This window comes from Cyclopterus lumpus, chromosome 17 (genome assembly GCF_009769545.1).
Source record: "Cyclopterus lumpus isolate fCycLum1 chromosome 17, fCycLum1.pri, whole genome shotgun sequence".
NCBI classification, from domain to species: Eukaryota; Metazoa; Chordata; class Actinopteri; order Perciformes; family Cyclopteridae; genus Cyclopterus; species Cyclopterus lumpus.
In genome coordinates this window covers 11142919-11431276 of record NC_046982.1, presented here as the reverse complement: position 1 = coordinate 11431276, position 288358 = coordinate 11142919, and the positions used below count along the sequence as shown (strand labels likewise).

Genomic DNA, 288358 nt, shown 5'->3' with positions numbered 1-288358 from the left:
ATGGATGGATGGATGTAAGCACTGAAAGCAGTTGATCTTGTAAAATTAATCTTCAGTGTTTTTGATAATAGTATTTCTCAATGTATACCTGGTGCACCCTAAAATACTTTTCACGGTGGCCTTCTGCATGTCTGTGAGCCTACTAACCACAAGATATATACAAAAATAGACGTTTTTCTTAACTCTCACCATTCCTTCAACTCTTACTTTTCTTTAACCTTTCACAAACATCTCACTTCCTTTCCTACCTGTCTGTCTCTGAGCAGGTGACACACAAGCAGTTAGGAAAGGAAGTGAGATGTAACTTTAATACTGCGCTTTTGTTCTGTGGAGACTGTTGATCTCTGTATGATCTGAGCCCATTTGCAAATGCTGTAATTAAGTCTTTTGAAGACAACTTGGTTCTCAAACCTAATTTCAGATTTCCATATCACAAAAGTATTGTAAGAGATGAAAGCAACGGAAATAAATTTCAGTTGGAGCGAGTGTCTGAAAATAGTATAATAGTATAAATATAATATACAAGATGTGTTTTTCTGAGTCAACTTGTGATGATAGTTTGATGAAATGCCTCATTTATATGCCCAACAGCAACTTTTTTATAAGATACTGCAGAGAGCGCTGCTCTATAGAAATGGGTATTTTAATGATGGTATCTGCTTGTACTCAGAGATCATTTTAAGTCCTAGTCATGCGTCTGAGTGGCTGGCTGACCACCAACGACGTTTAATGAGGATGCACAGTTCTCTCTACAGGGAGAGATTCATCACAGGACAAACAGGGAGGACAGGCTAAGCTTACCGTACCTGGGAAAGTCATCAGGATATCACAGTTTTCGGTGGGAACCATCTTCATCCAAGACTTACGAGACATAATATAGTGTCTGGCCTGCAGAAAGCGCTTCCCAAACAATTTATCTAAAAGAAAAGCGAGGCAGCTTGAGTTAATAAAGTAAAAAATCATTACAGAGAATAAAGGATAACGAGGGTTACATTGTGTGAGAGAGAGGGGGGGACAGACAGATGGTGATATTTTTCATCACGGTAATCAAGGACACAGATGAAAGGTCATTAGTATCATCACAGATGTTATCTCTTTGCCATATTTTTTAATATTTTGCTCGGTCATGGGGACAAAAAGGACAGAAATGTCTAAAACAATTGTCCAGCCAGCATGAAGGTTGACTGTGCTGCACTAGTCACATGACTTTTAGCAAATACTGTAAACAAATAGATGATCTGCACACTGAGTGGTGTGCAAATAGTCATGAAACTGGTTTATCAAGTGTGCCTCTAAATCCATTAAATGTAGGCAAAGCCGTAGGCCTTGCAGGCACTCCTATCCCACAATACAGTGTCAGCGCTGAAGTCGTCATTTTTACTGCTTCTTGGTCTTTCACAGGTTGGTTCTTGGTCTCAAGTCTCACTCTCAAGTCTCACTCTCAAGTCTCACTCTCTGTCTCACGCGGGTAGAATAGACTCAGTGACTGGCCGATCTCTTTATTGTTCACTGAATCGGCCAGTGACGCTCTCTCAGTAAGTGTCCGTGATCAGGATTTCATATTCTGCAGTTTGACTGCATTATCACATAACCTACTTTCAGCATGTCTCATCCCTACTATTAATCAGAATCAGAATCAGAACCTTTTACTGCCAAGTATGTTTCCACATACAAGGAATTTGTTTTGGCGGGTGGTGCAACAATAGACAATAACATTAACAACAATCAACACAGTGCAAGGATTAAGAATATAAATATAAAATAAAGTGCACAGACAGGCCATCAGTGCTGCTGTCAACTCTTTGATAGATGATTATTTTTTTAGACCAGCATGACTTGTGGCTCTATGTCACCATCTTTGAAGCTTCTTAACATGGCAAGGTAATACATGTATAGCTATAGTTATCACCTACCATTTTAATTGCATTACGGTATTTGTTTTAAATATCTTCATTGATTGACATTCCGTATTTTATGATAAAAAGCTATTTCTAAGTCAGTCCTTTCCCAGATATGAATAGTTTTTTCAATATCACTCAATTGTGATTGATAATGATAATTTGATAATGATAATTACTTTCGTCTTAACCTAATTTAGCTCATATATGAACTGAACCACAGACCCCCTTCTTTAACGAGTCATACTGCAATAACGGGAAAAAATACCAGCAGTGAGCCGACATGAAAAAGGAACGGAATGCACAGAATCTGGCTTCTTGTTATCAAAGTAACGATAACAATGATAATACTTGATAAGATCATATTACCCAACATTGTGCATCCAACTTCATGTCTCACAGTTGGCAGAACCACACTGGGTTTATCAGTTATGGGTTTATCTGGCATTTTAGGAATACACTTGAGTGTATGCCATAAACACAGAGAGCACACTCTATCAACAACTCCATTAACAGCTCTTTACCGCTGAGGGAAGGTGTGACCTGTCATATAGCTTTAGGCCACACCACACTGATGTGATCATCAGCAACATCATCATTCATGCTCTAGAGCTGAGCTAGACCTCTATCACAATTCCTACTCACACTAATACTATGGACACAGATGTAAAAGAGGGCATACAAGTGTAATTATGCATATGTTATATTTTCTAAGTCCTGATCCATATAAATGTGGTGGACATTTTCTCCAAAAGGCTAACATTAGTTGTCTTGAAGTCAAAATGACATCCAGATGGCTAGTCCTCTGCCCGAGTTTCTCCTCTTGCCAGAAATGCTGGATGGACATAACAACTCAAGATTTCAAGGCACCTGGAAAAGGCCTTGGGCAGTCCCAAAACTCCTAACATAAATCTCTGATGAACCTAATAGAGTTGATGAAATATCACATTTTCAGTGCTGCTTAATAATCCTCATAATGCAAATCCAGAATGAGTCATACAGTCGTTACTCACTCACCACTGAAACATATCTCCTGTAAAATCCTCAAGGCTGCAACAACCGAGACAAAACGAACACTGCGATGTGAGCCTGAAACACAATCTCCACTCTCTTCAAAGTAGAGTGTGGCACAGCCCGTCGGGACATGCCTCCTGCATGCACCTGTGGACCCTAAAACCGGACTCTTCCCCGGCCTGTCTCCATCGTAATGCGCACTATGTGGCGTGGCGTGGAAAGGAAAGACGCACCGACATCAACAACCCAACCACAGTCGAGTGACTCCTTAAGTCTCCTGTGAGTCAATCGGGTGAAGTATCAAAGCACCAGTGACTGCACCATATTGCCCATGACCAGTAGCCTGGTGATATCTTTCAGACCCATCTTTTTTTCCTCACAAATGCCCATCTCCCTCAGGTCTCCACTGCACGCTCGCAGCCTACAATCTTATCACCGTTTCTTCATGGACACTCACCGAGCACCCCGGATGGCGATACGGACTTGTGCTGCTGCTGCTGCTTGCTGGTCCTGTCCTGCTGCTCGCTTGGCAGTGGCACCGTCCTCTCCATCCTCTCCCCTGTCCCGTCGCTGCCGTCGATGTCTGCTCGGCTGCTGCTACTGTTGTCAGTAGCGTCTGTGTCAGGTGCGTCGGTGCCTCCCGCTTGCATGGTGGTGCACAAACACTCCGGGAGGGGGCTGGAAAACCGCACCACAAGGAGGACTCTGTTTTTATTGCATAGCCGTTGCATGCAAAGAGGACAATCCAGTCCGGGAATGGAGGAGGAGGAGGAGGAGGAGGAGGAGGAACATGATCATGGCTTTTACACGCGCGCCAGTCGTGACGACAGAGTTGAGTGAAACACCTCGCGGGTCTATAAAAAACGGCATACGTGTCCTGCTATGCAGAGCTGCAGGTGGTTCAATCGCACATGATCACATTTTAATCAGGATACATCTGTCGCTACAGTTTGCTACTACACGTCCCTCAATGCCTGCACATATTTGAATTTGTCGACAAATATGTAGGCCTACAGTGTTCCAAGTGTCTTATGTGAACACACATACATGGCAGGGCCTGCAAGGAAGTCTAAAATCCCATTAATGCCACGACAATTGATATGTAATGCATTTAAGAAAGACCGATTGCTATTCAATACGGAAGAACACACATAACCCCACATAAAACCGCACATTATTGATTTTACACTGTGTACAAATTAAAGCTGCAAGATCCTAAATCAGGAGCATTTTGATTGCCTCTCAGCGGCTCTCATGTTGATGGTAAGCCGGCGGCTCACAACTAACGGGGCTAAAGTGCTGACAGGGCTAATAGTGTTTACCTAAGGGGGAACCAAAGGGTGGGGGCCAACATCTGCAAGAACTCTGTCAGTTGGAGCTGTGCAGAAGAAGACCAAGCAAATCGGGCACCATGTACTAAACTTTGATCACAAGGTCTTTCTTCTCTGCTGATGTAGACATTAAACCACTATGTTTTTACATTGATAATAGTTGTTTGCTGGTATATTAATGTTGATAATCTATTAAACAAACAAAATACAAAAAGTGTATTATATGAGTGAGATGAGAAGCGCAATACCGCCATCTGTTACATAAAACTCTGAAGCCATTGCCATATCTTAGTTAGATTAGTTTAGCAAAAAGAAATAGAAATAGGATGAAATAGCTAATGTTAGCTTGGCTCTTTCCAAAGGTTACGCTAATAAAAAAGACAACAGGAAGTTGCTGCGCATGGCAAATAATAATTTGGGACATTATCCACCATATATAAAGTAAAATGTAAAGGTGTTGGGAGGCAGAACTGTGCCATGCTAACTGTTACCTGTTTCTTTCTGTTACCAGCCTTTGTGCTAAGCTACGCTAACCAGCTAACGGTTGTAGTGTACTACTTGAAACACAGGTATCAATCTACTTGTACACGTCTCTGTCTCAATCTTTAATAATAAGTGAAAACAGTTGATAATACAAGTGCCAATTCCTCAACAAATATGCAACTAATTAAAATACCAAAACCAACGGGCATACATGGGATGTTTTTGGGCCCTGGGGTCAGTTGTCTGCTTTTCCTGGTTTGTAACCCATCCTTGAATGAATCTCAAACGGAGAGGATATTTATTAAAAGAAAGAGGTTGAATGACGGTGGCTTTTCTCAAAACGTAGGTTCCATAAAATCAATGCTCACCACTGAAGTGACTGGTCAAACCACCACAAATAGTCCAGTAGTTTTATATCAACAACTTTATTGCTGAGTTTGGCTTGACAGGGTGCACATAAATACCTCTGTAGTTTGTGTGTGTAAGTTGGTGTGTGCATAGTTTTTGAAGAAGAATAAACAAAAGGAAAACCATTAAACCCAAGCACTGTAAAGAAGGGATTGGCATGCACTGATATGCTTAGTACTGCCACAAGCTAGAACCATGAGGCCACAATGGGGACAGCTTCTTACACTAATACATCTTCAACAGAGAATAGATAACATTATCAGTTAGCAGAAATTAACCATCCAGACATTTAGTTATATAACCCACCGGTAGGACACGTGACTAGAGTTGTGGATTTAACAACAGCCCTCCAGTGGACATATTGTAGTACCTGACTAACCTTAGACTAAATATGGTGTGGTATTTGTAACAATACTGAGAGGTAGAGCCGTAGCTACCATAAACTGTTCACTTTCTGTTTTACTCAGAACTCAAGACAAATACCTAAATATTCTGAGGGCTATTGATGATATTCTGTCTTAGTAAATAATTCTGCCAATTATCTCTTGCTATGCTCAATAGCTGATTCCTATATACACTTTGAAAGGTAAACGGCTTAATGCGAGCATAATTATAATACCATATGGTGCTATATTTAAATGTGCATGTCCCAATTTCCAGCAACGATATATATAAAAACTCATGTTTTGCCCAACAGGATCAGAGTGACACTCATTTGAATTCTTGGGGTCAATTATGCATTCACACCCTCTGCTGGGGACATTGCCCAGAGACAAGTCTGTCTGCCTGTCACAGTTTCTAACCGTCATGTCAGCTTTGTGTGTTGCGGGAAGGTTTTTGGCTGCTTCAAGCACAGCGACCATACAGACTGAGGTCTTAGGGAAGAATAAACTCATGACATCCTTCAAAAATGATGACTGCTAATGAACTTCCTTTATGTGACATGTTGCAAATAAATATATTATTTGATCAAAAGTGGAAAAAACAATATCACTCCACATTCCAGAGCTTCCGCTTCCTCTGAGTTCAGATATTGTTGGCAGCAGCATGAGCATATGGTTATCCAATAAATTCCCCTTATATATATAATAATGAGGGTGACATTAAATTCATGCTTTGTAAATTACCAACCCTTTATACGTGTTAAAAGAAGTAGAACAAGAAGGAAACTCAATTAGGCTACACAATTATGACACTTTAATTTACCTTCAATTCCATCATGGCAATACTCTTCTATGGACAGCAGATGGAGGTAATAAACAGTTTAAAGCTACCAGGGTAGTCAGGCTACTGTCACGTTATTCAAATGTTCTATGTTATATTATAACCCAAACACTGTCTGTTTGGACATGAGATGTGGACCTTACGGTACAAACTAATGTCTCCTCGCTTGCCCAAGATGCCACAAGATCTCAGATGACTTCACAATATGACAGCCTTGATTTAAAAAAGCAAAACTTCACCAAAACAATCATTTCACAGGGGAACAATTAGTTATTAGTAATTGGTAAAGGACAGAAAGGTTTAGTGTTTTAAAGTCAACGTGTTGGCTTCCCAAAAACTATTGAGACAAACAAATGCAAACAATTGTTTGTGACCCATATCGATGGGTATTTTACATATTCCAGTATAGATTTTACGGGCAGAGAACAGGAAAAAATTGTGTCCATAAAATGACAGAAAAATATGATCAGAGCTCATTAGAATGCAGACACCAAAATGACAGAAAAGGCTTTCTAAATGTTTAGTAGTGTAGAGTTTTGATAAAAATAGATGAATGGACAAATCAAAATATCTCCGCTGTTTACATTTTGTCAAATCACTGGACCTCTCTGAGAAAACTGTCAGCCTTGCGCAACTCTTCCTCTGTTAAAACTTGTTTGTAGTTGGACCCCATAGGAACTTAAGAAATCATCACTGACTTTTGAAACGCTTTTGGGATGTTCCACCTGTTTTACTAAATGAAAAGAGAACTGATAACCTCTGAACAATTTCTTAACAGGAAACAGACTATTGTTTGGTCTTTCGCAAAATTGTGTTATTTATAAATGTATTTTATGAGAAAATATTTATTAATACAGGGTCAGAGAGGACATCCTGCTGCTGAGTAGGGTTCCTCCCATCACCTCACAGCTGTCAACACATGTGTTTACACACACTTTGTGCAATGACTGATGTGTCTCAGCAGGTTGGAGGGACTCAACCCAAATAACTGCAGTGGCTTTAGCTCCATTGCTCTTTCTTAGCAGACTAGATGACCTGTGATCCTCCCGATATCCCCGCCTGCAGTGTAGCACCAGAAAGCCTCACTGTGTGATGGATAATCAATTATATAGATAAATAGGACACTGTTGCCGCTGGTCCGGCTTACAGCAGCTCAGCTCACGACATCCACAATGTTTACAACAACTGACACTTTAAGGAAAACGCATTTGTTCCTCAGTAAAGCTTTTTGTTTACACCCATGTCGGTGTAAAAGTGTTGGTGAACTGTATATATATATATATATATGTACTTTTGATTTGATTTTTCATTTAACAAAACTAGTTATATTTCGGTCAGCCGTGCTGTGTTGAATGCTAATTAGCAAATGTTGGCTTGCTCAAATTTGCAAAACTATACCTGATTACATCAGCATTAAGCGATTACATTCCTTAAATTAATTGCAGGCCTAATTGTTCATGTTGGTTGAAATTATTCTACACTATTCACACTGTCCCTACAGCTGTGAAACATAAAAGAAAAATGATAAAATAGAGCTATGAATTATGAGGGGCTACTTGTGAAATGTTTCCCTTAATTTTTGTTCCCTTTCATAGGTTGAAATTCGGACCGCCAGTTTAATTTATTCATTATCTCTCAAAAATCATGTTTTATCTCTATTGTCTGATGGCTTCTCTAATAACCACAAGCCACAGCTGCTGTTGCCATGGAGAATAATCCAGTCAGCTAAAGTTGAGACCAAAATTAAAGTTGAACAGATTTAAGGTGCAAATAAAAATCTGTTTCCTCAATAGTGTAATTTAGCTTCCACTCAACGCTATAGCGGCACACATGATATCATTTTAAACTCAGTGATTGTATGTTTCTTGCCAAGATGCACCTCGGGATATTATGGACTTTAATTAATTAAAGAGCTGTAGAAGAGCTCTAACTGTAAATTACGTGACATTGTCTCTATTGCATGTTGAGGTTACGTGTGGAACCTTCGGACTGCACGATGTGCCGGTAAAACAGAGGCTACATTAATCTCAGGTTACATGAAGTCAACACACATTCTCTTTAAGCAATCAGGCGGACCCGTGTTTTCCTTTCCATGGACATAAAGAGGTCATGGTGAAAGTCAGGGTTGCGCTGAAGGACTTCAACACAAAAGGACATTAGTGCTGGGGAACATTTCCCGTTCACCACCCTCCCCCTCAACTCTATAGTATCTGCCCCCTGATGTCTTTTCCAGCCTGGGCAGCCATGGGACTTGAGGGAGGCTGGGCAGATAGGAAATGCACAGTAAAGAGGGAATTAGCAGCGACAGACACAAATAATTTATAGTTTTGCAACCCCAGGTGAGGAAGGAGGACGTCATCATAAGCACCCGTTCCCTTTCCTGCATTAGGAGAAGGAGGGAAGTGGATGAGCAGGCGGCGACACAATGGCCCCAAGTTTTTGGTCTCAGTGTGGTCTTAGTGTCCGATTCCCTAAAGAACAGGCAGCGTTGAGTTTAAAATCCTAATAGTTAATGTCTAGTTTTGGTTCAATTTGTTTTGCTGAGATGTCAAAATCACACATCAGCATTTTGGGCAATGTCGCAAAACTTATTTTCAATGACAGAACTAAATGATTTATCCGTCAATAATATTACAAGTCAATTGTGTTCAAGATGCATGTCAAACCTCCTCTTTGGACCTTAGTGTAGCCCGATCACAAGTTGATATACACCTGCTCACACAAATAATGTGGTTCAACTGCCAGCTTCAAGACAAGTGAAGTGTCTCCTTTCTGATCTGTATTGTGTTTATTATGTAATATTTTACCAAGTACCCAGTACGACTTTTATATTTTCTAGAGATACATTACACTTTGGAGTGAGATCCAATTTTAATTATTTACAACTGGATGCTTTTTTCCACTTTTCTAGGTTGGTATTTTGTGTTTTTTTCTTTTACTGAACCTATTCTGTGATTTGGTATGAAAAAAAATCTGTTATGGTAATCATTGACCACTGTGTCAGTAAGAACAATGGTCAATTGTGTCATTTGTGTACAGGGAATAAAGAAATGACAAGAATCGACAGGAAAATGGTCAGAGGAAACACCAGCTTCATCATGATGACTTTCCAAAAAAGTAGTTTTAACACGTCCTGTGTTGCAGTCAGTCTAATAAAGTGAATCCAAGAAGCATCCAACCAGTTAACCTTTAATATCCTCACTGCTCCTCTGCAGTAAGCTGCACATCCCAAATGTGGAAAAACACTTGATGTTAAACAAAGGATATCCTTTAGACAGGAAAGAGCTCTCCCTTCGCTCGAGTCTAAGTGCTGTTTTTATTAATTGGCGCCATACACAATACGCTCTCGGTTCTTGAATTAAAAGTGCGTTCCCATCCTTTCACAGTACAACGAACAGGATGTTTGTCTGTTCCCATGATGCTTTGTTTCCCTGCTCCACAGTAGGGTTGTACTGGTAAATAAAGTGCCATTCATATGTCCATATTTATTTCTACACACAAACAACCCTGTTTATATATTTCCACAATAACTTCCGTCTCTTTGTTTTAAAAACCCAGCAAAGATTAAAATTACAATCTGTCTGCCTCTGCCGTTTCAAGACTTGTTTTGGGAAAGGTCAGAGCCCTCATCCGACCCAAGGACAAGCTCCATCCTTTCCCCGTTGTGTGTTCCTTATAAGAGATGTATGGGGATTTTATTTAGGCAATGGATATCCGTGTTCTCTACAGTTAAGTGAGGGCACATTGTTTTTACCAACAGCATGTATACAAGAGCGTTTCAAAAGGTTCCTCCCTTCTGCCTCAGATGGACTGTTCACAGGTTGGCAGGTAAACATAAACAAGTTGAAGGGACAAAGACTCGTTGCCAATAAATCTTGTCTGAAACATTACAGGAGCAGCTGAGTCATTTATAGATAATTAGCTACACAATAGGTGACGCACATGTGGATAAACTGTGGCTTCCGGCTCTGCTTTGGATGGTACGTATTTTAAATAGTTTTGTTTACAAAGACGAGGCAGGTACAATTAATTTACTCGCATTGAAACAAAGCTTTTATATGTCAGTATTTACAGTCTAAAAATACAATATGTGCTTATTATTACTGTATAGATACAAAATTCATATTTTACATTCAAAAGTGCAAAAAAATATTCAAAGTACGGTTCTAAATGTATATTGAAGTATAAATGGTCACAAATAATGTAAAATATATGGTACATTTATTTCTAACATGTGAACTCAATATTAGAAGCTTGCCTTTAGCTATGCCTAATAATGCATTGGAAGATACATCTCTTTTATGTTGTGTTTTTTCTCTGCAAGATGTGCTAACCCAACATTCTGGAGAGATCTTGTTTCTCCCTGAAAAAAGAGAGAAAGAAAGAAAGCAAACTTAAATAATCACAGCTTTTGTTAATGGATAAGTTTGGTGATGTTTTGTATTTTTCTTATTGTTAACAACCCCAACGACTAACAATTATGGTGTTGTTAAAGCCTGATTGTGTTTATTCCGTTGTACTGTACTGTGTAGTTTCACTTTTGTCCAAAAACTATTAAAAACACATGAATGAGCCACACTGGTGGGTTCTATTACATTACAATGAACATGGACACGTGGTATATGTCAAGTCAATCGTGCATCCAGCGAGCTGTAAATACTAACTAGAGCACCAAATGTGTAGAATTGTATTCTGGTTGTGTAACATTTGCTAAAAACTACAGTGTCCTGTTGTTTTAGAAAATAATTTAAAAAAATATAAATATATATATATATATATATATATATATATATATATATATATGTGATGTACGTCTTCAGTGGGTTTGGGGGCTGAGTGCCACAGACAGAGTAGGGAAATCAACTATTGAGAGACGAACTAATACGTTGTTGTTGTTGTTGTTGTTGTTTTTTATGTGATTTGTTGACAGTGAGAAAAATAAAGAATATATTCTACTGTTCAGTCAGCAACAAAACCTCTAGCAACCCTTTCTCGTTCACTCTCAACCTAAAGCTTATAGATCCTTCATACTCACTCTGGGCCAGAGGGGTTGATGATGCGTTGCAGATCTTTAAGGTGTTGAGCAACACTGACTGTTGGTTAAACACAAGACATGTGTCATCACTTGGCCATGATATAAGCAATCAAGCTGCGTTAATTCAATTAGTTACAATGCTACGGATAATATAATAGTAACAATTCTTCTAAGATCTACAAAGACAACAAACATTAGAGCAATTCAATCAAAGTTTGATAACAAATTATTATTATTATTATGGAGTATGAAACCAAATAAAACTAAAACTATACTGTTTTATAATCTGCATGAATCCTAACACCCTTACTTAAAAGATATCCCAGAATGGAAATTATAAATTGCAGACATATATTCTTACTTGAGCCGCCTCCCAGTCCACTCCCAGACGATCCAGTTCCACCACTGTTCCCAGTTGATGGTCCTCTCCCTGTTCCACTTCCTGGCTTACTTTGCCCTGAGTTACTGCCCCCGAACCCAACCCAAGGAAAGTTGTTTGACCCACTTTTATTCGTCGACCCAGTCGACCCAGTTGACCCAGTTGACCCAAAGCCTGAAGAGCTTTTCACATTTGATCCTGGCTTATTAAATCCTAAGCCAGTGGCGCTACCTGTCCCAGTTGATCCTGGTTTATTGAATCCTAATCCAGTGGCGCTACCTGTCCCAGTTGATCCTGGCTTATTGAATCCTAACCCGGTGGAGCTACCTGCCCCAGTTGATCCTGGCTTATTGAATCCTAACCCGGTGGAGCTACCTGCCCCAGTTGATCCTGGCTTATTGAATCCTAACCCGGTGGAGCTACCTGCCCCAGTTGATCCTGGTTTATTGAATCCTAACCCGGTGGAGCTACCTGCCCCAGTTGATCCTGGCTTATTGAATCCTAACCCGGTGGAGCTACCTGCCCCAGTTGATCCTGGCTTATTGAATCCTAACCCGGTGGAGCTACCTGCCCCAGTTGATCCTGGCTTATTGAATCCAGTTGATCCTGGGTTTTCTGAGCCAAGGCTCAACCTACCTGTCCCTGGATTACCAAGCTGACCCCCACTAGAAGAGCTGGATCCACCCAAGCCCCACCTAGACTGAGACTGTGTACCTGTTGAGCCTCCTGGCAATCCACCAAACCCTGTCTGAAATAAAATGAAGAGAAGCGTTAAAATGAGGAAAACTCATTCTAAACCACTTGTTAAAAAAAGAATTAACATTATATGCTGCAACTAAAGATATTTTTAATTAACACAAAACCGGATTATGTTGAATAACATGTTCTGTTTTACGACACACCATAGAGCGTCATGTCTAGGTGCTAAATTTGTCCACTAAAGCAGACAACTGACATAAATAGTTCATAGTTCTCACCCTTTTGCCCTTTATTACTTTACTTGCAGACAATTTCCCTCCCTCACCTCCTCCTCTACTCTTCAGCTCGATCATTTTCAACAACCTGTCCGGCCGCTTTGATTTCCTGTATATTGTCCAAGATGTTAAGATCTAAGGGCTTTGTTATTGTTTTAGTATTTCTACAGGTGTTATATCAGCAAAGATGTCTTCTGGCACTGCAGAGACAAAATATTACTGACAACAAAGCTTGAATAAGTGCGCAAAATCACCTAATTATTACACAAATGTATCCAAATCATTCTATATAACAGCTGTTTTATATTTAAAGTCAACAACTATGCAATATAACAATACCCAATATAGTATATGCCAGTGGATACATTACAATGTGCTATATCAGAGAATCTCCATCAGCATTCCTTGCATGTAATATCTGCTGCTGGTAATACAATGCATGAAACTATCATGGTCTTTTCTCAGTTACTGGCCAAACAGCGTCACTAAAAATACTGCTGCATTAACCCCTGCATAGCTATCAACGCGTTCACGTCATCAGCCATTGCCCTTTTCTTCTTACCTTAGGCATGCAGGACATGTTGAGCTGCTTGAATTGCTCTGTAAGGTGATCCATTGCTCTACTTTTATACTTGACATTGTTGTTAAGGACTTCTATCTCTCCATTTAGCTTCATCTTGTCCATCAGGAGTCTCTCCTTGTCCTCATCGTGTTTCCCCTGAAGCTTGTGTATGTTCTGTCTGTGCTGCAGAATCAGGCCTGTACGGTTCGTGCTGCACCAGCGGTAGTCGTCAGACAGCCGCCAGTTCTCTGCCTTCGTGCGGCTGTTCTCAGCCTGGATGCCTGACACCTGTTCTCCCACAACATTCAGGTAACGCTGAAGTTTGTCCTCCACATCCATGGACAGGCTGGTGCAATTGGTGCGGATCTGCTCCAGGTGATCCCTCTGTTTCGGACAGGTGAGCTGGAAGGCGATGTGTGAAGGGAAGAGGGAATTGATCTTCTCTAGGAAAGCCTTGGAGATGTTGGAGATACCACTCAAGGACTGGGAAAAGTCATCTTTGCATTTCTGTTTGAAGAACTCCACCTCCTTTTCATGTGTGGATTTGTCTCTCCGCAGACGGATGACCTCCAAGTTAATGATGTCCCTCTCTTTGGTAGTCTGGTCCATTTCCATCCTCATCCTCTGGGCTGTTGTTGTGAAGTTGGACTCCACAAGCTCACGCCCAGCTTTCAGCCGCTCAGTTATCAGGCCACAGTTACATCTGTCTGTAGGTTGAACTGTTCAACAAAACAATTACAGAAAAAGAGAAAATAAGTAGTCAAATAGATCTTTCTCTAAATGGAAGCTGTTTTATCATTGATTTTGGGGTTTGCACTGAAGAAACTTCATACTTACATGTGGTTTGGCATCGGGTTCCTGTGCTCTCGCAAAGTAACAACTTAGTGTAGGACTGTTGCTGTTCATGTGAGTCAAAGAAGAAGGTGTTAAGGGATTTGTTCTCAGCCAGTTGTGAAATGTATATAAACAGGAAACAACAATCGGTAATTTACTGTTTACCATGGTCATTAACCAAGATTATTATGTTTACACTGTCTTACTCTGAAATGTGGGTTCAACACTAAAGTAGTACAATAATCTATTGGGTTGCCTCTTGTTCTGAAAACTATAAAAGAATATCTCAGAACTACATTTTATTTATTGAAAAACACTCAAATAAATGTAAATTCAGAGAATAATCAGTGGTGTAAATATGCTTTTGAAACCAGTATGACACTGTTAAAGCTCTTTAGATCATTGAAGCACTTCTTTAATCTTTATCTGCTGAGGCTCAACTTGACTAAAGCCTGCAGGTACTTGAGAGCTATTTTTTCATCTCTAACTTAACTTACATTAACAACAGTTAGTGAACTATACTAACACAAACATACACACTTTCATTTCTATGGCTGTTGAAAGGTTCTACGGCTTCCGAATAAGACAAAGAGGATAAATTACACGGGAAATGTAGTCGTACGTACAGGAACGTGCATGTTAGACATAATGAAAAGGCTTAGCTTTCTTACCAGCTTCTTGTCCATATCTTGAATAAGGATCGCTGAGATGTTGGAGAAGTAGCGGAGTCTGACCAGGTCCCAGTCATTACGGGCTTTCTCAGTCAGAGTGGTGTTGAGTAAGTTGGTCAGGTTCTTCCTCTGCTGCCTCAGGGCCACATTTTCTATTGACAGTCGGCTGAAGCTTTCTTCTAGGTCCTGGATGCGTGATGTGGACGCTGAGTCTTGCGTCTTACCGTAGACCAGAAAGAGCACAAGGCTAACTATGATAAGAGACTGGATGAGCGAAGAGAAGAAGAAGACAATGCGCATGTAGTAGCCACAACTCTTGCCCTTTGACTGGTACTGCATCTTCTTTTGGGCCTGCGGCCTCGACTTGGAGACCTGGGAATAGCCACTGCTGTACATGGGTGCTGATGGCAAAAGGATTAGGGTCAGAAAAAAGTGATAGAGCTCGAGGATTACGATGAGTGGCTAGCCGAGTTCAAACACGGTCCATCTCTAAATCAGAAGACAGACAAGTTCTCTCTCGGCACTCTGCAATCTAAATGATTAAATAACTCAATGCTGAATAATTTCAGACCAGCGGGTGGATATCACACTCCCTTTGTGTAAAGCGTGCGCTTCTTCCTCTCACAAAAGCCAAGCGTTCTACCGCCGTGGACCAGACGTTTCCTCTCAGGAGTGTTGATAACATGAGAATTGATCAGATTGTGAGTGAGGTGTAAACATGTGTAGGACTTTATAAACTCCTCTGGCCACACACTTCCCATGATGGGAAGTTGTCCTGGACTCAGCCCCCTCCCTGCAGAGGCCATTGCCCCACAACATTGGCTGCCTCTCCCTCTTCAGATGTTATCAACAGTAATTAGCAGTGTGCATGCAATCCACAGTGCATACGCAAACACCCTGAAAAAAAAACACCCTTGTGTTTATCACGTTAACCTATTCCAGTGTTGAAAAAGATCACCATATTAAAAAGATAATATTTGAGATTTTTTAAATCAGCCTAAAATGTCATTTATATTCATTTAGTTTTGAGCAAATTAGTATAAATCTTTAAAGGGAGAATGCAGAATGCTAAATAGAAAAGTCTCAATTTGCTGTTATTGATAAGGTGACCTTTACACTGACAACACCTTTGGTTTTCTTCTCAAAAAACGGCAGGCCATAAAGAGCTCACTGGACTCACTGTGCCAATTTTTTTTAATGGGATCATAAACAGCTTTTCCGGTGCCCAGCAGGCCAGGAGGACAATGGCTCATGTTGTTCTCTGACGTTCTCGTTCAGTGGCTCTTTGATGCCCCGAGTCTCAGTCCAACATGATGACGTGGGTGAGCTGCCCTCCGTCTCACAGGAGACACATACACAAAGAGAGACTAAGCACTTGAAAATGAGACTGACAGTAACAGCCACGACTTTTTCCTGCCAGGAATTGTTGACGTGCCAGGCCTCATCTTCATAGGAAGCAGTAATTCCTAACGATTAATGGCCAAACATTAATCGACTTTTTGGAAGAGATCCTTGATAAAAGGCGCAGAGAAACGCAGGATATCAGAGACAAATACAAGAAATAAGCTGTCACATTGATTGAGTTAATTGAGGTTGAAGCAGGTTGTTTTCTATCGCCACTTCTAAACTTCCCCAGACTTTTACAGGGTTGTTGCCGACCTGACAGACACAGCTCTCTTTAATCAGTAAGAGGCTTGTTGCATAATTCATACGCCTCACTAATGCCTCATTTCAGTTAGAGAGGTCTCATGCAATGAAATAACTATTTTTGTATTATAATGAAAGAGTGCAATCCATTCTACTTTACCAATTTATGTCCAGCAGACTTAGCACATGAAATAAAACGTAAATACAAAGTTTGACTAGGAGTTCACTGTCAGATATTGAAACGGCGATCGTGAGGTTAAAATATAAAACAAATCCAGTTAAGAGGTGCTGCTTTATTATCTCAAAGAAGCTCTCTTCTTCAGTCTATTAAATCATTAAAGCAATAAACCAACACAACATGGAACTGTCATTGTGTTACACTTTGAGCTACTTCCAAAAACAAGTCTGCCTGTAGAACGGATATATGCAGTACGGAAAGGATATAAGAGCATCCTGTGCAAAGGGTGGCAGCTCTGTAATTCTGCACACCATCTGTGCTCTCGTGCACTTTGAGATGAAAGCTTCTGACAATGTGCGCGCATCAACAAGAGAGAGCTGAAATAGTCAAATACACTGCTGCACATTTATTCCCAGCTAACATTTACGACTTTGCCATGCAGACCGGTTTTTTTTAATGTGCTGATATTTTGTAATATTTGCAGGGTCAGTTTTGTTTGTGCGGCTGAAAGAACAAAAAAACAACAATGAAAAACTCAACAGCAACACATATTTCCAGTGAAAACATCCAAATTACTCTTGATAATCACAGACTTCACTATTAACACATTTCTAGATTTCTAGATGTCTTCACATAAGTACACAAAGGCATGTTTTCAGTCTGCCAATTTGATTATCTAAAATGATCTTTTAAGAATTTCAAATGATATCATGTGTCTAAAAGCAAACTCACAAGCATACTTGTAGTAAGATCATACAACCCCCCCCCCCCCCCCCCCCCCCCCCACACCACCACCACCACCACCTGAGATGATGGAGCAATCTACCAGGAGGGGAGTTACATTAAGAGTTCAGGACCCTTTACATCCTTTGTTTAATACATTTGATACAGGGTAAGCACCACAACAAGAAACATCTTGAAGAGATCTTTTATTCATCTTGCTAAACAAATGAAAGGGATTTTATCAGATATAAGTGACGTCTGCAGTTTTTATGATGTATATTTAATATATGTAATATTATTCATATTTTAGTATTCTATACCCAACCATTTGGCACGCTTATTACTTCTAGCTTTTTAAAATGTACAGATGGCAAAGGATGCTTTTAAGTGTATGCATATCTGTGAAGCAAAAGACAAATTGCAAATGGACAAAGTTGTCCAATCTATCCGGTCTAAACCCCGCACAGATAATTACATCTTTCTAAAGGATCCATTAATGTGTTTTTGTATGTAATTTATTCGATTTAATGTTCTTTCTTCTCTGGACCCTGAGTCTGTAATAAAGTTTAATTTATTCATATATATTTTATGAAAGACAACCTTACATTGACCCAGAAACAGATGAATAGCAAAGTTAATAAAATGGTAAAAACTGAACATGTTTAGTTTCTTAACAACATAGCAGCAGTGGCATATCAACTTACATTTTTAACACAAAAAATATAATTTTAAGAGACGATACTGAAGCTGTTTGTGACCAAGGTTTTTTCCAGCTCCACTGAAAACTGCTTACCCAAACCAAATGTTTGGATGTTTATTTCTTCGCCCAAAAGCTTATCGAAAAATACATATGTGGGTGTGACACAGCCACATTTGGCAGCACCTCATGGGTGAAGAAGCCAAAGCTGCACCACTCCCACAAAACACCCATATACTGTAGCTAACGTTAATCATTTTAACAGAATATACAGTTTTTGGACTGGCCTCTGTGTCACACACTCAACCCTGTACTGGGTCAAGTAGTGAGGGAACAGAGCTCTATTGTGTCTAAGTATGTAAATGTTCTGTTAGGCACAAAGCAAACAGAAGTGTTTACAGGGATGGTTTCCTGTCAGCTGAAGAGGTCTGTTGACGTCGTCTCGCCCTGGTTTGTTGAGCATGAACTAGAATTCCACATATTATTATGACACTTCAGACTTGAGTTGTCAGGCAACTGAAAAGAAAAAGAAAAGCCAATTTTTTATAAAAACAATAAAATGTGTGTATATATATTCACATATATATATGTGCACATACTTGCATCCATGACTGAAGAGAAATCTTATTCTGTGGGTGTTTTTATGGTTTGTATATTTCACATTTCCTCTTACTCGTGTCATGCACTGTGGGACTGGTTACACTGTTCTAGTCTTCATGACTTGGACTCAGGTTTAGGTGGTCTTGACTACATCAGTTCTGGTTACTGTAAAACATGTTTACATGCAACTGCTCAACAATCAGCACTTTGCTAATTGAAACAAGACAAGAAAGCTTTAAGTAATAATGACAAGTAATAATGGTGTTCAGACTGACGGCACAAGGAGAGGACAGTCTCAATGTAATATTCAAGACATACACACGTACACACATGCATGCACGCACACACAAACACACACACACACATTCACATTAATTGTCATGGAACACTGCTGCCTAGTGGGAGATCAATATAACTGCATCTGAAGATTTAGCAATACATTTAGTGAATTAATGAATGTATATGACGATTTCAGAATAAATTATCCTTAAGTATAGCAGTGAAAATATAGAAGCACATGGTGGATAAAGCTGTGTTAAACTAACCACAATCCTCCAAGTTTGAAAAACGTAACTAGAATCTGACTGAACCTAAACCTAAACCTGAGCTTGAACCTTTTTACTTTCTTATAACCGAGGTGTAATGATATTTCATGTTTCAGGCCATGGTTACGAATGCAATTATATTTCTCATGGGCATAGTTTTACATATTGGGAAATACTGTTGGGTATTTACAATCAGAGATGACAAGATAAACATCACTGGAGCCAGAAGGCGGTTAGCTTAGCTTAGCACAACAACAACAAACAGTTAGCCTGGCCTTGTCCACAGGTAACACAATCTGCCTACCAGCACCTTTAAAGCTCACTAATTAACATGGTATGTGTTGTTTCTCTACTGTAAAAATATAGAAGTGTAAAAAGCTTTTGATTTAGGATGGGTTTTGTGCCAAACACTATTTTTATGAGCAGCAACTTTCGTCACTCTCTCAACAGCACCTGGAGGCTTTTTTGATGGATACTCAGACAGATGCTTTGCAGATGCTGGACAGAGAAAATCATAGACGGTGTTGCAGAAAAGAGTGAGCTGCTGCAAAAACTACTCATGTAGTGAGGTAATAATAACCATGTGACTATAATGCACCTGGGCTGGCTGAGTTAGTTTAGGTTCTATTACTTAACTTATTGTTTTGTTATGCACCTTCAATACCCTTACACACACACAAGCACACACACACACACACACACACACAATCACACACCCAGCATGCAACACTACTGATACCACTGATGTTCTCACCCCATCTATGTTCTATGTTCATTTTTTACAATATAGTTCATACTCATTGTACCCTCTGATTCCAGTTTCTTTATTGTGTGTTCTTTCTCATCTGACATTCATTCCTTAAGGCTCTGTAGTTATAGTATAACCATCTGATACTAGCCCAGAGTTAAGCATATTCATCTAGCAAACTATAACTATCTTGGAGCGTTACAATAGCCAGTATCATTTTATTCCATGTGTCCATCCAGGCAAATTGGTGGATCCAAATGTTATTAAAAAAAACATATATGATGTAATTTCTTTGTAATCATTCAAAATAATGTTAAGTGTATGGGTATTTTTCCAAGTAGGCCCTGACTGGTCGATACGTGCGATGCATTGAGTGGGCAACTCGCTGTGTATTGAGTGGGCCGGTCTGACACTAACTCCCGGGCTAGTTTTTTCCCCCAGTCCGCCCCTGGCTAGCCTGACTGAATAAAGGGGTCTCTGTTACTGAGAGACACGTGGGAAGTGGTAAATATCTGAGTCGACCACCAGACAGAGACAAATAAACAATATGGTGCTAAAAAGCTGCATGGGCCCAGTTTGTTTTAAGTGGAGAGAGAGAGAGAGAGAAAATACTTTCTTTTGTTATCTACGCTTCTGCTTCAGTGGGGTTAGAAGATTCAGACATTAATTTATCATGACAATGCATAATGATATCAGAGTCAGAATTGTTCAAATGGATTTTCTCAACGGGCACTGTGATGTGCAATCCTCTCAGATCGTTTATTCAGGCTCCAATTCAATCGAAAAATGAAAGACTCGCTGTGACCAGTGAATCCTGTGGTGATGTGATAAGAGAGACTGCAGCATGCATATCAAGGAAATTCTCCTTCATATTGTATTTATCTGCTTTTTTAAATATTTTTTTTTACTGCTGAGTAAACAGAGGTGGCTGAAATGACCTAGTGATGAATCCTGAGAGTTAATCCCCCTCTTCTCTCTGTGTCCTCAGCCCAGCAGATGTTTTCCCTTTGACCGGCACAAAAGGCCTCTGTTTTTGTTTCAAGGCTCGTCCATTCCTCAAAGGTCACAGGTCACTGTAGTCTCAGGGTGAAGCTGTCACTGTAACTCTAAACATTTGACAGCCATCAGAGCGTGGTGAAAACGCTGTGCCAGAGAGAAGGCTGCCTCATGATTACTTTAAGTAAAGACCTACTTTCCATATGCTGATGCGGTTGAGAGCACACATAACACTCTGAGATTGAATTACAGTGGTGGCTGGGGATGCCTTAGGGAGAGGACTGGCTGAACTTTAGACACAAGGGGTCGTATTTGTCCTCTGTAACAGACATTAAAGGTTAACTTAAATTGTTCAAATGTTAACTGAATCAATACTGCCCACAAATGCCAAAAAGGTGGGGTTCAATGTCACATCCTGTAGTCTTAGTTATAAAATAAGTCTGACAATTTGAAGCCCAGCACAACTCATTCAAATATGACAGACAGGGGAACTGATAGGATGTCTGGACATCATTACAAGGTTTAAAACAGCATTGCACACAATTAAACACAATCGAAACTTTAAGTTACAATTTGTTTGTATATGCCAGCAAAGGTTTAATGACACTTGAGTTAAACTGGGGTTTCTTCCAAGAAACAAATCCATATCTGTTGAGTAATCTAGAAAACTTCAAACCTGCTCCAATCTCAAACAAAATTATAATTAGTAATTTTTAGAGATATATCAATGAAAAATGTACCAGTTTAGATCAAACATTTGCTTGTGGAGGAACATAAATATGTATGACATGTGAAGTTCGAAATGTAAAATGAATGTAGCTGATTTTAGAGCAAAAGGTATGGCCAGGCAACATTGTGAAGCTGGAGGTGTACGATCAAATAATTAAAAACTTCTGGAAGAGACATGGACAAACATGGTGGTGCATACAAATGTGTGTAAACCTGCTGTAGAGTAGAATTGTTTTTTCCATTTACTCTCACTGCTGCTGGTGGACGACGCAACATGTAATCCTGGGAAACCAGAAATAGAAGTGACTTAAAATGGCAGCAGTAAAAGAAGCCACAGAGAGGATTTTGATTTGTTAATTTAAATTGTAGAAAAAACAAAATTAACTCAGATTAAACTTGTTTTTTTTCTTTGGGTTGAACTGCAGTCTGAGATATCAGGTCTTTGAGTTAGATTGTGGGTTGAACAAGGGTTAGTGTCCATCATGACTGCTTTATGATGCAGGCTGAAAGGCATTCAGTTGCCAGTTTAATAGGTACATCTAGTTAAAACTAATACAGGCTAAAACAAGAGCCATGCAATAAATCCTGTCTTTATTAGGGTTATAACAATAAAATAGGGGGGTAAAATATGTACCATACAAATGTCCATCAGGTTTCCATCTTTGAAACAAAGCTACACATGATAACCTTCATGTAGGCAGGATAGGGCTTTTATAGAGACCCCATTCTTAATGTACCAAACAAACTGTCAGGATAAAGTTTATATACAGTCTGAAATCTATTGTTGAATGTTATGTTTGTGTTAAATTAGCTTCCAAATGATTAAACACCTTCTTCAAATCACTCAAGTTAAAATGATGGCAAAGTTATTGCTGTCGCAGTCTTGGTTTTTAGCCAACCAAACAGGGTACAATGTAAGACAAAAACACAACGCAGGGGGAGCAACCTGTCAATCACATGGTAGCTACGCCTATAAAACATACCTTACTTTATGGTCTATTTTACTCTAAATGGGACCATCATTAACTAATTGACCATCATGCTGTCTTGAAGACTTGAAACGATATACATATATATATATATATATATATATATATATATATATATATATATATATATATATATATATATTTGAGGGAACACACTACTGATATGTATGCGTGTCATTTGAGAAGTAACTAATACTGCACCATGGACTGCTACATTTTTACAATTTGGTTAAACTAGCCCTTTCAAGTTTGGTCTAAATAAAGTTTTTGAGCTGCAAGTCACTTTTAAGCTGTTACGGTGTCTCTGTTTGCTTACTGTATATCTGTTGGGTTGGCAGCCTGGCAGACATCTTTTTGCAACATTTGCGGTCTTGCATTTCTGCATTATTCTCTGGGAGCATCTACATTCCTGACTGTTGGTTCAAAGGTCACGTCACTCCGGCCCTCAGGGGTATTTCTCAGACAGACACACACCCTGAAGTAGAAATGAGAGGCATGTGCAGTATCTATTTAAGTGTATAGTTTCTTCAAATTATATTTTATTGTAAATTACCGATTAATTTGGTGACGTAAGGAATGTATGTCGACATAGAACAAGTCCAGTGTGTGGGAGTTGAAATCTCCAGGAGCACTGGAGCAGTGTTAAAGTAAGATTAGCGAGCCTATCCGTACTGGAGAGCTCAAATGTACTGAATGTGATGAATGTGAAATAAATATCAAAATGGAAATTACCTCGAGTATAATGCTCAGGCTTTTGACACGGACATCAGTGATCAGAAAATGTATGCGTTCAATAAGAAAAGTGACTCAAAAAGTTTGAGTCAAATGAAGACTGAGATGATACCTACGATTAAAATAAAAACAAAAAGCAACAAAAAACTATTTCAGGACAAAGCTATTGATTAACAGCTCTGGGTTTATCTCATCTTTTCACACACACACACACACATCCACCCACACACACTCTTTTAGAAGCACTCTTTTACAAGCACACTTTATTTGACAACCCTAATCTTTTCCACAATAAGCAGGCACAGTGGCCTAATTAAAGGGACTTTCATTCAAATTAACACACAATCTCACTCTCTCCCCCACACACACACACAACCCTCTGATGACCCATTAGCCGCACAATGGCCAGGACAATGCGTCTCTGTCACACACACATGCACACACACTGTTCTCCAGGGGGTAAAGCTGGCTTTAGATTGAGGAATGCCATGTAAGTGTTTGTGTGTGTGTGTGTGTGTGTGTGTGTGGGGGGGGGGGGGGGGGGGGGGGGGGGGGAATGCCTTTAAAATCTCTGTAAACACTCTGTAGATAAGACAACACATAGCATATAGTGAATCTCTCAGGGGACACTTTCATCTCCCCATATCTACAACAGTGATCCCCCCCCAACCCCAAAGAGCTGCACATTTACAAGCAGATTCGTCACTTATCTCTTAAAGCTCTTATCCAGGGCTGCCGTGCGTCCTCCCCTCCCCTTTATCTGCATTTGACCCTGGGCTTTTTAGCGTGGCAGGGGTGTGAAAGTCGGTTTGACCTCTCGGGGTAACCTCGAACACAAATCACGATGTGCTCCACAAAGCGCTGAGACAGAGGGCCTTGAGCAAATGAGCAATGACCACAAAACTGTAACCTTTATCTCCCGCACAATAAGCCGTTCTCGAGCGGGCTGCTCCCACACATGTGAGATCAAAGTGTGTTATTCAAATGATAAAGATACAGCCTCCCTTTGAGAAATAAAGCTCAGCTCTCTCACGTTTTGCGCGGCTTCTTATAACGTGTACAGCAATGCCTAAACTTTGCCCCCCAACATTTGATTGCTTTCTCAAAGACAAAAGGGCAGACAGGAGCTCTGCTTGCTTGTATTTGTTGCTTCTGAGTAATCTGGTATTGTCGGAGGGTTTTTTGAGACCTTGGGGTCATGCTCTCTGCATCTCTGAGGAGAGAGATCCTCCACATCCTTCCTGTGTGTGTGTGTGTGTGTGTGTGTGTGTGTGTGTGTGTGTGTGTGTGTGCATAATGCCCCACACAGCCCACTCTCTTTGCTCTTTGACTCCAATGGCCATATAAGGCAGCCAGCACCATGGAAACCGCAGGGCTTGAATAGCACTGTCAAATCCCTGGAAGCACACACACACACACACACACACACACACACACACACACACACACACACACACACACACACATAGACTGCCCCCTCCCCCTCTGCACACACTCTCCTTCCTCCCTTTGCTTGATCTCTCTCTCAACACACAAATAGGTTGGATGAAAACAGACAAGGGGAAAAAGGGGCGAGGAGAAGAAAAAAAAAAAGCAAAACGCTGAGAAATCCAGCCCGTCTCCGGCTGTGGCCATTTTCTTCAATCATAATTTGATTTGTGGACTCTGAGAGAGAACAAGGGGGGAAGAGAAGCGAAGCACCCGTCCCTTCAACCCCCACCTCCTGTTTGCCTGAGCCATAGGGAAAGGCTTTACACACACACACACGGACGAAAAGCAGCACACTGGGCTAGGCCGCAAGTCATTAGTTCTTGGTGGGCAAGCACTGACAAAAGGCTGGGGGAGAGAAGCCCGCACGAGTGCCTGGAGAGCAACCACAGGAACTATGGAGGGCTGAGCAGACAGACTCTCTCCTGCTTTCTTGATTTTTTGTTTTTGTTTTGGGAAGGAAGCGACGCGGAGTACTCGTGCCAGAACGAGCAGGGAAGCGAGAGCGATCACTTCCTTGTGTTGAGGATCTACTTGTGCATTTTAAAAAGGCGAGAGCAGGAGGTCCACGTCGCCTCGTCTGCTGCCACTGCAGCCGGCGGCGCCCCGAAGAAGAAGAAGAAGAAGAAGCCCACCACACCACCACCCGAAAGCGATGTTGTTGTTGTTGTTGCGTGGACATCAACTTGTGTGTGCGTGATGTCTTCATTGCGGGTCACAATGCTGCCGCAGGCAGGATTACGGCCGACTAGGAGCGCCGTGTCCGCGCTCTCAGCCTCGCTGGATGGAAGGAAGGTCTAGAGCCAGAACAGGCTTTATTCTCCAGAGGGGAAGCCGGAGCCACCGCACACTCACCCGGAGGTAAGCGAAGCGTCTTTTTTAGAGGTGAATTTATCGGCAGACAGCCGCCTTATATGAGCGAGGACAGATTGAGTGTGAGGGGTGCTTTAAGAGGGGCGGCCAAAGCCTCTCCAGGCATGTGCTGAGGGAGCTACACAGAGGTCCTTTTTCAGCCATTACTGTTGCTACAGAGCTGGCTGAGTGTGTGTGTGAGGGGAGCTTTTCACCTCATGTCATATGCTCGCCATTGTTTTCTACTCTCTTTTAGGGGAATGTGTGCTGCATGTGTTTGACTCATTGTTTCCTGTAAAAGGTTCCCCGGCTGGCGCGCGACACCGTTCACCGGCTAGTGGTCGAGAAGGCTGCTCCTCAGCAGGGCTCCGTCGAGAGGAAAGGACACCACGACACACAAGGGGCTGGGGGAGAGGAGAGGGAATTACAATCCACAGGCATGCAACACTAAAAGTTGCCACACTGCAGACTGTTTCCAGGTCATAGTGGAGTGGGAGGAGACTGAACCGCTCTTTCTTCTTCTTTTCCAAACACCCTCCTCCTAAATGCTGTAGCCTATTTAATGTATCATTGACACCGGCTTTATTTAGCTTGAGGACTTATTTTATTTGTATATTGTCTGCTCAAAAGACTTGACACATGAGAGCACGGGTGAGCAGACACTACTGATCATCTCCAGGTGAGGGGCGAAGGCACACTGGACTTTTTTATATTTATGTTACCTTGACAGCAGCCAGACATCTTGGCTGCCTGTCCCGTTTTCTTCCGCCGTGGTTCGGTAACCAAGCGATGGCCATGGTGAGTGGGGGCTGGGGAGATCCTAATGGGGGCACCAACGGGCTGGGGGACAAGAGCTACCTGAGGGGGGAGGAGGAAGACGGCTCTCCCCAGGCGGGAGGCAGCGACATGGAGGCCGGAGACGACGACAAGTCCTGCGTGGTGGACTGCGTGGTGTGCGGGGACAAGTCCAGCGGGAAACATTACGGCGTCTTCACGTGTGAGGGCTGCAAGAGCTTCTTCAAGCGCAGCGTCAGACGCAACCTCAGCTACACTTGCAGGTGAGCGGTGCATTGTGGGAATTGTGTTTCTTCCGTTTAGTGGTCTGATAATGCTTTTAAACAAATACGTAAATACGGCTGAAATTTTAGCCAACAATATTACCTACATTATAGCGACACAGAGTTCTTACAACAAGTTCTTTTATTTATTTATTTATTTATTTATATATACTACAAACAGAACATGCATTATCATTGTTCCAGCCTTTCAAATTAGATCATGTTCAGCCTTTTCTGTCTTATATGATGGTACACTGAATATAGTTTGTTTTGGACTCTTGGTCAGATAAAACAATATGTTACCGTCAGCTTTGGGGTAAACAATGAATTTATTAATTGTGAAATGTGTAGCAGGTTGTGTTTGTAAATCATGCCACACAGGGAACCATGAATAAAGATGTCTCTGTAATCTAGAGCTATATCCACATCCAAAAAGTTAAAATTAAACAAAGAAATCCATTGTCAAGAGAGCTATGAAGTATACTTGTTTGACTGTTTTTTTTGTTATACTGTTGATTGCTTTTTACATACAGTTTTAAGTTCCATATTTTGGACTATCTATGAACCCTAATAATATATAATAATAATGAATTTATATCATTTAAGTCCATAGTGTCAATAACTAGTCGAAAAACGTGACCATTTCTCTAATCCCAAGGTAATATCTTCGCATGGCTTGTTTTGTCTGACCAAAAACGTCCCACATGTTCCATTTAAAATTGTTTATGAAAAGCAGCAGCTAACACATTAAAAATAACGAGATGCAGACAATGTTGTGTTCTTGAGAAAAGACTTGACACTGATTATCAAAACAGTTGCAACATTTTTTTCTGTTTGAGTTATTGATAAATAAACACATTTGTTCATGGCTGTACTTAAGTACACAGTTGAGATATGTGACTAAAGTCACGTTGCTGAAGTAACAGTGAATGATCCTATCATCTGCTTTCCAAGCATGGTAATGATGCCTGTGGCCATAGTAAATCTGATGCAATATTAATGTTCAAGAGCACTTCAATAGGAAGTGAAGACTTTGCATCACTGAGGAGTAAAGAAGGATTGGTTACACATTAGGCATTAGGTTTGGATAGTTTTGATCATCGCTGAGAAAACCAGGGTAAAATCAGAAAACCACTCGTTAAGGTCAAAGCAGATCACACAGTCTGACACTGCATTAATACACAATAATTAATTTCAGTAACCCAAAGCTCAAAAGGTTTGCTACAACACCAACTCTTATAGTCCCATAATCAAATGTTTATGTTTTCAGGTCGAACAGAGAGTGTCAGATTGACCAGCACCACAGGAACCAGTGCCAGTACTGTCGACTGAAGAAGTGTTTCCGTGTTGGCATGCGCAAAGAAGGTATCTGTCCACCCTGATTCATGAGTCCGCCATCCATTTTGACACTTTGGGGCACACTGTCATTGTAGGTGCAAATACTGCAATTTAATTGATATTTTAAAAAAAAGAAGTAATTTATATGTCTTCAGTGAGCAGTTTCATTACTTCAATCAGCTGCTCTAAGAAGATTTAAAAAAATAAATAAATAAATCCTAGTTAAATTGGCCTTTGTCATTATCGTGCCTCTTCTGCTCCATAAGCTCCATAGTGCAGAGAAAAGGGCACACATGTCTGCTGTCTTGGCCCTATCATGGCTGAGTAAGCCATGCGTGTCAGCTCAATGCTGTGTACTAAGTGGCTTAATCTAGTGCCGGTGTAAGAGTGGCTGAGAGGGATGCAGTGCTCAGACACCTGTGTCCCAGAGCATTACGCCTCTGGCTGAAGCTGCAGAAACCCCCTGCCAGTCCAATATGGGGATTTCACATGAAGTGATGCGTCATGGTGATGGATGCACAGAAACCAATCATGTAGTTTAAATGAAGGTTTGTGATTTTAAATACAAGGGTATCTGATGTGTCTCATATACTCGCACATCGTAAAGTATCCTAATGAGACACATTATGGCTCTTTGCCTCTGTATCACCACCTCCACGAGAGGTCAGTGTGAGATGCAGAGCAGCATTCCTGGGCCTGGAGTGGAATCAGTGTATGGCTCAAGGACAGATGCTTACCACATACATTTATTCTTGTCTTTAATCCGTAGTCTGCCTTGGTTTGACCAGTTCCGCTGTCTGTCACATCTATTGGGATTTTTAGGTGATGTTTTTAAGCGTAAGATAAAGTTGGGGTATAGTAAGGTTTCTGCAATTTCAGAGATTTAAAATTTGAATGGAGAGTGAATTCTTATCTCAGAGTCTTTGTTTTATTTCCATAGATAACCTTCATCTAGCCTGCAATAATATTTCTTCTCACTTTCATGCTGCTCTTGAGGAGTCAGTCTTGGCTTAATTGTGCCTCCTTTTAATCTTGAAGAATAGTTTCTGAATTGAGTCAAGCCTGTCTGCTGATAATCTGACATACATCGCTGGCTAAACTCAGTTTTAAGTTTTTGTTCTCTCTGTTTTCTTCTCCAAATCCCCTCCTATACCTCCCCATGTCCTTCACCCTTTTCTCCTCTCTTTATCTACTTCACAACCCCTTGCTTTCATCTCCTTTCTGTGTCCTCCTGTCCTCTCCTCTCCTCCCCTTTGTACCCCAACCAAACTACAGCAGTTCAACGCGGTCGCATCCCACCTCAGCCGAGCCTCAGCCCCTCCATCACGCCAATAGGTGGCGCCAGCGGCCTTGGGGGTGGCGACTTCTATAACAACAACAACAATGGAGGAAGTGGCGGCGGTCAGCCGGTGTCGGAGCTCATTTCCCAGCTGCTGCGTGCCGAACCGTACCCCAGCAGTCGGTTTGGACACCAGTACAACCAACAGGCCGGTCCAGATAACGCAATGGGGATTGATAACATCTGTGAACTGGCTGCCAGGCTACTCTTCAGCACCGTGGAGTGGGCCAGGAGCATCCCTTATTTCCCTGAGCTGCCCGTGTCAGACCAGGTTCGTAGATCAGTTTTGATTTCAAACCTGGTTTGGGTGTTATTCCCTTGTTATCAGATGGTAACAGGATCGGTTTTCCGCTTCAAAACATAAATATACAATGACTATAGTGAACAGAAAAAATGGATGATGACAGTGTAGGTCAATTAACATACTAACAAATCCGCAGGTGGCTCTGCTGAGGCTAAGCTGGAGCGAGCTGTTCATCCTCAACGCGGCCCAGTCGGCCCTGCCACTCCACATGGCTCCCTTGTTGGCCGCGGCTGGCTTCCACTCTTCGCCCATGTCTGCTGAGCGTGTGGTGTCCTTCATGGACCAGGTGAGGGTGTTCCAGGACCAGGTGGACAAGCTGACCCGACTGCAGGTGGACTCGGCAGAGTACAGCTGTCTCAAGGCCATCGCGCTCTTCTCACCAGGTGATTGTTGCTGCTCTTCTGTTTTGAATGGTCAAAATTAGCGCATATGCGGCTCAGATGTATTGAAATTTAGTCTCCAGCATCTCCAAAAACGAACATAATGCAACTCAATAGCGTCTTTCATCAGATCCCTTTGCCCGCAAAACTCTCAAATCTTTCAAACTTAAAATAAAGCTTTTCGTTTGAAATGTGCAGACTCCAAGTCTAAGCCGAGAAAAACAGGGTTACGTTTTCCGACTTGACAAAGCTCCCGCAAAGCCACAGAAGATATTAAACCTCTGTATTCACAGGCTAAGCACGACTAGAAAACTGATCGTAATGTACAAAATAGCTGGGCTGCCTCACTTATAGACAACCATGAAAAGGAATTTAACAGACTGAAATAAAGTTTAAAAAACATAAAGCACATTACAGGCCAGTAAAACTGTAGATCTTAAAACAAGTGCCCTGAAAACTGCAGGTAAATATGCAACTTTAATCTGGGAATTCAGCTACTATGGCACCATCTCCTGGTTAATTAATGAAAATGCAGTAATGCACTATGTGCTGTATAATTTACTGCTGTCACTGATCATTAGGCAGCACTGTGCATTTTAAGATTTAGCTTAAACAAACTGTGATGGTCAGGGTTTATAGGTTTTACATTTTTTTATTGTTATAGTGCACTACATGTGAATGTGTTCCCCTCAGAGGCATTTTATCACATTATCTGCTGGGATTTCAACATTCCTCTCGGCTCATCACAAACCTTTATGTAACCCGCCCACACTATTGAGTAACTGCTTCTTACTCCCTCCCTCTCAGACGCCTGTGGTCTAACAGACCCAGTCCACGTGGAGTCTCTGCAGGAGAAGGCTCAGGTGGCTCTGACGGAGTACGAGAGGATGCAGTACCCGAGTCAGCCTCAGCGATTCGGACGCCTGCTGCTGCGCCTCCCCGCCCTGCGCGCCGTTCCCGCCAGCCTCATCTCGCAGCTCTTTTTCATGCGCCTGGTAGGAAAGACACCCATCGAGACGCTGATCCGTGACATGCAGCTCTCCGGAAGCTCAATCAGCTGGCCGTATGTCCCAGGGCAGTAGCCCCCTTACGGACAAGGTCTCTGTCTGGGATTAGTGACGACAAGGACCCACAGGAGACCTCCTGACTCATCACTATCCATCTGTGTGGTTAACAAACTGCAGTGCCAGCTGGCCGTCATATGTACTCTACTGTAACCGCTCTATTCCCCCTCATGAAGTGAGCCCTCTGCCTCCAGGGAAGAGAGGAGCCAGTGCCAGGCTGGATGTGTCTTGTTGCCAGCCTAGTCGTTCTGGTGCCAGGTCTCCAGGCCAGAGAACAGCTGTTCATGCTGGGCTCCGATATGGCCACCACGGCCAGCCATGTCACCACCCACATGCCATAGTGACTAAAGATGCTGCAGTTTCATGTAGAGGGCAGCAGCACCCTGCTACAAAACATCTAGAGGACAAAACGGTCCCGCCGCTGAAAATCAGCAGAACATTTTCCCCACAGTGGGCTCATTTTCCACGGCTCACCATTTGTGATACGGTGACCTTTTTAATCACAAAACTGCTAATATGACAATACGGTACCATGATTAGAATGGATCTAAGTGAACATTGGTGAACTGGATAGAAGACAACGTGAAGGCTTCATTGAATTCAGTGCTCTCTTGGCTCAGCACTGAGGAAGAAACCAAGGAGCCAATCAAATGGAACGAAAACAAAACCAAGGAAAAAATCACCAAAGTCTATCATATCATCCTCTGAGATGTTTTTTTTAAATAGAATGATTAACAGAGAGAGAAAGAGAGAAACGGACTCTTGTGACTGCCTGAATATCAAGTGAACAATGCATTTCAATTCATTCACAGGGCTCACTGTTGTTACATGAGAGTAATACCTCAGTAGACATCAGAATGCTTCAGTCTGATATTTCCTAAACACAAACCTCTGTAAATGTTGTTCACCAGAAACCGCCTTCTTTTTGACAACTGCCTTGTTATTCATTGTGAATTTGGAACACATAAAATATTAAATGAGCATCACAAACATTTGTTTAGTATCTTTTTAAAAAAGATCCCCAAAGTGACTTTCACTCCTGTGTTTGGAATATGAGTTTTTAATGACTGAATAATGTAAATTCAGCTATCACGCATTGTTTGGATCAAGTTTTTAAAAATATATATTATTATTATTGGGGAAACGGCAGGCTGACATTAACTAAACAAACAAATTGAGATGTAAGAATTAGTTACAGTTGGTCGTGAGAGTTTATAACACGACTAATTAAATACCAGTTTACGGTGACCATTGCTGTCTCTGGGGGTAATGACCCCTTGAAAAGTGTGTGTATTGAAATGTATGTGTGTATATATATATATTGAGGCCAACTTTTTGCATGTTCAAATGTTGTTTTTGGATTTCTTCTAAGTGGAGACTGTTTCATTCTTTTACATTATGTAACGCAAGGTTCATTTAAACATTTAAGTATTGCTTTCACTGTTGGCTCCTAAATGTTTTTTTCTATATGTATTTACATAAAAATACCTCTGTCATCTGTTTTAGATGTCAAAAAAGAAGCTTATCTTCATGCCATGTCAGCTGGTATGACAGAGATGCTCTGAGAGAGTCTCTACTGTTGTGAGAGGATACTGTAATGGATGAAAATCTGGTGGAGAAACTGCACTTGGAGGATATTCAATGACAACATTACACTATCTGTGACAAGTTAAAAGGAGATGGGGCCCTGATTTGCTGGTTCACCAGGATTTACCTCAAAAAGTAATTTGAGGGTATTTCAAGAGGTGAGTTTACAAAATCACTAGTAAAATATTATTCGGAAAGAACGAAATCAACTCCAAATACAACATATTTTAGCATTTAGTGTTTTCAAACACAAAGGAAGGCTGTAACTCCGCTTCATGATCTGCCGCCGGCCCTTTTGGACGTTTGGATATTCTTCTTTTAGGCAACAACTCACACAACTTTGTCATCGAGAAAAGAAAAAAAATGATAAATATGCTATTAATGTTCTCTTATCTTTGTGTTACTGAGTTCTTACGTTTTTGAAATTTTATGTGTATGGCAACGTTATTAAAAGAATCAAAAGATGACGATGTGTCTGTTCTTTTTTTGTTTTTTTCAAACTACTTGAAAGTGTTGTAATTACATCTGTATGAAGAATGCCAAATAAACACTGCAACATGTACCATAAAATATATGTGTTTTAATGAATGTGAATTAATCATCCTTAACTGCTCATTTATTTAAATAGTGTATATTCATATCCTCATTCATGACATTATTTCTATATAAAAACTGACAATCATTACATACCATACTACAACATTCTGTAACAATTAAAACATTAATTTCAATCAAACAAATTAAAATGTTAATGTCACGTTACAACCACACAAAGTATCAGTGGCTCTAATCAGACAGGAATTTACTGACAGCTGCAAAAGTAATACAGAAGTTGTAAATATTACAGTTAAGATTCAGTGACTACGGTCGGTTTGAGGGCCAGGTGGGACCGAACTGTTTCATAATTCAAATAGCAAAGTAGATGATAAATCCTTTTTTCAGGTCAAACCCTGTTCTTCAGCTGTTTGGACATATTTTAAAGACACTAACAAAGACCTTGGTCAAAGATTTTCACCAGACGTTTGATGTGGAAAAGTTTTTTCCGAAGCTCTTTGCACTGCTTCTTCTTTGCTTGATAATCTGACGTCTAGAAGAAAAATAAATTGATACAAGCACATATTAAAGGATCACCTCAAAATCGAAAATACAATTTTTCCTGAAGCACAACTTCTCACAAAAAGAGACTTGAGTAATCAGATCATGATTTCTGGAAAGAAACATCTTCTTTTCAGCGCGTTGTGCACCACAAGCAGAGCGCCATCTAGTCCCATTATATTGGGGAGAAGGGAAACATTTCTACAGCCAATATCTCCAAAACTAGGCAACTCGTACCAAAATAATCTACATTGATTCAGTTTCAATTCAATTCAGTTTATTTTGTATAGCCCAATATCACAAATTACAAATTTGCCTCAGAGGGCTTGATGAATTGCAATACAGCTAAGAAGTAAAAATATATTTTTTATTTTGGGGTGAACTGTTCATTTAGACGTTAGCTTATCTGAATAAACAGCTAGTTGTAGTTTTACGGGTGGTTATGTGCCAAATGGGCTATTTCCTGTGTCTTGTCTTAGAATAAACTGCCCATTTTAGTGGCAATTTAAAATTTGATACGGTTTTAACAGCTGAGACGTAAATACATTTGACCTTAGGACAGAGGCTATCTGTTTCTCTCTGCTTCCAGTCTTCATGCTAAGCTAAGCAAAGCTAACAGGCTGCTGGCTGTAGTGTAGCGTCATAATAATTGTACAAGAATGTGGTGTTGATCTTCCCATCTAACTCAGCAAGAAAGAGAATAAACATATTTCCCAAAATATCAAACAATTGTAAGTAGTAATGTAATCGCACATTTTGATCCCACAGATGTGATTCCACTCACCCTTTTCAGTACTTTCAGTCGGTTATACTCGTCTGCCACACCCTGAAAATGGAAATACAAATTATCTCACTGAATTGACTTTAAAACATAAACAATGTAAGACAATTATGATATTCTAGCACAAAAGGGAAATCTGTCTGTTTGTGTTTCTGTGGCAGTCCAACAGACTCATACTGAGGATGACCGAAGTGGTTAAGCTATAATTAAAATAGCTGTGGATGTATATTGTCCTGCAGTCGGCCCTGAATGTTTCCACTCTGCGCTCCTGCCTTCTTCTTTTCTCTACCTGGTACTTCATGGAGTCCTCATCCAACATGTCCAGTTCTCGGCTCAGTTTGTGCATCTGGTCGCTGATGTCATCCATTTCGGCACAGAGGCTCTTATAGCAGGCCAGATCGGAGTCAAACTCCTTCTTGTACTGCCGGCGCTGCTCGTCTGAAGTTATTTCTGGGTACAGTCTGGGGTGGGATATTAACGTGACAACATTATTATTACATTTAATCTATTTTTTCGAGGCAGTGTGGCAAAAAAAGAAGGGTTTTTCTTATCAGTCTTCTTCGCAATATTTAATGAAAATAATTTTAACCATTGGCCAAATTGCCTTGACTGTAGTGATGCTTGATAGTATTTGTAGTATTACAGTATTTTCTTACAAAATAATATGAATACTCTTTCAGATTGGTATTACAGTCTTACATTTGTGTTCAACTAAGGTTGCTTTTGTTGCTTCAAATAGCCAACATAGCCTTTTCCTACCTCAAGCCAAAAATACATATATATATAATTAACATTCTACTATTTTCATGGGAGAAAGAGTATCTGAATAAGCAAGTAGACAATGTACAGCTCTTTAGTAACACTCAATGAAATAATATAATAATAATAATAATAATAATAATAATAATAATAATATTTCAGCTGAATTACAGCAACTCATAGCAACCTACATTTTTGGTTTGGGGTCTATAATACCTTTTCCGTCATTTCTTTTCTTAATTTAAAAAGGACTTCTCTTTTAATTTATGTTTCATGTTGTACTTCCTGTTTTTTTGCTTTAAGAAATAATGGAAAACCAATTTGCCCCTGTGTAGTATTAAAGTATGAATATACATGCTTTGCCTAAATACTTAGATGAAAACACACCAAGATTGCAGCACTGACTGGCAGCAGAGTCGTGGCCCACCTGTAGAGGTAATCTGTGTGGTCCCCGTCCAGCTCATTGGCAGTGTCTCCGGTGGTGTAATCAGTTTCATATGGGGACTCCATCCTCTCCTGAGCAGCAGGCCGGGGCCCTCGGCCCTTTCTCTGTTCCTTCTCCACATGGTAAGGAGGAGGTTTCCTGATGCTGTCAGCATCCTCCGAGGAGCTGCTGCAGCAAACCGGGACCGTGCTGTTCTGGCACAAAGGCTCCGCGGCCCGATGATTACTGTTGTCGGCAGGGAAACTATGAAGAAGCAAGACAAAGGTATTACATGATCAATTGTGTATGTGTGCTTCAATGTCTGCAGCTGCATTCATTTATGTCGTTTTTTTTACTGAGTTTATGGTCATGAATACAAAGGAATTACGGTCAAATTCAGGAAAAAAAACATTGTTGATTTTGGCATTGTCTTTGTGTTGTCATGCAAAGCAAATAGGGCTTGAGTGTATAACATTTATATATTTGGAGATTTAAGTTGTAAGAGCCTGAAAAAACTATCCTCGCAAATTATTAAACTGCAGGCCACATGCAGCCGATTACTTATGAAGTTGATTGAACTGAAGCATATTACAGGCAGAAGAAGCTCTAAAAAAACCTGTTCTCATCATACATTTAGTTTGTGGACATGAAACCACCAAAGTGCTTACTTGACATTTATTAAAGCTAAAAAACAGTGTATAGTTTGTTTTCTATTCCAAAATAGGTGTGGTGTATTATTCTAAATGGCATTTTTCATGAATAACAGATTTTAGCCTCAGACTCATTTATCAATCTCACACACAGCAAAAACAAAAGAAGGAAGAACTAATCTCTGTACTGTGAATTTGAACAATTGACCCGACATCATCAACATTAACAAAAGATGGAACGTAATACGCAGAACATTTCCTTGAAATTTCAACTCCCTCTCCCATTGTGGAAACAATGTGATTAAACCATAACAGCAAATTAGCTGATTCAACACCCCCTAATTTGGTTTTGGTCCACTTCTCGTTCCATTACTTCCAATCTAAAAAAATTAGGGCTTTCCTCGTCAGTTAGTCGACTAATCAGCTGTTTTGGTCTCCGTCTAATATGATTTCTTTAGTCGATAAGGCGATTTATACTTTACTTTTTCATACTTTTTTCATATTTCCAAGAAACCTCTGAGCATATTTCTTGTTAACACAATATTTAAAGTGGCGTTTTTGTGCGACCCCATTAAATAAAAGTATAAATTAAATCATTTGAGGTTTGACTAATGATTTGGTCGAAAGCCCGAAAAACTATTCATCATCACATATTTGTTGAAACTTTTATATGATTTCAACTGAAGAAGAATGTATTTGTTTTTTTATTATTATCTCATAACTGTCTGGAGAGCAGCCACACATGAGGCATCATGAGGAAGTAAGACATTAGTAAGTGTTAAGGTTCAGGACAGAAAGGTTTCTCTGAACACAATCATACTGTGGTATCCTGAGGGCTCTGCAACCATCACTCACCTTTTGCTTTTACAATTTCCCTCACTGTGGATGCTGACTGTTCCGTTGCCGTAGGAGACCACGCTGTTCCCCGCCCTCAGGTCAGGTGCTGCTCTCTCCGATACAACAGTTGGTGCCTGCTGGGTGCTGCGCACCTCTCCAACAAGGTTCACCTGTCAGGCAATATCAGGAGACCGAAATCAGAATCGATTAATTTACTATCGGACTTTGTTCCAACGCAGTACAGATCATTTGACTCCAATCATGCAGAAATACATCAGACAAATTTAGAAAATACCCAATGTGTAGTATTCTGAAACATAATGCCAAATTTAGCATTGTGATACATGTGAGAAAGTCCTCAAGAGAAATCAAATGCATTTGTATGCTGGAAAGAAAGAACCTTTTCTGCACTAAATCTGTCACATGAGTAGTGAAGTACCGAATTGGAGAGCTCTCTACACTGCACACACACACACACACACACACACACCTGCTGATCAGTATCTCATCTCAAATCCTTTCTTTCAATAACTATCAAACCATCAACCAGTTAATTGGATGGAAACACACAAAACCAATTTTCTGAACAGTGTCTGACATGAAATGCATGTGAGCAGTGGAGGTGTGTGTGTGTGTGTGTGTGTGTGTGTGTCACCATGAGCACACTGAGAAAGGTTGAGACAGGAGTGAAATCAGTGGAACAAACATTTCTGCTGTTCCATCTTTCTGAACTATCAGGTAAACATGCAGCAGAGCACAAGTGGGGAAAAAGCATTAAGAAAAACTCCTTTTAAAAAGAATACCAAACACAAAAACTGCATTATGTCTCATGTAATCTACTGATACACTGTGTAATGCATCATTAATGATTCTAGTCTTTGACCTATTTCTGGATCGGCCCCAGTGAGCTGATGCAAATGTCTGGAAAAAGCAGCCTGTGAAATAGATCTCATGAATGTGGAGCCCGTAGATGATCCTCTCTGTGGAAACACACTCCCAGAAAGCAGCAGGGAATCTGATACACTGCAGCAGAAAGGTGACAGCCGCTGCTTTGTGCAATTACAGAGATTTTAATTCCCGCGCAGTGGAGTCCAGTCAGTGTTTTTGACACTTTCTACTAAAATCCAAAGTACTGCGACTGAAGACGGAGAGGGGGAGAATTCATTACATCTGGATTAGTGGCTTAAAGTGGCATCACACTTTCCCAGAGCTGGCACTAGAAAATCAAAACCACTCTTTGATTATCAAAACTGTAGATGATGAATATAGTGAATAAAATAAATGAATCAACTAATTGTTGATGAGTTTTTTTCTGATTTAAACTGAACAAATTCTCACTTTATAGAATCTACAATTTTACTTAATCAATTATCAACTTTTGACATTTCTTTCTATTGATCGTCTATTTGCTTTTTAAAATATATTTCTTTAGAGTACATTCACCATTCTAAGATATTTAATCTGCATGAAGAGCTGCACACTTGACACATCCCTTCATGTTTATAGTCCTATTTCTGTTAGCCTCTTCGACTTAAGGGTGGATTTCTCATGTTGATAAATATTAATTGGACTGTCCTGTTTAATTCAATCAACATACCATTTTCAAATATTCTACTGTGTTTGCTATGAATCTCGTTATCCTTTGCTCTCAATCACCACTCTTTCCCTAATTCTGTTAAATACGAATGACGCAGAAAACACAAGGAAATGACTTCTTTGCCAGGAATCTAATCTGCGGCAGACCCTTCGCATACTGAATCATTTAGCGCCACCACAGTCTGGAGGGATTCACACAGCAACACTGAGGAAACTCAACCCTTGTTATACATTATACATGCCACATACATTATATATGCCTTCCTGCAAGGCGAGCATCTTCACTGCAATGCAAGAGTGCCCCAGAAAAGGGCCTCCTGCATCTCAATGGAGTAACTCACTACACCCTTTGCACTGATAGGCAGTATGTAGGCCAAGGCCTTGCCGTATAAACTGATTGAATATGTTTCTTCCCTTTCCATAACGAGTCATGGTAAACATCATACATTCATAGTACACTACGACTCTTGTAGATTATTCACTGCTAAATGCCACACAAGGCTACTGCTGTGAAGTGCCAACCGTACAGCTTTCACAGAGCTCTACGACAGCTTCATCCATCCATAACATAAAGCTATTACTGTCTTCTGAAAACAAAGATATGTAGTTGGAATAAACTACAAAAGCTGTGATTTTTCTAAAGCGAAAAGTCTTTAAAAATCATGGGTCATTTGAAACATTTGAACAATGGCCAGTGCTGTCCACTTTATGATCTGTGGATACGTTTTCTGTATTTTGCCGCACCGGCCCATTGCCACAGGATATTCATACACTTTGATGCTCTGCCTCAATCTGTCCATTTTTAGCGTTTACTGTTGCGCCACCTAATTTCCAATGTGTCAAAGACATCAGCTGTGGTGTACAAACTGTATACAGCGCATAAACAAAAGCTTATTTAACCCACATCATGACCGCAGGCAAAACAAAGTGAACAGCCAAATTGCTGCAGGTCTTGTGGGCCCTCTGGTTGGATGAAACTCCAAATCAGCAGACAATTTGTGTACGCTATAAGAATCTGTTAGGCTGAAAGTTAAGAACAACACTTTTATCTGGCTACTGTACTTTTCTAATGTTTTGGTCAGTTATGTAAAGATTGGTGTCAGTAAGTCTACATTTCTATTGACAGTTTATTAATAAATTTCTGAATGTTTCTGTGTTCAAGAAAAGAATAGGTTCGCAGATGAAATGCATAACAGGAAAGGTTTGCCAACTACAGCCAATTTGAGCTCTTGTTCATTTCAATGTTCCACAGCATTTACTAGACTGATTTCATCAAATACTGCTTATTTAATTGAAGAAGAAATGGTTCTACAGTGAATCATTTACAACCTTCTTTGACTGGTTTCAAATGGTTAAATTGATCCTTTAACGTGTGATCATGCCTGTGTGCAGGAAAAGCACGTTCGACCATTTCTGCTCAAATAAAAAGGACACCTGGATCTTAACCATGAGCCAAGTTACGATGAAAGAGTCTCCTGACCGGTTTCCTGGAAACCATATAAAGTTGCTTATTGCTCATTTGTAAATGGTGTCTGGGCAGCTATTATCACTCGTCTGGTTAATGATCAGTCAGAGTGATACCTGGGTGTGCCAAAGATAAACAGGCAGCAGCAGGGTAAGGTGAGTTTGTGAAACCAAAAGGTCACTAGCAAGAACTGAGAGGCTTGACGTTTTGTGTATATTGGCTTTTGTTTTATTATCTGGCTGGAATATATAGAAATAAACATAGACCACAACTCTGTAGTGGACTTACTGTAATTAGTATATTATCTTAACTCAATCATTGACGCAAAACAAACCACATTCATCCTCTGTTAAAATATCATAAAGAAAGAAATCATAAAACATAAGAGAATTAATCACCCAATCCTGTACATCCTGGCACTCTGACGACCTGACCAGTGGCTCGTCCCAGTAGATGTTAGCTTTGCCATGATGCCAAATCTTGCTGCGGGTCTTATAGGCGTAGTAAGCAGACAGGGACAGGGCCAACACCACCATCAGACCCAACACCAACCCAACCACCTGAGGAAAGAGGGAACATTATAGATCAGTATAGAATAAATAGAAGAGTATAGAATGAAATAGAATAATCCCACTAACCTCCTCGGGGTCCATGTAGCAGTAGTGGTGCAGGTATTGATTGTACATGGGGAACCCCCCTGGAAAACCGGCCCCCACGCTGCCGCTGAGGCTGGGGCTGCCCTGGATGTTCTGGCACATCATCAGCATGGGATTGTACAGCATACTCTGAGAGCTCTGGGACATCGGGTTCACCCCGATCACAAAGATGATGTCGATGATGCCCTTGGAGTCAAAAGAAAGGCACATTTGTTCTACATGGTGCAACATAAATAAATACAGACTATATGTAGAAGATGCTCGCTGTGTGGAGGCAATATATATGCTCTGGATTCTGTCTAGAGAACCTTTAATGCCATGTATTTCCCTTTTGAAACAGGATGTGTAGGTAGATAGTGACATAACAAGCTTAAAGTAAAAAATATGAATCAATATGTGTACATATATTAACATTGGATGTAAATTATTGTTATATGAAAGGGGTCGCTTGATGAACCCACACAGAACTATAACCGTAATATGTAATTTTAGTTACCCTCACCTCAAGTGAGCTTTTTAGCACCTTTCAGCTCATTGTTTTGATTATCTGTCCTGAAACTTTGTTGTTTTCATTCATTCTCTACATTTTTTTTCTATTTTCTTATAATCCTACTGTTTACTACCTGCTCAGCATTAAACAGCATATAGACACAGGTAACAACTAGCTGTTGAACACAGAAGCTCAAGAGCCAGATATTGATCTCAGAAGTTGGTGGAGACCAAAAGTAGAGCTCAAAGGAAAGTTTTTATTGGACCCACAGTCATCAAATGGCCAGAAACACAACACATTCTTCTTTGTATATGCTGGATTTGTAATAAGCTGCTGTAATACTTGGTGAGACTCACCTGAAGGACAGCTAAGATGATATCACAAATGAACACAGTGAGGTAGAACCGGCATCCCCTCATGATCCGAGACCGTGAGAAACTCCCCACCAGGAAGCCCAGAGAAACTAGGAAGTTAATTGCTGCCATGGAAATCATCGCCGACTTGGCAGATTGTGGCGTCATGTAAGAGCCACCATAGCCGTAGCTACCTCCATAATATCCCGACTCCATCCCTGCCACCGCCCCTGTAGCCCCGACACCGTAGCCCCCGTATCCAAACCCATTCATGTCCCACACCAGGGTCGAAGCCACGCAGGCGAAGATGAGAAAACACATGAGTACTGTAGCTCCTTGGAAGGTTTTGACGAAACCAGGAGGAGAAAACCAGCGGTAGAAGTGTTGAGGCTTCTCTTCATTGTACTTGGAGTGAGGGGGGGCATTGTAGGGGACATAGTGGCTCTGGGGTGAGTGGACGCTCCTGAGGGGATAGAAGCTTTGGGAGTTGGTGCTGTAAGGCGGGCTGTAAACAGGGGGGCTATCGTAGTACCGAGGCTCATACATGGTTTTGAGGATTTTGCTGTAAATTCACCTGGAAGAGGGAGGGGGGAATTAATTCATTAATTCATAGAAAATATATACAGCATTAAAAGGTATATCATTATATGTTGTCGCAATGCTCTGGAGTGATGCCTTCATGAGTAAATTGACTCTTAGAAATGAAAATGTAAATGCAGAAAATAAAATACTCCACACGCCTGTTTGATGTGGTCAGGTTTTTAAACACCTCTTTGCCCTTCATTCACATCCCTGAACCCTCTAGCTGGTATCACTGACCCACACTTCATCACTCCTGAGGAACTCAACCCAGCAGCCTTCAATAATTCAGAAAGTAAGCAGATAAGAGTCGGGCAGACCTACAGACATGTATGTTACCTGAGTGCACCTGCTGAGTGTCAGCTAACTGAGGGAAAGGGGAAGCTACAAGAGAAGCCCAGTAAAGTGGAGAAGATCAGTAGTTCTTGTTTATTTTACTCAAACAGTAAGTAAACAAAAGTAACTCAATTTGTGTATCTTGATGGAATAAAAGCACATCAAAACAAAACAAAATTAATTTCTACTATATTTAGTCCACTTTCCACTCCAAGTGTAGGATCTGAGCAACACGTTAAACGTTAATGTTTAAAGTCTTCTTGAAACATCCAACAGGCCAGATCAAACGTAAACAAATAAATATATAACTTCGAGCGTAAACAATGAAATGATCAGTTGTGGGCTGTCATAATACACAACGTACCTCGCTCTGTTTGAAAACGTTCCTCAACTTCCCGAGCTCAGTTGATCTGCTGTCGAACAGCACGGGCTCCTCTTTGTACTTCACCCACGATCGTAAACGGAGTCATTTCTCCCGATGGATACTTCCCATTAAAAGAAGCCTGAGCAGCGGCTGTGAGCCTCAGCAGCGGCGCAGTTCAACCTGCTGACCCGACGGCTCCACGCGCGCTCTCGTAGATCCGTTACAGCTATGACTGCCTTCATATTAAAGATTAAACACGGCATCAGGTTGAGTATTCTCTCTTCATGTAATACACTGGATACGTTTAAAGTTCATGAATATTTCAAAGCATAACATTTACTAGGTTTATTCTAAACAATATCCTATCCATTATTTTTATTATGGCACAGCACTTATGGTAACGCTTGGGACAGGTGACAGACAGAGCAGGGCCGACGAGGGGCGGGGTAAACAGAAAGGGCTCCGCAGGCAAACACACACGAGCAGGAAGTGAAACAAGAGACAACGATGAGTGTTCCTAAATAAAACTGGAAATGATGACTGAAAACTGGAAAAAATAAATAAAACCTATGCTTAGAGGAGTGCGAGAGAACTCTACTTAATAGTACACTAATTGTATCTACCTGAAGTGAAATGAAAGTGTTTTTTTTCTGAAGCCAAATGTAAATATATTACAAGCTGAAGGACAATACACATCATGGATTACCTCACAGTTAGGAAGTTGGAGCAAAGCAAAGTAGCTCACAAATACAAAACAGCAATATGTAGTAAAAAAGAATCTTTATCACGCAAACATATTTTGTTTTATAACAATTGCAATCACTGCAAGAAATTTGATTTACAACGTAAACTGAATCAACATGTTGTTCCCCCGTGGTGACACAAATGAGGAATATGACAAGAAAACGTGAGATGATGTGTGAGGGGATGTGTAATGAAACAAAAAGATATGCAACATTTAGCCATTATAATGTTGTAGCTCAGGTGTTATAAACCAGGTTCCATGTCACAATGATGCTTGTACAAAGATTGTCCATTATGTTTTTCATTCAAAATTAATATATATTCAATATGATCAATATACTGATGAAACAACACATAAAAAAGTGACACGAAAATATTCAATGACAGAAAGGTTATTTGCTTTGGTCCGCTCATCGTGTGCTTCATGTATTTCTCTCTGTTCTTCATGTCCGACCATCTTCCATGGCTTCCTGGTCAAAAATGCGTATCTTGTTTTTGATGTGGCTTAATTTAGCTTTTAAATAGTCACATCGTTCCTTTTTCTCGAGGAAGCCGGGGTCCTGTGAAAACACACACACACACGCACACACAAATAATCTATTGATTTATGGCAGCCACCATAAAATTTGTCTTTTTTTCTTCTCTATCTCTTTTCCTCTTCCTCTGTTAACTGTCATCTTGCATGATTCATTCTGTAACCTTGCTGCGTTAAATGAGAATTTTCAGTTTCATGGTGGAAGCCATATTATTTGCATCAGTGGGCAGCTTTATTGAAGAAAAACAAATGTTACCTGGGTGTTTACACAACTGTAGCAATTCTAACACATCTCTGGGTTAAATGTCGGATTTGCCAGATTATTTTTCAATTGTTTGAGAGTTAGCATGATGGAAACATGATGGGACTAGTGCCCTCACTTATTAACAAACTTACACTTTTTTTCCGCTGATACTTCTTCAAAACGCTTTGAATCCTCTGCTGATCCTAAATGATAAATATAATTTTTACAAAAAATATTTGCATCCAACAGTATCACAATTGCATTGTGTAGAAATAGACATGTCTGTGCAAGAATTGAATCCTGGAAGTCCATCACAGAAATGGTTTATACGGTTTATGGACATGATTAAGTAAAGGTTGTTTTACATTCATCTCACCTCTTGGCTTTTTCCATCTCTGAGGAGTCGTGCCATCATGGCATCCAGCTGTCTGAACTTATCGAGGGTGATGCCGATGTCTCTGTGGAGGTCCTTGTATTCCTGATACTGGTCATTAAAAACTGCTTTGTATTTTTCCTTTTCTTCCACACAGCTGATCCCTGGATACTTTCTGTAGGGAAGGATTTTAGGGAACATTAATACGTGGCATACAGTATATATGACTTATCATATGCATATTAACCCTGCATAGTTTAAATGTTCACTCACATGATGTAGTCTGCGATGATGTGTACTTTTGGGGTGTATTCAGACACTGTGGCTCTGTTCACACTGACTGGGTTCTTATGCACCTCAGAGATGAAGGCATTTTGATTGAGATCATCTTTACTCAGAGACTTATCCTTTTCATCCTTGAATGATATGCGCTTTGTTTTTTGAGTGGTTAGTGGGATGGACTGGTGAAACTGCTCCTGGGGCAAAAGGGATCATGAAAGAAATGTGAATTTAATTATTTAATGACTATACACAGGCACACAGGTGTGCAGGCCCGTGTTATCAATACAAGAAACATTTAGCTTAAATTACATGTCAGAGAAATATATATAAAAAACTACAGCAGGAGGAAACACTGCCCCATTGTTTAGCATTGACAAGCTTGTAGATGAAATCATTACGTTCACTCCTGGCCTCTCACTCTTTCTTTTTAGAAATCAGACATATTAACTGATAATGCTGTTTGTCACCCATAGGTTGTGGCTGTGATGCTGGATAACACAGACTCTATTTGCAAACAATAATATGTTTGGTGGCTCTTGAAGGAATTTTTTGTAACTGAAAAAGTAGGCACACCAATACATAGACTTCTGGAGAGTCTAACGCTTTAAAATATTGGATTGGATGTGTAATGGATTTCTGGGCATGTTGGGCTAATTGAATTGGATCAGATACCAATGGCCACTGCTGTCCACATGTGTTAGCTACTGCATTTTCTTTTAGCCATGCTCGCGGCAGGCGCGTATCTATGTTAGGTTCCAATGTTCCCGGCTTACTATTGTCTTTATTAATGAGACCTTTCACAGGGTTGTATGTTCTCAGCAATTTTTTTTAGGTCAAATGTTGAAATCACCCACATACAGCTTATAGCCTTCTCATATACTCCTCAAACCTACTCCCTCAAATGTGTTTCCTTTTGTTTTGTCTCTACAGTGGCTTAACAGATTTGTTTCATTCAAACTGCATTTGAAACTAAGATGGTAAACATACTAAATTACAATGCTCAACATGGCATGTTAGCATTGTCAATATGAGCATGTTAGCATACTGACATGAGCATTGAGCTCAAATCCCTGCCGTTACGCCTCGCAGAGCCGGTAGCGTGGCTACACTCGTCTTGTTGACCTGCCACTGGGTAAATGGCCTTCACATAGTTGTGTTGATATTGCTGTAACATTTTATATTGTTATCTACTCAGAGTAGTGTAGATGCATGAATATATTGTGCTGTCCATTATTAAACTTCTCTCCGTAGATTGTAAAGACACAGTCATTAGCAACTTGGTATGGCTAGTAAAGTATGAGGAACAATTCTACCATTGACATTTCTTAATTCTATGATTGCTTGGTGGTATTAGCAAATGTTTTTACAGTGAAAAAGCATCACACATATGGTTGTGAAACCGGAACATGTACTTCACATTGAACTCATCTATTTCTGGCCAACTCATACAGAGAGGACGGCATGGTCAATATAGTCAGGAAAAACACAGTTTCTACAGCTTTGGGACAAATCCTGATTGACTGCCAGCAGAAAAACGCTGACATATCAATACTGACAAATGGCAGGCTCCCTGCACATTATCCTGACTGACTGAACATTTTATTGGATTTGATTTTCCACTGTTGTTTTGGGTCTGTTTTGCAATCAAAAATACTATCCCTGACTGTTGTCAACAATAAATAGGATGTTTGATATGTCATATATACTTAAAATAACATCAAACGGTAAGCGTATGTGACAGAGTAGCACAGACAGAGTTAACACAGGAAGGAGATAAACCATGCCGGGGCTAAACATTTGCACAAGCTGAGATAAAAACCTGTGAACACTTCCCTGAATTCATGATCACTTTCCAAATCCAGAGAAATGCAACTCTTGAAAAAGTCGCTTCATTCTTTTCATAACAATATTTTTTCTCCCACCAATTTAGAAGCGATGAGATTTTCCTTTGTCTAAACTCAACATCGGATTAACTACCTGTACCTTGTTCTCAAAGTACTCTTTCTCCCTTTGTGCAGCCTCATGCCTCCACATCTTCAGACACACCAGGAAGCTTCCCAGATACATTGCCATGTTGATGAAGATGAAAGCCGTTCCCGCCATCTGTCCCCCATCAACCCGGCACAGATTGGCCATGATAGGGTTGACGCCTATTGTTGTGTAGCACAGCCCCCCACGGTTCAAGTCGTTCAGGTAGACAATCCCGGCTGCCATGTAGAACAGAAACAGCGCCACGTTGATGAAGGCCTCCGTCAGAGGCCACCACGGTGCGTCAAGGAGGATAGTGCGATAATACATTGTCATTCCCAGCACTAAAAGAATGAGGGTTATAATCCAGGAGACTCCAGCTATAGCCAGTACAAAGGCCGTCATGGGGCCCCTATAGCTGTATCCAGACATGCCTAGCCCATTGTTATATGCACCGTTATAGAGTCCGTAGCTGTTGGACCACTCGCTGTCTTTCTGGATGTACGCGATGATGCAGGCAAACACCATGCCTCCAAAAAGGAGCTGAAGTCCCGCAAGAAGTCTGAGCAACCCTGGCCAGGATTTTAAATAAGAGTACTTCTGGTTATAGACCTCCAGCTTCTCAGCGTAGTACTCTGCAGGATGGATACTGGTCAGGAGAGATTCCTCTCGTAGGCCCTCATACAAGATATCATCAGAGGGGCTCTCCCTTAACAAAGGCCTATGAGAGTTCTGGCTGGAGTTGCCAAGTGATTCATTACAGTTCCTGCGCTCCCGCAGGGGACTTACAGGAGGACTCACCCTGCTCCCATTGGGAAGGATCTGGATCTTACTGATGCTGGCTTCAGAGTCATTTAAACTGTCACTTTCCTTTGTCCATTTATGGATGATGCCTCCCCATGACTGAGGGATGAAGGTTTTCAGTCTTTCCTTCATACTGCCTTTATTGTCCTCCTTCTCAGCATACGGTGGAGTGCTGGAGGTTCGGCCTGTGGAGCTATTATCCCCATCATCTGTGATATTATCTGGTGTGGGTGTGTGAGTAACCCACACAGGCTCCGGTGGGCCACTAATGGAGTTCATCTTGCTAGAGGAGGACTCAGCCACACTGCCAGGGTCTTGTCTCTTGAATTTGCTGCTCCAGCTTTTCATGCTGCGGGCTCGTTTTGGTGATTCATTAAGAAATAAATAACCATGTAGTCCTTATGAGGCATGGATAGGAAGAAACTGGGAAGGAGATAGATACATTATTAGTTATGTATAATAAGCATGTACGGATGTATGCCATAATTATATGCTGTAAATGTATAATTAGCCTCAGTATGATTTTAACAATACTTTAGTCCCTCATTTGATTTAACTTAAATGACTGTGAATGTCAAAGAGTCAGATTAATGAACATAAAACCTTTGATCCCCTTCCATTGACCGCTCAGTTGTATACAAAAACTAGACGTGATTGTAAAATCCGTATTTTTCTTCCTTTTCTCAGATAAAGACAACATGTAATACTGCAAAAAGTCTTTTTAAGTCTTTTTAAAAATCTAATCTTAGAGGACAATAACTGTTTAAGTTAATAAGGCTAAAGTGTGAGCAAACATTTCCCTATTTACAAATCTAGCAGATAATGAAGCAACATAAGCATTTAATTAGAGTCTTGTTTGTGTCCACCTTGACGATATAAGTCCAATATTCACTCCACTTTTAGCTCTGTTTTGGTTTCAAACCACTTCTGAGGGAAATATCTCTTTAGCTGCAGAATGCTCCACTATGTTCACCAGCTAGTTGATCATTGTATCTATCTGCTGATTAGTGCAGGTAGTGTCCATTTTATTTATTTATTAGTACTTTTTCACTGGAAACAGGAGCCTTCTTTGTGAAAACACAGCTGCCGAGAGCAGTCAGAGCGAAATAAAACCGTAAGGTTTTGGGTTGAAATATCCCTTACATAGAGTTGAGGAGAGCTGCAGAGACAGGTGATAATTATATATGGGTTCATCACTGCTAACCCTATGGCATTAATCTGTATCTGACATCTGGATATACCAGGTGTTAATGCATACAGACTAATGCAAAGACCCATGTACCAGATGTCACTATCCAGATAATGTATTCTGATACAGACCACATGTTAATACCATGTGGAATCCTTGCCAACCAGCTAGTATTAGATTCATTGTTAAAATTAAAATATTCAACATAGCATCTTTAAACTTGATTGACTAGTACAATCCATATGAAATACAAACAAAGGCCCCTTTCCATTTGGTCTGTTCTATCATTAAGGGCCTGCTAATAGATTTTCATATTGAACATAAATGAAGGAAGTTTTCGGAAGGTAAAAATACAAATTCTAAAACACCCCAGCATTGTTTACAGCAGAACTACTCAGAGAGAAACCACAGCATGACTACAGCACAGCTAGGACTCGACTGATAACAGAGTTTAAGCTGACCTGTGACTCACAGCAAGCCGCTGTAAGAGCTTTTGATACACAGAAGTTTGAAATTGTTACAACGTGACATAATAACACAGAGCATGTTTGTCTTTAAGACAATGACAAAAATCTCAAAAACACACTTCTCTTACCGGTTTGACCCCAGTTTGTTCCTCTGGTCATGCAGATGGACTTTGAGCAGGTGTTTGTAAGGAAACAGGAACTGATACCTACTGTAAAATGGCCGGTGTGGCCCACTGCGCTCACCCTCCTCAGTCTCTCAGGTGACTCACTCCCAGTTTTAGATGCTCAGTTCCACACACGCAGGGTGATTGGCCAAATGTGTGTGTTGAGAACTGAGGGGGAAGTAAAAAGCTCAAACATTAAACCTGAACCGCCCCTGAGCTGGTGCTGACTGGCACTAAATTAATCTGTGGGAGGGAGAAAGAGAGAGAGGCTGGAACTGTTCACAAAAACGAGGAGAGGTGGTGAGCTAACCCAAAATGATGCATGTAACCCACAACATGTGCTTTAAAAGAACCTGGATGGACATTATTGCTGCTAAGTTCATATTGTCGTCACTTTTTAAAAAAAAAATGGACAATTCACTTATTACTATTTATTCTGTGAACATATAAAAGTCTAGCTAGTGGTACTTTAAGTATTATAGATATCACTTAAAACATTCAGAAACAGTGGATTTTCTACAAGATACCACGGTTTTGATATCAGCCCTGTGATATTAGCCACATCTTATATCTAAGATCGTCAACTTTCCATAATGTGTTGCTGTCACAGAGGGAACTGGAGTGTTTGGCACTAGAGGGCAGCAACTTCCTGTGTTTCTCACGTAGACGGTTGATCGCCACCTCTCTCCCCTCACAGAGTTTGCTCTCTCTCTATATCCCAGTTACTGTCTCTCTTTCCCACTTACCTTTCCTCTGCTGCATTTAATGTTTCCGAATCTGGCTAACCCGGTGAAAATCTATGCTCTATATCTTTTGGCCTTGTTTCTTTAGTCACATATAAAAAATAGAACAAAATAGTGGCTAAATTCATCAAATACACCCTGATATGGGGATATCATTCCATGTAGCAAAGTGCAAGTGTTAGTTTTTTTCATTCTAACTGTCTTACTGCAACTTTACCTTTTATAATGTTGTATTGTGTCTTATCCTGTAATGTTTGCTATTGTTTTTGTTTACTATTGCTATTGTTTGTTATTCTGTCAAGGGACTATGCAAATTAGCTGTAGCTACAATCTGGTACAGTGCATCAAATGGTGAATTTATGTTTTAACTGTACATGGTCCCTTTTAAATAAAGATATTAAAAAAACAAAAAACAAGGATTGCAAATGTTTATTAAGATGTCTGTATCTGAATCCTGCTGTATGTGACGTCACTCTGTGCCAGCTATTGTTCCAGGGCAGCACAGATGTTTATGGAGAGAGAGCTAAAGGCAAGGACATATGTAGTGACCCCCCTCTCTCCTCTCTGCTCTCTCCACACACACACACACACACACACACACACACACACACACACACACACACACACACACACACACACACACACACACACAAACACATACACAGTAAAAACATAATGCAACCCACTTTCTCCTGTGAGTGCAGAGTCCCACCAGTGGCCTTGGCCCGGGGCTAGCTCATCTGTTGTTGCTGTGCATGTCCTCTACTGCCAGCAGGTGCCTGCTCAGCTACAAATGACATGCAGAATGAGTCATGTATCGGGAGTGTATACTGTATAAAGTAACCGCCTAGCATGTAAAATAGAGCAAACATACAGGTCTCCCTGTCTTGTGTAAGATAAATATGTTGAATATTTGAAATAAGTCATGACTTAAAAGTATCAATGTCAAATGTCTCCTCTTTTTAGAAATACATTTAGCACAGATATTTGTACAACTGCTATCAAATGTATGATTATAAAAGACAGATGTATGGAAAAGAATAAGCAAAAGCAAATATTTTAAAGTGGATTTACAATGTTTTGCTTTTGCTAACACTATATATGGCGTGATGCAAGAAATAGCCTTATATTCCTTTCAAAAGGGGTCAAAAGTATCAATCAAATAAAACATGAAATAGTGGGTGGTCAAGTATCAACACATGAGGTTGTAGTAGCAGTAGTGATTAATGTAAGTATCGGTGGCTGAATAGAGAAAGTTCATCTTTATAACTAATAAAAAACAGTACTTCACTTGAGAAGTTGTCATGGATCGGAATATCTAGCCGAAATGATGCTGTCGAGCTAGCGGAGGACAGATAGGAAGCTACATATATTCATTATGTGTGTGTATCCCAGTGCACATACAGTATGTACATACACAAAGAAGATACATGCATGCACACTTTCATGCTTGTAGTCCTGAACCATGGAGGGCCTTCCGAGCTAAATGAAGCAGGGAAGCTATGGCAGCCTCTAATAGACACCATCATTTGTTGCAGTTCATCCTGAGAAACGAGCAACGGAGGAAGAGATTCAGATGGGTAGATAGAAAGAGAGAAGTGATTGATGCTGATACAAAAAACATTTGTTGGAATAAAAAGTCCCTTCACACCCACTCTCGACCACGACAGCATTGTGCATTAAAAAAGGCCCAAACCAAGATCAATACTCCTATTCGCTCTGGTATCCCCAAGTGTATGCCAAACCACGTTAGCTGAAAGTGATAGGGAGGGCATTAAGCATAATGCAGCAGCTAGCTATCAGCTCCCAGGGCAGACAGGGAGAAAAGTGAGGCCTGTAATTAAATGAATGACTTCCCCTGCCTGCCACAAGCTGTCCCCGAAGGACCTTTTCACACTCTCAGATGATCCTCAACACCCCCTGCCCCTCCCCTTGTCCTTCCCCAGTCCGAGGGTCATCCTCAGTCCTCTGCAACCTGCCCCTCTTGTCTTTTCTTCCTGTGGATTCATCTTCAGTACCCTCTAGGGGAGATCCCTGGTAATTTAATTCCCTTGTCTTGCCTTTCACACTTCCAACACAAGAATAAGTAGTAGCTGGATGAATTAATTGTGCTCATTAGGAGACAGACATTATTACGGCAGGAAATACTGGGAAGCTCATTTGCTGAGGACATTATGTAAGCTGTGGATAAATTGGTCATCATTTTCCATTTAGTTTTTCACTATGAAACAACATTCGGATTGGTGCAATTTTGAAACCACACCTTATCATATATTAAATGATAAACACAACATTAATGTAATGCTGCTGTACTATTGGGAGGGATGATGAGCAGAGGAGCATGTCTTTGGGGTTGTATAGCAACAACGACAGGGTGACTGACTCTGCCACTCTTTTGGGATATCGGTCTGCTGCCAAGTCCCTCCTGGTTTGGATGTAATTAACCAGGCTGAGCCTCGTTTGTGCATGTGGACATGAATGGTAGCTTGTTATTTGAACATAAATGGCTCGGTGTGTGCACGCGTGCGTGTTGCCTACAGCACATAGTTCACCTTGGAACAGCGCCTCAGCAGCTGTGTGTCCTCTGGAGCGATGTTTATGTTGATGTCAATACATCCTCCTGTAATCATGTTTTAGGAGGTCCCTGCCTCACAGTCTTCCAGGAAGAGACGTGTGATGTCTGCATCTGTCAACACATGCGCCAACTTACCTTTCACTGTCACAATTGGCTTTAAGCTACTGTCATTTCACTTCTCTTTGAGGTGGCCCTTGTGAGAAAAAGTTTAAGATTGTCATTTTGTGGATCTTATTTAAAAATAAAGCACAAAAAGTGATTTCAAATTAAAGGTGTGTCTAATAGATGCCAAAAAGAAGAAGAGAGTTGTGGTCATAGCTGAAGATAGTCTTTAATGATTTGACCTTGGTGTCTCTCCTTGCTAGGACAAAAGTTCACCTGCAAAATGAAGGAACAGCAAACAGTTTACAGAGAACATGTTAAACCCATTTGCCATCCATTAAAAGTTGATTTATTCCAGTGCTACTACGTACATTATGCATCATGTGGCAGTGTACACAGAACAATGATTGGGTTACATTTCTTCACTTGTTGGGGTTTTTCACTCTGTTATTGTTCAGTGTGTTCTGATTCCTGCTCTATGAGGAAAGCCTACTCTTCAGGATAATAAAGACTCTGGGATGCGTTTATCACTTTGACTCATCTACCATCATCAGAATAACATCATGAATGTCCCTCACTTCACTACAAAATACTGTGCATTTTTTATTTTCTGCTGGAGAAAATCGAGTCTCTATTAAATATTGGAATGGTGTTTTGGCAGGACTTTGTTGGTGACAGGATCAGGAGTGGAAAAAAAAAACAGGATAAAAAAACAACAGAACCTGATTATACCTCCATCAAGTGTGAATTAATCAAAATAATCTTTAATTTGACAGAATTACAAATCCTTTGTATCCTTTCTAAACTGTTGTTTTTCTACTGCTCTTGCAACATGCTGTGCATTGCACCCAGCTACTTTAACCCCCGCGGTTCACCATTTGTCCCGTTTACTTGGCGACATCTACAATGAGGTCATATGTACAGGACACCCACTCTTGCTGTTCACAAACCCCTGGGCCAAAACCAACGTGTCAGTAAATTAGCTATTGCTCTCAGCTCTTTTTTCTCGTCTCGCTTTCCCCCTGTTGCCTGGCAAAGGCTGAAGTCCTTAACACCAGCACCTCCACATCTCTCTGGGGAGGACACTTCAGCATCTGTGAGCTTTTCTTGTGTAACTAAATATTACACACTGAATGCAACATGGAACATGCGCTGGCGGTTCCCCTGCTTCTTCCTATCTATTTGGTCATTATTTAATTCAAACCACTCAAAGGGCTTTGCTGCAGGCCATTTGGGAAGCCTCTTTGCGTATGGGGCACTGATGTTCTTAAGGACAGACGACAAATGAGAGGCTAAACTTGCCATCTAATGAAGAGATGCAAACCTTAGATCCGAAAAGGCAGGTAAGGCCATAATCAAGATAGTCTACCATTAACTGTCCTGACTCATTGGATGACACTGATTGAAACGGAGACTGTAATGGTATGATAGATCCCTTCATACTGGAAGGGTGTAGCACTGTACGAAAAGTGGCTGGAGGTGGGGGCAGTAAAGAGTCATGCTTCATCAACTCATGTTGAAAGGAAAAAAGCTAATACTCATGCTTGATTAAGTTCCTCTTGTAGCAAACTGAATATGTTCTTAAATAAAGTGCTCTCTGGTCAGTCCAGGGCCTGTGGGAGAGTGATCTCACTCACTCTCCCACAGGGTTTAGACTTTGCCCAGATTCAATCCAAAGCTGCTTGGAAATAATTAAGATGCATCAAATAATAATGATCCTATTTGTCGGTTAGCCTGAGGGGCCATAAAGATGACTTTTAGCACTAACATCCTTTTGGGACTCAGATTATCTACCATTCAAACTACTTTTGGACAGCATGCTAGCCCGCTAACCTGCTGACTTCCTGGTCTGCTTTTTATATGTACTTTGGAAAGAAATTACTTTAAAGATCCTAAATATTTCAGAACACACTACTATAGGATGCATCAAACATGCTTTTGAGATTTAAAATGTTCTAATGTCTCCTCTATCAAAGTTAATGTGTTTCAATGTCTTTTCGAGAGACAACACAGAGGCCTGATACTGCAACGTTAACGGAATAGTTTGACATTTTGGGAAATATGGTTATTCACTTTATTGCTCAGAGTTGGATGAGACAATTGATACCACTCTCCGTAAATATATGAAACGAGTGCGAGCAGCTGGTTAGCTTAGCTTAACATAAAGAGGGCAAAAAGTAAGAAAACCTCTAGCCTGTCTCCGTACAAAGGTAACAAAATCCACTTAAGTGTTTAAATGACAAGTTGTGGTTTTAAGGGTGGCCTATTTCCTAGAGTTGTGTTGGCACCATGAGGTTGCCAGGCAACCAGAGTAGACTCCAGGAAGTGACTGAATTATTTACATTTTAGTTTTTTTCCCGCATTAAATAAACAAGGTATAATGTGTTTTAGAAGTAGCTAAGTGAAGCTAAGCTAACCGGCTGCTAGCAGTAGCTTCATATTTACCATACCACAATCTTCTCATCTAACATTCGGTTAAAATTAATAATTGTATTGCCCAAAACGACTAATTTTAAATTTGCCCTTTCAATAAAGTTCCTTCAGCACTTTTGTCGTAGCGATTTTTCTCCACCTCATATTTGAAATGGAGAATGCATTGAAGAATCACATTAATGCAACTCTCTAGGTTCTGCAACTATAAAAACCCTAGGTATCCTAGTAAAATGTTTAAATAAATAAAAGAAAAAAAGGCAACAATCAAACAAAAATAAATGTCATCAAATAATAAAACATGTAAATCATGTAAAATCATCCAGCCATCTGAGGAAGATTGTGTTCCATTGTCATTGTTGCACAGAACCATGCAAAGGGCAGAGTTGGCTTCTCAGTCTGACCAGTCAAGTGTGCTTGTGTGGCCGTATATACCAGCAGACCTCAAGCCATGCCATTATTTGAAGACCACAGGAAGCTCTAATTAGTGGTGGTGAGAAAGGTATACTTCTACATATTTCATAGTTGTGTGCGAGTGTGCAGCATTGAGCTAAAAGTGAACTTGTTCTCTGACAAACACACACAAATATTCTCTTTGTCAACCTCACTTTTGCTGATTCTCTGAACTTTTTAATTTCTGACAGTGTAGATGTTCAAAACATTTAGATTTGCTGTGTAATGGAGGCAATGTTATGCATTACATTAAGACATTTTCTTTAAATTTTTGGAGAGGAATGTATCTGAAAAAGGAATGCAATGCTGTATTCAGACTGTTAACATCGTAAAAAAGCTCTGAAATTAGTAATTAAATAACCCTCTACTATTTATACATTCAGGCACTGAAAAATCACATGTCAATATGTAACTAAAAAAGATAGTCCCTCTCATTTTCCCTTGGTAAGAACAAGGGAGCTTAAACCTTGAAGTTGGCAACTGTGTAAATTTGTCCTACCCAGTAGTAATGCCATATGCATCCCCTTTGCTCTTCTTTTGTGTGACAGTTTCTCCTTCCCCTTAAGTGCATTTTCAAACACTGATCTCCTGTCAGAGCTTTTGTAACCTTGTCTAAAGCTTTCACCCTAACCTATGGGAAAGAATCCGTGACACTAGTCTTTTGGAAGGGAAATCCAATGGTTTGTCTCGCTCTCCTCACCAGACAAACAGGTAGACAGACGGATGGGTGGAAGGATGTCCTCCATGGCCTCAGAGGACCAGCAGGTGAGCCGATGCTCCACAGACCAACTTCCCCCTCGTGGTTAAGGACTCTCCGGTGTGATAGCCAGCTCTCACCCCAGCGACCCTGAACTCAGTCATTTTTTAACTATACAAGGGCTTTTACAAAAAAGCTAACTTGAACAGCCATACAATGGCTAAAACATAAACCATATCTCTACTTTATCTCGGTTTTTCAATCATTTACATTTTTTTTCTCTTTTTCTTTTTTTGGATCCATTTGTGTTTTCTTGATTTAAGTCTTTGTTTGCTTTTCTTTGTTCTTTTGGAGTAGCTCTGATCCAGTCCTCTGCTGTGCGGAGACGGTCAGTCACAGAGGAATTGGTTTTTGGATTTGATGACAGGGGAGAGAATAGGGGCATGGATCAGATCCGGGGTCAAGATATGGATTCATTATTAGTCCAGACATGGACTCGCCAGTGGTTACATGGACGGCTTTGGATAGGACAAAATGAGGTGGCGAGTTGGTTTAGGAAAGGTGGGGCTCGAAGGTGATTGCAGTGGGTTTGTCAAGGTTATCCGCTATCAGAGGAGGTGTGTGGTGCTGTTGAGGGAGAGCGCCGCCTGCGGGCGGTGGAAGTCCAGGATCGCTCAGAGCGTTCAGAGCGCTCTGAGGCTAGTGAGGCAGGCCGAAAGCGGTGAACAAAGCCGTCCAGGAATTCCTGCTGCTGCTGGGTTATGGCTTGGGAGATGAGGCAGGGCAGCGCCTGCAGGCTGCCCGTCACCGAGTCCAGCTTGTCCTCCAATGTGCCGATGCGCTTGTCCAGCTCCTCACTGCGCTCCTGCAGCTCTGACACCAGGTCATACATCACATTCTGGGTCTAATGAAGGAGAGAAAAAAAATGTGTTTGGGGAGGTGCAAGAACAGGAGGACAAAGAAGGAAGAGGAGGAGGGCCAGACAAAGGAGACAAGATGCAAATCTGTTTTACAACTTAATATAACAAGGAGAGATGCAACAAATTACATTTGTAGGAGGTGCAGTATGTATACGTGAACAGAGAATAAACACTTTCATGTCATAAATTACAGTCTGAATGCAACTTGCTCAGTCTGAAGACAAGGACACAATGACAGGAAGCAGTGTGAGAAGGAGACATATAGTTCCACCAAGTCAGCATTGATTTTATCTTACCACTGTTTCACAACAATCTATTTATAGCCTGAAAATGTCTTTAATACATTATGTATATGCTTTACACAACTCATTCATATAATGAAATGCATCTCCATAATTTAGGCACTTATTCTTCCACAATGGATGCAATATGTCCAGTATTAATGTATGTGTTATCAGCATGTGATGTGTCTATTCAAACTATGGCCATTTTTTAGGTTAGAAAATATAGAATAAAATGTACAGTATATATTAAATTTGTATGAACAATTGTATGCCACGTGACCAGCAGCACTCACAAACTATATTATTAAGGCCTATTTCAGACATTAGAACTCCTCAGAAATCAAATGATTTTTGTCTGAGGTAAAAGCCAGAAATCAAAGGGTTACTTCACCACAGGGCTTAACAAAGAGACACTGAGCCGTTGAACTTCTGTAGGGTGTACACAGATGGATCTCACCATGGAGCAGTGTAAGGGTAAGTAAACACACATTAAAGGAGTTGGCCTCAAAACCTTTTAAAATACACACTGGAGTGCAAATGCCATCCACATCAAATGAGGCTGCAGTCATGCACCTCCCTTTGAACCCCCTCTCTGCTCTGCTCTGGTGGGTCAGCTGACGTCTATACAGCAGGACAGAAGCTACCGAGGCATAGCCGCATTTACCTTCTTACAGATACTGTGTGTGGTGTGCGTGAGCTCCGGTTACTTAAACCCTTACACTGCCAGAAGATGTTAGTAGGAACAGGGATTCAGTCTGTCTTGAGTTTGATTTGATTTGAGTTATTAGACAAAGATCAACACACTAATAGTGAAAGTATACAGCAGAACTCAAGGATAGCTGCTGGTTTCCATTGTTGTCTCTTGTGATTTCAGAGCTCAAAGGCTTGAAAAAATGAGACAGTTGATCTGCATTGAACAGTAAGACGTTTGGTGCTGGACAGTTGATTAATCAAAACAAGTAGTCATGTGATCACCCAAATATTGATTCTAGCTACTTTAAAATCACATCAGATGGGAGACTTACCTTCGCCAGGTCCACCAAGGTGTTGGCCTGATCATTGAGTTTCCTCTGCTCCATCTTCACACTGCGCAGTCTGGTGGAGGCCCGGGGAGGTGGGAGCGGGAAGAAGAGGGAAGGAGGAGGTGGACAAAGGAGAAGAAGAGTGGCAGAGGGAATAAGGGAATAGAGGGATGTTTGCAGGAGTGGGGCATAGAGAGACAGGTCGTTTGGGGGAGTTGAAGGGACAGAGAAGGCCAATAGGGAAGAAAGGAGGAACAACACATTTTTTATCAGACGGGCTCTCTCACTGAAGACATTTAAAAGAGAGGACTACCTGCATGCATCATAAATATATGCTTTACATATCTCTATGTATACATATACAGTATATATAAATATATATGTATATATACACAAGCATTCCTGTTTTTTGTCAATGCAATACCAACCAAAACATGCAAAATTGCAGAAGCATACTACGCTCATTTTGAAAAAGAAGAAAGGAATACAGTGTTTATCATGTTTTATCTGAATTTTTTTCTGTTATAACAATATCTTTTTTAAATTAATAGTGCAGTGCTTTAAGTAGCACTCTTTTATATAATTATTAGTATGTATTTGCTGCAGTCTGAATAATGAGTGATTATCTTGTTCCAACCCAAAAATAATTGGTTTCTCGAAAAGAGGAAAACAATTCTCAATATAATCCAAAAACGTATTATTACTATGAAAAAACATGATTTTTCCAGCAAGAATGCAATATGCTTCCATACAAGAAAACCCCCAAATATATGTCTGAAATCAAAACATTCCCATCTATTTCCACCCAAAAGTAAGACATCAAAAAAAAGGAAATGATAACATGCCCTTTGTCAGTGCTACACACAGCTCAGTGGTAGGACTTGATATATATACACACTGGTCATTCAGTAAGCGTGCGGTGACTGTGAGGGACATGAAACATGAGTCTTTCAGTGTGAGTGTGTGTGTGTGTGTTTGTGTGTGTCACAGCTAAAGATGAAGCTTGCCAGAAATAAACTGTCTAATGATACTGCTGAACATACGGCAACATAGACATTTCAAATAACTTGGGCAATGACATCAGACATGTTTTGTGATGCCTTCAACATTGTGGCTCTTTATATCTAATCAAATACATTAGGGCCTTGTAAGAACTGTTAACGCTGATGCGAATAACGTGTCTTTGGTGGCATCACACAGCCATCATTTGGATGTGTGAGAGGAAGAATTTCCCTGTTCTGCAAATTATGAGACAGGATGACATTCAAGGGCATTTATTCATGCGCAAATCAGTAAATCAGAGCAGAGTGAGACGGCTCGCTTACGGCTCCATCTCTGTGGGAAGCCGTCTCAGCTCGTATGTGTCTGTTTGCTCGGCTTTGTTATTCCTTATGGCCGTTGAAGATTAGGGGCTAAAAGCTAAAACTACTTATTAGTGTTACGCATTTTGAGTACAATTTATTCTTCAAAACCACAACCTGTGTTGTGTCTCGTCATTGTGTGCCGTCATCGATGTCACATGCCAGCTTTGGCATTTGATCTCAAATAAGGATGAAACAAAGCAAAAATCTATATTACACATCAAACTCGTAGACCTCATTAGAATTACATTATATTACATTACAGTGTGTGTGTGTGTGTTATTTCATGTCTTCACAAAACCATCAGGAGTGTAGGATGAGTTCTGTTGATGCAGGTTAATATAGCCTCCAGAGCTGCTATATTAATCATGAGCAACACTATACAGTACATCATAGATGATTATGAACCTCTGACCAGACCAACAAAGCTCCAAGCTCATTCTGTGCATGATGTTTCTTTCTTTCACACGTTCTCTCCAGACAACCTTCCACTAGTGACACTGGTGGCAAAATGTTGATGCTTATTTTTTTTTGTCTCATTCCATTCAAAGGGGAGATGGGAGGGAGAGGGAAGTAAATGGAACATTGAAGTAAAGTAAAAAAATAATTCAGCATCCAGCATTTTTTTTTCTTTTTTGGTAACAAACGCTTTTTTCATGCATGTCAAACGCAGACATGGGGAGAGGAGGAGGATGTTGAGGAAACAGTAGGAGGAGGATACATAGAAGACTCAACTTACTTCTGAGCTCTGCAGTGATAGAGCAAAACAAAGACAGAACACAGTACAGAGTTTTAACCCCACAACATTCACGAAACGAGTGAAACCATTACACTTCTCACTGTAAGCACAGGGTAAAGGGGGTCGGAGGGAGAGGGAGACGGGGAGGGGAATAGGGACACACTAAATTGCCGTGTGTGTGCTTGTGTATGTGTGTGTATGTGAGAGAGAGTTTACATGTGTGTGAGCATAACAATCATAGTAAATGGTACTCTTGAAGAGGACATTATATCAAACTCTAGAAATATTCTCAGCTACGTCTACATTCATTAGCAATGCAACTATTGATACATCTTAAATATCATGTACCACAAATAACATTAAATACAATCACATGGATTAAACATCTTAAATACTATATTTTTAAATAACATATTATAGTTTGATTCCCCTCGAGGTTTGGGGGTGAACAACACACTTTTTATTACACATCAGGTAACACAAAACAAAAGCAGTGCAGGACTTACTGGTGAATGGCTTGAAGAAACTTGCGCTGGTGTTTCCGCACCTTGGCGTGATCTATCTTCTTGACCAACTTAGTGTGTTTGTAGATGAGCCATGTTTCCCTGAGTACATTGGCAGCTGTGTTCTTTACCTGTGAAGCAAGGTTGAGAAAGACATGAGATATGAGATATCAGCCTTAAGTTGAAACAGGAAGTCAGGAAGTGCCAGGCTGCAAACCTGTGCGTAATGTAGCCTTCAGAGGCTTCTGCTCAGCCCCTTTCAGTCCAAGCCCCCATTAATATCGTTTTCATTTTCTATGAATACATGTTTATCATATTTAATGTTTATTATACTTAATTTCTATAGCCATTTTAAATACAAGAGTTGTCTTAGTAACAAGCTAACCAACGTGACAAAGTGTAACATAAAATACAGTAAAATATAATGAGGATGCCCCAAAAACCAACGCCTCTCAAATTGGATCCCAACGGGTTCTCAAGATAAACAAAGACTACACAACTTACACAGCCTGAACAAATGAAAATCACACATATCCTTGTGCAACCTGTTATTAGGAGTCAGTCATTTCTATGTTAAGGGTTACAAACCCCCAAACAATTCAGCACCCTGTTGTACAAAACAAAGTAACTAAATGCATTGGTATACTGCGACTCACTCGTTTGCAGAGTTGCGTGTCCATCATGAAGTTGTGGACATGTTTCTCAGCCTTGGTCAGCTCCAGCTTCCTGGCTACAACTGCAACCACCAGTGCAGTGCAACCAGCTCCCTTTTGCACAAATACATGATCAAACAAACACAGCGACAATTTGTTTGTGAGCTTTCAAAATGCTACTTTACGACATTAATAATGATAGAAAAAAGAGAACCAGTAAATAAACGAGACATTGCAGCATAAATTCATGAAATGTCTTTTCACAACAGTTGACAATTAATCTTTTTTGAATTGTCGATCACAATTGACAATTTAAAAACATATTTATCAACTCCCTAAAAGTTACCTGAGTGGAATTATATATACAGTTATCTCAAAGCTGTGGTGCTTTTTGCAGTAGGTTCAGTCATGTTCAGAATGGAGCTGGCAGTGAGAGCTGAGGTTTAGTTCCAGTTGCCCTGTGAGTGTTATGTGTTTATCTGAGTGAAGAACAAAGAAACTCACCATAATCCCTGTAAGCAGACACACGCCTTTCCCACAGTACGTGTGTGGTACCATGTCCCCATACCCAATGGAGAGGAAGGTGATCGAGATGAGCCACATGGCTCCCAGGAAGTTACTGGTCACTTCTTGTTTGTCGTGATACCTGAAGTGATGAAGAAAAGCAGAAATGGGATATACACAGTGAGAAAACCGCACACAGTCTCTTGAACGTGAGCATGCTGGAGAATGACGTAGTGCTGTGAGAACCGAACATCGGTGGTGGGTGGAGGAGGTGGAGGTGGTGAAGATCGAGAAAGAGGAGGAAAGCAAATCATGGTGCAAGGTGTTACACCTGTTTTGTAAAGACAGTTTGGCACAGAATATAAACAAGTCCATTCTGAGTAAAAAAGTTATATTCTTCTTTGTCTTTGGGTAATTTCTACCTGAGATAGTTTAATGGATAACCATGTTTAATGGGTAGGAATGCAGGCAGAAAAGTAAAAAAATTGTGTACTTTAAAAAGAAAATTCAGCAACATCACTGAACATGTGTTTTGAATATGAACATAGTTGGTGACAGGAATGATATGAAGGGGCATATAAAAAAGGGCAAATCACTTACTCTTGTCAGACATTTGCATAGAAATTACAACTTAAACCAACATGTTTCAAAATGACAAAAAGATGGCTGCGTCGCCTTACGTGACTGGATAAAGAGCACCGGAGGTCAAACTTGATTTGAATATGACAACTCAACAAATGTAATGACCAAGCATCCAAAAATGCACATACTGCTGCATTAAATCAAACTAACAATTGGCTTATTGGTCACGGTTTGCTGCAAATCTTCCTCCATTGAGTTTACGCTGCCCCCCCCAAAAAAAAGGTGTGGCAATGCAAATCATCACTTCAAACATTGCTGAAAATAGCTGACAGCTATGCTTGAATTGTCAGTCCAAAAGGCCCACAGTGCATATAAAAAACACACACTGTACAAAGCTGGATTGATGATGACATTCCCATACCTTTTGCAGCAAGACAAAAGTCCATCACAGAGGCAAATCTGCCTTATCCACCCACCTTCATTCAGCTTGTTTAATTATTCCCAATGGGCTGTCTAGGAGGAGATTAAAATAAAATATTCATTAAACACTATGAGACAACATCTCGCCAACATCCTTCTGACAAGACAACATCAATGGAGTCTCATTTCTTTGGATTTTGTTTAGGCTTTTCTCAGGGGGATTCTCACTGGGCCAATTATGAATCGCTAAAGACTTTGAACTATCCAGTGGTGACCAAGCATGTGAACTCAAAATGGCCTGAACAACCACCTTTAATCAATGCGCAAGTACAGAATTTCTTAGGTTTTCCTTTCCAAGTAAAGGCAAATGCCCGCTCATCCTCCAAGACAGTTCATTGTCATCAAATATTCTTAAAACTCCCACTCTCACAAATGTGTATTCATGGGCAAAGTAACGAGGATAATTTTAATTCTTTCCCTCTGATTGACAGAAAAGTGTGCAGTCAGGGGGTTTCAAGCTTCTGAGATGACATGCAGAGAAGCAGTCTGTGCAATACCATGCAGGAATAAAAAAAGATGTCTGCATCCTGCATGCTTCAAAACCAGTATATTGAGAGCAGGGGAGTGATGGAAAACCTGAGATCCATTTAGAGATAATACCACCTCTGAAAAATACTGCAGTATCACCAGGTGGAAGAGAACTGTACGTCTTCGTGGACAGGCTTTCTTTTGTAAACATTGGGGTAGGATTGGATGAGTAACAAAGGAATAAGCTCATTGAATTTGACACCCCTGTCTCTTTTACCTGCATCCCAACACTTTACCAGCTGCCCTTTGATAGCTGCCAGGGGGCTAAACTTGATCAGCTGGCAAAATATTGTAATTACAAGTGACTAGTATGTTAATATCATTCATCTTGTCATCAAGGCGAGCAGAGAGTGAGTCGTCTTCAATCCAGGCACAAATGTGCTGCACCTTTTTAGATGTATTATTACAGTGGCCTGCTGTGGTAAATATCCCTCCATAGATATGCTTTGACAAAAATGCAGAAGGCATCTTCTGTTTGTTTTTTTGCAATAAAACCTTTTAGAGAATGCTTCCTGTTTTATTATCCATTTTTCTAATGGTGTAAATATATTTCCAACACACATATTTCAATAATTCTCTACACTACAAAAAAAAAGGGCAGAAAAAGCAATACGGAAATAGAGACAGAGGCTGAATGGGGAGCTATCAATAGCATTTTAAGGCTCTCAATATACTGTGTCAAGTTTTGGAATAGCATGGAGAAGAGCTGGCACCACTTTCAACCGATTCCAGGACAAGAGGTATATCCCCCGCTGTTAAATTCTCCCTGACAGACACTCTGCAGCGAAAGCATTATCCCAAAATCAATTACTCAAAGATTTCAGAGATGATGTATAATATTAATTCTGTACATCCAAATGAGCTCTGAAACTTTGCGCCTGTGGTGGGTTAGAGGAGGGAGTACAGCACGATTCACACAACATATGACAAATAATCTCTATGCTCCATCTGCAACCAAACAAGTCACCAATAGGAACAGGTGACAACCACCTTCCTCATCCATCTTTTCAAATGATCACCAATGTATCAACTAGTCTCGTCGACAGTGGGATGTTTTCCGTTAAAGTGAACTAATGACTGCTTCACTTTGTTTGGTAGATAAGTTCATGATGCACAATACGAGTCCTGAGGAAACACAGCGGCCAGAGTTGACATCACAAAAACAGAATCGTACTGATGGTTCAAATGTGAAAGAGACACACAGTCATTGTCATACGTATTTGGATTGTGACACAACTTTTCAAAATGTTGCCTCTTTACGCAACAACAAATGATTTTAACTGAAGCAGTCAATATTTGATCGAAGTGTAGACTTTCAGCATTAATTCAATGGATATAACAAAAACAGCCATTTTTACACAATCATCCCCATTTTCAGAGGCTTGGAAGTAATCGGACAAACTAACATAGTTGTGAAAATAAGGATTATTTTGTATTACTTTCAGAAAAATTCTTTGCAGTCAATGGTTGCCTGAAGTCTTGCACCCATAACCATCACCAAACGCTGAGTTTCCTCCCTTGAGGTGCTTTGTTAGAACTTTACTGTAGCCCCCTTCAGTTGCTGCTTGTTTGTGGTTCTTTCTGCCTTCAGTTTTATCTGAAGTAAGTGAAAAAACATTTTCAATTGGGTTGAGATCAGGTGACTGACTCGACCATTGGAGAATATTCCATTTATTTGCCTTGAGAAACTCTTTGCTTGTTTTCACAGTATGTTTTGGGTCATTATCCATCTGTACTGGGAAGCTCCGTCCAATCAGTTTTGCAGCATTTGGCTGAATCTGAGTAGATAGTATCGCCCCCTAAACACCTCTAAACTCATCCTGCTACTTCTATCAGCCGTGAAATCATCTATGAACACCAGTGACCAGTTCCATTGGCAGCCATACCAGCCCATGCCACAGCACTGCCTCCACCAGGTTAACCAGGTGATGTGGTTTGCTTCGGATCAGGAGCCGTTCCTTTCCTTCGCCACGCTGTTCTCTTCCCATCCTTCTGGTACGAGTTAATCTTGGTTTCATCTTCCAAAGAACCGTCATCTAAAACTGGTCAGGCTTTTTCAGATGTTTTTTGGCAAAATCCCGGCCTTCCTGTTGTTCAGTGGTTTGCACCTTGTTGTAAACCTTCTGTATTTACAGTCATGACGGCATCTCTTGATTGTAGACTTTGACAATGACACGCCTTCCTCCTCCAGAGTATTCTTGATCTCAGTATTCATATAATACACTGCTACATCTACTTTAAATGTCTTCTGTGGTCTTCGGGGTCTTTTGTTGGTGAGCTTCCAGTACATTCCTTCTAGAATGTACCAACCTGTTGATTTGGCCAATCCTAATGTTTCTGCTAGTTTGTTTAGTTTTTTCAGCCTACTAATGGCTTCCTTCACTTGCATCTCTTTGGTCCGCATGCTCAGAGTTCCCTGGATCAGCTACCAAATACAAACTCAACAGTTTGAATCATCTCCACACCTTTTTATCTGCTTAATTTGTCCTGTTCGAGGGAACAGGCCACACCTGGCCATAAAACCATCTGGCAAACAATTGTCCAATTACTTCAGAGCCTCTGAAAATGGGGATGACTGTTTAAAAAAGGCTGTAATTCCTAAATGGTTAATGTGTTTTTGTTATATCCATTGAATTAATGCTGAAAGTCTACACTTCAACCAAATATTGACTGCTTCAGTTAAAATAATTTGGAGTTGCGTAAAGAGGCAACATTTTGAAAAATACAGTCCAAATACTTATGGCCCTGACTGTACCTCTGCCAACACACACACACACACACGAAATGTTGACTGAATGGGACTAAAAACACTACAATATACAATATTCACAAAAGAAAAGCTTTTACATGCAACGCTTAAAAGGTTTTCAATGAAAAGTGTGACAGCAATTATAATAAAGGTTTAGGCGTCATTCTTAAAAGATTATTATCATCTTGTTTTGGAGTGAATCACCTCACATAGAAGACGTCTTTGACACCGGCTTCAATACAAGAACAGCAGCAGAGAACTGTTTGAAGTAATACACTCCTGTGTCCCTACAATAAATATCTGTTGAAAGAGACTTTTAATATCAACTAATAAATGCAAAACCTGATTCTACATCTATATGTTTCAAACTTCCCTTCGAAGAACCACAACCTCGCCTCTGTTTCTACTTTCCTACGCCGGTCAGCTGTCAAAGTAAAGCTAATGACTTCCTCCACGTTCAAAAGCGAACCTTCTGCCGCTATCGCCTTCGTACAATAACAGCACTTCCCCTCTCCTTCCGGCACTTGGTTTCATATAAACAAAAACAAATTAAAACAATGTTTCAACGAGTGCAAGTCTTGTTGATATAAATTAATCTGAGCGCCGACATTACTCGTATGTGTTCAGATTGTAAAGCCCTCTGAGGCAAATTTGTAATTTGTGATTCTGGGCTAGGCTATACAAAATAAACTGAATTGGGGACAAATAAATTGGGATGCTCCTCGGGGAGTGTGTTAGTTACAGATTAAACTCAAAGTGACGATGACCTAATTAAAAAACAATGTTTTCACACCGCAGCCAATAAGCAAAGCCTCCGGAGTATAAAAAAAACATATAATAGATAATAAGCCAATAAAAAATGTGTCCAACACAGGGAAGTTGGGTTGAGTCATTAGAGGTTTTAAATATATTAACAATATCTGGACGTACTATTTTGTACAGACTTTCATGGTCCCCAGAGAATTTACCCTGACTTTTTCTCTAGCGCCACTATGAGGTTTGCATAAGTGGTTTTAAGTGAAATGTATAACAACTGTTATACCTGCTCAACATCAGCATGTTAAACATTATCATTGTGAGCATGTTAGCATGCTAACTTTAGCATTTAGATAAAAATAACTTCTGTGCCAGAGAACAGCCTGACAGAGCAAGCATGACTTGTGTTTTTTTAATAATGTTTAAGTATGAGCACACATGGCACTGTTTGGAAAGCCACACAACGCTGATGGCGGCTTGGAAAAACAATGTGTATTTCTCATGCCCCCTTGAATCTCCCTATGTTTACACACATCTGTCCTCATGCCCTGGATCTAAATGTGTGGACACTGAACAAGCTCAACTATATTTTAAGGAAGAGTTTTATTGTACTATCATTGAGTTACAGCTTTCACTTTCACTTCATTTAAAACATGCAGAGGAAAGAACGTAGTATCTGCAGCCATCTTTAGCTGCTGGCTTTGTGCCCGATTAAAATTGTGGTCAGGGAATTTGTATACACGCTTGACCAGTCGAGGGGGGTCAATGTCCCCATGAACCCTCGTCTGATAATCAAACATGGAGTGGTGGTCTCACAAGGTGTGTTTTAATTAATTTGACTAGCCAAAATAACATTAATATAAACCTAGAGAGATGTGCTGTGTTTCAGAAACCCGACGTCTTGATTAAGAGTGACTTAATGAACCTCTGTGCATTATATTTGTAGCAGGGAATGAAATTATTCTGTTGCACCAGTATGATTGCACTTTAATAATTATAAATAATGTATTGCTGCCAAGCAACTAAGCTGTGAAATCCAAAAGTAAAGACCTGCTTGCATTAGCTGACTTGCAGATTTTTCAGCCTCCAGGCCTACTCTGCCAGAAATAATCAAGTGGGTGTGTTTGTGATTCTCATCCATTTTAAAGATGCTGGATGAAAACTTCCAAAGAGTCCTCTACAGTGAAATAAATAATGAGATTTCCCGCAAGTCAAACTATTACAAACAAAAAAGACGTCAGCGGACACAAGTCCTTGACCGTCTTGTGGCACTACCTTTACAAACATTCATGTCTCAGCTGAGCACTTCACAAAGGCAGGCCTTTTCTGTCCCGTTTAATCTATAATTAGGGTTATGTCTGTGGGGTTATCAAATAGACGAGCGTCCCATTACAGATGTTTCATTGAATCAGGAGGAAGAAACACGGTAAACAACTCAACGGTTTGTCCCTGTAAACAAGGTCACAAAAGTCCCCATGTAATAAAAAAAGGTATTTTGGAGTATTTTGCAAGTATGATATGATCAAGGGCATTCATCACAAGTAAAGTGGGAAGAGTGCCCACACTTGTTGCTGAGAAACACATGGGCATTAGGATGTGGGGCATCCGATTCAGGTGCCCCACAAAATGCCTCAGTTTACATGTTTTTTAGGTTTGAAGTCTTCATTTTCAGAAGGGATTTCATTTCTAGCAGTTTTCTTCTCTACTTCAGTGAGACACATGGAAACACTCAACAGAAACTCATTCTAAATCTGACAAAACACGTCTAAAAGTAGAGATGAATGATGAATGGACTTATTCAGCTCTGATTCTACATTAACTGTTTGAACGCTGTTTGAGAAGTGCAAGGTACGCGATTAGTCCACACAGGGTCCAGTATCAATCTATTTTAACTGTACAGTAAAACACTATTTTAATAATATCAGAACAATGTTTAAGAAGGTAACATATATTTGCAACAATGTAATTTGCAATAGATCCAAGCTTTTTAGGTCTACTACTACACTTTCTTTTTCTTACATCCCTTATTAAAGCTTTATTGTAGCTCTGACATAAAATCTATTAACAATAGATTTTAGTTGAGGTACATCTACAAGTTTGAGGGGATGCATTACTCACTCAATGAGCAAAAACACGAGGCCTGTAGATGAACAGTGTAAATAATAGCAACTTCTTATTTACTTTAAGCTACTTTAAGCCACTACCACATGTCTCTGGACAAAGAACAGCGCTGGTTTGATCTTCAGCGCAGATCATATCTCTGGTGATTAAAACTTCCACATTCTCAGTTATGCAAACATGCTTTGCGAGCTCTCTATATGACTCTGCCATCGGCTGCAATCAATATTATGCCTTCAGAGCGTGCATAGTTTAAAAACAAATTATCAGATCAAGTCATCAAACCATAGAGAATCCACCTGTCCCTGAGTTTGCTCTCATTTGCATAAATGTATCTGACTTTGTAAGATACTCTTGTGAATGATTCAGTTTAAGGCAAAGGTGTATTTTACTGTAGACAAAAAAATACATAGCAAACTGTATACATTTTATTTTGTGATCTTCGGGGCCCACAGTCTCAGCTTGCTCTTCAATGTCTGACAGATATTTTCCATCAATTGTGGACATAAATGCTTTAAAATTCTGCATTCATTTCAAACCGCTCGCTACCTCTCAAATCTTCTGCACATTTCTGACAGCAATCGCTGTTTAAGATCCAGTGACTTCATTAGGCTCATCATTCCAAAAGTCTGTACTGTGTTTGGTCATAACGCCTTTCATTTTGTAAATGACTGCAACTCACTACAAAACTCGCTCAAACTAACAGCTCTCACCTCTCTCAACATGTTCAAACAAAAGCTGCAACAAGTCATAGTTGACTGCTGTACTTGCTGACCAGTCATCACTTCTCTCTCTTACATTTTTACAAAGAACATCCAGTAATCCGCCTTTTTTTTACAAAGTGTTTATTAATTTACCTATATTGTTTTTAGCCATTTTCTCATGTGTTTGTCATACTGTATTGTGTCTGTGTTGTCTGGACTGTGCTACTGCCTCTTGGCCAGGTCATCATTGAAAATGAGAATTGGTTCACAATTGATTTTACCTGGTTAAATAAAGGTCTAATAAATAATAAAAAAGTTGTCATCATCAGCATGGAGAACAAGGAGTAATTTTTGTTGCAACCCACTTTGTGGCATTCTGAATTTTAATATAAACACAAACTAATAGAAATAGCATTGTTGCATTCACAGCCTGAATATTTTATGTGAACCTGTGGTTGGTGTGAGAAAGTTCAAGTTGCATCAGTGTGTGTTTCTCTGGTTAGACATTCGGTCTGTTCTTGCCTGCCACTGTCTGAATCCAAGCAATGACACACTCTGGATGTCAGACCTTGGTGTAGGTGTAGCTGACTGGTAACTAGAGCCTGATAATCCAGTGCTGCGCTCTGAGGGAAAGTCAGCTAAACTTTCTGAGAGCTTGCCTACGGGTCCTCACCCGAGAAAGCGAGGTGAGAAACAGCAGTCTCACATCGCCTCGAAATAGAGCGTTTTGTTTCAGATAACAGAGTTAGAACAGGAGCGGGAAAGAATTAGATAACGGTTAAAGAGAAAAAGGAACGAGAGACCAGAGAGGCAGGCAAGGCATGCATGCGTGTAACTGAGTTCTGGCTGGATTAGGCCTGCTTATTATGGATAAGGGAAGGCAAGGGGACGAGGAATCAGTAGTGGGGAGAGATGAGGAAAAAATGCAAAGCATGCCACGTTAGATGGGTACAGTAGGAGATCTGCAAAGGATCAGTCAGGAGTAAGAGAGAGGGAGGGAGAGAGCCTTATGGTTGTGAGGGAGAAGCCAGAAAGAGCTTAGTTAAGGTAGGTTAGCTCTGAAGATGGGCTGTATCAAAAAAGAACAGAAAGCGGTCCAGTGACCAGCATTGAATCAATCTACTGTAACATTAGCATCCCTCCCAACTCCACCCCTGGTTGTGTGTCTTTCATTCCCCCCATCTAGGCATTTTCCAGGTATACTCCGTGCTCGTCCAATCCCACACCGTACTGCCCTTTGATTGGCTCAGGAGCGTCGTCAATGTGACAGTTTAACGAAGCGTTTAACAGAAGATACAAAAGTCACACACAGCACTTTGGGAAACAAGCGCCTCTTGTTTTGTCCCCACTTATTTTATTTATTTAGTTACCTGGAATGATGGGATTGATAAGTAAGCATGAAAACGTGCGTGCTGTTTTGATGTTTACCAGAGGAGGGACGAAGGGGGACGAGGAAACTCATCATGGGTGTAAACTAAAACTGGAGACAATGCATTCAGCACAGAACATACTCCTTCTTCCAGAGTGAATACATTTAGGAAACTGTCAAACAATGGAAACAATGTCCTCATTTACCTGCCGAGCTTTGAACTACATAACATTACTCATATATAGTTGGCTATTAAAATCATGCTGTGCTAGATAGTAGGACACACCCCAGAACAAAATGGCATTACCTAGTACTCAAAATGACTTGACATTTGTCCTCGTTTTGCATAATCAGACTTTCTTTTGGCTACAGGAGACAAACCTTCTTCCCATCTAGAACAAAATCTTTGGGGCAGAAGCAACAAGAGTCTTTGCAAAACCATTATAACACTGTTCAATTAATTTTGTGAAGGGAGACACATAATGGGATGGTAATGTGTGAACACACAGGACAGAAAGGCTTTTGCTCCTCGACAAATCTTTGGAGTCGTTGCTAAAAAGATTTTGTTTGCAATATGGATCTATAACAATTGCATAAGGACAGGGAGAGAAAAAAATGAGAAAAGACAAATTGCCCTCTGGCAGATTCATGAAGGTGACTTGAAGGAGCTGTTCCATTTTAGTACAAATGTCCTCGTCCTCCTCCTCCTCCTCCTCCTCCTCCTCCTCCTCCTCCTCCTCCTCCTCATCCCCTACCAGCCTAACACACAATAGTTAGCAAAGAGATGCTTGCTTCAAAGTGCTGCTTACACCATTGGTCTCTGCTGTGCTCCTACAGCCACTAAAAGCCTATTTTCTTCAATTTCATGCCAACTAGAGGGCCTCATCCTCCTTTGCCATACTGAGTTTGGAAAGGATCATCGGTTAATTGTTTTAGAGGGGCTGACCCTTCTCCACACGACCACCCCACCCTCCAACCCCAATCAGGGCAGCAGTGGCGCCAGCTCGGTGCAAAATGATAAGTTGTTGTTGTTTTTTCCACGGCTATAGAACGAGGACTCACATGGTATCCCTATGGAGCAGCATAGTGGGGAAATAGAAAGTACAACAAAACATTATACAAACACACACACATGCACTCACACACACTCACATGTGCATGCTTGCACCCATACCCATACTTAGGAACACACAGATCCACCCAACTGAACTCACGTGTTATTCTGAAACCAAAGGACCAACGGCATGCACTGCTCATGGAAAGTGTGTCACAGAACATGTGTGAGAAAACCAAAACTCCGTTAGAGATTCTGTGCTTCTCATCGAACCATTAATTTAAATCCCGATTTATAAATTGACCCCAGCACTTTGTAGGATTAGGGATTTGCAGTGTCAGATATCTGTTCTCGTAGTTCTAGTATAATTCATATTTGGGGTCTTTGATAATGAGATACCAAAGACCCAATCAATAAAATAATCTCAATGGTTACTCAAGACTTTCATTATTCAATTTAAAGGAATAGTTCAACATTTTGTCAAAGACGAGTAACTTCTTGGAGTTTCCGCTGATTTCATGTCTTTGTGCTAAGCTAAGCTAAGCAGTTGCTGGTTCCAGCTACATGATTGCTATACAAACACAAGAGTAGTAATTCTCGGTAAGAAAGTTAAAGTAGCGCATCCCCCAAAATATCAAACTACTAGGCTAATAAGGCTAGGCTAATAACTACTAATAAGAAAGAGAGATAGCAAAAAGCCATGAAATTCCCCCAAAACTATTTATAGTAACTTTCTGAGGTGGCCTGTAATGAGACATCACAAATAGCATACAAACTAGACCATGTGCTTTTTTTGAACATGTTCCTACACTAAGTTGAGGTGACGCCAGTTACACCTCACTGTGTTCCAGAGGAGCTGGTGTCAAACGTCAGCTGCTCCTTTCACTGATGGTTCAACCTTTGAGGTTTAAACCCACCAACCAACAGCTGAGAATCCGAAAAGGGCGTGTGAGCTGGGCTTAGTGACAGATCATAACACGGGGTTGAGGGGTAGAGAGGTAGAGGAAGGGAGGGGAGGTACTTAGTAATAGCAGGTTAGGGGAGCTGCAGGAGGACACTGAGCATCTGTAGTCAGGGCCTGGATGAAAGCCTTGATGCAGAACATGTACAGCTCCATCTTGGGTCTGACAAGAACTGCTGCTACAGATCTTCCACTCTCCACCCACCCTACTCAAGTCCTCCTTCTACTCCAACTACACACAAATGACTTTGAAACATCAAAGCTGGCATTAACGTCTCATTTCCCTATGCAAATGAAAAACGAGAAAGGGAAAAAAAGCCTCTTTCATTTTCAGTGGGAATGGTTGCTGCCCCCTTGAGACGAAGCCCGACGTGCAGTTTTGGGGAGAAAACGGGTTAGGGGATCCTGGGGGCTGCTCTGCATTACCAAAACAAACCATTCAGCAAACAAACAATTAGACTCATGAATTATGGACAAGCCATCTAATATAGCAATAAAACAAGGAGTGGGGAGTCGTGGAGAGATTGCTGAGCTAATGAAAGTATGTCAGGGTGTTTTTAAGCAGTAGTACAGTACATGGCTTCCTGTACACAAGTACAGTATTTATATGTAACCTATCCTGATTCCATCTCAACTCTTTGGACCAGTGCAGTTGCATAACTGAAAAACAAGGTAACAAGGGAGTGAAGGAAGAAAGGTGTCTAGTAATCCACAAGAATGTGCATCAGCCATTTTGTTTTCAATCTGTCCCCAGCAACATCCATTATTCACAACCCTGTGTTTACCTCTCACAGACGCGCACAGTCCATGCAGCAATGATCCAGGAGGATATACTGAACACCAGCAGAACAGTTCCTGGACAGATGGTCATGAGGGTCTTCATGACAAAGCGTGTGTTGAAGTTGATCTTGTTGAGGGCGCCAATGCTGCGAGATGAAGCGTCTGTGAACAGCTTGCTGTGGAGTAACATGACCCTGCCTATCAGGTAGAGTCTCAGGAACATGGGGATGGAAAGGATGATGTCCACGTCAGCATCGGCCACCGACGGCGTGTAGGTAAAGGCCAGCCGCGCCGTCCAGGTGAAGACGTACTGGCCCGGGATGGGATGGATGGCACACACCAGCAGCTCCAGCACGATGAAGAATATCCGCTCATACGTCATGGCTATCCTCCAATCGTCCGCACCATTGTCGACCATAAACAGCTGTAGAGAAGCAGACATACACCAAGGACTGGCTTTAAAATTGGCTTCACTGTTTTTTGTTTGGTGTTGAAGAAAATGCTGAAAAAGCTGAAATCTCAAATGTTCTATCCTATTCACACCTTCAAATTGTTGATCATTACACGCTGAATCAAACCCATATATTATATTTGAAATTCTAGTCAATAATTGAGGGAGTCATGCTCAATTAGATTAAAATGTGTATACAATGAAGGAGAAATGTTGCATTTGGTGTAATGATGTTGTCATTTAGTGGTAACTAAGATATTCATATTTCAAGTCTGATGCAGCTTCATCAAGCAGAACAACAATAACATAAACCAAGATGCAATAAAAAGGCTGCAAAGAAAACCCCAGATAATATCAGAGGTTTGGACAACAGATTCGTTGCATTGGCTATGTATGTGTTATAGCTTTATAATTGTCAAACGAACTACCCTAAATGTTATGACTTTGTCATTACATTCATTCAAATTATTGCATTTGTGTACATTCCTCTTGTGCGTATATGTTATGATATAATACATTATCGTCATTATTATATCCCAAACTAAATCTGCTGGTATAATGACTAAAATAACTTATTTTGTACGTGTTAAACTCACCTGGATTTCCCGGGCATGGTACATTATTATAAGACCAAGCAATATAACAGTGGAAAGGCTGATAAGGCATTTCAGTGCAAATGAGTATGAAGATTCCTATGGTGAGAGAAAGAAAAACAGGGAAAAGATATTAGAAATAACCTTGTTAATTGAACACAATTAACATATATACAAGCACATCTTAAAGGAATAACTGTTCCGTGAATACATTTGTATATTTAGCCTCAATAGATGGCACTAGTGACTGATCATTATACCACTAATGATTTCTGTCTACATCAACAGAGCCGAGGTGGAGGCAGGGAACAGTTTTAACTTTTCACAACCTGACATCGCATCACACATCTCTATCCTAGTTGTATTTCTTAACTTTTAGGAGGATCAATAGAAAGCCCAGTGACTGCAAACATCAAAAACTGGCATGAGTTGTGTTTTTCTTATGTAGTATAATGGGACTATACATTTTATTTTGTTGCACAACCCTGTTGTACAATGACAATAAATAAACCTTATATGTTACTGCTTAGCAACAAGGTGAAATGAGGTAATTGAGAAAAATAAATCCAAGCAACAGCTGAGAGTATTTATTGTTACTCATAAATTCAAATCTGTTACATTGAAAACAAATGCTTCTAATGTTAAACGAATAGCATAAATATCCAAATATAAACACATAAAGTACATTCTACTCTCTGTCACACACACACAAGTGGATACGCACACACGCACACGCACGCACACACACACACACACAGTACTTATTAGCTGGAACGTCTAAGTGAGAACAGATAATGGGGTTTTGCACACAAACAGCGCAGTCAGGATGTTGCTAAACAATGCAGCTGCAGGTGTAGGAGCAGCCTGATATTATCTATGCTGTTCCCACCATCTAAACTACCAATTAATCAAAGCCTAGCACTAACAGGGGGACTTTCCACTTAATGGTAGGCGCAGAAGGAGCAAGGCTAACATTAGCAGGGGGGGCACCACAGTGAGTGTTGCTGATGATAAATAGGCCAGCTGGATGCCAGCGCTGCAGTGTTGTATTTGAGTGCATCTGTGTGTGTAGGAACCATAGATATAGGAATTTAAAACCTGTACAACACAAGTCACCCCCTTCTTCTATGTTGGTAAAATACCATTTGATAAATCAATTTAACAGCCATGGGATAAAAATGTGCGCTGCAGCAGGCTAATGATCATAGGGTTGTTGTTATTATAATAACTACAGCAACAAATGACAAGAACAACAAGTGGAAATATCGTTTATAATCGTCAGTGTGATGACAGTGAGAGCGGTTTAATATTAGTCTGTCCTTCGCTGGTCCATATTACACAATGTATTTTTAGCTATCAACTAGATTGCTTTGCCCCTCAGGTCGACGACATGTTCTCAAGACATTCTAATGTCTGAAATTGTTTTGAGAAGTCCCTGGTGAAATAACATTAAGTAAACCAATTAATCCACCTACCAGAGGTTCAAGGATGTTTCAGTCCCAGTGCTCACTGCCTCTTAACGTGTTTCCCCCCTTCAGGGCTTAGAAAACCTGAGCCTCAAGTGTCTGGTATGCGATGTGAAATAAGATGTAAAATGGACTATCCCCAGCACATGCTAACCTGTCTGCTGTGGGAGGGGGAGCTGCTGTGCCACTCACATATGGAAGGTCATTTCCATTCACGCTTAGGTCAGCTTGATGAATGGACTAAACCCCACTCAGTCACAGACCAACCTATTACTTTCTTAAAAAACCATAAACCATCCTATAGTTACCATGCCAACTTTATCACACACACACACACACACACACACACACACACACACACACCAACAATTTAAATCCATCCCATACAACAAACATATTCCAGTGGTTTGGTATGTTTTAGAACAATAACAATAAATGCTCCTAATACTGATAAGTTAAAGCATACAAAAGCCTTTTAAATGCCAAACATGTGCCAGCCGACATGCAACATTTCTGAAAGTATATATCATGAATACAACTCAAAATTGTGATGTCTTTTTTGAAGCTAAGTTAGAGACTCCTCGGCTCTGATTGGTTGTTTTTCTCCGTGTGCGTTGGAAACTTGCCATTTGAGCACCAAGAGGAGGCACAGGAACCATATTTCACATATTATCTGTTGCATGTACTTTTTTTCACAATATGACAGTTTGAGCAAATATGAAAAAGTTACAGACTGTAGCTTTAAAGGATGTTATACAATCAAATGGCTCCTTTCCCTACAGTAGGAAGCTGTGGTGTTTTCTGGAAAGTCACTGAAACTCTCTTATTAGCATGACTAGCACCCACAAATGTTGTCGAGACTACATCTGTATTACAAAACAACTTGTTCCAGATGTTGTTAGACCCTGTTTTTTTAACAGCCTTAAAATATTACCTAAAAAAGTGAAAGGCGAAAAGTGAAAGGGATCAATCACATTGTTTGTATATGTGGTGGAAATTAATGTTCCGTTACCTTGTGAGAAATCAAAAGTACTTTAAGCACGGTTGTCTTATAACACTTTATTACCAGAACAAGTTTACAAGTAATCAACCATGAACCAAAATACAGACAAGTCTTGAAACACTCAGCTGAATGGAACAGGAACCTCTGAGCCTTCTCGTAAGGTTGTCAGAAATTACTGCTGTCCTTCAGTCCAACATTTCCATCCTTTATACGTTTACGAATAGCTTAGTAGACAAATAACTGTGTTTAATCTACTGAACACACGACGATGACAAATCAGTTTCTTTCTATCTCAACTGCCCCGACTCTCTATAATCCATATGTTTGGCCTGTGTCCACTAAGATGAACCCAGGACATGTCGGTCATCCTTGATGTCCCAAAGTTACACGTATTACTGTCAGAAGGACAAGAGTAAGGGTTTTTCCCCCGACAGTATACAGCCTGCAACTTTAGTTTGGTTCATTCTTTCACTTTCATCAACATAATTTCTAGACAAATAGTTGTCTTTAGTGACAAGCTCTGTTAAACTCACTGTACAGGGGACTGCGCATTGTTCGGACGGGCTATTATTCCAAGACCCCAACAATCTGAAAAATGTACCATTGGACCAAAAGCCCTTTTGTTTGAGAGCCTGTGCTCCCGAAAACAAACGGTAGTTTTGTTCTGAAGACCCATTGCTCCAAAAATATGCATTCCCCTTTCAACAAACAGAAGCAAATGGATAATTATTCATTTAGAAGGACGCCATTGGACATCAATATTTTTGAATTATTGGGGTCTTGAAGTAATGGGCCGTCAGAACAATGGCTTGACACCCTGTACACTGCCTATTCAGAACAAAGTGAGTGATAGCAGGTGAATAGATCAAGTGAGCAACTAGCCGGGGAACAAGCAAAGTGAGCAACTTAGCCATATCAACTTTACAGCGCTATAAGTCAAACTATTGTGATCCTCTTCTTTTATGATTTTGACCCCAAGTTGATCAATACTGCTAATATATATATATATATATATATATATATATATATATATATATATACGTGATTTGTAGTTAATGGGCTCAAACATGGAAACACATCTATAAAGTCCTGTTACATTTTGTACTGAAATACAGGTTGTTTTGTTAAAAAAGGTGGTCTTATACCCTTTAATGAAAAAACACCTGTTCTGTGACTTATTATATACTGCAGAGCACAGCAATGTCAGCTCCCAAATAAACACACTTATAAATATTGTAGTAGAAGCTGGTCTAAGTGCACTAAGTGAACTATATTCTTCCCCAAATATTCTGACGCGGCAGATGTGATTGGCTGATACAGAGGGACAACAAAAGGTCAAGGGGTGTTGACCAGGTCACCATGGCCCTGACACCATACTGCCCTGCTGATGTTCTTGTTTAGGCGCACATGTTCCAAACGTGTGCTATGTTATCTCCATTGTTATCCGCTAAAAGCTAAAAGATGCTGTTAGGCAACCTGAACGTAATTCCCATCTTTTATTCCTATTGACCTTTCTCTTCATCTCTGCATCTCTCTAGCTCTGCCTAAATCTCCATAAATATATCTCTCTTCATTCCATTTCCTCTGCTATCTTCCTCTCCAGCTCCCTCTGATACTGTGAGCTAGTGATTTTAAATGCTGGTGTCAGAGGGAATGACAGACAGCCACAATGGCACTGGTAGTGGAACTAATCCTTTGGCGAAACTCCATTCTGATGCCAACAAGGAGAAATTGGGTATTTAAGAAAAAACTACTGGTGACAAAACCAGACCTTTAATCAAATAATTACTGGAAACTAAAATGTTCAATCGATACACTTTTAGTCATAGATCACATGACACTCTTTTTAATTTGTAGTGCACTATTTCCATCACCGTTGTTAGATAATATATGTCAGCGTCTGGGCTAATAATCACGTTTCATAAATGTGACAGCTGCCAATCCCACACAAATCATAAATTAACAAAAGCAGTGACAACACACAAAGCTCCCACTCATGCATCACACACACATGCACAACCTACCTTAGTGTAAACCCCCCATGACAGTTCCGTCTCTGTCACCATGACAACAATCCCAAACATCCCAAAGATGAGTGCGTAGTCGCTGAGTCGCTTCCGCTTCTCAAACAGCGCTCTCCGGTGGCCGAGCCTGTAGCCAATGTCCCTGTTCTTCTTCTGCGGCGCCCTGCCCCCACTACGTCCGCTGCCCTCCCTGACCAAGCTCTCATTGGATGCCTTACTGGGGTCTTCGCCGCCGTTGCCCTTGGACACCACCACCTCCAGTCCGGAGCTGTGCAGTGTCTGCAAGGGCTGGGTCTCTGAGTCGAGCTCCGCGAGGTTGCGGCGCGACGAGGACGCCAGGCTGCCCACTAGTGGTCTCACCACTCCGCCATTGTACTTGCAGGTGTTCATGGCTATCTGAGGGAGTCGGCCGCTGCTCTCGGAGAGGGAGGGCTTGGATCCAGCATGGCTCAGCTTCTTCTGCTCAGTAGTGGCCTGTGAAACAGGAAGAAGGGTGATAAATAAAGTACTATCACATCAAAAAGAGTGTACAAACTGTCAGAAGGTTGAAGAGACATATACAGGTTTAGACTTTAGATAGCATTGATGTGAGAGTTACATCCCTGTGGCTCGGGAGAGGGCACAGAGAGGAAGGATCTTGCAAAACAATTTGGGGTATAAAAGACAGATTTATTGCTCAGCTGGACATGTGGCCCAACATAGCACCATAATATCAACAGTTCTTGCTTGAAAGTCTCAAATACTCTTCTTTCTTGAGAAACATATACAAAGAGCAGCTAACAGACAAGTGGTTGTTCAATTTGGAGAAAGAAAGTGTTGAAAAAACAAGGACATCCCAATCTTACAATAGTCTAAAACTGACTTTATGTTGTAGTATGTTTCTGTCTTTTCCTTAAAGAAAATGGCATCAAAATTGGATGGCTCAAAAACAAATAAATAATGGATGGACTTTGATGTATAAATAAAACCATATAACCAATAGTGGACTCTACAAAGTGCAGAAAATTGAATCTTTGCGCTGCACAAATTTAGATATAAATGATTAATGCTTGCCATGACCCTGTTTCCTATCAGAGAAACACTCTTCTCCTGCAGAGATTAGAAGTGGGATGCTCAAAAGAGAACAAAACAAAAAAAAGATCTCCAATCAGGCGTACCACAAAGAATGTGAGGTTCCCCCTAAGAGGGGAAACAAGGAAAAAAGAAAATCCATTTCCTTTGAAATTCTAAGAATTGTGTGTACTGTACATAGAGTTGAGGTTAGGGGCAACTTCAGGGCAAGTTCAGAAGAACAAAGTGAACCATGTTATATTCACACATAACCATCACGTTCAATAAATAAATTGTGGTATATTATATTGAGTATATAATTTATCATTTGAACGAGATAGGAGAGAATACATGTAACTTTTTAAAATTATTTTACTTCTCTATCACCTGTACAGAATTTTCCACATTTTATTTTCTGACCCGATGCTATGCAGACTTCTTTCTTCTTGCATTGAGTCGTCCATCATGTCTGCTCTTCTTGGCAGATAGGAGTGAGTTTCCGTCCCGGTTACGCAGACAGAAAATGTTCAATCCATGCAGAGGCTGTGGAGCAGTCACCCCAGAATCATCTATCTGGCTGTCTATCCTCTGCCCTTCAGAGACGCGGGCAGATTATCATAATGGGTTATGAAAACTTCACATGGAACAGTGCTTTTCCGAAACAAGTCGGGGGTGTTTGATAGCACTGCTGGCCCTTTTTATTAGCCTTGACAAAGCATGCTTAATGCCTTTAAATGTGCTAGTGGGAATAAAGAAGGGTGGCCCTAATGGAAATTTACTAACTCCAGTCTTGTGATGTTATCGTCTTGCGCATATTGTGGCTCAATGAGAACAGGACTAAAGGTTAAGGATTAGTGCAGCCATAGTGTTTCTAATCCCCTTTTCTATATTAAATTGCTTTTTAATCTGTGCCATTAGGACCCTTTAGACTTTTCAAGACAGTGAGTGAACTTTAGGTTTGAATGACAGGAAATACTGTAGAAAGAAATGCTTATATGGCAATAATGGTCAAGTTCTTGTTTTTTATTTGAGGCTAAAAATAGTGCTAGAGTGCCAGATTTTGCTTATTTGATTTCAATTCAATAAATTAAAAGAAGAGAAAGGTCCTTAAAGATGTGGGTTGAATTAAATGATTGCTTCCGATTGCTTTTATTTTATTCTGCAAAAGGGGAATTCTTGTAATTTACTTTCTTTGTGAACAAAGAGCTGCCGTAACAAGGATTAGAACGCCTACATATTTAATTGTTTCAGTGACGCACACATTACACTCAGTGACACTCAAGTTATGATTTTCTCAGCATCAGGAAAGGCACACACAGCTATGATAACGTAATATCAATATAAAAACTATCACTGAATACTTAGACAGGAGGCCAGCAGCAGTGACTAATCCTCCTAATGCATGTCCTGGCAAAGATCCATAAGAAATAAAACTGGTGTTTGCAATCAAACTGTATAGTTCATTTTAGTAGGCTATTTTAATACGTTTTGTTAAAGGTTTATAGGTCTTGACTAGAACATAAATAGCTTGCTTTTTTCCAGCATCAAGCTTCACGGTAGATCCGCCTGCTGCTTTGAGTGTGTTGAATCTCGAGCATAACTTGAACGGAGCAACTACAAAACATCATTATTCTTTTGGTTTTGACTGTCACAACATGATGTCACTTATTGTCAGAAGAGAATTTCCTGCCTTTGTGTAGGAAGTAAATAACTCTGTAGCTCCTGTTCTGAGCGTTGAGTATTTTTAGACTCAGTCAAACTTTCAGAGTGTTTTTGAGATGCTTGATATGTAAATGTGATGCCTGGACTTTAATAGCTGAGAAAAAAAAAAAGCCATGACAAGTATCTCAAACAAAGGTTGTGAATTTATAGGACATTTTTTGTGTTTATTTTACTATTGTCTGAACACGGTATTGGATTATTGTGGTTCAGCCTCTGCCCTCGATGGACTGGCGGCCTGTCCAGGGTGTCCCCTGCCTTCGCCCTATGTCAGCTGGGATAGGCTCCAGCGCCCCGCGACCCTAATGAGGATAAGCGGTATTGAAAATGGATGGATGGATGGTTCAGCCTCTTGCTCAAGGTGGGAACCACCAACCCTATGATTAATAGCCAACCTGTTTTATCACCACAGTTTACGGAAAATCAAAGAACGTCATTGTTCATATTGATTCAAGGTGTGAGTGATTCATAGAACAAACTCTGAACTCTGAGTAAGGATGACTGTACAATAAATGATTGACAGCCTACTCAAAGACATAAATCCTCCCTGCTCCAGACTGGACAAACACAACACTCCCCGTGTGGGCTCTCAAAGATTTCACCCTTTGAATTGTAATTAATGTGCTTGACAAATTCCTTTCAACTACCTAAAACAATGTATTCAAATACATATGAAGTAAAGTGGGTTCCTCCATTCATGAAGTTAGAGTGGGGCAATAGTAAGTACAAAAAAGCATGGCCTTTTATTAAACATAATTAATCTCCCCATTCCTATAAATTGTGAAGTGAAATGCTTAAAAACAACACTCAATATGCCCCTAATACTGTTTCCGATGACCAATTACATGACGATTGATTAAGTAAAAATGCCAAGATGTGACAGTTAAGAGCCTGAGATGTAAAAGGAGAACATCCCAGGAAGTGTTGATCCAATAAGGTAAATGAACGGGATTGATTATGGACACCACGAGAGCAGGGCTGCTGTTACATCCTCAGCTTTAGTTACTCGTTTCTGGTGATCATCAGTCACGAAACAAGGTCAGGACTGACCCAAATATGGCGACCGTCCCACCAGTCAGTTTGTAGGAACGCCAACTGTCTGCATTTTTTTATTGGGGAAAAGACTGAGCTTAAAGAGAGACAAATAAGACAGAGAATATTTGTACAGGCACATTAAGGAAGTAAGACAACATTCCAAGGTGTATGCTTGACTTTTTTCTCTGTAAAACTAAAGAGTCCTTCACAGATTCTGCAGCGGGAGTCCTCACATCTCATTCCAAAGCCTCAAAGCAGCCTCAATCAATTCCACACACTTGCCCACTTAGCCAGCTACCCAAGCTCTGTCGCTTTTCGCATTGCCCCTGCAACCCGACTAAAGAGTGCTTTGAAAGGGCACGGCGGGCCAGCGATGCCCTCGTCGTCCCCCGATGCCCCCAAAGAGGAGACGCAGGGAGGCTGCTTGTCCAGCCGACCGAAGGCTCAATTTCATTTTGAATGGCACGCAGCATCCAGGCTCTATGAAATGGAGCCTCATAATCAAATTGAAAAGCTTCAGTGCAGAACAGTTTAAATGAAGGCAACTCTCTGCCTTGCTCCTCTCTCTCTCTCTCCAGCCCGCTCAAATCTAATAGAACATCCACATTCTTCAGTGGGGCTTCAGTGCTGCAGTGTTAGAGGCTTATATACCCTAACAATGGAATTGTGCATTAGAAAATCTGCGTGTTTGTTTGTGAGTTTGTGCATGTGGGTGCCAGTCTGTTTAATTATGTTTGTGCTGCATGAGGGTGGGTGGGTGGGTGTATGTGTGCATATGTGTGCTAGTTGAAGAAGCTGAGCCTCAGCTAGGCACCGGATTAGGTTGAATATTGACGCAGACAGTGTGCGCGAGGAGGAATTGTTGAAGAAGATCCACGTGTATCTGAGCGTGTACAATTTGCGAATGGCAGGCGGATGCTGACAAGACTGACATGAAAGGAGGAACACAAAAGGAGGAAGAGGGAAACGCGGCAAAAATAAGGCAGAAATTGAGGAAACATGAAAGATGGAGAGGGTGAAATAGAAAGAGATAAATGAAAGAGAGGAAAGACAGCTTCCGGTGGGTGTCTTTGCCAGCCCCTGGAGTGATTGAGGGCTGCAGACTACACTCTCCAGTGTGTCCCTGCACACTAGACGCTGTCACATTTCTCTGACAGGCCAGCAGGCATCAGGGCTCCAACGTCCATGCCTGACCAGCATGTGGATCATTACTCAGCGCTGGTAAAGACGGAGGGAAACCGGAGGCTGCAGTTCCACATTCATAGAAGAAAATCCTCCATCACAGCTCTCTGTGTGCTGCGGTGATGGAAATAAACAATGTATATTTAATGTGAACATGTTAGAGCATCTAATGCTCAAAGATTAATGACATAGGGTTACATATCATGTATCAGGGGTAACACCATGAATTAAAATGTGTCATCGTTATCAGTGTCTTGAAATGCTATTTCTTTGTCGTAGAAATGTTGAGACTGCATGCCGAGTCTTATCACCCTATACTTCATGTCCTTATATCTCTGTAGGGATGTCTGCTGTTAAATAATGACTGCTTATGCCCCTCTGCTGGATAAGTCAAAGCTTTTGTAAGTGTTTCATGAAGACGCGCCAGTCCTAGATTGCAGAGGCAGCCGACGTTCAGAGAGTTTTGACAGAATATTCTTGCGCTGACTTCACACACGCGTGCGTGTGTGCGTGTGTGCCCGAACACTTCTGTTGAAGCACATAGAAAACACATTGCCAAGTGTGCTTTTGACCTCATACATTCATTCAAACATTTTCTGTTCCACATGTATGAGTTTGCATATTGTCCATGCTCAGTTTGTAACATCAATAATTCTGGGACAGACCCAAGTGAGCACATGACAATTTAGGGAGGCACTCTTCTCAAACAGCTGGCAGGTCATATAAACCAGACGTCACATCCAGGGGCAATATTCAACTAAACTTACAATCTTTCCCTCGTCTTAACCGAGATGTTTTGGAAGCCTAAACCTGAAAACACACACGTGATACAAGACACACACCCCTGTTTTAGGTGCCAAAGTATTGTGTTTTGAACTAATGATTCTTGATAGTGGCATGGTCAAGGATATTTAATAACCCCAAGTCTCATGACCACCACCTTAAACATCTCAGGTGCTCACCGTCATTCAGTGAATAAGATTAGTTGCAAATGATAAGGGTCTGCAATGCATTGTCCATTACTATCAGAGGCCTTATTAAAATCTCCAGAGCGAAGACAACTCAGTAAGAGAATAAAAGGCAACAATAATATCTACACACAATAAAGTGTGACCAAATAATGGAGGAAACTTTAAATATGGGACCATAGCACCAAGTCAGAGCAGAAACAAGATACTATCCTTCATGTTTAGTTCAGTGTTGGCATCATTTAAAGATCCCCGTCACTCCAACTGAGTCATCTGAAACATAATATAACATAATTATTTATTTTTTTCTGTGTATTTTACAGTGACAAAAACACAGTAATACAACAGAAAGACAAGTCAAATATAAATACTGTGAGAGAGTAATATTACCATGTGCACATTACAATACAAAATGAAAAAAATGTCACCTTTCAAAACAAATAATGCATGATAAATGCAGACCTGTAGTTAATAAATACAACAGCTAATCATATACAGTATGTGTGTGTGTATGTATATATATATATATATATATATATATATATATATATATATATATATATATATATATATATATAAATTGTGCTATTTAATTTTTAAAAAGTAAATTAAATATTAGACTTTATCCTGTAAAATTTAAAAATCTCTTTCTGCAAATTTGACTGGACACCTAATGAAGTGCAATGATAGTAGCTTGATAACAGAGATATTTATTGGCCTCTAGCAGAGCTCGGCCCCCCTCCTCATTTTAGAGAATAACAACAGAAAAGTAGGCAAAAACAAGACGTAACCTCCATGGGGAAAAATGACATAGGTACATGCCTGTGGGAGTGTGTTATTGTTAGGACTGATAACGAACTGTGTTCAACAGAGACAGAATGCTATTATAATTAGGACCCAACAAGGTTATTGCATGTGAACCTGTGTGAGTGTGCGCCTCATATACTAGGTCCTGGGGAGATTGGGGTTAAAATTGATGGGGGGTTACTTTCCCTGTGGGACACACCTACTGCCTCATTAGAAACTATTCTAATCTCCAGCAAAGTAATGGGGCTGAGCTGTTAGAAACCTAATGAATGGAATGATTCTGGTGGCCAAGATTCATTAACCATTAATTCACATATCAATATTTGATATGTGATATACTGTATATATCATATATATATATATATATATATATATATATATATATATATGATTCTTGGTAACTGTTTTGGTCACAGAAGGAGAATATTCATACAGAAGATAAATAGTACGCATTATGAAAAAGGGATGTCATTGTTTTTTTCAGAAAATGAGGTCAGCTATAGCTTTCACACCATGAATAAAGACATCATCCAATCAAAACATACACAATAGTGTACAACAGAGAGGCCACACAGTCCTATGCAGGACAGCAAACTTTATTATTCCTTTCAACCTTGACAAAAAGTACCCCATTCCAGAGCGACTCCTTCCAATCTCACCTTTCTCTCTTTAACTCCAGAAGTTGAGAATCATCATGTATTAAAGTTGTCTTTATTGTCAAAGTAATCCAGTGATACGTAGTTAACATGGATTGCGAATAGCTAATTCATGCTTTTACAGTAATGATGCCAAAATGTGCAAAATATGAACAGGGCTCAAGTTGCTGCCCACAGCTAACCGACTCCATAGCAACATTATACCTCTTGTTGACAACCAAGGAGGTGCTTGTCAGAAGGGGGAACCAAAGTGTTTTTGAAACCCCTGGAAGAGAGGAATCTCAAATACATAACATAACAATAAAAAACAATCAATCTCTCCACAAAAGGCAACTGTGGTGGCGGGGGCGGGGTTGGGCTCAGCTGCAGAGAGAAGTGGGGGGAAAGTGGCTCCGGGAACGGTGCCGGGAAGAGGCCTTATTGGCCTCAGCTAGAAATAATTGTGTCTCCCCGATATAAGTGGAAAGAGGGACGAAGGCGCGAGGGAAGACCGGAGTCCCCGTCTGCAACGCGGTCGGAGAGAGCCGGAGACAGAGTCAGTCAGATGAACCAACAGTCAATAAAAACTATTGTGAACCTGAATACTGAGCCTGCTGGTGTCAATGTGCGAGGAGAAACTCGCAGGGGTAACGGGAGCTCGTTACAGCAACCTTTCGACAGAAATGGACCTTCATCAATCTCTTAAAACACCACTGTTGGATTGCTCTTGTGCTTTCCAAAGAAACAGTACGTTGAAATGATGTGGTTATCAAAATAGAAAAGAGAAAGCATCCACAACCCTCACTGCTGCAGAATATTCCAGTAAATGTCACTTAAGCAAATATGGTTTCCCAGAGAAAGACTTATAACGAGTGGTAAAAAAAACATATATATATACAGTCGAAGAGTCCAAGCAGCGGGTTTCCGTAAGAGCACATTTTAGCCATTAATCAGTTGTGTGAGCGTGAGAAGAAAGAAGAAGAAAAAATGTATAACAAGAAAATGTTTGGACCAATCAATTAAAATGGATTTAAATGGATTTTGGAATGGACCAGATTTTGCTAATAGAGGTCGTTACATGACATTTTTACTCTGATAAAGCTGGTATCCTAATTATTATTGCGTAAATCATAAAGCGTTTGTAGTTTTAGTTCCACCATTGTGAAAAGTTACTGTCAGATTCCTGAAAGTAACAAAATGAGAAAATGTCGATTCTTAAAATTGAGAGAGCAAAAGGCTGCAAAAAACTTAAAAATATGAAGCTGCACTTAACTTGTCATTGTTTTTGTAAAGAGCCTATTCCATGTTCGATGAGGGGTGGCACAATATTATGTCTCACATCACATATTCTCAGTGATGATGTTGATGCTCCATAAAATCTGCTCCTGAAGGTTTGACATTGTACTTGGAAATGGGACAATGATCGCATTTCAATGTTGCACTAATCAGCTCTCTGAAGCTCATCAACAGTATTGCCAAAATCGTGGTTACGAAGGTTCTCCTCGCTCAGAGGTCGTCCTGACCATAATAACAATACTCAGACAGCGGATGTCAGTTCCCTGCTTTTTCACTCACACATTTTCAACATGGTGGACTCAGTGAAGAGGACCCCCCCTGTGTACATATGTAGAGCTCATTCTAAGCTAAGAAAGCACAACAATTCTTTGTTTCAGGCGATTACACACTAATGAAAACATAGCTATGGCTGAGCGATTTTTAGTGCATGTCAGTGTAGACGGCTGCTTTGCACTGCTCTCATAGCCCATGGCCTATACGTAATTTACAATAAGTCAACACTGACATTTGGTTTCACTTAGAACTTGAACACCAGTCTCCTGGTGCCATCACTAATATTTCGCCACCACCAAGTAATGTGCTGTTCAGAGGTTGTGGTCATTTTGCAAATGTCTGTGACATCAGGCTGGTCAAACCTGTTTAACGAAGGCAACAGAAACTTTGTTGAGCAAACTTTGAAAGTGTAACAGTGAGACCGAGCCGCAGGATCTCCTCCAAGGGTAGTAGTCGCCAAGCAACAGAAAGGATCCAATTTTCTCCTTTCTGCCACTTTGGATTTAATCCAATAAACAAACTATCAAAACACTACCTCTCAAATCTTCTGCACATTTCTGACAGCAATCGCTGTTTAAGATCCAGTGACTTCATTAGGCTCATCATTCCAAAAGTCTGTACTGTGTTTGGTCATAACGCCTTTCATTTTGCAAATGACTGCAACTCACTACAAAACTCGCTCAAACTAACAGCTCTCACCTCTCTCAACATGTTCAAACAAAAGCTGCAACAAGTCATAGTTGACTGCTGTACTTGCTGACCAGTCATCACTTCTCTCTCTTACATTTTTACAAAGAACATCCAGTAATCCGCCTTTTTTTTACAAAGTGTTTATTAATTTACCTATATTGTTTTTAGCCATTTTCTCATGTGTTTGTCATACTGTATTGTGTCTGTGTTGTCTGGACTGTGCTACTGCCTCTTGGCCAGGTCATCATTGAAAATGAGAATTGGTTCACAATTGATTTTACATGGTTAAATAAAGGTCTAATAAATAAAGGTCTAATAATACACGGAGTAGAGTTTTGTGAAGCTGCTCTTAATCAACGACCAAATGTGTGTCTCAGTAAACAGAAATTAGATGCAAAGAACTGAATTTGAATTAGTACAGAGACTTCAAATACAGTTTTGGAGTAATTTAATTCAATTGGATGGATTAGAATTCAGTCCCAAACTAATAAATTCAATTTCAAATCATGCTTTTCACATTCAGTCTTTTAATGAAATTATTCAAGTAAAAACTCAAAATTCAAAATATGACAGTTCCTGGTGACATGGCGTAGTGTATCGATGAGATATCATACTCGCACACAGTTTTTAGTAATATGAACCTATTAGAGAGAGAATCTTAGTTTTTTTGAGAAATGAGGATATCTGTGTTAAAGAAACAGTAGTATGTGAGAAAGCGTGTCATTATATGTGTTTTAGGACAAAACCCCAAAAGTGGTAAAAGTGTGTGACTGCAGCCCCTTCAGTGTGCATTAATGTTAATACCGTCCATTGTCATTGACATGTACAATTATCCTCTCATACTATTATGGCAGAGTGTCACATGAGTGTAAGTATAGCTGTGTGTTACAGAAAATAGTGCATATGTCGTTAGTGATTGCACATGTAAGAGGGCATAGTAGTGTGAAGGAGAGCATGGTGTAACATTATGATGTTGAGAACAAGAATGATTTATGACCTAAATGGCCTCACATATCAATACGTCATCCCACTTATCAAAACAACCAATAATGCATGTGGTCAGGGACAGAAGACATACGCACACACAAACATACCAAACCACAAAAGCTTGAAATATGGCTTAGTCTATGTGGACCCAGAGGACTAAACCAGCTTCATTAGGTAACTGTTCCCCTGGCGGCTATTTGACATCCCAACAGGACCACAGTGGCCATAAATTCCTCACAGAGATTATCACCCTTAAATGCCCCATAACCCACTCCACAATCCCATAATGTTGACCTCTCATCAATCTTCCTTCACTCTCATGAGCTTCAACAAATGTATCAATGTATAAATGCTACTGTCTGACAACTTCTATTTTCATTGCGAGGTGATTGTAAGTCATTTGAAAACGAGCCCTCTGTAAATTCAGGCCGAGACAGTTTCTTTCTTTTCCCAAGGCATGAACATCAATACAGGGGAGAGAAGACGGGACGAACGATAGCACAACAAACTCAGTAGAGATTGACTGGAAAATTGCCTGGAAACATCCTGCTTGAGATTTATGACGTGAGGAGGACACGAGCCAACAGGAGAAAGTAGAGGACACGAAAGGAAGAGGAAGAGAGAGGAATTCTCTTTTCTTTTACATTTCAGGTTCAAAGTGAATTATTACCAATATCTCTGAGAGAATGTGTCCATTTTAAATATACCATTGAATAACATAATGTGCAGTTTTCTGTAATAATATACACCAACATAAAAAAAAGTTGAATCTCAAACGGTGTTAATCTAAAAAGCATTGTATTTATTCCCCGTATTCTAGTTATCTTCCATTTTTTTATTTCTAAAGGTGAGACTTTCCCATGGAGAAAATAGGAAATAAAACTCATCTCTAATAAAGCAGACAGTTTATGTTTGACATTCCAGTGGTAACATTTCTGAAAGTGACAAGATGAAATGAGAAGATATCAGGTTTCGTGGCTCCTCCACACTAACAGAAAGCCCTTACCATATGTCACCCGGCTCCAGCATGCTCCGACAAGTGCAGCCGTCTCCTAATTGAATATCCTTATCTGGATGTGAACACCCTCTTTTCTCTGGTGAACTGAGACAAAGGCCAGTTGGAAAGGCGGCACATTTGTATTCTCCCACAGACACAAATGTAATATAAACACACACAGATATATTTACTGTACTTCACTGCACCACGCGTAGTCTTGTTTTCATATAACCATACCCAGACCCCACACTGGGCTGTACTTCAGTCAAGCTACTCTTGACTGAAGTAATACTACTCAATTACATGATAAAGGTTCTGAGAAATGTGCTAACTGCCTCCAGCTATGATTTTTTTATTTTATTTTGGTTATGAAATTAAGTGCAGCAGTTTCTAATGCCCTGTGGGCCCTTTAGTGTAGATTGATTCTATTCTTAAAAGGCCTCTTCCCCCCCCCCCCCCCCCCCAGTCTGACAGAAGAAGAAGAGGTGGTGAGGGAGCAGAAACCAAAATAGACTCTCAAAGAAAGAGAAGTGAAGAGATGGAAGGCAGCTTTGTTCGTGAAAGGGTTAAAGAGAAAATGGCAGTGACAAAAGACGAAGTGCACCGACCGCTGGCCCATCAAAGGGTTAACAGTCGGAGGGAGGCTGATAATGGAGGCAGGAGCAGCTGTATAGGAAATACAGCAGGCTGGGAGCCGAATGCCATAGAAACCGCTAAACATAAACTGGAGAGGGAGGAGGTGAGGTGCTACATTTCATGTTGGCAACGTGTGAACACTCATAAACCAAGATAAATCAAAACAGCATTCATATTGTCATGTTTTTTTTTTTTTTAATGGACCACAAACACATGTTCACACCCATTAACGCATACTGTATGGTACTTTCACTCTCTTTTGAAACACGACTGCAGATGCATGATTAAGCATGGAGCCCCGATGTTGTGACTCAAACAGAGGAAGGACGGCGATTCAGTGGAGGATTCCTGAAGAAGAGGCTCTTCCACATGACTAGAAGCTGCAATAGAGGTAACGTGACCTAACGTGACCTTTACCATCTGCAGACTGTGGCATCCACATGATAATGATATACTCAAGCTCGCCTCCCACTCGCTCGCTCGCTCGCTCGCTCTTTCCCTTACACACAAACACAGGTACAACCAAACACATAAATGTGCACAAACACACAAACCACATGCAACACACATATACCACAAATATGTCCAGTGGAACCGATGATTTACTGCAGCTCACATCGCCTGTAGTCAACCTCAGAAGACCCTCAACATATCACTCTATATATCCACGATGGCTGTTTTATTTTCTCCAACTGGGTGATTTGAGGTGACAGAGGGGGGGGGACGAAGCTGAAGGAAAGCAGCTTCATTCAACTCATCTTGTGTGTATATATATTATATATATATATAATGCATATACCACACATACTGTATACTAAACATATATACACTGAGGCCTCCTGATTAGAGCTTGGCGTAAATATTAATTTCCATTGTCATGTGTGTTGTTTGTATAAAGGTAACACACTGTACATGTTCTACCAACAGCTAAAGGCAGAGTAGCTCTGACAAAATGCGGATCAGCTAAGACTTTTTGTTCCTCACTGAATATTTATCAGTGACCAGAGGAGGCTGTGATTGAGTTTTCAGGGGAACAGTGGTGTATCATGTGCTGTAAATTAAGTAGTACAGCAGCTCAAGGGATCAGCAGTCAAACACTGATCTGAAGGCACAGAGACCTGATTAGAAGGAGGAGGGGGGGAAAGCACACAGGCAGAGCAGGAAACTCATCACGAATAAACATTATATTATATTGATATGCACGACTAGCGCACATACAGACAAAACACTATCTGTATGGAATTTCACAATGCAGGAGAAGCTTTCCAAACTTGCATTTTCAAGGGCAGGCTGCAAGCGAAGCGTTAGTCGATTGTGTGAGCAAAGTATGATGAAATCACACATCTCTCACATCTCGTTACTGCACTCTGCACTCCCACCAAACACAGTGTTTAACAAACATTTGAATATAGCCAGCAGGCAATATTGAAATGACTCAATGAGCTTGCACGTCTGCAATATCATAAAATATGTGGAAAGATGTGTGCGCATACACCTGCAACTTCATACACACACACACGCACGCACACACACACACGCACGCACACACACGCACGCACACACACACACACACACGCACACACACACACACACACACACACACACCACACACACGCAGCAATCGTTGTACGACTGAGTCTCTACAGCATCGCGATGACAAATATCTGCTTGCAGCTGCATTACTCATACTCTCTTACTCCTTTGTGTTGTGATCGTGCCCTAATGCAGGGACAGCCTCAGATCAATAACCTAATTAGCCATAAAGCATATGCATTGAGGTGATACATTATATGCCTGGCATCCCTTGGCTAGCATCTCAGAGGAATTACCATATAAATGAACTGCGGTCATTTATAAAACAAAGAGCTGTGGTGGGGACTTGGCAAAAAAGAGAAATTGTGAGTTACAGCACAGATTAGAAAAGGGAAACATTGTGAGAGGTCAAACCGTCGGGTTACAGATTGCATTGACTGCTGCCAGAGCAGAAACATCTGCCATGCTGGGACTCTTACCCGCGGAGTCCGTACGCAGCGAGGCTGACAGCAACTGAGGAAACCCCCAACACGCTTTATTTCCTCTCTTTGTATTCAACTGGACTGCGAGTAATTCAATACACCTCTCCTTGTGCAGGCTCACTCAAATGAAACGCAAAGCGAGTGAAGTGTAGCACTATTGGAACCCCACTTACAGTAATATCAGTGTTTCTGTTGGCTATACCCTTCACTGTGTGTGCGTGCGTGTGACGTTGACATGCGTGCTAGCCCTTGCTGTATAAGAAGCATCGCTCGTTTGGTAAAGGCGAGTGTGAAATGGATCGTAAATTCAAAAGATTAATCTTGTTCTGCACATAATTCCTTGACCAAACTCAACACCCCTGAGAGCGACCGCTACAACAATACAAGGCTGATCTCTCCATAGCAACACACATGGTAACGCAAATCTATTTCAGAGCAGGAGTGCAGTGTAGCACTTAAACACAGCGGACAAAACAGAAAGAAATAGGGAAAACAGCAATCAATTATTAAAAGAGCTTCATGTTCATACTTACTGCTTGTGTGTTACCAGATGCAAAACTGAGAGGCTCCCACCGCCAACAAATACCTCTCTTCATACAATTGTTAGTGTTATCAGAGATCTACAGCAGTGCCGCTGAACAGAGGATGTGAACTAGGATCTGCCCCTTATCTGACATTTAAATTGTTTAGTGAGGTGTGTTTACTTTCTAGGTGTTGGCTGCCCTGTCAGACTTAAATGCAGAGGGCTCTGGAAACATGGAACCCTAATGAGAGAAAAACAGGGCCTGTAACAACAGTAAGATGACCGATGGAGAAAGTTTAAATCAACGTAATGTTTCTCCTGGCATGAGCCTGCTAGTAAATCATGACGCTGTAAGCAGATCTGTCGACATCAATTGTTCTGAAGCCCGAGCACTCAACGTTACCTCGGCGTTATTGCAAAGCCAACACAAACACACGACTGATAAGATTAACTACTTTTTTAAAGAGCGCCGGCAGCCCAATTACCTCAGCCTTTTCCTTAATTTAGACATGAGGAAAGGAGGATTTTACTCGGAATAGTTACTTAGTTATTGGAAAAACTGAAGAAAACTTGAGAAAAATGAAATACTCAAATATAAGCTGTGTGTGCCCAGGCGAAAAATATATATACTTTAATGTATTTAAAATATACTTCAAATGTCAATAGTATATTGCAAATATACTATCAAAGTGTACTTGCTGCAAATATATAAAAGGTATACTAAAGTCACGCATTCACCTATTTAAAAAAAATATACTTTTAACACACTTTAAAATAATTATACTGTAGTATACTCTCAATAAATATATTATAAGAAAAATATACTTTAAGTGTAAGTTCTGTGCAATTACTTAGATGTACTTCTTTGAACTTTGTTTTCTAACATATTTTTTGTATGTCAAATATGCTAACAATGTATTCAAAACACATTTGATAAATATATATTTTGTCATTAGTAAGTAAACTTATTCATACTATTATTTGTATATATTAATTGTGTTATAAATTAAATTATTATTAAAGTGTAATAAAGTATATTTAATCTTAGCATACTTGAAGCCCTAATAATCTTAAGTATACTTAAAGTGTGCTATTTTGGAACAATTCATTTTGTACTTAATATATTTAAGTAGTACTTAAATAGTATTTAAGTACAATTTGAAGTATATTTAATATTTGTTGTGCTAAATTGGGACTACTTAAAGTATACGTAGTACATTTGAAGTACATGTATGTGCTAATATGCATGTCGATAGTTCACTTAAAGTATATTTTTATTGTATTTTAAGTATATTTGAAATATATTTTGAGTATATTACAAATATGTAAACATCACATTCTAAATATATTGTTATATAGATGTTCCAAAATAACACACTTTAAATCTACTTATTTCAAGTATACTTCAAGTATACTCAAGTATACTAAGATTAAATAGTATATATATTTTTCGCCTGGGTGTATGTGTGTGTGTGTGTGTGCATGTGTGTGTGTGTGTGTGTGTGTGTGTGTGTGTGTGTGTGGCCTCACAACCAATGTGACAGGAGAGGAGAAAGATGGCACCATGGCTTTATGTTAATTTTTCATTCCTTCTTTTACTTGATATCTACATTTGAACCGAGTTTCTCCCCAGAGAATCATTGTAAATCTTGTTTTTACCAGAGATGTGCTAATGAGTTTCTGGAGTAAAAGTAATTCACCATTAAAATGCAACAGAGGAAAAACTCATCGACTTAAGAAGTCTTAGTCGACTAACACCAAAACCCCTAATTAGTCAACTAATCAATGAAGAGGAGGGAGCCATGAAATACATTTTTAAAAAACAGATCATTTCTGGCCCTGCATGGCACCAAATCGGACAAACAGCAAAGTTGTCAATCACATGGTTCTGCTAAACAGGACGTCCTTGTATCCTCAAAAAGCAGCTTTTTTTTAAACTTTGAGCAAATCCACCGGTGTTTATGTACTACAGTGTGCATGCAGGATATCACCATAGCAGTAAGTGGCAGGCATTAGAGTACTTACACAGCCTATCACAATAGAAGCAGCAATGCACCTTTCAAAGCACAATGTTATTGAGGCAGGACACAATATCGTAGTACCTGCCATCCGTTCAGTGGGCATCGAGTTTCAGGGTGTGCGGCGGGATACTGTAATCGTATACACTTTATCAGGCTTGTTCTGTCACAAGTGTTTTGTTTAAGGAATTTCAAATGGGAGCGGGGGTAGGGGCCGTCTCATTGAGGGTGAGTCAATAAGATGTAACCACGATCCCGCAAATATCCGTGAATGGATAAGCGTGTCTAGCCGTAACAAAATACTTGGCACGGTCAGATCTGAGCGAGTGGAAAAGGTTTGATAGTTAGGCTCAGTCTGTCCTGAGAGTACTTCTAAGATTTGTTTTACTTTCAGATGTCCAAACAGTTGTATTATAAATAAACGTTCAGTTTGCCGCCGGAGTTATACAGTCGTATTGCCATTTTAATCATTTTTATAAAAGATATATTGTATCTATTGCATATTGTGTTCATGTTGCTGTATCCTGACCATTTTCCAGCTTTTTTCTTTCTTTGGGCCGTACCATCAGAGACAAAAAGAAATCTCCCAGTATAATAATGAGAATAGATTTAAAAGACATCATGATCCTGCAGCTTGTTAAAATCCCAGATGCCTTAAACAGTAATGAGTATTCACTGGGACTATTTTACGACTTACCAGACTCTTTGTACTAACATTTTACTCTATGATTAGTACAATATGGGCTTTTATTCTCAAGTAATAATGGTGTCACAACATACTTATATTCTTCACAGATATGAGTTTATGCATTGTTTACTTTATTGGTGATGCACAGTGGCACCATTAACTCGATCCATCGATGCAGTTCACACAGCAGATTAGAAGAAAAGCTGTTATGGACTATACCTCGTACACGATGCTCTAACACAAAGTGGCAGACCCTATTTCTGAAAATATTTGTCTGATCAATATTATGGAACTAGAGGACAACATTGTCCCTCTTCATAGTTCACCTTGTGTCTTGGGTTTAGCTTTCCTCTCAGCAAAACAACCGTTGACTTTAACTTTCTTGAAAGAAGAAAAAAACTAAAACTTTCCCTTCAGCCATTTGATCATTTTGGTGTTCTGCCAAAAGTCGTGTCAATATGGTTCAATGTACCACCCTTTGCTACTGGTGCCAGCTCAGCCCTATAAAAACAGCTGCATCATTTTAAAAAGATTATTTATATGCTGCACCTCATCAGTGCCTCCCGGTATTTCCCCTTTTTTATCCTGCGATCTCCTGCACCTGGAGGAAGTGCTATAGGGGAAAAATACAGTGGTAGTCATTTGAAAATGTTGAATGATTACTTTAACAACCAAGACAAACATCTGTTCAAATGTTCATATGTCCAATGATATGAGCAAGAATTAGCATGTTTATGTACATGATAATGATTTGCCATGATTATGAGTTTTCCATAAGCTACACAAATGATCAGTCAGTCATTAATAGCAATTACTTAACCAATTAATAATTATAAATTGATTGTACATCATTTTAATCAAATTGCTTTAAACGTTTTCTTCTGTGTGTCTTCTTTCTCTCTCTTGTTTTAACACAGGCATGCTGACAACTTGTTGCCACACTTTTACTTAACCTACGATCTTAATGTCTGCAGGGCCATGTTAACCTGATATTATCCCCCCAAGATGCTTTAATCCTTGGTGTCACTTAAAATGTTTTATCTTATTATCTAACATGATTGTCATCTTGATTTTCTTGCTGTCATTTGTGTATAGCCAGATGTAATACGTCCTATGAGGTTGATGTCTTTACTTATATTTTCCTACAAGTATTATAGTTACTAATATTACACTGTAATTGACTGTTGAGCGGCTTTCCAAGCATACATTCAGCACATACTGGATACAATAAAGTGAGTGAGCACCCTGCCAGGAGCTGCTCACACTGACAGGTATACAGGCCTATACCCGTTATGTCAGAGCGGTTTCTGGAAGCCAAGATACAGAAATCCGCCGCACAGAAACCCCTCGGTTCAGTGGGAACAACACACGCTTTGTTTAATTCAGCTGCCGGGGAGCATCATTAGAATATTTTCAGTAGGCTCCCCAAAACAACACTGCAACATCGAACAGGTGTGTGTGCGCGCGTGTGTGCGCGCGTGTGTTCGCGATCACGTTTGTGCGTGCGTGCGCCTATTTGTGTGACCAAATGAAAGCAATGCCAGGTTAGATAAGATATATCACGCATTGGGTTACATGTGCGGTAGTCACATCGGCGCGTTTGGTAAAGCTGCCAAATATACTGAATGACGATTCAAATCCCCCCCCTCCTCCCTTACATACATACACACATACCACGCGCGTGCACACCGTACACATCGGAGAATGTGAGAAGCAAAAATCATATGACAGGCGTGGTCGTTGAGTGAAAACGTTTAAGGCGAGTTTGTTTTTGTCATTAGAGCCAATTACGCTCCGATATCGCAGGAGAAAATGTGAATAAATCTACCTTATGGAGGTCGATGTGTATCCTCTCCTCTCCTTTATGCGGGCTCTCTGGCCACAGGTGATAGCTCGAGCCGTAGTTGGGGCTGTCTTTGCTGCTGTTGCTGCCAGTCGCAGACGAGTTCCCCGCGTATGCCTGTTGTGTGACCGGGGGTGTTACGCGGGAGTCGCGGCTGTGTGGCTGCGCCCGGTCGCCCTGCGCGGTGGTCCTCCCAGACTTATTGCGGTCTTGTTCACAGTGCTGCGGACGCTGGGGACAGAGCCCCAGTGCGCCTTGCCGCTGCTGCTGCTCTTGCTGTTGCAGCAGTGGATCCTGGTGAGTCCTACATAGCTCTCCTGAGCCGCTGGCGCAGTAGTTGATAGGCAAGCTGCTCCCCACCAGTAGCTGTTGCTGCGCTCGTAATTGTGGGATCTGTTGCTGCTGCTGTTGCTGTTGCTGCTGTTGCTGTTGCTGCTGTTGCTGCTGTTGCTGTTGCTGCTGCTGCTGCTGCTGCTGCTGCTGCTGCTGCAGGTCCTGAGTCTGAGACTCGAATGCTCTCCTGTTAGCCTCGGTTGACTCACATGCATTTAAAGGGCGCCCTTTCTGCGAGTTTGCGCGGGTTCCTTCAGGGGAGGGGTCCCTCTGTTGGAGTCTTAAATGACTGTGCTGTTGTTGCTGCTGCTGCTGCTGCTGCTGCTGCTGCTGCTGCTGCTGCTGCTGCAACAACTGCCTGTGGTCTCGGTGTCCTCCTGCTCCTCCTCCTCCCCTGCAGCGTTCCACGATGCTTGCCTGTTGGTAATTATTGGCACTCCTTTGGAGACAATCTCCTCTTTTAGATTCCCGGGAAAACAGCAGAGAGGAGGAGGAGGACGACGTTGGTGGCGGTGGTATAGGCGGCAGAAAAGGTGGGGAGGGCTGCGGTGGGAGAAGATCGGCAGGATGGTGATGATTTTGAGAAAGGCTCGCCTCCTGCTCGGGAAAACTGCAGTGGCAGCTCGGAAAAACAGGCTGCTTCTTCGACTGCGGCGGTTGCTGCTGCTGAGAACCGGCTGGGGCCCAGGGATTCTGCTGCCCGGTACTGGGTTCACTGGTTCGGTGTGAAGGTCGCTGGGCGGTGTCGTAGCTCGCCAGAGGTAGAGGGTCGCCGTTGTGAACAGGTCGCCGAGAGGGCTGGCTCAGACACGGGAGCTCCTGGAGGCTCTGGCGCTGAGCGGTGGTGGTCGAAGTGCGGTCTCGGTGGGCAGAAGAGGGCGGGGGCGGCAGGCTGAAAACAGGAGCGACTGGGTCTCGGCTCTGCTCGCTGCTTGCTTGCTTCTCGTCGGGGATGTGGTGCTGATGGACAGCTCCCGCGTACCGATGCCGCATCCCCTTGATCGCCTCGTCTCGCTGTGGTTGCTCCTTTGCCGTGCAGAGCTCCGACCGTTCATTGCGATCAGTCCCAGCAGAATAGAACCGACTTGTATCATTGGTAGGTTTGACCAAGACCTGCCTTAAAACGTCACTGTAAAGCCAAAACACCGCCTTCGACGGAATATCTGTCCATCGCCTGCTATGCGTACAGGTTGCAGCGGATCGATCACTCTTTACGACTGTTAAGATATTACAAGTATGGAATTATTGAGACGTAGAAAGGTGCTTAAATCCTGCTCTAATGCTTGATCATCTTAATACACTGTGGATCCAATAGATTGATTTTGTCAATGTTGCCATAACCACCCATTATAAGAACTCATTTCTACGTCACCCAAACAGATCCAGAGGCCTGTCAAACATTATGCTTTGTGAAGATATAACCTGAACGTCAATTTAGTGCATGATTAACTCTAAGTGAGTGTCCTTCTATCCAAGTTCGATGCTCAAAAAGTGTCACGATAAACACACACTTGATATCTATATTTCCAAAACCTATTTCCACTTGTTGGCCCACAGGAACGCATCAAACAAACAGGGCAGTACCGATTACCCCATGCCATATAGCCTGAGCCTTGCAGTCTGGTATTTAATAATTTAGCAGAATATGCCTGGTTTTGTATTACCAGGCAGAAATATTAAGAATGGGCGCTGCATGCAGAGCCTGCAGTTGGCTCGCAGCCTGGTGTGTGTGAGCCGCTGCTCGCTGCTGTTGCATGCTCTCAGTACGTAAAGGCTTCACTGTCACAGCGGAAAGCGTCTGGATGGAGACATGGAGAGAGAGGCTGGGCGCAGACGGCGCTGTCCGTGGTGCTGAAGGAGTCAGGACACACGCCACTAAAATAGACTCCGTTGCGGTGTCAAGTAGCCAGAGGATGGACACTGTCCATCACATGTCATTTCGAAATTTGTCGCAGCAATTTTATAATATATTACTTGGATTAAAGGTTACATTCTATTTTATTTTTCAAGTCTGTCTAATTGGTTTGCCGTACTAAAACAAGACTAAGATGTCCATGTATGCGTTGAAGAAGTAGCATTACTCCTATCAATACTGGCCATAGGTGAACTCTGCATCAATAATCCTCCTTCCGTTTCCTATGACACAGTTTCCTTGTGGTGCCTTATGTGGAGAGATATTAAAGAGCTACTAAAAAAAAGACTAACTTTTAATCAGACCTCTCAGGTCATCACGTGGTGGTTTTCTAAGTAAGTGAACTTTCTATAGCACATTTAAAAACGTCATCTGATGTACTGAAGGGGAGTTTGTTGCACAGTATTGAGCTTGGGGCAACTTCTAACTGCAGTTGATTGCATTACGGGTCTTGGTGCAGAATATGGAGTTCGGAAATCTAAAATATACAACCACTTTGCAACTCTACCTGGAATAAGATCCAAATGAAGTGTAGATGCTTTCAGATAAGTTGGTCTTTCTCTGTGTAACAAACTGCCTGATAAACAACTTTTCTCAGGTTCATGTTTGATCACTGTACGTTTGTGTCTGTGGAATGGACCGTGGGTGTTGTCCCCCATCTCTTACACTATAGTTGTGTCTTCACAGTAAGTTTGGAGACAAGAAATGATAACAACCCTTAAAGCTTACAGTGTCCATAGTCATTTGAGTACAGGAGAGAGAAGTTGAGGCTGAGCCAAAGAGACAGGAGGTGATAGAGACGACAAGGGAGCCAACTTGTATATCATACATTAGCCATTCTTAATAAGTAATAATCTGTTCCTTAAAGCTGGTTCAGCCATTTGGAGTTTTGATGGGTGTAAAGACTGCAACGGTGGCACACTTTGCCTAACCACTGGAAGAAAGCTGACACTCTGTTTTATAGCTACGTGAAGTACTGCAGGAATTTGGAATGGAGCTCTGGCCAGGGCTGCATTAGAAACCTGATCATTTTCATTAAGTAATTGATCACTGTGACCTGTGTGAGTTCCTTGGCAAGATGGAGTTTCATTTGCTAGTTTGGGAAGCAATGTTACTGCTTCCACATTAATAATTAAATCAAACTTTACAACTCCTGGACACACACAAACACTCACTCACCAACCGGCTATGAATGCCACAGCCCACATTTTCTTTCCGTCTTGCTTTTCCGCCCTTTCCCCCTCCCTCCCTTTCTCTCACTCACACACACCCACAACCATAACGACACCACAATATTTCACTCGAACGGACTCTTTCTAGCAAAAGCTGCCATCGGAATTTAGTGCCTCTTGGATTTGTCCCATACTGCTGTCAAACGTGGCCGGTCCAGCCATTTTAAAGCATATTGTGCGGCTCTGCCTTGATGACTTATGGACGGAGAAGGAGCAGAAGATCAGTGACACTGAAATGGTAGAGGAGGAAACATTGAGGAGCCCAATGGCTGCAGCACGAAACATACAAAGTAGATAAGAAGCCTGTAATTACAGAGAAAGAGAAAACCAACCAGGGCAAAGTAAAGACATGTGCAAGTATGTGTGAGTTAGAGAGAAAAGAGAGAGAGAAACTGATAGTGTGCACTGTGTGTGAGAAAGAGAAACTGGACCGAGTGGGAGAGATATCTGAAAACAGCAGGTGCACCAACACAGAATAGATCAAAAAGGCTTCAATTGAAAAGAAGAAGAAAATGTGTTGTACTGTGAAGTGAACCAAAATTAATTACACACAGGTACAGAGATTAGCCTATTATCTTAGCACGGCATCATCTACGCTGAAAGATAAGTCATATGTGTTTCTGTAATCACTATTCTTAAAGATACTTAGGTAGGCCTTTGAGTCATATTTCATTGTTCTTGGCATCTTAACTGTATAGTGTGTAATGCACCTGGTTGTAATGACTGTCTGAGCAGTTTTACATTTGCTTTGACAGAACACATGGCTGGGGTTCAAACTAGAGTCCATCCACTTATTAGACTCTCTAACTGCCAGACCACCAGACTGTGCTGATGATATTAGGACTGAAGTTTCTGCCCCTCTAACAATGAACTGCATGTCCATGTTTGTTTGCTCTCATGATAATGATCACAGTCATGTAAGTGGGTCCATGTCCTGTTGAAATAACCCATGCAGGTGACAGTCCCTCTGTCCACAAAGACAGACTTACATTTACCTTTCGAAATATATTCTTTTAACAAAAGAGAGCCGCTGTGTTGTTCTTTTTAACTTTGTAGTTCCTGCTCAAGGGTTTCCAAATGGATGATCTAAGGATAGAGGGTGTCATATGTAAATGTATTTAAATCTCTGACATAAATCTGTGATCTTGGCTATGACAACAAAAATTACTTGGGTATCGTTGCTTATTTACATCTTAAATAGTGTTATGTATTAATAAATCATGACCTCCACTGTGCAATTTAGACAGAAAGAGATTGACTTCTTTTACGTCCTACATTACAGATACAAGTTCATATTTACTGCTGAATCTCTGCAGAGGTGAAACCAACAGCTGTTCTGAAGACACAGACTATGATAGAGAGACAAAGAGAGAGAGAGAAAGAGAAAGCCACAAGAGGATTTTGCTAAAAATGACAATGCAGAGGTTTTCAAAAACACTACCTATTGGCCCCGAGTGTTGATTGCTGAGTGTGAGACAGCCATCTTGAATTAGTATGTCAAACCACTGCATGTCATATGTCTGTCATCTTACTCCACTATGACTAACTAGAGTGATTCCTCAAGAATAGAGAGTGTGGTTTGAGCCAGTGTTAAGACCAGCGAATAATGTGACGCAAATTCAGCTGGACAGATCGGCTGGACAGATCGGCTGGCCTGCGTCAACGCTGATATGCTGCGCACATGATAAACAACCTGCGATCCCAAAGATAAGAGACGAGTCGTGACTCAACCTGGGCTGCGGCGTCATCGAACACTCGGTGCAGCCAATGTGAGATGATACCGAGGGCATGCTTGAGACAGAGCGTCTGAGAGATGCATGCCACCGCCACAACAGCGGCAGTGGCTGGGCCATGTGCTCAATGGTGGAATTTATCTCTGACAGCTAAGATCATTGGTTAGTTCTGCTCAGGCTGCTCAAATGAATAAGCAGGTCTGCCATATTTCAGGGAAGAGGCAGGTATAGGGAGAGTCATTGTTAAATATCAGCTGACATGTTAGTATCCCAAAGTCCCATAAATGAGTGGAGAGGCATGCACAAGGCGGACAACTGTGATGAAGTGTTTTCTATTACCGCCACAAGAGAAACCAAGGTGCAGGGAATGATAAAGTGGCCCGTGCAGGCAGCAGCTGTAATGCACAGACATGCCAGGTAACATCCAAGATGAGATGAGATCCCATTGAAGGAATAGGGGATACTCAAGAAGCATCCTGGGTAATCCTGACACACAGCCATAAGCTTAAAGCAGCAGAGGAGTGTTCTCATCCATCTCACAGGATGAACAAGAGGGCAATTAGTCACCATAGTCCACACAAAACGACCCCCAGCACACACGGATGCCGCCACCTTGTTATGGTGGGTTCCTCTTTGGCACGCCAAACAAAAGGCTATGACAGCACAGTTCTATTCATTTACTGCAGTATTAGATTTGCTCTGTTTTTCTATTTTAAGACTTGAAATGGCATTACGAGGAAAATCTTATCGTCAGCAGCAAGTATATCCACAAGAAGGAAAACAAATATTTAGCAAGAAGACAATTGTAGTACAGACAACATTTTCAGATATAATTTGCTTTTCATTTGATGACTCCCCCTTTTATTTAACTCATTTATCTCTGTGTGAGACATGATCTCACTCGCTTTAAAACATTACATAGTCTTATCTACCTTTTAATCACGGTCTGGCAGTGTTAATGCAGCAATGACAGAGAGGTCTCTGCTGGTTGCACATGACGTCTTCTTTGCTAGCACAAGAAACACCTGCCTTGTTTTCTCCGGCATGTGCCTTTGCAGAAGCATTGGACCATCAACTTCTGTTCACAGAGCCCAATGATGCCCACTGCATTAAATGGAGCAGTAGATGAGGAGAAGTGAAGAGGACAAAGAGAAAGACATACACACTGGGGAAGATCCATTTATAATGCAATCTGATATGTGTGAGGTAGAGGTGGCTATGGCATTATGCTTACGTGCACATGTGAACACATGTGCATACCTGTGTGGGCGGAAGGGACCAGCACTTGACAAGAGAGGCTCAGAGAGCTTTGCCCAGTTGTAAAAATGGTGATGAGAGATAAAGAGAAGAGAAAGCTCATCACTAATGCAGAGGCTCAAAGACTCGGTCCCCGTCTCATCATCAGAGCCGCAACAAACACAAAGGAGATGACCAACTGACCCCCCATATTTACCACCAGCAGGCAGAGGTGGACTCTACACTCTTCAATGAAAAGCATTAAGAAACATCCCTCAGAAACTGTTTCAAGAAGAGCATGCTCACCTCACACCATCTGCACAAGGACAACAAAAGTTTCAATACGGTAACCTTCCAGCGTAATTTAATGCCGGGAATATCCCTTTATATTCCACACTGCACACCAGTAACACAGAAATGGTTCATTTCTGTGTCCTCAAGGTGTAGCTGTGTCAGATAAGGAAATTCATCCCTGCAAAAAGAAAGTCGTGCACCAGTGCTGTTAGGTGTGACAATGCAAATGAGTTGGGCTATAAAAGGTTATTAGCTACAGATATTAGAGCCTGTAATTGCATTTTCATCATCCAATCTTTTTCCACCCCTCTTTTTTTTAAACTATAATACTGAAAGAAAAGAGAATGAAGTGAAAGGAAAGGGAAGGCATACCTTTTATCTGATGGAGGTTGCACACGCAAGCTCTCTCCGAGTAGAAGGCACATCAACGGTGATTATAAATGACAGCAAGAAAATCAATAGTCTCCTATAAGAAGAGGGGCTCTCCCAATCATTGCAGTCTCCTGTCGCTTGCAGCATGGAATAACGGGGAATACACACTCTGAATTCATGCAAGCACATGCTCAGCTTATTGTTACAGCTATTGGCTGCTCCCTCTTCTTTCCTTTTATTTTCTCCCCATGTCCTCCAACTGTTTCTGCTCTGATAAGAACCTGACTATGTAAAGTCTGTTTTATTTTGCAGTGAAATCTCATTCCCAACTGTGTGTCTTAAAATGAATCATTCGAGGGGCATTTAAAAATGATTTACAGTAGAATCAATACAAATTATTATAAATTCAGGACAATAACATGGTGTGGGTCTACTGAAAAAAAGCTCATGGGAGCTGTGACAAATCAAGAAAAACACTGGAGGGGGGTTTTATGACCTTGTGTGTGCTTCCTCCTCCCTCTGAATTGATGGGGGATTCCTGATGCTATTTTTAGACTCTTGGTCGTGGAGAGCTGTGCGTGGGTGGAGGAGAGAAAGAGAAGCAGGGGGAGAAGGAAGAGGAGGCAGACATGGAAGAGGAGAAGAGAAAGAGGAGGAGAAAGGGGGGTGTAGATTAGCATGGGGGGGTTCCCATGCGGACTGCAGCAGCATCAACACAAAGCTCCCCACTGTGAGGGCTTTGAATCGTGACCAGACAGCCAGGAAAAACAGAAAAGGGAGCGCCGTGTCGTTTTCTCCAAACAGGACGGTACCGCTTTCATTGATTTAGCATGATTTCTATTTTACACCAGTCTTGAATTACACATCTCTTTGTAAAAGATGGTGGGGGGCGGGGGACATTTAGAATTATCAAGTATAATTATATTGTGGCAAATGAGAGGGATATGATGACGCTGATCAGGCAGAGAGTTCAGTAATAAACCTGTAATGGCATTTAGTTTTATAATACACAGTATTTTTAGAGCTATTGTTACTCATGCCGGCCTATATGTCATAGCTCTTTGTCATTTAAATGTGTGATTTTAGACCCGTTAGAGAAATATATTCATTTGTTTTTTAACTAAATGTAAACAGGCTATAGACATGCACACCTGATGGGGTATGAGAATACCCATGGGCTTGTGCTTACCATTATTTAAAAAATATATATTAAAGCTTTTAAGTCCATTTATCTCCTCTTACAATAGCTGATTATAAAACATAACACATCCTGAACAAATGTCTCTTCAACAAGAACCCAATTCAAATGAAGTCATACAATTTGGTGCACCCACTGAAATGAGGAGGAAAGTAAAGGGACGTTAGGCATATGGGGAGGGGTTTTATTATTTATCACCAACTGACTATTTTTAGCTCATGCTGCCGTGTTGGCGTCGAGGGTTTCCGGGCACATTAGTGGCAGGTTTCCCCGTCACCGGCAGGTCACACTGCGGGGGGAGACCCGGGCATACCATACCGCAGAAAGGAAGGGAAAAAAATGCAGGCATCAGAGAGGACTCCAGCTGGTTGAATTATTCACTCACGCACTTAATCAGAGGCTTAGAAATACTGAGAGAAACACGAGCAGCCAAACTGCTGCAGTGGGGGCGTATATATAGTGGTCCATGTGATAAAGAAACTCAAATTACAAACCAGATTGTCCCGAAACCTTAAAGCTAGCCGCATGCCATCAGACAGATAGCACACCTGTGAAGCACACCTGCATAATAGTTAATTAGAACAAACTAATATATAACCACTCATGCAATACGCTATTTAATTGTTGTTTACCACAACCTCATCTTTGAGATATTGTTTAATTACTAATTAACTTAAACATCTAGAGGCACATTTTATTTTCCTTGCTTGTTGTCTGGAATTTAAGATCGACTAAATTCATACAATGGCTTCATTGTTTTGGTTTGCATATGAAATTAAGCCACAGCTGAATTAGAAACAATAAACACCTTGTATACTATCTGCTGTCTCATCATCATTGCGTCATTTTGCCGACACGATTGCTTAAACTTCAGGTTCATTGGATCTCATATGCTTAAGGTAGAGGTGCTGTGATACAGTGAAGTGGCCACCTTTCCTGGATACAAACAGTTACCTTGCTGTATTTCTAAAAAAATAATTAGCCTCAACGTCTGGGCATGAGAAACATCACGTAACAAGAAATTATGTTTAGTTCTCACCAAAGAGACGTTAGGCCATTATTGGTGTAAAAAGGATCTTGAAAAGTACACTAAATGATGCTGTTTCCCCTCCTAAATAGGAGAATAAAGAGCGGAAACAAGAGCAAGAGAAGAATAACACCTACACTTGGTGGGGTGTAAAGCCACTTTCTCTCCTCATTAAGGGCCCTAACTGGCAAAGCACAGCGGGGGGATTAGCTTTAGCTTCTCTTTACTGCCAAAGTGTCCTTGAGGTGAAGAGGCAGCATGGTCTGTCCCTGTGTATGTGTGTGTGTGTGTGTGTGTGTGTGTGTGTGTGTGTGTGTGTGTGTGTGTGTGTGTGTGAGTGTGTGTGTGTGTGTGTGTGTGTGTGTATGTGTGTGTGTGTGTGTGTGTATCTCTACCTGACAGCCTCCCTCTCATGTCTCACTTCATGTTGACGCTGCATGCCTCTCTGTTTGACGTCTCCACTGCTCGCTACACGCCGGGCCGCCGGTGTGCTTCACTGCCTCAGAAAACAAAAGTGGAGCGAAAGCAGGACTAAGCCCCGCCCAAAAGCAACGTTACCTTGTTATTCACGATGCAACCTTTCTACAATAAGTTTACATTTGTACTGCTCTGCATGTGTACATCTTACTAGATGTGGCTAGTTTGAAATGGAACTCAGGGAAACACAGAGTGATGACACATATCTAATTAAGGAATTAAAGCAGCTTAGATTTGTAACAAGGTCCGTTCATCAGATAATTTAACTTGAGTGTTGGAGGATTCAGCTCTAATTCACAGCTGACGTCATCTTAATAAACTTAAGTATGGTGGAACAACTATTAGCAGCATTGTTTTAACCTTCAAGAGGCACAGTGGCATTTCAAATTTAGCTCGGTTGTATTTTTTTCCCAAGTCCTTACGGCTACAAAGTATTTTTAGCAGACAACCCTCCTGGAGATTCACTGTGAACACGAGGATTTCATATTTTTTTCCACTTCTCAATATCAAGATGTGCATACAAACAAAATAAAGAAACGTAGAAAGGATTTTAGACCCGCACACATGTATTCTGATCTATTATATTGGTTTAAATGGAATAGTAGTGTATCAGTAGTAGTAGTAGCAGTAGTAGTAGTAGTAGTAGTAGTAGTAGTAGTAGTAGTAGTAGCAGTAGCAGTAGTAGTAGTAGTAGTAGTAGCAGTAGTAGTAGTAGTAGCAGTAGTAGTAGTAGCAGTAGTAGTAGTAGTAGTAGTAGCAGTAGCAGTAGTAGTAGTAGTAGTAGTAGTAGCAGTAGCAGTAGCAGTAGTAGTAATAGTAGCAGTAGCAGTAGCAGTAGTAGTAGTAGTAGTAGTAGTAGTAGTAGCAGTAGCAGTAGTAGTAGTAGTAGTAGTAGTAGTAGTAGTAGTAGTAGTAGTAGTAGCAGAGTAGCATTTAGAATATCTACGGTTGGTTCTATGGCAATGATGACTAGAGGTAGAATAATCAGCCTAAAAAGGCTGAGCAAAGGGGGCCTTGCTTTTTTATTTGTTTCACAGTTTGCTTTAAACCCTTTTTTAAATCAACTTCAAACTATGTAGCTCAAAATTGGTTATTTATTTAAATGGAAACAGATGTGGGGGACATTTCATTTGTTAGGATGTCCCTTATTAAAGAAAATTCATTTCCTAGATACTATAACTATATCAGCTAAATAACTGGACATAAAATAATGTGGACAAATTGTCTTTAGTTGTCTGAAGTGCAGGAGGCTCTTCCAGCCTGCTGTGTTTTGGGCCTGGTGCTGTTTGTTGGTAATGGGCCAGACAGATGTGCTTGCTATCCATCAGCCCACAACATCCTCCATGTGTCACTAACAGTCTATTTCCCTGTGGTGCTGCCTCTCTTTAAAATGTGTCATTTTATTTTTCTGATTTCTCTCTTCTCTGGGGAGTGGAATATGATTTCACAGAACATTAAGTGGATGGTATCTAAGGGAATAGTGTGGGGACTGGGGATGGTGGTGGTGGATAGCCGCAGTGATCTGGCCTAATTAAGCCCTCTCCCCATCTCTCTCCTTCTCCCCACGCTCCTCCACCTTCAATCGCACCCACCCGCCTTATACCCCCTCAATCCCTCCATGCTCTCTGATAGGTCGTGACTTTCATCGTCGAGCGTGAAGGGCGAAGGAGTACTCCTCAAATTATAATCCGCCTGACTTTGGGAGGAAAAGGATTAGTCTCGCGGTAGCCCGATCAGCCATGCAAAGGCACACACTTCAGCATCCTGTCTAGGTTTAACCCTTTAAGTCATCTATAAAAACACAGAGCGAGTAAATGGACATATTAAGCCATCAGAGCGGAGAAGGCTTATTCCTGCATGGTCTTGATGGACTGAAATTATATCAGGTGATGAAGCCACAAATCAAAGCACTGCACTGGATCCAACCCCCTAATGCACTATAAGGCAATCTGCAGTCAGTTTATTACGCTCCCCTTGCCGGATAAGAAGGCTTGAACTCATGTTTTCTAAATGGCTCTGACCCAAGTATCACTGCACGGCTTGGACGATGAGCCCCAATATAAAACACATATAACCGCACTATCGAAATGACAAATGACTTAGTGTGTTGGCGTCACCATCACAGAGAGGCGGAGGGAGCATGAGGCAGGGAGTCCCACAGCTACAACACATGCCCCCTCCTGCACATCGGGCACCGGGCTCGGGCAAGCGGAGGGTGATTGATAGCGGTGCCAAGACCAGATCTTGTCAGGGGCCCAGTGCACAAGGGTGCCTTGCAGAGCAATGATGGATGAGCCTGTAAACGACACCTAAAAATCGAACCCGGCATATATATATATATATATATATATATATATATATATATATATATATATATATATATATATATATATATATATACATTCCCAGCTCCCTTTTCTTAACCTGTAATGTATTGTGATATAAATTAGTTTCACAGTCCATTGTCACGGACAGCGGTGAATGCCAAAAAGAGAGGGAGAGAGGAGAGTTGTGTGCATGTGAGTGTGTGGGTGTGTGTGTGTGCGTGTAGACACACTATGGGATTCAGTGAGAACATCTGCTGGTGAATGGTTTGCAGCTGAACTTCTTGTCTTTGTCACTTATGCAGGTATCAAGACATATGAATAGAGATTATGAAAAGTGTTTTGTTTCAGTGATCTGTTTTATCATTCAATAGCATTTTTATAAGAACATTTACCTTTATATATAAGACTTCTATAAAAGATATTATCCCATACAGTACACTTAATTGTTCATTATTTACTACATGGTGTGTGCATGCATTTGCATTTTTTACACTTCTTGATTAAGAGAAAAAAACAAATAAATGCAAAGTCCCTTTGTTGTGTAAAGATTGGGTTGATGCTATTTTGAAAGCCAAGTGGTGACATGTTAACAGCAAACTGTGATCCATGTATGACACTTGGCCACCCATTTACACTTAAAACACAAAGTGGACACATGTGCTGTTACATGACCCATCACATGTCATACTCTACAAAACACATGCACACATACAGAATATCATAACTAACCACTGAAAAAGTCTATTCTTACTTACTGGCCTTCATCCACATTTGTGTACTGTTAATACCTTGTTAATGTGGACTCACATACAGGACCTGCATGTGCACACATCAACAACGACCACTGCGGTGCATTGTTAGCCTATCAAATTGACGTCACGGATCTCCCAGTAGCTGATGAATATTAGATTGTACGGATAATACCTCGACAGGCGAGAGAGGCTGCACACTCAGCAGTGAAGCGCTGCCTGCTGAGACCAAAGCCTGCTGAAAGATTCCCTTGCAGTTGTGAGCGGGATGCTGTATAATTGTGGGTGGAGAAGAGCGGTGTTCATCTCCATCTATCCCCATAAAGTCTCCAATTGGATTTTAGAGCAGTTGCGTCTTCATCATGAACTGCAATGGATTGTATTCCAAAGCCTCGGCAGTCAGAGGATTTCAAGGCTTACTTTTTTTCCCGTTAAATGTGAGAAGGACAAGGAGGGTTGAAAAGCTGCATGTCAGAGATTTTGTATATACATATGAATACACTCCATGCATGTAATTGGCTGACTGTATGGGCAGACATGCAGCTGGGCATATGAGAATGAATAATTGAATATTGAATTACTCAGAATATATTTGTCACAGGACAACTTCTATCTCCAGTTTGACGATTTCTCAAAGCCAAAATCTGGGATTTAAATAATCGGAATTTCAAATAGATTTGTTTTGACACACATTTTAAACCCTAGAGACCAACTAAATATAAGTTAATGTTTTAATACACTACTAAAAGGTTTGATTACGAGAGAAATGTTTGTAAAACTGCTCATATTTTAAATTTGGATAAATTATAAAGCACACGAAATGCAGACCTTTTCATCTGTAACTCAAACAATTACGTACTGTATGTGGAAATTCCTAAATGTATATAGTCAAGAGGATTTCTGATTGGGCCTTTAAGAGAAGAGTTAAAGAGTGAGGCTGTTTTCACAATGTTTCCATTACGTCAAGTACTCCATATCATTTATTTAACACTGTGTAGTTAAATTTTGATTTGTTGACATCGTAGCTTTAATTTATTTTGACATCAAAAAGAACTGGACTTGAGTAATTGATGCTGACACATTACTAGCATATTTCATTGTATATGACGCACATGCTCTGCATAGCAATGTATGATACAACCCCAATGTTATCGAGCTACATCCTGGCATAGACGAACCATACACATAAACAGGCTTGGACTTTATGTAATGGACCTATACAATTTTGCAAAGCGCTGTACTACCATGCAGATGCACGCACACATTACAACATAAGTCTCACACAAGTGCCTGTAATGTTAGTGAACGCATTTTTTCACTCAATGGAAATGTCATCATTACTTTGTAGAACAACAAGAGTGAATGGCTACTTAACAAAGTAACGTTCCACTTAAATGTTCAGATTTATGCTGCAGCTTTAGAGCCAGGCGAACGTTGGGACGTAGTTTAACTTTTAGCAATTTTATTTCTGTACTTAAAACAAAACAGCATATATTCCCACTCTTGTCTGCCTGCACACTTTCTCTGCTGGTAAATAGGTATTGTATTATTGATATGATTATATATTTAAAATAACTCTACATCAGAGAGAGGAGGGTCCAATCTGATCCACAGGAACAATCAAGCAACATAACGTGTGCACTCTAATTTGCCTGTCGATCTGATCTGTAATGAAGTCCAATTAAATTGATACATTTTCTTATTTTATCTCTTGCAGAGTTGGATGAGAAGGTTGATAACACTCATGTCTGTGCGGTAGATATGAAGCCATCACCAGCAGCCTGTTAGCTCAGCTTAGCATGACGACTGCAGACAGGGGTAAACCGCAAGGACCAGAAAGTCCTAATAGTAATAGTTTGGCACGTGACTGTTTTTGTTTTCAGACTTCAGTTTTTGTACAGGATAAACAAACAAGATATTATGTGTGAAAAAGTGCTCATAAGCAGATCATTGCATCTGTGGACAGAGCCAGGCTCAAACTAACCAGCTGCTGCAGGTAGTTTCATACTTATCGTACAGACATCAGTGCTTTTAAACTCGTCCAAATTTTCTGCAAGAAAGAAAATTGGTAATCTTGAAGATTTACATTTCAATAAATGTCTATTAAGTCGCTTCTATCACCGAAGAAGGTAACTTAAAAGTGATTGAGCCTATGGCCCACTGATGAAAGTAATTCAGTATATATAGATATTTCAAGTATTAAGAACTGGCGATCTGTGGCAACATTCACAGCATACATTTTACTTTTTTTCCATTGCATACACACAACCATTTTGGGAAAGTCTAAAATTATGAATAATAAACCACTGCATTGTTTTTAATGCTTTTAAAACAGTTACAGGAATGCAGCTTTAGACAGCAGGGTTAGGAACAATGCTGTCTAAATGTTAATGAATAAAAACATGAAAATAGACACTTTTTGGCAATATTTTGTTAGTTAATCAACTAAATCTGAAGTTCCAACGAGCGTTCCAGATCTTTATAGTGTATTTTGGCCACCCACAACTTTATAGTTTAGGTTCACACTCGACTCTCTCATCAGCATTGTTCTCAGCAGAAGTAGGATTTTTTTTCACAAGCGGCTACAGAAAAAAGGACAATATGACGAACTGAAAAACAACCTGGAAGGAATTAAGAAAAACATACCTACACAGGTGATAAAGGAGTGTACACCATCAATGTTTGCTGGGGACGTCAGCAGAGAGGGTCTTCGGTGGCGCTGTTGTTGATGGACGCAATAGAGATGTTTTCTATAGGCTAGTTTTCAATTGTGGTTTTGGCATTAGGTCTACTCATTTGAGGTCTGGGATTTGAGTTTGAAATGTAGAGCTAGGACCTGTTGAGCCCACTTCTTTACAGAGACCTGGCTCCATCGTGGGATCCTGGATCAAGATGGGCGAACTTCAGGACAGAGCGCAGTACTCTGCGTTGCATAATGACAGTAAATGACCCTTGAATCCTTCACTTTTAATGGCAGTTACACTGGGACAGAAGTCCCCTGTAAGTACAGTGTTGTGCGTCTTATTATAAGAAGGCCTACTTTACATCTTTTCATTATTGTCTGTACCCCTCCAGAGCTGGTAAGTGGTATATGGTGAAATACATTACAGCAGATTTATAGTAATACTACACACTAACCACATTTACCCCCAAACTTCCAGCTTTCGTTGCTCAGTAATGGTCATACTCTAAGGGCCATTTTCTAAAGCGTTACCCAGAAATGTGCTGATTCAGATGTGCTGAAACAATGTACTGTACATACTCATCATCACTGTAAAAATCACCTGATCTACATTCCCATTACCTTTACAAGCAAAGGTATTTCATCAATTAAAAATAAATCTATAATTTAACAATTAACAGTACATTCAAATATATATAACATTGCCTCTCAAGGAAAACTTAATTTATATTAAAATGCATCCGTGACATAGTAAAAATCCCCTATTCAAAGACACTGTCAGGCCTCAACTGTAAAAAGATTGGCACAACCTAATTAGCATATCGATGGATCTACCCAACAGATGGCCTTGGATTATATTCAAGACTTGGCGCAAGTGAGTGCGATGGAAATGTCTGACACAGGAACTGCCTCTCTGTGTGCTCATGGCTACTAGATAGATACATGTTATAATCATGAATAGACACTTAACTGATCTCCGGGAAAGGTTTTCTTTGGACACCCTCCAGTAGAGGCAAGCTAACAGTTAACTTTGAGTACGTTTGTGTTCTGCTGTTTCAAGACTGAATCAGTCTGCCTGCAATGAATCAGAGAGGGTAGTGGCCAAGCCTTTACCAATAATGTTTTACAATTTTACAATCCAGACATTTTGAAGTACTTCCTGCCTATATGAAGAAGCAACATCCTAATCTAATTGGCTATGGCTGAGCAACCAGCCAGGTACATTACCAGTCTAAATCCTGTAAAGTCTTAAAGCTGGTGACAGGGCCACCAGAGGGTCAGTGGTACAGTAGATGCGAGAAAATGCATTAGCTGATCAGATGGACTACCTTGTGTAATAGTACTAAAACAGAATAGGCTAACAACGGAGTCGCCCGTCGTGTTCAAGGGTTGAGGACTGAACCTGAGAGCAAATGTGCTAAAGTCCTGGTTCAAACAGCTTATGTCTGCATTTTACAATAAATTAATATTGAGCAAAATCATTTATTATCAAATTGTATTTTTGCTTGAAAAAGCTGCATGTTTGAGTTTGAGTTTTTCCATCAGATAATAACGAGATAAAGTCTTATAGAAAAATATAAAGAATAAAGAAATATGTTTGACTAAAATTACTATATATTGTTTTGGCTTGACTAGACTGATGGAAATATTCAATACAATCCGATAAAAAAATAGGAAATTTGACACAGGACTAAGACTACATTATAAATAGTTTAAACTAAACAGCCTTTTTGCCTAAAGGCTACAACAAATGATATAATGGCTGCAAAAATGAATACTGCATTACTTTACAATTATAACTATACGGTATGAAATTATACTAAAAATGTTTTATCCAGCATCAGTGTCCTGCTCACTACTAACTATTAATTCATTTTGACAATTTTAACAACATTGACATTACATCAAACTGCAGTGCTCCATTATACAGTGGAAACCAGGGAAATAGCAGGTATTTTCCGCACATAACAAACGTGAGAAAATATCTCAATCTGGTAACCTGACTAGCCAGATGGTTTGTTACTCAGAACCATCTGAAAAGCCGTCATTGGAAACTGTTTTGAAATAAGTACTTGGCAGTCGATTGGATGAACCATCTGTCACTCAAACTCTTGCCGAAGCAAGTTGGAAGAAGAGCGAAAACATCTTTGCCACTCTTCTTTCAATGAAGAAATACTCTCCAGTTCTAAACTGATGCTGATGGAGCATTCAAGCTCCCCTCTTTTCGCTGTGTTCACACTACGAGCAACACAGCAACAGGCTACAAGTCATTTTCAATGGAAGTCAGAGAAATGAAGCCACAAACTGACGCCCAACACTTGTCGCTGTGTGACAATCAGGGTTGAGCTGGTCTCAACTCTTTTCAGCTCTTCCATGACACAGTGAAACATCAACCAATCAGATGTTTTTGTTTCACCCGGTTCCGTTACATTTTAAAAGGTTGTTAGCCAGTTAGTTCTTTGGCCTGCACATTCAATCAACCTACGAGTCTGAACAAACCCATGTTTCCAGAATGTTTGCGTAACAGTAGCGGATGTTAGCAAGCCAGCGTAAAGCACACATTTAGACCACTTAACTGTAAGATGGCATCACATTTTTACCCTTTTGGCGAGCTGACTCAACACATTGTACAGCAGTCAGCCCACTGAGCTCAGAAAGACCAAACTAATAACCCTCCATTAAACTCCCAGTACACCAGGGAACAAGCTGACTTCCGTAAATGTCAGTTACTGGGTTAGTACCTGTAATTTAATCATTGGATTTATCTATCAAAGAGTGTAATATTACCCTAATACCATCATTTAAAACCAATAAGTTAGGCCTAACCCTCACCCACCAGAGCAGCTGGATTTTAAAAAGGTTAAAGGGCAGGACATGTGCTTTAAAACGTGAGATGGAAAGTGCAATTTTGCACAGCTCAAGATTTTAAATTCTAATAAAATCCCACATCTTAAATCAGTGAATTTTGAGTCAGAGTGATGCATAGGTTATTCACAAAAACTGACTATACCACATGAATAGATCATCTTCCCATTCACAGTATGTACTATACTGCTGTATAGTGGAGACAGGACAAATCCAGACCCTGGATTTGACCCGATGTTTTTACTGAATAAATGAAAAAGACATGAAACTGAAGAAAGGAGGAAGCCTGATACAGCAAACTCATTAACATGCACATTAACATGGAGTTGGTCAGGCCCCAAACATCACCTTGTCTAACGCTTGAAGAGAAATACACAGTCTGATGGAGCTCCTGCATTGCGTATTGATGAGTGGGACCGGATAGGATGACAGAGCAAAGTGAAACCAGAGACCCTTCGCAGAATGAGACGGGGAGGGAGGCGGCGGCAGTGGTGGCCATGGTGGTGTGATTTAGCATTTTAACATTATCACTTAACAAGACAGGCCTGGCACTCGGTCCCAGAGTAGGTCCAAGGAGAGCACGAGGTAAGAGAAGAAAGGAAGGGAGAGAAATAGAAGAGGAAAGAGGGAGGGAGGATGCACTTCTACTTGAAACTTAATTATGCATGGCAGGGCAGCTAGAGCGAAAGAGAGGAAGAGAGATGGATGGAGAGAGAAAGATGAGAGGCGAGGACCCACCTACGCAGAGGGAAAGGGGGCAGGTGGAGAGGAGGGGGAGTAGGAAGGGCAAAGGAGATACAACTGAGTAAGAGGTGGGGGGTGAGGGGGTTTGCCCGTTGTGTCGACTAAGCTGCACATTATTCTTCTGATCGGTAAATCTGGTCTGGTCAAGGAAGAACAAAAATAAATGTCATTATAAAATAAACAACGTCATTATTCATTATAATATAAAATAAACAACGTCATTATTCAGTATTTCTTCTGCAAGGACGCAGACAGGCATCTTGACATTAATACGGTGCCATCTATCAGTGTATACATATGCTCAGCAATAGATAATAAATGGCAACAATGTAAAATGGAGGCAAATATTTATGGCAAAGACAAGAAATCACAGTCCCAAAATGTCATTTAGGATAAGATGAACTCTCTTTAATGGCAAATGTATCAGCGAGCCAAAGCCAGAACCATTAAGCCTCTGTATTCATAAATGGGTCCACTTTGAGAGGCTGTGTTTCAATTTCTTAAAAAGCTACCTCACTGTACGAAGATACTGCACCTGCTGTTGTTCTATTCCTCAGGGCTGAGGTTTCCCCGAGTCACTCACACACACACACACACACACACACACACACACACACACGCACACACACACACACACATGCTCCACAAAGAACAAAAACACAGAGCATGCACATACACACCTCAACTTGCCAGTAGACCCATGCACTCTTGTTCCGTCTTCGTCACACACCCTGATGGGATGGAGAACAGCGACAGGAGGATCGAAGGAGGCAAGCCAGTGATGCAGTATCTGTGTGTGTGTGTGTGTGTGTGTGTGTGTGTGTGTGTGTGTGTGTGTGTGTGTGTCAATATACAACACACTTAAGACATTTATTTATTTGTCAGAAATAATGACGACATATTTTAATACTGCAACCCATTTAACAAAAAGTGATAGACAGCCATAAAGGCAACAATTCCTCCACTACATAATTTAACTCACTAACAGTGTTTTACCATCACATCAAGTATAATCATCTCCTACATCCTCATAGCAACGTCTTTCAACTGTACATCATTGAAACAGTGCACCGCATCTGCTAAGTACTCACACTCAGGAGTATTTTGTCAACATTACATCAGCTACAAACAAAGGCCAGTCACACATGAGTGTATGGAGGGATGAGACGAAGGAAGTGGTGGACGGAGTGAAAGGTGCAATAGAGCAATTGGGAGCAGCTGTGAAAGAGCAGCTCGAGTAATCATTTTTCTGGGCCAGCCTACCGCTTTCCCCCGACCCGCTCTCTCTCCTGTCTCGTTTTTCCTCCTCTGACCCTCCTCTTACTCACTCACACATTTTCTACAGGTGTGTGTGTGTGTGTGCAAGCTCTGAAATACAGAATGCATCGTGCCTGTCAAACACACAAGGTGGACATATCTGCATGTATGCATGTGCTTACTCCATTCAGCCTCAACTTCATTTTTCTACAAGGTTCATCTCACTTTTTTGACTGTCTTCCTGCCATCTATTTGAGTGAAAAGGCAAAAGGTTTGATTTTTATTTGCAATATTAAGAACTTTACAATAAAAGGTTGATATATCGTGATACTATGCTCTCTCAATTTTCTTATCCCACCCCTAGAGCATATGGATTGTTTATTCAGCACAAAAATGGGAAGTACATGATTCACTTAAATAATACAAGCTCACACACAAAAGGTATGCTGAAGGCAAAGGTGAGACGATACGTATATATAGGAATATATATATACACTTGGTTTTAATTAAATCTGAAAAGAGATTTCAAAACATTTGACTAAGCATACACTATTATGACACTATAGAACAAGGTTTAAATGTATTGCTATGGTTCTGGCTTAGTATCTCAAATGCAAAACAAACTACAGAGTCTCGATGATTCAGCATGCAATACCATCAGATTGGTCTGTGAGCAGCAGTGTCACATTAACTGTGCTGAGGGGGGCATTCAGCTGCAGAAATGTTGCCTGCAGTCGGTTTAGCGGCTGCTGCTGCCACACTGCCCTCTACCAGCTCAGTTCTATTAGTTCAGCTTCACCTCCTCCCAGTGAACTTGGCTGTGACAAAGTGGTAGTTAATGTCTCTGTATGTGTGTGTGTGTTTGCTGCATGTGCTTCTATTCTTACACTGGACAGATTACCCGGGTATAATGACATGCATATGCAAGACTGTATAGGGCGAGAAACTAATTAAGGAAGTGGAGGTAATAATTGGCTTTGGTTCAGAGGCTACCCACTATGGGAATCTGGGGACATTTAAGTAGTAGAAGAATAAAACTGAAAACTGAAACTATACAATATATGCCCTATAAGAACATAATTTACACAATATTAATGAAGACCCCCAAACAACAAATGATAGTGACCAAAATAGCTAAATACTTCTGAGGAGCCGCATGTGATTACAAAGAATGATAGACTGTACAAATGGCATGGAGTGTAGAAAGAAATATTAAATGGACAATCACAGAGGATGATTAGGATAATATGAGACCACCGATGACCTCTAGCGATTTTCTCTTTTCTGTACCACGCATCAGTCTTCAGAGTTCAACATAAAGAGTACAGAGGTTTTGACAGAGCTCTAATAGAGCTTTATTATAATATCTTAATTTATGTGGCAATATAAAATGAAGGTTTTCGAAGCAGCCTGTGTTTTATTGGATAATATACTTTATGTTTTTTCAATCACAGCACGGCTATTAAGAAGTGTAAACGCTTGCATCATCTGCAAAAAAAAGAAAGGTTGAATATGAACAAATATGAAGATACATGTATTACTTCACAACCGTTTTTGTTTCCAGTAACATAGTTACTTATAACAATGTTATATTGTTACTATAAAGTGTGCATCAGTGGAGGTGTTCTTTTTTAGAGCTTTCAGGTTCACAAGCAGGACCACACATATTCGGTTGATGGTGTGTCCATTGGATTATGAAGTCCAAATGGCCTCATCATATGTTCAAAGGTGATCAATATGAAGCCATGGAGGCATTGAGCTGGGCTGCGAAACCAAGATTCTACGTGAGGGCTCGTGCTCTATGAGAAAAAGGAAAACGTGTCATCATCAAAGGACACAAAATCACATTCTAGTATGTATGTTGTATGCGTACTTTACAAGTTTACATAAAGTCAGGGATGAAAAGAGTATGAGATACTCAGATAAAAGATATTCAAGTAAAATTAAAAGTAGGCATACGTGTGTAAAAATCTAGGCTAATAAGATAAGAGTCAAAACACACAAAACTGACCAACAATGAATAACAAGAGGTAATATTAAAGCCGCTGCTTGTACAACAAGAAAGATAAGGCTACAGAAATGAAATAGCCTGTCACATAGATATATACATAAACACACACACACATATCTCAGAATATAGCAAGAGCAGGGTGAGGGTTATAGGTTTGTTGTACTCAACCTGCCTGAGCTCGAGTCTTGAGCAACGGGAAGTCCTCCACAATCTGCACACGGTGCAACTTCTCTGCTCCTTAATCCTCAAAGCAAAAATCCTAACCCACACCTCGAGATTTTGTAGTCTTTACTCACAACCGACACTCATTCAGGTGACATAGCATGGCATGTTTATACCAAATCTCACCACAAATCTCACGATTATTTTCATTATGGATTCATCCGCTGATTACTTTCTACATTAATCGATTGATTTGTTTTAGTAATAATAATGAGAAATGGCATCTCAATTATTAAACAGCCACCTTCAAAATGTTTATTTACTCCAAAGCTTGATTTCTTTACTCATACAATAATAATATTAATAATATTATTATTAATAAAGAAACATGATCAAAAGTAACAAACAACATTTCAGAAATACAGGAGGCAAAAGATATCATTATTTATTACAGAATAACCTGTCGTTAACCTAACTATATTATAAAAATCACTAGTACTTTACTTTGCGTTATACTTACCACAATGTCATACAATTGTTTTAATACTAAATATATTTAACCAAACAGGCGGAAACAGCATATTGATCAGCCAGGTTACAAAACCACATGGGTGAATGTTGAATGAACAGCGCTTGTTTCACACGCCGTCATTCACACACTGATGGAGAAGCGACCATCAGTTTAGCACCTGCCTATATCAGGACTACTTTCATCCACCGTAGGCACAACTAGGGGAGCTATTTGGGGTTAAGTGTCTTTCCCGAGGACACATTGACTTTGGCTAACGGAGCCGCAGAGTCGCCCATGGGAGATGGGATGGGAGGTATGGGAGATGGAGGAAGGAGAGTTTCAGGGGGGAGGAAGAGACTCTGACTTGCAACCTCAGCTGAAGAATGAGGGTCCTACAATTTGGTTTCGCCGTCACACATTTATTTTTGTGTGCATCCGGCTGAAATACCCCGTCACCATCTTCTTCTCCTCCTCCTCTTGATTTTCCACGTTCTCTTGCCTCCCTCTTGTTTTATTCACCCTTGCCTGGATATTTTGCTTCATTTTCTCTACCTCTGTGACTCTGTATTGCATTTACCTCCCAACTTCTTTATGCTGGACCCCCAGACCTTTGCTTTCAGGACACTCTTCTGCTCAAGAGCGTCATACTTGTCCTGACTGCTTGCTCTGGCTTACCACCTGGCTTTGGGAATCAAGTTTCTCAGTGAGACTGTGGATCTTCTCCTCCAGTTGGCTTAAGTGCACATGAGGCTCAACTTTCAGTGTCTCTGAGGTATTTTTTTCCAGGTCTATCTTGTCTTCTGCTCAAGAGCCTCGTTGCTCTGTCTTACCAGCTGGCTTTCGGACTTGAGAGACGGTCATTCTCTTCCTTGAGATAAAGAATTGTCTTGTTCTTCTGCTGGAGCTGCTTCTTGATATTCTGGATCTCATTGACAGAACAAAAAATAATCCATTTCTCATGGTATATATATGCGGGAGATCCTAGACGGTCCGGAGGTTGACCTTGAGGACGGCCTTGAGGACGTTCCTGAGGACGGCATTGAGGGCCCTGGACGAAAAGGCATACAATCAGTTTACCAACAAATCAAAACATTTCAATGACTGGAGATAATGATCTGAACTGAGTCATGTTATGTTAATATAGAAAAAGCACTACTACTGTGAACTGTTTTATACCATACAGCCTAAACTATGTTTATAATTACCTTGTGTTACAAATTATGCCAAAGCAGTAATGAAAATGTATTGAGCAATAGTGGGAGTTCCCGAGCTGCTGATACAAAAACAGAGATGACGTACCGAAACTGGGAGGACTTCGAAGTGGATATACGAGGTCGAGAGTTCTTATGTGGTCTGTGTCGAGCATACACAGCGGAACTCAATGTATATTTGTTTTTATTTCTTCATATTGTGTGATTTAATGTGTAATTGCTACTATCAAAATCAAAGTAAATACTTTTTAACTTAAACTTTGAACCACTTCTTTTTGTCCCAGGACCCGTATTTTAGCTTTCAGCTAGTTTGATGCTCCTATTGATGACCCAGATTTGGGTGTGTTTGATTCGGATCACTTATAGTGCTCGACCCTTGGTGGTCGCCAAGTAGCGCAATTAGTTAGTGATTAATTAAGGTCGATGTCACCATTTTAGCGAGCTCTGCCCTCCTGCAGCCGCAAACACACCTGCAGCTTATTATCTGCTGCAGCAGCCAATTTATGGAGATGGGTCTGATTTCAGGCCCACGTGGAGAATTGGTTAATTACATGGATGTATAAATGTGTATTAAGGAAAGCCCAGTAGCTCCTAACTTGTTATGTCTTTGATGAAAAATGTGGGGCAAACTAAGCTGATTCATTGTTAGAGTTTGTAACAACTCAAACTTAACAAAGCTAGCTAGCTTGGTAGTTTAGGACTCAAATCAACATCCATGATGCTAATGTAAAAATGTCCTTATCACCTACGCAGTAGTGTAATGACATATGAATATAGCTAATCTTGCTTTGTTTTCTGCTATAATTTGTATGTGTGTATTTACGATGAAGTACATATGGTATATGGATGTACTGATGTACCGATGTATGTTTATCAGACCACAAATGAGACAAGAATGAGCGTCAGCTCGCTAACGAACCGGCCATAAATGTGTTGTCTAGGTGTTAGCAAGGTAAATGTAATCCACTCCTGCATGCATTACTTTTTAAATGGCACCCAAAAAAAACACATTAATAATGTCTTCGTTATAATTAGGTGTGTCAGCTTCAAGCTCAGGTTTTGTGCATGCTAGCTCAAAAAGTAATTAATCTATTAGTTTTTGCTTTTCCTGCTATCACAAATCCAAAAACAATTTTCCAGAAGGCCAGACACAGAAGAGAGAAACAATGTATATTAAGTCATGTGAAAGTTTAACGAAAGTTCAAACTTTGGCATCTGAAATGTTACTTCATATACAAACCTGAAAAAGATTTTGGAGGACTTGAATTGATGTTAATGCAAGTAAATGTGTGCCCAACAAAATACAATCTGGTTGTATTTTAGAAATGTAATTTGATGTTTTCGCGTCATTGATTTTACACATAAGCAGAGTGGATTAGGTCTACTGTTTGTTATACAGCAGGATGAATTTCAGAATCGTTTGAGTACATCTCATTTCAGAGTTATAACTCTCAGTAAAGATTGAGACACTTCATGCAAAACAAGACAAAGACTCTGTTGCTGTGTATTTGTTTGACACAACATTTGAGAGATTGTGTTACGTAGAAACATGCCTCCAGCACTAATAATAATGAACACACAGAAACGGATATGTCAGTCATAGTCTTTACTTCTGCTCCCACACACAAAATAAAACACACAAAAGTGTGCCTTAATAGAAGAGTATAGTCGTGGACTTTAAATGGGTTTAAAGCCCCCCATTGCCCCAACACACACACCATTATGTCCAAACATGGACACATGCCGAGTATGAACATGAAAACTTTAGTGCACATACACCAAATATAACATGTTTTGCGACAACGTTTAGTGTTGAAACCAAGAGCACTGAGAGACATTTCATTTACATGTGCAAATTGACACCCACCGGTCCACCACACACACTGCCTGGCATGTGTGTGTTTGCCTGTGTATTTGTGTATGTGTGTTCATGCGTGTGTGTGTGTGTGTGTGTGTGTGTGTGTGTGTGTGTGTGTGTGTGTGTGTGTGAGCAGTGTAGCTGCTCTGCTGGCACTCAGTGAAGGTGTTTTTCTGTCCTGCTGCTTTTCCTGCTCACTGAAACCCAACACAAAGAGATAGAAAGACAGAGATAGAGGCTCTGATTTCATCTTCCCTATTCAGTTTAGCAGCTTTTTAGCTGGCGAAACAGCCATAAACAGGAGCCATCAAAGAGGCCCCATGCAGCCCGGTGTTTGTCATCTCCTATTAGCTCTGAGTAATGATGGGCTGAGGCCTACAAGTGTCCTCTGATCAGATTTATCCTCTCGTCACTTGTTGAAATAAAGGATCACTTGAGATGATTGAGCAGTTTACAATAATGAGCTTTGAGAGACTTAACATTACAGCAGGAGGGGAAATGTGGCTGTAATGATCAAACTTGATACAGTTACATTGGCATTTAACAGCAACCCATACACTTAACATTATTTTGAATGATTACAAAGAAATTACATCATATATGTTTTTTTTAATAACATTTGGATCCACCAATTTGCCTGGATGGACACATGGAATAAAATGATACTGGCTATTGTAACGCTCCAAGATAGTTATAGTTTTCTAGATGAATATGCTTAACTCTGGGCTAGTATCAGATGGTTATACTATAACTACAGAGCCTTAAGGAATGAATGTCAGACAAGAAAGAACACACATAAAGAAACTGGAATCAGATGGTACAATGAGTATGAACTATATTGTAGAAATTAACAGAACAGAACATAGATGGGGTGAGAACATCAGTGGTATCAATAGTGTTGCATGCCTCATCTTCAGAATCCTCCGGCCCGGGTTCTGTTGTCTTGGTTGTGTACTCCTCAAATACTGATGTCTCCACCTCCAGCTCAGTCTCTTCACTCTGCTCCTGTAGTTGATGGTTGGCCCACTGGACGAATCTGTTGGCTGCTGTCTTGACACTCTGGAAATCTCTGGTCATATCCTTCAGCTCTGCTTCTGCAGACACAACCATCTGATGAGCTGTCAGGATGTCCATTCCACTTGTCTGAAGGTATTTAGAGACTGGTGAAGTGACCTGAAAAATTCGCAGGAAGATCTGAGCTGTAAGTATAGTCTCATACTTCAGAAGCTGGCCGATGTATCCCTGTGCATTGACTTGTGCCGTGGCATTGATGGTCTCTCCAAATTGAATGGCTGAGAGGGTGTGGAGGACATCAACATACAGGGCCCCGTCTGGCTTTCCAAAAGAGCCAAACACCTTTGTTACAGCTGCATCTTTGGACCACCAGCGTGTTTCTCCTACCGAGGTGAGACGTCTGCGTCTTGGGTCTTTACTCTCCTTCTCCCAGATATTCATCCTCTGGTAGGACTCTCTGAAGAAGACAGCCATGTTGTTCATCAGGGAAAAAAGAGAGCCACTTGTAGTACACACTGTGTTGTGTCCGACAGCACAAGGTTTAGCATGTGTGAATAGCACCACACATGGATTTTGAATACACCGCTTCACATCCAGATCCATGGTCTCCAGCACGTCATTCACAAGTTGGGCAAAGTAGTGCCCAGTGGATGCCTCACATCTTATCACAGCAACTAGTCGCTCACATACCATCAGCCTTCTGCTGGGGGTGAACACGGAAGAAGAGGTTTAATGTGTCTGACTTCGGCCTCGTGAAATAATCAAAATCTTGGTCTTCACTTTCTGTGTCATCATGCCATTGACTATCCCTGTCATCCTGGCCTTGACTTTCTCTGTCATCCTGGCTGCTATCCTTGTTGCACGAATTTCTACTTTACACGAATTTCTACTTAAATATTTAACATTTATTCCAACGCTGACATAATAAGGACATCTTATTCATACAATTCAATATATTAATATATATATATATATATATATATATATATATATATATATATATATATATCATATAATAATATTCAGTATAATATGATATATAAATACCATCTAATGTAAAAACACAATATACATATCATAAATATATTATAATAACCTATAAATATTGTGTAATATAAATCACATATATATATATAATATAATAGAACATGTTTATATATTAAGATGCCCCTATGAACCTTGTTAGGGTTAAAGTGTGCCTGTTTTTATCCAGCTCCTCATTGTCTTTCTTCACTTCAATCCTGTGTCCGTCGTCCAGCTGGTAGTGACGTTCACTTTGTCCAATATGGCTGCTTGACGGAGTTATTATGTGTGTCCTGGTGTGCTCATGTTTTCTTAATTCTTCCGACAAGTGCTTCATGTCCCTTACTCCCGTAACTGTCCATGCTGGATCTGTCCCCGTTGATTTAAAAAAAAATAAAAAAAGGCGCCTGATGAGAGCGCGCAGTTTTTGGGCCAGATTAACCTATTTTAGGGCACGGATTGGCTACATTGTATATCACTCATTTATATCTTTAATAAGTAATAGGCTAAACTGCTTCTTAGACCCGTCTCTTCTGGGCCAAAACGATTCGGCCCCAGCGCAGCTGAGACACAGACAGGCAGAGAGGACGTGTTTTTTTGCACAGATATCCTATTTTACAAATATTACTGGGTATATTCCATATCTCCAAAACACAAATATTGACAATTTGTAAAAAAAAAAAAATTGTGTGGCTCAAGGTGGGTGGGGTCAGGCCCTGTGGCCCTCTATTGACCAGACTATTTCTGTACTTAATATATGAAATTGTAATTTACGGTGTACAGGAAGTACACCGTTTGAAATCAGACATCTGTCGCTCTCCGCCGGTTAACAAGAGGCACTGCATACAATTTCTCCATTAAACCACTTCCTGCTCTCTCTCTTGCATGCACGCCATAAAAAAGGGCATGCATGTTTTACTTACATTTTTGGTTACACTTTATTTGTGTTTATTTAAAATTAATTTTCTAATAATTGTAGTTTTTTGGTTTGTTGTAAAATGGTTTCATACAGTTTTTAAATGTCCAGAAGAATTTCCTCAAAAGCACATTCATATTGAAAACTTGATTCTCCATGTATATAACATGATTTGTTATAAACATTATCAGAGTGTTGTACATCCTAAATATATGCAATTAAAAACCTTCCACACTAAATTATCTGTTTACAACGTGATCTACATTTTAAATTCATCTTGGGGTGTTTTGTCTGATAACGCAGCTAAAACCAATTACATAAAAAACAATTGTACGCACAACGCAATCCTTCCCTCCCTAAATAAAACCAATTAACCAATCAGTCACTGTAGGCTGATTTCATTTGCTATTAAGCTTCATTTAGTGAAGGCTGCAGTATAGAGTGGCAGATAATCAGCAACACATTTGATTATCCATTGAGAGAATTATACACTCCTCAGCGTGAGGAACTATCCGGTTTACGGAGATTATTTCTGTTATTATGGAGCTAAATGGCTCGGCCAAAGGCCTCAATCCGATTTAGCTCTATCGGAGAGAGCACCAGTGTTGTAAACTGCACTCACACTGTCGCATTACTCAAGTGTGGGTCTTATATTTGTGTGTGTGTGTGTGTGTGTGTGTGTGTGTACATGTTCCTCCACAAGTCTATACTTGCTTTCCAGTTTAATTAACTAATTTGCAATTTCAAGGTTAATTTCTCTGCAGGTTTAATTTTTGTAATTAACAATGGAAAAACAGTGTTACTTAATGTTGATTGGTGCGTTCCTGGTTAGTTTATTTAATCAAGATGTATTGAATAAACTAACTGGAAATATGTATATATATATTGTTTATATGTGTTATATGTTATAGGTTTTTTATATATTTTGTATATATTGATGTAGTTATCCCAAAGAATTTTTGTTGCAAGGTTGTGACCTTGCATTGATAGTTTTGCTTTGCATTTAATTTGGGTCACAGCTGAGGAAGAGCAGATAACAATTTAACCCTGATAAGTTAAAATCAAAAGCTTTATTACAGTGTCGTCTGAGGGTTGCGAACATTCTTCTACAGTGAAAATAAACCCAAGAAAATGTAATTATATTAACACAAAATAAACAACAATTTGAATTTTAATATCTTTTGTGTGAAACAGTTTTTTTCATGTAAAACCTGCGTACATTAAGATGTAATTTATTTTGCCCTACAGTATGGCAAAGAAAATCATTTATATCATCAAATGTCTATAATTACTGATGTGTTTGTGCTACATAATTGGAAATATTTCAAAATCATTCTTCTCAAGGATAAGGCAACTTGCTAAAGGTTCCTTGCAGCACAGGTCAGAACATTTTAAGACACTATGTTTATTGCTTGAAAAGTAGGGGGCTACATCTAGCAAAACTGAATCAACTCTTTCATGCTGCATCCTTTCTCACAGCAAATATCAGATATTGTTCCAGCAGCTCGTCTAACTCGAGAGGACAGGGGGTACCAGGAGAAGACACCCTTCTCCCCGTCAGATTCAGGAGGGATGTGGACCGTCTCCGTGGCCTGGTGCTCCTCTACGGAGGGATTCTGGTCCCCTGTGCAGAGGACGTGGAAAGACATCTGGGATTTAGCCCTGGAAATTGATAGTATTGTGCTAGAAATTTCTTGTGAAACTCCAATAAGAAAAACTAGATTGGTTTGGAGTTAACTTAAACAATACATTGTATTTGTAATTAACAATTTAAAAAGATGTATGTATGTATTACTGGATAAAAAAAAATCTCAAATCGGTCTCTGAATGTTAAACATTTTAAATACATCTCAAATTGATCCACAACACAGACGTCTAGTTTAAGTAAGCAACGGCTCTCAATCCATGCACCTGATATTTTAAAAGATATCATAAAGTACTTACAGTGAGAGGTTTCTCGATGCTGCCCAGGTTCTACGTCCAGGATACTTCTCCTCAGCCGAGAGTTTCCACAGGACGACACAGCCAGGCGAATTAGCTCTCTCCCACACATCTTAATCCTCTCCTGTGCGTGAACCACACACACTGCAGCCACCAGCACCACCATGACAGACACCAAACACTTAGCAGCAGACATTGTATGATTATTATTGCTCCTCGGTTGGTCAGAGTGGACGATTAGATGAGCGGTGAGGTTGGCCGTGAAGAGAGCAATAAAGATGTGGGATGACTTATGAGGTGAGCTTGAGGAGGTTTATATAGTCAATGTGTGTTACCCGGAGCGGTGGTTTAAAAAATGCTGAGGCCACAGAGTCTTTGAAAATATGTATTCAGCCTTGGTAAAGGAAAAGCATGTCCTGATCTAGAGCTCAGCGTAAGTGATGCAAAGTCTTCTCAAGGCTTAAACTCTCATTGAAAAAAAAAAAAAAAAAAACCTGGTCTGACAATGATCTATGGCTCAGTCTTAAAAACATCTGAGGTATTAAGTGAGACATTTTGAGAATTGTTTATGCTATTGAGACTCATAAAACATTGTAGAGCTCTTTGGGTCGCAACAGAGGTCTGAATTTGGTCATTTGTTGACTAAAGTATATGTGAACACTATAAACCCCATGCTTACTGATCTTAATGTGGTTCAAGTAATCTTAATGTGATTTCATTGACATCCTCCAAACTTGCTTTTACAGTGCATGCATAACAGGCAAAATGGGCACAGGCCCAGGGGCCAAAGTATCAGGGGCAGCTCAAGCCTATAAAACCTATAAAATGTAATTCATAGAGAAAGGTACCAACCAGGGAAAGACTCAAAATGACCACAAAAAAAACATTAAATGACTATGGAAAGGGGCAAAACAACCTCAACGACACTAAAACAAATAGACACAAAGAGACACACAAACACAGAGGGATGCGTAACGACTACAAAAGAGACACAAAAACAACAAAAAGATGCTAAACAACTATAAAGCCTGTGTGTGTTGTTCCTATGTCGGTGCAGTGGTGCACATTGTCCCATAATGTTACAGTGAACTATTTCCCTTCAATATGAGTTGCTTTTGCACCTAATCTTGACACATCTTGAGGGATGGGAGTTAATTGGAACAGAGTGTGACTGGCAAAAGATGTCAAGGATATTGAGGCAACTGTTCATACACATGGTCACACCAGGCCGTACTGTAGTTGCATAAACAGCCAAACATAACTGTTTCATAAATCCAGCACTGCTGAAATTAAATTAAATTAAAGGTGGCGCTTTAATGTCATAAATGTACTTCTGGCAATGCTTGGCATTTTAACCTCTAATGAGTATATCCTTCACTGGTAAGCAGAGATTATTATAGAGTAGGATAGTGAATTAAAAACTCACGCCTTACTTGTTTATTTACCTTTACGATACCATTGCTGCTTATATTGTCATTGTTATTCTACTATATCCACTGCTTATGTTATGAGTAGTTCATAATTTTTCCATCTTTATTCTGCTCTCATTTAACTCTCATATGAATCATTTATATCATGTATTCAATGTGATGTTCATTCTGTACACATGACATCTATTCTACTTCTGTCCATCCGTGGTTGCTCTCCCTGAGGTTCCTTCCTTTTCTTCTTCTTTCCCTGTGCCGATGTAAGGGTTCTAGCCCTGTGAGGAAACTTTGTAATTTGTGTTTTTGGGATATACAAAATAAATTGAATGATTCTATTCTTGTTTAGGGTGTAATACTCAAGGTAATAACTACTGTATCTATGCCTTTGGGTTACCTGTTTTGTTGTTATTGTTGGTAACATATTGGAGCTCAAAGAAGAGTGAATATTTGATTTGACTTTGATTATTTGAAAATAATTCAAATCATGCTGATCTACCACTAACCTTCAGACAAGTCGGTAATCTTTATCTGTCCTACAATGTGTGTGTGTGTGTGTGTGTGTGTGTGTGTGTGTGTGTGTGTGTGTGTGTGTGTGTGTGTGCGTGTGTGTGTGCATGAGTCCTTTGCCTGGTGTCCTTCTCGACTATCTATTCCCGTCCTTTCAGTCCTGGCTAATTCACAGGAGACAGCCAGAATCTCTCAGAACTCTTGAGTTTTAATTGATGCTGACGACACCATTAAACCCCTGGCATCTTTCCCATTACCTTATCCTGTAATACTATTAGACAGGCCGCATCGTCTCCGAGACAAATGAGCCAAGTGTCTGTTAATAGCAATGGACTTCAAGTTCCACCTCTATCTAAAGGGAATGTGGATGGTGTGACAATAGTTATGATAATACAAGAATGCTTAGCAGACAAACAGATCTTTTGCCTTGAGAACATACATATATTCTTATATAATATAAGTTTTCCAGCCAGTTTTCTTGCATTTTTATGCTCAACAAAAAAATATAATGCCACAATAAAATAATGACACATTTATGGAATTTGCACATGGAACATTTATTGTTTCTATATATCGACTGAGTAATACATTGGACTCTAATTATTTAAAAGGAATACAAGTCTAGAAATAAAAAACTTAAAGAAATAACTAAAGATGTCTTTAAAGTGAAATACATATCATACATATTGTGTCCTTCTTATGGGACCTTTTGTTTGCACAATGTAATTTTTACCATATTCATACAGTTACACATGTTCATGCACAATAACTGTCAAATTGCTCCTGATAATTCAATTGTGTGTCTGTATTGTAAAACAGAAGAAATGTCTATGTAGATTTGACACACTAGTGGACAAAGTGCACTGCATGCAGACAACTCGGAAAACAAGGAAGCACTATAGTTATGATATTCTGATGATTCCTCCCTGAACACATTGAACATACAATAGTCTTTGTAAATATACAGTAAATGTGTTCCTAGTCGAGGTCAAATGCTTCACAGGGCTTTGCCCTTGTAAATCAGGGGTGATCAGTGGAGGTACAGGCTGTTTCACCATGACCAGAGACACAACACATCTTCAGTAAAGTTGGAAAAGTAGTGTGAATCAGCGGGTGTTGTATAGTAGGGGCTGGTATCAGTCATGAAATCAGTCATGTTCCCTTCAATGAGTCCACTTGTCCAAAAGCCATCAGAACGGTCACAAGCAGATCTACTAGAAAAACTTTCTTCAAGAGAAAACTGTATTAAGTAAGTTGCCAATATGGCTCGTTAAATATGTTTGGATGAGATCACAAATAGCTCTCTGGTATGGTGCCCAGGACATGAGCTGGTTTAACAAACTTAGCCACAACCAGCAGGACGCTGCAAGGACGGTTTGACTAGAGGACATGGCCATGCTTGGTCCTGACATCGACAAGAACAGAGAGCTCAGTTCTTCACTCCCCTGCTGGGATCTCTGCTGTATGTTGTATATAAATGCCTCTGCCCATGTAACTAGCATGAAAAGTAATGTTTTTAATTCCTGCTTCATCAAATTGATCTGCCATCAATCAAACAGAACTTGATTGTGCACACCTGATCAGATTATCTGTGCCACCAAAATAGCACAGTACATGATTGACTTCTGCCCTTGTCTTAACAGGCAGGAGGCGCAAGCGCAAATCCCGGTAATCCTTGACAACAAAATTACACCTATGGTCTTGATCGCTCCAGACACATCGCCTGCCGTACCTTTTTTCCCAGTTAGGTGACGTCAAGAGCAGGCTGAGTGACTGGACAGAGAGAAAGCTGACACATGAAGCATGGCACATGGAAGAGCTTTGCACTGGCGAAGTTATATATGTCTCAGGAGCATGTCAATCTGAAGGACTTTCACTGTGTTTCCTTACATCAAAAAAGTGGAAGAAAATGACAACAATTGACCATGGTGTTTAAAATGGTTGGTATTCAAAAGAAAGTTAAACTGTTTTTTGTATAGAGCGTCAAGAATACAAATTAAATTAAATTGTAAGAGACCATGTAGTTGTCCAAAAATTTTCATTAATTGCACTTCCAATGCGAACAGTTCTCTAGATGTAACACACTCATATTAAAGTTATTGACATTGCCTCTTTAATAATTGTACTACTTGACCTCCATGTGTCAAACATCTATTTCTGTTTCGTCGGAATTACTTGTGGCCGAGAGCAATTCTTGGAACAGACAACAAGCTGTCCAATGAGAGCATCTTGTCCATTTGACAGAGGAGTCATCACCCATAGCGTGCAAACAGCACCTACTGTAAAGCAGAAGCTTAAAGCTTAACTCAACTTGCTGCTGCCTTCATTCTCCCCTCCCCTAGATTGTTTATCTTAAATCCCGTAGGCAGATGGGGTCCTACAGTATCCAGACCCTTGGGTGATAAGGCCATTTAGGGTGAGCGAGATCGCAGCTAGTGGGGAACTAAATCTTCGCTTTCGTGGATAGTTTGCCTGCCACTGGGCCGATAGTGTATCTCATCATCAGACTCCTCGATACGGGGTTCAAAGCAGTTGTCAAACTTACGCCTCAGACGTTTCTTGAGCTCGAAGGTGCGCTCAGTGTTTGAAACTGTGTATTCCTGTTCCTTCAGTTTTGCGTAATAGTCAGAAAACTTGTTGAACAGGATGGAGATGGGCATTCCATTGAGGATGATGCCGAAAGAGATGCAGCCGAACGCCACACAGCGGCCAAGATAGGAGATAGGGACGACGTCTCCATAGCCCACAGTGGAGATACTCACCTGTAGGAAGAAAAGAGTAAAGTGAGTCATCTTACATGCATGATGCACCCCAAGCTCAATCCTCCTGTGCTGTTGTTTCAGGGTTTTGACATTTAACATGAAGGGCTCATCCTCATGGTGCCTCTCAGTCTTCCTGAAAACAAACCCTTGGCCAGAGTCTAACAATTAAAAATGTGTCTTGTCCTGATCAGTTGGTGTGTTGCAACGTTGAGAATGAACAGGATCAAATAAACCTCCAAGAATGCCCTGCAACACTTTCCATCAATCACTGAGTCTGGCCACAAACAAGACGCATCACACCGTATTAGAGGGGATTAGACACATATAAATTAACAGCTGCCACCAGATAAACAAAAGTCACTAAATGAGAGTGCATGAAACAGAGCCTGACCCGACTGATGATATACAAGTACCCTAGTAATTAAAACAAAGCCAGTACAATTTGAGGATGTTATTAATATTATGATGAGCAACACAACATGTCCGAGTACTGGATTTGATTTTTTATCATATATTGCAGTGTTAGATTATGTAGAAACAAAGAAATAGTGGATCCTTTGAATATGACTTCCTGTTCAATGCCTATTAGATACTAGATAGCTAATTAGTTAAATATATTGCCCCATATGATTACACTGTCAATTGCCAAATGTCTTGTTTGTTTACTCCTTACACAAAAAGAACTGTAGAACCAACAAGTAATTGCTTTACAGTGAGTTGCACTCTGTCACATCTTGGCTGGGCGCAGAGGTAGAGGCTGGACACAGTCATGGGGTAATCAAATCAAATGTCTTGCCACAAATCTGCTCACAAGAGGAAACTGATGTTCTTTAGCAGAAGGTACACAATTACAAAGAGTGAACAACCACAGAGCGTTCCAATACCCATACTACCATAATGTTTAATATGCCAGAAAAAGATTTAGTATGTACCAATACACATTATGTCAAATGTAGCGTGCCAAAAATACCAGAACGTCATTCTACAGGTCGCATTTTGCAGTGTACAAGCAAGCATGCTTATCTGGCTATTCTGACCCACAAGTCTCTGCAAACGCCACACTCTGGATATTTAAACAAGAAGGTCAAAGTTCAAGGTGCAATGTTTTGATGTCGTAAATCACAATTAAATCCATACTGCATGCAAGAGTATGTACTTTGTCAGGGTAGCTGCAGTATATACTAAAAGTGAAAAGAAAACTAATGCAATTTTGAAATCAGCAACAGACATCATCACCCCAAAATAATTAGCTTGGGAGTAGAGAACTTTTTTTTTGGAAGAGATCTGTTGCCCATTGAAGGTGAGATTTCACTAATTGTTGTACAATCTCGTCATGGGTTCATTGCTGGGTGGAGCCACCAAAATAGCTCAGAACACGCCTCTGTCTAGCTCGGTGCACTTTTGTCTTGTCTGACTGGGCAGGCACCACAAATCATTAGGCCTAATCCGTTACAGGTCAAATGCACTACACTGCTAGATCCTACTGACACACCCCCTACTGAGCTCCTCCTCCATCTCTTCAGCACAGTCAAATGGAAGAGCTTACCAAGGTTCATAACCAGACTAATTGATCTGGAAGAATCTTAAGAGGCAGCCATAAGAGCTCGTTGAATCCTCTAAATGCTGCACTCCAAATTCTAATGCAGTCTAATGCAGAACCAAACATTTTACTGAATGGGGATGTGGACGTTTATCCTACTCACCGCAGCCCACCACCAGGCATCTGGTATGCTGCTGAATGGTGTCCCAGGCTGATCCATCTCCACAGAGTGCATCAGAGCAGAGAAGGTGAAGATGCCCATGGCAATGAACAGAAACAAACAGCATACCTAAATAACGACACAAGAATATATGTCAATAACAGCACTCATTCATATTTGAAAATGAAACAACAGTACAGTAGTTACCAAAAACAAGTGAGACAAGAATGACACATATGCTTATTTGGATACGGTTGAGGATTTTCTTAAAAGAAGAAGTTTGTTTCATATCTGTTAGATTGGTCTCACCACTGGGGGCAGCACTGAGGAGGAACAGTTGTAAATTGGACAAAAGAAAAGAAGAAAGGCATCCTTAATTCTTCGTCTATGGATATAAAAACCTATTATGCTGTTAAATGACTCTTTATCCCCTCAACTTTACGACGGACAAGACTAGCATCTTGGTGGCTACATGAAACTTGTCATAACGTCTTCTATGCTGCTTTTCTTGCTACAATAATTTTATTTCTGAGCCAATCTCAGAACCTAATGGCTATCGGATGACGGATAAGCCTCTTGAGGCAATGGGCTATAGTTCTTGGAATCCGGTGTAGCAAGCGGATATCAGGGCTAAGACTTCCTTTTCCCTGCTCATTTTGTAGTCTCATTAGCAACCTGAGATGCGAGAGTGGAGTTGGAGATGAGAGACAACATGTAATACCGTACTGTTTTACAAATAAATAGCCAGTTTATAACACCATTTAAACCAATCAAAAGCTAAAACATGATCAGACAATAGACGATGGGTTCCAAAATTGCATTTTGACCAATTCTGCCTCTTTTGCTCTCTCTGGACTGTTTACCTCCATTCAATCAAAGCCTGGCCAAATGCAATTGGTCAATACAACTCCAAACTCCAAACCTTAATGCTTCCAATACAAAAAATCTTGTTCCGTTGCCTGCAGATTTCATTAATATGAATGCAGAATCTATTGATAGAGATTAGTCCTGAGCTAGCAAAAAAACAGTGTAAACAATAAACAACCATCAATTAAATTTTTTTAGGGAAACTAGCTCAAAACACAACATTGGCCTTTTATTATTATTTTAAGTTGCTTTGAAGGTTCGTTAGCGAAAGGTTGCAGGCCTATCCAGCAGTTACGGAGCAACAACAGTATAATACATGTGGACTTTTTTGCACTGTTTTTGGCCCCCAAATATAAGTCCAATATTCACTTTACTTATAGCTCGGGTTTTGGTCTCTACCAACCCCTGAGGAAAATACTTTTCCTTTTAGCCACTATATTGTCCACTATGTTCACCAGCTAGTAGTTTACTTTTCCTGTCTGTAGTTTGGTGTGGGGCAGATAGAGCAAAGCTAAAGCTGAAACAACTCTGATGAGAGCAGTGAGACAAAAACAGTAAAGTTGCAGGCTGAAAACAAAAACAATGATCTGAAAGAAGCTAAAATGGGTCATAATTATGTGTATTCATCACTACAAGTTTCCTATACATGCACACAATTCCTATTTGTGCATGTGCCTTCAATGAATGTACTGTTTTTGTGTTTCTGTGAGATTTGTGTTGTTTCACACTTCTCCATACCTGTTCAGAGCACTGTCGGATGGTAAAGCCAAACGCCCTCATGCCTGTGGAGTGACGGGCCAGCTTCAAGATACGGAAGATGCGCATCAACTTGACAACCTTGAGCACCTTACTGATTTTACTGACCCTTGCCATAGCCTTCAAATCTTCCTTTGCACCGACATCTTCTGAATCCATAACAAATGTCTCAAACATGATCTGGAGGAAGTAGGGCATCACAGCCACCACATCAACAAAGTTGAGGCCACTCCTCACAAAATGTCTGATGTTGGATGTTGTCAATAACCGCAGAAAGTACTCCAAGGTAAAGAAAAGGATGGATGATATCTCTATCCACTCCATGTAGGTTTTGCCAGCAATTTTGTACTGCCTGAGTTCATTTACTGTATTCATTGTCATGGCAACAATAGAGATGAGCACAAAGAGACTGGAAAACACAGCAAAGGCTTTGGCTGACAGTGAGGAGTAAGGATTCTCCATCAAGTCCCAGAGGATCTTCCGAAGGTTTCCAAGAAACATGGCCTTGTATCCCTCTCCATCCTGGTGAGGTTTGATCTCATCAATCAACTCCTGGTTCACCTTCAGTTGGTCTCTGATGTCGTCCACTTTCTCCTCAAACAGAATGCGGCAGCACCTGAGAAGAAGAAGATAATATATTGTGTATTTTTACGAGAGCAAATAATGCTTGAAATGTACAAACAGCAACAGACCAAGCTATACAAAACATATAGTAAGTATTAAGTATTGAGAACACACCTTGGAGTGTCCTTCAGTTTCAAACCCCAGAATGACATTTCTTGCTCAAAGTTGACCGGGCAGAGACTATCCATGACCCACAGGACATTACTGCAATAGAAGTGGAAGATGTAGTGGAAAAACATGGGGTCCCTGTCAAAAAAGAACTCGTCAATCTGAACATTGTAATCGTCACAGAGTGTCAGACGCTTGACCGGATTAATACAGAGGACAAGGACTCCAATCCTGGTTTTTGGGTGTTTAAGGACCAAATGCTTCGGGATATGAAACACCTTTCCACCAACATTAAGGTTGACAATGTTTGATTTCCTTGGGTTTGGTACTGATATTTTCTGATTTTGTCTTGTATTTTTTTTCTCATCAGGTGCATCAAGGTTGTCCATAGATGTCCACGCTTTCACAGAGCTGTCCTGTGAAAAGGGGAATTCACATTCTTGGTCATCAAGGCTTTTTGTAAAACTCATCTCCCGTTTTATGGTCACAAAAAGACTGGAGCGACGTTTTTTCAGCACTTTCAACTTGGGCTTTGAAATCTCCATTGTGACAGCTCCTCAGAAAACAAAGCAACAAAAAAAAGTGTTGTGCCAATCAAGTCAGTGAAAAACAATAACAATAGTATTCCACAAGACCTCCATTAGGCAGAATCTTTTCCTCTAAAAAGAATGCTTTCAGGTTGAAAAAGCTACCGTGCTTGTCTCTCAGCGTGGAAGAAGATCAACTGCATGAGTTAGGGATTCAGCCTCTTTACTGATTCTCTAATCCTATTGCTGTTCATTCTATCCAAACGCAAGTTAAAAATACTGTTCACGAGGATTAGTGTTCTGATTTAAGGCTTTGAGTTCTGAGAGAGGGGAGGAAAGGCAGAGAGTGTTGTGATGATGGTGTTGCAATGCTAACAAGGCTACGGAGAGCTTTACCACATGACGTGTTATCAATGCTGCCAGTAGAGCTCCAGCTATAGAACTTCTGAATTTAGTCCATACAATTAAAATAAGCTTGGCTTTGTATTTCAATCCCCAGAATTTTGTATAAATGTTTCTCCGTTAGTGTCCATGTTTTCAACAAATATTTTATTAATAATCAAATCCATTTGGCATGAACCCCTTTTATATTAAGAGGATAATTATCTTGTCCAAACAGTCAAGCAAGTCAAACTAAAGTCACGTTGTGTACTCTATGACACTGAATGATAATAGCCTACTGAGTGTATAGACTAAACTATTATTTGGTTACTGAATCTATATCTTAAAATGGGAGGTAAAACGTGCATTGTATGTAAACATGCCACAAAAATAAACATGTAAGCTATTTTATGGCACCTCACACTGTATCCAACTCTGTGATGCAACATCGACCAAGTTCAGATTGCTAAACAATAGTGTAATGTGCAGGTAGCCTATTGGCTTTTCCCATAGTCTAAAGTGTTCAACAATTCAACACAATTTGTGGTTTGTGTTACAGACATCCCAATCCAAGAACTGTAAAATTGTAGTCTGAGATAATTCAATATACAAGAGGACATAATTCGTAATTGTATGCATACATGTTCAAAACAGGGTAAGTAATTGGCTTGATCTTGATTTTACACTGTAAAGTTTAAATGAGTGAAATGATAAAAAAAAAAATATTACAACACGGTGTCTAATGGTATGGCCCTTGTTTTTCACCCATGACAGTTTCTGTGAATGGTATTGGCCATTCGCCGGAAAAGGAAGCGTCAATCTTAAATTAAATTTTAATTGAAATTAATAATGTTCATGTATCCTTTTCGATATTTATTCAACCAGTGGTTTTCAAATGTAATAACAGTTTATATAAAAATATAAAATTGAAAAATAAAAGTGAGAATTACAGTTACTATATATCACTGCCGTGCACCACGTGACTTCCTTTCCGGTCTAACCCGACAACATGGACGCCAGCCGCGTGCAGCCGATCAAGCTCGCAAGAGTAAGAAAATCATTAATATGATCAAAATAATCGCATCCGAACGGATAAATGTTTACACGAACAAATCGTGTTTCATACGGTTCCAAAACCGTGAAGCTAAATTGACTCTTTTACATCGTTTAGCGGAGGGCACGTCGGCTCTCGTCACCGAGGCCCGGCCATGCTACGATCCGCTAGCGTGTTCACTATTAGCATGTTGCAGACTGTTTGGACTCTTTTGTTCACATCAGGAAACACGATGTGTACTTAGAAAGGCTCTTGCGTCAAAGTAACGTGTATTTTGATTGTTTTTCAGGTTACCAAGGTGCTCGGAAGAACTGGTTCCCAGGGACAATGTACACAGGTAACGAATCATGGCTGAAAGTTAGCGTCTTATAGCATTTTATATACAGGGATTCTCTGACCTGGTTCGAGTGGACCAATAACGTTACCTACCAAATGAAAAGAAACGTTACAGTCGATGCAGATGAATAAGTTATACGTGTTTTGTAGTCATGTCTGCGTGTTTTTCGTTAAACCATATTGCAAGGCAACTTTCCCCTCGCGAACTGAAGTTGAGAGTTGAGCTCTACTAAATGGTTCACGTTTTAGTATTTTTGGTAAATTATTAAATAAAACATCCCACACTATTTATTAGTTTAATTTCCAATCATGATCGCGTTCAGACTTAACATATGTGTAGATATGAGAATGGACCACTGACTGTCTGATTATACCTCTGCACACATTAACTTGTATTCTTCATCTGAAGGTCCGTGTTGAGTTCATGGACGACAGCAACCGCTCCATCATCAGGAACGTGAAGGGCCCAGTCAGGGAAGGAGATGTGCTGACCCTTCTGGAGTCCGAAAGAGAAGCCAGAAGGCTGCGATAGGTGAGGGAGCATCTGGTCGCCTGCATTCACTGTTGGGCGAATGGTGCAGTTGGCATCACCCAAACTGTCGGTCATCTTGAAAACAAGATTTGAAGATCAGTTTGTCTTGCATCATTTAATATAATACACAAAGTATTCATTAAGTGTGTGGTTGGTCGGTGATCAGAAATAACTTTAAGCCCAGCACAATGTAAAGCAATTCAATACCCGTTGCACCCATGCAAAGTGTTTTCTATGAAAAGTCTTAGACTAAAATCTGTGTTGTATTGAAATGTTTTTCTAATGTCCTGTATGTTAACTTAAACATCTTTCAATACATTTGAATATAAAAACACTAGTTTGTGGACTCAAATTGAGCATAGAATTTAATCTTGAGCGTTTGACGCAGCATCTACAAAAAACTGAACACTAATCTTCTCAAATGGAGGATTATTGCAGAGCATTTTGGCCTATATTCTGTTATGTAACAGTCCATTTTTCTTAGTAAGTGTATTTTTGACCCACTCTAACTCTGATCCCTGATGTAGGATTGCTTACCACTGGCAAATGGGTTTAATCCAAAAGACTATTGTAGCTGATGAGCATTGCTGAATGCATTTTGAAGCACGACTATGGAACAGAACATTCTTGTGCTCCATGCTTTTACTTGTGTTTCATCTAACCAATCATGGCCCACCCCAAAACAAAATGAGTTGTTAAAACAAAAATCCAAATTTAATTCTGTTAACTCGCGTAGTTTGAAGTGCATTTCAGTCGTGTCCTCACACGGATTTAGTTCTGCGGTTCGCTCTCTAAGCTGGTCATCAGGGCGGCGCTCTAGTCTCTCAATTTCCTCACCAGACGAATGCAGTCGACAGTTGGCCGAGTTAATAGAGACGGTAGCAGACTTATCACTGAGTCACAATATTGCAAATGAGATTTAGTAGGTCCCAGTTTCTTTCCTGAAGCATTTAAGGTGTTTTGGGCTGGTTGCGTTGACTGGTTATTTTTGAGATGGTGTGTGACTGATATCTTCTCTTCACAGTGCCCGCTGAAGCTGAGAGATGGAGTCCAATACTGTGAAGCAGAAGACCATCAGTTTCATTTGAAATGGGCTTCAATCTCATTTGATCAGATGCGTTGAAATAAATTTGGTTATTAAGATGAGTGGGTGTCCTGTGTTTACTGTATGTGTCCAGTAGATATCAATGTTTTTATTTTCCACAGAAATTAATGAATGTCTCTTACGGTTGCATACCTGCAAAATTAAGTTTAATTATGCCCCCAACAAATCAAGTTAATTTGATAATGAACTAGTTAAGTCAGTGGAAGGCTGTTAACTTGAAGTACTGTACTTGAGTATTTACATTCATTCCTACTTTATACATCCACTCCACATTTCAGATAAAAACATTGTACTTTTTTCTTGGCATTTATTTTACGGTGTTCAGTTACTTAACCTATTCATTACTGACATTCATTTTCAAATGTTTTATTTAATTTCGGAATAAAAGCTGAACATCCTGACATGAGCCCTCACAAAAACACTGCACACAATAGTAATAAAGAGCAGAGTCGGTTACAGATGAACATAATGGCTTCTCTACTGGCACTCCATAATATCACAGTTTGGTACATTTCACTTGGTTCAACAGAACACTAAAACAAGGCCACCGTTGTACCAACGTGTCCATTTCCAGTTGAAGACTTGTTATCCTTTGTGTAAACCAGTTTGAGCTCCCAGGTCACATTTGATTATTTCCTTCTCAGCGGTATATAAAGCAATTAAAATAAACCCCACCTGGAGCTCCTTGGTAGCTGTTTACAGCACATGCCTGCCAGGTTAATTCCAGCCTTGGGACCTTTGTTCCATGTTGTACACCTCTCCCCCTCTGTCCTATTTTTACACTGTCTTATCAATTAAAGGCAAAAATACCCCCAAATAATCTGATATATTTACCACTTGCAACATTAAATTATGCTAACACAAAGGACATCGACAAATCTTCTCCAACAAACATTCAGAAATGGGTTATTTGGCATAATCAGTTATTGTTCTAATTCTTTTGGACTTACTTTCTGTCCAACAGAGGGCAGCATCACTCTGAGTTGATTTTGGAGTTCACGTTGACTGATCTCACACAGGAGTCTTGAAAGATGAGTTATTTCAAAACAAGCTGCTAAAAGAAGCTTTTCCCGGCCCCCTTTTCCCTAACTTCAACTTGCTTTCACACTTGTGGATAAAAGTCTAATAAATGAAAGGAAAAGCATAACTGATGCCAATTGGGGCTGCATTTCTTAACTTTCCACCACTATTCACAGCTAAAGACTGAAACCAATTACCCGTTGGCTGCCTGAATTCATGGCTTCATGATGCTGAAGTTATTTGTATAAAGTATTTGATTATAACCAAAATGTATTAAAGCATGTTTTATGTGACTAATGTGTTGACAATTTGCTGCAATTCTTCCTGCATTTTAAGAGAACACAAATATCAGATAATTTAGTAAAAATGAGTCTTCTGGCAAAGACAGTGATACATTTGAACCATTTGGCATGATCTTTTAAAAATGTTCCCATCATATTTCATGCAGTTTTCCTTTTCTGCACCTTCTAAATCTACGTTTCCTTCGTAGGACTCAGTGTATTAGGCCAAATCTGGTCCTGATGATCCCAGCCTAGCATTGCTTTGTTTAAATGCAGGGGATCAAAGAACTTAAACTACAAACTTAACTTTACACTAGGACTCTGTAACAATATATGCAACGTCACACATTTATATATTAATAAACTTCTGTTGATGGTGTTGTGTTTTCAACATGAAGGCTTTTAGGTGAATTCCATCTTGAGGTTGATGAAGGAGCCCAGTGTTTGAACAGGAAAGCAGGAGTGCTTGAGTTATGTGTTGGGATGTGGCTGCGCTATATATTCTGTAGGTTTAATGACCTCTCATTTTCCATCTTAGTTTGACCTACTTTGCACAGAGCTTTGAATCGACCTATAGTGGACAACATGATTTATTTTAGTTGTAAAATCAATACTGTATATAATGTGAAAGCAGTTCATCTGCCAGGCACAGCTCTGCCACACCCGACTTCTCTGACATGGATACAGTGCATGGATGAGGGAGTTCCAATATTCGATTAACCGCATTGTGAAGTTATATGTTTACCATATTGAAAACACACGCGGCTTGTACTAGTTACTGCCTTTTCTTTTCAGTGCTAAATAAAATTATTAATCAGATCAGTCTTTATGGTTAGATGCACACGAAACCTTAAGACACCATCAATTGGAAATGTTTCACTCGAGTGGAAAATAGACATGCTAAATAATGAGTTTTTAACACAAAGACTTTTGGTTTCTTAGTACACATTTACTTCTCATAGTTTTAGATTATTTATCATCATATATACAGTGCATGTACTGCATACAGTATTGCATCTGCAGTTATTGAGGCCTATAAAGAATTACTGTGGCTTTTACCAAAAGAGCATTAACAAGTAATGTGAAAACAACCCACAACATATTTCTTGGCAGCTATTCATTGAATTAAAGTAAGACACGGAAGACCAAGACAAAGCAAGCTAGCACTTGAAATAGAGACGATGATAGAGGCGAAAGTGAGACAGAAAAAAGCCCTTCCTGACATTTTTGTACAAATCTAGTAGGAATAAAGGCTAGAAAACAGGATAAAAAGCGTCTTGCAGAGATCCGCCCACGCGCTGGCATTCACCTACAGCAGAGTCCACGGCTAGTGAGCATAAACATGTGAGCATAAACAAGTGAACAAGTTGCCAAGCAGTCTGTGGTCGACATGCTGCATGCACCCTGAGGCAAATCAGAAAAATATATGATTCATAAATCTGGACAGCTTCCAAAAACCTATACCTGCTTCATTCTCTGACTGACCTAATAGAAAAACAGTATGAGAAAAAGAAAGGGAGATTCCAACCATGTTGTTCAGAAGGCTTCACAGTCAACAACAACGTAGTCACTTTGCATCCCCTGTCATCATCATTCCACAGCTCTTCATCTCTCTGCCTCACTCAGCCATATCGACTTACAGGTGGAATGTGTTTACCGTCTCATGCAGGAGAAAACACCAGCAGTGGACATGTCTGTCTGTCTGTCTGTCTGTCTGTCTGTCTGTCTGTCTGTCTGCATCTGGGATCTTCAACCTTATGCCAGACATTCAAACATCCATCAGAACAAGGACGTTGTGCCTCGAGGTGTGGAAGTGTAGGAGCTGCTAATGAAGTGAAGTGATTTATTGCTCATCTGCATGTGCTGTCAATGACATCAATGCTAGTACAAGTATTCAGATGCTTACTTAATGTTTTTAAAAGACTGAAGGCTGAAATTAATCTGCAATTCCTCTTGAATCTTCTGAGCATTTCTGTGCCTTTCAGTTCATTATTTTGGTTTTCCAGCCTACAATTACAACGCTCCCTGCCCTGCACCAAATGGCAGACAAAGTTAGGTGTGAGCTGGTGAACACTGTGAAGCCCCAACAGCTGAAGAGACAAGTATTATTGAGTTAGTGGAGACCAAAAACAGAGCTTGACTAACATTCTGAGACCAGAAACACAAATAAATGCCAATGTTGCTCCATATCAGCTGGATGTGTAAATAGGCCATAGATAAAGTTGATAACATGTCAGTGCTTAGAGCTTGATTCCAATGCCTCAAAGTGGCTTGGAAATACAGCACATAATTACAAATGTAAGTATAAGTAACAATACAAAAATGTAAAACTGACAAGTAATAATCCTGCATTCCAAGTGTTTCTAAAGGAAAATAACAAAAGTAATATTAGCTAAATGTAAAAGTATACTCATTATGAAGAAAGATACCGCCTTTTAAGAGTATTATCATATTACTGGATTGTTAATGTGTTGACAGAATTTTCATGCTGAAGCTAATAATGAAACCACTTTTAACTACTTTCCATAGGATTTGGTACTTTAATCTGTAACAATGTATTATATATTCTAAACATATTTTATCCATAACGCAAATAGTGATGTAGTAGAGTAAAAAAGTACAACATTTGCAGAGCATTAAATGGAAATACAGGACTCAAAACTAAGGACAGTAATTGCCTAATGCACTTAATTACTTTCTTCAAATATATGACAGTTGTTTGACAAATGTTATAATTTATCTTTGGTCATGTCTTTTAAAAACTCTGCACAGATTATGATCCCAGTGACAAATGTACTTCACAGTGACATGAAGGACAACAGGAGATCATCTCGCTCTGCTGGTGTGAGTTGGTTCTTTGCGATTGGAGGAACTTGGCAGGAGGCTGTGGGCCTGGTTCCTCCCATGCTGGTTAACAGGATGTGCAGCAGGGAGGTCATGGAGCCATTGGTGGGAGAGAGGCCTCTGATTTACACACTTTGAACCCATCTACGATCCGGGTCACGGCCCTCACAAACGAGGCCCATAGGACGCAGAGGGGATGCCAAGAATATTATCACCAAAGGTAACTATAAGACATATCTCTCTCTCTCTCTCTCTCTCTCTCTCTCTCTCTCTCTCTCTCTCTCTCTCTCTCTCTCTCTCTCTCTCTCTCACGGCTCTCAAACTTTTTTACCCTCTCTGCCCCGCCCCCCTCCAAAACACTGAACTTTAGTACACCCAGCCTGTCCAAAAGATTATCATTGGTTGCAACAATTAATTGAGGCTGGTCTAATTGGGCTCCAGGAGGGAAAGCCATGTTTTTACAGCCTGCAGCAATGACAGGAGATTTAGAAAGGGGAAAAATGCTGAGATTAAAGATTAAAAACCTGGCGTGCATGGGGTGCATGGCACATTTCTCAGCCAAAACATGATCATTTTGTTTACCTGCAAAAGCACACAGCTTTAATTAATTGCTGTCAAGTAAATAACAGTAAATCTGATCCAGAATGCTTAAAACATAGAAGACCTTGAAAAGGTTACAGTTTGAAACGTATAGCTTTGGATGTAGGCATAAAAAGAAACACTTGTATATTTGTGTGAGCAAAAGCCATGAACTACACAAACAAAAAATAAATACAAGACCAGAAAGAGTAGAACTAAGAGAAGACAACTTGAAGGATGACTTGATTTACTTCATGTAAGCGAAAGTGCAAAAGATGGAGGCTCCATTGTGCGAAGGTCAGAAAAACAAGCCATTAATTTATTTTTTGAAGGCTCCATCCCCTGCGATGCAAAAAAATATATCTCCCCACAATTCCCTGCACAACAATGTCACAGCACAAACAGCTGAAACACAGGTTCAGATGCTTGGCTGTTGACATTAATGAGGCCGGTTGTGGAGGGATGGCAATGTGGAGGCAGGGTGACAGGAAGAGACAGTTTGAAGCTCTGAAGCACACGTCCTTAAGTAAACACTGTGAAAACTAATCTTTGTGGACTCTGTCCCCTGGACTGCCTTTAATACTGGTACAGTGTACTGACTGCAACACAGCCACGTATTGTTCCAGAGGGAAAACTGCTTCTGTGGCACTGAGAGCAAATATGATGTGATCAGGCTTGTTTGTTCAGTACTTTACATGATGAGACCTGTGATTGTAACATAGTTTCAGGTTCAACTTCCCCTGAGAGACTGAGTGAGGGAACCATGGTCCTGAAAGAATAGTTCAACATTTAGTGAAATGTGCATTGGGTTGGGAAGATCAATACCATTGTCTGTTCAATGTGACGCTGCAGTCAGCAGCCAGCTAGCTTAGTTTAGCACATTCGCTGGAATTAGGGGGAATTAGCTATCTTGTCGTTTTTACACTTTGGATTTTGTGCAAAGTAAACAAACAACATGCTAATTAGTGAGATTTAGTTGTTGTTGTTTAGATGTTGATGTCTTTGGACAAAGCCAGGCTGGCTGTTTCCTGTTTCCATGTTGTCTGTATGCTGAGCTGAACTCATATGTCATATTTACAATACAGACAAAATGAAAAATGTCCACTAACTATCAGCGAGAAAGCATATTTCCCAAATGGTTGCAGTATTCCTTTAACATGGTTTTAACATATATGTGTTGAATAGTGATTGAGAAACACCAAATATAGATTCAGCAGGCCCCGTCAAGACTGCTTGTGAAATATTCCATAATTTATGGCGTTATCTAACATGAATGCAACTTAACAAAAATGTTTTCTGGGTTAAAGGTTCAGTTGATGTCTGTTCTGTTTCTCCACTGAGTGTTTACGTCTCAGGTGGGACAGATTGTGTCAATTTGAATACAAGCACAGTGTGATTTACGTACAGAATCATTTAAACTTGCTGCACAGCTGGGTCAATGTTTGACAGGAATACACTTTACTGGAGGTTTTTAGACAAAAATATATACAACATCTTTCCATGACAGGTTACTCCAACCTTCTAGCTATGAACGTTTGCTTTGATCTGTCATTCATGCCAGTGTTTAAAAATCTACTGATTCAGTGGGACATGAGAGTCAAATGGAGCTCTAGCGCAAGTTCAGACAGGAAGACCAGACCATTCCTCACGCATTGTTTACTTGCTGTCATTGTCCTGCACCGTCAATCATGACACCAGCTGCGCAGATCAGCTGGTGTCATGATTGACACTCTATCCAATAAGCACACGGAAACAATGACACGGTTAGCCAATCATCTTGGTGCTGTCTCGTTTAAATATGACTGTCTCGCTATCTTCAGTTCTTTCATGCTGCTGTTAGCACCCCTCCACCGCCCCATCTCCGCCCAGTCTCCACGGATCCATCAGCCTCATCATTCCATCAGCTCATCAGCCACCACCAGGTCTGGACTCCACGGGGGGATCTATCTCGTTGCTGATCGGGGCAGTCGGCCCTCAATTGCAAATCTCCCCGCAGAGACCAAGCGCCAAAGACGCTGAGACTTCATCATTTCATATCATCTGTTAACAATAACATGCATCCTTTCTTTATCTAACTGGTCTCTCCCTGATTGAAATGTAGCCGTATTAACCCATGCACAAAGACGTTGAAAATTAGGCCCTGGACAAAAGAACACAAATACCACAACAGGTCACTTTAGCTGGACTAAAACTGCTGCACATGCTAAAATAATAATCTTAATCCTGGGACTGCTGAGGAGTCAAAATAAGGTTTTCTTGTACCTCCGAAACAACCTGTTGCCACACTTACTTGTGAAAACAGACAAAAACACAAGGTTGAAAGCGCTTTGTGAGGCCATTCAATTTCAATTAGGATTTGGGATTTGAGATTAACATGGATCAGGGCAGTCATTAGAGACTCAGCAGAGAACAGATGGTCAGAGGTCATTAACTCAATGTGACATCTGATCATTCTTCTAATGCATAGGTGGCTCAGCCATTAAATGTATTGTTATAAATAAAAAACTCTCCTCTTGTGTCTAATAACAACCAGACACTACAACACACTTTAATAAAGGTAACATTAAAAGAATAGTTTTACTACATCTAGGGAAATACACACTCTGGCAGAGAGTTAAATGAGAAGATCGTAATCACTCTCGAGTTTGTACAGTAAATATTAGACGATACCTCCAGCAGCCGGTTAGCTTATCTTAGCACAAGGACTGTAAAACGGGGGGGGGGGGGGGGCGCTAGCCTGGCTCTGTTTGATGGGAATCAATCTAAAGGGACCTTTAAATTCCCCTTTTTAACGTGTTTTGTTTGTATGTTATTTTAAATTCGTTTTATTGGCAGGCAACAATAACATTGTATGAAAACGTGTCACTGTTTCACCTCAACTTGTGTGCTCTGTTTAGACAAACAAGATATAATGTGTTAATAAGTGAGCTTCGGGTGTGCTGGCAGACATATTTAGCAAACAAATGTACAGTGCATTGTCCTTTTAAAACAGAAATAAGAGACACAAGTGTATAATCTCATTAGAAATTTCAATGCTAAAGAGTGCACAGCTGCTGGGGTAGAGTTATAGGTCAGAACCCCTACTGTTCTGGAAGAACACTTTGTAATTCAAGTCCTCCTTCATGTTCCTTCTCCAAACCACCAGCTGCTGAGCACTCAACAGTAAGAGGCTGTCTGCCAGTTACACACATTCTTCCCAGAACAGGCCACATTCACAGTCAGATCCCTCTTCAGTGCAAGTGTCTCCTCCAGCCGACCTGTTTCCATCTCCACTCCCGTTAATTAAAATTAATGGGGCAATGAATTAGTGTCACTGTGATCAGTAACCTACACCCGGTGGCCTCGAGTGCTCCTTACTCTGTGGTAAACACAGTGTGCGTTTTGAAATTTCCACAGGAGGCCAGGAATTCATGGGAACCAGGCTTAATAACTGGGGTACATACCACCAAGGGGATCATTTATGAGGACAAAGAGGGGGGGAATGTGTCCTCTGAAACTCTGGGGAGACTAAACAGCTACTGATTAGCACATCTGAGGTTTGGGTCCATGACATGTAAGAGATGGGTTCTGGAGAGCTCGTTTAGCACCCACAGCTGGCTCATTTGAGCTGAATCCCCGGACAATGTTAATATGAGTTTGAGTTATTTATGGCTACTGCATTTAGCATGGAATTCATCCTTGACCTTGCTAACTTGTGTTGGTCTCCAGAGGGATTTCTATCAGAGCAAACACAGTACTACTGCAGGCTTTCTCATTATGTTCATAAATATGTGCCTTTGATGTTGTTATGACAAAAATAATCCGATATTTTAGTGTATTCATAATCATTAGAGTTGGAGGAAGGTTCATCTGGTTGTAGATGTTTTTCTAACTGAGGTATGTGCACCTGGGATGTGATGACTTGAATCTTAGTTTTGGTTTTACTAAAGTTTTTATTGTCTGTCACTGTTTTATGTTGTATGTCTGAAACTTTGTTAAATATGCTTTTGCTGTCTTGGCCAGGACACTCTTGTAAAGGAGATTTTTAATCTCAATGAGGCTTTTTTTAAATAAATTAGTACTCTGTTAAAGGATTATTTAAGAAATACGCTTATTCACTTTCTTATCGATAACACAGTCACATCTGCGTGTTTGCTGAGTTGTACGTATTTAAAAAGCAAAATATAGTTTATATCTCAATAAGAGAGTTTCAGAGGTGTTGGTAGGTAGTAATTGTTATGGACAGAGCCATGTTGATAAACACCACTTTTGAATTAAAGAACAGCTTTAGGCTACAAAATAAATTGCATTCAATTTCAACTTCTACTGGAGCCAACATCAGCAACAATTAAAACTACAGTTTTAAAATCGTAGCTTATGGTAGCCATAGTAAAGATCCAGAATATGACTCAATCACTGCCTGCGTTTCGTGCATATTCTGGATTTCGCTAAGTTGCCATGCAAGGAAGTGGTTGTTGGTGTTCTCATCTGGAGAGTTACGTTGTGTGTTGTTGTAATGACCTGTCTGAACACGATGTCCTCCACTATCTGCTCCTGGTTCCCTCTCAAAGCATAATATAATCACTCAGTTTCTCTGGTCGCACTGGATCATCAAAATCTAAACAGTTTGGCCCGATTCCACCTTCACATCAAGAATCAACAGTCAAGTCCTCACACACCTAAAGGTCGAAGGTCCTGTCCTGACCATGTCAGCATTTAACATGCCACTAGCTGGCTTTAAGGCAATCATTAATTAAGATGTAACGTTGTTTAAATGCAATACTAAATGTATTATGCTTCACCCCCTGATCCTGAACTTGGCCGTCAACGCAAACATACCGTCTCATTTCCAGAGTGTCACGTGTCTCTGGAACTCTGCCCTGGTGCAGCATTTAGCCGGTTAGCTTAGCATGAAGACTGGAAAAAGGGTGAAACATGACTCTGTCCAAAATCAGCCTACAAGTACCTCTGACACAATTAACATGTTATGTTAAACCAACAGGCTAGTAAGCTGTTTTTGCCATTTCCACTCTTATACTGCGCTAAGCTAACCGTCTCCTAGCTGTCGCCGCACATTGAAAGGACCAATATGAGAGTGGTATCGATTTTCTCATCTAACTCTCGGCAAGAACGGGAATGTGCAAAATTGTTTTTCCTGGACCTTTTACTATAAACCTCAGTTATAATTCCTTAGTAAGCTACAGCCTTCAGTCATCAGCCTGAATGGTGTCTTGCAGCAGTTGTGTAACTGGTTTTAAGGGAAGAAAAGACTCAATTTATCGGTGCAATCTGTCCCCCAACTGCCTTGATATTAAATATCGTACTCATTAAAAAATATGATTTTCTTCACTGTCAGAGGGGGTCCTAACTCAAAATTACAGTAGGCCTAAGACAGTATAGATTTCCAGCACCATGAAGAACTGGCGGCACACACAGCTGCTGAGGTCAACCACGGTCTATACATATTTACATTATCCAAATTGGGATATGTGTACATTCTGTACTTTTCTGCTTCCTGCCAGATGGGACACTCAATGAGTCCACGAGCGGTGAAAGCACAGACGGAACAGCATGAAGAGTGTTCAGAAGTGAGGATGTATATGGGTAGTCAATCAGCAGGAGCTTGTGCCTCATGACCAGTCCAATAAGTAAAACTATCTCATGGTAAACAAAAACTGAACCCATGGGGCAGAAGCAATGATGAAAACACATTCATCTGTATCATGTAACACACGTCTGTGCATGTGTGTGCTGAGCTAGAGATGTAAGGAATGTAAAAGGAGATGACTGTGCATCCAAGAAAGATACCTGCATGTATGAAGTGTGTATACGTGTTGAATTAAATCAGCTGCACAAACAGGGTACTGGGGCACATTGTCTTTCATCTTGTCTTGTGTGACTTTGATTTTGACCTCAAAGAGAAGGACATTTTCGAGTGCTCATTCTTGCAAAGGATGTTAAAAAAGCAACGCACACGGAGACCGTCAACGTGTTGGCGTCATGAAAAAGGCTGACGCCTAACATTTGTGTGGGAACTGAAGTAGTCTCTATATACTGATGCCAAATGGGGACCATCCTTGTTCGAAGACAGCGTGTTTGAGTCCTCACAGGAAATCTCTCATTTCCTCCTAGCCTGCTCGCTGTTTGCTCTGAAACCAAACCAGAGGTGAAATGTATCCCACCTCGTCTCTCAGGACGGCTGGAGGCTGAAAGAAAAAGGTTTTCATTTGCTTCGGTGCCATGTCATATTCAGCATGCGGTTGCTGGGACAATAATAGCAGAACATTCCCCAAAAGGGCTCCAGTGGTAACATAGTCAGGGGTCAGGCTGAACAACCAGAAATGATATACTCTCGCTTTGCACCACTGGGAGGCAGTAGTGAGTCTTACCTGTCTGGCTGCTGTTCTCAACATACTGTAGAGTGGGAACTGGTTTGAGGTTTTCCTCTGCATGCCTGTCCGGTGTGTAGGAATCAGGACCTGTTCCTCTGCAACCATGTCTGTCCGTCCACATTGATGTAATTCTTTTTTGACAGTAAGACTTTTCTGTACAATTTAAATCATAGTTTACGAGGTCACTGTGATTTCCTTTCAATAGAAATACAGAAAATCTACTCTGCAAATCCCTAAACTCATCACTTTGAGTGGATCATTTCAAACAGTGACATTGTCACATTAGCAGGAGAGAGGCACAGGTGTAATAATTAACTCTGGCTGCATTCCATTGAGGTGTACGATTGTCTGGGTTATTATTCATGGCTGCTCCCTGACAAGGCTTTCTGGGACACTAACAGAGTACAACTTTGACATTTCAAGGAATCGACATTTGGCTTAATCCAAGATAAGTGAGGTGGGCAGCAGGTGACACATCCCCAAGACATGGTTTATGTGTGATAATGTAATTGGGTGCCCTATCTGATATTGAGTCTTACTTGGATATTCACATGCTGAGATGAGATGTAATCAGTCTGATGAAAAAAAGAAAGAATGTCTGTGATATTTCATGCAGCCTTTTTCCTCAAAATGTCCTTCAGTTTTGTCTTCAAAATGAGTCTCAATCTTTATTGGAGGTTGTGTTCTTCGTATGAATTCAGTTATTCTTTCTGGCAAACACAAGCGGAAAAGAATCAGGGAATATAAAATTCAAAAACCTCATAAAATAGTCCCAAATGGAAAAGATCAAAGATCACAGTTTGTCCGTGGGAAGCAGAGGTTTAGGGCTTTTCCCCTCTTCCCATCCCCATACATGACTAAGTCTGGGGCTGCACTGGGATATACAGATGTTTTGTGTTTGGAATCTGGGTAAAAGGTCACCATGCCGGCTAGGGATGGGAGCGGCCATTGTTGGAAATGAAATAAGCAGCTGTGGTGTGGATCCGGTGATGATCAGTGACATATGACTGTGTGGCTTGAGAGTTTGACTGAGAGGATACAGTGGAGACAGATTATTGCACATTATTTAAATAGAAATAAAAATAATAAAAGAAATATGTATTGAATCCCTTTGTTTTGTCTTCAAGTGAGACTACAATGTGACTATTGGCCTGTTGGATCTTCCTGTTCTTGTTCATCTATAATTATAATACATATAATGAAAGGGAATCATTTGTAGCCCACCTTTGATACGTTGAGTACACAATGCTCGTTGTACTTTAGTAACATTTTCAATGCTTCACCTTTGCTTGGAATGGTGTTCTTTTTTTAACATATTGGTAATACTACATATATTTTAATATTATATATTGAAGTAAAAGATCTGAATTCTTCATCCACCACTGACACATGAGTCAGAAGGGTTTATAACAATTACAATATGTTGTTGAATTGTTGTGCAATTCTATCTTTACGGTCATGATGGAAACAAGCATGAGTCAACACACAATACAATAAAAAAACAAATTCAAGCCAAACTTGATTTCTCCGAGACAGTTTGACTCATGCCAACTGCAACCTTGAAACAAAAAAATAGGATCACAATCAACTTGAGGCCATTTTATAAACCCACAATGTATTTCATCACAGGTTCCTGAACAACCAGCTCGACAGTCAGCTGTAATTATCTCTGTTGTTCCTTGAAGAAAAACAAATTATATTTGCCTGATGATGCAGACATCAAGCCAAACGTGAAGGGGTGTTGTTCTTCTTTCAGCCCCATACTGGTCACCAGCTCACATACACAGAAAAATGAAGATGCCATCTGGAACCAAACATGTTTCTTCAGCGTGATGCCATAGAAGAAGCATTTCTGGTTCCACAAAGAACTTTTTGGAGAATTTAAAGAACCCACAAAGGTGCCTCAAAGAACCTTCAAAAAATGAAACAAGCCCACCCCCAGATCACAGCAAGGTATACCATAAAGTATACCATCCAATAACTCAAACATGAATTAAGAACCCTTTAATATCCTAAAGAACCATACCACAAGCATGTAGAACCATCCAATATATACAATGTTTTTTCAGTAGGTGATGGTTCTTCATGGAGCCACAAAGCCTTTTAAAGTACCATTTAAGAACCATTATTCTTCTGTGAGTTATGTAACATAGAGAATAAATGCAATAAGGCATGCACATTCTTTACATGTACAAATCAACAAGATTGTACATGTACAGACGGTCATCAAGTTTTACTGTCTCTGAATTTCTCTCAAGAAGCAGGTGTCTTTTTGAGATATGTTCCTGCGTGTACCTGCACCATGACAAATACCTTTCAACCACTGAGATCTACTTTACTTACTTCAGTACATATATATATATATATATATAAAAACTAAAAACGTATTCCATTCAGTGATAATCTTGCTTACTGAAATGATATTTGACTGTATTCGTTGCTCCTATTGAAAGGAAACAAGTCTTTTAACTGGAGCACAAGAGGTTGTCAACGTGGAAACCCCTCTCTGCCAAGGCTTTCAGGGAAATAATGGATGTTTGTTACATTCCAGACTATTAAGTAAGGGCCATGTAATTCCCCTGCACTGAGTTTCCCCTCTCAGCACTGTCAGCAGTCTCCCAGTTACCTTTCACCTACTTAGTCTGGGCTGCAGACAGGAGAGGGTTAAAGCAGCTCTTTCTTTGTGGTCTGGCCCCACGACCACATCACACAACGCCTATCAGAGGTTGTAAAAAAAAAAAACCTAGAGCCCCGTAATGTGGGCACTCTCTGTGCTATGAACTTTCCCCTAATTCTCACAGTCTCCCCAGCAGTAGAGCTTTTCTGAGGAGCACCTCAGGCCAAATTGTAGTCATGTTCCTCTCCTGCATGGCGTGCTCCACGGAGTCACTGACTTCATTCATGACCAGATGGTTAAGAAACCCTTTTTATAATACCTGTTGGATAAAAAAAATTGTATGATATCATCTATCCATCTATCAGAGAGCACAACACTTATATTGTTGAGGCTCAATTTAAAACAAATTAAGGATTAGATTTCCTGTTTTTTATACATTGGCATTTTACACTGTGAAGAAATTGACTAATATTAATTTTGTGTTGCACGGATGAATTCATGTGCACTACTGTATTTTTGCCTGAATTCTTTCTTAGTCTTGTGAGGAAAAGATCACATATTTAGTGTTTAGTTACCTTAATGATACAGATTTGACTCATACATTACTTTCTTTCCTCACAGGAACAATAAAGTGAAGTTACAGGACGTGGATGAGATGTGTGTGTGTGTGTGTGAGTGTGTGCGTGCGTGTGTGTGTGTGTGTGTGTGTGTGTGTGTGCGCGCGTGTGTGTGTGCGTGTGTGTGTGTGTGTGCGTGTGTGTGCGTGTGCGTGTGTGTGTGTGTGTGTGTGTGTGTGTGTGGTCCACTTCCAGCTTTGTGGCCTTTGTCACTTTCAGTATGTGTATTTTAAGACTTCAGCTTAAACCAGGCCAGTCTACTGTAAATGATGTTACACAAGGTTACAAAAGGTCTGCAGATGAATTGTGGTATGTTTTGGACAATCTAATATTGCATTAAGTCTCCCAGCAAGCACACCTTTTTATTTTATGAGCTTAATATGGGTTCACTTTCAACCAATGTGAGGGTGTTTCTGTGCTGATGAATAGATCAACTAACTTTATACTTCACAATAAAGGCATACATTCCACTGCTGGGGATATCAACTGTTTAATCTAGATAATGTAGTCCCTGCCTCCCACAGTGCACAGATGAACGCCTGTCTTTTTGTTGTAGTGTATCCCTCCTCCGCTTCTGACATGAATAGTTAACAGAGAGGTGGAGGAGGGACAGAAACCTGAGTAACTGCACCCCGCCCTCTCCTCAGCTGGCCAATGGCAGGCCACTTACAGCTTAGAGTTGAGGGCTGTGAAACTATATAACAGTGGCGCTCTGATTATTCGACCAGGAGCCGTAGCTCTTAGATTAAAAAGCAACTGCACACTTATGCAACAGGAAATTATACACTATTTAGATTAAAATCTCAACAATTTAGGACAACAGCAGCAATGAAGACAACACTGGCAACTCTTACTCTCTGCCTGGTGGTGCTCATGGCCACAGGGTTCCCTTTGGAGAAGAAAGGGGGCTCATCCTCGGGCAGTGCTGCCAAGGAGAAGCGTGTACAGTACGCAGCGTGGGATGACGTGAATGTCATCGCTCATGGCCTGCTGCAGCTGGGCCAGGGGCTGAAGGAGCACGTGGACAAAACCAAAGTCCAGATGAGGGACATTTCCACCAAGCTGAAGGTCTACAACCGCACAGTGACCGAGCTGGGGAAGGAAAGCCAGAAGCTGCGCGTGGAGGGGGAGGCCCTGAAGGCGCGAGCCCATGGACTGGAGGACAGAGAGGGACAACTGCTCAATGTCACAGCCGAGCTGAGGGAGAAGGCGGAGGAGATGCAGCATGAGAGGAGGACGATGAGCGAGAGGATGAACCGTCTGGAGGAGAGGGTGGACAGCATGCTGCAGGGCGACGCTGTGCTGCCTGACACTAACGCTGGTGCCAAGAACCACAGTGACGCTCGCAACATCCAGGTGAGAATTCGAGTTTCTGGCTTTGGTTCTTTGATGGTGCGAATTTGTTTGGGAAGGCAAAATATGTTAACATAAGGGGAGTTACATTAGTTATTGTGGGAGGAAGCAAATGGCTAAATGAGGCTCACCACGGTATACAAAACACAATTATTATACTCAAAATTCAAGATATGCCTCACAAAGTACAAACTGTTGCGCAGCTGTTACTGCAGCATACGGTGAAAAGGGAATCAAGTCAAGTTATTGGATGTACAGTGGATGCACATGGACCGTTGGCCTTTGTGGGAGCTCAAAGGCACTAAATCAAAATGCACAAAGGGCAAGCCGCGGGTGGTGGTATGGCGTTAAGGGAAGAGCGTGCAGTACGTGCAGGAACATGTAAAGGCAACCAGACAAAGAGATCTGCACGCATCAGGTGCAAGAATGTGTGAATAAGTGTTCCAAGCTGGAACATTTTACAACCTGTAGATCATTGGGCCATATGGCACTGTGGAAGCGGTTAGTTGCGCTTTTCGTGTCCCGTTTTACAATGCATTATGTGAGCCTGGAAACCCCCCTGTGATCATTACATAACGCATAACCACACCACAGACGGTTGGAAAGAACAAGTGTTTGTCATCGAGGAGTGGAAATGTGGCTCTAGGGTTCATGTCTCAGGGGTGAAACCCTGCAAGTGGCCGGTGTGTTGTGTTCATTCTGGTCATGCCCTCTAAGGTCCCGCGGCGCCATGGGCATACTTTACGCACAGACAGTGTCGAATAAAGTTGATAGAATGCTTTAAAAAAACGTGGTTCCTTTGTTTCATTTTTTTTCTGTCAGCTGATGCTGGAGGCTCAGAACAAACGCATTGACGAGCTGATGGAGCGGATCAGACTCCAGCAGGAGAAGCTTGACAAGCAGAACATGCGCATCCGGGCCCTGCAGAGTCAGGTGAGGAATGCCTTGCAAACAGAGCGCAGACACACGCGCATCTGCATTGCGCATCAGCATTTTCAAATGTTGTTCAAATGTTCTGCAATCTCATGTTTCTCAACTTGTTCAGGTGCAACAGACACGTCAGAGGACGTCCTCGCGGAGCAGCAACACTGACGTGCAAAGTGGCGTCGCCGAGCAACGCGACTCACCAGTCGGTAAGTAAAGACAGAAAGCGCCACAAATCCCCTCCTGACACTGTCCTAAGTCGACTGGACACAATCTGACGCCAAATGTGCCTGGCCATCTGTTTAGTAAGGCTACAAAGAAGCTTAAATCACTAGCAATTAAAATCAAGGAATCGAATCAATTTGGGACAAGCTTCTCTGCTCAGCGTGACGCCAGAATAGGGTGAACCTTTTGCAGACGTTGTCTATTATTCAACTAATACAGGTTACAATTAGCACAATGAATTGAGTAGGCCTACAAAATAAAGTAGACATCTTACTTTTCCGAACTATAAACTATAATATATATCTTTATTGCTGCCGATTCCAATCACCAGGACATAAAGAACGAGAACAAATGTATGTAAAAAATGAACGCATAAGCAGAATAAAGCTCAGTTTAGTCAATGCCCCTCATACTGTGGCTTACAGTGATCGTTAAAGGCAGTAAATGATGCCCTGGCTGTGCTGCCACGCCAAGCAGCTGCTGCTTCCATCTGAACGTGACTGCAGTCATAATGAATGCTTTCATCCAGACTTTACTGGACTGGATACACACCAACGGGAAGAGTTTAAACACACGTTCAGCTTTCTCACCCACCTCACAGTTGGTCTCGCTGAAAGTCAGTTTAACCCTCAAAGAAATTGCTGTACAAAACAGAGATGTGTGCAAATTGAAATGGCAGATTTGAAGGAAAACAGATTAATTGTGGAATAAATTACACAATACAGTCACACCTCTGTTTCTGATGGCCATAGATGAAGTAGGTGAAAGGTGAACATGGTGTGGCAAGATTTGAGACCAATCAGTTAGAATACATCAGAATAACACCTCAGAGAACTGACATCAGCAGGATTTGAGGAATGAGGAAAGAAAGTTTCTCGGGCAAGGTTTCAACTAGGGGAAAGTTCGCTTGTCACTGAGAGCGTTCAGTCAGTTCTCAGCTCAACAGGATTACTCACACGTTCGTTTCTGTGTGTGTGTGGGGGGGGGGGGGGGAACGATGATGAGGGAAAGCTTTGTACAAATCCAAATCTAGCATGCAATGTTCCTCAGATTACTGTCCATGTGCCTGAGCCAAGAAAAAGGGAGGGAAAACAAGGGGGAAATGGGAAACGGTGGTCTATATTTATCTGTGAACTTTGTACAGATATCCTGTACTGTCTTGAAGACTCTCGCCTCCTCCCCCCTTTTAAGACGGTTTTGAGTAAAACAAACATTTGTATAACCCTCAAGAATGAGCAACCTTTCCCCTAGATCTGTCAGGGAGTCAGACTTCCCTCCTCCGCCTCCTCCTCCTCTTCACTCCTCCTCTCCTTTCCTCCCCCACCGCGACACAGTCCCCCCCTCCCACCTCCATCTCCATCTCCACCTTCTCTTACATTGTAATGAATAAGAAGTGTGCCAAAGTTTAAAAAAAAATGTATCTTGTAATAATGTTTAAATATGTTAAATAGCATCAAAAGATGATGCCATCCATGATAGAAAAGGATTACTGGAGAGATGCGATCGGTCCAGGGCTGTAGAGTCCCCTGCTTTGTGTTACTGCCTTCTCCAATGTCCCTTAACAGCAACAGCCCCTTAACCCCCTCACCCCCCTCTGATCACTCCCCATGCATGCACCAGCCATGCACTCCTGCGTCACCGACTGGCTGCTGTGCATGTGAGGGAGGTGTGACGAGCCAGGGAGGAGAGGGCTCAGTGACTGGAGAAGGGGGTTGAGGAATGTAAAGGGAAGTCGTGTGTGCAGTTCAATAGCCTGGAAGGCAAGGCAGCCGTAAAGAGGGACGTCTCCTTGGGAACTGGGAGAAAGGTCATATTTATAACCGAGTCACTGGTTCTCACCCTCTCCCTCTTGTTAAGGCCAGGTCAAAGGGTACATATGTATATCTCTCCAGATAAACTCACTCCAAACAATAGTTGTTAAACTCGGCTCGCGCAGTGCCGAAAAACATGACGCTGAGAGAGGTTCCTGAAGTGTGAATGACCTACTTATCAATGCAGTTAAGAGTAAACCAGTTCAATTAGAATTTGGCAGCGACCCAGCAAACTTTCAGGGATAATTTTTCCCCCAACAGAGTTCAGGGGAGTAAAGATGAAGCAAAATATGTCTGTTAAATGTGTCCTGTAAATAGCATGGCTAGCTGTGTAGGGAAAAGGTGATCATGTCCTACATGTGACTACGGGGCCTCACAGTGATACTGAACGGAGCTGATTGTCTAAACATTGTTTTTCCCTTTCTTCTTCTTCTTCTTCTTCTTCTAGAGATGGCATCAGACTGTCATGAGCTGTTCCTGAGAGGAGAGAGCACAAGCGGGGTCTATACCATCCAGCCAATAAATGCAGAGCCCTTTAAAGTGTTCTGTGAGATGACAGCTGGTAAGTGGAGTGAAAGCTTTTCACATTTTGCCCTTTGTGTCTTTCTCAGTGCAGATTAGCCAACCACTGCTAAGCACTTAGACAATCAGTTACCTACTATAAACAACTCAAAAGGTTACTGTTTTGTTTGAAACAACTTTTTCTAATCGTTCTGTTTCTGTGTTTCTTTCCAGATGGCGGATGGACTGTGATCCAAAGTCGCCAAGATGGCTCAGTGGACTTTGACCAGCTATGGCAGGCCTACGAAAAAGGCTTCGGCAGCTTGAATGGTAAATGCTCTTTTGACTTTGATCTCACTCTCACTAACTAAACAGGTGCTATCCGGCCTACCCAGGGTCAGATTAGTTCTCACAGCATTACTGTCTTTTAAAACCACTGCATCAGAGGGCAGGATGGGTCGCCCAAAAGCATCTTATCGCTGATAAGCTTAAAATGGATCAAAGGCAAACAAAAATCAACACAGCGTAAGTCACTGTCTCCACTCTGGGTACGTTTCTCACCATTTCTCTTCTCGTTTTCTTCCTCTAGGAGAGTTCTGGTTGGGGTTAGAGAAGATCCACTCCATTGCTAAAGATGGTGGCTACATCCTCAACATCCAGCTCTCTGACTGGAGTGGTGATTTAGCATCTGTCCACCTCCCCTTCCAGCTGGGCGGAGAGGAAACCAAGTACTCTCTAAAAATTCAGAAGACAGACACTTTCAGCCCTTTGGAAAGCTCCCTTGTGACTGATGCCACCACCGGCCTGCCCTTTTCAACCCATGACCAAGACAACGACCAGAAAAACGACACCAACTGCGCCAAGCACCTCTCTGGTAAATTGCAAATAATAATCCCAATCAGAAATGCCTTTATTAGTATATTTTCCAGTTTCCATTTTGAGACAGAGCACCTAACATAATATTGTCCTTTGTCTTGCTAGGTGGCTGGTGGTTCAGTAACTGCGGTCGCTCCAACCTAAACGGTAGATACTTCCAGAGCCCTCCTCCAAAGCAGCGGGACCAGAGGAAGCAGAGCATCTTCTGGAAGACCTGGAGGGGCCGCTACTACCCTCTGAAGTCCAGCAGGATGATGATCGCCCCTGCTGTGATCGTAAACAAGTCATAAAGAATAGAAAGAGACAGAAAGAAAAAGTCGAGACAAAGACGAGGGGGGGAAAGACGTACATTTTGGACTATTCTTTCTTTTCTTGGTGCTTGGTTGATGAGTTAGAGGTTTCCATTTTCCCTGGTTGTTTCCCTGTGAGGAAGACCTTACACCAGAGCCAAGGCCCTCAAAATAGAAGCAAAAAGAACTCACATTTAATGAGTTCCAGGTTTCCACTGCTCTGTTCTCCGAGAGACGAGTAGATTCCTCCTCCACACCTAGAGCCACAGATGGAAAAAGGACAAATAAAAACTTGCAGTGGAAAGTTTTTCATATGCACCATTGCAGTTGATCCCATCTGTTGGCACGAAGCAGGGGCCCCTAGTCAGGAGAGAATCACAGTGCGAGTCCCGGCCCATCCGCCGTGCTCGAAGCCACAAATGATTTCCAACAAGTAGAGACGCAACTGTGTATGTGGGCTGCTGTTGAGTTTGAATGTGGTTTTGGAGCAAGTAAACTGCACTGTCAGCTCAAAACAGATTAAGAATTGCTTGAAAAGGATGCATGTAGGAGTGAAATGAAAAACCCGACGGCGCAGACCAAGTAATGACTGAACAAAGAGTTCTTTTCCACATATGAGATTCATGTTCAAAAGCATTATGTAAAGTTATAAATCACTGTAAACTAGGATTGCAATGCAGAAATTGTGTTCAGACTGATCTTGGTGGGGCAATGAAAACCATTCCAGCTTTTCGTACAATATATTTTCTGTCTGCAATTTTGAATCGAGTTAAGCATATTCTTTACCGACTTAAATTTTTCTGTGGAGATTTTGATGTTAAGTCATATTGACTTATTTCAATACGAGAGGCATGGTTTGTACATAGTGTATGAAGGAATGTCATCTGTATTTTCAGAATTATAACTGTTACTGATTTATTGTGACATTATCTGTAGTCTCTGTGACTTGAAGGATTGTTTTTGTAGATGTTCCCTTTCCTTATTTAAATGCTAAAGAATCAATATATATATATATATATTTCTGGTGCTACCCGTTTGTAATTTATATTGTCTTTGTCGTGTTTACCAGATGTACAATTGTTTTTTAAGAGACTTTAACCATCGTTGGGACCATAGTGAGCCAATAAAATTGATTTAAACTATTATTGCTTTTTGTCCATGTCTTCTGTGCGACTGACAGCATCCACTACTTTGCAAAAAATACAACTTACGGTTTTTATATTAGCATAAAACAGTCAACTGAGAACATAACTAAAACAGAAATTCACAAAAGTATCACAGAAGAAAATACTGGTCTAAGAAGATATTGGTACTAGTCTTTTGATACTGTATCGATTCGCTGTAACGTGATTTGTATCGTATCGCCATATTCTTGCCAATACTCAGCCCTAGTTTGCCAATGTAACTCAATAATATCATAAAAAATATGGTCACATGAAGAGTCAAAATAAGCGGATTGGCTCATACTCAAGCAGCTTTTTATCATACATTTTTTCATATCAAATGCAAGCTACTTGCCCTCAAATGAAGAAGAAATGTTGCAGTTCCCAGATTTGTTTTCCATTACTGGTGGAAAGAATACATTTGATAATGAATGATTCATTTAAATTGGGGTTTAAATGAGGGCATTTCAAAAATAATAGTTCACATATTGTTGTTTTACATGTAAAACAATTGATCTTCATTTATTTATCCTATTCAAATTTGATTTATTTCAACTGAACAGATCACTCTCTATCAATCCAACCAATTGGTTCGGATAGCAAGACTTTGTTTGGAAAGCACCTGCTGTCCCAAACCCACAGTAGACCTGAGCCCTTTCATTGAGCCACACGTGGCCGATCGCTTGTATCTTTTTAGCAGATTAGTTTTATTACGTGGAAGCAAACTTCAGGAGCTTCAAGGTGTCAGCTTTGATTTTTCTTTCTGACTCCTTGTTGGGCTTACTCTTAAAGTGCTTCATCCCTCCTGATCCGCCTCGCTCAAGATCAACCTCTGTAACACCGGATCTGATGGAGTGTGCTCTGAGCCGAAAGCCAGTGCCTGGCTACCACAGTATGTGTGATTTTAAAACATGGGGACAGCACTTGTTACCTTCAGAGAAGTGTACAGCATAGCAGTTTAGTATCCCATATTCTCCACATTTTACAAAGTTCTCTGAAAGGAATAGTCTCACATTTTGGGCAACAGGCTTCTACGAAGGCTTTTTACGAGGTGATTTATCTGATCTCTGTGCTGCTATCAGATCAAGGTTAGGCATCACACACCGACGAGGAGTACCCTATTAATAAAGGGTAACCATGGCAACAAAGAACGGTGAGAAGAGCCTCAAGCATCTGCGGCTTCACTTGGTGTGGAGAGCTTGAAAGCCCTTGCTGTTGCAGCGTTGCTGATGTGAATAAGAAGACAGAAGGTGAAGGAAATCATTATGGTTTGAGAGAAATATCAGTATAAGAAAACACAAGCGTGCACAACATTAAACAAAATTATACATGCCGCAATCATAGATGACATGCATCATTTGGAGCCACTAGAATAGGAAATGACAGTCAAGGACAACATGTGGTTGATTCATACATTTATTCATCATCATCATCATGTACAAATTGTATTCCGGTGGTACAAAGCGGTTGTAAGACTCCAGTGCTCACCCTCCTGTTGTCTTTATTGCAGTAAAAAAATGAAATACCAGCATGATCAAGAGTCACGAGGTACTTTGGCAAATATAAATTATGTGTTAAGAAGGCAAGCAGACATCTGAAGAAATGTAATGTGAGGGGAAAGAACGGCGCAAAAATATCAATGAGCGGCCAAGCTCATGTCAGCACTCATAAAAAAAAAAAGAATAAAAATCCATAAAATATTTTATTTTAAACAACACACACTTAAAACAAGTGGACAGCAGAAGAGTCTCAGTGTTTTATCTTCATTGTTACACAAACTGCGAGCTATGGACTCACAGTGAGTATGGATATTGCAATTCTATGTGTGCTTGTGAGTGTATGTATGTGTTTTACATATGTATAGTGTGAGCTCCTGTCTGCAAATATGCGTGTTGATTCCATTTAATATATGTGAACTGTAATCCCATCCACTAACTCAAGTGAATAAAACAAATAGAGCAGGGGGGGGAGGAGGAGGACAACGACAACACGTTAACATTTGGCAAAAACCCATCATGCTTGAGGACGTGGGTGAGCGATGAGTCAATGTGACACAGCCTGCTAATATTTCTCCTTGTCTTTGTTCAGCTTTCAGGGGGAGACACCAAATCTCTGTGCTCGTAACCCATATCCCAGACTGTACAGGGGGAGGGGGGCACGGAGAAGACAGAGCGAACAAGCGAGTAACAACATGAGACAGACCGAGCGAAAGAGGGAAGTGTAGTAGTGGAAAGGTTATGTGACTCCTTCATAGGAGAGAGGGGCTTGTGGCTGCAGCGTGTCTGATACTCTCTCGATGACAGGGTGAATAGTTGGAGACTTGAGTTTGGGTGGAGAGGTGACAGAGAGTAAAGATGGCCGGTGAGCTGGAGGGGTAAAGGAGAACAGAGGAGAAACCAGACTTCACTTCTCCCCTGTTGTCTCATTTCAGAGGTATTGTTGTAGAAAGTGCAGCAGCATTATCTCGTAGTGCTCTCCAGACTCAGGGCAGCGAATACTGTGTCGCTCGTTGGGGTATACCTGAAAAATGTAAACAGGGCAACCAAGTTACAGAATGACATGTGATGCATGTACGTATCCTGATATGTAAATTATGTCCACAGAGTATGAAGTATTTATATGGCAACTTCAAAAACATTTGTTATGTGGGTAGAATAAGGCTTGTGATGCTAACCTGAAGCTGATAGGGCTTCCCAGCACGGATTATCTGCGACACAAGGAAATTGGTGTGGAAAAAGTGCACATTCTCATCTAGAAATCCATGAAGAATCAGCAAACGGTTGGGTCTGGAATGACAAAGAATACATGGTTACAATATAATAGGCTTCCATACAATGGTAATACAACCATTAAAACACAGGATGCCCATCCCTTTGTGAAACAGGAAACGCCTTCACAGATTAATTAATAGTAAGGTGAAGTATTGCAGCTGCAGGGCTTCAGACTCTCGTTCCACTCCAGCAGTGTGCCAACATGCTGCTTGTCAGGCCCTCAGGGGTTCCTCTGATCCTAAAACTGAGGCACTCTACGTTGTAATAACTGCTGGTATAAGGAGAGTGAAGGGTCCTTTTTTATTAGCAATGCAAGGTCCAAATCAAAGACAGAATGCTCAAAACATCAATTATGTGTCAGGGTCTTTCAAAGAATTTGAAGCTTGTCTTGACAGGAAATATGAGTCGTCATGAAACACATCCAAATATCTATGCAAATTACACATCATGGTTACATTGATCTGAACTATTTCGAAGTGTGTGTACTGACTCGCTGGGCAGCTTGTCCACATGGAGGGCCACGGAGCCTTCCTCGTAGCCCTGCTGGTTGTTCTCCGGCACATCCATGTAGCGCTCTGTGTAGCCTGTGTCGTACGCCATCCACACAGTCACCGGGGCACCTGCAATCGCCAACTGGCAGGGAAGCACAAAGCAGTCGGATGGAAAAGAATAAAGACGCTGGAGAGCAACTCACCAGTGGAAGGTGGTTGATTAGATTTACTGTATAATTCTATAGTATATGCTCAGTGTATTTTGATGTTGGATATACATTTAGTAAAAAAGAATCCTTCCAATCCTTGTAGCTCACGAAATGATATGTGAATCTACTGATTTGCCAACACATTGTGCAACAAAGACACCATGTGGATGCAAGCTGCAACTACATCCAAAGTTCAACTTTGAGGTATCAATTTAGCAATGAAGTCTGTTTAAAGTGCATGCTGTAGTGATACAAACTATCACTGTGGCATGCTTTCTCATTTGCAACAAAGAATGCTCACTGACAGAAAGAGTGCAAGTGTATGGTTTAAGGATAAAAGACGGGCTGAAGGAAAAAGGGTCCTTACCTTGAAGACATTGGGTCGCTGAATGAGGCCCATGAGAGAGAGGAAACCACCATAGGACCAGCCGTGAATGGCAACACGGCTCAGGTCCACAAATTTAAACTTCTCCGCTACATACTGCAGCCCCTCCACCTGGTCTTCGATCTCCACCTGACCCTGAAGAGACACGTGTTATTTAGAGTGTTATCTAACTTGCCAATTGTGCATGTTTTTATGGCATTCCATAATGTTAAAATAAAAATTGTTTTCTTTGACTGAATAGATTTAATACTTTACCATTTTGTTTTTCAGTGCTCCTTCAAATTTAAGGCCTCTCTGACAGGAGCCCCTTCCATCAATGACGACCACAGCATAGCCCAGAGACGCCAGCGTGTTCAGACGCAGGTACTTCATCCCCTTGAAGGAGTTGTTCACCAGCTGCACCTGAATACAAACACAAACTTTTGTTGTAAATGTTTTTTTTAATCTACACTGCAATACAGAATTAAAGCTAAATTTAGTGAACACAAAAGTATGATAACATCCCAATTCTGATTAAACTGATTACATCCACAAACCTGTGGGCCTCCATACACAAAGAGGACCGTAGGGTGTTTCCGGCCAGGCAGCAGGTTGTGAGGCTTGTACACCATCCCGTGAAGCTGGAAGCCCGACTTCCCTGGAAAGTCAAAAATCTCAGGTGGATTGTAATCTCCCGGGCAACCTGGAAGACATATTAACACGTGTGTTCATTAGGTTAGCACGTTCTCAAACTATCAGGGCACAACTCCTCGTGGAACTTTAGAGGAATGGGTCTGCAAAACCACACACTAAAGCATGCAAACCTTTTGGGATACAAAAAAAAACAACACCTCAGACCTCACCTTTCACCTGCAGACTCAGCTCTATTGATTGTTACAAAAATAAAAACATCAGATAGTCGGGGAACCTTCAAACTTGGCCCAATAATGTTTTATACAAACTCTGCATATTGAAAACATCAGGAAACGACTGTATGGCGGATGTTGCATCACATCCTGTTTACCTGGTGATTCCATCATGCTGGCCCAGAATTCAGGTACCATGTGTAGTGGGTCACCTTCTGAGCTGGTCAGTTTGTAGACGTGAACACACGGAGGTGTACTCACATTACTGTAGTGGCTGACAAAAAAGTCAAAGTTCTGCAGAATAAGAGATGGGAAAGAGTTGCAAAATATTAAAAACTAAAGAATTATGTACAAAATACAACGGACAAAGGAGGACTGGAAAGGCTGAGGGACGAGGGTAGGCAATTGCAATGCTACACCGCATACTGCAAGATAAGTAGTTAAAGCCCAACATGAGCTACCGTCATTGTAAAATACTGCTGACAGCCAGAGAACATTTACTGTTACACGTGCTGCAGCTTATCCAAACAATCCCTGGCTTTGACAGCTTTCCTCAGGTTTCAAAAGGTGCTTTCACTTGTATGGTTCTTAACTTCTTAAATCTCCTATTTGCAGCATTCACACTAAATCACAATTTGCCCAAGTTCTGTTACGCCTATAGTCACATGTTGAGATTTTGTTCTATTCTAGGTCATGATATAAAACTTTAAATACATTAAACTATATTATTGATCTTGGAAAATGTATAATCCGCTTCATGTTTTTAACCATGCTGTGGGAAGATATTTCCTTTACTAAAGCATTTACTTTATGAAATATAACTATGGCTGGCAGCCAACAAGGGATTGTTAAGAGAGCAATATCCCAACTACATTGTGAGCTGTTTTGAATATGGATAAATTAACATTTCTGGATGAGAAAATAAATGAATGGACTAATGAAATGTGCATGCATGTATTTGGATGAGTAGGATGGATTACCTGACTAACAGAGCAGCTATGAGAAAAGCCAGGCTTGGTTAGTCTGACCACATCCCCAGGTGAGTCATAGCTGACCACGTAGAGGTGGTGCTCCAGAGGAGTGTCTCTGGTGCCCTGGAAGTACACCAACTTTGATCCCTCATTCACCCAAATCTAACAAAAGGAGAAACATTAAACGACAATGAAAAGACAATAAATAGCATTAAGGCCGAGGCATGATACTGAGGTACTATAAAGAGACGATGGAGCCACTGACATATATTTAAAAAAAACATTCAGAAACTCTGCAGTTCAGCAGATCACAAGAGGTTAACTTGGTGTCTTCCGGATTTAACAGTGTTTGAGGGTGTTTCCATCCACACTGAATGACCAATTTTGTATTTTTAGAAAATATTTCAGACAATGCAGTCGCACAATGATCATCTGCTGTAGATGTAAACACCCTCTTAATACAGCGTATCGTTATTTATTTCCAAGTCAATGAGCTGGTGTACAGAGTAAACAATATATATATATATATATATATATATATATATATATATATATATATATATATATATATATATATATATGTGTGTGTGTGTATGTATGTGAATACATTCGGGATGCACTCTAAACGACAGCATATCTTTTATAGGGGTGAATTTATATATCCAACACTGACAGACTAACCTTGGAACCATGTCTTGCCAACACTTCCCATTCTCCACTGGTCAATGTAACCTCCTCTTTGATTGCACATTTGAAGTCTCCTGGAGAAAACACATAACAGAATCAATATCCTCCTTGACACAACGAACACTGACGTAAACCATGAATATTGCAAAAGAAAATGTCAAAAATGAATGAGCATTTCCAAGTCTTTTACCCTCTATGTGTTGGTAGTCCTCCGTCCAATGGTGGCAGGCCGGTTGTAACAGGGATGTGACTTTATACAGATGGCTGAAACCTGTTTTAGACTCGTTTACCCAAATGAAAGTAAACTGATCTTCTGCCGTTTGAATAAAAGGATAAAATATATCATGAACCTGCACAAAAGAGAAGAACAGTCAGTTACTGAATCCTTAAAGCATTCACAACCATAACAATGAGTTTATTAGAAACATGACAGGCGTGAGTTCTAGGGTAACCAAAGAGTGTACCATGTGGAAAGACCTACATTAATCCATACGTCTGTAGTCTCTTCATAGATTATGTATGGCTGTGTGTTACTGGGCACTGCCTCCACACTCTCCTGCCTCTGAGCTGGGTCATCTGTGACAGGGATGAAGAGGGCTGGAGGCAGCAGGGCCAGCTGTAGTTTTCTCTGACTGCGGTCCAGTAGCACTGCCCAACCACTAGAGGGACACGGAGCAGCCAGAACTCAGAAGATTCCATGACACAAAATCATAAACATAAGAATCTTGTCCAGTCGAGGTTTGGTTGATACCCCAGTTTAGGGAACATGGTTCAGTGAGAGTTCAGTTTGGCAGAAAAATTAAAAAAACAATGCACAATGATAAAAAAAAATTTCAACAGAGAGCACGTCTCAAAGCCAGATACAATTGTCTTGCTGGAGAATGAGGGAGCATCCTTAAAAATAAGGAACATTTCAGACACTTACGTATTACACTACTAACATTGAACAAATTATTTCGCAGAGGGCAACAGGTCAAAGTAGGCTATAAAACTGAAGAGCATGCTATGAAATTGAAAATACCTCAAATAAATCTTTGTGAGTGTTTTTAAACATTCAGGGAACCCAAACATGTAGCATTGTGTCCACATGTATCTCAATCCACGTATTAATTACAATAGCAGGCAGTATATATTTTGGTGATTTAGTTTGCGAATAAACAGCATCATTGAGTCTTTGACAGCAACACTCACTATTTGCCGTCACTCGTCCATCCTACTCTGGCGATGTATTCTGTCCCAGGAAACAAGGAGATGAAGGGGACGACCAGCTCTTTATCTTGTGTGCTCACAATCTGTAGGTACAACCACAAACACACATTAAGAATGCCTAAATATCATTTTGGAGAAGCAAAAAAGACAAAGACAGGTAGTGAAAGACTTACTCTTCCTTGCTGGTCTGTCTTGATTTCTGCCAGTTTGAGGGTAGCCTTGGGATTTTTGCTACCTGTAAGTAAGGACGTAAGGAAAATGTCAAATGAAATTCATTTTACATACAACTGCTCCAAGCCTTTGCGTGTGCAGTGTAGGCAGCCCTGGACTAAACTGACCTGTACGGGGATATCTGTATGCGTCTGCTTTTCGCTCCTCCAGTGCTGGAGATGGAACATGAATAATCTCCACTTCCGTCTCATCCACCTCTTCATACAGCAGGTACACCGTTTTACCTCCATTAGGGTCTGACAGGGCGGAGAAAATCATTAATTTGAGGCAAGTGTATACAGAAAATAATGTGTACGAACTCAAAATGAACTAATTTTACAGATTGGGGTAAAACTATACGGTTAAAATAAATCTGCCTTATATACCTTCCACTACCGAGGGACTCCACCAGTAACCAGTGAAACGGTCAAACTCTTCTTGGATGACAAATGTTGCTACACCTGCAGACTTGGGGTCCTCCTTTACATTATCCACACCTAGAACAAAAAGGAAATTAATTAGGGGGAAAAAAGCTTACATCCATGTAGTGCTATTTGTATAGTATATATGTAGAATAAGGCATCTCAATGTTATTTTCTTTATATGTAGTATGAGATAATAATGAAAATACAAGATAAATCGAAATTGTCTAGTATCAAAACAATCGTTACTTTAATTCACAGCGCTATTGCAATTTAAAGAGGACATTCAAGCATGTAAAGCTACTTATTGCATGGCATTTTATTGCCTTCAGACCTTTGTGGCAGTAAGTGAGTCTCCTCTCCTCGCCAGTCTTAATGTGGGCTATCCACAGGTCGTTATTGTTGATGAAGGCTATGAAATCAGGGTCTCCAGGGCAGATCTTGGGGTCCATGCGGGTCCCTGAGCACTGGGTCTTGATCTCCACGGGCTTTACAGGAGCAGACTGCTAAAAGCAACATACACAATCTTAGTCCAAGGCAAACCGAAGATGTGAGACCTGTCTGATGCAAGGATGGTCTTCATTGAAGATGAACACACATGAAACAGTGCACTAAACACAGTGAGGTGCTTAGATTCTAATTATAACTCACCATTCCTTAATAATTGTACTCTTAACTCAATTAAAGTATCTTGTCAAACAGGAAGGAACACAATGCAAAAGGGGTCAAATTTAATGATACACTTAAAACAATCATCAAACATGCAGCTTAAAGTGGACGACTGTGACAAACCAAAACACAACTAAAGATCTGTTATGCAGACACTTTAGGTGAAAATATTTTCTCAAAGCATATTTGGTATCCCTGACACAACTAAAAGGCTGACCTACAGAAAATGGTAATATTTTCTTTTGATCATCTTTCCTCCTATTACATTGTTTGCATTGCATGATGAATGTGATACCACTAGCATATCAGCAGTAATACAGATAAAAAATGTACAAATTACAATTATTATAAATATTTTTTTAAATGCACACTGCAAAGCTTCACTGTATAATATTGTATGTTTTACTTTGCTCTGAATTAGATCTGTGCAGAGTATCTAAGAAATCCAAATTTGAGACAAAAACAGCAGTGTACTCACGATGAAGCCATTGCTGCCTCCGTCCTGACAGTAGAAGAGGCTATTGCTGGCCTGAAAGAGGAACAGGCCAGTCTGGGCATGATAGTCATAGGAGGTGATACCAAAGGCTCCGAGACGTTTACGCTCTCTCAGCAACTCCTCCTCTCGAGAGTAGGCCCCCTGGTGCGGTGTGGCCTTAAAGAACAGAAAATCAGAAGTAAGCACATACAAGTTTGATAGGTGTATACATGTATGTGTGTTTAAAGAGCAGCATGTACACTGTGTATCACTGACCCATCACCCCAGAACAAATAACCGCCCGATAGTTGCACAGAGGCAGCATCCCTCTCATAGTTTATACCATGGGCACTTAATATTTTGAGTTTTAGAACTTATCTCAGGTTTCTTAAAATAGTGATTTCACCACACCTTCACAGACTGCTTATCTCAAAGTTGATACTGGCACTGCACGAACGGGACGAGAAGGGGAATTCACCTGAAAGTGATCCAGCATCTGTTTCCATGACAACACCAAGAGGGCCTCTTTTCGGATCTTCTTGGGGATTTCTGAATAGAGTAATGAATTCTCTCTGCTTCCATAAGGCATTCCTATTAAGCACATAGAAAAGCAACAAAGGCCATTTCAACAAGAACAACTGGTACGAACTGAAAAAGGAAAAACTTGACACAGTGATTGTTTTAATACCATGAGGCAATCATATTCTGCTGCCTAGAGCAAGAAAATATGAATGGGGTGTGGTGAAAAGAGTATGAAGTGGCATACAGGCGTATTAGTTGATGCAGAGTGCCCCATCATCAAGCATCAATCAGCTTACCGAGGTAGTACAAGCGGTGGGAGTGGGGTCCGTTCTCATCCTTCTTCTGCACAAACTGGAAATCATGGGGAGCCTTGTTGGCGATCATGCCAGAGTACTTCCTGCTACAGTGGATAATGTCACGGAGGCCCTCCCAAGAGTGTTTCTCCACAAAGAACTGAGATGGGACATCCTCCATCTCAACCACCTCTGTACTGTCCGAAAGGCCGTCCACAGCCGTCATGCTCACTGTCACACAGCTGGGTGTTGACATTAGAAAACAATGGTGAGAGGTGCAGGAATTTAGACACACATGCACTTATGAATTCCTTCAATGAAATGGGTTAGATTATTTATTCATCAATATTTCTAAACATCAAAGCAGTTAAAGAAGATAACATGAACCCTATACTGTACCTTTTCCAGATATCCTCTTTATTGTCACAAAGTTTTACCTTCTTGACTCTATGCATTCACCGGTCAACACACCTCACTCCAATATCGTAACCTATGAACAAAGTACAGTACTAAGATTATTCAAAATAGAAAACTAACAGAGTAAACATGGGCCCAGACTTATTGTGACAGTAGGTGGATACATTTATTTCTCCTTTCCTGACTTATAAGAAATTCATGACTGGAGGACAGTTTATCATTTTTTTCTGACACAATGTCCCTTAAGGACAAGAGGAAAAACATAAATCACTCATGAAGACTTAATAATATTGACTCAGAAACATGGAGTCATAACTTGACAAATAAGGATAAAACAATAATAATTCCTGTTAAATCTCTCATGTGTTGGATGGCTATGTATCCAACTCCACTGCTGATGAAGTTCAGGGAAAACCCCACATTCCTTCTTTTATCTTTCTCCGCTTGGTAAAGGATTAGTATGACGCAAACGGCATTGGGGGGAAACCACATACTCTAAATGACTTTCTTACATTAGTGTTAGGAGTGCAAGTAGCGGCAGATTAGTCTGATGCTATGGTGAGAAACTCTGTGTTTAAGAAACAGTGAGCTCACAACAGATACACCAACAAGCATAATACCTCAGCTTGAGTCACTTCAGAGATAACCAGCATCACAGGTTAAGCTGTCACCTGGTACCTACTCGGGGTATCTGTATGAAGAGAGGGATGATGGGAGTGTTTAATGGAGATTAACCAAACTGTTCAGTAGATCTGACTAATTGTGTGCCCGTACAATAAGAGTACATTGATTGTATTCTGCTTAAATCATCCCCTGCGCAGTAAACGTTAACTTAAATAGGCTTTTTTGTTTCTAACGTTATGGAAAATATGATCAATGGAAAGAATTAAACTGCAACTTAACGTTATAACGTTACATGAAAAGGCCCCATTTTGTCACTGCGGGCGACTCAGTTAACGATAGCGATCATATTTTAGGAGTGCGTAAGAAGTCAGGTGGAATAGTGAAATACAGCACCGTTAATGTGAACAATTAGCTATCTTACAATAGAGCTTTGTTCTCTGGTTTCAACGAGCTGCTCATCAGGACAACACCGGTATATTAAAGTATTCATGTTTTAAACGGTACATCTCTTTGGCAGTGAATGGCGAACCCCCGGTTTCTTTGGAAATGGCAGTTAACAAACTATGTCTGCTTAAAACATGCACGTTAGCTACATTTTGACATGACAGAGCTCTTCTGTCAGTTTCGCTCTGGGGGCTAACTCCCGTTAGCTCGCTACCTAGCTGGAAGCTCGCGAGCCGCTAAACTAACGGCCGCTGGTTTCCTGTAAAAACAGACGTTTAGTCGCTCGTCCCAACTGAAGAAGCTGGAATTAGGAAGAATACTTACCAATCTGGCCACTGATTCTATAATAAAGTTCTGGATTTCATTAGCTTGGTGAAAATAAAAAGATTGTGCAACTGCTAGAGGTTGAATCCATGGCCCAGAGCGGCCACACACAAAATGTAGCTGAGAGGCGGAACCTTCGCCCTGATGGAGTTCCCTCCGGTCCTCTTTCAGGGCCGCACCGAGGCGGCGTCAGTGCTTCATGTGGCAACACGGTTCAGACATTTAAACTTTCCCATCTACTACTTTTGACGGCGCATAAACCGTTACTTAGTGTATATATGTGTATTATGTTGTTGTATGCACACGACATTCAACTAAGACAAAAAGGTTCAAACATGACACAAGGTACCAAACCAGTCATTATGGACTTATCAGTATTTTCCACGTATCCCAATATTTATATCCACGGGTTTGGCTGTTCCACTTTTTAACAAGATCATTATATAGACAGATGATTTTCTGTGATCACTCAATGTCCTATGGTGAGTGAAAACAGTCCGAAATATTCACATCAGCTAGTATCAATCAGAACATTGATATTATTATCTCGAAGCCACCCACATTGTTTGTCAGGAGAACTCAGTCAGAAGCTCAAACTTTAAGAGTAAACCCATTACTCAAGCAATTGATCTTTATTTTTCAATATTATGCAAAGAAAGAAAAGCAAACAAGTTCTGTGGAGCAACCAGTTTTTTATTTATACAAAGAACGCAGCCTTCTACTTCAGCGGGATGAACCGAGAAGAGTGTGTAGCTCCAATACCAGGGCGACCGTGCTTGACTGGCTTGTAAGTGATGGAGAACTCGCCCAAGTAGTGGCCGCACATCTCAGGCTAGGGGGGAAGAGAAATAGGTTAGTAACAAGATACCTCTGGTACACACAGCTGCATCTACAGTGATGTGGTGGTAGTTGCTGATCATAATCTGAGGTCTGACAAGATTTAAAGAAAAATATTCTAAAACTACTTTGATTGGTACATTTGACTGGAAGAGCTAGGGGTCAGTATAGAAGCTCTATACGAAATGTCAGTTGTCAACACTACCACGTTTTTTTTTTTATTATTCTGCAACATCCGGCCTTCATAACAAATTTGATGTCACAACACATTTTACAAACTTAACACTGCAATTATGTGGGTCCAAATGTCAGACTTGTACTCTAGTGTGTGTGTGTGTGTGTGTGTGTGTGTGTGGCATTTTGTTCTGTGGATCATCATTGATCAAAAAGGTAAAAAACATTATATAAACCCTGTTCAAGATGCCTAAATAGGCCAATGCGTACAAATTGAGCTTTACCACACATTTGCAGCAACTGGTCAATTCAGATAGTTCTGTATGTATGTATAATGGAACGATTGTAAGATAATGCTAAACAGGGACAGAACACTGACAAGCCACTAGAACTATTGCTTTCAAAATGAGCGCAAGCGCAATAATTGGTGCTTTGAGTTGTGTCCACAGAAAGGCAAAATACCACAACTGTAAAGCATTTTATTTTCTTAAAATTAATGCCAATGATTTTGTACATTCTCCACCAATATCAACTTTTATTGTAACTGCAAGCGATATTCCTTCACAGGAGGGTGCCCAGAGTAATGATAGTACGTCCAAGAAAGCTGGGGTTTCATAGAGAACAAGCTTTCAACCACCTGACCAATAACACCTCACCTTGATTTCAACCTGGTTGAAAGTCTTGCCGTTGTACACTCCAACCATGGACCCGACCATCTCAGGCAGGATGACCATGTCCCTCAGGTGGGTCTTCACAACCTCTGGTTTCTCCATGGGGGGAGCCTCTTTCTTTGCCCTGCGCAGGCGTTTCAGGAGGGACTGCTGCTTGCGGCGCAGGCCACGGTTCAGCCTCCTTCTCTGGCGGGCACAGTACAGCTGCATCAGCTGCTCACTACACAGGGAAAGAGGACAGTGCTGTCAATCAGGCCCTTTTGAAATATTTGTGACGCCTTTTATATGTGGAGAATATTGGAGTGTAGTGGCAACTGCAATTTAAATTTGGTCAGTCACATAATTTAAGGTTGTGCATCAGGCTGATGTAGGAATGCCTTTCCTGTTTCAGTGTAATGTCTAGTCAGCTCCAGCAAGCAGTTTACCTTTATCAAACTCTGATTTTCAGATATGCACATCATGTAAACATGATGGCCTGAAAATCTCAATACCATTTTAGGGGTGGAGCGTGGGACTTTATCAATGGATGAAAGCTAAGATTCACACTGATAAGCAGTTTAGTTTCCACGCAAATTGAACTTGTAAAAAGTTCTCAGGCTGACCACCACGCAGCATCAACTGCTCCACTCAGGGTTTCACTTACTAAGACATGTCCAGAAGCTGGTCCAGGTCCACACCTCTGTAGGTGAACTTCCTGAAGGTACGCTTCTTCTTGATCTCGGTATCTGCCTGAAAGAGAGACACATCACCCCACCTAAGTATACATCTCGCAGTTACACCAACATCAACCGAATTCAATGTCACCGATTAACATTGACGAACGCGCGTATTAACCCTCGCTCGGAACGACAGTGACATGATAATTATGTGATATTTAGTGACTGGAATAGACGTAGAACCACCGGGTTAGCTTAGCCACAGCTCAGGCTAATACAGTGCCTCTAAGCACACATTTATCCGTCACGCTGAGCAACCATTTTTAACAGAATGGGCAGCGAACGCGTGTAACTGACGGATGACATATGCAGTCATCCTCATTAGTTGTTTTAGAGTTCGGATGCATTTAGATTGTATTTTGGAAAGCTTCACAATCGGGAATACACCTACCATCTTGCTTGAAGTTCCGGGAGAAAAGAACGGGCAGAAGTCTCGTTGGGCCTGATATCGCGCGATTTCAGACCAACATCCGGTGGTGTTTTACGGGGGTATTCTGCACTGTGAACAGCAGGTGGTGCTATTATCAAGTGTCAAGTTTCTTACCAACCAGTCAATACATTACCAGTAATGTAGTAGCATAGTGTAAGACAGGTTCTACATATCAATAAGGGGGGGAAAAACTGTTTTGACAGACATTATAATCGGAACAATTAGGCTATGTGATTGGTGCATAACAATAAACACAGTGCAACTGGATGCTGAACTTTCTCTCAGACAGAGCCCAATCAGTCAGAGTTGGCGACTGTACATCTGACACAAGGGCTGTGTCCCGAGTCCCCTACTGCACACCCTCTTCACATATGACTGTGTGGCCTCCCAGGAAAACAACAGCATCATCAAGTTTGCGGATGATACTACGGTCATTGGAATGATCACTGGTGAGGATGAGGCAGCGTACAGAAGAGAGGTGGAGGAACTTGTGGCCTGGTGCCAAGATAATAATCTCTCCCTGAATGCAGACAAGACCAATGAGATGATTATTGACCCAAGGAGGGGGAGGGTGCAGCACACACCACTTTACATAGCTGAGACAGAGGTGGAAAGGGTGACAAACCTTTAAATTCCTCGGAACTCACATCAGGGAGGACCTCACCTGGTCTCACAATGCACTGCAGAACATTAGCAGCGACTATATTTCCAAAAAAGGCTGAGGAAATCTGGCATGCCCCCCAAACCTCTCAGCAACTTCTACAGATGTGCGGTGGAGAGCGTCCTTACAGCTCAATCACAGCACGGTAAGAAAACTGCACTGAAAGGAAGGCACTCCAATCTGTGATGAAAACTGAACAGTTCATCTCAAGACAAACAGTTTCAAACCCGCAGGCCGTCAGGCTGGTGAACATCAAGCCACCCCCACACACACATACACTCATTACTGAACTGTGAACGACTGCTGCTGTTACTTCATGTCATTACCATACTTTCAATATTTGCAGTAATGCATAGTGCACCTTATACACTCACCGAAACTGATTGTGCAATACTGTTCTCACATTTCTGTGCCTTATTGTTTTTAAATATATTATCATTATACTATTAGCATTTACCTCTTTTTGTATTCTTAATTTAAATTTAAATTATGTTATATTATAGCCTTACATTTTAAGTTATTGTAATACTGTGTGGAAGGAGGACCGAGCAAAGTAAGTTTTTCATTGTACGGAGTAACTGTCTGTTAACTGTGCATATGACTATATCATATCTTGAATCTTGAATACTATTGTTAAAACTAGTATATTATTAAAGTGTTGTGTATATTAATAGAGAAAAGAGTGTGTAATTAAGACATTGTCTCAGGGATGTAAGTGTCTGAGTCAGTGGGGTCCTGGGCTTTATTGATGAACGCAACTGCAGACGGGAAGTATGGAAATACTTCTTCCACCACTGACTAAGTATACATTTATTCACGTAATGAGACCTTATCCTGTTAGAACTGCTTCTTTTGGTATTGTGTATTAACTGGTTTGCGATATCCTACCTGCCTCCTCTATACATGGGGCACAAGATGGAATATTATTGTTCCAATCTTAAATACATATCTGCTTGATACCGGGAGTATTTTTTCCCCTTTAAACAAACACTTTATAAACATACCTCATGTCTGTATTGATCATTATTATTAATGCGCAGTAGTTGCAGCAACATCTGGATTGCACTAAGAGGTAGAGTTTCATAACCCGTCCCGTTATTTTTTACATTTCGTCAACTGGTTTGTCATCTCAGATTGTTTAAAAGCCACTGATAAATATTCTTTCATACAGCTACCACCTGAGGTTTGTACATGACCTTTTCAGCAGAGTGCTAAACCAGAGTGACTGCAGCAGAGAGTGAATAAATCTCCTTTGTGACAAATATGACATCAGTATTTTTACAAACAAAAACACATGATAATGAATACACATCTTTATTACACCGTATTCACAAAAACAAACATTTTCTTCCACTGCCTGGACTATGCCAGAGGAAAAAGACTAGTCCAATAGCAAATGCTATTCAGCGTCAAGGTACACATGAGTGTGTGATTGGTTTGCACATCAACCAATATGTAAGACTTATTCACTGACACAAGAGAATCCAGTATTCTTGCTTGGAATGTTTAAAACCGCCGTTGTGTTATTTTAAGTCCTCCCCCACCATCTTTATTCCAAGGAAACAAGCTTTACTCAGTTGGACTGGTTATGCAAACAGAGGAAATATTTCCTCCAGTAAAAATAAAATAAGTGAAATGAATGAGAGAAGACAAATTATATATTTTGTTCCCTCATCTGTCTGAACAACCAAAAGTGCTCCACTACTGTCTGTCAATGACCCAATACTGAGGGAATGAAGATAAGACAAACACATTTGATAATTTACATCATTCACAGGAATTATATTTTCTAACAGATGAATACAGCGATTACAGATAAAAACAGGATGCAAGTTTCTAAAAAAAAATAAAAATACGTATAAACATTTAAAAAAAAAAAAAAGGAATCTCCCAATGTGTCCACTTCTTACAAAAACAGGCTCCCTTTGTGCAACTAATGACAGGAGAGAGGAGGAGGGGAAAGAAGAATAGGACTTGGCACATCAATAAAAATCCCTGGGATCTTTTAAAAAAAAAAAAAGCTATGCCAAAAGATTGGCTTTTCTGGTAAATACAAAACTCACAGAAATACAGTTTCATGATATGTGTAACATGGTTTTGCAACAAACAAGGTAAGAAAAACAAGTTCATACTAAAAAGTACATGACCAAAGAAGTGCAACATCCTGTGAGCTTTTGAGAGTTTTCCTTCTGCAGAACATGCCTCCATTAGACAGACGTCTCTTTCCCTTCTTACTTCTAGTGATCAGTCCCATCTTCTGGTACACCTGCTCTTCTTCCTGTAACCTTGGTAACCCTCATCTTGGAAATCCGGGATATAGTCACGGGCGACAGCTGCCCCGTTTTGAGTCTTCTGCAACCTCGCAGCTTTAGGACACTACTTTGCGTCATAGATCTGCCGACCCAGGCCAAAGTTCTGGCCACTCTGGTTGGCTCCCTGGCTGTAGCCCATCTGAAGAGACATGGTGCTGTTGTCACACTTGTCTGTGCACAGCTTCTGGTCGTAAATGGCACGTCTTGTCCCTGGAGCAGTCATCCCGGCCTGTGGTAGAGACAGGGGACAAAGAAAATAAGGACCACAACAACATTTATATACAGCTGATTTCACCGAGCCGACATGATTGGCCAAAACAGAGCAAGTATCCGTTTTGCGTTGCAGGCAAACCAGGAGGAGTTTTCTACAAGAATAAACATGGCACTAGTTTATAGTCGTGGAAGAACAGTGATGCCCTGAGGTTTGTTTCCACTGGGAGTCATAGAATTGTGATTTCACGAGAAGTTGGCAATATGTTGCCGTACCTGGCTCGCCCCCTTGTTGGTTCCCATCTGCAGGCTGATGGTGGTGTTGTCCATGGGGGGCTGGATTTGAACTTTAGGGTCATACAAGTGCCTCCTGGTGCCATATGCGTTCATACCTGCCTGACTGGCGCACTTGTTGGTCCCCATCTAAAAGACAGAAGCACTACAATAAATGACTTGATAACAAAAGTCTGCTTCTATCCACTTGTACAATAACAGTGGTAACATTTTGCCACAACAAGAATTTGAGTGACACTTACGAAAGGAATTCAACTTGGCAAAAATAAAATTTCAGGCAGCTGCGACTACACACACTCAAATGTTGCATTGGCAAGTTTCCCTCAATGACTCGGTTATCCCTCTTGACAACACAACAAAAACAGAGTTGGAACAATGAGGCAGCATTTATTCTGAAGTATGCCACACGTGACGGTAGGTTTCGAATAGTTGAGACGCATGCAGCAGTAGGGGCGGGGAAAGAGATTCTTAGATGCATCACGATTCTCTCGTGAACGATCAGGAGGAAGAAAACTCCCTCAATTCGCAACGTTATGATGGGCTATAACATTTCTGGACACCAGGCTGTCCTTTCCTTACCAATGCCCTGAACGCAACAGACGTGCGTTCTCGTTTACGCTCCAAGCTGGGCTACAGTGGCAGAGTTCTGGTGAGGGCGGATATGGATTCAATCTGACCGGCACCACCTGGCCTAAAAGCAATTTGCCTCTCCTCTTGCCAAAAATCAGGATGAGCAAAGAAAGTCACGAAGACCGTGGCTCAGTGGTTGACAGGTCTGTCCTTCAGAGGATCGGCGGTTCGATCCCCGGCTCTGCTAGCCATGTCGATGTGTCCTTGAGCAAGACACCTAACCCCAAATTGCTTTCCATAGCTGTGTCTACGGTGTATGAATGAAAGTCGCCAAATGTAATGTGAATAACAAATTAAGGAGTGCGATAAGTTAGTTTCAGAGCTAAAGCTGAACTGCTGGCAATTCTTCCATTTTAAAGCCTGCTGCTCACCCAGGACTTAAAACAAAAAAAAACACCATACCTGTAGGCCAATTACGCACTGGCCAGCCTTCATCATCTTCTCGTCAAACATCCTCTCCTGCTTGTCAGCGTACTTCACCCCAATGTCCACCCGTGAGTGACAGCCCAGGGTCTTGGCCTGAGAGAGAAGATGTGTAGATGGTTGTCATGGTGGCTATACCAAAATCCAATCAGTCAACATAATTCAGCTTTCAATGACAGACACAAGTAACATCACTCCAACCACTATTGTCAGGACTCACCATGCTAGCCAGCGCGAGCAGTGTTGTCTGGACCTGCGTCATGTTGCCGTTCTCAAACAGGTCGTTGGCTTCGAAGATGTCATGAGGCTTCAGGCCGTACTGTGTGGTGGCTTTGCTGAAGTTGGTCAGGTTCTCCAACTAAAACCACACCAAGTTAAAACAAAATCAATAACAATGTTTAACAAATAAGTGCAGAGTTTATGTGTGCAGGGTTCAGAACAGATCTGTTGGCAAATTCTCTCATTAACAGAAAGCAGTCTTGTGGCTGTAAAAAACATTCAGCCAGTCTCCAATGAGGCAGTGTGTTTACTGGGACCGGCTGCCCCGGAGTAAGGAAAGACACTTTCACAAGCAGCTCAAAATGGTGGCTGTAGAGGCAAAAGGAGCTGCTGCCTTCAACGTGCAAGTATCCATGACAGAGCATGATTCAGTGGCAGGACAGCCTAAACACTCGGAGCACATACAACAGCACAGGGCCAAACCTAATAAAAGTCTCCAACTGCATGCAATGTCATCACGAAGTTCAAAAGAAAATCACTGAAATCAAAAGACATAAAGTTGCCGCTCCTATAACTGGTTAAAACGCATGTCATCAACTAACTTACCTGATGCCAGTTCAGTGTCGACTGGTTGATCTTTTTCACAGAGCCTGGGGCAAGATGGTTGATAAGGCTGAAAGAAGACAAACACTCTTGTTTACCATTCAAAAGCACAGGACATAATAATATGATCACGGTGTTAAGACATCGGATCTCCGCTTACTTGCACAAAATGACTCCACTCTTCAGGCCTTTCTGGAAGTCCGGGCCAATGGAAGCGCCTGTGAGTTCTTCAATCCAGAGCCTTAGCTCCTCCTCTTTCTGAATGTCATACTTCTGTGCGATCTTGTTGGGCAGAGAGGTCAAAGGTCACATGTGGTCCATGAGCAGCAATAATAGCCAGGTGATTTGTTAAACAGTAAATGCATTCATAAGAATGTGTCAGACCTTTGTTAGCAGATTTTAAAAAGTATATATATATATATATATATATATATATATATATATATATTTATTTTTTTTTCCTTTAGTTAATAGGATATTGATATCCAATGCGTTAATTTCGTCCTCTAAAGTTTGTCATAGCTGCATGAAGTCAGGTTCATGGTGACCCCTGAATTCACTTGGCCTCAGTGCAGTATGCTACATCTAGAGTTTTCTTCTTTTTTTAAGCCCTTATGAATAAAAGGGGGACAACACAACCCCCCCGCCCACACACACACAGATATCCTGTTTGGTAAGCTGAGACATGGGGATGCAGGAGGGAAGGGAGAGTTTTAAGGGGCTTAACGTGGCACAACGATTGATTTTCTTGTGAAGGGAATCACTGTTGAGGTGTTAAGACTTATTTTCTCATTGACAACAAGTGTGAGAAACATGCCACTAGCTCTGAAAGAAGCCATTCAGGAAGACCTTTAAGGTCACGTGCAACAGTTAAGTGCCCTGTGTGACAAACTGACATTTTATTATTATTGAGTGACTGAATCTATACATTTCATTCTCCTCCAGTAAAGGAGGAGGTGTTGACTGAGCTTCGTGCAAGCCATCAATCGGCAAACACTCTGTCTTTGTCCCGGGGCAAAGAGAAGCTGAGCCAGAGTTTAACCCACCATATAGAAGCTGGCTGCACTCAGCTGGTTGTACTCTTAAGGAATGCCTGTCTTCTAATTACATTTTCCATCAGTCAATTAGTATCCCCATCCCTCTAATAATTATATATGGCCATTGTAATTACCCACAAAGAGTCAAGCTGAACAGAAGGAATTTACCCCACAGTTGTTGGACAAGAGCTGAATGAACAAAGGAGGGGAGAGAAATGTGTTGATCTAATGAATACAGAAAGTTGATTATTGCAAATGGTTAGAGTTTCCACTTCCGATTTTCTACATTAGTTTTAAGCAAAAGTTAAGGGAGGCCCAAGAGGTTTTTGCCTCACATTTCACGGAGGCGGCTACGTCACCGAGAACAGGAAATACCACCATCATCCCACCCTCCCCCTTCAAGGACATCACTGGTCACAGACAGACGAAGTCTACATGTTTTCTTTATGTCCTCTGGAGATTTGACCCTCTTACAGACGAGGGATGCAGAGAGACAGAGACAAAGAGAGATGTAGCTTGATTGCATTGCTTTTAGCGAGAAGGGGAATCAAGAAAATGATGCTTCAGACAGCAGTCAGTCCCCTCGTGTGTTACTTGTAGGCCTAAATAAAAAAGGAATGCACGTATTAAGGAGTAACGCTACAGTTTTAAAGGGAACGTTCCCATGGTTATACAGCAACTCAGTGCGAGACACAACAACGTGTGTCCTGGTATGTTAAGTGGATCCGGGTGCGCAGGGAGGTCCAAATCAACACGGCGCTTTCCTCATCGCACTCAAAGTGACACATTACCACAGAGTGGGGCCATGTTGGTGTCAACACAAGGACGTATTCTGCACGGTAACTACTAACAAAAGAAAACCCACCTGCACTGACCTGACAAAGAGAAGCAGCACGACACCGTACCACAAAAGTGTGTACGTGTGTGTGTGTGTGTGCGTGCGCGTGTGTGTGTGGTGGGGTGGAAATAGAGTAGGAAACTGTTCATGCAGTTAAAAATCAGCAATAAAAAGGACACCGGGAAGGGTGAATCATCAGGATGACTGACATCCAAACTCGGGACTACTAGACTAGCGCGGGTCAAAGGGACGGGCAACAAGCTGCACGATGAATAAAAAATGCTGGAAACGGGGAAAACATTTTTGCCACAACGACACTCATTTGCCAAGAGGGACAACGCCCATAGTGCGTTTTTAAACGTCGTCTCCTGAAAAAAAACACAAAAAAGGCAATTTTCTTAATTTAATAAGTAAAAGTCGGGAGGAATATCCACTTTGCAAAGTGGATATTTGTTTTGTGAAAGTTATAAAGCCAGTGTATGCTGTAAAACACATTTAAAATCTCGACATGTTTTTTCAAACACTTTCTAAATACTTGACATTGACACGTAAAAGTTATATCAAAATGGAGGCCAGATAACTGCGACGCACAAATGAGTGGATGATGGGAAGAGAAGTTCAGGGCAATGTACCTTTTAGAAAATGATAATAGAAGAATATTTACACATACCTTGTTTCTGATTTCCGCTGATAGTCCGAAGGAAGGACCTTTGTTAAAAGACATTGTCAACGAGTTGTGAGTTTTCTATGAAAGTAAAAAAACAAACAGAGCGCTACTTGAGGATAAACAGGGCACTGAATAATCTCCGACTTTCTCTGCCAATGAAACCTCGAAGCGAAATAAATACTAACTTTCTCTTTACAGCCGCCAATTAGAGCGATCCCACGGTTTCCATCAAAGAGCGTCCACTCAAGAGTCAAGATAGTTCCCTGCTGCTAGTTTACAAGCGGAGTGGAGAACCTCCCAGTAGCCTTAATTAATGATCAACAAGCTATCTTATGGTGGCATGAAACAGAAACATAAGGCTTAGTGCAATTTAAATAGTATTACATTACTCAACGTGGCTAATGAAAAAATGTATTAACTTAAATTATATTTGATTGAATCTCTTATTTATTTATTTTTTAGCAACCTGGAGAAACTAATCGTCTCCACTTCAAAATGTACACATGATCTGTATTTTCAATGTTTTAGACAATATATTGACGTTAGAATATTTATTTGTCCAACAAAGTGATACAAAAGAAAAAGTTAATTTCTCCCTCTTCATATTTTATATTCCAAGCAATGCTGATAGACAACGCTTTAAAACAGTATAGTTTGACCTTCATTTTGGGGAATAAAATGAATTTGTATGAGTAGAAAAATTAATTAAAGAGCATCACACACCACTTCCTCATGGAAAGTAGTGTCCTTTGTCTCACACGAATGTATGCTCATGTCATGCAGACAAAGGATGTGTGATGAAGACGAAGCAGGATGTGCCAACGACCACAACTTAATAACATCTACACGTTAATTCACAGTATGAATTGTTGTGTCCAGCCTATACTTCCATCAATCACGGAAGTATAGGCTGGACACCGCTCGTTTCTCCGGTAAACTCTTTGATTGTACGCTTCGATAATCGATCTTAGACTCCACCTTTTCCCCTTCTCTTCCTGAGATCGCGATTGACATCAAAAACTCCTTATATGGAAAGAAACTTCCCAAATTCCTGAATGGTGGGAGCGATCCACTGGCCCCTCCCTGCATACCAGACGAGTAGCGGACTAGACACATTGTCGCACTTTTTGAGTCACTGTCGAAAAGAGAGAAAAGTTTATTAGCTACTGGGATGACGTAATGTCGGCGCTACGTGGGTTTTAGATCACAGATACAGCTTCCCTTCACGCGCCAGGATTTTCTAAATCTGCTCTAGAATAATGTCTGCTCAACTCAATAACAGCTCACTCGGCAGTATTGCTTCCTTCTTTACATATTAATGACGCAGTGAGTAATTTAACTGGTCTGGGAGTTGAGTTGAGAGTCACACGGTCTTTTTCTTTCTCTTCTTTCAGTTCCACAAAGAAACAGCAAGTCTGCACCATGTTTTTCTGTAATTAAAAAGCAATACTTTCCAAATGGAACAGCACTACAAAATGTATTTCCTGGTACAATAATAGACTGTTAAACGTGGGTGCTCCAGGTGGAAGCATATTTTTCTATTCAAATAAAGTGTTAAGATGCAGCTTAAATGCAACCACGAAGTATATTACACACATTATAGATTGTTGCTGGATAAAACATAATACAAATCACTTATTAGAGAAAGAAAGAGTTCCGCCAACATGTGTTTTTCTAAAAGGGGGCCAACTCACTGAACACGTACCAAGTTGTTTTTCCAGACTCGCCATATAGTTATGGGCAACAGGGCTGTTGGTAGAGAGAGCCAGGGACTACTTGGCCAGTCAGGGACATTACATCGGCCAAAGATGCAGCTGGTTACCTTAACATTGACATGTGCTCTACTCTGGTTCCATGGTGCATTTAGTTACTTTTCTGACACGTGAATTAATTAGTGTTAAGATTGTGGAGCTTATGATCCATGCTGAAAATGAAAATGAACCTAGCATGAACACTGGACGCGTGTCCTGCATACCAAAGCACACGGAGATGTGAGGTTTTCGCTGAATTACAGAACGAAGGGAAACGCATTGCTGTGGTCAAATCTGCAGACAGAAGTGTGCTGTATAGAATTTACCAAAGCAAAAAAAATGATTAGTTGATTGAGAAAATTAATCAATAATGAATTGTACATCTTTTCAGCCACTTTTCAAGCAAAAGAAACCCATTCGATAGAGCGCTTCAAACTTGAGATTCTGATGCTTTCCTTTGTTAAAGATGAGTGAAAGTATTATCTTTGGGTTTTGTATTGTTGGCCAGATCCCACAAAATCAAGTTGAAAACATAATATAGAGCTATTCTTTAAAGTCTTAAACACTAAACTATTGTGTTAGCGAGAAAATCAACAGCTCATTAATTCTTCATGAAAATAAGCCAACATCAACCATTTAGATTTCTTAGATTTGCACTAGTTCAACCAGACGTAATGTGGCCTGTTCTTCCCATCAGCTTCAAGACAAGACACGATGGGATGCATCATTTTGGAAACTAATGACGAGAGCCCAGGTGTCTCTCCTCAGTCTCACTACAGCTGTGATTCTACATGTGGCAGGTGATTACATCATAGAGGTGTGCACATCACTGATTCAGAGTATGAGAGTCAACACACCGCGGGGGGAGAGAGAGTTAATCATCCTGTTATACGATGAGATTACATTAGCTCTCTGAATCACGGCATGGAGTGACGTAGTCATGATATCACTGAGTCTGTCAAACATATAAACACTCTGGCTAATGGCGAATGTTTTTTTTACACACACACACACACACACACACACACACACAGGCCCTTTCTTTACCGCTGGTGCCCTGGATACAACCGATGGAGGACAAACTAAATGTTTAGTAGGATTCTTTTATTTAAAAATAGAGGGACATATATTCTTTGTTGGCCTTGAAAAACGAGAAGTCTGATCAATAAATTCCCACTGAACTGAAGTTACTCGAACCATCCCACACTGATGCAGACAAGAGACAAATGGACAATGCGCACCCCCACATGGATGAACTGTGCAATTACAGCATAATGCAACTTCAGTGACAAAAACAAAAAGGCAGAAGTATACAGAGCTCAGACTGACCATTAAGTTTTAATGGGGCAACATGTTCCAAGGTTGTTGAACACAATGGCACCGCAAAAGACCCACGAGTCAGTGGACTGAGCTGAAGATTTAGATCATTTTATTTTCAAACAATGGAGAGATGTTAAACACTGAACAAATAAAGATGCCCCAGTTAAAACTCCAGAAAACAGATTCTAAAATCAACCAGTTGTAGCACTTTTCCTTTATTGCCAGCTGCGTTGTTGTGCAGTTTCTCATTGTCTGCAGCTTCACCCTCTCTGGATCAGTGTGTACAAAAAGTAACAGAAACGGTGCATATACCAGCGTCATATTGATCCTGGGACTTGCAATTCCCGCAACTCCACGGACAGGCGTGATTTATGCGGAATCAAATCCAGAATTACCATTTACCAAGGCACATTGGTAGGGATGAATGGCTGAAAGAATGAAAACGACAGCGGCTGCGCAGAAGCCAATCTTAATTTACGTCATGGTACGTCAAAACTGGTAGTGACTGATGAGTATAAAGGGAAATCAAAAGTAAGTATTAGTTGGTACATGGAAAATGCCAAAAATATCTGATGCACACAGCTTTCTCCCGCACCCCATTTTATGTTTGCTGTATTGGAAACAGGATGCAAAAAGAAATGCTCCTCAAACGGCATCATAAATGTTTTTTAAACTCTTAAACAGCTGCAAAAACATTAAATACACTCTGAATAAACTGTGGGCACATAGATTGTGGGAGCATCAGTCACTACTCACATTTCAATTCAGTCAGTGATGAAATGACCAACAAGTTGTCTCCTTATGAGCAAGTGCATAAGGTGTCAATCACGTACATTCACTAAGGCCGTTCAACTCACAAAAATATTGTGATGAAAATCCAGAAGGCAAACGATATCTAAAGGAAAGGAAACAACGCGAGTCCCAGTATTCAAATATCTCCTTGATTTTGTCTCTAAAATGCAATTATTGATCAGCGCCATCTGATTTGACATTATCGAATATCTTAAGCTTGGGGGAGAATGTGTCGAATTTTTTGATTAATTAATTTAAAATAAACACTGCACTATGATTAAACCACTTTGAACCAAATCATTTTTCTGAATACATTTATTTTTGTTTTGAGAGCCGAGTTGGGCAGACAGGAGCTGTGTGTTGAGATGGAGAGAAAGAGGGTGATGGTGGAGTATGGAATGTTATTAACCGGATTCATTGGCCAGTCTTAAAGAAAGACCATGCAAAAACATATGTACGCCCCTTTGACATTGAAGATTAGACTGACAGGAACAAATGTAATCAAATAACAGATCTACTTCTGATCTGGTCAAAATAAATAGATGTATACATACGAAATTTATAATTTACTCTTTATATCTCACATAAAGCTTCTTGTACCTGCCCGATACAATCCAGTATTTCATACTCTGGACATGTTCGGCTCTACCTGTGCTAGATGAACTCTATCAACACCTTACTGGGCACCAACATGGCGGTCTGGACAGGACAGCTAAACCCCGGCCTTTCCTCAAAAGCAAACCTAGAATGCAATTCCTTATAAGAAACGAGACAAGTTTTAAAAAAAGAAAAAGAAAAAACGAAAACATCATCATCCCAGTGAGACTGAAATAGAGGTACGATTCAGAACATACACAAATTCTCATCATAACATTATTTCCGGTCGTCTGTGATAATTCTGTCCTCTCTTTCTTGCATTCAGTGTTCGGATCAGCACACTGCAACTAGGGCCTTGTCATTCCTGTGGTTTTCAGTTTGAAAAATAAAACAGAAACAGCCCTTGGTATTACAAACTTAACTATTCTTTTAATCTTGACTCTTTATACCAAAATGTAATTAGATTATCACAGAAAGAGGAGGAGGCATGGGGGAGGGAGTTTAGCAGACCTGGCTTTTTACCAAACTCACAGTGGGCAAAGAAAATCACAAAGTATCTCATCTCTTTGGGGAGACAAAGAAAGGAGTGGAAAAAGACAGCAACCTTCCCAAGCCCCTCAGTCTAGGCAAACATATGGCAGGATGTTTAATTTGCTTTCATCCCCATGCGGGTCCAATGATATGCACTCTGTCCAATCAAACCAGGTGCCCTCGGTGTCAAGACAACCATTCACCCCTGGCCAGTGCTGTGTGTGAACCCTGTCCAGGTCACCGTCCGTCACCTCCTGACTCAAAGCTGGTAATTCCCCTACCGAGTTGTCCGTCTGCAGAACATGTATCTTCCGTGAGTCCTTGATCTCCTGTTCTTCCCTTTTCAGATACTCTGACATGAAAGTGTGTGCACTAGGAGCCCGGACCCCAGAAGAGGTGAGCACATTACTCTGAAGGTTCAAGTAAGACTGGATGATTTCATTTCTGGACAGTTCCTTCCAGTTTGTTTGATGGAAAGGATTATGGCTGGGACCTGGACCTGGACCTGGGGTTGGGGCCGGGGCTGGAACTGGGGCTGGGGCTAGGGCTGGGGTCGGAGCAGCGGGCTGTTGTACAGTGCTTTCAGTTCTCTGCCTCGATTCAGCAAGGTCAGGAGTAGAGACTTCCTCTGTTTGAGAAGGCTCTCGTACCAGAGGTTTTATCTGACCAGTGACAGGATCAAATGTTAATCTGCGTTCTTTTAACCGTACAGGTTTAGTCGTGTCCTCTATTTTCTGGCCGTCTAGGTTGACAGAGTAGTCTCTTGACCTGTACTTCCTCCGTTTATGTTCCAAGTTGGGAACTGTTGTCGCTTCTGTGTCATCAGACACAGGCATAGTCACCTCAGGTGTTGGTCTGTGTAGTTCTGAATTGTGTTGTGGATAAGAGGGTGAAAGGGAAACTGATGGGGATTCCAGTGTTGAAGATATGTCTTGCAATGGACAATGTGAGGGGACTTCTGACGAACTGGTCCAGTGCATTGAAGACCTATGAGAAGAGTTTGGCAATTTGTCAGCAGATGACGCTTGGGCTGGGGAAGATACAGGCTGGGACAAAGACAAGGGAGAGTCCATAGAAGAAGGGCTTGGGATAGGTGTTCCTTTTGGTGCATATGCTGAAGAGCGCTTGTTCACCGTTTCTTGCTTCATGTTCCTTGGACTGGAAGTGAGGCCACGAGGACTTTTGGCTTGATAATACCCGCCTCCACTTCCTTCATCCAATCTGGTCTGTTGCTGCATCACAGCAACTTTAATCATAGAGGAAGTGCTAGGTAGTTTGGCCACTCCAGGCGAGCTAGGACGAGGCTTGACAGCATTAACCGGAATTCTGTTGATTTTATCATTATCAAGGTGCTCTATCCGAGATCTGTCAGGAGACAAGACAACTTGCTGGTCAGGCGGGGCATCAGGACTGCCTGCAATCCCATTAGTGGGTGGCGGGGAAACTGAGACATCAAACGAAGACATCTTGGATATTTTTTCTGGTAAGTGCACTCCGCTGTCCCTGTGCTCTGCTCGTCGTTTGCGGCTGCTTGATTTCTCAGCTTTTGGCGAGTATGTGTTGTGAACATCGTTTCTGATTTTGACTTCAGGGACACCCTTCCCAGACACAGAAATGTCAGGAGGCGACGCATCTGTTCTGCAGGGATGAGAACTGCCATTGGTAGAGCCAGGAGCACTGGCAGCCACAGCTGGTCCAGGTTCAATCAGCTTTTGCCATGTCCTTAAGAGTTTCTTTGCACGCTTCGCAAGATCTTCATTCTTGGTCTTCTTCCTTACATCATTGATCAATTTTCCGAGTCGAGTTTCCTACATAAATAAATGCTTGAGAATTAGAAACAAATGTAGCAATATAATTCAACATGAAGTAGAAGTTCACATATTAAATCACATGTCTTACCTCAAGTGCTTCTTTGGTGATAGGATACTTTTCAAGACCGGAAATTACCTCCATTACAGCCACCATATTGCATATCTGCAGGGAGGACAAACAAACAAAACATGTTGTATCACTTCACCTGCAGTTAGTGGTAGCCTAATATCACAATTAACAGCGACTGATAAATGAAAATGTTATTCACAGTCCTGATGAAATCAACGCAAATGACATACTCACATTAACAGATTATCATGTATTAATGTCATGGCTAGAAACGCAATTGAAGAGAGCCTGCAACGTGTGAGAGTCGTGGTGCAAGTTAGCTTAGGAAACATTAGCTTGTCTGAATACCTCAAATCGACGTTGAAAAGTAACGATGACAAAGTGTCAACTCATAAAAACTATATCATTGCAAACATTTAAAGAAAAGTGAACAAAAACTTGAAGCAAAAAGCGCTAAACTTTAATTTGAGCAAGTTTCTTATTCTGTCAAGTCAATCAGCGGTTCAGTGTCGGCAGATTTGTGTTAGCTAATGTGTCCACCGCTAGCACCAGAGCTAACGTTAACTCACTAGAGAAGGAAGGGTCCGACTATTTCCTAAAGCCTAACATAGCTATTTGAGCTAAGAGCTGCTCAGCTACCTCCCACACTTCAGGGACAATAAAGTAATGGCGTGAGACGGTCTACCACCAAACCCCGGCCCATGAGCAGGAAACAGATGAATTCAGACTAAAGCGTGAGACACACGTTTACATTGTATCCTTTAAAGCCTCTCAATCCGCTTTAGCCTCACGGCTAGCCGCTAACGTGCTACATGCGCCAGCTTGGTGTCTGACCGAGCTTCTGCTAAGTTAGCCTGCAAGCTGTCAAACCGTGAGCTCAGCGGCTCTCCACCTTCCGCAGTCACTTCGACGGGTTAGTGCCACCCCGAACGTGTGAATAACGCGTTTCCTAAATCAACGAAATAGTTAATTGACAGCTAACTCTTGACCTGCCTTGTGTGGTTCAGGTAAACAAGCTAACGTTAGCGTCCTAGCCGGCTAGCTTCACTTACATTGCTGTGGATGTCGACGGCCCGCAGCAGCCGGTCCCTCATCTGCTGCGGGGTAGCCGAGCCCGTTGTCATTGCCCGTTCGGTGCGATCCGGAGGATGGAGGGAGGAATCCTCCGAAATGAAAACCTGGTGACAATGTTGACTCAGAAGCCGCTGCGGTAACACGCCGGGCGGCCGAGCGGCATATTCTTCTGTCGCCTGTGAGGTGGACGGCTCGGGGTTTCTCACATGGAAATGTGTGCTCAGTGTTGCCCGTTGGCTGCTGCCTGCTGGGCGCTCTAGCAACTCACTACCAACTGCTGGATCTCTCAACGGCCTCCTGCTGCATGCTGGGATACTGTGTGTGCGCTTTGACGTCTGCACGTAACCAAGTAAACATCCCTGCCGTTCACCTCCACTTCGGGGTGATACCCACCGATGGTTTAAGGGCGTGCTCCACGGCTTCTTTGTGAACCTCCAGCTGATCCGCTGTTATATACACTACTATTTCATATGTCGGTGGTATGTAGCGGAATTTTAAGCAGAAAAAATTCTGCTATTATACACACAAATTGTCTGATTTTGGAAACTCACTAAAGATCACTTTTGTGGGAGATATTCAAATTAAAGTGTGATCTGGATGTTTTTTTTCCACAACGTGCAAGTTCTTATGATTTATCAATATTGATGACTTTATATTGCGGCATTCCACCAGCAGATGGCGTCATTCAGTTTCCAAAAGAGGGAAAAACGACTAAAAGAGAAGATGCTGCAAGACATGATTGAATCATTTGAGGGCATCAGCAATGGTGAAGCCCGGAAACTTGGCTTTTAAAGTTGAGTCACTGAACTGCTGATTCTTTGGGGGGATCTGTCAGGCTTATTTTTTGTTCATTCAGATATTTTTTCGCAAGGTTTTCAAGTGGCTTAAGAAGAATACATTTGTCATATTATTTGCTGTGGTAAAAGTCACTGGCTATATGAGTATTGCCAATAAAGCAAAAAGGGGAACGACATTATGATTTGTCTGTTGTAAAAGATACCTTCGCAACATAATCATGAACCCTACCTAGTGTAGAAAAGACAGATATCTTACTTCCAGTCATTTTGGTTATTACTTTTGTCATACTCATCCTACATGCAAAATGTCCAGTGTCCACTCAGTACGATTGTTAGTGTGGACAGAGTGGGAGAGGCAGGGCAAATGCTGGGCATGAAGCTGTGTAGTGGGTGTGAAAGTCTGAGTTATGCCAATTATGGGGGCTGTTATCATCATCATCATCATGTAAATACTATTTAAGTTTTTTTTTCTATTGGTTTTTGTAGTTCACCTAATGACAAAAACAAGATTAAAGAAACGTCTTTGCTTAGTCAGATATATTTATTTTTATTTAATTTACAAATAATAATGCAAAGATACAAAGACAGAAGCCTTCACACAAGAACAATACATCAGGTACAGTTCAAACAGAAGCTTAATTCATCTTTTATATAGTACACACTTACAGCCAACTTGGATTCTTTTGGTCCGATTTGACAGTTTAAATAGAAAACACACAATTTGAAGAACAAGGTTTGAACCACGTAATTTTTAAAGGGTTAGGTCAGAAAAGTACCAACTTGCCAAGCTGTGCTGCAGAATGCTAGTATGCATATTCTATGAGCATAATGTTTCCTGTTGCTGCGAGCGTACTATAGGAGCGCAGTGCACCCCTTCACGGCAGTAAAATGCATGTGCAGTGTTTGGAATAGTATCACTGTTCTCAGAAACAAAAAACATTGTATAACAATTTAGCTGCCATTGTATGAGGCTTGAACCAGCAGCGGGCCATCCTCGAAATGCACACAAAGGATTCATATTGGGGAACCCACTCAGTGACTGTGCACTATTACTTTGTTTCATCTTCCTGATTTAGTTTGTGTTTTAACTTATTGTTACAAAGTCAATGTATATATATATATATATATATATATATATATATATATATGCACATTATTTGTATCTGATATTTCTTATTGTATGTCATTTATGCGACAATATGTATATAGTAATATTCACTACAAAATAGTGTTTGACAGCAGATTAATAAAACTAAGCAAAACTAAGCAAAATACAATATGTCAAGGTATTTTCTGAGATATTTTGGAATTCAGCATCATGCAGAAAAGAGATTGCCCAGCTTTTTAAGTAGGATATGTCAGTCGCTTCTCTTTTTAAGTCATGCTGAAATAATTTCTGTAATGATGTTCAATGTAAACAATGCATTGATACGTTCATAGTTGATATATGAAATAACTCGTACCCCAATACAATATTTTTAAAAACAATGTTAGTATTCTCTCATTTATGGCTGTTTTGTACTTTGGCTTTCTGGTTCAACTGCTGATTAATACCAAAAGAGAGAAGAGTATGCAGTGCTAATGACAGATTTCCTAAAATTTAACAAAATCGAAATATTACCAACTCTGTTAAAAAAACAAAAAAACTTTTGATGGCATGTAGCTGCTCATAGTAAGTTATAAGAAGTGGAATTTCTGAGAAATAAAAGTGCTATCAGGGTGTCGAAATGCTTATAAATGAAGAACAAAGAAAATACAATTAATTCACATGACTTCAAAACCTCATCAAATATAATGTATTATTTAGGGCATATTATTGAAATTACATTACTGCTTTACTGGTAAATCTAAATAGCAAAATAAGTTTGCTATTCTACACTGCAAGTTGTTCACATGTAGTCTGTTATTCCAGATACAGTATTCAACGAACAATTTTTATAGAGAGTAAAACAAACATTGCTCTGTTGTAAACTCTTGTCTCTGTAAACACTGCTAATGGATGCCTGAACCTTGATGCAAAAAAGGTGGCAGTAACAGGCGACATATCAGAGCTATCTACATGAGCAAAAAGCAAAACAGAAAATGGACCTACAAAGATTTCAGGCTCTCTATAAAGTCTGAGGTCCAGCAGAGAATATCGAGCCACAATGACATTGCAGCGCAGTATTTCTCAGTGCATTTTCTCACTTTGACATCATATCACATAAAGCACGAAAAACATCAGTCCTACCATACAGCAATATACAAAGCTAGTCTAGATTTACCATGACATAATAAAACTCTGTTGGTGTTGCGCAGAAAATAAGCACATACAGTATATTGCAGTGTAAACCATAGTACCAAACAAAAGCTCCTACATGTGCATAAAAGGCTGATTACCATATTTCCGATGCTTTTGGGCTTCACTTAGCAGATACATTAGTCGACACATGACGCTGAATTAAGATAGAACAAAGGACAACATTACCAAACAAGAAAAACAAAACACTTTGACAAACAAAGTGGACTCCACCCAAGTTGTAAAGGGGAAAACATGTAGTTATTCATGCCGTCACAACATTATTATGTAAATGTGATTTATCTTCATACTCAACAAGTTAGTTTTAACAGATTTAACTGCCATTTTTTGAAGTTACATTTACATTATGTGAGAATAATAGTGGGATATGTTGGCACTAGAGGACCTTGACACGCATCAACAGAAATAATGTTGCAGCTACAGAATTACCTTTTTCATAGTGTGGCATATTCACGAGATTCAACTTAGATTGGGCTTTTTAGAAATAATTATATCTGGAATGAATTAAAATATATTTATCCTATTTTGCACAATATTGTGATAATATGCACATTTCAAATATACTCTTATGAGAAATCCCACTATACTTGCATCTTTAAATATTTCAATAATGAAAAAAATCAGTACTTAATTACACATGTTTCTTTAGATCTAAACCTGCTATCAATAGCAGACGGAGCTGCAGCAATTCTTCCAAAATACAAATGTTTTCCAAAATCCAGAAAAACTGCAACAGTAGATCGCTAACAAAATACTCACTGATTAAGTAAAAACTCCTATTTTAAATCAGTTCACTTTTCAAAAATAACTATAATTTAATTGAGCTTTTTTCATATTTCTTTCTTTTTTCTTTTTACAAGAAAGGCAAGTTTAATCAAAGACAGGGCAAACAGGTCCAGTGCACATAACAGTCACAAATCAGTGTTTTAAAGTAATACATAAAGTGCAATATGAGAGATGAGACAGTTATGATCCACTCACGAACAGAGCAAATGCTTAAAACCATATAAATGCAGAACCAACGGCTGGAGAGACATGGAACAGATCGATAAAGGGCACAGACAGCACGAGCATGACGAGGAAACGGATATTCAGTGTCAGTGTCGTGCCAAGGAAACAAAATAAGTCATATATAAAACAGTATCCCACATCAAAGAAATAACAGGTGAAACATATTTGGTCCTACAGTACATAAAGGCTAGATATAAGAGGCATTGAGGATGACAAGATGGCAACAACACAGCTGTACAGATGTGACCTAAATACATTCTCATTGTATCAACAATGCTGTTCTAGTACAGAGGCAGTTCAATTGTCTGGAAAAATATATATATTTCAACTACACTGAGGTCACATCTTTGGGAGTAATCCAGGAGAGCTTCTACTGTATGACACATGCACTGAGCATTTCTCTCTACACCGTACGATTCTGAAAGAAAAATGTAAAGAGTTTCAAAAGTATCAAAATAAATAAAACATGGCACCATCACTGTGCATTCTGTAAGAACCTTGCACATTGGCTTCCTTTTGAAATGGTTCATTTTATCTTTTTCATTTTACAGTCCTAAACCAATCGCTGTAGTTTTGCATAGATACCATTACGCAAAATCTAATCACATTCTGTACATGTAAAATATAAAACGAAACAAGCGTGTAAACATCTAGTTCATAACAAAGAACTCATGAATCCTTTTAGATTTGACTGATGCATAAAAAATGATATGGTAGTGACAATGGATGAAGTAATGGATAAAGATCAGCGCACCTCAAAAATACAATGCAACTGTGAATTATGTAGGCCAAACCACTTGTAAAACAGTAACAATGACTTGACAATTTACTTTTTTTTCTCTCATTTACATAATAGTCATCTTTGCATGTAAACCAAAATGTCAAGCTATTAAGGCAAAACAAGTATGCACAGTGATTTGTGATTTCATGCATAACCGATGGCTGCTATTTACTATGCTAAAATCAAAATTCAGCATCTCCTGAAAATAACTTGGTGGCAAAATAGTGACTCATGGTCACTCAACTTTAGAGGAAATTTGGGAGTGATCCAACCAGGCCTGAAATTGGCTTCTATGACAAACTACACAGGGATTAGCATTAAACTGATATAGAAACTGAAAGTAATGCTGAGAGCTATCAGCTCGGCACAAAGGGAGGTTAAACTTGTGTTTCTTCTGAGTCATCAAGCCACCCCGTGTTAACAGGTGTAGGATACTGTAGATTGTTAAGGGTTTGCTCTGCAGACGTGGTTTAGTCAGTCATCGATGGTGAATATTAGACCAGCTTCCCTCTGCCGTCATGATATTTCCATCAAGCTCCCTCGAATGAAAACTAAACTAAACTAAAATTAAAATGGTCATTTGCAGTGACACAGCCATGGAGCTCATTCATACCATAACTTTTCATGAGTCGTAAACCATCTTTCCAGTTTTCAAGGTTTCCAGTCTTCCATAACATTTTAATGCATGATGCTTCTTTTAAATGCTCTCTTGTGGGGTTTGATTGAGTTAGTTGGCGTGAAATTGATGCTCTGCCCAGACGAGGTCTTGACCAGCACACTCTTGGTTCTTATCCTCTTAGATGCTGCCCCCCCCCCCCCCCGCACCCTCAGGGCAGCAACATTTACACACCTGGGCATGAGGTGGTCCGGTGGTTAGAGCCGGTCGAGGCGAAACGCGTCCTCCGTGGCGGGGTCAGCAAGGACCATGTCCGGATCATTTAGCATGTGAAGGCCATCAAGCGTCAGCGGGTCTATTTTGAGATCATCCAGTGGGAACTGGGAGTCGACATCAAAGCTGATATCTGAGGACAACGAGTCAGTCAGATCCTTGGGCAGGTTGGGGGGAGACTCCCCGCTCACTGAGCAGAGGAAAGACATACAATTAAAATAATTATCATTATTATTATATTTATCTCTTTGAGGTTTTTAAGGGGTTAGAGAAGATATGATTGGCAGCAAGAAGAGACTGAATGTGTTGTACTTCCTGTAAGAGCCATGACATCTTAATTGCACATTCCCGCTAACAACAGGCCGCTAATTTTCACAAACAACTGAAAGGAAAAAATCCTGTTACATACAATTTGAATTTATTATTAATAGGTGTATTATGTGTTGTATACTTAGGAAGGTCATTGTGGATTGACTAAAAGCTCGGTCAGAATGGTGCATGTGCGTTCCCATAGAACTGGGAACTTAGTACTTAGAAGCAAGCCGGTGAAGTGTGGCATATGTCGGTATCACAACTATTTAGAGATTACCTGTAAATATACTATTCTCCCATTGCAGAAGAGGCAGAAGAGGCAGATTATTGGTATAACGGTACATATTTATAACAGTCCTGCAATAACTCATGTGTGAGAGAAACTGTCACTATATTAAGATATACAAGTAAATATGAAGCACACGCTTTAGTCTGGGTTTGGATTTTGGAAATCTGTACAAAAGGTTTTTTAACACATGTGGTTTAGCTGTAGCTGCAGCTACATCAAACCGTGAAGCAGCACCTGTGAGAATGATGTTGGGGATGTTGCCGTGGCTACTGTAGCTCATCTGCTGGTCCTGAAGGTTGCAATGGCCACCAGTCAAACCCATCATAAGCGCCTGGGAGTAGTTGAGGGTGGAGGTCTGGTTATACAGGCTGTCAGAGCTGATGGGGGTTTCAATCATGTTGAACTGCTCCAACTGGCAATCACAACATGAAGAAATATCATAGCTGTCGCTGCTGCACATATACAAGCTCCAAAGCAAGAGCAGACTGAGTGAAGAACTAAACATTTAGGCGTTGCCTGACACAGACAGAGCCTGTACCTGTTGTGAGAGAGCACTGGCCTGAATGGACGGGAGCTGCTGGTCGTAGAAGTCTGCAAACACGCTGCCCAGTATGGAGTTATGCTGCAACAACAAACACGGCAAATCTGTTTATTTAGACCCTGATCAAAAACAAAAAGACATCCCAGACTCCCAGTGTGGAGCATCAACTATGAACATACTTCATCCAGGCTGCAGGAATTATACACTTAACATAAAATGTGGAATATGAAAAAGAGACAGTCAAAGCAGCAACATTGCTGGAACAACAAATATCACCTCACAGCATCTGGAAATGGAATTATTTGGGTTGAGTAACTTGAGTTTACCAATTCACAGCCTTCCGTTCGCGTACAATGCAATATTTGTGTGTATTTTGCAGAGAGGAAAAGGCTGTTCAGAGGTTAAAACAGCTTAAATGTAAAATGATGGCACACAATCAGAAGAAGCAGTTAACAGTCATGTAATAAACACATAATTCAACTGCTTCATTTTCAATGGGTGTTTAAAGTGAGAGACAGACACCAAACAGGTGAAAACACATTGAGGAATTTGAAGACTGCTGTTTCAATAATAAATGCAAACTAAATTAGTCCCTGCAGTATTTACAGAATTTGCTGTGATATCCGCAGGCATCCACTATCACAAGAAGTAATGTATGAATATTTCATATGTAGAGCTACTTACAAGACAAGTGTCACTTTGACAGTATTTTCCTATCTAAACATTTAATATCATTTGAATATTATTGAAAACCTGCAAAAGAATGATTTTTTGGCGGGTACTAACTAAATAAATGACTAAACGAAGGAATAAGAAAAAAAATAAATAAATAAGGGACTTGATTAACTATGTGAATAAGAACCATTCCATACCACCATCCCAAAGGTCAGTAAACACTAACAACGACCACCAAATGTCAGCTTAAGATAAGGATGCAGACTTGAAAACACAACTCTTTCCATATGAGCTTCCTTAGCTGCCTTCTAGCTTTGGTGTTTAAATGAATAAAATGGAAATGGAGAGAAAATATAATTCCCTTTGTGACTTTATTCTCCCTTCACTGACTCATCCATTGCAAGCTAATTCTCTTCAAGTTCCTCATTTGAATGTCCTCATTAAACCAGCGACAGAAATTCTCCTATATCATCGTGGCCTCTTAATGTATAAGTAATTGGATCATATTCTCAGCCCGTGCTCCTCCTAGTTCAAAACCAAATTATCTGTGTGTGCTGCAGATGTCCCCACAGGGCAGAGCAGTATAATAGAGCATGCAGCTGTCAGCTGTGGTTTAGCCCATGGATAACCTCAGCACTACGAGTGAGCTACTTTAGCTCAGGTCAGAACTGAACCGAGTAAGCAAACAACAGGACAAACATGTAAAAACAAATGCACACACTCACATTTCTGTTTTTCTGCATCTCAAACAAACACAAAGTCACACTTTAGTAGAAGCAAATGCTTATTCAAAATGCTATCGCTAACTCTCTGGTTGAGCACTGAATCTAAATCTCTACATGATATAGGCCTACTGTATATTTTAACGTGTAATTCAAGGTTTTATTTTGGGATTATTTTCCACACGCAGTTGCCAGGGTTTCACATCTCAAATTGGTATACTGAGTCTGACACAGACTAACAACACTGATCCATGTTTACCTTGGGTGTGTTTAGTTTATCTTAAAGCACCACCCTGCTAGCAAGGTTCAGTTTGTAGAGATTCAACCACAAGAATGATGAGTAGCTTCTCCTAAAAAGAACAACAACGCTTCAAAGGGGTTGGATTACCATCTCCCCTCCCTATACCTTAAATACCCATGCTGATACAAAAACACAAAGATCTGATGAACATAAAAAAACAAACTCCGGTACAGAGTCTTATAGTAAGACTGGGGAGGAAACAGTGGAGATGCAACGCAAATACCACAAAAGCAGCAGAAAAGGAAGGTCGGGGATACAGCTACAGAACAACACATCAATGACACTGAGTGCTTAAAGAGACTGGGGGTCAGATCTGGGCAACACAGGGTCTACCTCATGTCTATAATATTTCTGTAATCATAGTCATGACATGGTTTTAAACATTCAAAATTGTGATATAATATTTTTTTCTTTTCTCCAAGAATGTTTCTGGCATTCTCGACAACATAAACCTTTACGTCCTTTCATCATGGTGTAACTAATAACAATAATTATGTTGTTGTGTATGTTGCGAAACTTCCACTGAGAAAAAAAACCCTGTGAACACGTTAAAATGTCAGCTGTAAAAAAGGTGAGAAGATTTTCTTGTTAACAACATTTGTTTATCTTTTTTTAGACTTCCATATTTACAGAAGTAAAGTAAGTAATTACACAGGTTTTGATTTGCTCAAGTACTTAAAATCTACTGACATATTACATTTGTTTTCTTTGCCCAGATCTGCTAATGTCAACACAATACAAGCAGCTGTAGGGGGGCAGCCACAGAGTCCTACTTGGCAACGATAACCACAGGACTACGATGCAGGGGACGGTGACGTTTATACAGAGCGAGCCAGCAGCCCACTGGTTCACACGCCCTTACTTGAGGCGAACCTCCAGGTGAGAAGCCTTGATTGGAGACGGGGGAGGTTGGAGACTGATTGGCAGAGGATCCGACCCTACCGCGGTACTGTTGAAGGGACGAGGCCTGATACAAGAGGATATGTTGAGTTATTCACAGTGGCGTCTGTGTGTGTGTGGGTCCTCATACTGGATATGGAGCTTTGCTTGTACTTCTGTAGGTTATCCAGTTTACCTTTTGCCAGCCTGACCTGAGGAATCACTAATATATTGATTCACTGTTTCTAATGGTTGTAACCCAGCATACTAGAATCGAGTTAAAATAAAAACAGTAATGACCACTTTGTACCACATGTCACATCAATGCATTAACAATACGGAAAAAGATCTGGGAGACACACAGAAAGCTACAGGGGATTAATTAGGAGCGGAAACATGTTGCCAGCAATCCATGTTAAGCAAGTGAAGATTGTAAAACTGGAGGATCAGAGAGAACCGATTCTCTTTTGTTCTGTTCTCATGGCTGCGCTTTTCAATCTACTCACCCAACAAAATCAAAAGAAGAATATTTGCACATACTTAAAAGAGAAAAACGATTTCTATTCTGATCACAATATCAACCTGATTTAAGAAATACACAACCATAACTGTGAAAAGAAAAGAAAGTTACTATCATAGCAAATAACAGATAAACTATCAAGTCACTCAGATTTAGAGGTGCACCAAACAAGATTAATAATCTCTAATCACTCAAAAGCCAACAGGAGTTCAGATCCTTCAATACAGATATAAACTAATGCAATTATCATTTATGGAGCAGACAGGTTTGAACTCTCATGAAACGGAAATAAGTATTTTTCACATATCTTGCTGTGACTGGATTTGCTTTAGACCTCAAATCTACAGCTTAGAAATGGTGTTGAACATCTAAAGCCGCCTCTGAAAACAAAGTGGAACATAATATGGGCTGAAGAGTGTAAAATGAACAGAAAATTAGATCTAAGCTGGTTTCTTGCTGTGTTTCCTCACAATGTTTCACTTGACCCCACGCTGCAATAAGTTAGACCAAGAGAGCGTAGGCCACTTCATCACTTCTGCAGTAATCCAAACACATTCCCACTGCAGCAGCAGAAGAGCAGCAAGAGCCAAGATCCGAAGAGCGCGCAATGCCTTGCAAAAGCATTTAGATTCCTTGATGTTTTGCCCACTTTGCTATGCTTTTATTTAATTAATTTGTACTTTTAACTTCGTAATGTGCAAACAAATGCAAAGTAAAGAAATATATACAGCTTAGACTTTCCATGATAAATGCACTCTGGAACAAATGCATATCACAACAACATGCGCACAATGTCAAGGAGCCTGAATACTTTGACAGGTACAGTGTGTTTCCTCAGGAAATTAAACGCATCGATGCCAGCTGAAGACACAATTTCAGGAAGGAAATTCGAACTGCTCACCGTATTCATGTCCATGGTCATGTTGGCCTGTGAGGACGTCTGGTTGTCTGACTGCAGCTGGACCAGACCTGTCTGCTGGAAAATAAAGAGCAGGGTTATAGATACCCACTTTGTGTAGTCATCAAGCATGACTTTAGAGATCTAATATTGGCTTATCAAAGATCTGCTTTGATAGTATGTTGGCAGACATTTAAAACAATGTATCGATACACAAATGGATGGATGCTGCATTATTATGTATACTATGACCTGAACACTGGGATGTTCCAGTGGTTTACTTTCAAACCTTTCAATAATCATATATTCTTACTGTCGTTGACAATTTAATGTTATCAGTAAACCGTCAATATCCTACATATCTTGTATATGTGTTTGACTACATTGCTCAATAAATAGATTTGAGGAATCCTGTCTTTACCTCTTGTTTACATTAAGTGTTTATGTCAACTTAAATGTCACGACTACAATTGTTTTAAAGCTCAAATATTGATATCTGTATAAAGAGAACACAACATTACTCAGAATAAAATATCATAGAGGCATATTTTAACTCCTGACCATATCAACAAATCATGTTTTGAATGTATTATTTTATTATTCATGAACTGCTGCTACTGTACTTCAGAGCAAATCTTCATCAAAGGTTTTTTTTCAGGAAGTGTTGATCCGAGGACAGTTAAAAGCTTCCACAGTGTAAATTTGTGGATTTTAGTGCTACATCTTAATGAGCAGATTTATTTTTGCTTCTACTTTTTACATCAATGTTTTCTGTAACTCTGCATGTAGTGCAGTCAGGGAGAGAGATCGGCTCTCAGTCTGCATATGCAGATATCAGTTTATAGAGATTATGTCTGCTCAGGTTCAACAATAACCTCTCAACAAGACACAAGACAGAAGCCTTTGACATTTACATTGGGGTAATAAAATCCTGCTATAAGCATGAATATATTTGCACAGAGGATGATTTTCTTTGCACTACTAACAGTGGTTTTGTATTGAACTATGTTTTGCATTAAACAGCAGGGATTCAAATCAAGCTTTCCAAAGTAACTACAATGTTGTTGCATAAAATGTGCAATTATTTGAAATTCTTGCATGTAATTTACAGAGTAGTTTAACTGAATAGTTGTGATTGCAAGAATGAAGGAACTGATGGACTGAGTGCTGAAGAGAAACTCACTTGCTGGCTCTGGGACGATGGCTGCTGGTTGAAGAAGGCGTACTGGGACAGCTGCTGCTCAAGGTTCATGGCGTTGATGGCCGCCTGGGGGAGCACAGCAACATATAAGAAATGATCAGGGGAGTGATTTCCCTCTAATAAGCTAAAATCTCTCTATAAAATAAATTTGATCTACGCCGTGTGAACAATGGCTCATTCTTGGCATTTTTACACCACAAACTGAACCTCATAACCCTGACACAAAAGATTAAATGTGACTGTGAATTGCCGGGAACTATCTAAACTAAATGGTATCAACAATCCATTGAATGCGCAAGATTGCTTTTCTTAGGAGAGCCGAGGTCACGGAACAGAGCACTCAGCTGTACCTGTGAGAGAGAGAGAGGCGGAGATGTTGGGGAGAGCTGCAGGTTCTGATGCTGGTGGGAGTCTCCAGCATTCAGGATGAGAGGAACCATGTCGTCCTGCCCGGGCTGCATTTCCATGGTTACTGTGGGCTGAGAGGTGTTCACTCCTACCCAGTACACAGAAAACAGACAAGCATACACAGAGTCATAAAGAAATTGGCTCCAGTGTGCTAAATGTTCAAACAAAAAGAAAGTAACATTGTGTCCATATCTTTGGGAAAATCCAAAGTTGTCTATGCTACAGCTAAATGTGAGCAGACCACTGTCACTGGCGTTACCTTGCGTGTTAGCCAGATTCAGTGTGCTGTCAGAGGAGCTATATGAGGCGGCCACTGCATCATCTAAGTCGAGCGGGGTGGGCAGCGGAGGAGGAAACTGGATGTTGGTCAGGTCAGGCAGAGAACCGCCAGTGTTGTGGACTGCTGGTTTCAGTGAAGTGTTCAACTGCTGGTCCGGAGACGGGAATATGCTGCAGAAAACAGACGGGTGCCGTAAACTCGTTGGCGAAGACAAGCCTAATACACCCAGCTGGCTGATGTCAAAAACAAAATGAAGACACAGAAACCTAAACACTAAGCATCGTGTTACTGTGCAGCACTCGAAAATGTTTTCCAATGCTAACAACTCCTGAGATATTTGGTGCTTTTACAAATGCTTTGCCCCCAAGCTCTTATTGCTTTGGCGGAGGGAATTAAAATGATGTTCAATTACAGTCAGATGGCTCAGAAGCTATTTTGTATTCATAGGTTACGTTTATCGGATGTGAGTAAATGTGCACTTAACTTGAAGCGGCCTTTGCGTACTTAAATACCATTTAAACTTCACCATCCAAGATTAGGATTTAGGAAAACATTTTCTCACACCAGTTCGAAACAGGGAAAACAGAAAAATACTCACTGGATCCCTGGAACTTTGCAGGTTTCGGACCTTGAAATGTTCTATAGAGAAAACACACTTAGTATTGGGATGAACACAAATGTAAGCTGATAGAGAAAAAACATTATGTGCACGTTGAATAACTACCTTTTTGCACTCCCAGTTCTGGTTTTGTCCATCTTCATCAGTCTCTTGTTTAATTGCTTCAGCCCCTGGTACGGTGAGCAGGAGAACTGGAGAGATGGAAAAATAACAACTGAAATCTCCTTAGTCTCTTGGGTTTACAGATGTCCAGACAGTTTGAGCTTATAATAATCACAGCCCACATGTCAACGGTTAATATGATCCAAGACTAAAAAAAACACAAAGAATAAATGAAGGAAAAAACTGAAAGGAGACAAGAATGTGACATTAGGAGAGCAAAAAGATTTAAAAAAAACTAAAATAATGGGCTAAACCCAAAAATGTCTCCAAGGAGATTCATACAAAGTCAATCAAATTGCTCCTGAAATTGAAATAATCATTCATAAGCAGTTAAATTCTTCACTGTCAAAGCCACATTCAGACCCTGTCATCACAAACGATAATACACTCGTCTGAACCACCAAGAGAAAGCAGAAAAATACCACAAAAAATAAACAGGCTGACAACAAAACAGCCCCACTCACCAGCAGCTACTGCAGATCATGAGAGGAAAACAGCCTGGTTAAGACCTGGTTAACGGCTCAGTTCTTACAATCAATATGTTTTAACTGAATACTATTGAGCTTATAGTAATACAGAGTTAAATGTATCTCAACCTACTGGTCAATTTCACCAATATCATGTTATTGAGCATGTACTTACTCCAGATTCCTCTACGTTTTAATTGACAACTTTAACATGTAAACTCGTTGAGAAAAAGCGTACCTCTTTTTGTATGGAGCTCCTGTGATCCTCCAGTGAACGAGGCCTGCTGGGCAGGAGTTAGTGTGCTCTGGTGCAGAGCTGAGTCAGAGTTTGTCCTACAGCACAAGAATACAAAAAAATAAAAGATAAATCACAATGTGATTGTATAATAAAATCTAAGAAAGAAATACCGTCTCTTGTGAAGCAGAGAAACTATTCATGACTCTAATAGAAAACTATCCTGTGAGTTCAAGCTTTAAACCAAGTAGAACATAGAGCTGCAAAAAAAGATTGACAGAAAAATAATCACCAACTGCTCATTTTTTCTGTTTTAAGCTCCTCAAATATGGAGATTTCCTGTTTTTCACTGATTTATATCATATTAAACTGGATATCTTTGGACCAACCAAACTGGGAAGGAAACTGGGATTGACATTTTTCACAATTTTCTGACAATTGATAGACCGAAAATGATATAGATTACAGTTGAAGATGATCAGCAGATGAATTGATAGATTTTAGATTAATTTGTGTGCACAATTAAACAAAGCAAAAGAAGTACAACAACAAAGAAAAGGAAGCAAGTTGTGTAGGTAAACAACAGGAAACTTACCTCAATAAACATTATAAGCAAATACAAAAGTTATAAAATCAACAAAAGTAAACAAACGAGCAAATATAAAATCAAACATACGGTAAACATCAATCAAGCAGAAACATATAATAAATAATGAAAATAATTGTAAGCTGCAGCTCTCGTACGAACCAACAATTATCAACACAAGTCATGTTGACAGATTATTAGGCTCATGTAGTGTGTAATGTGCAGCTGTCATAACAAAATCAAATATGTTTGATTTTTAACACAAGGATCTAGAATAATTTGAATGTTATCCTGTATTTTATAATGGTTTTACAATACAAATCTAAAGGCAGCATTGCGTCCATGACAGCAATCTGTAAAAGTAAGTCACCAAATGTGTGATTATGCAGCATGTTTCCATAAATCAGTTAGGATTATTATCACTATGTTCTTTGTCATTTATTGACCTGACCTTGTATCTTCTACTGTATCATCCAGGAAATAATACAATGCAAATAGTGCAAAGCAATGTGGTTCAAGTCAGAATGATTCAATTTAAATATGATCATAATTAGTAGTAAACACTAAAATATAAGTTGTTCCTTATCCAATGCGAGGGTTCAAGGACAGAAGATGTTGTATGTTGTACATATTGTAAAAACTCATGAGACACATTTGTGATATTGGGCAGTATAAATACAATTGAATTGGATGGGGCTCGTGTTTCATCTCTAGAGGCGGACTTACCTCCTCCAGCTGGTATCAGGTGGTGGTGACAGATATACTGAACCATATGGACAGCTGTCAATGTGAGAGCGCAGGTTAAGAAAATACAGCTGGAGAATGGAAGTCTTGGCACATTCAATGCATTCACACAAGCAGATGAAATCAAGAAGCACAGTGCTGGTTGTATGTCAAATAAAGCAGCAGTACGTGATAAAAGGGAGGCATAATGAGCAGTGAGCTTAACACCACGCTCTGATATTTGTCAAGGCTTAATCTGTAACACTGACCGGCTCATTGTACATGCTGCTTATTACGACATCATTTGGCTTTGATTCATCGCAAACCGAACTTGTTTCCAAGCATGCAAAAAAAAAGAATTCAATAATTCTGCAGCCCCAGAAACATATGTAACATCCATGAGCAACATTTAGGTTTTAAAAGTTTTTCTAATCTAAAAAAAAATATTGATATTAGTCGAGTGAGCCTATACAAAAACAAGGAGCACCTGCTCATTAACATGATTCATTTTACATAATTAATCCACAGACAAAATCGTAATATTTATATTATTGTTTGATATCAATATTTGGATATTCATAATAATTGGTAACCAGTTCTACAGTTATGAGACTGAAGCCCCCTCACATCCACACAGCTGTTTTCACTTATGTTGCCTTATTTATCTTCTCCAGACTGTGCGGGTGTGAACAGACGTGTTCACATCTCCTTAAAGCTAATTTTAGGTCGGAGCAATTTACAACTCTTTTATTTTTACTGCGAGAACGAGTGACATCAAAGGTCTATTCAACCAGAAAAATCAGAACAACTGATCTCTATCTACCCTCAGAAGCTCCACAAACAGCATAATAAAAGGGATTAAAGGATATCTGGCGTCCATGCTTGTCAATAGACAGCGGTTTCTGGTGGGGCGATGTGATGCGGCTCCGGTCCCGGTAGACTCTGTCCACCAGCCCGTGGTGTCGCGTCGATCTGTTCGCGTCCAGCCCAGAATTCTGTCAAACAAAGAAAGAAAAAAATAAACTGCATCACATTCCAGTTCCAAGTCCCCTTTTTTTGTGTGAGGGTCTATCTACAACATCAGTTACTGCATATAAAATCAAACACTTTAAACAATCCTTCCTTAAGCTTTGAAGTCATTCATTTAAATAAAAGTATTGCAGTAGTTCATGTAGCCGATCTCCGTAACACTGTCCTTGAAAATACACGTGTGATCTGAGCTCTTGCATCAAATGAGCTGCATGTAGAACACGGATGAAAGTCAGTGGAGCTCTGGGAAAAAATAACGACAGAAAATTGGAATATGCCCATAAAACCAAAAATGTCATTCTATTCACATGAGTAATAATTGCATGGGACATCATTCATCAGCTGATTCATGGAGGAACTGAGCCTTGATGGGGACACAATAGTGCCAACTCACATTGTCCTCCGTCAGTAAAAACATCCAGTATTTCCTCTACTTGAGTTTTGGGTCGTGTGAGGGTGTTTATATCTTTATATCTAAATCCCCACAGAACAGTATCAAGCTACTACATTTTATGACATTAAATTCTAGTGCAATTCGTTTGCATCTTTCCACACATGTCATGACATTTTTCCAAGGATAGCAATAGAAACATCAAGTTATATAGAACAACGTTTTTCTAGTGCGTTGCAGTACTAGATCAGCTTTTCTGTTGAAGTTTAGAAATTACATATCTGGGTGTTTAGCTTCAATGTCTTTGGATGCCTAGAGCAAGAGATTGTTGTTCCAGAGCATTTTGGGAGCGAAAAAAAATAAAATAAAAATGTAGCAGCTCTTCTCTCTCACAGACTTTACAGGGTTGAAAGCATTGCCAAAATCACACAGAACAATAAAAACACTGAAAAATAAAAGTTTGTTTATTTATCAGCACTGGAAATAATGTGTGTAATGTGAGTTTATTGATTTAAACTCGCTCAACCATGTTTTTTTAAAAGTTTGGGTTGGACATACAACATTAAAAAACATGTGGAAATTATGCAGCGACACTCCAGGATATATATGAGGAATAGCAGATAAAATAAGATCATTCTTGTCATTACATGCAACCTTAAAATCCTTCTTCTTTTCATGTTTAGAATATTCATTATTACGCAATTTCAGAAATTTCCCCCACATTTAGAAAATTTTCATTTAGCATTTTACGATAATTTCTATTAACTTAACTGATATGTTTGTTCATATAATGCGTCTTAGAGACAATGAGGAATGTGCCTCCTTCCACAGAAAATATTCACTTTTGGTGTTAAAAAACCCGCAATATATGAAGTTTATCGTTATGGTTGAATTCTCTTTCTCAAGTCAATGTTAATTACAATGTTACAATGTTAATTAACAAATGCACTATTATTGTGACATGGAGCTCTCTTGTAAAACAGACTCATAATGTAGACTGTGGGTTGGTATATTTACTCCTGCCTTCTGACATTTATTCTTAACAAAGCGCTCTTGTTGCATACATATGTAAACATTAGGTATGTCACTTCCCGTGTGGAGTATTTAACCCAGGAAACAAGGATCTCCTTAACCAGCTGTTTAAAAAAGCAAATGTAAACATGTTTATATAGCGGCCACAGGTTGAATAAATATAGCAGGATATTACTTGGCCACAGAGATGGGCAAAATGGATATTCATTTATATGAAACAGCTGTGGATGATTACTGTAAAACGAATCCTGGTTCAAATTAAATGTTCATTTGACAATATTCAATGCAAATGCATCTACACAATTGTTGCTGAAAAGATGGGGAAAAAAACTAACAAACAAACAAACACGAATAATCCCTCACCTGAAAAGTCATATCCATAGTGCTGTTTCCAATCTGATTGACATTTGGCAAAGATCCTCCATAGTACTGCCCACGGTTCGGTCCCAGCTGCAAGTACTGAGTTTTCTGAAACTGTAGCTGGAAGCAGAGCAACGAGAAGAGTAAGACGAGAGGCCACTGGGTGAACTTTACAAAAGGAATTAATGGCTGTTTCTCATTCAGGGCTAGTTCAGGCTCAGGTGACAGAAAAACAACAGGTCACCATCAACAAGTCAATAATAATGACAGCAGAAAATGAAGCATAATATTGCTAAATGGGACATTTATACACCTTTATAATCCATCCTCAATCACAGTGGTGCAATGTGAATTTAATACATTTTACATGTGAGAAACTTGAGGCGGAAGCAAAGCTCGTCAGAGATAATTCAACATGAGCTGAAACTCGCACATGGCTGAATTTCCAAAGGCGAAATGCCTTGTAACATTGTTCTTATCCTAAAGCAACGTCCAGTTCCATTTCCCATTTGAGAACCCATAACCGGTCGATTACATTTTCTCATGCAAGCCCACTGCTCACTGTTGGCAGGGCAGAAAATCAAATAATAGCAATTACTACGCCTGCATCACTGGTGTAGTTGATAAGCCTTCGACCTCAGAGTGCATCTCTTTGGCCACATGTGTGCCTACTCTGAGGACAAATGATTACTTATTGTACCATTTCAGGATCAGGAAGAGGACAATCAAAATCCTTTTAACCACAGCAGGACAGGAGCAGAGAGAAGAGAGTCGGGGAGAAGGTGAAAGGGAGAAGCAGGGGACAGTGTGAAAAGGATGAAACTCTAAACCACAGACCCACTTCCCACAGGTCTAACCATTTGACAAGGCATTTAACAAAAATAAAATCTACATGAGCTCTCTGACTAACATGTTTTGAAGTGTATCCTGAGATACATGGAAATTCTAAACATAGTCATCAATTAGTTTGGAGAAAATTAAACAAATAGATTACAATTTTGCAATTTTACAAGTCGTTGTAGTCTTATATCTGGGGGCAGGGGGGGGGGGGTATCTCTACATCTGCTAACACTTCATTTTGACATGAAATAGTAGGAAAAGCACAGGTGTTACTAATAACATTAACATGCACATCCGGACCCCGACACAGAAGCAGCTAAATGGAATTCAGCCATCATTCATTTGTATTATTTACACCTGTGTTTGTCCTAGACGACATGCCAAATGGCTTGTGTGAAAAAGACTCAATGGAAGAGTTTTTTAGTACATTTTCAGTTTTGATAACAATAAATAATGCTAAAGCAGCAATATATCATAGAATGACAACACTATGTTGGTGCACAGCCTTCTCCCATATATATTTAAAACCATCCAAAAAGCAACTGCAATAGCTTCATGTTTGCTGTGTCGTTATAATCTGTCTGCCCATCACGCTTCCACCCAGCAGCTAGTCAGTCCTGACTCGCTGCCTCCGAAGGATTTATTTTGGAGGCCTGTACTGTATGTGGCTTACATTTCGACATAATCTGCTAGCTTCGTGTTTGGTGTAAATGTCTGTCGTCACGTTGCAGCGCACGCAGGCCTGAAGACCTGTCAGACAAGTTTGCAAAGCCGCGGCCAGACACACTTCGCCAAACAGCGCTACCATACCTCGCGCATACACTACGAAGTATTTAACGTTACACAATACATGTGCGTTCATATTACAGCGGGGAACATCTTCTTGAATAATCGCCTCTCCCCTGAAAGACGAGGAGAACAATCATCGCTGCAGTTGGACGCGCACTGTCAAATACGCATGCACGCCCCTTTGCTTTCCACTTGCGTGGGACAACAACAAAAAATGGAATAACTTTTTCGGAAGAGGGACCCTGCCATTCATATCTGCATCACAGGACCGTAACCTCCTGCCAGCTCGGGGGAGGGGTTGGCAGTTGTGGCAGAAAAGGGCTACAGCTGGCAGGAAGCGTCGTTTGTTATTGTTTACCTACGCTGCCCCGGCTGCGTGCGGCGCCGCGCTACAAATGCATATTTGACAGCTCGATGAAAACAAACGAAGAAGAGGTGGGAGACCAAATAAAACGATACGCGGCGTCGTTACCCTCGCTGCCCGAGTAATGCTGAGGTCTTTCATCACTTCTTCAAACGCCGCGGTCTCCTCTGCCTGCTTCTGGTTATGCAAAGCGATTTTCTCGCTGAATTTCCGCGGATTGTTCGAAGTCGCCATGTTTCGCTCTTCTGCTCCGTTTTCCTTCAATGGTCAGTGTCAAGAGACACGCAATGAGGACGCACCACTTCCGGTTAGAGAGGTTGCAATAAGTTAAACAAAACAGCGCAGAGTAATTGCCATTTCAAGTTGCGTTCAGGTTTTTGACCACCAGAGAGGGACAAACAGTGCTGACAGAATCACTGCCCTGGCTGGCTGATATATTGTTAGGACACATTCACCTGCTTTGTCTTCGCTCCGTTTTGGTCTTCCCCAACTCTTAAAAACTCAATTCAAATCAACTCAATTCAACTTAACTTACCACTAATTAATATTGCAACTTTTAAATCAGCAGGCAGCCAAGAAACAACACAGACAGACAAATAAAATGAAAAAAGACAACAGTACACTGTTGAAAATTACAACAATAAAATGTTGAAAGAAATTAAAAGTAATGATGAATTAAACACCAGGGATACACATTTTTAAAACTTAACAAAAGAAAACTAAGGCTATAATATTGCTCAAAATTCAAATCCATATATGTATTTTAAATAGTTAAACTTCCATTTAAGAGACAGCTTGTCATAGCCAGAGACAGTGTTTTCCTTTTAGTTGCATAAAAACAGAAGGCACTGTCCCCAGTAAGCCTGTCCTTCTTTTATGAGACATATATTGGTTTAGCGTGCTAATTCAACTCTTCACAACACTTAATAGTGAAGCTGTGGATGCAGGTATTGATTAAATATTGACATATCGAGGCCTATCAACGCTCCACCTGATCAGTTCACTGTTGGCTGTGTTATTATTTAGTCAACTAATAGCTGATAGATTATTTTGCCAGACTAAAACTGAACAATTACATTTTGCGACATGGCATCCTTTTATTTTGAAGGCAAACTCGTCTACTTTCTTGTATGTGCACGGTTGTCTCTGGCCAACTTGACGCAGCTGCCTCGGCTTTGCGTGCTCACGTCGCTGCGCGGGGGTGGAGCGGAGGCGCTCTTCACATCTGGACTGCGGAACAACCGCAAATTTCACTTTTTAACACGAATTTGTTATTATTATTATTATTATTATTATTATTATTATACATTTTATATTTTAATTTTGATTGGTAGTAGCATTTCAATATAATGTAGGCACTGAGGTGATGGTCTCAACCAGTGAAGTCTGCATGCTTATTAGTGTCACCAGATGGAGCATGCTGTCGAACCTTTTTACACCTAAAGGGAGTTGTGAGGTTCTTGGGTATGTGTTTAAGTAATAACCTAAACTCAGCTTAATAAAAATACCTTCCTTGTCAGGGTTGACTAAATGTTTGTGACATTATGTCTCAGGCCAGAAACAATGTCTGCCTCCTCTAGAGTTGTATGTGCACCTGCTGACTGAAGATCAAAACTGTCAGTGTCTTCCGCTGCTTTCCAGATGAATAGATTCCGTTGAATGTCTGTTAAAGACTAACTAGACAAATTAACTATTAGATGACTGAGAAAGAGGTATTTCAGTCACATATTTGTTCAGCATTTCCCAAATCAATTCTATGATAAATCAATTGGGAGAAAAAGACAGTTGTGTGTCTGTTCTTGTTTCCTCGCTGCAGTAAGAATTTCCTTTTCAGGGGCAGCAGCTTGTCATCCATAAAAACAGCTGTATGCACAACAGAAAGAGGCCAAAGGGCTTTATATATAATATATGGTTGATATATGATAATATATCAAGTTCAGTCAAAATAACACACGCACGTTCAATATCTCAAACATTTGTTTTGCAGAGAGTCCAAACGCCACACCTACAATGATTGTTTCTTTTTTGTTGTCCTTACAGGCACTGCAGTTTCACCTGCCACCCAGGAGAGTGTGATTTGGTTGTAAGGTAACCATGGCAACATTGAAAAAGAAGCGACTGCATGGCAGGTGGAGGGAAGGAGTCTGTGCACAATCTATTAATGCTGAATAAGCCTTTGGGGGAGGGAGAGCCTTGAAGTTGAGCCTGTTTGTAATGCCCTGTAAAATTGAGGAAAACCACTTCATGCAGCTGTCCTCCACCAGATATTGTTAATGTTTATCTTATATGCAAACATCCTGCACTAACATTAGCGGCAACATTGAGGCTTGAGTGAGCAGCAGAGAGAGAAACTTTCACTTCACTTTCTCAGTTAAACCTGTAAGTCTGAAAGTTTCCTCTCTTGGTTCTTTATTTTCTATTTGCACCACTTAACCACCATTTTCAGCCACTTTCATTATCCAAAATGTTATTGGTGGTGTACAGAAAGTTGTTGTAAAAATAGTGGCTGTTTGTGGTATGAAGTGTAGAAAGTTCATTAGTAAGGCCTTGGATTACTTTGTACTATGGGCCCATGATGTTTCCGTTTTCATTTTAATGACACTTTTCTTTTCAAAACCCAGATGGTTTTCTCCCAAACATTGCAACACTTTTGTGTCACCAACAATAGCTGACTTTATTCTCTCTCCCAAATTATAATGTTAAGTTGAGTCCACTAATAACAGGCAGGAGCCAAATCTGAATCATGTTTTGTGTAAATAAAAAAACTAACTAAACATCCCAACATCTGAGTGTCCCATCAAGTCAGGTTTATCTATATAGTAGATAGGATTAGGATAAGATAAACATAAGATATAATAATAAATATAGAAAACAATAACAGTAAACACATTTATACACGAGGAACACCTCAGTAAAAGCAAAAGAGGAGGGATATCTAAGAGCTAAGGTGAAGGTGGACCCACAATAGGACATCTGCATGTCAGGCTTCTGTTAAGTGGTGAGAGATACGGCTTCAACAAGATCAACGCTCTCCTAGTGTGACTTTTGTTAACCAGCAGTGAGAATGAGGATTCAAACTCAATCATTAGTTTATTAACTCTTCTTCAAATTAGGCGGAGCATATGTGATATGTGATGGGATCTAACAATATGAATTGGAGTATTGTGTTTGTGTCCAGTGAAAGTAACAGCAGGGGGAGGTAAAGTAACGGTTGACCAACCAGCAAGCTTGGTTGGGTTCATGTCTGTGTGTGAGGAGCTTGTTAGCACATTGCATTTTTAATAGCTACGTGATAGTTTCTCATATCATTTAATAATTGTGCTTGATTGACAGATGAGACATAGCGCTACTTTCAACTTTGGATGAACTAAAGCTTGTTTTGATCCCTGTGTGTTTGTTGTTTATTTGGATAATAGACATAACATCATTCACATTTAACATTGCGTGAAATAATAAAATTACTTCATATGGGTAAAACAAAACACCAAAAATAATGTCAGTTTATCTAAGCATCTATATTGCAAAAGATAACATAACAGAATGTAACAATATTTTTTGGTGCTGTCGTTAAGAAACTCTTTACTTCTTAAAATCGTTTGTTAGGTTGATTCAAAACGATGACATTTCTTAATATCTCTATTTGAACCTATCTTCAGCCATGTGAGATCAGTGTGCATTCAATGTATACTTCCTCTCCCTGAACCCTCTCCCTCAGCTGCTTTGTTTATGTGACGCCATCAGGACAGATGCTCATCAAGCGTGACCCCCAATAGTTTAGCCTCACTGACCTGAGAAACATAATAGATTCATCAAATTTAGTTCATTCTTCAATAGAATATTTAACAACATTATAATTGACGATATATACACAGTCATATCGTTAGCAAACGTTGGCTTTATCTAAAACAAGTGGCATATAATTAATAAATATAAAGAAAATAAATGGTCATAAGCAGTTCCCCGGTGGTCACCATCTTCACTTCAGAAAAAACTCCTGTTTTAAAAAATGTTTGTGTGTGTCTGTGTGTGTTTGTGTGTGTGTGTGTGTGTGTGTGTGTGTGTGTGTGTGTGTGTGTGTGTGTATTAACTAACTACTTAGCAAATAACTATGAAACACACAAGGATGAATATCATTCTACAATTCTTTAAAAAAGTTTCTCTTTTGGGTAAATTTGAGACTTTTCAACCAGAGAAAGTAATAAATGCAGTTTTAGTGCATCATCAATTATTTGATAATAAACATTTTCCATTGGCAGATTTAAACTATATTGGTCATCATACTGGAAACATATCTATTGAGTCATATGGTTTAATATAAAGGGGAATTCAGCTCCTGTCAGCAGCTGTCTATTTTCCGAATGAGCTTTTACAGGAAATATTCTGGTTTTAGCACTTTCATTGTACATTTCCATTTTAAAAAAAGGGAACTTCAGTGTTGCAAATGTTAAAGACAAACGACACGACTTCACTCTCAACTCAGACCTTGACGCACTAAGTTGAAGCCTTGTACGGTACGTTCACTGTTTTTATTGTCCTACACTTGGAGAGAATTCTTTTTGACTTGGCTTAAAGTTCATGTTGTGTTCTACAGTGTATTGTGAAGTTAATCATTTTTAATTTTATTTAATTATTTAAAAAATTACTTTTCTATTTTCATGTAACAAGACTTAATGACACAGTTTAAATAAAAAAATATATAATAATAAAAAAATATATAATAATAACAGCCAAAACACTTTTTTATAGGTTATCAATTAATGTATATTGTTGAGCAATGCCATGCAGTCACTCAGTTTCGTTCTTTAAAATGTCATACTTGCAGATCATGATTGTCAATAACACCTGTATCCCTGAAAATGACACCGCCACGTGTTCGGCCCCCGGAAGCTCCCTCACAGGTCTGGCTGTTGGGCTGACATTTTTATTCGTACTTCTACTGATTGTAGCTGGTGTGATCGTGTACAAATACCACTGTAAAATGAGGAGTATGTTGCAGTTTGAACAAAGGAGAAGCCACAAAAAGCAGGACAATACAGAGACGCCGCCAGAAGATTCCCATCAGTACATCAGTATAGAACAGTCAACAGGACAGAACTCTATTTATGAAAACCTGGCAACTCGAAAGACTGGATTCACCAGGCCTGCAGTAAACAAGTAAGCATGTGCTTTTAAGTGCAAAAATGTTTAACATGCAGGATAAGATTTTTTAGAAGAAATGTGAGTCTGCATTAATGAAACTGCTCAAAGAGAAACAGATGAAGAAACACTGGGTGTGTGGTTTGAATTTCCCCAATTTGCACAATCATGTTGTCATATATGTACACAATTTGGCTGACGTCTGGAGGGGTTCTCCTACCCTGTTATTTCCTATGTTTAATCAATCAAACGTGCCAGCTGATGACTCAGTGCGGGATTTTTCTTTTCTCTGAGAAAGAATAGGAACTGGGAAAAGAAATCCACACAGTTTACATAATATTTGCCTTGTGTCACAATGGTTTTTACATCAGAAAAAGTCCTCCATGATCCGTTACACCTAATTGTTTCTCTACAGGTTGCCTAGTGAAACTGAAGAGGATGTGTACTTGCAGTGTGATTCACCAGATGATGCAATATACAGCAATGATCCGGCGTGTAACCTCTTCATCCTCTCAGACTTCCAGGAAGAAGACGTATATATAGTGCCAGATTCATTGTAGGACACTTCTCTATTCATTGCTCATGCAATAAATGTGCATTTTTTTACAAGACAGAAAGGTGCTGCTGCCGTTTGAGAGAGCTGACATGTAAACAAAAACAATACTGTAGTTGCTGTAGCATATGGATATTATACAGATTATTGTATCCCTTTATCTTATTGTTTAAGTGTAACGTTAGGAATAACTTGTACGAGCTGTTCTGTATATTCTGCTTACTGTGATCTTTTATTGCCCTTGTTTTTGGCAGTTATATTGGACGCACAGTAATGCAAATCACCACATTTGGACAACAATCCAAATTAATTATCTTTTGAATATGGGTTGATATTTTTACGGCTTTCTCTTGATATGTCTAGAATGACCTGTTACCTACTTGTGCTGAAGTCATGCATACATTCTGCCTTTTTTTGTATCAGCAATATTACATTTGCCCTGAGAAATATTTTAGCTGCATAGACAATTCATATTTAAGTAAGTTAACAGGTAAATATATAAATATATAAAAACTAATTGGGGTGTATGCTCTACATGCATGCATGTCTAAGTACGTGTTTTGTGTACATTTATGATATATGTAGCATTCATTATGTTTTATAGAAAAGTGACAGATCTTCTTTATGTGGCCAACATACTTTTCCTAAAAACATTTTTAATATGTATCAGCCTCAAAAGTTGTAGGAATCCAGCTGCATCACTGATATAGGTTTCAATTATTTCACTAAATGAATTGTGTTTGATCATTGAAACTTGTTTTGCTGGTAGTTTTGTTATTACCAGCCACAACACAAATGATATACATTTAGTAGATTAACAGAATAGTTATGGACTATTTGCAAGGATTTTTTTAATAACACAAGATTATGAAGATGAAAGACAAATAACATAATATTTAGAACATTTTACAAGTGCATTTTAATTTCAACTATCATGTTCATTGAAAAGGCTTGAACGAATAACCACCTGTGAAAAACATGTGAAAGGAGAGAACCATTATTGCTCACTCTTATCAAAATCCCTTTCAATGATATAATGTAAATGAAAACATGTGCATTACAAACATCCACATTGTTATATATACTATGTGAGAAACAATTGCCATATGTGGTACTTGCACACAAACATACTTAACACATCATGACTTTTCAAACATTCACTTCATGCGTTTTGTGGTCAAGTTTTTGAGAACAGACACGAAGAGAGGATGTGAAAACTGTTACCATCTCTTTCCTTAAAAGATTGAAGGGGGACGAGAGATGTGTTACGAAATGAGAGGTCGTGCTTCTCTGGATGGGTAATGACCAGAGAATGACGGGGAGGTATACAGGCCATGACATTTCTTTTACTTTTGTTTTTTATTTTTGTTCCCTGTCATTCTGGAAATAATTTCCGCAATAGATTTCCAGTAAGGCTACGTGAGGATTAAAATCAAGAGAAAGCCAAATAGTGCCTAATGAGTTTGTGCTGTCACACACAGAAGGTCCTTGATAAATACTGTCCCTAATTCTTTTATACTTGTATACTTTGGGTGGTACTGCAACTCAGGACCTTTCAGAATATAAGATTGAGGACTTTTACATCCACCCACAGTTGTGTAATAACCAAGGATGTCATCCCTGAAACAAATAGTAACAGGATTAAAAACAAAGAAGTGAGTGAGCAGTTTCTCGGCACAGGTCTGAATTTACCATTAGAAACGTGTAACTATAGCTCTGATTAATCACCTATTTATTAATCTGCCTATTTATTCAGTCATCCAGGATCACTCAATACGCCCCAATCTTTAATGCATCTACTTTATTAATTGTAAAACAACACGCTCATATTTAAGTGACCTTTACCTACAACTTTACCCAACTATTTGTAATAATCAAACTACAAGCATTTCAACCACTAATTTCCTTTCACTTCTCATCATGGAGCTCTGTTCTTTACCAAAACTTTGAGCATGTTTTGAGCTCCACTTCTGAGCTACTTTTTCTAATGTGAATTAGTTGTTCTTGTCTTGGCGATCATACTTATCGTAGGATATCACACATAATCATTTGTTCTTTTTCTAATAACTTATCTCAACAGCACTTGAAAGTAAATATTACAACAAGAAGCTTTGATAATCTGTAATGAAAATTGCATTTACAGTATCGTCATTGATATGTAATCTGAGGAGTCTGGAGTTTACACAACATGCAGCTTTTTAAAATTAAACCAATGATGTGTTTCTTAACTGGTCAAGGCCACAGTGAACAAAACTTCAAGGTCATTAATGGGAGATAGAAGTTATCATATCTTTACAGGCGGATTCCTGTTCACACCGGGACCTTCGTAATCTACAGTGGTTGATAGTATGTCTTTGGATAGATGACAAACATGAGAACGTATCATGCTCATGTGTTTATTATGAAGTGTACAAGTTGACATATTCAAGTGCAACAGTTTATTGTGAAAAAATCAAAACATTTATTTATGTTTTCATATCATTATTGAAATGTATAAGACAACCAACAAAATATTAAAATCACGTGCCTCATAAAACAATACAGTACTTCAAATAATGACAATGACAATACAATTAAATAGCACTAGAATATGCTGTAACATAAAACAACGTCAATAATAAAACACCAAATATAAATTTAGGTACATAAATAATTTAGGTACTTAATAAATAAAAACTATGCATGAACAGATCTACTGCTTGATCAACAATGCAAAAATAAAACAGTGGCACAGTAACATTTTGATTGAGTTAACCAGTGAAAAACAATAATTATGCAGCTGTGAAACAATGTTCCTTTGACAACACAATCAGCATGTAACATCTTTTTTTTGTGTGGCTTTACGCTCTCACAAAGGCTTCACTTAAAAAAGGCACAGTTCCTCAGGCACAGTGACATTTACTGACAATCAAGTCGTCGAAAGGAGTCAGCGTCAACTTTCCCCTACTGTCATAGTGCATTAGGACCATTGGCTCGTAGGCCGCTGGCACGCAGCAGGGGCGAGGTGACCCTCCTCTGGAAATCTGATGCAGCCGAGACTTCACCTGCGTGTGCATGCTTGCAGGCTTGTAGTTGTGGGGGCAGGTGCCTTCGCAGAAATGCATTGTGTACTCATTTGGGGCCACGATCCAGTCAGTCCAGCCAATGTCTTTGAAGGACACAGTGATAGACTTGCGGCAACACCATCCTTGTTCACTGCAGACGTCTTCCTTGTTCGAGCGAGGAAGCCTTGTCTTCCGGGCCGGTTTGGGCGGTACGTGGCCTAATTCCAGAGAAATGGTTGGGTATGCCTGGAGGGCATTTTTCATACCCACAGCTATTCCCACATCCACAACTAGTGCCTCTCCAATATCAGTCCTCAACCACCTCTCCACCTCAGGGCTGATGTCCAGCATCAAATTGTGAGTGCTTGACACATTGGCACGTATTGGAGAGTTTATGTGTGTCCATGCAGAGTTCATCAGTGTCATCCGATTGACTTTAACTTGAATTGCTTGTCTCGTCTCAGGCTGGACTGAAGTGGGTTTATCTAAAATCTGCCTAGAAATCTTCAGCTCAGCCCGAGTTAGTGTCAGTTCAGTTTGGATATTGGTTTTTTTGTGGAAAACAGCTCTGTACCACTGCATGCGTTGACCTGAATGTGGGTTTGGATGTCCTCCTCTCCCAACCGCTTTTATTGGCTCCACTAAAAAACAAATAAGCATAAAGAAAGAAAACCTTCATTAGAACCAAAGTTGGCAACATCCTGTGATGATTTGACATTTGGGGAACATCATGATGTGGAACAGCTGAGAGTGGATCATACACTTTTATTTTGAATTCCAATGCTCTCTTGAAAAATATGTGCTCAAAGTGTAACATTATGTACAAGGTGTGCCTATCTTGCTCATGGTTTCTAAAAGCAGGAATGTGTCTCTACAGGACTCTTTAATTATATTTCCAGCCATTCACATATGTTTAAACTATGCACAGGTAGCTTTCAGGAAGTCAGATCTTTACCTGGAGCATGAACTATTATAATTATAGTTCATAACGATTTTTCACAACCACACTGGTACAACACCTTTTGTCTGCATCTACAGAGGGAGGTTTCTTGAACAAGTCATGTAACGTTCTTTCCTTCTCCCACTCTGACTTTCCAAATTGGCTTTTCACGTCAATGGCAATGACTAAAATAGGCCTAAGTGTCTTCCTGATGTCTGATGTCCAACACATATATATCTCACCTGTAGCTGGAAAGAGCACAGTAGACATGGTTGATTGCCAGGTTTCCTTCATCAGCTGGCTGGAATTTCCTCTCATCTCTCTCACTTTTTCCCTGTAGAGCTGATACATCCTTCTCTGCTCTTCAACCGAGGCCTTTCGGGTTGGCCTGGGCTCCCTGTCCATGCCCAACGAGCCGAGGATCCCGGTCTTCACCGCCTCCAGAAGCAGCACCCTGTCGCTGTGCGTCCTGTCTACATCAGGTGTGCCTTCGTGGGCCACGTGAGGCCGGCTCTCCCCTGAGCTTGAGAGGGAGACGAGGAGCAGCAGCATGCAGGAGATGAGTTGGTGGAGTGTGCGTGATCTGTGCATAGTGAGCCCAACAGGTAGGTTTGGTTTGAGACTGCTGCAGCTGGGGCTTGTCCATGTTATGAATGAAATTCTTGACATGCTTTTATTTATAGAGCTTCTGTGTTGCCACACCTCTGGCTAGTCAGGTGAGTCTGTGATGGGCTCAGCTCGGGACAAATGTCATGATGTGGCAACATTTTTCAGGAGTGCGTTATGTGTTAACAATATTCGACTTGTGAAAATAGAAATCTGTGAAATTAATTTAAGTATTAGTAGCTTTTTTTCAGTTTAGATATAATCCAGATTCGAGATAGGAAATAATAAAGGGAGTTCTGGATGAGATTTGGTTACGTCACAAGTACCTGGTGTGCACCTCAGCATGCTACGTCGCCATAATTGTCTAGTTATGCGTCACCTAATCAAATAAATTACCATATGTCTTACAGTTATCCGTTCGAAGGAGGACAATGGGCAATTACATTAGCTGTAAATAATGTTAATGTGATAGTTAATTGATCCCTGTAAGACTGTGTCTCTTTGTTCCCTTACAACTCGGCCAGAGTCAGCAACAGGTTCAAACCGTAGAGGCATTTAGTGTCTCGTTCACACGCGGACTAGACACTGAAACCTGAGGGCTGATCTCCAAACGCCATAGACTACCTTCCAGACAAAGACTGCAAGTCACTCTAAAAACAGTCCAACCTCATATTTTCAGCTTTGTGAGACAACATACAATTAACAAAGACAGAAAATGGTGGAGATAGTTGTTTGTTTGTATTAAATCCTTCCGGAAATAAGCCCACAAAGGAAATGCCCCAAGGTTAAAAAAGTTGTCTGTTGAAATGTCAATCTACTATTGCAGTAATCACATCATGTATGTGTTTTAAGGAGCTTGTCAACGATGAAATAGAGCGCCCCCTGAATGTGCTCTCTTTGTAGGATGATTAAATTAGACGTAAAACATATCTGATCTCAGATGCTAGTGTCCTCTAAAGTTGGATAAAGAGCAGTATTTGTGCTCTTTCAGTTGCCGTTGTTGGGACAGACTGAAGAACTGAACATGGGCGTCTGCCCCGTGGAGCGTTGCCAAGCAGTTATCAGTATGTGAAAACCCTCACTTCTATCAGTGAATAGGGTCAGTGCTCTGCTTAATCACGTCTGTGTCATTGACTCTATTCTTTGAGGGCATTCCCGCTACCGCGATTGCTGACTGATAAAGATCTCATTTTATGAAAAATATCCATAAAAGTGCATTTACGAACATTTTTGGCAAATTGTGACCTTGGAAGAATAACCAGATAGGAAAAGTGTTAAGTCATTACATGTTTAATAAAAAACTAATTAAATGCTAATATGTACATTATAATAAAACAATACAAGTATGTGACACACAGTCACAAAAATGTATGATGTGAAAGATAATGTACATGTTATAATTCAAAGCTTACGCAATACAATGTGTAGGGGCATGGGGTTTCAAAATAAATGTGAGGGTTTGTGAGATAACTAACAAAAAGGGAACAAATGAAAAGAAATACATATCTGCTGCACAAAATATGGTTACTTTTACTGACGTGTCTCTCTCTACATGTCACATGCTGGAGACTTTCTCTTTTGGAGTAAATGAAACAAAATCTTTCATAGACATAATGTAACATGTGGCTGGGAGCTGAAAGGGGCTGAAAGGGGCTATAAAGAGTCACCTATAAAGAGTCACCTATAAAAAGTCATCAAAAGTAAATTGTTAATTTAAAAGCCAGGGCATTAAATATATATATATATATATATATATATATATATATATATATATATATATATATATATATATATATATACATATATTTGAGCATGTGGGGAAGGAACCAAAGAAGATGTGTGTGAATTTCTGAGCGATGAGTCACTAAGGTGATGACACAATCATGTGATCAGGTGAACCTACCTTGCAAGTTGAAAGTGTGTGAAAGGTATGAAGTGACTCGTGAAAACTGGCACTGTTGTTTGACTTGTCGCCGAAGACTCTCACCCTCTTCTTCTGGCTATTTCTCCTTTTCTTGTTCTGACACCATGAGAGAGCAAAGTGTCTGAGCAATGAATGGGAATGTCATCGTGCACACTGGTAATAGAAAGATATATAGCTGTTATAAACATAAAGCCAGATAAAGATGAAAATGACAGCTTTATTCTCACGGCATAATGCTGGTACTTGTCTGATGTGAATCTAAGAGGTAACCATGCAGATGGTAGGATTAAAAACAATAAAAGAAAATGCTACATCAAATTATGCCTTTTCCTTAGTTTTACCTCTCCAGGCCTGTAAAAATAATTGAAATGCAAGAACTGAAAACCCATTTGTATTGGCACGCAATCTGTGACAAGGATTCACAATTAGCATGACTTTTTATTAAGGGTCCACAAGCAATAACAAGTTTATATCACTCGTATTACTTGCATTTTGCTTCTATTTTTACTCTCCAACGTAGATGAAGTGGGCTTGACTATAGCCTTCATCCATTCTTTCTTCTATTAATTTTTCTTTTTTTGCCATTTTCACCTTTCTTTACTTTTAAGTATAGTGCCTTCAGACTGGTGAGGGACTCCACCATTCACAGGGCACACTAAACAGAAGAGAGGATAACTCGTCCTCTACAGTTAACATAAATAGAAGAATAGCTCTATTGCGTTCTCTAGTGGCTCTAAAGCTGAAGTACAGACTTCAATAAGCTAAATACAGCTTTATTCAGAGTCCGAAGGAGCATGCAAAACATATTATTAGTATACATCTGAAACAGTGAGTTGAGATAAAGAAGTCTTCAGGCAGCATAAGAGGAAACCCATTATTTCCGAAAACTCAATTAAAGGCCAGATGAGTGTGATTGATTGATTCCCATTTCGAATGGCGAAAGTAAATTATAGATAATTTAAAACACAAGTAACCATGGGGTGTGTATGTTTTTAATGTTATTCTTTATTTACAGTTCACAGGACAAACAAATTCCCCACATGCTGAGCGGCTGGACTGTTAGAAAACTCCTAATTTGAAACAGTTTACGATAAAAAATTGAACTGTACAAGAGAACAATGAAGGATTCACGTCCCTCTTGCCCACATCACACGTGACACCAGGACAAAAGACTCACCATTGTTCTATATGGAAAGAAAATGCATCATGGTACCACTGGGTGACAGATCAATCACAGCTATTCAGTTCGACTTCAAAGCATGATTGTTCTGCATCCTCTCTGTTTTTCCACCAGGCAGACACTAGTTTATAATGCTTGAATATAGATTAACTGCATGTAGCACGCCATATGGTAACATGCAGAATGAATTAGTTGCTGGAGGGTTTAGTGCATGGGCATTGCTGCCCATTGTCATGGTAGAAATACAGATTTGTTAAGAAGACTGAGGCTGAGGCTTTGCCAAAATGGTAACCAGGGACCTTAAGATAACATGACATGATGAGGAAGTGACGGGGTGTTTTATATTTGTGTATCGGATGATCTGAAAATGGCAATTGCACCCAGGATAACCTGTAGCCTCTTTTGCATTTGACAACTGTTCGAAGAATGTCAATAAAAGGGTGGGGTCGACACGCCTTCTCACTTCATTACTAGGTCGAGGTTAGCCGACCCACCCAACCTCTTCCTCCCCTCATCTTCATGGCTGGAGTGGCCCCCTTTTCGGGGCCGGTCGTGCAGCTCGCCCCGGGGAGGTGGGGGTGGTGGAGCAGGAGCAGCAGCAGCGAGGAGGACTCATGCTCCTGGGGAGAGGACGGAGCGCAGCATGGGCTAACTGATCGGAGATCCGCGTTGGGGTTTTATCGTCTTCAATGATGGATGAGCCGAATATCCTGAGACGTCGCGGTCTACAGGTATGGAGTGTCATGTCATGTCAGGAGGATATGGCCGTTTCCAGGCAAACGCGAGGATATATGATGGTGATGATGTTGTTGGTGATGATGATGATGATGAGCCATTGGCGACGAGGCGGGGGATTCCTCCAAGAATTACTTTGGGTGGAGCGGTTGAATAACCATTAAAATCATTGACATGTATTATTTGTTCTTCTATCTGTAGCTAATGATAATTTCCCCTCATGTCTTGTGTCCATTCTTTACAACAAGCGGTGGCCCCATCATGAATTGTGGCACATAATTGGTGCACATAATGCAATTAGTTGATGTGGGTCTTGTGTTTTTATTTTGGCGCTGTCCATTGGTTCTTTCATGAAGCTGGTTGCCTTGGTGATAGGTGCTTAACAACCAAGGGTGCCTGTATGATTGGCAAAAACATACCTTCTCCTGGTGCTTTTTTGTTTATTAATCAGGAATGTCCAGAATAGTAATAATTCACATTTTCTCTCCTGCTAGTTAATTCATGTGTATATTTGTTTTGTGCACGCTGCATTGTTTCTAGCCATGTTATATTATGGAGGAGGGATGCAGAGTTTGTGATGAAAGACTCACTGGTCCAAACTGGGTGTTCCCATTGAGTTGTTTGTTTCTTTTCTGCCATACATTTATCTGCAATTTAAATGTAAGTGCAGCCCTGTCATTATACTAACAATGATAATGATGGTTATGGTGACACTATTCTCCTTTAAATCCACTTTGTTGTGAACAGGACACCACACGTGTTTGTCTTCATTAAGCCCACACATTGATATGTTCTGATTAGTGCTAAAACTTATAGTACAGTCATTAAAACACATGTTCTCTGTCTTCGTTTATGTATGTTTTTCCCCCACCTTGTTTTTAACTGTGTATGTGACATTAACCAGTCCTCTCTGAGTCTAACAGAGCGACACCCTTCTGTAACTTTCATGTCCTGATTGGCAACGGTAGTTTTGCAGTTGCATGAGCGCAAGCGCAATAGCCATGGGCTAGAAAGGATTTGTATCCTTGCCATCGAATGACTTGAAGACCCATTTGTCATGCAATAAACTAGGCCATACTGCATTTCATGAGATGCACTGCATTAAAAGGAAGATTTAGGGAAATGTATCCGAATAACTGCTGTAGCCTCAAAATACATTTTATTAATGTAAAGTGCTGTTATGAGACGGCTTAACATCTTGCCAACCCTGATAAGAAAGTCATATTGATTTGTGAAGAAGTCTTTTATCCAAACAATAAATAGACATCTCTGCTGCAATAGGGCTTACATCTGCACTTCAAAGCATTGTTAACATGAAAAGAAGAAGAAGAAGAAGAAGAAGAAGAAGAAGAAGAAGAAGAAGAAGAAGAAGACGATATCCTCATTTCAATATGTCCTATCTTTTCTTTTTTTTTAGAAAGAACTGAGTCTTCCTCGCAGGGGAAATGTGTAAGTATTATTTATTAATATATCTCCCCTTCTCCTCCTAAAACCTGCAGACTAGCCAGGTGCCTGTCACTTGTCAGCTGTATAATGCATGCATGCTGCATTTCACACCAGTGAAGATTTACTTGACTCTTTCCTGAGATGCAGGAACCTTTGAAACTGCCAATGAGGATTAGAAGTCAGAGCCGTCACACCGCTCAGACAGGTTTTACATTAACTTAGGGAGATAGAGATGCGCTGCACAGCTCTCTGAGGTGGTTACAGTGGAAGAGTTACTGTATGCGTGAGGGTTACAGCTAAAAAATAAATCATGCTTATTGTGAATATACATTGAATATCTGAAATAGTCACAGCAGAGTTAATAATAGTGTCCATAAAATATGTGAACTGAGCAGACAAGCCGAGCCAGCTCTTAACTGCTCAATGGTGTTTGTTTGTTTCATTGTGTTAAAGTAATAGACTTTTACAAAGTAGTGACAGGTCATATCGCATTCTGTAAACAGAGGAGTGACACACATGAACCGCACGAAGCAGTGGGCTTGTTAGTTTCCTGCTCAAATAGCTTTCCAGTTCGACGATCCATGTCCTCATTGTCTCTAACCTGTTCAGGGACTTCCCCTGGTCTTTAGACAACCGACCACGCCATTCTACTGTAGTTTCACGATCTGCGAGTCAGATTGAATAATACCAGCAGATCTCAGGTTATGGATTTAAAAATGAAATATGTTTGTGCCGCTCACAAACTGCTTTTCCTCTGCCAGTCAAGGGAATTGTCATTTTATTTGTATCAAGGGCAGCATTGCTGTACTGCACCCTACATGTCTAAATGATCAAAAATGACTTCATTTAATACTAATATGTAATTGATAAAAGAACGAATGAAGGGTTTCTCGAAGAACAAATCACTCAAATAGTTCTGAAGGTACTTGTAGTGTGTCTGTGGAAAAGTCCAGTGATCTAAGGGAATTTCTAGGATGGTGTATTAAACTGCTATATGATGTAGCTATAATAGCCTACCAGGACTACTTTGCCTCAGTAGGGGGCTACATTTGCCGTGGGGCCAGGGTACGGATGGATGGGGTACCGAGGCCTTCACAATGAGCCGTTTGTTCTTATACAACCAGAGGGAGAGCTGTGTCCGTATTCTCGGCAGGAAGTCTCAGAATGACTTCTCTGCTATTTGCAGATGATGTGGTTCTGTTGGTGTGACCTTGGGTGGAGCCATTGCCCACTCAAGTCAAAAGAAGCTAGTTGAGGTGATTCGAGCATCTGATAAGGATGCTTTCTTTGGAGGTTTTCCCGGCAAGTCCAACTGGTAGGAGACCCAGAACCAGCTGGAGAGACTATCTCATCTGATTTTGGATCACCTTTTGGTCCCCAGGAGAAGCTGCAAAACGTTGCTGGAGAGAGGGACATCTGGACTACCTTGCTTAGCCTGCTGCCACCGTCACCCTTTTCTCACAAACAGTGTATGCGTTTTAAAATACAACAATCTCATAAGGATCTCAGTATTACCTGATCACAAAAATACATCCATCATACTCCTGACATGGTATCCTTAGTGCAGCTAGCTATACACATTTTATATGTATAGATGTTTAGAACGATCTTAAGCATGTTATCGGGTTTTGAATTCCGATGTCGCTGAAATACACAATTACTCAGTCTTCTTTCTGTTTTTCTTCGGGTTCTAGTTTGTGTTCTATATTTTAACTCCTATATTTCCGGCAGTGCTTGAAGGCATCACTAGTCCCTCCTCCCTTCCGCGCGTGCTGACGCGACTGCGCGTTACAGCGTTACTGGTGCGACTGGAAAGTTTGTATCACTCTCTATTTTGGCGAAGATATCATAATGTCATATCCCACGGTAGACGGGCTGTTTCGGAAATTTAGCTGATAACGGGGAGAAGGGACATGGCGGACATGGCCAATGCAGTCACTCACCATCACCGAGCTGCCGAGCCGCGGGTCTGGGGTCAGTTTGTACCGAAGCTAAACGGAGTTTCCGCCGTTGGACTCTGCGTACTGGCCTAACCTCCGCCAATGATAACAACTCCCCAAGAGAGACTGTTTAACATGATGCTCCCAGTTTAACAAGAGGACCATTCTCATATCTGGATTTATTTATCGGTCACCACCATCAACATGTCGGACCAGAACTACTATTGGACCGTGTTGCCGAGCTACAAAACCAGTTACGTGACTGGGGCCATGATGAAAAGGTCGAAAAGGTAAATAAAACCGTATAGCCGCTCTGGATAAATCTGTGTCTGTGTGCAACAGCGGCACAGCCTCGTCTGCCGCAAAGGGAACACGTCTGCTCTGCCTGTAATTGAGGTGAGCTGACATCAGCTCCCCGCTAAGCTGAGCCGTTCACTGTCGGACAAAACAGCAATTTGTTGAACGTGTATGTTGAGCTATTTGACACACAGCACGCAAACGCACCTCAAACGGTGTCTGGCGACGTTATCGGCACACGGACTGATCGTGCCATTGTGGTGTCTGTGATAGCCGTGCTTTACTGTACGTGTCGGCTGCTACATCCGCCCTAGTTTTTTGTTTCCGACAGAGAAACGTGGCCATTGTAGAGTGTTGTGTATGGGGGCAGACTGCATTGTCTGCCACCAGCTGTCGCATAAAGCCACTCAAAGTCCCAGTGCGGATCGATACACTGATGTAGTCAGTGGGACTGTAGCGTTGTAGATGCGCTTTTATCTGCGAGATAAATGTAATCAGCCCTCACAAAGTAGAGCTGTAAGATTCGCCCGGTCATGCCCTGTAGGGACTTAGTGTGTATTTGGCAATCAATGCGTTCATAGTGACCTATTGCTGGTGTATGGATTTTAAATGTCCTTTGTCATCATCTCACATTTCTACTGCATATCCCGTTTAGCTGTGATTCTAGTACACTGTGCGTATGTTGTAGCTGCTGTCAATGGCATACACTGCAACACCAATGGTTACATTGTAAGGATGCATCGTTTAAAAGTATGCAATCTATTTGTACTAACCATTAACAGACTGCTAATGACATGCTGTGGAGTATCAAACTATCCACTCTTTCCATGTAGCTTTGGTTCAGTGATGTAACTCAGTCAACACAGCGTGACTTTGAATGGAGCTCAGTGAATAAATGCAGTCCTTCACCATCAGCAGCCATGTGAAGCATGCAGGCCTGCATCTCAGTGGCCTACATTCATCATGCTACATGGCTGCCTGCACAGTCCCTTCCAACTGCTATTGTTAGTCCCAAATATGAGTGGCCTTATTAAGTGTTGATCGTGGTCATGGTGAAATAAATCGATGCCATTTTTTTCGCCCAGGCTCTAGTTTGAAAGGGGTGTGTTGGTCTGTCGTTGCAGCCAGTCAAACATTTATTGGCTCTCCCTTCTCTCTGTTGCTGTGCCGTCGCTGCCACTTTGAGTCATTTTGGGTTGGGGGGCCATATACTATTTTGAATCTGCCTCAGCATCGACCCAGAAACGTCAGGCTTTGTTGTGGTCTCAGACCCTAGATTATTTTAGGTCATTGCCAGAGAGGGAAAGAGAGAGATGGCATCAACATCCTCTGGATGAAACAGAGAGCATGATGGGATTATATCCAGTTTAGCTGGGAATGTAAAAGTAAATGAAAAACAGAGCCCAAATTATATTCTGTATGTATAGAAGGAGCACCCGGTATACAGAGGCCTCCAGGCACCATATATGCACACATGTGTTAAGGAAATGGACAAAGTATCATTTAAAAATAAAAGTAACAACATCCTAATTACACTGGCATCTGTGTGGGTGACTCAGAGAAATGCCACGAGAAGTATCTGCCAGCTTTTAAACAGGTCTGCTAGTCATCACTTGAATCCGGGAATATTTCTCAGGAGAAGGTTTCCTTACAGCAGCTCCAGAGAGGGATTTGCTGATTTTTGCATTCATCAAAACAGCTGAGCAGTAGCAAAGTGGTTGCACTAGTTGCAAGTGAAGCAGGGAAGAATCAAACAAACTTTAATCACTCCAAAACATATGACCAGCTTAAAAAATAACAGTTATTTGTGCTTTTTAGAAAAAGTTTGCATCCAAATTTTCATCAACTGCTGAACCAAAAACAATCTGGTCATTGATTTTCTTGCCTATAGATCCGTTTGTGTTCTCTGTGTGGATACAGATTGTGTTCATCTGTGGTGATGGATCCTTAATGGAGTGGACAGTATATTATGTCATTTGGTCCACATATTTCTTTGCATTTCGTTGTATAACAATCAACCAAGACTGTTTTATAGGATCAGCTGCTCCCACTGATACAATCACTACTCTTTCCAGATGTTTACCATATTCTCACATGAAAATACTTCCAGACACAGGAGACATCATCTAATCACCATTAATACTTGAATGTAATACCCATATGTAAATGTAAAACTCATTATTCACAGGATGTTGATTTTTTTTAACGTTGTATCATCATTATTATTTTGGTAACTCCTGTAGTCAGAAACGTTTTTTAATTCTTTTAAATATAAAGATATCTTTAATAAATAACATAAAAATGCGACGAGTTTAATAGTGTTGGTGCATTAGTCAAATGTAATACACAGTACACAGTTTGTTTGCTTGCGTTTTTATATTAACATACATGTTTGTAGCTGTGTGTGTATTTGTGTGTGTGTATGTATGTATGTATGTATGTATTAACACCACTATTGGTATCAATACAGCTGTCAGTGTTTTATTTTACCTGTATTTTTACTGCACTGATAAAAGACTGTTGCTCGGTGATTGTGTTTATAATTCCCGAGAATAAGCAAATGCTTTCTCTCTGCTGTTTGTTTTGCTCCTCACAGTTCCCGTAACAACAAACGAAGGAGTTTGGCGGTCGGGACCCCGTCGCCCACGCTCTCACGGCCTCTTTCACCTCTCCCACTTGCCACAGGTACTTACTTGTGTGTTGTTTATAATTGCTCGACTCAGTGTGTGTGATACTGTTTGGCCTTTAAACTAGAGGCTCATAGCACATACTTTGCATAGACATGATCACATGGACAACAGACAAGCTCATGAAGATATAATGAGGATACCACCACATTAGCTTTTTTTGTTTAGTGTACGTGCCTTCAGCCTAATTGTAGTCTTACGACTTGTACTGTTTTCCCTCTGGTGTGTTAATCAAGTTTCCATTTCTGTTGGATCATAATCTGCACAAGAGATATAATAGTTTTCCGGGTGATGATATCTTTCAATTGGCTTCCTCAATGCTTCTCATTCCTTCATCCAGATGCCTGAAGTGACTCAGGGTGTGGCAGGGCTTAACTGGCATGAAAACTCTTTAGTGACCTTTTCAAGTGGTGTGGTGGGATCAACATCAGGAGTAACGGCTGTCTGCTGAAACTGAGAATCTTTGATTAGGCATGGAAGAGGCTTAGCCAGTCTGTGGGGGTGTTGCTGCAATTAAAAAAAAAAACGTTTTCAGGTTGAGCTCAGTTATAGAGCTTATTTCAAACTGATCACGTAAATGACCATAAACAAGGGGACAGCTAGTGGAATGAATAAACACACACATAGTCATACACATTGTGTTTGCTCATTTTAAAAAGTGTATTACTGTTTGGTTTCTTCAGCTGGCGGCAGCCCTTCAGAAAGCCCCAGAAATGTCTCTGCCAGCACCTCTGCCAACTTCCAGTTTGCCCGCAGGTAAGAATGAACTCAAATGCTTTTTAATATGAAGTTGTTCTAATGCCCTTGAGTCTAGCCACATTACTATAGGAGTATTATCCCTACCTGGTACAACAACTGGAAAAGTGGTAAGACTGGCTAGCTACTGTCAATGGAAGAGAGTTGGCTGTGTTCCTCTGTTGGATGATTTTTCAAATCTAGGTTACTCTTGCTTGTTCTCAAGATTACCAACCCTAGCTTTAACATTAGAGTAGGTTTATCTGTAAAGATGACACATTTGTAGCATAATTTCAAAACACAAGGAATTGAGGCCAATATTTAGTAAGGTTAATGCTTTACTGCTCCAAAAACTAAAAATGAACCAGAGCATAATGGTTTTCACTTATTTCAATAAGTCGAATAAAAAACTGAGTTGCATGAGTAATGACTATGCCCTGGCGGGTTCCTTTTGCCCTTGTAGTTGAAATGAGGCAATGGAGAAACGAGTCCAACCATCAAAAAGACCCCAGGGCTATTTGCTGGACATGGACCGTGGCATTTGTTAAGCCAATTAAGGCGGCAAGTCGTTGCACACACTCATTACTTAGGGCTTCTGTGATTATGGGGGAAAATTCAACTCCTGCCCTCTCATCATGCTTCTTGCAACTGTGTACAGACTCACTGGGATTTAGTGGGAAAGTAGCTGTAACTAGTACCCTTGTCCAGAAGCAGGACATACTGTGCTGCTTCTCTCTCTCACTGAATGTACTTTAAATATAGAGGCTGTTTATCTGAAATATCATGTTATGAATCAGCATTTAATGCAGCAGCGCAGTACGGCATATTGCACTAAAGATGGAGGGGGGGGGGGGGGGGGTCTCCTGATAGAATTGCCACACACAAGCCTGCATGACTCATCTATATTTATTGAGACTTTTTAAGCTGCCAGTGTGAAGACAGATGCTGTGGCTGCACTTTTGAGAGCTCCACTGGGTTTATTTGTTATTCACACGAGCTGTATAGCCCTGCTGTTTGAGCAATTATTTTGTCATATAAACATGGAAGAGTCAGACACGCAATAGTTGGCTGGTGCGTAAAGATTAAATAAGTATTCTTTAATGCAAATGAGGGAATAAAAAGGAACCAACTCAAGGGTGAAGTATAAAAGTTGAGCTGCAGCTCCCTCTTCACCATTAAAGATGCTCTTTTTTTAACCTGGAGGTTTTAACCACTTTTCTTTTCCTTTTACACCCCATGCATTGATTCCAAACTGTGTTTTTTAACTTTAGTTTCTATCCTCTTCAGACTTGCAGGACCTTAATAAAACAAGCTGGCATCAGTAGTAAGACGTTTAATGTCCCCCCTGATTTAGCTGCATGTCCCCAAGAGCAGGTTCGTGAGAGAAGACATTTGACCGTCCTTGTCGTCACAGATCGAATCAGTGAGGGACTCTAGGCCATGTCCTCAGAGTGCCATATTAAGTGGAGGAGAGGAGGGCAATGGATATAGAGATGGTGCATGCGTGGACATTTCACACCAAAAAGTTTAGTTTTTCTGTAGTAGTATATCTCTTATTTGGGTGTTTCATGATGGCTGTTTGTGTGTGTATTTTGTTGGTCTATGTGTGTGTCTGTATAATGAGTCAACTCTCAGTGCTGCAGTATGAGGGCAGCTTGGCAGGTGTCCAGCAACAGACTGCCACTGGCTGTGAGCTGTGACATACAAACAGTGCTATGACTGACAGCCAGACGTAATCTGTCAGTATCATTAAACAGTGTTTATTTTCTTTCTCGCTTTGTTTCTCTGCCCGCCCCTCTTCCTCCTTCTTCATTTGTGCCATCCTCATTTTTGCATCTGCGTAGCCAACTGGCACGCACTGAAAGGTAAGAAAACGACAATCTGCTGTTTCTTCTTTTTATTGACACAATTTTAAGCATCAGATGTTATCAGAGTTAAACTTGCACGGTTAAATTGGTTTGAAATGAGATCTGCAGGTTTAAAAAGAAAAAAGAAAAGCTTTGAAGATTGGATCGAGTCAACCGGATGTGTGTAGGTTTCATCTGTGATGGGGAGCACTGAGCTGTCTGTTACTGTTTTGTGTCTGCAGAGCGGATGGGCGAAGGTGGTCTGTGGCGTCAGTTCCCTCGTCTGGATACTGCACCAATGCACCCAGTTCATCAGTATCTGTAAGCTGAGTCTTTCTGTTGTCCTCTCAATGTCTCTTCATTTCCCTGCAATCATCAGTGGCAGTGAGGTCTGTCTCTTACCTTCGTCACATATTCGACCCCTTTCCAAACCACTGTCACAGGACTATTTAGCTCCCGGTGTTACTTATAGTGTATCAATCAGTTTACAGGGCCATGGTGTCTTGTAAGCTTAAGGTGCTGACTGACTGAACTGTAAATCCCATCAGATTGCACATAGTGGAGGAAATAAGTCCATCTTTAAATGCTTGTTGATTTACAGTAGACCCCAGTTTACAGAGTGAGTTATATTATCATAGGGCTCTGCACCTAAACCGTACTTTAGATGAGCTGTGAACGTGATGTTTTATACCTTGTCACAAAACGCTCACAGCCTAAGACTGCAAGTATATTTATTGTCTTGAGTAAAGTGATGCAGATCCAGCTTGTCTTGTAAAAGTTTAAAGAGCATAATGGACAACATAGAGGTAGATAACGCTAACGAGAAATGTCTTTGGCTGTTTGAGCCAAGCTGTCACCGCCTCCGTTCTTCAGAAACAATCTACGAACTTTTTAAACCGAGTATCCAGTAACACTCCACACAGACAGGCTTCTGCAGACAGCATAGAGTTGAGATCATATGTTCAATAAATGCAAATAAAGACACAAAGAACATTTTTAAAGGCAGTTGGAAAACTTCCCATCATCACAACACTGTTACTTGACGGTTGCCTTGACCACACTCTTAATTGATAAAAAAACAGCTGAATGGAAATGCGTGCTATACTTTAATGACTCAGACATAACAGGATATGTCCAAGGATGATGCATCGCTCTATCATCAGCCTTTTAACGCACTTTCCACTACAGACAGGAAATAGGAAGGAGTTTTCCTGGAATGATTTACATTATAGATGGACAGTTTTATACATGCATGATAATTAAAATACACTGAATCTTACTCTATACGGTGTATATAATTCCTGCCTGAATTCAACAAAGTAGTTTTTGTGGAAACAAAGAGTGATTAAGTTCATATTTTAGCACGTGACCATCCTTATAATAAATGACTCCATACCAACATGATTTGAGTGGCCCCTTTTGACCGAGGGAAAGTACAGCAATTATAAGTCTTATCACTAAAATAACACAGGCCTTGTTAAAAATGCATGTTTTCTTTGTGCTGGATGACTACACACATGAATTGGGACTGTACAGCGTTTCACATTTCCTCACTCGGCTTATCCTTTTGGGAAAAGTCAAAACGCAGGGGCGTGCAGCGTGCTGCCCAGCCACAACCATCAGCTATTTGTTGATGGTTTCTGTGCCGATTGCCTTGAGATTTTGTCTTGAAAGTCATCATTGAAATGGCAGTTGGCTGTAAAAACAATATCCGTTCTCCAATATCAGGGCTGCAATTTTGTATGGCCCACCACATGGCTTGGAGACGGTGAGGTCAGCGCTCCACACACAATGTCCCTTTCAGGCCCGCCGTCAGTGAGGTCTTTATGCTGCTCTCGCTCGCTTCTGAACCGTCTCTGGTTTCCTCCTCCGAGTATCTTTCTCCTCCTCCCCTCCCATGTTCTGTTACTCTGTGTGCTTTTCTCTCTGTTTTCCTTTCACTTTTTCCCTCTCTGTTAGCCTCGTCTCTTTCCTACAGCCACTCTTCTCTTTGCTCTTCCTCCAGTGAAACACAAGGCCTCAGCCAGTTGGGAGTTCTCATAAATTCCAGGCTGCGTATCACACATTTTGTCTTGGAAAGAGAAGACTAATGCATGCATGGCCAACACAACAGCCGTTGCTGTGGGCCTCAGGGCATTCTGTAGCAGGGGAAAGAAATCCTGCTTTAGCAGAACAAGACTAAAGCTCACAGAGTCATTTTTAAAACTAAAGGGATTTATTATCTTTTACTTAACTGCAGCCTTTCTCAGTGTGTCCTTGTTGTCGTGTTACATCTAATTCCGATCTAGGGTGGAGCATGAAAGCCTTAAGACTGAGCATTAACAAAATAATGAGTGAATCTGAGAGAGCAGTGATGTGACAGAATGTTATATCATCAAAGCAGCACAAGCCCAACGATGATGTTCAAATAAGAAATAATGTTTTTTATTACATATTTAAAATAAATTCCAGTACTCTGACCATTTCTATTCCTCATTTCTATTTTTCCCCCATCAGTCCTCTTCTTCCCAAGAGTTATTGCACCAGTTGCCCTTCCAGCCCACGCAAGATGATCTCCACTTCCTGTTCAAACATTTCCGGAGCACGGAGAGTGTGGCAGACGAAGAAGGAGCACACGCCTCCCCTCCTGCCAGGCTCCGCTCTCGCAGTCTCAGGTAGCTTTTGATTTGAATTGAACCATAACAATACTGTACAGGTGAGAGGTGGGACTGCCCCCTGGTAGGTGACTAATCGGTCGTTTTGATCTTAGTTGACTTCATCGATTTGTCCTTTTTTCTGCTTTTTTAATACCGAATTTCCAAGAAAGTTTTTAAGCACATATCTGATAATCAAGAAGTGATGCTTTTGTGTGATTCTTTGTGGAGATACTCAGTTTTACAGTTCTGTCGATTAAATCAACTGATTGATTAGCCCACAAAATGTGTGATTGAGTGTTATGAGACTTAGAATGTCTTTAGTCGTGGCAAGGACCCCAGCAAGGACTGTTTGTCTTTGTCACATAAACATTTCTGTAACACGGAAATCCAGTTGGAAAAGTGATAATTTGATCAGATTAGTTTGGTTTAAATGCATGGAACCAAAAAAAAGAATAAGGCATACTTTATTAAAGTGTCACACCTCTACTGGCTAATATTGTAGGTACATGTTAAAATTAAGCCCCAAAGAGCTTGAGTTGGGCCACAGAGAAGAGACACTGACTTATAGCACTGCTTACATCACTGTTAAATAAGTAGTGGGATTACACTGTCAAAGTACCAACATACCTTAGTTTACCCACAGTAATTGTTACTGTTTACATGCATTTAGTGTTGTGTTGACACTATTTTCCCACAATGCAGTGCACAACAGGAATGGAGAAGCTACTCACAGCTCATAAAAGTAGAACCTCATGCACACACCTGACCTTAAGTGTGGCTAAAACACATTCACGCCCTACTGTATGAGCTGGGTTGGTTAACCAGTTAGGCAAGCTAACTTTCTAGTTGATACAAGTATGCTTGTATTCCCATAGTTCAATAGATTACTGAATAGCTACAGGTTGAACATCAATGACATGAGTTTAACCGAAAGAGGAGAAACAAAGTCAGGACTGCCGTTTGTATTTGTTATTATTGAGCCAAAGTTTCTTGTCTGCCATCATCATTTTCCTGTTGGCTGACATTTTTTTTCGGCCCAGACAAGAGGCGTGTCTAACCATAGCTGCAATGGGATTCTGCTTTTGCTCCACTGTGCTTGGAAACTTCTGTTGTACTAATTGAAGATGCTAGCTGTGGAACACATTTAAAGACTTCCACTGGAATATAATGAGCAGTAGAGACAGACCCCTATACATCTTCGCTCTATTACACAGCTGCTTACGCAAACACGGAATCTAAATAAAGTTATGACTGTTAAACAGTCTCCGCGAGCCTGCAGTTAGCATAAGTGTGCTCCTTTTGTAGCAGAGCTGTAAACAGAAACCTAAACAAGCACATTTGCTGTAACGTCTGTCTTTGATCATTAGAAAAAATGAGATACTGGCTGGTGGGGATTGAAATGTGGTGCAATAATGGATTGATGTGGTTCGGGGGAAAACAAGCCTCTGTGCTGGTTACCCTGGATAAGCATATCTAGGGGATCACATTGCCTCATCATTTAACATGGCTGCTCTAATTAAACACTTAAACAAGCCCTCTAAATAGCTGTTGTGGTGAGGATTGCTGGATACTTTAATAATGGGCTGTGAAGGGTGTTGGCAATAATTTGATGTGATCTATACTTGTGTGCTTGTTAACTTTATAGTTTGGTTACAGAAGTTTATAAGCAGCATATATACGTGTATACATCCGGCTGAGCAGCATTTTCTTACAGCTGGTCTGTTAATTTGACCCCTGATCCGTAGTTTACAGATAGAACATAAGATTCCACAAACCCTCAACTAATTTTACCAGAGAGAAAACTCCACCAGGCTTTTTACTTTTGTAATACTATCAAAAGACATCCAAGTTACTGCACATATGGACTGTGCCAAAGGAATATTGACTAGGGTCTATGTTGCTCTAAAATAACTCCAGAGGGTGTGTTAAGCATTTCTTATTGCCCTCAAATAGTTCCCAAGGGGTTCACTGTTGCTATTGCCCTCAATAAAACCACTGCTGAGCAACTGCAACTGTTGTGTCACCCCGAAATAGTAAAGTGCATATCACATGTTCATATTGTTATTTGTAGTATGCGATGTATAGAGGCTATTTTCAACATTTGTGATGACAGTCCATTGATTTATAATGTGTACAGACAGTCGTCACACAACAGATGTGGTTATGGATACTGCAGATGAGAGCCTGATCTGAATCGCATTAGTGTTATATTCAAACATGCTGGACGGCAGCAAACGCAGTCAAGACAGTTGTTGAGCTTGACATTGTTTTAATATATCAAATAGTATTTTTTAACATACTCTCTCCTCCATCCCCTAATAAGTTTGCTTATTCATTTTGTTGTGTTTGATTCAAATCTAGCATCCATAAATGATGAACTATATCTGTGCAAAAATATAATCTTTAATGTTTGGTTGGATCTCTTTTTCTTTTACCTGATTGTCATCCAGCCCTGGACGGACCTGTGGAATATTTGACAATGAAATCGTCATGATGAATCATGTCTACAAAGAACGCTTTCCGAAGGTATACTCTGTGCTTTTTCCCACTTTTTTTCCTGTCGTCTTTCTCTCATTGACTTGTATTGCAATTTTATACTCAGCTTGCAAATACAGCTCCATGTTAAAAGATGATCTACTAGCGTGTGCATGAGCTAGGCAACATCTTGACACGCACACCTGTGGGGAACAAGTTCAAAGGGATTGTTAATAAAATACTGCTGTCACTGTTTGAAATGAAGTCTACCATCTTGGTTGTTTCCCAGGCGACAGCTCAGATGGAGGGTCGGCTGCTCGACACCATTGCAGAGTGTTCCCCAGGTACTGTTCTGCCCCTGGCTGATGGTGTGCTGGGATTCATTCAGCACCAGCTGGTGGAGCTCGCCAGAGACTGTCTGGACAAGTCACAGAACGGCCTGGTCACCTCCAGCTACTTTGTGGAGCTGCAGGAGAAGCTGGAGAAGCTGCTGCACGAGGTGAATGCTTCTCATCTCTAAAATATGGGTTTCCATCTGATTCATGGGCGACTCACACACAACTTTTGTTTTAGATTGTTATTCAGCCATGCAACTGTTCAGCCAGTGTTTGTTCCTTCTAAGACATCGTCAGTGGATTTCTGATTGTTGGTAGCTAAGATATCCCTGCAGTGCATTGCATGCTATAATGTAGCTTTACTGGACACATGACATTGACATTTATGATTGGTTATCATTCAGTGCTGTTTCCAGTTCATTGGTCAGTAATTGTGTTGTCATTTTATATACTTACTTTGATCTGTGCAGTGGTCAAGTTATATAATGTTTTTTTACATTCAACCTCTCCAGTAACACTTTAACACAGATTTATCAGCTACAGTTGGTATTGTCAATGCAGTGCTTTCTTGTGTTCATCCAGTCTCTTGTAGCTTAGTTTATCCTACAGTACAAGAGGGAGAGACATTATTTTGTCTAAAATTTCCACTAAGCCCACAATTCCGTAAATATTCTTCCATCTGGCCAATAAAGAAGTTTTCCAGCTTTGAGAGCAAGTTTATTTTAAGCGAATGCTCCTTGTTGTCATGTGTTAAAATGTTTGAGTTTGTCCCGGTGCTCGCTAGTTCTTCTCTGGAATTATAATTGCAACTTTTGAAAGACTATACCTTTTTTTAAAAGGTATTAATTTTTTTTTTTTATATAGAACCAAATCTTGTCACAGATTGTACACAGAGCCTGTTTCAAAATGATCAGCTGTCTAACCTGCTCTCTGACCGAAATCCCTCTTACACCACCTCTAACACAGTGACTCTGAGCTTGCTGTTTGGCCAAGGCAAGGCAATGTTGTACTAAGATATGGAGACAATGATTGTTAATAAAAGTGTATTCGCAAGTGTTTTCCGATGCTGATGTGTGATGTTAAAATACCAGTCCTGATCTATTGAATTGCCAGCAGATAATGTAAAATGATGAATGGATGCAAAAAATATTATGAGCTAAAGTGCAGGGACAGCCTCTGTGGGTGGGATGTGCTGCCTGATTTCTTGTGTCAATTGGATTTAGTCAAAAATAATAATCCATCATCCTTTGTCCTTTCCCAACTAGGCGTATGAGCGATCAGAGAGCGAGGAGGTGGCCATCATCACCAAATTGGTCAAGAAGATTCTCATCATCATCTCTCGGCCTGCCAGGCTCCTGGAGTGTCTGGTAAGACTCACTGGGGATCATTGGGTCAAGGAGTGACACAATATCAATAGATGCTTATCAGCTCGGAGCCTTAACAAAATATCTCTCATCGGTGACTCAAATACACTGATGATATGGTGAAGTAATGATAGTTTTTAGCATAACACAGTTGTAAGTTTACCTTGTCAGACAGGATGATGTTGGGAGCAGTTGTCCTTTTTAAAAGCAATATCAATATTTGATATTGGCAGTAGGTGTTGAGTTCATAATTCAAATTCAAAGTCCTGAAGAGAAACACGCTGGATTCCCTTTTTCCACTTTCGCATCGCCATTGTGCTTCCTGTATTTTTCTAGGGTCTAGTTTGCAGCTTTTTCTGGGACTATGTTCATTTCTTTTGCAACACCTTCCTGCGTGCGCTATTGTAGTATTTCTGTTGCGTATGCTTTTTTTGGTTTTGCTTTACAAAAGCCAAACTAAATGATATTTAAATTATGATGCAATCACAACACAGGAGTTTGATCCAGAGGAGTTTTACCAACGTTTGGAGGCTGCAGAGGGTCAAGCCAAGGTGGGCCAGGGCATCAAGACTGATATTCCCAAATACATCATCAGCCAGCTCGGCCTCACAAGGGATCCCTTGGAAGGTGCGGCGATTTTCTTGTATTTTACCTACTAAACTGTCTATTTAGGCATTTTAGGATACTTTGTTTTGGACAAATTGTACTGCTTGCTTATTTGACTAGAATAACATCATGATTTTCAAAAAAATCTAGTAATGCTAGTGGCACTATTCCTACTGCCATTGTTGTTGTTGCAGTACTTATTCTTATTTGTATGTAGTATTTTATGCATGACTGTTATTGTTATATATTATTGTTTTGAATAAACACAAGGCACTTCCTTAAATGTGTGATGAAGGCACTTTATAATTTATTGCTTGAGTTTTACATCCAGTTTGTGTCATTTGAAAATCGATGAATAAGCACTTACTGCCCTCACTGATGTTTATTTAAACTGAAAGGAGTTTGATCGGTGTGTCTGCTGCTGTTACAGAGATGGTTTACCTGGAGCAGACAAGTCCGATTCACAGAGCGGCCAGCAGAGAGTCTGATGACACGGGAGATGCAACATCTGTCCAGGTATAAGCCTATATTAAACAGTGGTGGGTGATGTAATGTTAAAGGCAATGGCAGATGCACTGAAGAAATATAAAACATGGATAGGAGGTTGCATGGATAGATACAGTTTAAGTGGGGAATAGAGCATTTACAGGCAGACACATTATCACAATAACATCATAAGGGGCATGAATTCATGCTTTTCAGAAGTAATGCAGCAACTAAGTTCCTGTTTTGTTTCTTTCATTCTGTCTTTTTTTGTGTGTGTGTCATTCAGAGCCGAGCTCGTAGGAAACCACTGGAGAGCGACTTTCAGACTATCAAGCTCATTAGCAATGGCGCCTATGGGTGAGTAAACGGAGTCCGACTGACTCGGTCTCTTTGTGGGCACCACAGAGAGCCCAATAAAACCAGAAAAGAAACTAAAATGAGGATGTGTTTTTGAGTTTACACTTAGAATGTGTCTGGGCAATTTCATTTCAAGTCTGAACTGATGTTCCCTAGTAAGTGATGCGTATGTTTCCTCATTTTTCTTTCCACCTTATTTTCCCTGTTTATTCGCTCAATGTCTCTCCTTTCAAACCTGCCATTCCCTTATAAACTACTATCCCTGCTTGTCCTGTAATTTTCCTTTTGTCCTTCTCCCTTCTTTCTCCTGCCATGCAGGACGGTATTTCTGGTGCGCCACAAGGAAACCCGTCAACGCTTTGCCATGAAGAAGATCAACCGGCAGAACCTGATGCTTAGAAACCAAATCCAGCAGGTGTTTGTGGAGCGAGACATCCTCACCTTTGCTGAAAACCCGTTTGTGGTTTCTATGTTTTGCTCCTTTGAGACGCGGAGGCACCTCTGCATGGTCATGGAGTATGTAGAAGGTGAGGTTTGAATTATCCATGCATTGTCCATTTATCTCCCAGGAATATGGCACACAAAACTAAAATTATATTCTTTCTTTTTTTTTTTGTCCACGGACTGTAAATGCAAAGAAGTCACAGACATTCAGAAAGCCTAAACAAAGCTTTTGACTGTCTTTGCACTTTAAGGTGGGGACTGTGCCAACCTATTGAAGAACATTGGTCCTCTGCCTGTGGACATGGCTCGGATGTATTTTGCTGAGACGGTCCTGGCTTTGGAGTATCTTCACAACTATGGCATCGTACACAGAGACCTGAAACCTGACAAGTGAGTCCTCATTTCACATAATAAATGTTTTCTTTCTCTGCTTTGTATCAGCACCGAAGTGCATTCAAGCATAAGTCATTTTTAGACTAGCCCTCATCTTTAAGGCAATCATTTTGAAGTTGGAAGTTAGCGTTTGATCTACCATCAAACATTTCTGTTTCCATCTTTTGTAGTTTGTTAATCACCTCCCTGGGACACATTAAGCTGACAGACTTTGGGCTGTCAAAGATTGGTCTAATGAACATGACCACCAACTTGTATGAAGGACATATAGAAAAGGATACCAGAGAGTCTCATCGATAAACAGGTTTTGTCTCTTATCATCTTTCATCTTTTCTGTTGTGTGTCTGACCTTAACTGATGTCAATCTTTACTTTTTTCATCTGTTTTTTCCTTTCAACAGTGGTGTGGCACTCCAGAGTACATTGCTCCAGAGTGTGATCCTGAGGCAGGGCTATGGGAAGCCAGTAGACTGGTGGGCTATGGGCATCATCCTCTATGAGTTCTTAGTGGGCTGTGTGCCTTTCTTTGGAGACACACAGAACAGGCTCTTCGGTCAGGTGGTCAACGGTAAGTGCATTGCTACTGAGTCACCACATGCAACTTTTCCACACACAAAGCATGAAGCAAGTTAATTATTTAGTTTATTTTAGGCTTGGGTTATTGTCCATCACCTCAGCTTTTATGCAATGTTTTCTGTGTAATTTAAATACCTTCTTTGCATGTGCTGCTTTGTCCAGATGACATCATCTGGCCTGAGGGGGAAGACGCTCTGCCAGCTGATACCCAGGACCTTATCACCAGACTGCTGAGACAGAGCCCTCTGGAGCGCCTGGGAACAGGTTGGTAGCAGACTGACCGATGGTGAATGGGTGGACAAGGTCATATAGAGTACAGCCTGCTATGTCTGTGTTGCACAGCACTGTTACCTTCTGCTGGCCAAGAAGAGGCAGGATTTCTTGTCACCATGGCAACTATACCTTGAATAGGGAAGGTAGAGCCGTAGTAGCACTTTAGTAGCACTTAAATGTCTCTTACTGATAGCACTTTGTAGTTTAACACTTTAGTAGCATTTAAATGTCTCTTACTGATGGCACTTTGTAGTTTAACACTTTAGTAGCACTTAAATGTCTCTTACTGATAGCACTTTGTAGTTTAACTTTATTGAAGAAATTGTACTTGTTGTTCTGAGTTTGGACTCATGGTTTAATGCACTTATTGTAAGTCGCTTTGGGTAAAAGCGTCAGCTAAATGACATGTAATGTAATGTAACTATGCAATTCGGGATTCACTGGAGGGAGATGGTGCATGTCGTATGTGGAGAAATGTCAAGTGTTGAAAGTTGCCCTTTCACCTTCAAAGAAAAATATTTGAAAAATTATTGTGGCTGGGTTTGATAGAGTTTTTCCAACAAAATACACACATTTATGCTAACATCAAAGCTTGTTAATGAGAGTTGATATCTGGAGTGAGGCAGAGCCGTGGTAAACAAAGCTGGGTGTGATGGGTGAATGATGACAAGTAGTGTTAAAGTGCTTTGAGTGGTCAGAAGACTAGAAAAGCATTAGACAAGTTTAGCTTCAAGGGAGACACGTGCAGAAATTGGCTGAGGGGCTTTAAACCAGGCCCAAGATGGGCAGATATGAAAGCCAAACCTATTTGTCTGATTTATTTATTGTTTTTTTCCAGGTGGAACCACTGAGGTGAAGATGCACATGTTCTTCTTGGGTTTGGACTGGAATGGCCTGCTGAGACAGAAAGCTGAATTCATACCTCAACTAGAAACTGAGGAGGACACCAGCTACTTTGACAGTGAGTGGAAGAGCCGTTAGATTTATGGACAAGTACCACCTTCCCTGATCTAGTTTGGGCTCAGCACATTTGTTAGAAAAACAGAAGGACACAGGACTAAGTGAGGGCTGCAGAGACTTAATTGTACAGTAGTGCCTTTTGTCATCAGTTTTTCATTATGCACTATCATTGTGTTTCCTATAGCCCGATCAGAGCGCTACTGTCACCTGGACTCAGATGATGATGACGATGATGAAACCAACGATGATGAATCATCTCTGGAGCTGCGACAGTTCTCGTCTGTGGCCCACCGCTTCAGCAAGGTACTTATTTGTCTTCACCGCTAGAATATTTTGCGCATTATATTTAGATGTATTATTAAAAGACATATCTTCCCTTAACTTCTCTTTGATAAAATAAAACATAGGTGTGGAATTTGAGAAAACAGTCTTCACAATTCCTTGATTAAACTTTTATATTTGCTTCTTAAACTCTAGGTGTACAGCAGCACAGAGCACCTGTCCACCTCCACGCCGTCCAACCAGAGCCTGTCGTCGTCAGAGCGAAGCCACAGTGAAGAGAAGGAGGAGCGATGGGAGGGAAGGGGAGTCCTCTCCCCTGGCGATGGACACAAACACTTGGCCAGTGGAGACAGGAGGGCAGATGGACACAGGGGGAGGTGGGAGCATGAAACGTGAGAGAGTGATATCTCTATTATGAGAGGAAAATAATTCAGCCCTCATTCTCGCCTCAATTTTCTGAAATATGTGAGATTGAAGTGTCACATTTTCTCTTGTAATATGAAGCACTTTATATTAAGAATGAGTGTTTTTTTAGTATAACACTATACTGTATATAAGTAGTCATGTGAACACTGTACCTTCACCCAGGTTTGATCCTTTCTATATGGAGTTGGATTGTGTGTTGATATGGGTATATCCATTCAGTGCACACTAGGGAAAGGTTGCCCAATGACCCTAAATAGAGTTGACTGTTGGACATGAAAGACTGACATAACCTCTACTGAAAAATGTTTGATGTTTTAGCAGATGAGCTCAGCAATCTAAAATAATGAATGGTGACTACTAGGTAATGCTTTTCCTCAAAATTAATGTAACCAAATGACTACTGGTTGAGAAACATACCATAGCTAATTCACCTGCCCTTCAGAAAATGCAATGCAATGCAGACTAAAACAATTTTTTGTATTTATTCCATAGATGTTCAATAGCTTTTCACAGAGAAAACACTGTTAAATAAATATGTATATTTACTGAAATCCTGCATGTTTACTATATTTTCCTGGCAGTCTGCGTCCTCGTGCTTCGTCCAGCTCCTCCCAGTCAGAGCGCAGTGCCAGCTCACTCGTGATGAACAGCACCCAGAGCCTCGACATCATGCCTCGCTTCGCCATCTCTGCCGAGGAGGAAGGTAAGACCGACAAACACAGATCTTTGCAGTATCTTCTCCTGTTACGTAGCAATTATGAAACACCAGTGCTCACGCTCTGTACCTCCTGATTCTAGATGGGATGGTTTCCAATTTGCGGCGCATTCGGCTCCGGAGCAACAGCACGGGCACCAGGCCATCCTTCCGAAGAGGGGCGTCTCGGCGCATCGCCCACCAGTTGGAGACACCAGAGAAACCCAGGTCCTCATCTGGAAAAGTCCCCAAGTCTGCCTCTGTCTCTGGCCTGTCCCTCATCATCACCCCAGGTATACGGAATGATAATGACTACTTATGTGTTTACAGTGCCCTCTACAGCGTGATGCTGGTTAACTTACCCACTAAACACACAAACCTTAAATACTAATACTGTAGCCAAAATAACAATAATGTCACTTGACTAATTATGATGTTATCCCATTTCAATGGTTTCACTAAGAATGACAGAGTAGAATAACCTTAATTTTAATAGCATTAGTATTATGATAGTTTAGTGGAAGAATACTGAATGATGCAAAATGTAAGAAAATATCTGATATACAATCCATAAACTTTTATCCATTGACCTTTCTAATAATCCTCTCCTAATCCAGATGACTCGGCAGGTCCTTCCACGAGCCCCAAATCGTCCTTGTCCCTGTCGTCCAATCCCTCGTCCAGAGATTCGTCCCCCAGCAGAGACCTCTCTGTGAGCATCAGCTGCCTCAGGCCTCCTGTGGTCATCCACAGCTCTGGGAAGAGGTTTGGCTTTGCGTTGCGAGCTATCAGAGTCTACATGGGAGATAGTGACGTCTACACGGTTCACCACATGGTCTGGGTACGTGTCCTCATCTCAGGTGAAGCTGGTGGGGGTGACAAATGTTGTATAATCAATGAATTTAGAGTGTAATTATGAAACATATTTTGTTCTAAAATAACATATTAAAACAACTTTTGTGGTCTTCAGATTTTCTTGTAAAATGGACCTAAAAGTCAAGACTGTAGAGACTCAGTAATTGTGCCAAATCAACTTTGTACTTTATAGTGTTATGTATTTATTTTGATACATATGTTAGTGCTCATGTGTGTGTGTCTGTGTGTGTGTGTGTGTACAGTGTGTTGAGGATGGCAGTCCAGCACACGAGGCAGGATTGAGGGCTGGTGACCTCATCACTCACGTCAACGGGGAGTCGGTCCAGGGACTCGTCCACACCGAGGTGGTGGAGCTCCTGCTCAAGGTACGAGGATCTCTTGATGATTTCGATGATTGCAATGTGTTTTCAGGGGTAATAGTCTAATTATACTTCTGAGTCTTTCTCGCATATACATTGTGTAACTGACAACACATAATGTTGTGGCTCTACTCTTAAGAGAGAATGCCATACAGGTAGATGTTTATGTTAATGGTCTGTTTTCAACAGAGTGGAAACAGGGTGACCCTGCAGACTACTGCACTGGAGAACACTTCTATCAAGGTGGGCCCTGCCAGAAAAGGGAGCTACAAGGCCAAGATGGCCCGACGCAGCAAGAAGAGTAAAAGGAAGGACGGACAAGAAAGGTACATGAGAGGAGAACAAACTCATGCGCAGCTGCATTACTGTTAGACGTTAGCAACGCCTGTCTCAAAGTTTAGTATTAATTTCAGACCGACAACTGAAACGTCAATCACCAACAACTGCAGTTGGTCATAAAATTCCATTCTCTTACATTTTGGACTGTCTAAGAGACTGCAGCAGGTTCACTTTTTGTAGCTTGACTTTAAATGGTTCTGCGGCCCAGGTTCAAATCTGTCCCATGGCCCGCCGCATTTGTCACCCTCTCTCTACCCCTTCCTACGTCTATCCTTAGCTGTATATCTCGAAATAAAGCTCCCAAAAAAACAGATGATTCAAAAAGAGCAATTCATTAATGAAGCTTTGATAAGTACAGTTTAATTGATGTTTCTGGAGGTTGTGTGTTTCCCTTTGGCTGTTGTTTTGCCTCTTGTTCCTTATTTTGGCTCATTGAGAGAGACTCTCTGTACTCAAGTAAGCATGCAAAGAACAATATTATAGACAAAACACACAGCTGACACTTCTTTCCTCTTGCGCAGCCGACGACGTAGCATCTTGAAGAAGCTGTCTAAGCACACGCCTCCTCCACCCATGCAGAGTAGTCGTAGCTTCTCTTCGGGTTTCCACCAGTCATCTAGCGACAGCCTCTCCGGCTCCCCCACGCAGAGTCTCTCTCCTGGGCCTTCGACGCCTTGTCGCTCTCCTGCTCCTGATCACTCTGGAGGTGAGTTGCATCCCAAAAAGGGAGTTGTCATTCTATTTGGGTCTTGTGAACCAAAAAAAAAACTAATGCTAAACTTTTTTTTCTCACTTTTTGTCAGATTCAAGTTCCTCTCCTTGCTCCAGCTCCCCTAACTCGCCGGTGCCACAGCCCCGTCCCAGTTCCCTACATGTCTTGGGTCGCTACACCAAAGCAGGCCGCTGCAAGTCCACCAGCAGTATCCCTCCTTCACCACTGGCCTGCATCCCCCCTCCTCAGCCACTCTCTCCCCAGTGCTCTCCTTCCTGCCTCCCCAGTCACCCCAAGTCTCTACAAGGTTTCCTTGGCAAGACATTGTCTCCTCCCACTATCACCCGCCATTCTGTGCGTCCCCGCAGTGCCGAACCGCCACGGTCACCGCTCCTGAAGAGGGTCCAGTCGGCAGAGAAGCTGACAGGAGACAAGATGACAGGGGGATACCATGGAGATAGGAAGGCCTACAGCACCCGTCGCCACACCATGGAGGTGCCACTGTCTGAAGGGGAGGGGCTGGAGGACATGGAGGGGGACACCGCCACCGGGTTCGTCTGTGTCGGTGAGCATGGCCGTCAGGGTCTGTACATAGGAGGGCAGAGAGGCCACCAGGACACAGCCAGTGGAGGCAGCGAGCATTACCGTGCTACCGCTTCGCCACAATACCGCGGTGGCAACCACCACTCCAAAGAGGTGGTGGTGATGAGGAAGCTGGCGCTGTCGGAGAGAAGGGACTCCTTCAAGAAACAGGAGGCCGTTCAGGAAGTGAGTTTCGATGATTTGGAGGAGAGAGATGCGACGCCGAGCCCAACGCAGCAGAAACCATTCAAGGCATCCTGGATCAACTCGGGCCAGTCAGAATCTGCTGTGAAGCTGGAAGGAAGTGTATCACAGGGTACAAAAACACCTCAGAAAGCCAAGTCGAAAGACAAAGAAGGTTTTTAGTTTTGTCACTTTTCCCAGGAGTCTCACTGAGGCGGAGACTGAAAAGTGAAGATAAGTCTTTGACCTGCTACTGTACCTACATTTGAAGGCCTTGCATGTGTGTCCAGAAAACTGTGACCAAGTCCCAAATCATCACAAGCAACTGCTTGAAGACAGAAGAACAAATTAACATTGATGTATCTCAGTAATATATGCATCCTGCAACACTGTTGACAGAATAACGACTGCCAAACTATGTTTACTTCCTAGTTGCTTGTTTTCTCTTTTGGTTCTCAAATCACTGTGGCACCTGTAACTGATGTATTTTGTAAATATTTTTGTTTTAAATGAAGAAACTTATTTATGACTTTTTATTTTCATCTTGTTTTTTGGTTGCTGAAAATGCCTTGGATGCTTCAGCTGCTCTTAGTTCAGGAAATGCACCAAAAAAAACACACAAAAACCTCTGTGTGGTTTTACAGCAGTGGCAGATAGATAGATAGATCGATAGATAGATATAATCTAATCCTTATTCATCCCCAGGGGGAAATTTCTTGAAAAGGGCAGGTAACATCAGTTAATATCGTACCATTTCTTTTTTTTATACCTCAATGCCTGCCTATAACTGGGTGTTGTTTCATGTTCAAATTGGGTCTTTGAAACAAACGTACAGTGTTTGTCCTGCAACATATAATGTATATTATAGTATTTCAGACGATACTCTGGTGCTGCCTTTCTATCACACAGTTTGTGGAGGCAACCATTTGAACTAATTGATCCCAAACTTAGGCCTTGTAAAACATTTTTGAAAGACAAAAATATCAACATTCTTAATACTTGGAAGTCTAGCTGTGGTGCCAAAGCATGGTTTCGCCATAGAAACCATTTGAACAAAGGTACTGTAGTTATGTGTAGTTGTATATAAGAAGCTACATGCATGCATGGGCTCTACTTTCACTTCCTGTCCGTCCTCTAAAACGGTGTGTCACTCCTCGGGCGGCGGCTTGAATGCTAACCTGATCAACATGCAGATCTGTAGATGAAGCTTTGTGACTACATGAAACCCGGCTGCTGTCGCGGTCCTCCACCTTGTTGAATCAAGCCTCCGTCCAGCTCCCTAAACTAGTCTAGCTAAAGTGTTTGCACAAGTTATCGTAGCCGTATAACAGTTGGAGCACACTCATATTTCAGAATGACTTCCTTCTGCGTAGGAATCAAAAATTGTATAATGGATGCAACAAACTTGTTTACTTGGCTGTTTTCTTTTAATGCGTGTTGTGAATGAATGTTTACACTTTAGTGCAAATCTGTGTGTGGACGTGTCATTGTTTTTGTTAAATTATTATCAAAAAAAATGAATGAAATTCAACCTGAGGCCCTGAGTGGATGAAGGAACGAGTAGAGGTGATATCCTTTTTGTATATTTTGATATGAAAACAGTCTTGTTGCAGTACTAATAACCTATGCTGTTGATGTATGTTGTATAAACAATGGTGGACCTTATAACAGCTGTTGGTGTTGTTTGAAAGTGACCTTGTAAGGGTAGATGGACTTATTGTGTAATGTGACAGGGTCTTAATCTCATGTTGCGATCGGCCTCAAAGGATTGTGCATGCTTCACATCCCAGTATAATATTCCCACAATTTTAAATAACATATATTTTGTATCATGCTCATGGACGTTATGAATCCAAAGAGGCTTTAATTTTTTTTAATTTGATGCTCAGTAACTGATTTGAGCTCTACAATTAAATTACAGTTTTGTTAAGACATGTACACATTTGGGATTTGTTTTTCAGCTATGTATTCCTTGTTTTATAGTTTTGTGGCCATTTTGAATCTGTTTCTTATTGTTTGCATCAGGAACCAAAAATGCTTCCAGTCTCATTTCAGATTCTTTTTTTTTTTTTTTACAAAGAAATAACTTTTGTCTTGTGTTCTTAAATGTTATGATTGCACACATTTGTATTTTGCCTAATTGAGGAAACTTGTAATGTGGGAATTCATAATGGATGTTTAGCACATACTAAGCCTTGAAAGGTGGTTTTAGATTGTGGGGGTTCAAGTTAGAAGTGTGTTTGTCTGCTTAGGGGAAACAACACAGTGTCTGTATAGGATTTATCCCTGAATTTCTGATGCAATATACATCTTGGTATGTTTTTATGTTTTTATTGTGTACCCCAACCCAACAGTCATAGTATGTCTTGTCCTTAACTTGTATCATCAGTTTATACTTTTTTTAAGTTAAGACTAGCAGCAGTCCAGACCAGGGGTCAGAACGACTCTCCTCATCTCTATTTTTGACAGCATGTCTTCATAACTGTCACTCAATTGTGTTTGTCATGTCTTCCACACTTGTTTTAGTGTATTAAAAAGTGTTGCTCTCCACTTGACCCCTTGTCCCCAAATGTCAAACTGGCCTTTATGACATTTCTACAATTGGCTGCAGACTGGTGTGGCATTGTTTTTTTTAATTGTCTTAACAGTGCTTGAAATAAATGCATTACAAAAGGACTACAAAGTCCAGGACCACAACTTGTGTCATGTGTCCCTCATTTAACAGTAAATGCAAGTATGTGGCACCATAAACAATAATAATCTATCTTTGGTGTCGTGGTGATCAAATATTGCACTCTACATTGATAAACACATATAAATACTACCATAATGATCACTCTGTGAAGTAATACTACATTAGGTAATGCTTGACTCACAGTAGTAGTACACAGATACAATCCATGTTTTGTCCTTTGCAGCTGTTCCTTATACGGTTGTTTTCCATATTAAATCTAAAACAGTCTTGGAGCGAAACAATGTAAGAGCAAAGTAGATGAGCTGGAATAATCTTTGAGCCTTGAGGAACTACGGTATTATTGGTAAAAACAAAAAGGACTGGAACTGAATATGAGAACATGTTCCTAATGTAACCCAAAATGGGATCAGACACGGATTTAACATGCAGTCTTTTTCATACGAACATGATTCTTAGCAATAAAAGAGGTTTTAAAGTACACGCGAGCAGCCTCGCAGTTTAAAGATTGTCAGGTTCAAATTTCCATTATGGGACGAGGCCATCCGGTGACCCCTCACTAATCGTTCGGACTTTTCCGCTCGGCTTCGTCTCTTTCCGCGCTCTTCACATTAGTTCCCACGCACTCTCCTTCGCTGCGCCGTGCTGAGCTGGAAAATGGCTGAGCAGGGGAGCAGGGAGTCATGAACGGGAAAAGAAAGAAGGAGCGAGAGAAAGAAGGCGAAGCAATAAGTGAACAGAAGGATTGCTAGACGACCATTGCACACCGAGCAGTTATCGTCCGCAGACGAGGCACCGCACGGACTCTTGTCTGCTACTTTGAAGAGTTTGAAGCGCCGCTGCCAGAAGTGAGAAGAGTCAAGAAATATCCGAGGGTGAGTTTTTCTAAGTTATTGCACATTTCCAGTACAGCCACTGTACTGGAAAATGGTGGAAGCGCTGCAAGTGTGTTCTGCGCACGCAGCTTTATGCGTTCGACTCGTGCCCTAGTTTAAAAGTTTCAACTTAATGTTTTTTCCCCTGTGTGTGTTTGTGTGTGTGTATATATATATATATATATATATATATATATATATATATATATATATATATATTTCAACATTGCGTTAAAATGTATCGTTGATATTTACTCGTGCTGCACGTTGCTCGGTGCTCGCGCTTGTCGGAGCCCGTTAAGTTCACGTTACTGAAACATTTGTTTTCTAAAATTTGCTTCAGAGTTTACGTGAATTATTTTTGTTTTGTCGTTGATTCTGGATGCGTTGGTTGATATACGGAGGGGAAAAAGAGTTTAATCTCTATTGGCTCTTAAAGTTGTCAATTCATGCAGAAATTAGAGAGAGTTGATGGCTTTTTTTTTCTTCCTTTTTTCATCTTTCTTCTTTTTTCTTTTTAGCTTAATACTGACATTCAAATGTTACTAAGATTTAAAAAAGTGTAGTCTTAAACACAGCACATACTAATACGCCTACCTTTGCAGTGTACGCTGTGTGTACAACATTGATAGTAGTTACGTGCGTGACATGAGAGCCTTTGCATTGACTGCAGCCTATAGGAGAACAGGCAGTGGAGGCCCACCACAGCTGAAGGCCTGATCTGATGTGTGCCTGCGTGCATGTGTGTGTGTGTGTGTGTGTGTGTGTGTGTGTGTGTGTGTGTGTTACAACCCTGGTTTGAGGATTTGGCATATATCAAGGAGTTAATAGACATTGTGCTACTTGCATAATAATACAAGCTGTGTGGAGACCCCTCCTCTTACTCTCATGTAATTACTGAACACCACATCATGCAATCAAATGTCAACCCTCCATTATACTGCTTTATCAATGTGAAGCTTGACTTGTGGCAAAGCCTTCATTCTTCTTCTAAATGTCTTCAAATGCTCAGAATGATTTGCAGGGCTTGTTACAATAAAACTTCCCAATGAAGTGGAGCATTCACAAAATGCCAAGTGTCACATCCCAACTTCCAGTTCCACCAGACACTGTACAGCTGTGGTTATTTGTTTTATATGTCCTTCAGCTGGGGCACCCATTTAATGGTGTTATTTAATTGAAATAGCAGCAGAATAGTCTTTAAGTACAGTTTAGACGTGGCTCCACGAGAAATGCTGCAGACGCTGGGCTGGGATTTTTACCCAAGAAAAAAACAAACATCTCAAGTTAACATAAGTATGAATTTCTTAAAATGTTTGGGAGATAAATAAGTCTAGATGCACAACACACTGGGTACAATTCTAGTTAGTCACTCGTAATACACTTTTTGAAAACGTCTATCCTGCATGTGACCATGTCACTGACTTACTGACAGAATAAGCTTTATTAGCTAAGTATGTGTGCAATAAATTGGACTCAGTTCTTTTGCATTTCTCTTGATGTATTTACACAGAAATATAAATAACAGCTAGGAGTTCCTATGATATTGACAGACAAATGCATCAATTGGTATTACTTCATCACCAACCAAGTAAAAGTGGTTCCTTAATATTCTCTCTGTGTTGTGATGATTAGTATTTGACTAGACTTGTCATTGCTGTGTGCTACACTGTATGTTACCTGCATGTATTCATGTTCAGGCCAAATAGAATGGGTCTGGGTAAAGTTTCAGGCTAACCAACATACTTATCAGATTTTATTTCTTTGTTGCTGTCAAAAGGTTTTAATTTAAAAGCCTGGTCGCATGGACTTAATGTAGCATGTTAAACTAGCATCTTATATATCTTCTGATGAATACAGCGGGTCCTCTTTAACGGTAGAGCCTTTTGGTGTAGTTGACTTTTCAGAACAGGGCTTTCTCAGTGCTACATAATCTTTGTAGCAGATGTTTCTATTCAGCTTGTCAGCTTCATTAAGGACAGATAGAATTCAGGTGAACATAACTCAAATTATATACTACATAATACTTTAACCCCCATTTTAGGTTGAAAAATGAGTCCTCACAAGCTCCTGTGTGGCCGGTTGGCCTGTCCTCGCTGCCTGTGGCGCAGTAGATTTTTTTCAGTTCCATGTGGACAGATGGCCCGAGGCCAGGCTGCATGCGTAGTTGCTCTGTAGTCAGCTCCTCACCAGCAGGGCCAACGCATACATCAAGTGTAAAGCAATAACTGTGTGTCCACGTAAATGTCTGAATGTTGTACAATGCATGCTTTGGTTTTGACAAAAGTAACTTCAAGACAACAAAAAACTGCGGCCCTTCTTCTCTTGATGAATGAAAACCACAAATGTTTTGAAAAATAATCACAACCAAGGGCTGAACTGCTGTTGATATTTGGCCTGGATTTGCCAAGGCATGTTTCCTATCAAACCTTCAAAGAAATTATTAAAACGATGGGTTCACCGAATTGTACACTGACATACATAGATGTGACTTAAACGTGAAGTCACGATTGATGATGATGATTGATGGTAGGTTGAAAAGTGAAAATGAACAACCTCAGAGAAATGGCTTCATTGGTAGCTGATAGCTGGGTGATAGATTGACAGGATGAATGAATTACATACATGATAGAGGTATGTTTTATAAAACTAGACCTATACATTGTCCCAGCCGATACATCAACTGATATTAGCTTGTTGTAGATATATTTTAATTGGTTTATACTAAGTCGGTATAGAAATTTCAAACAAAGTTTGAGGTATAGAAACCGTGTATATAGTTTGTACATCAGAGAGCACTGACAAGTACATTTTTACACTTTAAAAAGTTACATACACACACAAATAATCTGAGAGATTCTTATCAAGACTGTCATGTGTTTATGTTGAGAAAAAATATCTACTTGAAACAGTATTGACCTAAACAAATCCAGTATCAGTCGGGCTATAATAAGATAAAATATTGCTTCTGACATTTAAAAAAAAATTCTTTCAGATTTTGTGCAACTATATTTTAAATTAGCATCCATTCAAAATTTTGAAAAAAAATAGTTATTTAATAAATATTCAATAAAATATAAGTGTCAGTTCTTGTATATATTCTATATTAAATAAGAAACTCATGGCACTGCGCTGGGCATACAAAAATGCTTTGCACTGGTCAGGGTTGGCTGAAAAAATATTTCACACAGAAAAGATTGAGAACCACTGCTCTAGAAAATATGTATCAATATTACATTACAAAATTATATAATGTGAAGTAAGATTTGATCCTATATACCACCCGCATACATAATATCAATAGTGTAGGGCTGCAGCAGCCCACTTTACTTTAAAAATATATTCATCTGCCAGTTAATCATTCAGCTTATGCATCATAAAGAGAAAGATGTCCAATTCATGTTTTTATTTTTGGTGTGAACAACCGTCTAAAAACCCACACATTTATTTTACAATTGGATGAAACAAAAAAAATTATGTAACGATTAATCAATTATAAAAAATAACTGCTCCTTATTTTTCTGGGAATCAATGAATCAGTTTATCAACTTGTTTCAACTCTTAATCAGTACTTCTCTTCCAAATTGATAACTAGCCGATCATTTTTATATAAATATTAAAAGACTAACGTTGAAATACAGCAATTGCAGTATAACCCAAATGAAATGAACAAATGGTTGAACAAATAAACGTGCACGTTGGCAATGTCCGTAGCTCCTGTCTCACTCGACTGTGTTAGTGCTGCTCTGAATAGCTTATTTTTTACATTTTACATTATGCATACTGGTGTATAACGAACAGGTCAGAGCTCCACTGCCTGACTCAACTCACCGAGAGTCATTGATGTCTGCAGACAGCAGAGGAAAATCTAGATGCCATTTTTAGTTCTGAATATGAAGAAGAATTGACAGTGGGAGTATTTCTCTGTATATTATAAAATATAGCGCTATGTTTATAATGCACAGTTGTTAGGTGTTTACCACAAAGTGTATTATTTATCTGTACTTGATTAGTACACCTGCATTTTGTCATAGTTTCTCACAGTGTTTCTCTTTTTTATATCCCAGACTATATTTATCTTTCTTTTTTGCGATATGATCATCACATTTATCATCCTGTTCAATCAGAAAAACAAAATCATCTCCTTTCATCTCATTGCACCATTTCAACATGACTCATGGAATTCCCTCCAATCACATGCAGCCTTCAGTTTTTCCGTGCTATGTTTTTCATCATTATCCTTGGTCAGCTTCATTTGATTTAAATCATCATTTCCTCAATAATGATGCGCAATCATCAAGGTTGCAAAGGTAAAAAAGTAAAGCGTGTGGTGAAAGGTGTAGTGGTTTGAGTCCGATGTTTGATCACTGCCTAGATACATTTTCTAATATTAGAACATTTCCTTGATTTGCCTGGCTTCTCTGGTGACTGGGGAGCACATGGCCAGAACAGCAGCCAATCAGAGCACAGGATTATCTTTCCCTCTCTCTAGCAACAGTGAGTTACTTGCCGCCTATTCATTAATTATTTTCCTGTGGTCTCCCTCAGCCGTTTGGACTCTGCTGATAACAAAGTGCTCCGTCTCTCGGTCTCACTCTGTTTTTTTTCACTACTTTCTGTCGCTCTCTGCTCTGATTGAATACAAAAAAAGACTTTTAAAAAAAAGGATGGATCCAGTGACACTGAGCTTGCCAGCTGCTGCTGCTGCCCTCAACTGTAAGCTACTACACTAACAGACCAGGACTGTAACAGAGATGACACTTCACTCACCTCGTGCGACTTTTTTTGCTTTGGAACTAAATAATACAAAAGGATTACGGAACAAGAGCACTCCCTGCTCACTGCTTTTTCTTTTACTTCGTCTTCACCTTGTTGTTGCCTCTTTTCTGCAGCAGTGCTCTGCCTGTAAACAAATAAAACATGGCAACTGGAAAAACGACTGGACTTTTTCGCTGGCTGAGGATGGGGGGAGAGTTGGAGGCAGGACTGTGTGTGTTCGGGGACTGGGTGAGTGTGGGGGGGGGGGGGGTTCGGAGAGCAGGTGGAGAGAAGAGGGAGGAGGGAGTTTAGGGTTGGGGGGGGGGGGGGTTATGGTGGTGTGAGGATTGCGGGCTGTGGTTGGGTATGCCAGTGCCACGTGTCTAGCCTGGCACCTCTTGCTTCTCGGCTCGAAGGATGTTGGACTGAGAATCTGGCTGAGCCTGTCCGGCTTCTCTGAACCAAAAGTGGGGTGAGTGTTGCACTCTGCTGCTTCCTGTCGTCACGATAACTCTTAAACCTTTCTTAAAAAGATGATATTGTTACTCACAAAGGTTTGCAGTGTATATACATTCGCTTACCGAATGTCGTGGCGGGGGAGGTGGAGGGGTGGGGGGGTGGGTTTGGAAATCGGTGGTTTATTTTTATTTTTTATGTTCTAATCTAATTTTATTTAAGTGTCTGCAATGCATCACTCAAAACATTGTCCATACAGAAACGTAAATGAAATGATTGCACAACATCGGGCCTCGCGAACCAGGCCTTTGGTTATTTAGATTTGGATGTTTTGAGAAATTGCCCCAAATAGCTCCTTACGCCTGGCATACACGACCAGAAGTTCCCTCCACCGTCTTGTCTCTGTCACTCTCTACCTGCTCCATCTCCTCCCTGACATCCTTTCATCCCGTCCAGAGAGGTTAACACGACCATTGTCCCTAGTAGGTCCACAGACCACAGATTCACTTAATCTGGTGGAAACCCTAATCTCTCTCTCTTCCTCACTCCCTATCTCATCTCTCAGTATAGTTTCTGATTTCCATTTGAACTTTGAGGCATTTTTATTTTATTGTCCCGCTTAAATAATAAATGGATATCCATATAATAATAATTACACACTTGTGCGTGGCATTTTATTGGGCCTTGCAGTCATCTTCATCAGAGAATATTTGTTATAGGTCGATGAATGACCCCTTTACTGTATATAGATAATATGAAAAGATTGATTGTTATACAGGGAAACATTTGCTTTTAAGGTGTTGTGCCAGTCGTTGGTTGTTCAGATGACTGTCCATTTCGTTTCCTCATCTTGAATAGACTTGGTACAGTATGATTTTTCTATTTTGACAGAATGAAGCCAAAACATTTCTGAGGCAACACAGAGCAGCCTTTTTCCCCTCTCCTACGGAGAGGGAACTGTTGTGAAGGGTTCTGCATGTTTTAGAAAATTCTGGTCGCCCTACAGCCGTGATGCAGGTCCTAGTTTCCTTTGCATGCACATTCTGCGAAAAACGTTTTCCTCGCCATTTTGCATGGATTTCTTTGGTTACAGCAAATCGCACATTGTTGTTGTGTAAGTTGAAGGGACGTTTATTTCACAGTGAAACTTCTTGTTCCTGTGGAAACTAATGTGTCAGTTGGGGCTGTGAGTGTGAATGTAGAGTGGAGGGATTGGAGACTCCTGTCCAGGGACCCAGTCTGCTGTTGGTCATGACGCAGCAGCATCATCCGATCTCTCCGTCCTAACCGAATACTGCACAAGTGCATGGAGCTGCCGCAGTTCGCCATTTTTATGCATCGCTTTAAGCTTCGTTTCACATCGATATGTGCCGCTTTATTTATCGAATAGAAACAACGTGTATTGGTGATTAATTTGTATTTTCATTATTACAAAAATGTAGACTCCTTTTATTTTATTTATTTTTTCTCATTTCACTTTTCTTTTTTTGGTGTGTTTTTCTTTACGTCATGCAGGTCGGTCACAATCCCTCTCCGGAACATGTGGGAGCCTGAGAGAACCGAAGAGGATTAAAGACCTTCCCACTTTGCCACTGGTCCTCCAATCAGGCGACTTCATTTGACCGTAGAGAGCCAACAACACCAGGCCCTCGACTGGCAACACCTTTGAACCAGGCTGCTCCAAAAGCACCCGGCCAGCAGGTTCCTGCTGATTACAAGAGCATGTTGCCAATGCTCTCCCTCTGCTCCATCATCTGGCTCAACCGGGGTATCAAGCTGAGGAAAGTGCATAAGCCCACCAACACCGGTCAGGTCTGAAACCGCTGCCTTCTCAGACTTAGCAGCAGCAGAACGCCACCTTATTGACTTTTAAAAATGCTTCTGAGCTTCGGGTGACACCCCCTCCTCCCCTCATTCCCCCGACCCCCTGAGCCACCGTACCAACATCAGAGTTTAGTGACTCAACAGCCTTTTTGGTTTCTGAGGAGGATTTCTGTACAGGCGAACCCTGTTGTTGCAGTGGGACTCGGGCTGCACCATCTAATCCTCTATTCAGTAGCCATTTTGATTTGTCCTCCCTAACAAAATGGCGACGGAAGGTTTTCAGTACCTTGCCCTCTTCGCATTTACAAGGGACCAGGAAGAGGACCTGGATCTGCAGGCTGGGGACCTTCTGACAGTCAGCAAGGCCTCTCTGCTGTCCATGGAGAACTACCAGGAGGGCTGCGTGGAGCAGCCTGAGCGCCTCGGCTGGCTCCTCGGGTACAACGAACGTACTAAACAGAGAGGTGACTTCCCAGGGACGTATGTCGAGTATGTGGGCCCCGTGAAGATGGCGCTCCCATCGAGTCAACCCAGGTCCCAACGACCCCTCCCTGTTGCTCCAAGACCAGAGTCGTCTCAAGGTAAGAGCATTTTTGTATTAAATACTCTGTCACAATATTTTTCACAGCAGAGTAGCTGCAAGGCAACTGAAATGTTTGTATTGATTGTATTGTAGAGAACAATAATGCACTCGTAGCACGATACCGTTTCACATTTTAAAGGGACCTGGAAATATTGTGTTGCAATTTCATACATAAAGTTGGAGTTTAATTTGTTAGAAGCCAGCACACAGTTTAGTTGATTTCTCAGTATGTAATGTAATAACAGTGCCTTTTGTAACTACAGTGCGGCGTCTGTAAATGTCCTTGCGAAGCTGGCATTTAACATTATATTCTTCTTTATTGTTTTTCTAAAAAGAAAGCTTTTTCTGCATGCAGGTTGTTTATATTTCTTTTCAAATTATAATTGAAAAACTTTTATTTTGTTGTATGTTTATTTTGTTTTATTTTATTTTTGGAATCTCTCAGGATTTGAATTTATTCTTGGGAGGAGGTGTGATTTTATATTTGTTTTTACATAGACTTTTTAACATTTTATTGTCAAAGTTTTAAGCACAGGACCAGACCGTCAACACAGACTTTGGCTGTGGGTTGGTGCAGTTGACGTGTTGCTGGTCAAGTTTTGATTGGGCTGTCACATTTGGCAGTGACCTCTAGCTGACCCTTTAATCTATACTTAAAACACGTCATAAGCCTTACCTCTTTGGAAGCACAGCTAACCAAAAAGGCCTAATCCATCTACTTACCGGACTCTCCTGTACAGGTCTGGCATTGATTCTGCTGTCTGTGTGGCCCCTTTACATTCAACATTAACATGTGTCTCTGGCAACCAAAATGCATAGGGGCTTATCTGCTCAAAAATGCTTGGCTCTCCTTCAGTGTGACTTGTTATTGACCTTCTACTCAACTACGGGGACAAGATCACACTGCCAGGAAATACTTCAAGTACTGTTTTCAAAGAAATGTTTTAATCGCTGTGGTTGTATTTTGTGCAAATTAAGAGTTATTGAAAGGTGCATATTCCAAGATGTTGATCATTTCTGTTGCCTCAACATGGTGATGCGGCTTGCAGCTAACGGTGCAAACATTGCAAACAAATGCAGAAGTGCTGGCAATGCGAACAGTATTTACCTGAGGGGGAACTTGAGGGTCGGCACTACACTTCTGCGACGACGCTTTCTGTCAAGGCGACATTATCAGCTTTAACTGCTGTATGAGAGCAGAGCAGCAGCCGTGAGCTAACCACGCATGGCTGGCCCGGCTATGTCAACAAGGCAAGGAGAAGCTTGGTTAACAACACACACAAACACACACACACAGAGGGGGAGCGATATTATTCTCTGCTCAGGTAGACATTACTCCCCTATATCCTGACTTAGACAATAGTTGTTTGCTGCTGTGTTAATGCTCTGAAAGTCATATTTTGCATTAACATTTCAGGGAATACAATATCCAATGTTGTTACTCGGAGATAAATGCTCTGTTCTTTCACACCTCTTTTCACTCCTGTAACTCTGGGGGAAAATGGCACGACTGATATTTATTCATAATGGTAAGAGCCTGCTTTCAGCTGTAACAGCGTCCAACTCAAAGCTACATTTGGCTTGGATTTGTCAACCTCAGCAAGCTTAACTTCAAGTAAAAACTTCTTTTTTTTTTACCAAAGTTCTTCCACACTCCCAAGATTTCCTTCATTTTCTCCTCATTAGCACTCCCTTGCTTTTGGCTTCAGCTGGTTAATTTATTGCTTCCTTGTACGGGATGCCAGGGGAAAAGGTGCAAAGGGTCAAAAGATTAATACAAGTTTTTATATCATTCCGCATATAAAACCATACAATCCTCCTCTGTCCAAAGCTGTATTCTCTGTAATTCCCGTGTGCTTTTTTATGACAGATGGGCTAAGTACCACTCTGAGCATGTATGCTGTGAACTCTGAATTACCTTTGGTTGAGCCAATTGGCTATTCATCGTGTCCAACAGTACACTGGGCCTCATACAAATTCATTAGTTTTAATTTGTTTCTCTGTATTTCTTTTTCCTTAAAATTCCTACAAATACAGGGAATGTCCTAGCTTCAGTACAAATGTCTTCAGTTTTCTTATCACATGAGAGTTCTCCATGCCAATAATATAATAAAAACTGAGAGTGAAGGGCAAGTATTGGTCCGTAAGCACAGGCTTAACTTTCCCCAGCAGAAGCAGGTGAGGAGGACAACAGTATCCTCGTGGTTTGATGGACAGTGAAACAAACCAGTTGGGCAGCAGGCGTTTGTGTCTGTGATATGGAGAGACAGGGGCGGAAGAACCCAGTGAAACCCTGGGAAGGGGTTTAGGGGGGGTTGGGTGGCAGGGAAGTGGCTGAAGGAAGGATACTTTGGCTTAGCACCAAAAGTGCATTTTATATTAGAAATGGTGGAGCCCAAATTCAACAAATATCATCATAATTTCCCTGAAGGAACCGAGGCCCTTGACATTTTGTGAATAGAGCTATTGTTAGTGTGGCCCATTTACTATACGCAAGGATTGTAACATTGGTATTGAGAGGCAGCACCAAGATGACGAAGGTACAGGTTTAATTCAAATGTTCGTCCTATAACATGGAGCTGAATGTTTGCGAAAAAATTACCACCTGGAATTTAGCATTTAATAATCAATGTACTATAACCCACATCTACATACAGCTGGCAACGTTATCAGCGTTCTACCCAGACCTTGAGGATACTTCAAACATCATTTCAGCCTTTGAAATATTTTAGTTTTTGCTGTTCGTTCCTGGTCAGAGAGGACACTGCGAGGACCGGCTGTCAGCAAGTTTGTCTGACTGTTTCAGTTTGTGAAATTGACTGATTCAGACTTATTTATTTTAGTTTTAGTTTTAGACATTTGTATTTAATTAAGTTAATTTTCTTGACTGAACATGGACACAGCAAAACTTACTCAGCCTCAAGTCTTTTACGTGCAAATGCATTCATGTAAAACTCTCCTCAGAAACCCAGTTAAGTGTACACATTGCCAAAAGATTAGGTTTCATTGGCAGAAATCTTACTGTTAACAGTTTTTTCCTTAATCCTTTACCCAGATTAAATAAACCAGGTTTCTCATTTGCATTCAAGAAATTAGGTTACTGCAGAATGACTACTTGAGTGCATGTACATGTACCAATGTTACTGAGTAAATCTGGCTTTCTCAATGGCCAAAAGATGCAAATGGCTCAGCTTTTCTTTTTTTCTAAATTTAAATAGTTAGAAGCGGGTTGTGGGTTGACCGACGACGTCATATTAGTGTGAATATTTGGACTACATTATAACAGTCCCTCTCCTACAGATGCAGCATTTAGTTACTCACAAGTGTTGTGTGTAGAGTTTGTTTATGTGCTTAAAAAATGACTTCACTCTGTATTAAAGCAGTTTATTTTGGTTTTATTTTGGTTGTTCAGCCACAAAACAGGCCATGCTTTATGTACAACAGTAGTGTTTATACATTAGTTTGTTAGAATGGATTTTGGTTACCTTCACTCATCTAGTGTTGTGGAGCACATATGGTGCAGTACAACTTGGAGTGATGGATTCAAGTAAACATTTTGAGACAGATTGTGAGTAAAAAGTCTGCTTTGGCAAAGGCGTTTCTCAACTTGCAGCCGAAATCATTCTACAAACCCAGAGAGATTTTTTCCCCCTCTTTCCCTCTTTTCCTTTCCCTGGCCTCACTTTAACTGCCTGCTGAAGTGAACCATGGCTTGGCATGTTTGCAAACTCCTCCCTTCGTTCTCTCTCCCTCACTCGCTCCCGCTCTCCCCCTTCTCTCTGGTACTCCCTCCTTTTTGCAGCCTTCCTCCCTGATTCACATACATGTCTGATACTGTCTCTGGGCAGCTATAAACCATGTTAGCGGGGCCAGTTCTCAGAAAGGACAGACCTCTGTTCTCTCTCCACTCCCTTTTCCTTACCAGGAAAACACTTTCAAAGAACCAATGGAGGGAAGGGGAGGAGAGGGGGGGCGTAGGAGCTGAGACAGTAGAGAAAGTGAATGAGAGAGATATGGAGAGGCTGAAAAGGGAGGGAGACGAGGGCTACAGTGTAAGCCAAGGCCGCCCTATCCAACTGCAAATATAGGAACCAGCTGTATTTGGTTTCTCTCCTGGCTGTTGTATTATTCTCCTGGAATTTAGTAAATTTAGCATGTTACACATTTTATTTTCTGGAGCATTTATTAAGTGCCAGAGCAGTAAATGAGAACTCATTTAGGTGTGAAGTTGTCTTACTAAAAGATTAACGGCTTTAGGAAAAAAGTTATGAGAGAAACGTACATGTTGTACAGTTGCTTACTGTTGGCAGGAGTAAAATAAAATGCTTAAACAGAATTATACCATGAAAGCATTCAGACTTGAGTATTTTTGATATGATGATATAGGCTATGATGATAATCACGCAAGATAAACTATAAACCATATTTTACTCGGCATGGTCTTTTCTTCTGAGGGACAAATCTCCAACTCAGTATTGTGTGCTTCAATGGGGTTACAACTTTCCATATATATTTAGGTATAGACCGACCATGTCCGATGGCAAAAGTGTTTATAGCTTCTCAAAATAGCTAGACTAAAAGGTGAACGAGACGGGCGAGCATCTCCTCAAGGGCATTGTTGGTGTTGCACTTGAACATACGAAAAGTGACTGAAGAATGGGGGGAAAAGTTTGAGAGAGAAGTTCTTCTCCTTCCTACTTTATCACATCTGCACAGCTGGCCAATCGCTGCGTAAAGTAGGTGTGAATGTTATATTCATTGTTTTGAAGTTAAAACATTGTTGGGCGCAGCTAACTCCGACACTGGAAAGGTTTGAGGGATGGGGATTTCAGAGGGTGTTCAACAATCTGACAACTTTGAAGCGGCCCCATTACTTTTAGACTGAGTCATATAACTGAGGTTGCAACACCAACCTCACAATGTCAGCTAGAACGGGACTAAAACACGTGTTACTTGGGACTACTTTTGGCATAAAATGGTAAACTTTAAAGTTTCTGCATACATTGACATTTGAATTTTCATTTTAAAGTTGTTAAATCCTCCATTTCCCCACAACATGAATAAAGTTTAGTCACATTGCATTAAACACGTTCTTGATCAGCCTGCTATTACAAGTTTTATAGCACATTTCTGCATTAATGTTCACCCCAGTGATGCCTGTAGGCCTGTAAAACCAGCGTTGTGTAGAGAGCACCTAGTCTGACATGGTTGCAGGGACTCACTCGTGCAGCTTTGAAGCATGCTGAAACAGAGGAATGGATGGTGTGCCTGGTCATAATGCATTGCTTATCCACATTGCTTATCCACACAGCTGGGATACAGTGAGTACATGTGAAACCTGACCATACACACTGTTGCACACTATCCGTGAGCCAGACACCAACTGGCCTCGTCACAACTGCACATAAGAAACACATGCTTGGAGTAAACGACACGGTTTGAAAATGTCTTGCCAAATTTGATCCTCATTTGTTGATGAAGGTGTTTACTTCAGTTTAGCCTCAAATTGGTGCATTTGGAGGACCGTGGAAAGTTAGTTAGCTCTTTTATACTGTAATAGAAAAGAATACAAAAAAATATTCTATTAGCTGTTGGTCATTCATGACCTTTGCAAATAGTTGCCAATCTTGAACTTAATACAGGATAAAACATAAATGAATTTATACAAGCCGACTGTACATGCCGACCACAAAACCAGTGAATAACCTTTATCATGATCACTTTGGTTATGGTACAATAAAAATACAATTAATTTTTCTGTGGTAACTTGTCGCTCTGACTGTCTGGGCATACATTTTATCGTTTTTTGTCATATAAAAAGTGAATCCAATAACATCATTTGAGGTAGTCGTGGTTGAACTGAATCATTTTTATTTAATTTACATAATAAAAAAAAGTGTAGGATGTAAAGTGATTACATTCAAGAGGTTTAATTTCAAGCATTTCAATCCTGTGAATTACTTCATGCTGTATCTCTGCATTTGGAAAAGCTTCAGTTTCTTCCACAGACCCCTGAGAGGGAGAATGCAGCAGAGCCAGCTACGTATTACATAAGCATACTGATGCAGAAGATACAGAGCAAATATTTATCCAGTCTACTTTTGCCTGTCTGCTGCTTGCCTTGCATTGAACGAGCTGTGCAAACACACGACAGGATCTGCAACATTCATCCGACCGCTCCAGCTTCATGTGCAGAAGCACACTTCACACGTGTCTTTATAGGTTTTCATTTTTCTAACGCAAATGATGTTGATTGACTGGGTTTGACTTTATCAAATCATATCTGTAGAAATTCTGCAAACACAGTCATGAGACCTAGCCTGTAAAGATTTCTCACAATGAATGCATGCATGAACTCGACTTAAAAGGTTCAAACGCACCCGGACATACTTGTTAAAGTGCCAAACTCCACTCTGTGTCATGCTTTTTTCTCGTTCTCTCTCTCTCTCTCTCTCTCCCTCTCTCTCCCTCTCTCTCTCTCTCTCTTCCTCTCTTATCTGTTTCTCCCATTGGCGTCGTCTCAGGGCTTGTCAAGTCATAAGCCTGCCTGTCAGTGTGCAGTCTGCCAAGGAAGTGGTTCTAATTGACTAACAAGTTGCTGTTACTTCTCTCTCGGCTTTCACTCTTTTTTTCCATACCTTTCCAAAACCTTGAAACGACTGTGCTTCAGCTGCTTTTTGCACGAAAGTCAAAGTTGTTGTAAAATAAAGTGTTTATATTTGTTTGCATGAAGTGACACACTTCTTTCCTCTTGTGGAAAATATGGCAATCAATTTTTCTTACTCCCCTCTCAAACTGTTGGAGGGAATTCATTTTGTGGTTTTATAGCCTATATTTGAACCTATTTCCCTTTTTTATTTGATTTCCACGTTATTACCGTCATCCTGCCTTAACCCGTAAGAGCCTCGTGAAGATTGGCTTGTGCTCTCTTGTGCTAAATAATTTATACACTTTAATTATGACAATCCAGTCTTACTTAGAAAGTGTTTATTTATTAACAATAATATTTCAATGAAATGATGGCATTTAATTAAGCAATATGAAGAATTAATTGGTACAAAGTGTTTGTGATAGTTTCCTCTTCTTGTACGTCATAGCATTTTATAGTAATGTGAAAAGGCAAAATCAATTCAGTGGTTTGCCGTCAACAAAAAGAAAACAACAACATGGGTCGATATTCAAATGCCTAAAATTCCCCATGTGTATGTTTAGATTTCCAGTGGCTGTCTAAATTAGGAGTCTTGCCTATCAGGAGTGAAGGCACTGTGACATTGTTATACTGTAGAGCCGCAACACCCCAAAAACCATGCTCAACTTTTCCAACAATGCAATAAGTCATTAATAATGCGGTAGCTCACATTTGTGGCAGATTTGTTGGCATGTCTATTAATTCTGTTAAAACCTGGTATTTCTGTACAGTTGCAGATAAAGATTAAGCTACACTACTATTATTAGTTGTGTTTGGATTATTTCCAACTCGTGTTATCCAAACATATTCAATAACATCAGAGCGCTTATTGAAAAATATAGATGTATTCGTTTACAAAATTCACACCATGTTTTTATCTAACAAATATTCTGCTTTAGTCCATATTTGTTGTTGCTTAGCTTTTCAAAAGCAACATGTTCACTGTTTCCTCTCCCACTTACTCCTGCGTTGTTTAAATGCCATGCTGTTTTTGGTCTGAAAACCACATCAAGGTGGAAAGGAGAAGAAACTGTTTGTTTGAACCAGGAGCACACACTTACCCTAAGTATCTTTTATACTTACAAATCATTTTGTAAAAGTCTTATAATGGTTTTGTAATACACTACACTATGTACAAACTGTACTGCACACCAAAGAGAGACACTATGTGATGAGAGCAGAGGGGGGAAGGGCCCTGCCAACCAAAATGGCCAACAGGGATAAAGAAGAGGCAGAGGTCTGTCTGTGTGCTTGCTCGAGAGCTGGAGACCATGCCGGGCAAAGTTTCCATGTTCAACCGGCAGAAACGAAGAAACGGAGAGAGACAGGAAAAAGAAAAAGAGAGATTAAAACTTCTGTAAAAGAGACCAAAAGGGAGAAAAAGAAAGATAAGGAGCAAGAGAGAGAAAATAGGGAGAAAGTCCAGCAAGAGAAAGAATGCAAAAGACAGAGAGAGGGAGAGAGTCATCCAAAGAAACTGAGAACAAGAACCGGAGAGAGGGAGAGAGAGAGAGAGAGGAACGGAATGTGCTGACGCTGTGTTTCTTGTCTGAACTCCCCAAATTAATAATCAGCAGCGGTTTAGCCGAGCCGTGCCAGGAACAGGAGCCTAATGCCAAGCCCCGGCCAGTCCAGGCCCTCCCTGCTCCCACCGTTACTCCCACCCCTCATACCCCCCACCGCCCCCCCAAACCCCAGCTCATAGTCCTGCTTTGGGGCCAAATAGGAGGCGCTGCCTGTCTGGGCCGGGCCGGGCCTGGCACACTGCCACAGGGCTTTTGCTTGTTCAGGAGTTTTGATTAAATCCTTTATTGTGCTCCACTCACGCAAAGAGCTAAGGCGAAACACCGAGCAGGACGGAGGGGAGGAGAGAAAGCGAGAGGGGAGAAAAGAAAAGGGAAAAAAAGAGAGGGAGGGAAATGGGATCTCTCTTTTTTCCCCTCTTGCTTTCTCCTTTTCTCATTCTCTCAGACTGAAAAGATGTTTGATTTGGTCTATGGGGAGTTGTGAAGTAGATAAAGTTTTTGCTCGCCATCAGCAGTCTTTTTTTATTTTCACTCCTCCGTATAAAGCCTCTTTTCATTCTTTTGTTCATTAAGCTTTCTAAATTGTTCTGGTTTTCTTATCTTAAATCTAATCAGCTAGACTTCCAGACGTCCAACCACCAAAGTAAGATGCATCACAAGCTTCAAGGGTGCTCTGTGTTTTAGTCAGTGTTGGGAGTTGTTTTTTATTTAAATACTATCAGAACAAATGCTTTTTTTGCAAAACAGGTGTGCTTCTTGCGAAATGGATATTAAAATCCACCTCCTCACATTTTATTGTGTTCTTCCCAGATTTTTTTACATGCTCACAACATTATACACGCTCTATATCTCCAACTGCTCCTAGTTAACTGTGCCCTTCTCAGTGCTGCAGCACCCCCCGTGGTCTTTCAGAGGCTTTGTGCCAGAAGTGTAACAGTGATTTGTGTTGTTGTTTCAGCTGTTTCTGTGCTGGACCTGAGCGAGCAGTTCACACCGCCAGAGACGGCTCCCCCAGCCCTCGCCAGCCTGATCCAAGCCATAGAGAAGAGAGGTACATCCACGCAATCGGCCAAAGTATTCATCTGTCGTCTGTCTCGCCTCTCCGTCTCTCCGTATATGTGCGACTGTCTCCCTCTCGCCATGTGCCTGTTGCTCTCATGCCAGCATTGGACACATATATAGACATGTGGATACAGTCACACAGATTAGAAGTGCACACTCGCAGTACCTCCTCGGTCGCTTAGGGACTTTATATGGATTTCCTACATGAAGTTTAATGTGGTTTAAGTCAGAACAAGTTCTCACTGTGTCCTGCTCAGTGGGTTTGATATGCACTACTGTTGTTAACAAATAGCACTCAGTGGGACTCCATTCACAGTTTTGAGTCTTTTTTTCTGTCTTTCTTGTTTTTGTTTTCTCTCTGTTTGTCTCTCTCACATACAAATAGATTTGTGACTGCAAATTCAAATTATTTTCATCACTGATTAATCTGCAGATTATATTCTTGATTCATCACTTAATCATTTAATGTCAGAGCCTAATAAAACATCTTAAAATTCCTGTCTGCATTTTAGCTTGAATACATCGAAATAGTTGCTAAATAATTTTATGTGGATTGACATAGATTAGCATTCTCACTTTTTCCCAAGTATATTTGACTCAATGACTCCAGTGTGGACGCACTATATACTCTAAAGCTGATTAGAAATAGTTTGTAAGGAAGTGATGCTTTAATCAAGTCGCAAGGATTGCTAATATTTCCATATTGATTATCTACTTGAAGGGCGACAGAAGGTCTGTCTCTGAATGTAAATAATATAGTGGAGCACTAATATTGAATTACTTCCCAGTGTTGGATGCACATACGCTGTGACTGCATGGTGTGGTTTTCACAACTACCTGAGAGACCTAGATGGAAGCCTAGACTCAGTGCTTCTACATGTTTGTTAAGCCTTGGACCCAAAAGAGAAATTCATTCAGTAAGAGTTTAAAAGTTTTCTTCAGGGATATTTTCACAGGATGTGTGAAATATTTTTCTCGTTTTGGGGTTTCAAATATAATTGCTCTTTCGGTCACTAAATCAATTGCACATTTCCCATTAAGAATAGCACATATTTTGCTTGTCCAAAACATTTGACGGATCAACTCTCCACCAATTGATTGATCCCCTTCTCTCTGTTGATGGGTGTGAGACTGGAATGAAAACAACACACAGCTGTATTCCCAAACAAACATCTGGCCATGTGCTTTGTCACACACAAGTTGTTGCTTAAAAACGGACATTGTCCAGCCCGTAAAATGTCAAATTTATTCAACTGCTCTTTTTGTCTTTCTCAGGTCTGGACTGCAAGATATTGTACAGGACAGATGTTTCCTCAGGTTCAGACAGCCCAGTGTATAGCCTGAGCTCTGGTAAGTCAGAGATGTATACCTTTTAATCTTCATCCTGTCCTTTTTTTTAATACACTTTATTTGTGTTATTTGTGCAGTAGAGTCCAACCAAAATATTGGCTCATAGTAGCTTATGGCAATACACCGTATGGGTGTATATGTCATATAAAATTATAGTTCAAAATCATTGTTTATCTTATGTGTTTGTACTGAAGGGGTTATCTGTAATCATATTGTTTCAAGTCTCAAATATCTATTTTAGTATCATCCTCAAAAATTCGGTATCATTTAAAGGGACAGTGTGTTGCATTTAGGGGGATCTACTGACAGAATATAATAGTGATTAGTATGTTTTCTACAATCGCCTGAAAATAGGTTACTTTAGAATCAGCAGTTTATTTCTACATACGGAGTGTGTCCTCTTTATGGAGCCGGCCACCATGTCTGGAAAAGGGCCAATGCGTTTGTCTTATTTATGAATTATTTTCATCTGTATGTTTTGAAATTCTGATTGTGATCAAGAATAAGAAAACAAATCTAACATATAACTTAAGTTTAATCTGGGATTCGTCTTCACTCTGGAATGAAACTCCATCGATCAGTCCGATCAGCTGCAGCATCCAATCAAATAACTAATGAACAATTAGGCAGCTAAAACACTTCCTGGAGGCCTGCTCTTGTGTGTCCTCGGAGCAAAAGCAAGAGCTTTGGGACAGCTGTCAATACGGCAGCACAGAACAACAGCGCATAGGAGCCAGGAAATGACAAATAAGAGAAGTGGGATGTACCCAGTGTGTTTCAGTTGGCTGTAATCTGCAACCTCACCACTAGATGCCATCCGATCCTACACATTAGTGAATTACAAAAGGTTTCACTGATATTTACTGTATGGAATGGGAACTGAGCATGCAAGCTGCTTTTCAGCGATGCCATTCATATTTCATAAGGTTACACCTATTTAACGGGATTGAAAGTAGCCCGCTACTGTTTGTTCAGTACGTCTCACCTGCTTCATACAGTATATTGGGAGAGAATTCAAGTTACAACCGAACAGAGCCTTCAGATTCAGATTCAGTTTTTTTGTGTTTAATTAAGTTTGGTCTCCCTAAATGTCTTTGTATGTGTCTTTGTGGGCTCCAGAGAGTGAGATGTGTCAGAAAGATGTGGGGTACCTGTCCGAGTGTGTGCTGAGCTACCTGAGAAACCTACCGTCACCCGTCATCCCTGCCTGTTTCTATGCTCCCCTTCAAACTGCTGTCACACTGCAGCAGCAGGTCCTACAGCAGTCAGCAGGTAGGTCTCATCTCATGAATACTTTGAGTTGATACTTGATTCAACGCCCAATTTTCAATTAGTTAACGGGTGCCATCTTATAAGAGGAGTCACTTCTGTATGGTCATGGCTTGTTATAGGACCATTAGCATTTGAGAGCTGGAGAAAAGCTACATGCTGCTTTTGATGTTTTTTTAGTAGTTAGAAAAGGCACAATTCATTGCCTCAATAACTGTAATTTTAGTAAAAATAATTGCACAAGGCCCAAACTGACTGTTATATGCAGCTGATTGAGGTCAGTTGCTTGTCAGCGTTGAGAGAATAGAGTAGTGTTGGATTAGATGAGCTCACTGAGGCATGCTAGAAATTCTTCAGCTGATTCTTCTCTGCACACACATTCAGATTCAATTTATTTTAGAACTATTTACAGAAACGTCCATTGACCCAATTGACATTTTAGCTACTTATTAAGGACTTGATGACGATAAAAGTAGGTGGCATAGTGTCTCATAGCAGGCTAAACAGTCTGTACACATACCTAATTGAGCATCATCTTCTTCTTAAATATCTTGACTTTCCTGAAATTCTCCCCATGTGGTAAAACCTGATTAAATTGTAACAGTAGTTTATCATCTTCGTGGTTATTTCAATAACCTTTTACAGATGGTGCAGTTGCTGGAAGCCATGACAGGGAGGTAAGCCTGGTCCTCGAGAGCTCCACTTCCGTCCCTCTCCATCACCATCTCACACTGCAGTACCTCCTCACACACCTGGCCAAGGTCACACAGGTGCAGGCCAGTAATGGCCTGGACACACACACGCTGGGAAAGATCTTTGGACCACTGCTGATACGAACAGGCCCCTCCACCCCGTGGTACATTTTGGTTGACTGATATTTTACACAAAACAGATGCAATAGATTGTATGAAAGAAGAATTGAGCACCTTTGATCTGTCCGTTCTGTAAAGCACAAGGCTACTGAAGTAAAGTTTAAATTGATCAAATGTGTCAAATTGGGAGTTTCAGCTATGTATTTCTAAAGCTGCTATTGATTGATTTGCAGGTTGTCGGTGGATGAGGAGTTCCCTGCCCTTGTGGTGGAAAGGCTTCTGATAGAGAGAACGACGGAGCAAGACCTCGCTCCTCCAGGTATGTTATATATATATATATATATATATATATATATATATATATATATATATATATATATATCCATCCATCCATCCATTTTCAATACCGCTTATCCTCATTAGGGTCGCGGGGGCGCTGGAGCCTATCCCAGCTGACATAGGGCGAAGGCAGGGGACATATATATATATATATATATGTATATATATAAAGACAGTTTCCTTTATATGCAGTTCATTATGTTAGCTTTAATACAATACACAGTATTTCTGACATACTTTTACAAGTTTCTGACAGACAACTCTATCCATTTAGGTAAATCATAGCAGCTTCCAGGGAGTGTATTTGCTTAGTGACTGTTGTTTGGATCCATTCTATTAGTATAACATGCTTTTAATGGTGATCTTTGTGTGTTTATGTGTGTGTATGTTACCAGTTCTCCCAGCAAAGCCAGTCAAGTCACAAATGGCACCGTCAGCCATGACAGACACAAGCAGCCTGTTGAACGATGCTGAGTGGTACTGGGGAGAAATCTCAAGGTAATCTAGTTTTTATTTATTAGTATTGGATAGAAAATGTCATAGATACCAGACACTATGTATAGCAGCCAATCCGCTATACATGGTTACATGCTTCCAGAAATCAATGTTCCTTGTTTTACAGATTTATGACCGTGGGAATTATGTTATTATTTTGCTGTTAAATTGCAGCTGATCACGTTTAGGGCTCATGAAGTAAAGACTGCATGTCATGGTATTTGCAGAGAGGAGGTGAACGAGAAGCTGCGCGACACTCCAGATGGCACCTTCCTGGTCCGAGATGCCTCTAGTAAACTGGAGGGCGAGTACACGCTCACCCTCAGGTAAAGCTTGAGAAATAAAGAAATGTGATATTCAATGAAGAAAAAGCAGACCTTTGATGAAAGTTAACATGTGCAGCCATATGTCCTGTTATTGTCTTCTTCTCATGTGGCTCCTGTCTCCCCTTGCAGGAAAGGGGGGAACAACAAGCTTATAAAGATTTACAACCGAGACGGGAGGTATGGCTTCTCTGAGCCTCTTACCTTCCTGTCTGTAGTGGAGCTCATCAATCACTATCGCCATGAGTCCCTCGCCCAATACAATGCCAAACTGGACACCAAGCTTCTGTTCCCTGTCTCCAAATATCAACAGGTTGGGGACTTTTTTCATCAAGCTCAATTATAAGCAAACTCTCTCGGCAAGCCTCCTTTAAAGTAGAAATGATTGATCTAATTGTTTTTATATATAACAGTAAGCGGAGCCTGCTTGAAATGTATTTCATTCATCAAAGTGGTGCTTTTGCTCTCTTCTGCTTGTTGCATGGCTCAGTTGGTGAAGGAGAACAGCATAGAAGAGGTGGGAGAGCAGCTGAAGGTCTATCATGAGCAGTACCAGGAGAAGAGCCGCGAGTACGACTCCCTGTACGAGGAATACACACGCACCTCACAGGTAGGACATTTAACACTTTGAGTCTTTGAATTCTTCTTATACTGAACAAACAAACAACAAAAATCATACATATCTTGAAAACAGTCGTATTCATTATTGTCTGAAATCCAAAAGATAAGACAATAATTATTCTACAATGGAAATCTGGTTAAATCCATTTATAGCGAATGCAGCAGTGATATAAAACATAAAGAAATATGCACATGTTTCACAGTTTTTATCCAAATGTATTCAAAAGATTACATGAATAGGAAATATTAGGAAAAAAGACCACATTATATTATGAATATGTGCAGAAATCGAGTAGCACTAACAAATACAAAGATGGAATCGGTGTGAAAGCATGTACAATATAAAAAAAATCATTAAACTAATTTAAATACCTCAAATATAAATTGAAAGAGTAAAATAAAAGATCTATATATCTGTAGCATATAATGCCCATGATGAATACTTAAGTGTTGAATTTAAAGCCATTATATGTGTATATGTCTCACTTTTTATATTACACCACAGTGGAGGTGGAAGACTGGATATGTGTGATCTCAGCGGCTGCTAACTAATTGAAATACAATACATCATCAAATGGACGTTTCTCTGTCCCTGTTTCCTGCAGGAGCTGCAGATGAAGCGCACAGCCATTGAGGCCTTCAATGAGACCATCAAGATCTTTGAGGAGCAGTGTGAGACTCAGGAGCGCTACAGCAGAGAGTCTCTGGAGCGATTCCAACGCGAGGGCAACGAAAAGGAGATTCAAAAGTAAATTCAAGTTTATATGCATAGGATTATTGATACTCCTGGTTTAATTCAACTGCAAAAGCAAGATAGCATAAACACTTTGTTTTACATTTGAACAACACATTAATGGCCATTCTCTCAAATCAGGATCCAGAGCAACTCAGAACGTTTGAAGTCTCGTGTGAAGGAGATCCACGACAGCAAGCGTAAGCTGGAGCAGGACCTGAGACAGCAGGTCTCTGATAACAGAGAGATCGACAAAAAGATGAACAGCCTCAAGCCGGATCTCATGCAGCTCCGCAAAATCCGAGACCAGTACTTGATGTAAGAATGCATTTTAAGATTTACTCCATGTCTGATGTACATCAACTTTTCTCTGTGCTTTGATTTCACTTAATGATATATACAATTCAATTAAATTCAGTTTATTTTATATAGCCCAATATCAGGGCTTTACAATCTGTAGAAAATGTACATATATACAATCTGTACTTATATACATATATACAAACACACACACCAACACATTTATATACAATACACTTATATACACACACTTGTTATCTTCATGTCTTGAGAATGATGGGTAAAGTGTCAGCATTACACCTGCGGTGTTGTGGCTTTGCAGATGGCTGACTCAGAAGGGGACAAGGCAGAAGAAGATCAATGAATGGCTGGGCATAAAGAACGATGCAGATGAGTAAGTGTTTGAGATGAAGTAACAAGCTCAGCAACCTGTCCTGTGATGACTGGGTGCTGCAGTGTCTCCACCTGTAATTTAGGGAGTGGCTGAAGCTCAGTGTTTCGGTCGTGCTATGACATGTGATTGATTATCTGCTGCTTTAATTCTGTGTTTCCAGATCCTACTCACTGGAGGAGGATGAGGGTTCACCCCACCACGATGAGTGTACCTGGTATGTGGGTGACATCAAACGCACCCAGGCTGAGGAGATGCTGAGAGGCAAATGTGAGGGTACCTTTCTCATCCGTGAGAGCCAATCACAAAAGGGCTCCTACGCCTGTTCTGTAGTGTAAGTTTTATTGTTCCATTTGTTCTATAATGTTCTATTTATTCATCCACTTGCAGCTCGGGTAGGTAACATTGGAGAAACTATCAAGAGTAGGATAGATTTCAGAAATGATCCAACGGAAAACATCAACTCTTTTCCAATTAAAATATTAGCTCCAAATAATGCTAAATCTAGCAAGAAAATTGCCACGTTAGCAACACTGACCGCTGGTCCCTTCGGGCCCCCCTCCAAAGCCACTCCCCCACAACAAACATTATGAAAGTAATCAGATCATAATGGATGGAAACAACGAAGAAAGATATTTTCAGTACAGGTAGACCGTCCAGTCAATACATTCTGCCCGCATTAAATTATTGGACGGGCTCATTACAGCAACATTTGATTTAGTTGTCGGGATGAAGAGAATTTTAACAAATATAACGCAAATGTTTCTAAAATACATTACCCACTGTAGCTTTAAACAACTGACTAAATAGAGACCATTTTAGTTTGACAGCAGGACATTTCTCAAATAGTATAGTATCATATTTAACATTCATTGCCACAACAACCAGTAATCGTCAAGCTAGTGTTGTGATTAAGAGTGGCTTGTAGCTGGTTTGCAGGCAAACAGAAAAGTTGAAATGTTCTACGCAGCCAAAAAAAGTTGCAGGTTTAAGAAACAAATAGCAAGGATTCTTTTTCTTCATAAGAAGAAGAGTGGAAAGGAGCCAAAAGGAGCCAAAATGTCTGCTGTGAAAAAGTGTTGTATATATTGCCAACATGACATGAATGAAATACTTTAAGGCCAATGTAGGACGACAGTAAAAATGATCCCTGTCCTTCTTTCCAGTGTGGAAGGGGACACCAAGCACTGTGTCATCTACAAGACGGCAACAGGTTATGGATTCGCTGAGCCATACAATCTGTACTCGTCCCTCAGAGACCTGGTGCTCCACTACAAAAACGTCTCCTTGGTCCAACACAACGACCATCTGAATGTAAATCTCGCCTACCCAGTCCTGGCCCGCTCTCAGAACCAGAACCAGCACCCCAGATGAATTATCCACCAGCAGTGTCGGACGCCAACCAGGGTGGGGAAACAAAATTTCACTTGTTGTATTGGGAAAAAATTATCCTCAGAACGAAGCTTGTTCTTGTATAAGTGGCAAAGAGAAATAGACTCAACAGCCACTATTAAAAATTGTTGCGTTTTTGGCTTGAGGCTGGTGCTAATTTTCCACACCAACTCCAGTCCAGCAACGAGCACTCCTTGCTCACAGCATGGCTTCAAAATGAGCACACTACCACCAGTATGGAAGCACTGTACAGTTAGCCTGGCTGACGCAGTGAGTTTTAACTTGAGAAGAGTGTCGCATTAGCCAGCCTGGACTGTACAGTGCCAGTTATAGAACAGAGTGTGAGCAATACTCATGAAAATAACTTTAATTCAGAAAAAAAAAAGTGACTAAATGTTTTCAAAGAAGTCAAAATAAGCACACACATTGTTGTTTCCAAGATCGCGGAGAAGAGGAAAGAAACCAGATGGTGGGATGACTTTACAGGGGGCACTTTAGTTTTTTTTTTGCCTTGAACACGTGCTGACTGTCCACAGACAAAGGCCCAATATGTCATCCCCAGACTGCCTGCAAACTCTCTGTAGTCAAAAGCCTGAGCTGTCATCCACTGAAAGGACTGGCTTGGCTAAACCAGGCTGCTCGCTTCACACCTAAAGGCGGCGGAAAACCCGTGGACCAGGGGTGTAGTCACTGGAGCCGAGGGGGTTGTGTGTGTGGGGGTGGGGGGGGGAGAGAGAGAGAGAGAAATTGCTCCGTTGGATTTTCTAAAAGGATTTATGATTAAATTTAAAGCTTGCTGAAGTGCCATAGTAATAGCTTTGAATGACCACAAGCCTGTGTCACTGGAACAAGGAGGCACAATGAGGTTGAAAGAAGGAAGGAGGAAATAAACGGCTGTCGAAATAGACAAAGCTAAAGCTTTAAAAAAGAAATACACACATATAGGTATATTTTTTATGAAATTATCTTTATTTCCAACTGCTTGTTGCTCTCTCTCTTTGGGCCTCTTTTGTAATTGACGAGGTACAACATACACTAAATGCTGTATGACGAGAGAAATGCATGGTACATATTTGGTATATTGTGAATATATAATTTTACTCACAATACACTAGATGGTGGGGTACATTATTAAATGCAGTTACACATAATTTAGGTTTCCTTCTAAATGGAAATTGTGGAAAGACTCAAGCATCAAACGTCTCTTTGTTTCAAACATCTTCCTTCTTTTTTCATCCTCTTTGATACTGTAGCACCTGTAGCCATTGACTTAAGGCTTAACTGTTAGTGCTCCTCTTATGTGTCTTGTTCCTATATGCTTGAGACACTTAAGAGCACTTGTAGAGCATCAGTCTATGTGGTTATTGTATCTTCGGTACTGTATTTGCCTTCACTCTTGTTAGATTAGACTGTTTTAGCGGTACAATGTCCTTGCAGATGTTTATTGTTGTTTTCTTTAATACAGATTTACTCACGGTACTTCCTTCCCCCCGCGCGCGCTTTACTGTTCATTTCAACACAAGTTTGACTCACAGAGCTGTAGAACCTTTGTGTACAAAAAGCAGTAATATAACTCATGTACAGTATATTTCAGACTCACATGCGTGTGTATGACTTTACAGTTTCATCGCTGTGTTTCTTTATGTTTTCACAATATTTGCTATGCTCTTAGATTCTGTTTTAGGATGCACAGTATCCAGCTAATGTGAGCCAAATGAAGGATATCTTTTCATGTAGCAAGAAAGAAAGACAGAAAAAAAAAAGTCCTTTTGCCATTTAGCATGGCCTCTGTGTTCTGAGATATTATCTAGTTCAGTATGCATGGAGTCCTTCATTTAGGTGGTTGTTTTTCTTTTTTCACTTGGCACCAGTGGTTGGTAACTTTTTGTTGTGCAAATACAGGATGATGTGTGTAGTACTATGCACAACAGTCATATGTGGAAAATAGGTTTTAGATTGACAGATCGGTTCCCTCCCTCTGTTCTGTGGCAGTGAATTTCAGTTTCCCTCATGTTCATTCGGCTTGAGGTAAAGATTGTACCATCGTTGTTCTGTCACTTTCAAAGCATAGTTCATTTGTTTAGAGGCCGTCATTGTTGTGTGCTTGATGAAAAGGAAAAGAGGCCTCACATGATGCCTCTTTTCAATTTGATTTACGCAGTTGATTTATTGAGAATGAATGAATATGAATACTCTCTCAAATCTCTTACATGTAGTAGACTCAGATTGCCAAAAAGAAAAAAAAAATTTTGTATTTTTGTAGAAAGGTATAGAAGAGGCGAACATTGTTGGCAATAGAAGGTTTTAGAAAATAGTGCACTGTTTTAAAGGTTGCACATTTTGGATTGGTGTTTTATTCTTTTTTTAAGGAGGGATAGAAATTGTAGTGAGATATTCACCTACTCGTCTGGTCATGAAAGTCAATTATGTATAGTTCATCTGAAGACCGAAGCTTCCAACAAACATAATGCGTTTGGGCGTAGTATCATTTCTGTTTTTGAAATGCTGATTCACAAATTTCAGGTAGCAACATTTTTCCAAACAGACCAATCACACTTTCAAATGAACCCTAACTAGGCCTGAAAAGTTTGAATCCAGACGTCATTTTGATTTCAGTCAGGACGAATCAATTGTACTGTACTTTGCACAGTTCTTGGAAAGTAGAAATTCTCAAGAATTAAACTAGAGGTGACAGCGGTGCTTCTGATTAGAGGGCTATAAACACATGTGAGTGAGGAAGATTAGAAGTGCCTTTTGTCATTGTGATGAGCTCGTCTTCTCCTCGTGGACGATGGTGCCACCACCACCTTATGCTGTGCCCCGCAGTTCACACATTTGCCATTTATCAAAGACTAAAGGGTAACTGGCAAATGAGCGTAGTTGTTTTTGTGCGATTGTGTGTGTGTGTGTGTGTGTGTGTGTGTGTGTGTTTGTGTGTGTGTTAGAGCAAATCTGAGCATGTTCAAGATTTTAGTTGTGCCTCTTTGTTGTTACATCTATAGTTGTTACATATTCCTTCTTTCTATGGTGGGGGCTGTACAGGAGCTTGGTGCTCTATCTCACTGCACCAAAGCTAGTTTTCTTTGGTGTGTTTTTTTTTTTGGTCTAGTATATTTTTTGAGAAATCTCAGATAAGATAGAAATGTGAACCATACACATCCGTGGCCCAGCCCAGTTGTTTGAAGCTCACTTGATAAGCTCTCAAGTTAATGCATGCAGCATTTCTCAGTGTTTTATATTATGTCAGTTCCTCTGCGAACAGGCAATCTGGTTGAGTCATCCGCCACTGCTGACGCATCCATTATCCAGTTTGTTGGACCAACACTTTTGTGACTGCACTTTTTTTTCTGTTCCACACACTCAATAGTGTGTTTAACGCCCAACAACCATAAACTCACAGACAGTGGTGAAGCTCAGTTGTCTTTAGTGTTTTTAGTTGATACTGTTACGGTCTTTCCATACGGTATATCAGGAGTGATCAACAGTTTTCTTTATGATATTGGAGTATACAGTGTACAGTATATGCTTTGTTTTTTTGCGGTCAACAGCTGTCATGTAATTCTGATGCTTTTTGACTGATTGCAATGTTTTTATTATAGAGTTAGTTTTACTATATGGACTGTATACACTCTGTAATACTTATCAAACCAACTTTAAGGAGAGCTGCTGGCCCATTATGCAATTTGTGTCCACACTGCAAAATTGTCCAATTTAACAAGATGAATAAAATTTATTTTCCGAAAGGGTCAGTTCCCCCAAATAATAATAATACATGTTTCCACTTACTACTATTGATATTTAAGCATGCAGATAGTTTATATTTTAATTTCTACTGAAGAAATAGTCCCTTAAAAAAAACTGTTGACAGTGAGGTCTGTGTATTATCCAGAATAACCAAAACATTGTTTCTGAAAACACATATTGCTGTTGAGTATTTCAATGAAAGTTAAACTAAATGCATGGCTAGGTACTGCTAGTCGAACAGTAAATGGAAACGTTTTTGTCATTTTGTAAAAACAACCATTTACAAACATGGCAATGTGGGTAATCATGCCAATGGGTTGCAGTTTATCCTAAAACAGGTCGGCTTGTTTCAAAGACTTCTTGAACCAGCTGGTTCTGCTTCCATTTAAGCAATTTGCTCGATGTCTTTAGTTGCTTAAAGAAGAAATAGAAATGTAGAGCTTGATCGCTTGCTGCATCACTTGTTAAGATTAACATTTTTACAGTGCAGCTAAACACTTTAATCTGCCATATATGCCATGTTAATCACACATGTTTAATAGCTAGAAGCAATGCAACTTTTGTAGCAATGAAACCTGGTCAGGCGGTGAGACGGCAGAAGATGAAGGCTTTATTGCGCTTTGACTTTTGGTAATTATTCTAAAACTCAAAGCTTTCATCCTGCTAGTAGATATGCATTTGTGTCGGAGCTTCTTGAGAAACATTTTTTTATTGATCATTCAAGGAATCAAATATTTTTTCAGCTTTGGTACACTGTAAATGATATTTCTTGAAATGGCCTCACACACAAAGCACATCTTTCACTGACTACAAAGAAACACATATATTTGGTGTCTATTAAAGTTTGAAGAATGAGAGACATAATAGAGAATACATATTTTGAAATATATATACTTAGATATCTATATTTTTGGATGATATAATTCTGATTTGGACTGTGCTTGAAACAAATCAGAAAGAGGCTTTGATGTGAACGTGATCTTTAGACTTGCTCCGCGGCTGCATTGTGCTCGAGCAGTTATTGAAACGCAAGCATTTTTACTAATCAGCTGCAGTGAGCTTCATCATGATCAGCAACAAACTTTGTGGTCACAGTTGATCAACAAACATGTAATCTTTTAAGCATGATTATCAGGTGCGTTCAGAGGAAGAAGCAAGCTCATGTACATGTGTTAATATTTACAGAGCTGAGTCTATATGTTAAACGCAGTCTTGGCTGCTTTGCATTTTATTAAATATTAGAGAGGTTTTTTTTTTTTTTCTTGAACATGAGAATCTGTTTTGTCATTTGGAAGATTGAGTTTTTGTGAATAGATTGAGGGGCACCACAAAAGATACACTTCCAGTAGGATGCTGCCACAGAGATCGCCACAGCGTGGACACTGATGCTGTAACTCAGTGAACCGTCTCACCACTGTGTCATCCTTCGGTAGATCTCTGTGGTCGCTGGAGGTCAAAGAAAAACCTGGCAACCGGACAGAGTGAAAAGG

At 40.6% G+C, this 288358-nt stretch overlaps 17 protein-coding genes and 1 long non-coding RNA gene across 35 annotated transcripts in view; 6 read left to right on the top strand and 12 right to left on the bottom strand.

The window, feature by feature from the left end:
* Positions 1-3883, bottom strand: part of ano8a (anoctamin 8a) — a 13453-nt gene extending 9570 nt beyond the window's left edge. Inside the window, exons 1-2 of the mRNA XM_034555415.1 lie at positions 3370-3883; positions 807-917 (exon numbers count right to left, since the gene is read on the bottom strand). Of these exons, the coding sequence (XP_034411306.1) occupies positions 807-917; positions 3370-3643 (385 nt within the window). The 5' untranslated portion in view covers positions 3644-3883. The remainder of the gene's footprint in view (positions 1-806; positions 918-3369) is intronic.
* A 6505-nt stretch (positions 3884-10388) lies between these two features.
* On the bottom strand, positions 10389-15557 carry plvapa (plasmalemma vesicle associated protein a). 4 transcript variants are annotated; one of them, XM_034555826.1, is made up of 7 exons: positions 14814-15556; positions 14146-14206; positions 13309-14027; positions 12327-12520; positions 11755-12278; positions 11394-11451; positions 10389-10721 (listed from the first exon to the last, which is right to left on the bottom strand). In XM_034555826.1, exons 1-7 carry the CDS (start codon positions 15207-15209, stop codon positions 10688-10690), a joined length of 1986 nt encoding a protein of 661 aa, XP_034411717.1. In that variant the 5' UTR covers positions 15210-15556; the 3' UTR covers positions 10389-10687. The 4 variants fall into 4 exon arrangements, with proteins under 4 accessions (XP_034411717.1, XP_034411716.1, XP_034411718.1 ...); XM_034555825.1 differs by having other exon boundaries at positions 11755-12520; positions 14814-15214; positions 15385-15556; XM_034555827.1 differs by lacking the exon at positions 11755-12278 and having other exon boundaries at positions 12409-12520; positions 14814-15557.
* A 9337-nt stretch (positions 15558-24894) lies between these two features.
* nr2f6a (nuclear receptor subfamily 2, group F, member 6a) lies at positions 24895-33272 on the top strand. Of its 2 annotated transcripts, none has more exons than XM_034555835.1 (6): positions 24895-25746; positions 26039-26795; positions 28066-28160; positions 29412-29743; positions 29913-30159; positions 30964-33272. In XM_034555835.1, exons 2-6 carry the CDS (start codon positions 26527-26529, stop codon positions 31236-31238), a joined length of 1218 nt encoding a protein of 405 aa, XP_034411726.1. In that variant the 5' UTR covers positions 24895-25746; positions 26039-26526; the 3' UTR covers positions 31239-33272. The 2 variants fall into 2 exon arrangements, with proteins under 2 accessions (XP_034411726.1, XP_034411725.1); XM_034555834.1 differs by having other exon boundaries at positions 29409-29743.
* Positions 33273-33786: 514 nt separating this feature from the next.
* On the bottom strand, positions 33787-43276 carry zgc:154006 (uncharacterized protein LOC563016 homolog). The gene is made up of 9 exons (XM_034556113.1): positions 43193-43276; positions 41917-42487; positions 41053-41256; positions 40813-40974; positions 37372-37523; positions 35870-36130; positions 34973-35144; positions 34687-34728; positions 33787-33894 (listed from the first exon to the last, which is right to left on the bottom strand). The coding sequence occupies exons 2-9, from the start codon at positions 42457-42459 to the stop codon at positions 33793-33795; spliced, it is 1638 nt and encodes a 545-aa protein (XP_034412004.1). The 5' UTR covers positions 42460-42487; positions 43193-43276; the 3' UTR covers positions 33787-33792.
* A 679-nt stretch (positions 43277-43955) lies between these two features.
* ocel1 (occludin/ELL domain containing 1) lies at positions 43956-50174 on the bottom strand. The gene is made up of 6 exons (XM_034555797.1): positions 49927-50174; positions 47354-48565; positions 45362-45564; positions 45092-45263; positions 44868-44918; positions 43956-44496 (listed from the first exon to the last, which is right to left on the bottom strand). Exons 2-6 carry the CDS (start codon positions 48488-48490, stop codon positions 44380-44382), a joined length of 1680 nt encoding a protein of 559 aa, XP_034411688.1. The 5' UTR covers positions 48491-48565; positions 49927-50174; the 3' UTR covers positions 43956-44379.
* Positions 50175-57560: 7386 nt separating this feature from the next.
* On the bottom strand, positions 57561-80959 carry kcnn1a (potassium intermediate/small conductance calcium-activated channel, subfamily N, member 1a). Its single transcript, XM_034555918.1, has 8 exons — positions 80567-80959; positions 76077-76172; positions 75035-75453; positions 62949-63090; positions 62448-62558; positions 61795-61922; positions 59192-59261; positions 57561-57866 (listed from the first exon to the last, which is right to left on the bottom strand). Exons 1-8 carry the CDS (start codon positions 80954-80956, stop codon positions 57561-57563), a joined length of 1662 nt encoding a protein of 553 aa, XP_034411809.1. The 5' UTR covers positions 80957-80959.
* Positions 80960-130228: 49269 nt separating this feature from the next.
* insl3 (insulin-like 3 (Leydig cell)) lies at positions 130229-131299 on the bottom strand. Its single transcript, XM_034556330.1, has 2 exons — positions 131018-131299; positions 130229-130697 (listed from the first exon to the last, which is right to left on the bottom strand). Exons 1-2 carry the CDS (start codon positions 131208-131210, stop codon positions 130507-130509), a joined length of 384 nt encoding a protein of 127 aa, XP_034412221.1. The 5' UTR covers positions 131211-131299; the 3' UTR covers positions 130229-130506.
* Positions 131300-133486: 2187 nt separating this feature from the next.
* si:rp71-39b20.4 (potassium voltage-gated channel subfamily V member 2) lies at positions 133487-140310 on the bottom strand. The gene is made up of 4 exons (XM_034556213.1): positions 139772-140310; positions 139016-139649; positions 137414-137539; positions 133487-135710 (listed from the first exon to the last, which is right to left on the bottom strand). Exons 1-4 carry the CDS (start codon positions 140308-140310, stop codon positions 135381-135383), a joined length of 1629 nt encoding a protein of 542 aa, XP_034412104.1. The 3' UTR covers positions 133487-135380.
* Positions 140311-141627: 1317 nt separating this feature from the next.
* Positions 141628-143741, top strand: rps28 (ribosomal protein S28). Its single transcript, XM_034555567.1, has 4 exons — positions 141628-141721; positions 142017-142064; positions 142473-142595; positions 143620-143741. Exons 1-3 carry the CDS (start codon positions 141683-141685, stop codon positions 142593-142595), a joined length of 210 nt encoding a protein of 69 aa, XP_034411458.1. The 5' UTR covers positions 141628-141682; the 3' UTR covers positions 143620-143741.
* Positions 143742-158755: 15014 nt separating this feature from the next.
* On the top strand, positions 158756-165151 carry angptl4 (angiopoietin-like 4). Its single transcript, XM_034556405.1, has 7 exons — positions 158756-159385; positions 160205-160315; positions 160428-160515; positions 162791-162904; positions 163078-163173; positions 163433-163717; positions 163825-165151. The coding sequence occupies exons 1-7, from the start codon at positions 158858-158860 to the stop codon at positions 164007-164009; spliced, it is 1407 nt and encodes a 468-aa protein (XP_034412296.1). The 5' UTR covers positions 158756-158857; the 3' UTR covers positions 164010-165151.
* Positions 165152-166572: 1421 nt separating this feature from the next.
* On the bottom strand, positions 166573-177264 carry LOC117746740 (dipeptidyl peptidase 9-like). 4 transcript variants are annotated; one of them, XM_034556043.1, is made up of 22 exons: positions 177141-177264; positions 176369-176439; positions 175731-175821; positions 175335-175573; positions 174995-175107; positions 174520-174693; positions 173707-173878; positions 173337-173447; positions 173079-173207; positions 172914-172975; positions 172723-172823; positions 172013-172190; positions 171722-171881; positions 171526-171605; positions 170854-171006; positions 170032-170167; positions 169565-169710; positions 169284-169430; positions 169011-169163; positions 168434-168576; positions 167847-167958; positions 166573-167692 (listed from the first exon to the last, which is right to left on the bottom strand). In XM_034556043.1, exons 3-22 carry the CDS (start codon positions 175784-175786, stop codon positions 167600-167602), a joined length of 2658 nt encoding a protein of 885 aa, XP_034411934.1. In that variant the 5' UTR covers positions 175787-175821; positions 176369-176439; positions 177141-177264; the 3' UTR covers positions 166573-167599. The 4 variants fall into 4 exon arrangements, with proteins under 4 accessions (XP_034411934.1, XP_034411936.1, XP_034411933.1 ...); XM_034556045.1 differs by having other exon boundaries at positions 173707-173875; XM_034556042.1 differs by lacking the exon at positions 176369-176439.
* A 548-nt stretch (positions 177265-177812) lies between these two features.
* On the bottom strand, positions 177813-180000 carry rps15 (ribosomal protein S15). The gene is made up of 4 exons (XM_034556436.1): positions 179930-180000; positions 179466-179551; positions 178808-179042; positions 177813-177972 (listed from the first exon to the last, which is right to left on the bottom strand). The coding sequence occupies exons 1-4, from the start codon at positions 179930-179932 to the stop codon at positions 177859-177861; spliced, it is 438 nt and encodes a 145-aa protein (XP_034412327.1). The 5' UTR covers positions 179933-180000; the 3' UTR covers positions 177813-177858.
* A 1927-nt stretch (positions 180001-181927) lies between these two features.
* On the bottom strand, positions 181928-188126 carry cnn2 (calponin 2). Its single transcript, XM_034555243.1, has 7 exons — positions 187866-188126; positions 185481-185602; positions 185324-185390; positions 184719-184856; positions 184478-184594; positions 183428-183574; positions 181928-183170 (listed from the first exon to the last, which is right to left on the bottom strand). Exons 1-7 carry the CDS (start codon positions 187917-187919, stop codon positions 183006-183008), a joined length of 810 nt encoding a protein of 269 aa, XP_034411134.1. The 5' UTR covers positions 187920-188126; the 3' UTR covers positions 181928-183005.
* Positions 188127-190932: 2806 nt separating this feature from the next.
* crsp7 (cofactor required for Sp1 transcriptional activation, subunit 7) lies at positions 190933-196273 on the bottom strand. The gene is made up of 3 exons (XM_034555231.1): positions 195787-196273; positions 194753-194827; positions 190933-194661 (listed from the first exon to the last, which is right to left on the bottom strand). Exons 1-3 carry the CDS (start codon positions 195856-195858, stop codon positions 192940-192942), a joined length of 1869 nt encoding a protein of 622 aa, XP_034411122.1. The 5' UTR covers positions 195859-196273; the 3' UTR covers positions 190933-192939.
* An 838-nt stretch (positions 196274-197111) lies between these two features.
* Positions 197112-216538, bottom strand: crtc1a (CREB regulated transcription coactivator 1a). 9 transcript variants are annotated; one of them, XM_034555233.1, is made up of 16 exons: positions 216317-216537; positions 214219-214335; positions 212273-212398; positions 211407-211468; positions 210098-210192; positions 209336-209421; positions 209210-209250; positions 208591-208781; positions 208274-208419; positions 207906-207989; positions 206726-206800; positions 205288-205392; positions 202725-202808; positions 202421-202598; positions 201547-201775; positions 197112-200333 (listed from the first exon to the last, which is right to left on the bottom strand). In XM_034555233.1, exons 1-15 carry the CDS (start codon positions 216440-216442, stop codon positions 201570-201572), a joined length of 1722 nt encoding a protein of 573 aa, XP_034411124.1. In that variant the 5' UTR covers positions 216443-216537; the 3' UTR covers positions 197112-200333; positions 201547-201569. The 9 variants fall into 9 exon arrangements, with proteins under 9 accessions (XP_034411124.1, XP_034411133.1, XP_034411129.1 ...); XM_034555242.1 differs by lacking the exon at positions 205288-205392 and having other exon boundaries at positions 201547-201718; positions 206726-206797; positions 216317-216538; XM_034555238.1 differs by lacking the exon at positions 205288-205392 and having other exon boundaries at positions 216317-216536.
* Positions 216539-220306: 3768 nt separating this feature from the next.
* Positions 220307-231035, top strand: LOC117746445. 3 transcript variants are annotated; one of them, XR_004611336.1, is made up of 4 exons: positions 220307-220719; positions 221031-221362; positions 221760-226486; positions 230066-231035. It is a non-coding gene; the product is annotated as an uncharacterized LOC117746445 (long non-coding RNA). The 3 variants fall into 3 exon arrangements; XR_004611337.1 differs by lacking the exon at positions 230066-231035 and adding an exon at positions 229427-230023; XR_004611338.1 differs by lacking the exon at positions 230066-231035 and adding an exon at positions 227479-227873.
* A 2119-nt stretch (positions 231036-233154) lies between these two features.
* On the top strand, positions 233155-257332 carry mast3a (microtubule associated serine/threonine kinase 3a). The gene is given in 29 exon segments (XM_034555568.1): positions 233155-234002; positions 236606-236694; positions 237380-237452; positions 239276-239296; positions 239521-239599; positions 241775-241932; positions 244365-244440; positions 244679-244888; positions 245990-246091; positions 246583-246715; positions 247125-247210; positions 247467-247537; positions 247856-248064; positions 248233-248371; positions 248545-248662; positions 248664-248678; positions 248775-248807; positions 248809-248941; positions 249112-249213; positions 250061-250183; positions 250367-250485; positions 250660-250841; positions 251472-251593; positions 251689-251877; positions 252202-252425; positions 252703-252825; positions 253009-253145; positions 253680-253864; positions 253962-257332. Coding segments are annotated over 29 exon segments (4194 nt in total). The 5' UTR covers positions 233155-233916; the 3' UTR covers positions 254819-257332.
* An 8148-nt stretch (positions 257333-265480) lies between these two features.
* On the top strand, positions 265481-283789 carry pik3r2 (phosphoinositide-3-kinase, regulatory subunit 2 (beta)). Its single transcript, XM_034556323.1, has 15 exons — positions 265481-265821; positions 274996-275088; positions 276375-276449; positions 277569-277721; positions 278364-278574; positions 278764-278849; positions 279265-279367; positions 279592-279690; positions 279820-280000; positions 280178-280297; positions 280914-281056; positions 281183-281359; positions 281664-281735; positions 281896-282066; positions 282899-283789. The coding sequence occupies exons 1-15, from the start codon at positions 265503-265505 to the stop codon at positions 283104-283106; spliced, it is 2211 nt and encodes a 736-aa protein (XP_034412214.1). The 5' UTR covers positions 265481-265502; the 3' UTR covers positions 283107-283789.
* The last annotated feature ends 4569 nt before the right edge of the window (positions 283790-288358 follow it).

What these genes read in the sequence shown, in the direction of transcription:
- plvapa (XM_034555825.1), bottom strand. Translation starts at nt 15,209, where the DNA reads ATGTACAGCAGTGGCTATTCCCAGGTCTCCAAGTCGAGGCCGCAGGCC. An exon ending in AACCCGATGCCAAACCACAT is followed by an intron (nt 14,028 to 14,145) that starts GTAAGTATGAAG and finishes TTTGTTGAACAG; the next exon opens with TTCAACCTACAGACAGATGT. An exon ending in ACATGTCCTGCATGCCTAAG is followed by an intron (nt 12,521 to 13,308) that starts GTAAGAAGAAAA and finishes ATTTTATTTCAG; the next exon opens with ACAGGGTTTGGTGGATTGCC.
- nr2f6a (XM_034555834.1), top strand. Translation starts at nt 26,527, where the DNA reads ATGGCCATGGTGAGTGGGGGCTGGGGAGATCCTAATGGGGGCACCAAC. An exon ending in AACCTCAGCTACACTTGCAG is followed by an intron (nt 26,796 to 28,065) that starts GTGAGCGGTGCA and finishes TTATGTTTTCAG; the next exon opens with GTCGAACAGAGAGTGTCAGA. An exon ending in AGCTGCCCGTGTCAGACCAG is followed by an intron (nt 29,744 to 29,912) that starts GTTCGTAGATCA and finishes ACAAATCCGCAG; the next exon opens with GTGGCTCTGCTGAGGCTAAG.
- zgc:154006 (XM_034556113.1), bottom strand. Translation starts at nt 42,459, where the DNA reads ATGTATGAGCCTCGGTACTACGATAGCCCCCCTGTTTACAGCCCGCCT. An exon ending in GCCAGGATGTACAGGATTGG is followed by an intron (nt 37,524 to 40,812) that starts GTGATTAATTCT and finishes ATTGCCTGACAG; the next exon opens with GTGAACCTTGTTGGAGAGGT. An exon ending in CACACAGATTACCTCTACAG is followed by an intron (nt 35,145 to 35,869) that starts GTGGGCCACGAC and finishes ATCCCACCCCAG; the next exon opens with ACTGTACCCAGAAATAACTT.
- ocel1 (XM_034555797.1), bottom strand. Translation starts at nt 48,490, where the DNA reads ATGAAAAGCTGGAGCAGCAAATTCAAGAGACAAGACCCTGGCAGTGTG. An exon ending in AAGAGTACTTTGAGAACAAG is followed by an intron (nt 45,565 to 47,353) that starts GTACAGGTAGTT and finishes CTTTTGCCCCAG; the next exon opens with GAGCAGTTTCACCAGTCCAT. An exon ending in ATCATCGCAGACTACATCAT is followed by an intron (nt 45,264 to 45,361) that starts GTGAGTGAACAT and finishes CCTTCCCTACAG; the next exon opens with AAAGTATCCAGGGATCAGCT.
- kcnn1a (XM_034555918.1), bottom strand. Translation starts at nt 80,956, where the DNA reads ATGAACACCTGCAAGTACAATGGCGGAGTGGTGAGACCACTAGTGGGC. An exon ending in ACCATGCCCGGGAAATCCAG is followed by an intron (nt 75,454 to 76,076) that starts GTGAGTTTAACA and finishes GCTTCTCTACAG; the next exon opens with CTGTTTATGGTCGACAATGG. An exon ending in TTTCTTCAAGCCATTCACCA is followed by an intron (nt 59,262 to 61,794) that starts GTAAGTCCTGCA and finishes GGCCTCCACCAG; the next exon opens with ACTGCGCAGTGTGAAGATGG.
- insl3 (XM_034556330.1), bottom strand. Translation starts at nt 131,210, where the DNA reads ATGTCTGCTGCTAAGTGTTTGGTGTCTGTCATGGTGGTGCTGGTGGCT. An exon ending in GCATCGAGAAACCTCTCACT is followed by an intron (nt 130,698 to 131,017) that starts GTAAGTACTTTA and finishes TCCTCTGCACAG; the next exon opens with GGGACCAGAATCCCTCCGTA.
- si:rp71-39b20.4 (XM_034556213.1), bottom strand. Translation starts at nt 140,310, where the DNA reads ATGGAGATTTCAAAGCCCAAGTTGAAAGTGCTGAAAAAACGTCGCTCC. An exon ending in TCCGACAGTGCTCTGAACAG is followed by an intron (nt 137,540 to 139,015) that starts GTATGGAGAAGT and finishes GTCGTTATTTAG; the next exon opens with GTATGCTGTTTGTTTCTGTT. An exon ending in ATGCCTGGTGGTGGGCTGCG is followed by an intron (nt 135,711 to 137,413) that starts GTGAGTAGGATA and finishes TTCTTCCTACAG; the next exon opens with GTGAGTATCTCCACTGTGGG.
- rps28 (XM_034555567.1), top strand. Translation starts at nt 141,683, where the DNA reads ATGGACGCCAGCCGCGTGCAGCCGATCAAGCTCGCAAGA. An exon ending in AGCCGATCAAGCTCGCAAGA is followed by an intron (nt 141,722 to 142,016) that starts GTAAGAAAATCA and finishes ATTGTTTTTCAG; the next exon opens with GTTACCAAGGTGCTCGGAAG. An exon ending in CCCAGGGACAATGTACACAG is followed by an intron (nt 142,065 to 142,472) that starts GTAACGAATCAT and finishes CTTCATCTGAAG; the next exon opens with GTCCGTGTTGAGTTCATGGA.
- angptl4 (XM_034556405.1), top strand. Translation starts at nt 158,858, where the DNA reads ATGAAGACAACACTGGCAACTCTTACTCTCTGCCTGGTGGTGCTCATG. An exon ending in AGGCTTCGGCAGCTTGAATG is followed by an intron (nt 163,174 to 163,432) that starts GTAAATGCTCTT and finishes TTCTTCCTCTAG; the next exon opens with GAGAGTTCTGGTTGGGGTTA. An exon ending in CTGCGCCAAGCACCTCTCTG is followed by an intron (nt 163,718 to 163,824) that starts GTAAATTGCAAA and finishes TTGTCTTGCTAG; the next exon opens with GTGGCTGGTGGTTCAGTAAC.
- LOC117746740 (XM_034556043.1), bottom strand. Translation starts at nt 175,786, where the DNA reads ATGCATAGAGTCAAGAAGGTAAAACTTTGTGACAATAAAGAGGATATC. An exon ending in CCACCGCTTGTACTACCTCG is followed by an intron (nt 175,108 to 175,334) that starts GTAAGCTGATTG and finishes TGTGCTTAATAG; the next exon opens with GAATGCCTTATGGAAGCAGA. An exon ending in AGCGACCCAATGTCTTCAAG is followed by an intron (nt 168,577 to 169,010) that starts GTAAGGACCCTT and finishes CTTCCCTGCCAG; the next exon opens with TTGGCGATTGCAGGTGCCCC.
- rps15 (XM_034556436.1), bottom strand. An exon ending in CAGCTTCTGGACATGTCTTA is followed by an intron (nt 179,043 to 179,465) that starts GTAAGTGAAACC and finishes TTCCCTGTGTAG; the next exon opens with TGAGCAGCTGATGCAGCTGT. An exon ending in TCAACCAGGTTGAAATCAAG is followed by an intron (nt 177,973 to 178,807) that starts GTGAGGTGTTAT and finishes CTTCCCCCCTAG; the next exon opens with CCTGAGATGTGCGGCCACTA.
- cnn2 (XM_034555243.1), bottom strand. Translation starts at nt 187,919, where the DNA reads ATGTCTTTTAACAAAGGTCCTTCCTTCGGACTATCAGCGGAAATCAGA. An exon ending in AGTGGAGTCATTTTGTGCAA is followed by an intron (nt 185,391 to 185,480) that starts GTAAGCGGAGAT and finishes GTCTTCTTTCAG; the next exon opens with CCTTATCAACCATCTTGCCC. An exon ending in CGACACTGAACTGGCATCAG is followed by an intron (nt 184,857 to 185,323) that starts GTAAGTTAGTTG and finishes GTGTGGTTTTAG; the next exon opens with TTGGAGAACCTGACCAACTT.
- crsp7 (XM_034555231.1), bottom strand. Translation starts at nt 195,858, where the DNA reads ATGACAACGGGCTCGGCTACCCCGCAGCAGATGAGGGACCGGCTGCTG. An exon ending in CCGTCGACATCCACAGCAAT is followed by an intron (nt 194,828 to 195,786) that starts GTAAGTGAAGCT and finishes TCCTCCCTGCAG; the next exon opens with ATATGCAATATGGTGGCTGT. An exon ending in TCACCAAAGAAGCACTTGAG is followed by an intron (nt 194,662 to 194,752) that starts GTAAGACATGTG and finishes TTATTTATGTAG; the next exon opens with GAAACTCGACTCGGAAAATT.
- crtc1a (XM_034555233.1), bottom strand. Translation starts at nt 216,442, where the DNA reads ATGGCGACTTCGAACAATCCGCGGAAATTCAGCGAGAAAATCGCTTTG. An exon ending in CTATGGATATGACTTTTCAG is followed by an intron (nt 212,399 to 214,218) that starts GTGAGGGATTAT and finishes TTTGTTTGACAG; the next exon opens with AATTCTGGGCTGGACGCGAA. An exon ending in CGCCTCTCTCTCTCTCACAG is followed by an intron (nt 207,990 to 208,273) that starts GTACAGCTGAGT and finishes GTGCTCCCCCAG; the next exon opens with GCGGCCATCAACGCCATGAA.
- pik3r2 (XM_034556323.1), top strand. Translation starts at nt 265,503, where the DNA reads ATGGCGACGGAAGGTTTTCAGTACCTTGCCCTCTTCGCATTTACAAGG. An exon ending in AACGAAAAGGAGATTCAAAA is followed by an intron (nt 281,057 to 281,182) that starts GTAAATTCAAGT and finishes CTCTCAAATCAG; the next exon opens with GATCCAGAGCAACTCAGAAC. An exon ending in ATAAAGAACGATGCAGATGA is followed by an intron (nt 281,736 to 281,895) that starts GTAAGTGTTTGA and finishes CTGTGTTTCCAG; the next exon opens with ATCCTACTCACTGGAGGAGG.